The sequence below is a fragment of the Mixophyes fleayi genome, chromosome 9 (assembly GCF_038048845.1).
Source record: "Mixophyes fleayi isolate aMixFle1 chromosome 9, aMixFle1.hap1, whole genome shotgun sequence".
NCBI lineage: Eukaryota > Metazoa > Chordata > Amphibia > Anura > Limnodynastidae > Mixophyes > Mixophyes fleayi.
In genome coordinates this window covers 52,326,626-52,614,983 of record NC_134410.1, presented here as the reverse complement: position 1 = coordinate 52,614,983, position 288,358 = coordinate 52,326,626, and the positions used below count along the sequence as shown (strand labels likewise).

Genomic DNA, 288,358 nt, shown 5'->3' with positions numbered 1-288,358 from the left:
TTTAGTTAGGGGGCAGTCCCACACTGTCAGTGAGAAGCATGGGAAACTGAGCAGCCCTGCACCTGTATTCATCCGCACACGTATCTTGAGATCCAAGACTTGATGATTTTAAGCTTAATTTTGTTTGTTTGTTTTTAGTTTAATATACAACTTTAACTTACCTTTTAGTTAATTTTAGACCAGTAATTATTTGTAGTGTCCTTTATTTACATGACACCATGAATCCAGAGACAAAATAGAGGATTAAAGGGTGAGTGAGCTTACCTCACAAGTTCTAAATTAATCAAGTATGAGAGTGGCTTGCTACAAATAATGGACAATGTATCTAATGAGCATAAATAGGGTTTCCCAGACAAATTACATATTTGCCACTGGAAATCATTAACTTGGAAAGTTAATTTAACTATAATCCAATTTCTGCTAAATCTCAATTAAAATAACAATTGGAAACTTGGTTCTATTGTTCATAATTGAAACACATATTTGCCAAGATGTGCTCCACAAAACTTTACAAATAAAACAAATATGGCTTGGTAAAAACACAAAAAATATGTTTTATTAAAACTGAATATATAACATATACATGAAATTAATATAATAGTAAATTCACAGCTGTGAATGTATTATTTGAATACTATTAGTAATTATTAATTTGTTGACATATACAAAAGAGTCTCTGTGATAGAAAAGCATCAGTCATCCATCACCATATACTTGAGGAACAAAGTCAGCTGGATATTAGATCAATAAGGAATAATAAACGTCCCAAGAAGTCATTCCATCAAAAGATAGCCACAAATCAATATATCAAGGCTGTTATTCCCAATTCAAACCCAACTTTGTGTTTCGGCTTTGCTACTGATTTAGCTGAAAGGTTTTGGTTTTGGGTCTGGATTTAATTGAAAATCGAGAAAAATAGGTAAAATAATTTCATTTTGAGCTGTTTTTCCTCATATATCAGTATTTATAGCAGTAACATTTATTTCCAGTCATTTCCAGTCTATTTTCTAATGATCCCTCTACAACTGTCTCAATTGTCACCAATTTTTGTCAAAGTCTGCAGTGATCTGGCTGGACACATTTGTCTATGAGGAAGGGGAGGATAATGAGGATCTGATATACTAATAAAAAGTTGGAAAAGATATGCTAATCCGTAAAGAATCTTTAGATGTTTACACTATATTCAATTAAACTCAAATTCATCTGAACTTCTCTCCTGCCTCTTTCTATCATTGAATTAGCTAATATCACTGATGCATATAAATAAATAGAGGCTTTATGGTGGAGAATCGACCTACTACTTCTGTGATTATCCAAGTATTAATAGGAAAAATTCAACAATTGCAGCAGATGGTTCAGACTTTGGCAACCCGATTCTCTAACCAGGATAGACACACTAACACTTAATCATCTCTGATTAGGCCCGGCGCTCCCATTAGGCAAGGTTAGGCAGTTGCGTAGGGCGCCGGGCTCTGGTGGGCGCCACAGAATTAAAATTACTTTAAAACTGTGTGGCGACCGCTGACCATACCTTCCACGGCTGCTGCACAGCTTGCGATAGATCCACGGGGAGGGGGGAGTGGCTATGGATCACCACCACCGCCCTCCCCTCCAACAGCTGATGGGGCGCTCCCTCTCCTCCCCTCCACTCACTGACTGTCGGGCGTGACATCATCATCATGGCACGACAGTGTCAGTGAGGGACGGGACCGGCAGAGAGGAGCAGCTTTATGGAGCCAACTTAAGGTAAGGAAAGACGTGGGGGGGCGGATTTTGAAAGTGTGCCTGGGGGGGGCGGATTTTGAAAGTGTGCCTAGAGCACCAAGGACCCTAGCACCAGCCCTGTCTCTGATAACCGCAAATCTTGAACCCAAGATGCACCTACCTGACAGGTTACCTCAGGTCAGAAATACCTTTAATAACTTTATAACTAGTTGCAAACTATATTTTCGCACACAGTCTCTGTCTTCTGGCACCCAATCACAACAAGTAGGACTCTTAATATCCCTTCTTCAAAGTGATCCTCTATTTTGGGCCTTTCTTTAACTGCTGATAATCTTATACTGCAGTCTGTTGATTCTTTTTTTAGCTCTGATGTTTCAAAATCCAACTACAGAGACTCTAGATCTATTGATGAATTTGGTAATTAAGATAGACAGCCAATTCAGAAGAGGCATCACGACAGGAGGCAAAATATCTCTCTTGGCTATCCTTTTCTATAGCTTCTGTCTTAACCCATGCAGCTTAATCTTTCTTAAGGTTAAATACTGACTGTTTTTTCATGTAGCACACAAATATCAACTTTAAATTTCAGTGTACAAACAAGCGATCAAGTATTTGTGTGCTACATGAAAAAACAGTCAGTATTTAACTTATGTGCAAAACAGAATACTAATTTGCACCCCTTGCATTGTAATATGATTTTGTCCAGGAGACTGAAATAAGAAGTTTCTTAAGTTAAGATCCTTAATGAATCAGGCCCCAGATGGTTCTGTAGGTTGTCATGGTCTGCAGAGAGGACAGTCTTGTAAGAAGCGTCCATTACTGGCACAGTAAAGACATAATTTTTTAGTCCTTCTGTGCCGCCGCTCCTCTTCAGTCAGATGGGGGCATGGACTCCCTGCTAACCTGGAGTTTGCTACACAGTAGTTCTTGATTAAATGCAAGTTTGTGGTAGCATTGTTAAAAGGTGTTTGCAGTGATTCAGTAGCAGCAGAGAAAATAGGTTGAGATAAATCAACAGCATTAGAATTTAAAGAGACAAAATGTGACAGTCTCTTGAGTGAGTTCAAGAGTAAAGCAGAGAATTGAACCGAGAGGCCGAGAGGGTAAGAAAATTATGTCCATTTGTAGAGACTGTAGCAGAGGCAGTTTAGTCATTTGTAAGACAGACATGTTTGCAGGAGAAAACAAATGGAAACAATTGCAATGAGAGTCTCAGGAGAAAATCTGAAACAGGATCTTTCACACGGCTCCAAAGCTCTTTTTTTTAGGCTGATCATTTTGTTACAAAACTGTTCCACAAAGTAGGTCTTGCAATTATAGCCAGACATATAATAAAAAACATTGAACTGTTTATTGCAGAGAAAACAACAATCCAGGATGCAATGAACACAGGCCGGGTCAGAGTATAAACAGAATTTCAGGTGTAGCAGATTAACAGGAGTAATGCAATTGTCAGGTTACCTCCAGGAGAGATACAGGTGATTGGTTAATGTTGTACAAGAAAGCAGGAACTGGTTAAGTATGGATATCCACAGAAACAGAGAAAGCAGGCAGTGATCCAAGGTACAAACAAAAACAGGCTCAGAAAAATTAATGACCAGCAAGAAAAGCTGAAGAGGCAGGTATATATATAAGATCCTCAGGTGTGTGTGATTAACTAGCTGTGCTAGTTAACCCCTGATAGTGGAAAATACAGAACAGCAGCACCTTTGGTGCTCGACAGGTACTGCAGGGTAACATAACAACAGACTCCAAAATAGTCCCAGAGGCAGATCATAACAGTCACTATGGGCTAGATTTACTAAGCTGCGATTTTAAAAAAGTGGTGATGTTGCCCATAGCAACCAATCAGATTCTAGCTATCATTTTGTAGAAGGTACTAAATAAATGAAAGCTAGAATCTGATTGGTTGCTATAGGCAACATCCCCACTTTTTCAAACCCGCAGCTTAGTAAATCTAGCCCTATGACTTTTTTTGCTTTACAAAGTTTGGCCAGGTTCGCCCTAGTGGTGGAGGACAAGAGGCAGCCTACTGATGGGGTTCTTTGGGCTAGACTGATGGGGGCTAGACTGATGGGGGCTGTTGCCGAGATTGTGATTAATGTGTTTGAGGCATGCTTGTTTCAATTGACTTTCTCTATGGCCTTTTTCTGTAGTTTCTGGTTTAGTGAGTTTATGACTTTCTCCAGATTTTCGCGCTCCACTGGTTTGCTTGCTAGAAACATTATTTTTCACAGTGATAGTATAGTTTGTAAAATCACCAGGTCTAAAACTGATCAGCTTGGTAAAGCATGTTGTATCCCATTGCTGGGTAGAGACAATGCTCTGGATTTCCCAGATAGTTTGGCTAATGGTTCTTTGAACAGGGAACTGGCCCCTGGCTGTAATTGGTTGATGCATTGCAATGGGCCCTCTTTGACTAAATTTCAGTTCGGGGTGGTTTAACAGAAATGTTTATGTAAACTGGATTTAGATTTGGCTGATTATGGCACTCATTCCTTAAGGATCGGTGCAGCCACAGATGATCATGTCATTCAATAGATGGAAGTCTGGGTGTTAAAAGAAGTATGTGAGATTGCGTGATGCTCTTTGCTGCTCGCCTCCTTTCCTGGCTGGGCTGACCCATGACATGAGTTGCTTGGCTTGTTTGCAGGAGGCATGGAGGGATTTGCCTAATTTTTCCTATAAATGTGTCTGATTGGCTTGGGGATCCTTGAGGTTTTTATGGCTTTTCCTCCATATGGGTCATCCTGTAGGTCCTTTTCCCATGGCTAGGCCCACTGCGTTTAGTTGTTCATTTACTGTATTTGGTTCTTTCTCATGTTTGACATGCTTCCATGTTTCAGGTTCCCGGAGGGACTCCTTGAAGATGTGGGTCATTCCTTTGTGAATTGGGCCAGTATGCATGGTCTAGCTCGCAGATCGAGCATTTTCTCCATTTAGTATGGTCAGGTATTATCCCCAGGATGATGTGGAGATGTGTTGCTAACCAAGTTCAACTCAATAAAGCCTTTTCTAAGGTAAACCTGGCCATTGGGAAGTTTCTGATGGGATTAGTGGGTTAGGTGGTGACTCTTCCAGACATTAAATTTAAGTTTCCTCAATTGTACAGGTCGGATTGAGTACATCTCTTGGATGAGGATGTAACTTGTTTTTTGGAGCAACTTTTAGGGTTCTTGTTGAGTTTTGAGAAGTTACTGTTGGTGGTGGGCTTCGGTTCCTTTTTTTTGAAACCTAGCTTTGGTGGAAAGGCATGCGAATCAGCAGCTATAATTACACATTTGGTTGGTGGTTTGGCACTCTCCCTTAATTAGGAGGTTCATTTAGTAACAATCCACTTTGGAGAGTTATGGGACACCGCCTTTCCAGAGGGGCCCCAGGTGTTGAGCCAAAACAGGGTAACAGGGTCCACCATCAAACATGTGTCAAGTGTCTTTATTTATTAGGTAAGATAATTCTTGTAAGGGCACTCAGGTAAAGGGTAAATCAATCACTAGGTGACTTATAGTCTGTATTGATGTGAGCATTCTGTTTGACTGGCTAGTGTTAGTTTTATGCCAACCCACTGCACAACAGAGGACAAACAGACTAGTAAGAGATGAAGAATGCCAAAAATGATGTTTGGTCATATTTGGGCTCATCGCATATTTATTTAATGTTTGATTATCAAAAAAGAACAGCATGTAATAAGTAAATAAGGGTATCTTCCCTCTTTCATTAAAATGTAAGAATTTAGAATGTAAGCCCTCGCGGGCAGGGTCCTCTCTACCTATTGTCCCACGTCTGTAATCTGTCCCTCGTAAGTCCTGTCACGTCTTTTGCTGCACTCTGTGTGAGTCCCCATAGCATTACTCACACTCATCTGTGCTACTGACATGTATTACCTCATCTATTTGTTACTTGCTTCTGTATCCGGCGCTACAGAATCTGTGGCGCCTTATAAATAAATAATAATAATAATAAAAAAAAAGGTACCCCCAGCTTCCTAAGTATCAGGGCATTAAATGCAGGAGTGTGGCTCTTCCTTAGCACTTTAGGGGGTCATGTAGAGGACTCTAGGAGTTAATAAAGAATACCTGGTGAAAGACTATACGTGGAAAAAAAGATTTTCTTCCAGTCATTAAGGTTAAAACCACCTCCTCACATTAAGGGGTTACAAACCTATTTTATAAAAGCTAATTTTATAGATCATTTCAAGGTTATCATTAAACAAACATTAAACAGACAATATAATGCAATATTGATGCATTAGTCACTTTAATATTATTTCAATACTAGTGTCAGAATTTTGTTACTGCTGTGTTCTGATACATGTATTTACATAATCCTAGGAAAATCTTGTTTGTAAGCATATGCTGCATCTGCTGACACATTTTTATACAATAACTTCCCTGCTCATGTTTTAGATTCAGTGAAAAATAATCTATAAAGTAGAAACCTGTCCTTTAATATGCAAAATAATTTCTATTTTCAGTTAGCAAATGTGAGACTCTATGCACAGTTTCAGAAACGCTAGCTTTTAAACATTGACTTTTTATATTTATCAGTACACCCATGACATGTTGATGTGGATAATTTGTCTTTCACACTTTCATAGACTGTGAATGTCAGTAGTTACACAGAGATTCTTCAGCGTTACGCATCATCTCCCATATAAGCAGCACAAACAGGTATTGGACACACGAGAAAGAGCCTTGCTCTGTTGCCTGCATTCCATTCCTCATCTAAATTATCTCTGAACAACATTTCAACAGAATATGATTTTTATTTTATTTTTTGATTTAGTTTCCCTAACCAATGGTAGAATGTTTTTAACCCCATTGATCTTTCCAGTATTCTGAGCTAAGGAGATAGATAGATAGATAGATAGATAGATAGATAGATAGATAGATAGATAGATAGATAGATAGATTTACACTCAGTGGCCAACTTTTTAGTACTGGATAGTCCAGCATTTTTCATGGCATGGATTTCACAATGTACTTGAAACATTCTTTAGAGATGCTGCACCATGTTTAAAGCATCACACATCTACTGGCCTCATTGAATTGCTAGTGAGCATGTGAGGAAGGCCAATAGAAGGCCTAGTCAAAGACAGTGCACGCCAAGTCCAGTCCACTTCAAAAACAACGGAGGCAGATAAGTGTATCAATATATGATATAAAGTGGTATACTGTACTTTATAGACTAGGTAAAGCATACATCTGCCTCATTATCCAGGAGCCATCCAATACATACCTCTTATGCCTTATTTCTTTTTGCTAGTGATATGCATATTCACACTCTTGAACACACCCATTACAGTAGTGGTTTGTCAGCTAAATATATGAGCGGATTGGATAATCTGGATAAACCTCCCGATTGCTTTCCAATTGGAATAATCTATTTGATGATGACTGAGTAGTGAAATGCGTCAGTGTGTGGATTACAAGTCCCAAGAAAAAGTCCTGGTCCACATAAAACGCTGTTACACCAGTAAAGACTGAGGCTTTAGCAAAGAACAGTACTTGCAGTTGTAAGATCGCCTATGTTCCATTCTGCAGCATGTATTGTCATAGAGAAAGGTGGAATTTCAAGTGGGAGTAGATGTCCATACCAAGGTCCTTAAACATATAACTGTGGAAGCAAAGCACTTGTAGAGCTCAAAGCATAGTTCACAAAAGTTGTCACTGCTATCTCATTGTTCCTAATGCATTTCATTGTTTACAAACAATTTCGTCAGAGGTAAAAATATCAGTATAAACTCCAACGACTAACACAGATTTTAAATAGCCAAAAGGTTCATTATAACAACACCCTTCACCTGGAAGTGGGTGTTGGTCCCTCACAGTTATGGATTTTACTAATCGCATGTCACGGAGGTGACTTTAGTACCTGCAAGCATTGGCTCAGCTATGCCAGGAGGCGCGGAGTCTAACACGCCGCCGGTATTCACCAGGGACCCCCGCAAGGGAGTTTGGACTTCGCGGCGAACGACGTGCAGGTCGCGGCCCTCCCAGGTAGCTACTTGCGAGGTAAGGGCAAATCCGTGGAGGTACAGGCCGAGTCAGAACCAAGCGGGCAGGTAAGGTACAAAATCAGAAGGCAGAGGATAGTCAGCAGGCCGAGGTCAGAACCGAAGTATAAATGCAGGACACAGGGAGAATCCAAAGGCAAGGTCAGGAAGCCGGGTGAATAACAGGAATCAAATGGAGAATACACTAAGGATGGCTGAAACGCTGGAGGCTAGGAAACTAGTTGCTCTGGCATCCTAGTGATGTCAGAGCAGGATATAAATAGCAGGAGCTAAACCCCCATTGGTGGGCAGTGATTCGGTGGCCAGCTGTCTGGCCGCCGACAGGAAATCATAGCAGCGCGTCCCGTTGTCATGGCGACGGGCGTGCATGCGCACACCACCGCCGGAAGGTGCGTCTCCGTTGCCTAGCAACGGGACGCTGCAGGAGAGTCAGACGTCCGTCCCTGCTTAGCGTGGAGGCGCGGGGACGGCGTCTGACATCGCATCTATAAAAACTATGTAAAAATTAATGTAAAAAAAGCATGAAAAAAGTATTTCATAATAATCATGGCTGTATAGACAGTCATATATTGCATAATGAACATAAAAACATAACAAAAAGTATGCGTAAGAATAAAAATACATCTCAAGCAACCCAAACAAAAAGAGTGTTTTAAACCTTTGATATATCACTAAAATTATTTAAAGGTTCATCTTCCAAACCGAATGTAATGATCGTGTCCACATTTTATTAGTGATTGTAAGTTGCAATAGAAATACATTTATATGTTTAATTAGAAACATGTATTAATGTTCGATGTTACCTGTCCAATCATCTGAATCTGAAGCGCACATACTATAACAAAGCTGGTTGCTTTTAAAGTTTATGTTGGATTTTGCTTTAATAGAACTAGAAATGAGCGGTTTGGCAAAATCCAACAGATCCGAGATTTGGGGTTCCAAGTGAAACTGAGTCATGACTGGGTTTCACGCACCAATTTTGGATCTCAAAATGAGGCAAAGCTTAATTTCCAAGAAAGTATTGATGCAAAAATTGCAAGTGTTTATATCTTCTATATATAGTCCTCCCTCGCTTTCTCATGTGACGTTTTAGAACAGACAGCATGTAGGAGGATGTTAGCTACAGTGCCGTACTCTGAAAATAGTGATTAAAGTTGAGCTACAGAAAACAGTGTTAGACAGGGTGAAAGAGGGACAGGAAAAAAATAGAATAGTTGTGATTATTGTAAAGCAATCTGTAGGGATCAGTCAGCTAGAATAGTTTGCTGATCAATTGGTTTTAATTACAATTTGTCAGAGAGTTTAGACGGAGTAGTGGCTGATGGTTGTTATTAATACATATAGTAATAGTATATTGACTGAGTTAAAAATCTTTCTGAACTAACTAGTATATTTAGTGGATAAAAACAGTGTGCTTTGGCTGTATAAGCAGCAGAACACAAAAAACAATTAGATTTATTTATTTAAAAATTTTAAGTTTTTCTAGTGAAAGTAATGTTGTATGGGGCAGTGACATCTGTAATAAGTGGTAAAGAAAACTGGGTGTTTGTGTGAGGGTCAGAAGCAGAACCCCTCCAAAAAACTACTCTCAACTTTTTATTCTATTTTTCAATACTTGTTAAGTTGTTCAGGGTCATTCAGTGACATCTATATAAATGGGAATAAAGGATGTTTGCATGTGAGGGTTCTTTCTGGGCATTTTCCACATTCAGCGACCGCATGTAGAACATTGCAGTTGCTGCAAAAAAAAGTCATCTGCCATGCAACCAAACTGAAGCAAGCCAATTAGATAAATTAAGCAACAGCAAAAATTTATTGTAAGGTGCAAGAGATAAAAATGTTAAAACACTATGCACCCACTAAATTTGGAACATTAGACAACATGCATCATGGAAAGTGTAAAGGCAGTAACAATCAGATGTCATTAAATGGAGAGATCAGTAGATATTTAGACAAGTAGATACCTAAATGTAAAGCACTATGTAATCTTCTGTTATTGTATAAATAAATGTTGATAAAGAAACACAAAAGTGGCCTGCACCCATACTAAAAAAATGAAAGACTAGTAGTATGCACTTCTCAATGGGCACAGAATTCATTGGAGGCCAAGAGCAGAGCTTTCAAATAAATAGTTTTATCTAAGTGGTTCTTTATGCTATGAGTAAGGTAATGTGTACTGGAATGCTGCGGTTGTGACTAAAACAAGAGGACTCTTATATAGATATGCCTGTTACCATGTATCTACATACTAATGTCCAGTTTGAGATTAAAATGTCAATCTTGATTCATCCTTTTGGCTAAGCTCAAGTGTAGTATCTGACCTAGTATGGTTGGTTCGGGACGCCCTGAATTGGCGGGTCTCCTTGGTCTGATGCCATAAGGCCAGTGGTGTATGGAGCCTGAGGTGCCTGGGGGACAGAGCCCATAGGTGACCTGAAAATGCAGTGGTGGTGGAACTGGAACACTCAACTCACCAACTTGCACAAGGGCACTGCTCAAGACTTACGGCGGAGGAGGCCCCGAAGACCCATGTAAAGTCATGCCCAAAAGTTTTGAGAAAGACACATGTATTGGTTTTCACAAAGTTTGCTGCTTCAGTCAGATTTTACTATGGCATACTGAAGTAAAATTACAAGCATTTCATAAGTGTCAAAGGCTTTTATTGACAATTACATCAAGTTTATGCAGAGAGTCAGTATTTGCAGTGCTGACCATTCTTTTTGAAAACCTCTACAATTCACCCTGGCACTCTGTCAATCAACTTCTGGGCCACATACTGACTGATGGACATCCATTCTTGCCTAATCAATGCTTGGAGTTCGTCAGAATTTGTGGGTTTTTGTTTATTCACCCGCCTCTTGAGGATTGACCACAAATTCTCAATGGGATTAAGGCCTGGGGAGTTTTCTGGCCATGGACCGAAAAGTTTGATATTTTAAACCCAGAATGACTTAGTTATCACGTTTGCCTTATGGGAAGGTGCTCCATCATGCTGGAAAAGGCATTCTTCGTCACTAAACTGGATGGTTGGGAGAAGTTGCTCTTGGGGGATGTTTTGGTACCATCACCTTTATTCATGGCTGTGTTCTTAGTCAAAATTGTGCGTGAGCCCACTCTCTTGGCTGAAAAGCAACCCCACACATGAATGGTCTTAGGATGCTTTTCTGTTGGCATGACACAGGACTGATGGTAGCGCTCACCTTTCCTTCTCTGGACAAGCGTTTTTCCAGATACTCCAAACAATCTGAAAGGGGATTCATCAGAAAAAACGACTTTACCCCAGTCCTCAGCAGTCCAATCCCTGTATCTTTTGCAGAATATTAGTCTGTCCCTGATGTTTTTCCTGGGAAAAAGTGGCTTCTTTGCTGGCCTTCTTGACACGAGTCCATCCTCCAAAACTCTTCACCTCACTGTGCATGCAGATGCAGTCACACCTGCCTGCTGCAATTCCTGAGCAAGCTTTGTACTGGTGGTGCCCCCGATCCCGCAGCTGGATCAACTGTAGGAGAAAGTCCTAGTGCTTGCTGGATGTTTTTGTGCGTCCTGAATCCTTCTTCACAACTATTGAACCTCTCTCGTTGAAGTTCTTGATGATCCGATAAATGGTTGATTTAGGTGCAATCTTACCAGCAGCAATATTCTTGCCTATTAAGCCCTTTTTGTGCAAAGCAGTGATGACTGCGCATGTTTCCTTGCAGATAACCATGGTTAACAGAGGAAGAGCAATGATTTCAAGCACCACCCTCCTTATAAAGCTTCCAGTTTGTTATTCTAACTCAATAAGCATGTCAGAGTGATCTCCAGCCTTGTCCTCATCAACATTCTCATTGTGTTAACGAGCGAATCACTGACTTGATGTCAGCTAGTCCTTTTGTAGCAGGGCTGAAATGAAGTGGAAATGATGTTTTTGGGATAAAGTTCATTGTCATGGCAAAGAGGGGCTTTGAAATTAAATCACAATTAATCTGATCACTCTTCATGACATTCTGGAGTATATGCAAATTGCCATCATAAAAACTGAGGCAACAGACTTTGTGAAAAATAATATTTGTGTCATTCTCAAAAATTTTGCCCATGCCTGTATCTACAATCAGGAGGTGGACTCTATCTGTTCACTGACCATTATTCCAGCACCTCTCCAACCCAGACTGGAATGCATGGAAACAGCAGGTAGTAGACCACTGATGTCATGTTCTTTCTCCCCCACTGTTACCATCTACACTCTGCACACCACTAGTGAAATGGGATCATGGCCAGGGGGGTTGACTCAGGGAGGGTGGAACGATCAGGTGACTTTGGGGAAGAGACAAAAAAGGGACTCTAGGATGGGAGGGAGGTTGTTGTTGGAGAACCTTAGAAGAGAAAGGACATGGACTGATATAGAGTAGCCATATACTATCAGGGCCACACAGGATTGCTTGAAGCAGGAGCTTCTACAGACAGAACGGGCAGTGTACCTCTAGGACTCATTCTGTCACCACTCCATCAGGAGACACTCACAGATTCTGTGAAATTGGTGAGCCTATATCAGTAGGAAGACTAATACCTAGGGTCCAGCCAAGCTGGTGGAGAGTTGACCAAGTGTCTGGGAACAGCAAGATACGCAGATTCACCTTACAGATCAGAACTTCCGTCCACTTGGATTGTCATCTGTAGACATTTATTACCAGGAGTTTGTGCTTGATAAGACTCTGTGCAGGGAGGTAACCTGCTGGGGACTTTTTTGAGGAATGTTTACTTGCACAGGTGATTTTCTGTCACTTGTTATATTTGGTGGGGTAACATGTTTCTTCTTGGTTAGCACTGTTGTATTTTACTTAGTGTGTACACTTTGTCAAATCAAGGGGTTATTATCTATTTCTTGCATCCTTACCTGTGTGACCTGTGAACCTAGAGGGCCGGGTATATAGAGAGCTATGGTTCCAACCCTGGTGTCCCACACACGTGCATATGAAAATCTACCAGACCATTCTAGATGGTGACACACACAAATATTCTAGGTGTTCACTACACTATCATTTTAGAATATTCCCCCTCCATATATATAAGGGATCAGTTTTTCTTGTTTCTCATCCATGTAATATATATTTGTGTACATGTAATTAGTGTAAATAAGTCAAGTTGTATACGGAGTGGTTGTAGTGACAATTTATATATACAGAGTGTTTCAAGTAGGAATAAAGTCAGTTGTTTGACAGGGGGAAAAAATCTTTTTCCCACCAGTCCATATCAAGCTGGGACTAATGAAACAATTTGTTAAAGCCTTGGACAAATATTGTGATTGCTTCAAATACATTTGTAGATAGTTCCCTGGACTTAGTAGGGGAAAACTAAAGGCTGGAATCTTTGATGGTCCTCAATTTTGTAAACTTATCAAGAATTCTAATTTCACAAATTTATGAATGGTGTTGAAGCTTCTGCCTGGTGCAGTTAAGTCTCAGTTGTCAAGAACTTCTTGGGCAACCACAAAGCAGACAATTGTGAAGAACTGGTGCAAAACTTGCTCACAAATTTTATATATTTGGGTACTAAAAAAAGCATAAAGGTACACTTTCTCCATAGCCACTTATACAGATATCTGGATTACCCTTGTGATTTTAGTGAGGAACAAGGGGAGAGTTTTCATCAAGATATAAAGGTGATGGTGGAAAGGTTTCAAGGCACATGGGACAGACACATGATGGCAGACTATTGCTAGAGCCTCCAACCTGGTAATCAACATAAAAGAAAATCGTATAAGTAACATATTACTATGCATTAATTGTAATTATCTGAATTATCTTACTATTATCATGGGCATTTGCAAGTGATCACTGGTCAATGGTGACAAAGGCAGGTAACTGTTAGGCAACATGTGTGACACATTGGAGAGGGTCAGCTGCAATACCTTGGCAAAAATTGGCAAACATTTGGACAGTTGTGAAGAGATCCTTAGAAAATAGACTGTACATGACAGTTAATGCTATAAATAGTGATCTAGGAGCAAGACCAAAACAAAAACCTTTGTGATTTGGGGACAAGACCTGTAACCTGTAGCAAAACTAAACACAAAGACATATTACAACCAAAATCACATCCAAACCCAAAACAGCACTGCAGTTTATTATTGTTACATGTGATATTATTATATGTTTAAATGTTATTCAATTACATGTTTTATCTCACAGACAGTAGTACACTATATATTTTCATTGAGGTACCAAATGGACTCTTAAAACAGTGTCTATTATTAGTTTTTGGAGGTCTTAGTGATTTAAGAAGAGACTGAATTTCTTAAATCAGCAGCACACCAATTGAACTTTTATTTGATCTTAATATAATTGTTTAACTATTATGTGTAATAAGAAAAGTCACAGATATTTGTAAAACGGTTCCTGAAGTGAACTGTAATTATTATTTATTACTCACATATAGGAACATAGGAAGAGAGATAGGGTGCTTCATAGAGTGAAATAATTTTTATATCAAATTTATCACAATGAATAAAGAATAAACAATCAGTTGCCATAATCTGACAGGATGCAGATGGAAAGATCTATGCTACATCTCAGTTATGCTTACAGTTTTCAACGGAACTTGCGCTAAGCCATGTTAAGACATATTTTTGTCCACGGAGACTTCATCAGGATGGCTTGTTGCTAAGAACGAAAAGTTCAATGGGTGGAGGCTTTTCACTTTACTATAGCGGTTTTCTCTACCAATGAGACACGCGTTCTTTCCATTACAAACAAAGTGGGAGGAAACTCAAGCATAAATTTTAATTTGGCGAAACAGAGCAGAATTTAAATATGAATCAGACCAGCAAAGTAACAATGCTTGCAGGAGAATTAGAGCTTAAGTGGTATTACAAAACGATATATACATATATCTTAAATTCTTAGATATAAGTAAAGGACATATTGGAAAGACTGAGATCTCCAGTCATGTTATACCAAAACTAGAATTATTCCAAATAACACATACAATTAAAATATTTTTTCCCAGGATTGACAAACTATCACCTGTCGTTGTTGTAGCAGTAGGATAAGTGGTCCCTGCTAAATATAATAAAGTACTGCATTCTATCATAAATAACTTTACAAATTATACATAAACATGTTTTGCATGTCAAAAAGCTCAATATCCTGTTTAATTATAAAGCTCTGAGATGTCATTGACCTCCACTGACTTTGGACATTCATGCTTTCCTCTATATGTACTTTTTAACTTCAGATATCATTCATGATACAGTAACTTATTGTCCCTTATGAAATAATAACCAGCAAGCAGAAGATGAAAGAGCATTCAACGTGTGCAATTGCATTTCTGAAAGCAGATTTCATCGAGAGCTATTATGCGATGAAGCATATTTCAGAGATATGGCATGCTTTTCAAATAGAAGACTTCCTTCATGAAACATTTAAGTCGCAATGTCCTTCTTTGTATTACTCTTCACCTGTAACTATATAAGACCATTACAAGACTGTAATTTAGACAAGGCAAAAATATTACTCTTTTAGACTTTGGAATTATTTATTATTCGCTGGAATGATTATTACTTTACAATAGAATTGTGATGTTTGTATGCCTTTTTTCTGTTTAAATACTAGGTTGTTGTGACAGCCTTTTATTTATTGCAGAAAAACACACAATAAAAAAAGCATGATTGGAAAATATAATTCAGAATGTTGGCACTTCAAGAATCATTTTCAGAATATTCAGCAGCGTATCTTAACAGTGTTATATATTGTTTCTTGATACATAAAAACAAAGTGTTAATTAAGAATATACACCGATCACCCACAACATTAAAACCACCTCTCTAATATTGTGTAGGTCCCCCTTGTGCCACCAAAACAGCTTTGACCCACCAAGGCGTGGACTTCACAAGACTTCTGAAGGTGTCCAGTGGTGTCTGGCACCATGTCATTAGCAGCAGATCGTTTAATTCCTGTAAGTTGCAAGGTGGGGCTTCCATGGCTCAAACTTGTTTTTCCAGCACATTCCACAGATGCTTGATCGGATTGCGATCTGGGGATTTTGGAGGCCAAGTCAACACCTTTAGCTCTTTGTCATGTTTCTCAAACCATTCCTGAACAATTTTTGCAGTGTGGCAGGACTCATTGTCCTCCTGAAAGAGGCCACTGCCATCAGAGAATTCCGTTGCCATGAAGGGGTGTACTTGGTCTGCAACACTGTTTAGGTAGGTGGTAAGTGTCAAAATGACATCCAAATGAATGCAGAGACAGTTCCCAGATTCCCAGCAGAACATTGCCTAAGGCAGTGGATCCCAAACTTTCTCAGTTCGAGGCACCCTTAGGTTCTCCATACATTTTTCAAGGCACTGCTAAACCAAAATACTTGCCGAGTACTCCCCTGCCTTGCTTACCACTGGCCATGGCAGCGCCACCCCTGTGAGATCCGCGCAGCGCCCTAGGGAGCCGTGGCGCACAGTTTGGGAACCACTGGCCTAGAGCATCACACAGCTTCCGCCGATTTGCCTTCTTCCCATAGTGCCTTCTGATGTCATCTCTTTCCCAGGTAAACAGCGCAGACATACTCAGCCATCCACATGATGTAAAATAAAAATAAAATTATTTATTATTCGCTGGAATGATTATTACTTTACAATAGAATTGTGATGTTTGTATGCCTTTTTTCTGTTTAAATACTAGGTTGTTGTGACAGCCTTTTATTTATTGCAGAAAAACACACAATAAAAAAAGCATGATTGGAAAATATAATTCAGAATGTTGGCACTTCAAGAATCATTTTCAGAATATTCAGCAGCGTATCTTAACAGTGTTATATATTGTTTCTTGATACATAAAAACAAAGTGTTAATTAAGAATATACACCGATCACCCACAACATTAAAACCACCTCTCTAATATTGTGTAGGTCCCCCTTGTGCCACCAAAACAGCTTTGACCCACCAAGGCGTGGACTTCACAAGACTTCTGAAGGTGTCCAGTGGTGTCTGGCACCATGTCATTAGCAGCAGATCGTTTAATTCCTGTAAGTTGCAAGGTGGGGCTTCCATGGCTCAAACTTGTTTTTCCAGCACATTCCACAGATGCTTGATCGGATTGCGATCTGGGGATTTTGGAGGCCAAGTCAACACCTTTAGCTCTTTGTCATGTTTCTCAAACCATTCCTGAACAATTTTTGCAGTGTGGCAGGACTCATTGTCCTCCTGAAAGAGGCCACTGCCATCAGAGAATTCCGTTGCCATGAAGGGGTGTACTTGGTCTGCAACACTGTTTAGGTAGGTGGTAAGTGTCAAAATGACATCCAAATGAATGCAGAGACAGTTCCCAGATTCCCAGCAGAACATTGCCTAAGGCAGTGGATCCCAAACTTTCTCAGTTCGAGGCACCCTTAGGTTCTCCATACATTTTTCAAGGCACTGCTAAACCAAAATACTTGCCGAGTACTCCCCTGCCTTGCTTACCACTGGCCATGGCAGCGCCACCCCTGTGAGATCCGCGCAGCGCCCTAGGGAGCCGTGGCGCACAGTTTGGGAACCACTGGCCTAGAGCATCACACAGCTTCCGCCGATTTGCCTTCTTCCCATAGTGCCTTCTGATGTCATCTCTTTCCCAGGTAAACAGCGCAGACATACTCAGCCATCCACATGATGTAAAATAAAAATGTTCATGTGCCCTTTGTTAGGCAGCAAACCAGCGACCATGACCCTGTCGCTGGATCGCTGATTGTTTTCCTTGGACCACTTTTAATAGGTGCTAACTACTGCATACTGGGAACACTGCACAAGACCTGCTGTTTTGGAGATGCACTGACCCAGTTGTCTAGCCATCACAATTTGGCCATTGTCAAAGTCGCTCAGATCCTTACGCTTGCTCGTTTTTTCGTCTTCCAACACATCAACTTCAAGAACTAACTGTTCACTTGCAGCCTAATACATATGAACCCTTGACAGATGTCATTTAGTGGGTAGATCTAATATTCATGAGAATAAAGCTTATCAGTTTTGCTAGGAACCCCTGTCTCATGGTCAAGATGTATACATATTATTATTATTTAAGTGTCTCATTGATAAGACTGGTCCCTAGTGAACATATTTCCACAATGTGTAAAGGCAACAGATGGTCTTTTGCTGCTTAAAAACTAAGTATATATATTTTATTGATTGTAAAGGAACTCTGCATATTTAAAGTATATTAATTGCATGCATATAAACAATTTTGATTCCATTTGTTTCAGCAATCGAAGGAAATTTCTGCTTTTCTGTCCTTTTCAGTCACATTAGCTGTGAATGGACAGCATAATATATGGCTATATAGTAAAGGCCCTTGATAGACAAAGTCCTTCAGAAAGGCTACATAGGCCTATCCCTTGGGCATCAACATTGTAGTAGCAACAAACTCCCCTTAACTTTCCAAAGACATTTGTAATTACATATCTTTTTTGTTTCATTTTTTATTTCATATGTACTTGACTGAGTAGTCCTCACTCCTCTTGAGCACTAAAAGTGTTTATTTATTGTAGAGGGGGCAGCAGTGGGGAGGCAGAAATCTGCCTAGCAGAGTGATTATCATGCTAGCCATTGAATAGCAAGTAGCTGGCATGTAACCAAGGAGGTGAGGAAAAAAAACATCCGCTTTAGGTCGTGGAAGCTCTAGGAACACACCAATGATCTCTAAAACAGTATTTTAGGAGAAAAAAATCAAAACGTTCAATATAAGGAGGTCATTAAAAAGAGATAGTGAACAGGATTTTTTTGCAATTCTCTTTACTCAAGATTATACAAACATACATACCAGAGGAAGATTAAGTTTACAGTACCCAAAAAGGGGTGTAGTATGAAATTCAGGCACAAATAATACCGACACAAAGAGTACTAACACTAAAATTCCTACACTAAAAATACAGACAAACAGGAAATACCTAAAGTTATAAACAGTGACACGAAATAAATACCAACACCATAAATACATACATGTAATAAATGCTAACACACAAAAAATGATGACAGTTTGATTGCTGACAGTGAAAATGGTGACAGTCACACTGTCTGCATTAGGAGGGCAATGCGAGCGGATCCGTCAGCTGAATTCTGTAAAAAATAGATGAATTAAAATAATAAAGCATCGAATCCCTCCCCCATGAACACTATTAATATTAGCGCTGCTAGCCTATTACTGGTTTCCGTGGGATCATGGTGAAAAAAAGCGCTGGGCCGCACGATTTCATGAAAACCAGCACTAGGCAAACCAGTCAGGGTGGGAAGAAATATAGCAAGGGGACACACAGCAGAAGTCCCCCTACCATAACGACAACCAACTCCAGGCTGTATGTAAAAACATTGTTCGAGGCCCCCCACTAGCAATACCCAGCCCAGTGCTGAAAGTACTAGGGCTCTTTTTACACCTCTGGGGCTGTAGGTGTAGTGTAATAACATGCAAGAAAGTGAAAAAGAGAAAAAAAACATCATTTTAGTGTGCAGAACTACAAGTCCCATGGCAGCCAGGGTATGCTGAAACTTGGAGAACCACAAGTGCCACTATGCCCTGACATCCAGGGCCTGCTGAGACATGTAGGCACAAACTAAAATGTTAAATAAAACACAACACCCTTGTTCATACCACATTACTTTATTAAAAATAATAAAACCCCTAAAATAAAACGCTCTTTTTATAACCACCTATCCCCAAAATACTTATCATCAGATGTTTCATCTTTTCTTTTAAGCTTGCAATCCAATAATGCTTATAGCCATGTCCAAAACAAACCATAATATTCCCAAAGGTCCTGTAGCTGTAAAAAAAAAAACTAACATTCCATGTCCTGGAGTAGTTCAAAAATAATAATGGCCAAAATAAATTATATTGCAAAAGTCTGTGGAAATATCTTCTTTTCTTCATAAAGACCCCCTTTTGTATCCAAAAGTCCATTAAAAGCATCTTCTTATTTTTGGTCAAAAGACCCCATATTGTATTCAAAATTCCATGTAAATATCTTCTTTTTCTCTGTCCATAGGACCCCCTTTTGTATCCAAAATGGCTTGAAAAATATGCTGGTCTTCTGTCCAAAGGACCCCATAATATTCCACATTAAAAGGCTTTGCAAAAAAAACAAACCAATAACAGACAAACGGATTGTGCTTGTCTCTGGACAAGCACCTCTACACTGAATGAGAAATAAACAGACTTGAGGTCTATTTATACTGTACAGGAATTTCCCATGACAGCGTGGTGTTAGAGGAAAAGGGTACTATGACAGATGAAGATTCCCATTATTGGATTTTGGCTTGTACTTCTTTTGGAACCAAGGGATAAATTCCAGAAAGCAAAGCACTTTAAAAAGCATTTTCAGAATCCAATCATATTTTGGGGTTCAGTGAGGAGGGCAATGCTACAAAAGTATTCCAGGAAATGATTTCACGCAGCGCGAAACCGGAAGTGCGTCCCGTTGCCTAGCAATGGGACGCATCAGGCACAGAGGACAGGCAGCCATCCCCTTCACCCAGGAGGAATGCAGGGACGATGTCTGACAGTACTCCTCCCCCTCCTTTCTGAAGGGGTAACTTGATTCCTTAGAAACTCCCTCATGAGACAAGGAGCGTGAAGATCTTCTTTGTTGACCCAAGATCTCTTTTCGGGACCGTAACCCATCCAATGCACCAGGAATTGAACCTTGCCTCTAAGAAGGCGCAATTTTAAAATTCTTTCTACCTAGAATTCTTCACCCTGGATGGTCTTGATAGGAGGAAGTGGAGAGGAACCCTGGGTAAATTCATTCAGGAAGAGTGGCTTCAGTAAGGAAATATGAAATGTATTATGTACCCAGAGGAAGGGGGGTAACCGGAGTTTATAGGTAACAGGGTTGACTATCTGAGAAATAGGAAAAGGACCAATATAGCGGGGTGCGAGCTTCATGGAATTGACCTTGAGCTTAAGGTACCAGGTAGCCAGCCTTACTTTATCCCCTACACGGAGAACTGGAAGGTTTCTTTGGTGGCGATCAGCAAAACGCTTGTAGGGATCAGAGGATTGCTGCAGTTTGGCCTGTACTTGGGACCAAACCTGGGCAAAATCATGAACCAAACTCTGAGCTGCTGGCACAGAGGATTCGGGAAGTTCCGTAAGAGTGGGTAATACAGGATATTTTCTATAAAGAATGAAGAACTGAGACAGACAAGTAGTCTCGTGTGAATGGTTGTTGTGAGAGAACTCTGCCCAAGGTAGAACTCACTCCACGAAGATTGCCGCTCGGAGCAGTAACACCGAAGACAACACTCTAAGTCTTGGTTAACTCGTTCAGTCTGGCCATTTGTCTGTGGATGATTCCCAGAAGAAAATTTCAAGTTCATCCCTAAATGTTTACAGAATGCTCTCTAGAACTTAGAGACAAACTGTAACCCGCAGTCCGAAATGATTTCCAGAGGACAACTGTAGAAGTGGAAGATGTTCTTTATAAAAGCCAGTGCTAAAATGGGGGCGGATGGTAATACTTTCAAAGGTATGAAGTGAGCAAACTTGGAAAAGCGATCATCTACGACCCAGATAGAATTGTAACCATGTCTGCTGGGGAGGTCAGTCATGAAATCCATGGACACGCTGGTCCAAGGGGACTCCGGTACAGGAAGAGGAATGAGAAGCCCTGGAGGAGAACATCTAGGGGTCTTGTGTCTGGAACAAACTTCGCAGGCCAGAATATATTTCTTAACATCAGCGACCAAGAAGGCCACCAGTAGAGACGAGATAGAAGAGTCACCATTTTCTTGATACCTGCATGTCCAGTAAACCTAGACCTGTGAGCCCATGCCAAAACCTTGGTTCACATGTGGGTGGAGAAGAAAGATCTGCCAATGGGAGGAGTCTTGACAGAAGTCACAGCTAAAAGTTTAGATGGGGTAATAATGGGCTTGAATATCAGAGACGAATTGGAGTCAGAGGGATTGAAAGACCTGGAAAGGGCATCAGCCCTGAAGTTCTTGGTGCCTGGACGGAAGGTCAAAATCAATTGGAATTTGCTGAAAAACAATGACCACCGAGCCTGTCTAGGATTTAGGCATTAAGTAGACTGAAGATAGGTTAAATTTTTATGGTCGGTAAATACTGTAACGGGACAGAGAGCCCCCTCTAATAGGTAGCACCATTCTTCAAGGGCAACTTTGATGGCCAATAGCTCCTAGCCGCTGATACAATAATTGACTACATTATCGGGATTTTTTTTAGACAGAAATCCACAAGCTCTGAGCTTGCCGGAGGAATCCTTTTGAGAGAAACATGCCCCTATTCCTACCACAGAAGCATCCACTTTCAAAAAGAATGGTTTTCTTTGATTCGGCTCATACAGAACAGGGGCGGAAGAGAAAGCCTGTTTCTAGGCCTTAAATACAAGGATAGCCTCCTGAGGCCAAGATTTGACTTGTCCTCCCTTACGCGTAAGAGAGGTAATGGGAAAGATAAGGGTAAAAAAATTCTTGATAAATTGTCAGTAATAATTGGTAAAACCAATAAAGCGTTGAGTAGCTTTCAAACCGATGGGTTGGGGCCAATTGAGAATGGTTTCTACTTTGCTCGGATCCATCTGCAGACCTGTGCGGGAGATCAAATATTCAAGAAAGGGTACCTGAGACTGTTCAAAGACATCTTTCTAGCATACAATACAGCAGTTCTCCCGAAGGCGAAAGAGTACCTCCTTGACTTGGTTGCAATGAGACGAAAGGTCTTGAGAGAAGATCAAAATATCGTCCAAGTAGATGACTACCGTTTGGTACAGAAGATCTCGGAAGATCTCATTAACGAACTCTGGGAAGACCGTTGGTGCATTACAAAGCCTGAAGGGCAACACAAGATATTCGTAGTGACCATTCCTGGTGTTGAATGCAGTCTTTCAATCATCCCGTTGGAAAATTCTGATCAAATTATAGGCACCTCTTAAGTCCAACTTGATGAAGATCTGAGCTCCACGGAGACGGTCGAAGAATTCAGAAATGAGAGGAAGAGGATAGCAATTTTTCACCACAATCACGTTTAGCTGACGATAATCTGTACATGGTCTAAAGGTACCATCCTTTTTGTTTATGAAGAAGAATACTGCGCCAGCCGGTGAGAATGATTTCCGAATGAACCCACGTTTGAGGTTCTCCTTCACGTACTCAGACATGGCTTGGGTCTCAGGCAAGGATAGAGGATACACCTTACCTCTGGGAATGCTCTTACTGGGAATCAGATCTATAGGACAGTCCCAGGGCTAGTGAGGAGGTAAAACCTCAGCTGCAGCTTTACTAAAGACGTCAAGGAATTCAGTGTAAGGTTTAGGCAGAATCTCGAGGGAGTATATGGTGAGACATGGAAAAAGGGAGCCCAGAACGTCATACAGACTTCAGGCAGCGTCCCTTGCAGGACGGACCCCAGAAAATAACTTGTGCATGAATCCAATCAAATTGTGGAGAGTGCATCCTCATCCAAGGGAGACCCAAGATGATTGGATTAATAGACTGCGGGAGCACTAGGAAACTAATCCATTCTGAATGTAGAACTCCTACCAACAGCCGAATGGGACAAGTTCTACTGATGATTAAGCCATTGGAGACTCAATTACTATCAACAGCAGTTAACGCCAAAGGCTGTGGCAAATCCTGGCGGATATGAAGTTCCCGGCGGATCACGAGTCCATGAAAGCTTGTAATGATTGGGGTCCTTTATGAGTAAGAAGGGTGATGGGCATTAGGAACTCAGATTATTTTTGCAGATAAGGAGAAGAGGACTGGGATCCTAGGTTGACCTCCCTAATATCACCTAGGAAGTAACATTTCCCGGCCTCTTAAAGCAAGTGGAGAGAAGATGCTCTGAATCTCCACAGTATATGGAGAACAGTCATGTTCCCGAGTGCGTTCTCTATGGCGAATGTCTACCTTGACACAGAAAGATATTATATCATCGAAGTTAGTAGGCAATTCACAGGAGGCAAGGTCATCTTTTATGCGATCATTCAGACCCTGTCAGAAGCTGGCAATCAGGGCCTCATTATTGCAACAGAGCTCAGAATCAAGAGTCCAGAATTGGATTGCATAATGACCAGCAGTAAGGGATCCCTGACGTAGATTCAAAAGGCCAGAAGCGGCAGAGGACACCTGACCTGGTTTGTCGAAAACCTTGCAGAAACTTCTGATGAACACGGTAGCATTCTGAAGTATAGGATCATCATGTTCCGACAAAGGTAATGCCCAAGGGAGGGCCTGCCCCGACAGAAGAGAGATTATGTAGGTCACTTTGGTGCGCTCAGAGGAGAAATTCTCTGGAACCAGTTCAAATTGAATGGTGCAATGATTGAGGAAGCCACGGCACTTCTTGGGGTCGCCATTAAACTTCTCTGGAGGTGTTATGCGAAGACTCCGGGTCCCAGCAGTGCTGGTAGTCGTGGTAACGGCTGAGGTGGTTGCTGTACTTACTATTGCCACCGTGCGGGATGGTAGGAAGCTTTGGAGAGAATCCAGAAGGGATTCCAGCCCTTGAATGTACTGTAAGAGCTGGGCCTGGTTGGTCTCTTGCTGCTCTACTCTTGAAGCCAGATGCAGCGTGCGCTCCCTGGTTGAGGGTTCTTCCTGTCCATTCATTGCCAGAGTAGTCTGTCACTGTTATAGACACCATAGAGGGCAATGGCTGGTATTTACGCAACTGAACAGGGAGGTGTGGACCCCCGTAAGGAGGTATGGTTTTGGCTGCATGGGATGCGCAGGTCGCGGTTCTCCAAGTTAGTTACCAGAGCAGTGATGTTAGACAGAAATGGTCAGATGGTCCGGGTCAAACCAAACAGCAGCGCACTACATGGGTAAAACCAGAACAAGCGTCAGGAACAAGCAAGGGATCCAAGCCAAACAGTCTGTGTAGTACCAAATCAGAGTCCAGGAAAAGAAGACAAGGAACAAGCCAGAAGTCAGCAAGCCACTATGGAGAATGCAACAGGAAGTGCTGAAGCTGGTGTGAACCAATACTCTAGCACCCTAATAGTGCCAGAGTGCTGTTTACAGGAAAGGCTGATTCGGCGGTCAGAATCAGCTGACAGGACGCCAGAGCAGTGCCCCCATTGCCTAGCAACAGGACGCAATCGCGTTTGTGCATGTTCACGCAGCGTGAAACCAGAAGTGTATCCCGTTGCAAAAATGGGATGCATCGGGCACAACAGGCAGCTGTTCACTGCACCTAGGAGGAGTGCGGGGACGGCACCTTGACAGTTGGAGTCCAATGGATTCTAAGATAACAGGAAGGTAGGCCAGCTAATGCTTCTGTGTGGCAGAGGAAGGATGGAGATGGCACTAAAAAGTGTTGACCATAACCTACTGGGTTATGTAAACCAGCAAGAAAGTTTCTTGGAAATTTCCACATAGATACTATTTCCAACGTAGAAGTAGTAGGGAGTGGGCTTCTTGTCAATAGGACTGTTGGGAATATGCAACAGACTCATGTGAGGCAAATGGTTTGAAATATTGATGGAATTCAGTCTGCTGACAATGTGTGTCAGTGATCTGGTATTTCCTTGGGATGCAGGAGGTTTCATTAGGGTGTAAAACTCTTGTAGATATTTTGAAAAGCTCCTTTTGTCCCTGTGGTCTAGAATGGCAACCATTTTACCACCTAGAACTGCTATTAATTTAAAATTGAATCTCCACGCAATGCAAGAGGGAGGAGAGAAGTTCAAACAACTGTGAGTTTATTTGAATATGTTGAAAACATCCAGCGCAACCAATGATAATAAACAGAGAAAACAAAGTTTGCTACTGATAAATAAGCACAGAACAAAGTCTCTAGCAATGGCAGACTCTGACAGCTGTAATGAATGGAAGATCTCCAGAGACACTGGCAGTTTACAGTACTCCACACAGAAAAATAAAAGTAAAGATAGTGGAGCAGACACAGTACTCACATAATACAATCTTGGTTATTGAGAGTATCCAATATTTCTGATCACCTGTAGGCAACAAAACCCCAAGCGTAACTGTGAACAGCTCAGAGCCCCTCAGTGTAATATGAGGCAGAGTGGTTTAGAAAGATATTTTTCTTAGCCAGCCGACAATTGTTCTACATATGCAGTTCTGTGATCAAGCTGCAGTACTAACAAAGAGAATTCAAAGTAAGCAGGATGCCTGTTGGAGTTATAATGCTGTTTAGCCAAGATACAGAGTCTGAAGTCTTTGTATGCTGTTTGCCAAGGTTGTAGAGGTTGATGCAGAAACTGGTAAACTTAAGAATTTTTAAGAGCAGATTATGCAGGAGTTCAGCATACAGAATAAACTCTATCATTGGCAAAGAAGCATAGAACAGGATAAACTCCGAAGATCCAATCAGAAGTGAAGCACACCCTAATTTATTGAGACAGGTGTGCAATGACTCACCACAGCTGAAGAGGTCATGTCAACAAACAAAATCAGAAACTCATGCTCACCAGAGATAAAGAGGCAGTCCCAATATCCTATAACTCCTCCTGTATTGTGGAGAACCATGGTAATATCTTGCAGCTCACAACTCCTGGCAATAGTGTCCATCAATGTGAGGAAACCCTGTGTGGCTTCCAAAAGATATCCATTAGTCTTAAAAAAAGAGTATATTGACCTCACAGAGAGGTTTAAGCCTGTTGTGTATAAACATTGTCTTGATCCAAGCTGTCTTTATAACTGATTTAGGGTAGATGCATGAGAGATAAGGGCTTTGAGATCCTTTTCAAACATTGTGACTGCTTTCTAAAGTTCAACTTTCAATGACTGTATAAGGTGTTTTAACCATTGCATGCCCAACAATGGCAGTAGTCCCACAATTGTCTGTACTCACTAACATTTCAGACCAAATAGTTAATAAAAAAGGATATAAATCGGTGCTTCCCCTTTGTAAAGTATCCAAGCTGCCAAGTATACAAATCAAATTACAAAGACATAGAGAGAAAGACACAGCAATCGGTTTCTCTCTATACTCGGGGCATAAGAACTTTCTGAGGTGCAAAAAAAAGAATCTGTATATATTGAACTCTGATGATAAAAAACTAAGCACGAGTAATATGTGTTTATACTCTTTTGCAAATGTAGATATGAGTACTTAAAGAGGTATAACAGAGATGGGTCTTACCCTATTCTTTCCCTGACAGAGTTGTTTGTCCAGCTTGATGGAGCAACGCTCCTACACATCCCTCAACTAAGTGTGCCCCATATGACTCTCTGTTGGACAGGACTTTTTAGAGATGTTTTCAATTTTTTTAACGAACACATTCCCTTCTCAGACTGTAAGCCCACATAAGGCATTTCTCAGAAGCATTAACCAATAGTGGAAATTGGGTGTGCACAGGGCCGTAACTAGGGCTGTGCCACAGGGGCGACCGCCCAGGGCGCAACGCTGAAGGAGGGCGCAATTTAGGAATATTTTAGGTTAATTTGGTTAAAATTGAGGGCTAGGGGGGCGGCATTTGTCTTTATCGCCCAGGGCGCTAGAATTCTAAGTTACGGCTCTGGGTGTGCACCTTTGTATGCAGTAATTTTTCATAGTTCCATATCCACATTATTGCAGCTTTGTAAATGACCATTTTGAGGGCCTTTCCTCCTATCAAGCAAAGTGAGAAAACCTTGTCCCAGGCAGCAGTGTTCTAGGGGCAGCCTATCTCTCCCATTGCTTTAGATAATCACTATAGAAGTGGGCATGGGGATAGACAGCGCAACAGGAGAATTTTACCTCCCTACTTCTTTCACCCCGTCAGTCACCATGCACCCTCCTACATTGAGCTGCTGGTGACTGGGGCAAGGGGGAGGAGTTGGCAGAGTACAAGGGCCACCTCAGCCAGTAGAAATAAGCTTAGTGCTCATGACCATTGCTGCATTACTGCAATGTACAGGTATAATAAAAACAAATAGCAGTTCAATACATAATTATAATACAGTACAGCCGATACCAAAAGATTCATACATAACGCCGCGATCGCTTGCCCTTGCTGCGCTCCACTGGTACCAGCTTACAGTACTTCACTCCAGAATACTGTGGTCAGAGAATGACTGGCCTAATACCAGCTAGAGCTGTATTATATACACTAGGTGTTACAGAGAAAACAATGCAGATGACGTGGCTTGCTTCTATAGGTCCAGGCTTCAGGAGGGTCCAGTGTAAACAGGTCATAGGCTAGTTCAAACTTCCCCCTTCAAGTGTGTGGGGCAACATTCCAGATGATTCTCCCACCCAGAAACCAGTGTAAGCTAATCTATTCACAATACACAGTCAGTAACAGTTTAAAAATGTATTCCCTTCGGCGAATGAACCGCACAACTGCTGATGAATAGGGGATTAAAATGATACTAAATATGACATGTTTCCTGTAACCTGAACCTTAAATATCACTAAAGTGTACATATAACCTTAAAATATATGTATAACTTCACTAAGGTCGTGTCTAAGATCCAGTATAGTTTCGAAATGGAAACAACGAATGTGCCCTATACGTCATCAGCCTCCAATCCAATATTCAAATGGTTTAGCTGGCACGAATATGTCACAGTGGGCTCCGGCAGAGCACGAGTAGCCTCAAGTATTTCACCCCCTCCCTCCCCAACAGCACTCATAGAGGATCCCCAACCTAATGATTAGGTTCTGCCTGTGTGTCATTTGAGCCACCTAGGTATTAATATGCCCTCATCTGGGGTATTATGAGAAAGACCAATGTGTATATTTTATTTCTGCTTCTTAAAGTTACGTGCATGTTATAAGATCGCTGTTCCAATTGAGTGACCCCCCCCCCTTTTTATTCTGTTGTTACCCTTTTGTTTGTCCCTTCAACTGTGTTTGTTACCCTTTCTTTTTTTCTGTACCCCATTTAACTTTGCAAAACTCAATAAAAATTTATTGAAGTAAAATATATGTATAACTATAAACTAAATACCATCTGCTCATAAATCACTGGGGAATGGAACCATTATAATATCATATGAAATATATACATAACTAAATGTTAAAGTGCGAGTGTGTGCGTGTGCGTATTTTACCGCATGATCGCGCCATGCCATGTAACACGTAGCATACTGATCGCAATCGCATGGTAAAACAATATTACCAATATACTTTCATTCATCCAATTATACGACTTCGACAATATTTTTATGAATAACATCCCAACATGGGTTCTTTGGTAAATACACATTGCAATTGAATATGGGAGAGCTTATTGAAAAGGTTACCGATGTAGTTAAATAAAAGTTAGTGTCAGAGTAATATGCTGGAGAAAGTGACATGTAAATTAATAAAACTTGAAAGGAGTTAAAATTAATTATGAAAATACAAGGAATACATCAACATATATAAAATGAAAAACAGGCTAACAAATTCTGAAGTTGTAAAATATGGGCAAATCTAGTTGCCTGGAAACCTCCTCTCTGTCCAAGACTCCTTAATAGTGCGTGCTTGTTTAAGAGAGATTAAACACATTCCCCATACCCTATCCTGAATTATCTAAAAAAAAATGCAATTTACCGTATATACTCGTGTATAAGCCGACTTTTTCAGCACATTTTTTATGCTGAAAAAGTCCCCCCTCGGCTTATACACGAGTGAACTTACCTGGTCTCCAGTCCCTCAGCTCTTTACTTCCGCAGTGGAACGCATGTGCGTTCCAATGACAGGAAGTTCGGCATTTGGAACGCAAGTTTGCGTTCCAAATGCCGAACTTCCTGTCATTGGAACGCACATGCGTTCCACTGCGGAAGTAAAGAGCTGAGGGACCGGAGACCAGGTAAGTAAGTAAAAGGCTGAACATTCCTAATATATTGTACTGAAGATAAATAACTGTTATGGATTTGTCAGACTAGACTGAGTGAGCCTTTGAGTGAGCACTATAGGGTGACATTCATGACCCAGTATGATTAGTAGACGCGTGTTCCAGCCATGTACACATCAAGGAGGGATTTTCATTGGCATGTTTCTGGCAGATATGACACAAGTAACAATGTTCTCCAACATCCATTTAGTCTGCCATGATAGGTAGTGCTCGGCAAACGCACACAAGTATCTGGTAAATCTATTCTTGCCCGTTGAAAATCTCTTGTCTGGCTTTCAAACAGGACAGAAAATGTAATGTAGCTGCAGGTCAGGGAGATGTACAGTGGTTTGTAGTAACACTGACGTGCTAGAACTTACTGACTGGTTAGCCATTGCTGTAAAGGAATAATTATTTTTTTCTCTTCCCTGTGGCAACATACTAGTAGGTTAATCAATCTCTCTGTCTCTCTGTCTCTCTCTCTCTCTCTCTGTCTCCCCTCATTAGGTAATAATAGCTGTATATGTATTTATCTAATGCATAGAAGCCACCCCCCAATATTTTTCTTTTTGAAATTTACCAGTAGCTGCTGCATTTCCCACCCTAGGCTTATACTCGAGTCAATAAGTTTTCCCACTTTTTTGTGGTAAAATTAGGTGCCTCGGCTTATATTCGGGTCGACTTATACTCGAGTATATACGGTAGCTAGATATGCTCTATTCCACTAAGCAAATGTGAATCGCACTGGGTAAGTCCTGAAATATTAGTGACACGTTTTAGTATAACAATGGTCATTTATAATTATAGATGCTTATTCATTGCCACCAAAAGCGGTGCACTCACACAGGATTTATAATAAGCAGAAACGAAGGAGGAGAAAATGTGCTATGAGGTACTCATAGGACTCTCATAGATTAAAATTGTAACTTTATTAATCTTATTTAAAAGAAAAAACTTTTGTATTGTTTAATCTGCCCTTAATAAGGGTATATCTCATTAGCAAAATATTAAAAGTTAACTAAAGTGTAAAGGAAAGAAATAAATAATAAACCCCCCAAAAAAATAATAATGAGTGATTAAAATAGCAGATAATAGCCTCATAGCACAGGTTCGCTCTCCTCCTCCTTAGTTTATGCTCTATTCCACGTCTACATCGAACCCTATTATGAAATAGTTTCTGTGGCATGAGTATACTATGGGTGGTGCGGGCTCGGCACGCAGCGTTTTCATCTCCTCTCCTGTTCCTTCACCCGCAGCCGAAATTGAACCCCTCAACAAGATTGACATATTGAGCCTCATTGCTCCCACAGCCATGTCAAACTAGCTCCCCCCGTAGTACCTGCTAATGGCTCAGGGCAGTGCTGTTTTTTTGTTTCTCTTTCTCATTTGCTACTGATGTGATTGTATTATCTTGCTTGAGTAACTTTCCCCCCCTGTGTTGGGGTTCACCTGTGTACCCCCTTGTTTTGACTCACCTTTTTGACTTTTGCATCCACATGTACACTTATGAAAACTTCAATAAATATTATTGATGGAATAAAAGACAGATAAAGCACCTGATTTAGATGGCATCCACCCACGGGCACTAAAGGGACTAAGTTCAATCATTGATAGACAAATAATTTTTATATTTCTGCACTCTCTCATAGCAAGATTAGAGCCACATGATTGGCAGAAAGTAGATCTTGTATCGATCTTTAAAAAGTCAACAAAATTAAAATCAGGACATTAGAGAACTTTGAGTTTGTCTTACATTGTTGCTAAATTATTTAGAGGGATTCCGAGGGATGTGACTTTGAAATAATTTGTGAAAGGAGCAGTCATGCCTAACAATTATGACTATCTTTTATAAGGAAATAGTTTCAAACTGGATCTTGGTAGTGCAAATGATGAAATATATATGGATTTTGCAAACATTATGAATACTGTTCCACATAATAGTCTAGTACATGAGAAGAGGATACTATGTCTAGAGGAAACAGTATGTAGATGGAAAACTGATTGAAAAATAGAACACATAAGGTACATATTCAGATTGGGCTAAAGTTATTATTGGTGTTTCACAGGGCTCAGTATTGGGTCCTGTCCTTTTTAATATACAATATTTATTAATCACTTGGCCAAAGTGACAGATTAGCAGGACATATTGCAGGCAGTGGGTGCAAAATCCTGGGATGCACAGACAAGGGGATAAAGCATATGATGCAAACATAGTATTACCATTGTAAAATTCAATTTTTAGACTAAATGTTATATAAAGGGTACAGTTTTGGGCATCACACTGTAAGAACATTCGAGAATTAGAGAGGGTTAAGAGCTGGTCAACCTTGTTAATAAAGAGAATGGAGGGGATAAATTATAGAGTGGCTAGAAGAAAAATGTTACCTTAGATGTGACTGTCATACCAATGAACACACATAGGACAAGGAGCCGTAAATTGCAAAAGGAATGAGCATGCTTAGGAATGGGTTCTTTACTGTAAGGTTTTTAAGCTGTACAATTCCTTACAACATGAGGTGGTGATGGCAAATTTACTAAAAATAATTAAGAATTACTTGAATGCCTTTCTTACAAAAAATATTACAATGGTTATTTAACATGATTTTAAATGACAAAAACATACATATAATTAATTTAGCAGCTACTGCAAAAATTACAGGTATTAAGTATTAGGATACCTCAATGTACACAACTTTTCACAGTTTAAGAAGTCAAACTAAATTAATGTACTATAGAAGAGTAGTATAGACAATTTATTCAGTCATGTATCCATTCTGACTGTATATATGATTACTGGAAAAGGTTAATGACTTTGGGCGTGATGCAGAGTTGTTGGCAAAATAGTCATACATTATGCTACAAAACAGTGCATGCAAAAATAGAATATTTACACCCATCAATAATCTTGAGATGCATCTGGCTCTGCATCGGCAACATATAGACTTGGTTTACCCTAAATCATCACCATCACAGGTGTATATACATAGATCTGCATCCACCGTCTTTATTGTACTTGGCCTATGCCAGACCGCCCATTGCCTCTACTGATTTGCCTCTCAAGTCATAGAGAGACGCTGGTGTCAGATACACACGAGTCTGCATTGGCACATATGCGTCTCTTTGTGAGCATGTGCAGTGCAAATTTCACCCATTTAAGCTATGCAAGCTTTCACAAGTTAGCATCAGGCCCCTTGGGTGTGCACAGAGAGCAAACTTAGTGACCAGTCATATAAAATCACATTCCCTAATTATCTGCTAGACCTCTTCTCGAGCACAGTAATTTGTACAATAGAGAATGAATTAATACTATGTTAAAATTGTAAGCTGCCTTGACACGTAAAATTTAGCAATCCAATTTGTATTTGCCCATCACAGCACTGCTTACATTTATTTCCTTGATAATATTCAATTTTGAACAAATTGATATTTCCGCCACAAGACACCATTTTTCCCTTGTGAGGCTAAACTATCACACTAGGGGTATATTTAGTAAATGGCGGGTTTGAAAAAGTAGAGATGTTGCCGATAGCAACCAGATTTTAGTTATCTTTTATATAATACATTCTACAAAATGACAGCTAGAATCTGATTGGTTGCTATAGGCAACATCTCCACTTTTTCAAACCCACAGTTTAGTAAATATACCCCTAGGGGTTTTCTTGTGCCTTTCTCTCCATCAACACATTAGAATGTATGACAGTTTGAACTTGATGGACATTTATCATTTTTGCAACCTTACTATTGAACTATTTTACACAACACTCTTGGCACACCAAAATTGTCATCTCCATAACTAGTAAAGGCTATCACTTCCTGATGATTACGCTACAACCTACACCACAATAAGAGTGGCAAATTTTAGGATGTCTCTAGTAGTAAAGGCCTATATAGGAAGAGCTGGATGTCCAGGCTGTTACATGTGGTAGTAAACTGCTTTATTGGTGCTGGAACAGTCTCAATTAAGAGATAAGTAGAAACAGAAGTGAGTGTTTTTCTATGATGTGGTAGCGAAGCATCTCACTTTACGTCATGATTTTAATCCAGAGAATGGTCTATGTGAATTATAAGGTCATATTTTGCCCACATTTTAATTCATATTTTAATTATGTCTTATTTTATGATACTGATATAATATTAATAGTAACAGGATCAGCAAATAAATTGTTATTTAAATGTTATGCCATACAGCAGTGCCCCAGTTCAAATTATTCCACATAATAGTGCCCCAAATTCATATTATGACACAGTAGTGCCCCCACTTTGTATTATGCCACATAGTTGAGTCCCAGATTCATGTCTTGCCTCATAATTGTGCTCCCAATTCATTACATGCCACATAGCTGTGCCCCCATTTCACGTTATGCCAATTATTCGTGCCCCAATTCATAATATTTCACATAGTTGTGCCCCTTAATTCATTATATGCCACAAAGTTGTGCCCCCAATTCATAGTATGCCACATAGTTGTGCACCCATAATCTTATCATGTCCCATAGCTGTGCCTCCAATTCATGTTATGCAAATAGATGTGCCCCAATTCATAATATGCCACATAGATGTGCCCCTCATTTCATAATATGCCACATAGATGTGCCCCTCAATTCATAATATGCCACATAGACGTGCCCCTCAGTTCATAAAATGCCACATTGATGTGCCCCTCAATTTATAGTGTTCATCATACTTACCTTGGAGACACGTTATCCGTTCTAGAAACCTGCACAGAAGCTCCGTTGCGTCTATCATTGGCTGCTTTAGAAAAGCAGCTGTGGAGCGCCGGCGTTCCAGACAGAAGTGGTCTGTGGGCCACGTCTGGCACGCATGCTGGGGTTTGCCCACCCCTGCCATATGGCATCCTATTTTTCTGCAGATTATTCCCAGTGTAAATAGTGAGGTTATGTTTTCCATTTACAGTTGGCAAAAGGTTATCGGGTAAGCTGAATAAAGCTTCCCTCTATTTAGTTACTTGCTGTTGGGGCTTGTGTCAAAGCCATATTTGTTATCTACTACAGGACCCTGACAGTGCAAGGTCTGCATGGTTGTAGATACCTTGATATACAGTAACCTGTACCGCTGCCATCCAAAGCTATTCATGGTATTAGTTTTATCCTGGATATAGCGGCACTAGGCTGTGCAAAGTACTCTATGGAATAATCTTATATTAGTGTAAACCACACATTCTCTCACACATAACAAGCTCCTGACATACTGTCCTCCAGAGAATGAGTGCAGTAGATGTACCCTGCAGAAAAGAAAATGTACTGAACCAAAACATAACTGAATTTCAACTTTTTACATTTTAACCAAGTGCGCTTACATTGCAATAGATATATTTTTATAATTTCCTTTATTATTTTCAATGTGAACAGAAAGCTTACATAGCATATTCAGGTTTGATTTAGGTCACTTTTAATCTTTAATTAGATTACATAGTGCTAAAGGCAGGATGTATAATTTTCAAACAGTGCAGTATCAATCTATTTTCATGAAAGAAAATGTGCAAAGTCAGGTTAAATTTGTCTCAATAATTAATCATTATGTAAATAAATGTTAACATGTGTTAAAGTTGATGGGCATACAACATGTCCTTATCATTACTTTGACCTATCTCATCTGAACTTTTTAGATACTGTAAAACCTTCAACCCTCTATTGATCCCTAGCCTTACTCTTTATTCAGAATAGCATTATGTCTCATAAGCATATTTTCTAGGTCTCATCCGGTATTAGACTTCTGCATGTACAATATTTCATGATTCTATAGCACTTTATATGCTGAAATGAGAGTTCCCACAAGGCAAACTTTGAAAATATCCATGCCTTAGAATTTGGGTTATATCAGAACAAAGAAGAAAATGTTTTTTTAACTCCCCCTTGGGTCTTGTTTGGTAGACTTTACTGAAAAAAAAATATCCAAAACAGTATCCCATCTAGAAACCAAGTTAGAGTTGCCATTGGAAAGGAATCAGTCAGAAACATGGTTTAAGAGAAAATAATGTAGTAAAAAGGAATGTTTTATTGTTTTATTTGCAACTTAAAGAAATTACTATAGTTGTCCTTTAAGAAACATGTTATTATTAATAATTATTAATGTTTATTAAAGATAACGTGATTGCTAAAGGTAGATCTCCTCCCGTCAGTATCTACGGTTACCACCTTTCCCCCATCTCATAGTTGCCTACTCTCCCGGAATGTCCGGGAGACTACCGAATTTCTGGGAGTACTCTTGGACTCCCGGGAGAGCAGGACAATCTCTTGGATCCCGGCCGTCCGGTAAATTAAATGGAGGGGGTGGGGCTTAATGACACGATTCACGCGTCATCACGGCCCCGTTCCCTGTTGGTATAGGCCATAAATGGCGATGACAGGTTCGGGGGCAGAGCCAATGACGTGATTATCCGTGCCCCCCCCCCCCCCCCCCCCCGACAAGCCCACCTGTCACCCGGACCTCCTGGAAAATGATTTGCCAAAAGGTGGCAAGTATGCTCTATCTCCTTCCCTCCTCTAATATTTTAATCTCCACCTCCTTTTCATTCTCTCCCTACTTTTTGCCGCCACGCTCCCACCCCTCCCACTCTTTCCTTTCACTGTGTCTGTACAGCCTGTAACCTCAATGTAACCTCAGCAGCCAAGTCTGAGTCTACGGTTCCGATCGTGACCCCACACATGCTGCACATACCAGCAGGAATCACCCGACATCTAGCACAACCTGTGACTTGTAGAACTACAAGTCACAGAAACATCTGTAGAGGCACAGATTCATCTAAAGCGCATCGAAAACCAGCAGATCCTCTTGGTAAAAAATGTGCAGATCTGTGTGAACGAGTTTCACATTTTGATCTGACATAAAATACTAATCAAACTGACATTTATACACTTGTAGACTGTGTCGGACTGGGGCATGAAGGGCCCACCGGGGAAACCAATGACGGGGGCCCACATAATACCATGCAGTGCTGCAAAGGGGGTGTTAGGGAGCCTGGTGCATTTAAGACAGGGGGTTAACATTTTAGACAAATTTTAGACAAATACACAGGCAAAACTGTGTGCACTACTGTTAGTTGCATGCAACTCTGTCTTCATGAGCAATACAGTGTGAAGTGGGACATACCTCTCAACTGTCCTTGCAGTTGGACTAAATCCTGACTAAGTGAAACAGTCACCCAAATTCGGGACTATCCCACCAGATTCAGGGCAGTTGGCAGACTGTCCTGCTCTCTCCTACATTTTCTTGTCACTTTCAACCCTTGTGGCTGCTGGTTTCTTTAGATCACTTGCTGCTTCTCTGGGTACTTGGAGGCCCTATTTCGGGGAAAAAATGGGTACATGAAATTTAGAAAACTCCAATCATCCCCAGCATTAAATTAACAGCACCCACATTTAATAATTAGGCCTCTCTCCAGCCTCAACATTAAAATAATAGTACTCACATTTGATAAATAGATATATTTTCCTCCAACCAACCCCAACAGTAAATTAATAGTATTCCCATTTAATAAATAAACCTATTGCCCTCCATCCTAACAGGCCCAGCAATAAATTAATAGCATTTACATTTAATATAACCATTTTCCACGACCATCCCCGGCATTAAATAATTCATATTTACATTTAATAAATATCCCTCCACCCCAGCATTCAATTAAAGGTCCCATCACCCCATCTTAATTTAATAGGCCCCACTATTAAATTAAATAGCCCACCAATAAACTAAATTGTCCCAGCATCACCCCACAAATAAAATAGCACCCATTAAATAATTAGCCCCCACCTAAACTTCACCATTAAATACTCTAAATCCCATCCATGTACTATTATGGCAGCCCCCCTCCCTTCCCTCATATCACACATTATATTTAAAAAAAAACACTCCTTCACATATTATAGTAGCCCACCCTCCTTTCATTCACACAGTATAGCGGGGCTCACTCTCATTTCATTCACACAGTATACCTGACAAACCCTCCCATTGCATTCACACAGTATAGCAGTCCCCCCTTCCATCACTCACACAATATAGCAGCCCCCCCGTCACTCACACAGTATAGCAGCCACCCGTCCCGTCACTCACTAGTTTGTAGCAGCCCCCCCTCTTCTGTGTCTAACACAGTATAGCAGTGGCCCCCTCCCCTGTCACTCACATAGTAAAGCAGGCAAGCCGCCCCTCCCCTGTCTCTCGCATAGTAAAGCAGGCAAGGTCCCCCCACCCCTGTCACTCTCACAGTAAAGCAGGCAAGCCCACCCCCTCTACTGTCACTCACACAGTTTAGCAGCCCCCCCCCTCCCTTGTCACTCACACAGTTTAGCAGGGCCCCCCCTCCCTTGTCACTTACACAGTTTAGCAGGGCCCCCCCTCCCTTGTCACTCACACAGGTATTTCAAACATTATTTTGTATGAGACTCACTGGAGGGCATTTATGACCGGATGGTGCATTGCAATTGCCTGCTTTTCTGCACAGTTTACTTTTGGACCATAACATTATTTTATGCACATTCTGATAATAAGATGCTGGATGCTTTTGACCATTTTTGTTTTATTTTTGCACAGTGTAAAAGACTTGAAATGGTGGAAATCCCCTTCACCAGCCAGTCAATCACAAACACTTTCCTATGCTAGCCCCATATAATTGCCTGGCTGTTGAAGACTAGTCCAAGAGTCCCATAGTTATAATTACTTAGAGTCAGTAGTAGTATGTGGGTAAGTCTATTTTAGGATGATTTTTTTCATTTATGTGTCAAGAAAATATCGGTTTGTTTTACCTTTAAAGTGGCAGACAAGGGTTTTGGGAAGTTTTTTACGCAATTAAAGTTTATTTGAAAATGTTGAGTGTGTTTTTTTCTTAACTCCTTTGGTCTAATAGTCTCAGGGAGCAATGTCCATTATACAGGGATCATTGGGGTGGCATTCTTGACATATGAATATTGCTCATTTTAGTCAGTCCCTACAGTCGGAAAGAAGCCAAAGGTTGCCATGATGTTGTCACCCCCCACACACAAACATACACATCATGGAGCTGCCAGCCCTGCACTGATCAACATGTGGCAAATTATCACTATGGCAGGGGAAGCTCACGCTCTTGGTTTTCCTGATATAGAGCTAAAAATAATTGCACAATTTTGTTGCCTTTACCTTTGCAACATCACCACGAGTCGCCCATTTCTCTCTCTGTATGCCACCAAGATCATCATCCATGCTCTTGTCATCTTCCACCTTGATTATTGTAATATTTTCCACTCTGGCCTGCTTTACAAATGTCTGTCTCCTCTGAAATCTGTCCTCAAGACAGCATTGTGACTAATCTTCCTCTCCCCTCGTTCCTCTTCCACTGTGCCACTCTGCAAAGACATCCTTTGGCTCTCTATTCCCTCCAAAATACAAATCAAGTTGCTTACAAATACGTGTAAAACATTCTTTAAACGCCACCCCTTCCTCCGACATTGTCCAGAAATACACCCCAACTCACGCACTACGTTCTGTCAATGACTTTCGCCTCTCCTCCTCACTTGTCACCACCTCACATTCCTGCACACTCCCGTTTATTTCTCTGATGCTCTTGAATGTTAACTCTAACAAGTTTTGTTCATCATTACTGCCTATCTTCTCATACTCTTTGTAATGTTTCTTTTGTTCTAGTTGTGTCAGCTTATGTAGTTGCTTGCTCTTACTTAACTGTATTTTGTTTTGTTTATTTTTTGCTAATTGTGCAGTGCTGTGGATTCCATGATGTCATATAAATAAAATAAGAAGGATGCTTAGTGCTGGGCTGGTGGAGCACTTGCAGAGAAAACAGGTGGTCATTTAGTGTTTAAAGTGGGTAATTACGTTACTTATGCCTGGAAAAGTGCTCCTCCATGTAGGTGCAACAAGTTGTAAACGGGTGCATTAAAAGTATAAGATCAGACCCTAACCCAAATAGTTCTGGGCAGGTGCATAATTCAAGTCCTTCAGAAGAGTGAGAATGGCCGCCCAATGAACAACTCTCAAACTGTGCTCTGGGCAAATGTGTCAATTCATGTTCCTCTATAAATGTGGCCAACTTGCTCTATACCTATATAGGCTCTGATGGAAATCTAGAAGCACTTGCACCAATCTAGGTGCAAATCGGTTCCAAAACTGCATTTACTTTGCAGAGTAGCAATTTTGCACTTCATAAATTACATCTACTGTGTCATGTGCTTGTGGATTCCATTTGAGTTACATTGCTTTCATTGTGTTTTGTTAACAGCTGTGTTCTAATGCTATTATTATTATGTACATTCAAGTGCTCATTTACTAACTTGCCACTTATGGGAAAAATGTGGACTGAATCAAAACAGTCAATCAGAAACTTGCTTTAATTGTCCAGCACAGATAACAGATATTGTTGATTGGTCAGTGTGATTCAGTGGAAAACTTGGACATTAATGCAATGTTAGCAAATGAGCTCTTCTATTTGAATACAATAAAAAATAACTATGTAAAATAAAATAAAAAAAAATCGGAACCCCAAATCAGTCAGTTAGCAGTGCCTGTGTTGTACTCTTTGCTGTCCAGTGCAAACTTTGATATTGATGTGATCGGATAGTCAAGCAATGCGCATAATAACAGCTATGGTTTTGAGAATATAGTCTGCAGAATGGGATTTGTTTTTAGGAGCTCAGTTGGGCTGTAGATTGGGGAAATGTTACTGTGCAGCACTGAATGCACATGTATTACTATCATAGCACAGCTGTCATTGTACTCAATGAGATAAATCAGATACCACTTGTGAGAAAGCTGAACCATCAGTGTAATTTATACTCTCACTTAAATACCAGCTGAGGGAGATATAAAAGTGGAGCTGTCAAAATAATACATGAGCTTCTGCTCCTGCCAGCCCTGGCTGCTGGCGATACAGCCCATTCAGGAAAGTTAACCTGGATCTACTCTGATTAGAAAATAGTCAGAAACTTTGTAAGAGTAAAAAAACTAAATAAATAACTTTCCCAAATACCAACACTATACTATACTATACTATAAAGAAAAGCCTAAGTATTGGTATAGGCAGAGGCAGGAAGGGCTGGTGCTACCACAAAGCAAACCTATGCAGTTGCCTAGGGCACCATGGTTTAAGGGGCCTCTAAGTCACGGAATGGGTGATATTATGGCATGGTGTTGTTCATTTCCTAGCCGCACCAGAACACACAATGTCCAGCCGCAGACATGGAGGAGTAGCAGTCGGCAGCTTCTTACCTGTAAAGCTCCCACCATCTGCTGCTCTTCCATGTCAGTAATAGACAGGAAATGTGGCACTGAACTATGCCAGAGGTGGTGGGCACAGTTCTGGCACTAAACAAACACAATCATTTTCTCTACTATTGAAGGGGAACAACATGAGAATTAACAATTACCTGCTTTTCCACGTTCCTTTATAATTATTTCTAGTTGTCAGAACAGATTGGTTAAATGATGGCAATCACATAGCATTAAAGTGTAGCCATTGCATGATGATATCACACAGAGTCAAGAGTGCAGTTTGGCATCTTGATATGGCTGCCAAAGAGACAACCAGGAAATAATCTGTGAAGACTGGCTAAACACAGAAACTAAGACGCCTACAGAAAAAGCTATTAATGGGAGCACAACTAATTTTAATTAATATTTTCAAGTAGCAAATGACAATGACAAGAATTATAAAACATCTTTAATTCACCTTTGTGTAGATCCCGTAGTGCTGGGCTCATTATTCAGAGGGAACAATGCCAACAGCTAATAAACGTTTTTCTATTCAAAGCAGCAAGTCAAATATTCGTTTCTCATTAATAATTCAAAGTGACAAATTTATTAGCTGCAAGGTGCTGCAAAGCAATTAGACAATGAAACTGTGTCTTCTTTTCCTTCCAGCTAATTGCTTTTCAAAAATGACATTCTTCAAAAACCTTGACTTTTTATGTAAACTTTTCATGTAAAAAAATCATTATTTCAGTAAAAGTAATCATGTTAGTACTGGACTTCTACAGCTTTAGATGAATCTTTGTAAAGAATGTACAATACTATATTTGTTATCCTAAAATTTGTAAATCATGTACTATAATTACATCCAAACTCTTTGAGCTGTGACTAAATTCAAGTCTTTCTATTTCTCAATTAAAATTGTGACACGTCTTACGTCACTAGGGAACAACACGCGGCTCGCAAGACCTTTTTTTGTGTCCCATGAGAAGCCGGACAGATTCAGAGACTACTGTAGTGTTTCTGGCCCAGCATCCCAGGTCACCCTGTACCTATCCATGATTGTACTGATGCTCACTGTGACTATGGAAGCTCACCCCCACAGCTGCAGGTAGAGGGATTGAATTGTGTGTTGCTACAGGGATAGATGTATTACTACAGAGGGCATGTATTATGACAGAGCTGAGGGGGTTATGTGGTACAGGGGATGGGTAGATAAATGTGTTACTACACGGGTGAGGGGAAAATGTGTTACTACTGAGGTGAGATGTGTTACAAGAGAGGGGTGGGGGAAGAAATTGATAAGGGGTGGGAGGAAATGTGTTACTAGAGAGTTGAGAAAGGATGGTGACAGCAAGCAATGTGTCAATACAGAGGTTTGGGGAGTTCTGTTACTAGAGAGGTGAGAAAGGCCAAATGTGCTGCAGGAAGGGGCACTACTAAATCTCTATATGATCTAACCACACCCACTACATGAAAGTGCCACACAACCCTTTTTACACACTTATGTCCCCATGGGGACTCTTTAATAATGTTTTGAGACATGCCTCCCAAATGTCCCAATTTAAGAAATTTGCTGCTAAAGTTTTCATACATGGATTCTTCATGTTGTCTTATTTGTTGTTCAATAAATAATGATAAGTTAAAATGTGTTATTCGTGTTAATTGCCATGTGAGATTAGATTTATTACATTTTAAGACTTGGTGAGGACTAGATGATTGTTAACACTTATTTGAAAGAAGGTGTGCTTTCTGTTTCATAGGTCTGGATTTATTCAGCTGGTTATTGTAAAAACAAGTCTTAGTATAAAACATATACAAGCAACAAAGAGAGTAAATTTGGTGTCATTTGTATCTTCTCAAGTGACAATCATTTATAGGAAATATTATACTATAAGAAGTACTGTTAGCGAGGGAGGTTGGACCACAACCATCCCCCGACACTAGAGGCTACGTAACAGACTTGGGGCTAGATTTACTAAACGGCGGATTTGAAAAAGTGGAGATGTTGCCTATAGCAACCAATCAGATTCTAGCTTTCATTTTGTAGAATGCACTAAATTAATGATAGCTAGAATCTGATTGGTTGCTATAGGCAACATCTCCACTTTTTCAAACCCGCCATTTAGTAAATATACCCCTTGGTCTGGATAAATAGAAGGACCTGAGATGTGTGCCCTGGGGTTCTTATGGCTGAAAATAGTAGAATAAAAGAAAGATTGTTTGTGATCAATCTATAGATCAGAAAATGTATTGCACCTACTTAGATGCTGGGCGCTGAAACCAAAAGCTAGAATGTTCCTTTAGGTGTTATTCTATATTGTTATAATGTAAGGCCACTGACAAAGAATAAGTAGCTGTCCTCTGAGGTTTGTTCAATCCTCACATATAGTTGTGTAACATTAAAGGAGAAAGTTGGGGACTGCACTAATATCCTATGAATCAGTACCAATACACTTTAAAAAAGAATAAAAGTATCAGATATATGAAACTATAAAATACAAATTCAACCTACAACACCATAGAACAGCAGCTGTAATATTATGCAATCTTAATAGTCTTTTTTTTCAGCTTATACATATCTATTTTGAAGCCTCATTGTAAGATATAGTTGTGAGGGATATAATGTTTAGAGTCTCCTAATTACTGCATGAGCAGCTCTGTTGGATTATGGGAAAACAGGAGAATTGATGATCTCACTCGTTGTACGGTGCTCTACGATCTTAGTATAGTAAGTTAGTCTCCTAGTTACCGCAAGAGCAGCTCCATTAGAATGTGGGAAAAAAGAGAGAAAGCGACTCACCCATAATGCGATCATCCACAGTGAGATATCTAAAGTCTCCTAATAACCACACAAGCAGCTTGGTTAGAGTAAGGAATAAGAGTTGCAACACTATTATTCTTTTTTAAAGTGTATTTGTATTAATTCATAGACTATTAACGTAGTCCCCAACTTTCTCCTTTTAGATTATTAATGGATACTAAATGCACCTTCCCCTTAGTTGCCCCTCTCAGAAATGCCCTCTCCTCCCTCAGGCGATGTGCCTACACATGCAAACACACTTCTTGTGTAGAGCAAATAGAAGAATAGGTGGTGGTCAGAGGATGAGGATTTCACTGTTGACATCCCAGCACCACACTCCAAGCCTATCAATGAGGAGCAACATAACTACAAGTAATTACTACCATTTATTTTAAATTATTACATACAAGCCCTCAACCCTATTATCACCCAATGAGAAAGGAGTGCTCAGTGTGGGGTGATAGGAAAAGTAAAAATACTAAACGAGTGATATGATATTACTCATTTAGGACCTCATTTAGAGTCGGACGCAAAGTCCGTTTTAGGCGCATCCAACAAAAAACCACTATCACGCATGTGCAGAAAACACCATATTCGCCTGCATCTTGGAATTAACACTTGCGACTCACTACGAGAGAATGGGAGGAAACCGTAATTGTGAAGGTGTGACCATGTAAATAAATCCTAGTCGCAGTGAGGCGCAGACGCAAGACACGTCAGAACAGGGCTAAAGCTGTGCGGTAGGAATTAGGTGGCGCAAGCGGTTAGCTAGCTGCAGGTTTTTGTTTGTCCACCTGCCTCTTGAGGGTTGACCACAAGTTCTCATTGGGATTAATGTCTGGGGAGTTTCCTGGCCATGGACCCAAAATTTCAATGTTTTGATCCCCAAGCCACTTAGTTATCGCTTTTGCCTTATGGCAAGGTGCTCCCTCATGCTGGAAAAGGCATTGTTCGTCACCAAACTGTTCTTGGATAGTTGGGAGAAGTTACTCTTGGAGGATATTATGGTACCAGTCTCTATTCATTGCTGTGTTCTTAGGTACTCCCTAAGGCACTCGTAATACCCTACCAAGCAGCGGAACACTCCCACTCTTACACTTATTAAACGGACTTTGTGCCGACTCTAAATGAGGTCCTTAATGTTTAGAGGCACCCAAAATGCTGGAGCTCTAGGCCACTACGCTATCACTCAGTGTCAGAGTGTGTTTGTAATCCAGGGCAGGAGCTAACAGAACCTGGATGATCTAAGGAACTGGGATGTACATACATAGAACCTCATTTAGAGTTGGACGCAAAGTCTGATTTAGGCGCAAGTGTCCAAGATGCAGGCTGATTTGGTGCTTTCTGCCTAAGCATGATAGTGTTTTTTTGTTGGATGCGCCTAAAACAGACTTTGTGTCCAACTCTAAATGAGGTCCATAGTGTGAAGCACAGGAAGAGGGAACATAGAGCTAATATGATTGTGAAATGCAAGATGTTAATACTTGCAATCACAATGAATAACCAAGTAGACTCTTTGTATACCTCAATGATGTCAATAGGTCTTAGTGGATTTATAGGTGAATTTCTCATGGCTATTGTTTCAACCCACAAAAAAGTAATTCACAAAGAAAAAGAAAATACAGTGCTAATCCACCAAAGATATATCTAAAATGCTGATATTAACATTAATTAAAAAAATGGATGCCTCCATTGCATTTAGGTGACAGGTATACTTTAAAAAATTAGGTTAACAGAAGAAAATATAAGGGAGGAGGAGATATCAGACTTGATATCTCCTCCTCCCCTCCCTCTCCTGCTTCTTTCTTCGCTCCCCCCTCTTCCCACATCCCACCTTGGTGCTCCTTCCGCCCCACTACAGGCGATGAAGTCAACTCCCTCATTCATTCCTCTCCCCCGTCCACCTGCCACCTGGATCCCATCCCCTCTCACCTTCTCCGCTCCCTCTCCCCCACTGTCTGTGCTTATTTAGCTCACCTCTTCAACCTGTCTCTCTCCTCTGGCACTGTCCCCTCCTCCTTCAAACATGCCCTTATCACGCCTATTCTAAAAAAAAACAATCTTGATCCCACCTCACTTGCCAACTACCGCCCCATTTCACTTCTCCCCTATCCCTCTAAACTTCTCAAGCAAATTGTCTGCAACCGCCTCACCTGTCACCTCTCAGACAATTCCCTCCTTGACCCTCTCCAATCTGGTTTCCGCCCCCTCCACTCCACTGAAACCGCCCTCACCAATGTAACTAATGATCTCCTCTCTGCTAAAGCCAGGGGTCACTTCTCCATCCTCATCTTCCTTGACCTATCCGCAGCCTTTGACACCGTAGACCACCCCCTCCTCCTGCAGACCCTTCACTCTCTCGGTCTCTCTGGCTCTGTCCTCACCTGGTTCACCTCTTACCTCGCCAACCGCTCTCTCTCTGTTTCCATCTCCGGCTCATCCTCCCCACCCTCTGCCCTCCCTGTAGGAATCCCTCAGGGCTCTGTTCTTGGCCCTCTACTGTTCTCACTCTACACTACCTCCCTCGGTGCACTCATCACTTTATTCGGTCTTCAGTGTCACCTATACGCCGATGATATTCAACTTTACATCTCTTCTCCCGATCTCTCCCCCCCTCCTCTCTCGTGTTTCTGACTGCCTCTTAGCCATCTCCTCTTGGATGTCCTCACGCTTTCTCAAAATTAACATTGCTAAAACCGAACTCATTGTTTTCCCTCCGTCTCATTCCCCTTCTCACCTGGATCTCTCCATCACTGTCAACAACTCCACTATCTCTTCTGTCCCCCAACTCTGTTGCCTGGGAGTCACCCTCAACTCCTCTCTCTCTTTTGCCCCCCACATTCAATCCCTTGCCCAATCCCGTCGCTTCCAACTTCGCAACATCGCCCGCATCCGGCCCTTCCTATCTCGCGAAGCATCTAAAACTATTATCCACGCGCTTATCATTTCCCGGCTGGACTACTGCAACCTTCTCTTCACCGGCCTCCCCCGCTCTCGCCTTGCCCCCCTTCGTTCTATACTCAATGCGGCTGCGAGGCTTATCTTCCTTTCTCGCCGCTCCTCTTCTGCCTCCCCTCTCTGCCTTGCCCTACACTGGCTCCCCTTCCCTTACAGAATCCTTTTTAAACTTCTCACCCTCACCTTCAAGGCTCTCTCCCACTCCACTGCCCCTTATATCTCCAATCTCCTCTCCATCCACACTCCCGCCCCCGGTCCCTGCGTTCAGCCCATGACTGTCGCCTCTCCTCCACTCTGATCACCTCATCCCACTCCAGAATTCAAGATTTCTCCCGAGCTGCCCCCCTGCACTGGAATGACCTCCCACGCTCCATCCGTTTGTCCCCCAACCTGTGGTCCTTCAAACGGGCACTCAAAACTCATCTCTTCCGCATAGCCTACCAGCTTTCCACCTAACCCTCTTTCCATGGTCTCTCTCCTCTCTTCGCTCTTCCTCAGTAGAGGGGAGCGCTTGCTCCCCTCCTCCGACACCCTCTGTGCCTGTCGTCTGTCTCCCCTCCCCTTAGGATGTAAGCTCGTATGAGCAGGGCTCTTCTCCCTCCTGTCTCTCTACCTTCTCTTCTGCTCCAACCTCCATATATTAGCCTTGCCTGGAGCCTCTGAAGTCTTGGTACTTCTCGTTTATTGTTTTGTACTGTTATTCCCTGTACTGTCCATTGTTTGTATTGTGTACGGCGCTGCGGAAACCTTGTGGCGCCTTATAAATAAATGATAATAATAATAATGCTATTTCACACGATATGCACTGATAATTTACATACAACAGTCAAGTTTTAGCCTTTGCAATCAATCCTGGCTGTAGTGTTACAGACTGCCTGTTTCCCCTCCTTTAAAATTTTAAAAGATGATGGAGAGGATAACATGGAAAAGCTTTGTCTAGTTACTTTTCATTTGCAAATTTACTGTCAAATTAAGTAAACATAGCACATAGAAGCATAGAGGTGAATGTATCTTTTAGCACACCAAACCATACAGTCCTGCATGGTATTGCTGTGAGGTTACCTTCTAATTGGGAGACTTGTTATCTAGTGTGTAATTTAGGTTTCCTGGACTACAATCAAAAAGCACTAAAATGCCAATTTAATTTGTGAATGTCGTTAGCAGATTGCAGATTCACACAGTATGGCAAATGGTTTAATTTGGTAATTATTCCCAGTTGATTGTTAGATGGAACTAGTGGATTTAAAAGAAAATGTAGTGAGAGAAAACTTGTTATAGCAATTATGGGAAACTATTAATTTTAAACTTCCCAACTGGTTTTCAGCTGGAGAGGAAGCTATACATATAGATACAATCAAGTAAAATATCAATGTGTTTCAATGGATAATGTGCAAAAAAAAAACTCGTGCTCATTTAGTGTTTTCATCAGTGAGCAAACAATTCTGCTTACTCATTTGTTTATTATTGTATATAGGTTTAAGGAATAAAATAGTACATGGGAAAAGAGGTTAAAAATCCAAAATTGTAACTTCAAATGTGTCCTATTTCTGTTTATCATGACATATTATGCATACAAATTATTTTTGATATGGGCAAACATTTGCAAGGACAATGCATAATCCATCCTCCTGTATTTATTCTTTTTGTGGTACAGGCGCATGCACTGCATGATACTGCAAGAATTGAGTTTCCTTGCACATTACAAAGGAAATGAGTGGCATAGTGGTACAGTGGCTACAATTGAATAAAATAAAATAATGCCTTGAAATTTAGGCACATAATAAATATTATACTATACAGGCAAAGGAGTCAAGCAGCTGTTCACAGGAGGTTGCAATCCTCCACCCTATTGAACAATCAAAAGCAACAGAATGATAGTGTTAATTAGACTACTTCGTAAAATTATATTGTAACGAATATCATAATATTATAACTAAGAGTGAGACATTTATATTAATTGTTATTATTATTATAAACAATTATTAACATTTACTTATATAGAGCCAGCATACTACATATTGCACATTGGCCCAGCCAGATTGCAAATCTAGAAAGTGCTTAGTGGGTTATATGATCCAATCACACAATAATGTTGGTCAGGGGATCAGAGGGTTGATTGAGTAGAGAAAGGACACATGCAAGTCTTATTTGCATACTGTAGAGGGTGGCAATAGGATACTCTAAGGAATTTAAGACGGTGATTGAGAAATATGACAAGCTAGCCTGAAGAGGTGGGTTTTTAGAGAACGCTTGAAGGTTTGCAGACTAGTGAAAAGATGTGCAAGGGAGGGAATTTCACAAAGTGGGTGTAGCCTGAAAAAAGTCCTGTGTGTGTGAGTGTGGATGACAGATGCAGATCTTGCAAAGAATGTCAACTAGGGACATATTTTGAGATAGACGAAGAGATGCAAGTTGGTGCAGTTTTGTTGAAGGTCTTTTTTTGTTAGTAGAATTATTTTATATAGGATTCTGTAAAAAATTGTCAACCAATGTATCAGACGCTGTCCTTTCTTCTCTCCACTCATGCAGGGTCGGCTGCCTGCTTCCTCCTCCCGGGTCGCATCTGGTAGCTCGACAACCATGCGGCCCGGCTCCTTTGGACTTGCAAAGCCAAAGGGACGCTATTCTACCACCGCTGGAAATTACTGTGTCCCTGCTCACCTATTTAAAGGAGGCTCTGGCATAATTAGGGTGCCAGAGTATTTGGTCTCCAGTACTCCAGCGTGTCTCCTGTGACATATTCCTATATGTACCAGGGGCGTGCTAGACTCCACGCCTCCTTGCTCAGTAGTGCCAATCCCAGCAAGTAGGTACCATTTACAACCTTAGCCATGACACATTGTAGAGACTGACAGAGCGGTGAAAGAGCAATTGCCTCTCAAAAATCACTGATCAGTTGTTTTTTTTTATATCCCTCAGATGAAGTTACTGTATGTAACAAAACACTTTAGGGTTGTATAGATATTGATTTTAATGGACTTTTAGCTGCTGGATCAGTTGTTTATTTCCACTCCTTCTGAGTGGATAACATCATACGAATATTGGTTGACATGAAGAGCACTGTACTAATGGAGGAGACAGCTATAGGCATTGCAGCCTGTCTACTAACATTCCTCGTATTCTGGAGTGGATAAATCTCAGATTAGTGGATTCTGACAACAGAACACCATTACAGGGATCATCACAAGTATTTCTTGTTTTCAAAGTGAATGCTTCCATTAATATACATCCATGCTGTATGCTTGAATTGCAGTATAGTGAAGCATAGAACCGTGTCAGGGCTGTTAGGACAATGCTTCCCAAGCAAGCATCTTTCTATTAAGTTTTGGAATTTCAAACATTCATACAGTGGATTGGTTGGGACTATTTTATAGTGCAGGAGTTGGTCTCATATTCATACAATCAGCTGATTGTGTGTTTATAGGCTACACTATTTCATTATATATTGTGCATTTTATATGATATACTATTATATTACATGTTGTGCACTTTACAAATAGTGGGTCTGATTCATTAAGGAACATAATTGTTGATATGTGCAGTCAATTGCGTAAAATCGCTCCCCACATGCAGTCAATGTGGGGAACAAAGGATAGGTGTGACTCAAGGATTACACCTAGGCAGCGAGATTGTGGGGTGGGATTTATGGTCATGTTATCAACAGAAATAGAAATGTCAGGTATGCTCTTGTTGGTGGGTGGGATTATTGTTAACTCTGTTTTAGAAAGATTAAGTTTGAATTGGCGAGAGGACATCCAAGATGAACTGACAGAAAGACAGTCAGTTACACGGGACAACACAGATGTCGAGAGATCAGTAGAGGATGAATACATTTGGGTATCATCTGCATAGAGATGATACTGAAATTCAAAGGAATTTATTAGATTTTCGAGAGAAGCGGTATAGATAGAGAAAAGCAGAGGACCTAGCACTGAGCCTTGTGGCACTCCAACTGATAAAGGAAGCGGAGCAGAGGTGGCCCCAGAGAAATTAACAGTGAAAGAGCGATTAGAAAGGGAGGATGAGAACCAGGATAGAACAGGATAGTCAAGTCTCTCTAGAAGCTTGGAAAGGCACGAGAGCTGAGGGATGGGATGGTAATTTAAGAGAGAGTTTGGGTCGGAATCTTGTTTTTTTAGAATAGGAGTAATCACTGCGTGCTTGTATAGTAATGGAAAGATGCCAGTAGATAGTGAGAGATTACAGATTTTAGTTAGAGGTGAAATGAGCACAGGGGACAGGGATTTACCAATTTGTGAGGGAATAGGATCAAGAAGTCAGGAGGTAGAGTAGGAAGATAAGAAGAGAGTAGAAATTTCCTCTTTATTTGTGGGGTCAAGAGGGTAGTGGGAAGGAATTTAGCTGATTGCTTGTTGAGGAAGAGGATACCAATTCTAGTCTGATCTTATCAATCTTGTCCTTGAAGTAGGAAGCAAGATCATGGGCACTGATAGTAGACGGAGGGTTTGGGGTGGAAGGATTGAGAAGAGGTTTAAAAGTGTTAAAAAGGCGTTTGGGGTTAGAAGCCTGACCATAGATAAGAGATTGGAAGTATGTTTGTTTTGCAGTGTCCAGAGCATTTCGATAGGAGCGGTAGATAGAAGTATACGTTAAGAAGTCATTAGAGGTGCAAGATTTACGCCAGTGACGTTCTTCTTTACGGGAAAGTTTTTGAAGATTTTGCGTTGCTTTAGTGTGTACCGGTTGACATCGAAATCGACGTGTAGTATGTAGTGTCGCTGGAGCCACTTTATCAAGGGCCGTTGCTAAGTTTTGGTGAAAATGAGGTACTGCCATCTCAGTGGAGGAGAATATAGAGATAGGGGAGAAAAGGTGTTGGAGAGATTTGGAAAATTGTTGAAGATTAATAGAATTAAGATTTCTGCGGGTATGAGGAGGCTTGGTAGATTTAGACAGTAGAGAGGTTAGAGCAGTGGGGATGAGCGTGTAGCTGATAAGGTGATAATCTGAGAAGTGGAAGGGTGTGTTAAGGAAATTAGAAACTGAGCATAGCCTAGAGAAAACAAGATCAGGCAATGGCCATCCTGATGAGTAGATGATTCAATCTACTGAGGTCAAGTGAGGAGGTTAGAGAGAGTAGTTTGGAAGCAGCTTTGGAAGGTGGGTTATCAATGGGGATGTTGAAATAACCCATGATGAGGGTGGGGATGTCTGAAGATAAGAAGTGAGGGAGCTATGCAGAGAAATACTCAATAAATTGTTGGTGTGCTCCAGGAGAACGATAGATCACCGCAACACGTAGAGAGAATGGATTAAAAATGCAAATAGCATGCAAACGTAATCATTTTTATTGCTTTGCTTTCCTTAAAGACTCAGGCCCTTACAATTTTTGGCTGTATCTTATCTTTTAATAAACACCAGAAATATTACATTGGAAATCTGCTCATCTCAATTATTACTTAAAGAGAAGATTAAATAAATCTTAGTTTGCTGATCAATTGCTTTTCATTTCATTAAATAGATTTTACATGAACTAGTGGCTATTGGTTGTTGTTAAAAGTACTAGACAGTATATACAGACTGAGTTAGATATCATTTTAAACTAAGAAGTATATTTTTATTTTTTGGAGAAATAATTGGTGCTTTTGCTATCTATTAGCAACAAAATCCAAAAAACAAATAGATTTATTTATTTTAAAATTGTAAGTTTTTCTAGTGAAAGTAATCGTGTGTGGGGCAGTGACAACTGAAATAATTTTGTCCATCTAATGACATCTGGGAGAAAATATGTTAACCTGCGCTTTTAGCAAGTCACCGTTATTCAACGACTTTGCAGGGGAAATTTAAAGCAGCAATGACTTTAAAGGCAAGTTTTACCTTTAAAGCCATTACCACTTTAAATTTCCCCAGAAAAAAATCACTGAATATTGTTGACTTGCAAAAAGTGCAGGTTAATACATTTAACCCAAGATGTCATTAGATGGACAGTGGCATCATTAGATATTTAGACAAGTAGATACCCATTTACAAAGAGCTACATAATTTGCTGTCGCTATATAAATAAAAGAGGATGCTTAGAGATGAAGCTGGCCTGCAGCCACACTAAAAGCCTTCAAAGTCTATGTACACAATATGTCAGGTGCCGTCCTCGCACTCACCATCGGTGCCAGGGATGGACACTTTCCATTGCTGACAGCTCGTCTGTGACAGGATGGACCACCTATGCCACCCTGTCAGTTGCTGCTGGGAACCAGCTTGACTTACTTTGCCACCGTTCCCTTTCTTTATCCCAAATGCACCCTCTAAGTGCAGTAGGAGGGGCTTAAGCTGCTGCCCCCACTAGACTGCTTAACAGCATTCAGAACCGCGTTCCTTTTGTGTAACTGTCACTGCTAGTGTACCCCGCTGCTGGTGTACCTGGGCTGGTACCCCTGAACTCTTCCTATGGATCAGGGTTGCAGTGGATGGATCCCCCTGGCCTATCACACTGGCCAGAGCTGCTGGCAGAGCAGTGGTACCGGAAAGCTGGGTCCAAACCTCAGAAATAGCCGGAAATGGATTAGAGTTGGGTCTAATCTGTAGGTCACAGGAATTTCAGCATGGAAGAAGTTGTCAAGCAGGTCTTTAAAGCAAGTGATGTTTATTTAGCTCCAGTAGTCCTAACAAGGATAGGTCACACTGGTTTAAGGTACCAGTGTTCAAAAGGTTAGAAGAAACAAGAATGATATATTTGAGTACAAACCAGTGCTTTTTTATACAGTTTTGGACACTGTCGCAGATGTCCTGGTAGAGCAATGGATCCCCGGACTCCGCAGGATGACTGAGCTCTCTCATAGGCGCGGAGTCTAACGAGTAGGTGGTATTCACCAGGGACTCCCGTAAGGGAGTATGGGCTTATCGGAACCTATCCCGCAGGTCGCGGTCCCAAGAGAGAGCGAGTGCAGCAGAGAGTTGAGGAGGAGCCAAATGGAGAGTGGCACAATACAGAGAGCTAGCGTAGAGGTAGGACAGTCACTGGGTCGGCGGTACAATTCTAGGAGAGAACCGACTAATACCACATAAGTAACTTGAGACAGCTGTAGAGGAGTCACATGAATAGCGGTAAGTCAGAGAGGCAGCGGAGGAGAGAACTGCGACTTACACGATGCAAGTAACTCAGGTAATGGTAAAGGAGTCACTGAAACAGTGGATTCAGTGCTGGAGTAGAGCTGGCTGATACCACGTAAGTAACTAGAGACAGCTGCAGAGAAGTCATAGGAATAATGGTAGCTCAGAGTGGCAGCAGATGGAGAGAACCGAGGCTGACACAATACAGGTAAAGGCAAGACATTTCCATACAAAACACATCCGAATGTAACATAAATGCATTTTGCAATCATTTACATTGGTGCCTGTATCACTAATTGAAATACATTTCTACAATAAGTTATTTTTACATGATCCAGCCACATCATCCTGTTGCCCAGCAACAGGGCGCCTTCTTCTTTCTCCGGGCCTCACATTGCTGTTTGCATTTGCAGTTCGCTTGTGTCTTCGTTGCCAAGCAACGGGATGCTTCTCTGCACTTCCTGTCAGTGGTCAGCTGTTCTGACCACCAATCCCACTGCCACCAATCAGGGAATTGGCTCCTCTATTTAATCCTGCCCCTAACACTAGGTAGGCACCAGAGTATCTAGGTCTTCCTATGCTCCAGCATTCCAGCCTGTGTCCCTGCTCTCTGACTGACCACCTGTGTCCCGACCCGGCTTCCTCTGGTTCTGCTCCTGGATCTCCCTTTGGCCTGATTGCTCACACCATATCTGACCTTTGGCTTGTTGACGCCAATTTGCCTTCACCTTTGATACCACGTTTGCCCGAACGGCTGTGCCCCTTCATCACCATGCTGTGCCTCCTTATGATCACACTGCACTCTCCATGCTGCTCTGGCCCCCCTTCATCACCCTGTGCCATGCTGCTCCTTCATCACCCTGTGCCATGCTGCATTGCTCCCCCTTTGCTCTGATCCCCACTATCTTCCGTTCCTTCTCTTACCTTTTCTATTTGCTTCTTCTCTTCTTTGTTCTCTTCTTCCCGACTCCTGTCTGCAGCACTCCTCACGTCATGCCCGACATTTACTGCGAATGGAGTGGAGAGGAGTCTGGTCACCTGAGTGACCGCGGCGCTCCCCACACCAACGAAGAGGGGAGTGATCAGGGTCGGTGGCCCAGTCCGACCCTGCTCCCAGCCCAGCCTGCCCCTGCTCTGGCCTCCACAATAATTTTGCTCTTTTTCTCTAATTTACCCTCACACTGTGTCCTCCATAATAATTTTGTTCCTCTTGTCTTATTTCCTCTCACACTATGTGCCATTGTGTCATTGTATTATAGCTACCTTCCTATTGCTTTCTTCTCTTCTTTCTTCTGTTTTCCCCCTCTTCTGTTCTTCTCTGTCACGCGCAGCTCCTCTCTGCTCTTCAGTGCGTCCACACTGAATATGTCGTCGGTCGTAATAATGTCACACTCGACATTCAGTGGAACAGAGCAGAGAGGAGTTGAGGAGGCTGCCGGGAGCCACTGCAGTAATGTGATTTTTTTTGTTGTTGGTTTTTTTTCCGGCATCAATTTTTTTTTCTATGCCGGCGGACAAGCGACAGTGGGGGATGATGGCAGGTGGATGGGAGCACCCGCCCCCACACTGCCTACCCTGCTCACTGCTGGCCATAGGGGGGGGGCTGGGGACTGCTGGGCCATCGGCAGTTGCCTAGGTTGCTTAGTGGTAAATCCGACCTTGCCATGCAGGCTTTTTTAATTTACACCAGCCTTTCAGAGATTGATGGGCAAGATCCTGCAGCTTCATCAAAGGAATGCGGCAGTGTGTATGACATTTGTTATTGTTTAGTACATAAATAGGGTCCTGAATTTTTCACAGCCTTTTTTTTTGCAGGCCAACACTTCTAATGTGGGATTACAGGCAGTCTCAGCTTCGGGAATGTTTAGAACACTCACTGCTCTTTATTAGTAGAAAATTTTTCCAAATAGAGATAAATATTTGGTTATTGAGAAGGAATATTTGCCAGTAAAATTGGCTGTTGAGTCTAGAAGATATTATTTGACAGGATTTTGGTTTCTTCTAGTCATAGAAGTAGTTAAGCGCAATGAAATATGGTGCGGTGTAGTATTTGGTTCCCCAAACATAGTTCATGGTCTCACCATTTGAATGTGTATTATTTCTCTAGATGTGGCTGGTGGAGTTGGGCTTCTGCGATATATGGTCAGGGTCCCCATCACCACTAACAGAAAAGTAATTTAAGGTCAGGTACCTCCATATAAGAGGCTCTCAATCTGGTTCTTAACATGTCCAAGACAGGTCTGATTTGTATTGATGATCAATCCTAATAAAGTGCTGTTCTTTAAATATGTATGTGAAATACAGAATATGCTTGTAGAGTAAACAAGACAAACAAAACTCACTTTTGTGTCTTCGTCCTTCTTATTCCGGACTCCACATTGACAGTCTACTAAGTGAATGAAGGTCAAATGAGCTGTTAAATGACAGCATTTCTGCAAAAGTTGCTTAAATGAGAGAGGTAGGCCTTAGGCACAGGTAGCCAGTGCTTAAATATGACTTTGCACATTTAAACCTAACATGTGTTACACATAAGCAGAATTTGCACAGGAGTCGCTGTAACATTTTCCAGTCGCAGAAAATATCTGGCAAATGGATGCACTTTTCAGGCATACATACATACGTGTTTGTACACAGCACCTAAGCAACAACAAGAGCACAAAAGCAGACAATATATTTGCACAGTGATTCTATATAATAAATGATAACCATTGATTCTTGGGAAATCTTTGTTGAATTATCATCAACATTTTTTTTATATAGCGCTTTACAATTGGGGACAGACACAGTGATAAACAATACTGGGTAATAGAGACAAAGAGGTAAAAAAAAACCTGTTTGCAAGCTTACAATCTATGGGATAATGGGAGATGGATACATGAGGTTAAGTCTGCAGTACATATTGCATTTTGGTCCAGCCAATTGCAACTGTAAAAGGTGATTAGTATGCTATATGATCCAATCATACAGTAATATTGGTCAGAGGGCAGAGGGTTGTTGTCTTATGTGAATTGTGTAAAGCGTGGTAATAGGGTAATCTAGTGAGTTTAAGAGGGTGGTTGAGGAATATTATAAGCTTGTCTGAAGAGGTGGGTTTTCAGAGAACGCTTGAAAGTTTGAAGACCAGAGGAAAGTCTTATTGTGCGGGGAGGGAATTTCATAGAGTGGGTTCAGCTCGAAAAAAGTCCCGTAAATGGGAATGGGAGGATGTAATGATGAGAGTGGATGAGAGATGCAGATCTTGTGCAGAACAGAGTTGTCGAGTTGGGAGATATTTTGAGACAATTAAAATGTATGTCAGTGCAAAAAAATATATGTTGGTGCAGTTTTGCTGATGGCCTTGTAGGTGTAACAAATGATGTTAGGATACTAGTGCTAATCAACACTGACACTAGCTGGCCACAGGTGCAGAGTATAACAAGCTCCCCAGTCCACTGGACTGCCTTAAGATGTAGCACTGTGGATAGAGATAAAAACTGGTATACAGGTAAGTGAAGATCAAAGTCAGACCAGCCGGGTCTGGGTACTCAAGCTGGTTGCAAGGTACAGAATCAGAATGCGGAATCAGGGTCAGGATGAACCAGATCTGGTAACACAAGCTGATGAGCAAGTTCTAAGGCATGTAATCAGGCAAGCCAGGAGTCAGTACACAGGGATGGGAGAGCAGGAGTAGTCAGTCAAACAGGAATGGGTACACAGGAATCAGTCAGGGATACAGGGAGGGACAAGAGCACGGAACACAGGAGCAGGAGTCAGGACGCATACAAGTTGTCCTGACACTGGATAAATGTCAGAGCTGTGTTAAAAAACACGAGGATTCAAATCTCCCAACCTGACATGTGGTCATTTGACCGCCGATCCCCAGAAGCGTCATCCAAAACACAGAGAGCGGGGACTGCGCTGGAGCGAGGGAAGGTAAGTTCGTAACAGTAGGTTAGTAGAAGTATTTGATATTGATGTAAAAATTAGGCAGCCAATGTAGAGACTGACAGCGTGGTTTAGCAGAGGAAGAACAATTTGCAAGGAAAAATCAATCTAGTCAGTGCGTGCAAAATAGATAGTAGGAGTGAGAGTCTGTTTTGGGGAAGACCAGTAAGGAGAGAATTGCAATAGCAAAGGGGGAGATGATGAGTGTATGAATTAGAGTTTTTGCAGTGTCTTGTGTAAGATATGAGCGTATGCTGGAAATACTTTTTAGATTTATGTAACATGATTTAGATATAGAGTCAATATGGGGAACAAAGGATAGTTCTGAGTCAAGGATCACACCTAGGCAGCAAGCTTGCTGTGTGGGATTTAAGGGAATCTGGATGTTTTCCATAATATGTGAGCTCCATGGTTAATTTCAATGACCTTTACATTGTTCCAACACCTTCTTTTGGATTAAAGGTTAAACCTACTTGACATAAGGGGATTGGAATATTCTATGTCATGACATATGCAGAGAAAGGATAGCAATTTTTAGTCCGTGGGGCAAGACGTGACTAAGCAACCTATTAGAAGCATTTTAAAGATAAAAAAATGCAGGTGATCTAGTGACCAAGCCCAATGTAGTCCACTATGTCACCAGTCCCGAGCCCAGCCTGCCCCATGACATATTTCATGACTTCTTAAATGTAACATTTAAGTTAATACATTTTCAGCTTCTATTATTCTTTCACAGCTCCCAACCTTTTGCTCACAATTTCTATTTTATACATACATGAAAATAAATAAAACACTCTTAAAAAATCTTAACCCTTATAAATAATTATGGTTGTTAATGGAGGCCAGCCAAGAAACAAAGGTTTAAGCAGTACTTTAGTATGCTTTGTCCTCCACACTCCATTTTGCTGTCAAAATTAAAACAAAGTAGACTTATTATGAATATAAATGCAATGCCACTGTTTACATGAGCTCAACATAGCCTCTCAAATGAAACTAAATGTAGATTGACACTAGTATTTACTGCAAAGTGAATAATTGCTTTCCATTAAATGCCATTAGCAACTAGTAATGTCATTAGCAACAGGAAAACAAATTTGCATATAAATTATTACACGGTTCACATATGCTCACTCTCAGTGCAGCTATTGATTACCCTGAGCTTTCAGCGACGTGCATTGTTGGCTTTAACTCATTATACAAGATCTTGTCATGGACAGTCCAGTCAACCGAGATGTAAGAATGTGAGTTTGAAGCATGTTGTTTGTCCCGCTGTGCCTTCACACCAAAATTAATTACCAAAACAATGATAAATGGGTCTATACATTCTATGGAAAAATCGTTTAAGTGCAGGCTTCCATGTTCAGAGACAGAGGATATACTAATGTAAAAAAAAGCTACTATTCAATTGTCATTCTTAATTAGTCCTACAATGCTGATTTTGAAAGTTTTGTATATATCTTGTAGTTACACATGTTTACAGGCCTAGTAGTTAATTTAGCGGACATACAAATCTTTGCTATTATTGTAATTAGATTAAGGATAATTAAAGAATATTTTAGAATAACAGTAAAATAAAATATATTTGCATATAATTATTAAATTAGGTGTTGCTTTACAGCTTTGTTAACTAATATTGTCAGGTTATCTTAACCCTATTTCACCAATGGAACATTTATAAACCTCTGATTTAGATATGTCATATCGCCAAATGGACATTTACGAACATCTTCTTAGACAGCATCTATGTCTTACATGTCATTGTGCTTTAACATTAGACTTAATTTTCCTGTGATGTTACATTGTGATGTGATATCACTAGTACATGTTATAGTGGTAGGCAGGTAGGCTCAGGCAACCGCAGCAGAGACCTTAATCAGGTTTCACATATTGGTGCCTAGGAGAAAGACCAGTGATTGGTGGACACACGTTTGAATAGAGACAGGAGGCCCTGTGCTATCTCCCTATCCAAGTGCTGGAACATCTCTATTATTCTGTTTTCTGACATCCAGCATCTAGTAGGAGTTTTTAAACAAACCCCATTTGGAAGGTTTTGTCCACTTATCTTTTATATGTACAATAAAACATAGATGGTATTATACCAGTCCTTTTTATTTTGTTTCTCTTTGTGGTATATGTGGAGGATAATATTGAAAAAAATCAGATTTTTCGATAGTGGGGTTATTTCTCTGTGTCTCATCAACAAAACTAGCAGTGATATTATTTGCCAGTTAAAGCCGACATCGTGTGAGTGCATTTACAATGGAGGGGAAGGTGTTTGTGGATCTTTTTGGTTTATTGGAGAAACACCTATTTTCCCTGGTTAAATAATGGGTCTTACATTTTAAAAATCAGTACACTGTTATTTTTATTTTTTTATGTTATTATGAAACGGCATTGGAGAAGAGGACTCTATATATCATTACCGGGACACTATTGGATTTTTTGCTTTGGAATATTTTTATTGAAGGAAAACATGAAAAATATATATAAGTTGATTTTTGAGTATATTATGGACATTTGACGCAGATGTTATTTTGGTGTGATGATTCAGACTTGACATGTTAACAGAGACTACTGTATATTTACTGGTTTGGACTGCATATATAAAGAGTGTAACATTTTTATACTGTGCTTTCCACTTTTGATTTTTCATTAAAAAATATTGTGTCTGGAGTTGTGGTGGCACTTTCCCCCCAAAACGTGAACTAAGCAGCATTATGAGGGTGTGCAGATCAATATCACAACTTTTTGTTTTCAGGTCTCACTAAAAGATTCAGTAAATTGGATTGAAAGAAACCATCTTGACAGTTACTATTGTTTGGTTTATGTTGCATCTATTAAAAGGGAAGACTCCTGTAACTCCTGGGGTTATAGTTACTGAACTGCAGGTTTGAAAAAGTGGAGATTTGCTAAAGGCAAAGTCAATTTGGAATAAGAACATACTTGCCAACATTTGTTCTTGGGCTTCCGGAAGATGCCGGCTGTGACGTGGGCGTGCACGGGGCGGGGCACCGAAATTGCGTCATTTTGGCCCCGCCCCCATGACATAATGACGCAAATCGCGTCATTTTACAGCGGGGATGGGGCCTAAACGCCGTGATTCCGGGTGAATCGTTGTGTTTAAACCGAATTGCCACACTCTCCCGGGAGTCCGGGAGACTCTCGCGAAATGCGGGAGTCTCCCGGACATTCCGGGAGAGTTGGCAAGTATGAATAAGAAGCCTCATCTGTACACAGCCTTTAGAAGGCCCTCAGGTCTACCAATCTGAGTTGGAATTTTGTTTCCCTTTTGGTACTTCTTTTATTTGCCTGTTTATCAACTTCAGCTTCGTCCATCACAATTCTACATTCTCCAATCCATCGACTACAGCTTTGTACCTCACAACCCGTTCTCACAAGACTGAATGATATGGCTGGTTGTGTTTCTGATACCTACGTCAGCCAAATGGTTCTCTTCTGGGAGCAACCAGCGCCATGACACTTTTGAACCAAAACTCGTTTTGTACTTCCATCTGGTCTCTGCTTTCCTGACGTTAAAAGCGTCTTGAAAGTCATGTTTTAATTCATGAATGTATTTACGCATATCTATGGTTTAATGGATATTCATCATTGCTACTAATATCCTACAAAAATACAGTTTAAAGATTAAAGATTGAAAATTACCTCAAAGGTCACCATTTTCTACTTATTCTTTAAGATATCTCTGCAGTCTTTGACAATGTGGATGATTTAATTGTAATTCAGACCTTACCTTCTCTGAACTGGATTGAAACTAATCTTCGTTATCAGATCAGTCCTTTAGTGTCCAATTTTATAAACCTCTCTAAGTTTCATAAGCAGGTTGTGTATCTCAAAGGCTAGTCCTAGGCTATTTATAAGCAACACCTTTTCTTGAAGCAAATTGAGCAGTTCTTTGGGTTTCATTAACAATGCTAAACAGATGATGCATAAACCTATTTCCTCTCTCTAGATGTGTCACTATATCTATGTTCCTGACTGGGGGTCTTTGACGGGATCACTTATGAATAACTTATGGTATAAATTTATTTAAAGGAAATAGTGCAAATCGCTTATTTATATAATTGCAAATGTACTTATTTTTGATATTGTGTGTATTTTAGTAAAGTTAATATCTTTATTTCTGAGACCAGGGGAAGAAGGGTGGCATAGGTGGACCATCCTGTCACAGGGTCATTTACAAAATAAAAGCCCATCTTAAGAGTCTCTCACGTTCCACTTCAAAACTAAAATTTGCAAACTGTGTACCTATCGCTACAATTGTGAAGGGATTTGCATTGCAAAATGTAAGGACGCAAATTTTACATGGTAGATTGACAGAACTGGCCAGACCATCAATCCAAAGAAAAACATGATTACATGTGCAAAAAAGATATCATCATTTATTTATATAACACCAGTAAATTCTGCAGTGCTTTACAATTGGGAACAAACATTAATAAAACAATACTGGGCAATACATACAGACAGAGATGTAAGAGGCACCTTCTCACAAGCTTAAAATCTATCGGACAATAGGAGTTTGAAACACAAGGGCACGTGCTACATCATATTGTACATTGGTCCAGCTAGAATGCAAAGGTAAAAGGTATTGAGTGAGCTGTGTGATCAGTCACACAACAATGTTAGTCAGAGCTTTGTTAGCTGTGTAGAGGGTGGTAATAGGGTAACCTAGGGAGATTAAGATGCTGGTTGCGGAATATCATAAGCTTGTCTGGGTGGGTTTTCAGAGAACGCTTGAAGGCTTGAACACCAAAGGAAAGTCTTATTGTGAGATCTTGTCCAGAATGCAGGTGTCGAGTTGGGAGATATTTTGAGACAATTGAGGAGATGTATGTCATTGCAATTTTGTTGACGGCCTTGTATGTTAGTAGAAGAATTTTATATTGGATTCGTTGAAAAACAGGCAACCAATGTAGAGACTGACAGAGTGGCTCAGAGAGGAAGAACAGTTTGCAAGGAAAATCAATCTAGCCGCTGCATGCAAAATAGATTGTAGAGGTTCAAGTCTAATTTTGGGAAGATCAGTAAGGAGGGAATTGCAAAAGTCAATGCGGGAGATGATGAGTGCACAAATTAAGGTTTGTGGAGTGCCTTGTCTGAGATATGTGTGTATTCTGGAAATGTTCTTTAGATGTATGTAACATTATTTAGATATAGAGTTGATATGGGGAAAAAAGGATAGTTATGAGTCAAGGATTACACCTAGGCAGCAAGCTTGGAGGGTGGGATTTATGGTCATGTTATCAACAGAAATAGAAATGTCAGGCAGGAAGCTTCTGTTTTTGGCTGGTGATATTATTAATTCAGTTTTTGAAAAATTGAGTTTGAGTTGGTGAGAAGACATCCAAGATGAAATGGCAGAAAGACAGTCAGTAATGCGGACAACAAAGATGGTGAGAGATCAGGAGAGGATAGATAGATTTGTGTATCATCCGCATAGAGATGATACTGAAATCCAAATGAGCTTTTTAGTTTTCCAAGAGAAGTGGTGTAGATAGAGAATAGCAGAGGATCTAGGACTGAGCATTGTGGTGCTCCAACTGATAAAGGAAGTGAAACAGAGGTGGATCCAGATTAATTAAAACTGAAAGAGTCATTATGATAGGTAGGATGAGAACCAGGATAGGACAGTGCCTTCAAGACCTAGGGTTTGTAGCGTTTGTATGAGGAGAGAGTGGTCAACAGTGTCAAATGCAGCAGAGAGATCCAGGATTATTAAAATAGAGTAATAGCTTTCATTTTTTGCTGTGATCAAATCATTGACAACCTTGGTCAGGGCAGTCTCTGTGGAGTGTTGAGAGCAAAAGTCTGACTGATGAGAATCCAGTAGGTTGTTTGCTGTAAGAAAATGTGTGAGGCGAGAGTAGGCAATTCTCTCGAGAAGCTTTGAGGGGTATGGGAGCTGAGAGATGGAGCGGTAATTTGAGAGCGTTTGGGTCAGAATTTAGTTTTTTCAAAATAGGAATAATCACTGCATGCTTGAATAGTGATGGAAAAATCCCAGTAGAGAGAGAGAGATTACAAATTTTAGTTACAGGCAGGGCCGGATTAACCATAGGGCTAACTGGGCTACAGCCCAGGGGCCTATGGCATCCAGGGGGCCCTTGAAAGTGCTCAGCAGCAGTATTGATCGGTTGGGGGTGGGGGGACCCCCGGCGCGATCAGTGCTGCTGAGCACTTTCACTGCGGTCCTTCTCCGGCGCACTGTAGTCTCCTTACTGAGGAGATCTCGTGAGTCTCACTCTCACAAGACCTCCTCAGTAAAGAGCGTACAGCTCGCCAGAGAAGGAGGTAAGTGCCGGGGGGGCGCGGGCAGCTCGGATAACAGGGTAGGGGGGGTTCGCGGGCAGCTCGGATCACGGGGGGGGCCCTCATGGGGGAATGGAGGTCCTCTTAGCCCAGGGGCCTCCATTCCCTTAATCCGGCCCTGGTTACAGGTGGAATGAGCACAGGAGAGGGGGACCTACCAATTTGTGAAGGTATGGGATCAAGAGGACAGGAAGTACAGTAGGAAGATGAGAAAAGAGTAGAAACTTCCTCTTCGTTTGTGGAATCAAATGAACAGAGAGTGTCAGAGGATGCTACAAAGGAATTAAGCCGATTGTTTTTAATGAGGGAGATAATACCATTTCAAGTCTGATCTTATCAATTTTGTCCTTGAAATAGGAGGCGAGATCGTGTACAGAGGTAAGTTTGTTACACACAGAGCTTGCATTCCAAAGGGCATATTTAAAGTACTTTTGAAGAAAGCGGAGACAGGTGATGCGTTTTAGGTTTGCCGGATTTCTGTAGCGTTCAGATATATGTGTGTGGGAGAAGTGAGGGGGACCTGGATTAGGTGATATATCACCAACTAATAGAAGCAGGGGGGATGAAAGGTAGGAAAGTTGATTGTAAGATGTGTATACTTTTAGTTTCTGGCAACAGGGTGAGACAGGTAAAGTTATTAAATTTAAATAGGAAAAGAGTTCATGAGTGTTAATTAGAGGTGACTGAAATAATGAAAGGGCAATGTGGACAGAGGTGTGTGCTGCAGGACGGGTGAAAGATGATATAGTCCTAAAGATAATGCCATGAAAGGAAAGAAAAATAATTTAGCAAACATTTGTCTTTATGTGTAAAATACCAAAAAATGAGGGAATTAAAAGATTTACCCATTTGCAATGTCCTATGCAATCAGAGAAGTAGTGCCAAGTGAGGCTGCAGTAAATGTAGCTTAATGTAGCTTATTCCTGAATATCTGGATAGCATTGATAGCATTGAGTAGTGATGCGGGGAACCATGTGGGGGAGTAGGTGAAAGTGTTGAATGGAGAGTAATAAAGAACAGGTGATGGAGTAGTTGAGTTCTTGCAGAGTCATGAGAGAGGAGAGTGGTTCAAACTCTGTTTAATTTCTTCATACTTGTGATGGCAGACAAAGCCTTGAGTAGAATTGAAAGTACAATGATGAGATAGAAGACTGAAATAGCTGTAGCATGGGTAGTGAGTGGCTGAGCAAGTAGTACAGCAAGCTGATTAAACAGAAGGGATGTTGCAGAAGGGAAAATAATCTGACAGATAAAACAAACTTTCATGAGCTGAGTAGAAAATTAGATCAGAGTCCAAAGAGTCTTCTTGTGTTGTGAAGCTTGTAGCCAGGGAGAGATGAAAACATCACAAACAGATTATGGAGGTTTCAGGTGAATACTGACTGTTGTCCTTGTGTAGCTGTGCTAATAGGCAGAATGTCATTATCCTGTTTAAGTCTGGTATAATTCCGAATTATGCTATTTACATTTTTTACACTTGTATCTATACACTTAAGAGTTATACACACTACTTAAGAGTTATACACACTACCTATGCAACCATCATTGGCTTTGCAGCCATTCTACAGTTAATATATATGGTTAACAAACACATGGGATCAGTGTTCTTCATTCAGGTCCTCAATAAACCCCCCCCCCCCCCCTAACAAACACTAGCAATAGAGGTTTTTTAAACAAACAAACAGTGAAAGGACAGCATACCATTATAAATAAAAATGCACTTTCTGAATACAGCTCTGACACTGGTGCAAATAAGGTAGAAGTAATTACCTGTTGATGAAAGTGAGGAAGCAGAAATTAGTCACTTCTCATAGCCTGGTCTAGTTGTAACTGATAACTAATAAAAAGCCCGATATAACTCCAAATTATGTTGTTTAAATTTTTTACGCTTGTAACTATACATTTAGAACTATATACACTAGCTATGCAGCCATAATTAAATGATCAGGTTTGTTTCAAGGTTGTGAATATTTCTGTTTTGCAAGGTGCCTCCAGGGATATTAGGAGAGCAAATGGACATGAAATGTATCAATTCAGAAGTGACAAAAATCAGTACATTTGTAATCATTTTAATGGATCCTCACTCACATGTTAAAAATAAAGGATGCTTCAAGTAGAATCAGCGAGTAACAAATGCTCATAATAGAATCAGAATCATTATAGTCAATAAAAGGAAAGGAGCCTGTTACAAGGCAACAACCAACAATTCCATTACCATAAATTTCTAAAAGTAGCACGCAGGCAATTTCACATTCATTCTTACAGGTTATATCACTTCCTGTTCTCTCTGAAAAGTTACTTTACTAACTATATAATGTCCTTTGTATACATTTTTTTGGTGCAAATATACCTCATCTTAAACTTAAAGTGTATATAGATGTAAGCCCACTTTCATCTTTGGGAAGTGCCATATACAAATACTCAAAACGAGCGTCCTAATTCAATATTGGACTTCATGTAATTTTTTTCCTTCTTCTCCTAAATACTGTTTTATAAATTCTCATTGGGGCAGATTCCATTGACCGCGTTACTCTCAAGAGTGACCGCGTTACTCTCGAGAGTAATGCGGCCTGCGCACTATACAGTAATTTTAACCCGGATCTCTGTTCGCGGCTCCCTGAGCTGCGAGCAAAAAAACAGCATTGAAATTACCATACTAACAATAATAATGCGCACTATTAAGTAGTAACTGTAATAGTGCACTGGCCACATTACTCTGCCCCATTGCATCTTAAATAAGTTAATGGAGTAAGATGGCAATCAGACTGTAATAGTGATACTCATCCAGACTTTTCTATAAAATTCTGCATATTACGCTGCTACAACTAAACTGTTCGATACTTACTACTCTTGTCTGTATACCAGCGTCACTGATTTGTCTATATTATACAATATTTTAAACCTCTAAAAGCAAAATACCTTAACAGGTATTTATTGTAACCTCCTCACCGGCCTCCCCCACTCCCCCCCCTCCCCCCTCCGCTCTATACTCATCTACCTCTCACGCCGCTTCTCCTCTGCCTCCCCTCTCTGCCTTGCCCTACACTGGCTCCCCTTCCCTTACAGAATTCTTTTCAAACTCCTTACCACCACTTACAAGGCTCTCTCCCACTCTACTGCCCCTTATATCTCTAACCTCCTCTCCATTCACACTCCCGCCCACTTCCTGCGCTCGGCCAATGACCGCCGCCTCTCCTCCACTCTGATCACCTCTTCCCATTCCAAAATCCAGGACTTGTCCTGTGCAGCCCCCCTTCACTGGAATGACCTCCCTCGCTCCATCCGCCTCTCTCCTACTCTGTGCTCCTTCAAACGTGCACTCAAAAATCACCTCTTTCTCAAAGCCTACCAACCATCCACTTAACCCCCATCTCCTCCTCTCTTTCTCCCCTCTCTCCCATTGCCTCAACTGGCTTCTCTTGTGCCTGGTCTGTTTAACCCTCCCTTAGGATGTAAGCTCGCATGAGCATGGCCCTCTTCCCTCCTGTCTCCTCACCTGTTCTTCTGCTCCGTGTTTTTTGCATCAGCCTGCCTGGAGTTTCTGAAGTATTGGTACTTTTTGTTTATTGTTCTGTACTGTTATACCCTTTATAGTCTACTGTTTGTACTGTGTACGACGCTACGGAAGCCTTGTGGCGCCTAACAAATAAAGGATAATAATAATAATAATAATAATAATAATTTATTAAGTATATTGACCAGTAATGGCTTTCTATAACAAGTTATATCAATTTTTCAGTATTGACAGAGATTTGTTTTTACTTTCACGCAGCCTTTCTGATGTATTTTGTTCAGCAAATCAAATACTGCTATAAGTAGTTACATTTTTTGTAGTACCCTTTATAACAAAATCACAACTTGTATTATTAACTTTCTCAGACAAACAGATATTGCAGTAGGTTGTTCAAATTATTTCATAAACTTTACCACAATTGAGACAAAAATGTCTCTCTCTTGTTAAGTACTTTTTAAGTTAAAGAAATACCAGCAAATAATAATTTGTCTTTATAATATCACCAGGGGGTAAATGTATCAATCTCCGGTTTTGTCAACTCGCTTAAATTTAAAGCTGCGCTGCCTTGTAAAGGGAAACTTCCCTTTACAAGGCAGCGCCGCTTTAAATTTAAGCTGTCATCTCGCCGAACTCCCGCGAGTTGACAAAACCGGAGATTGATACATTTACCCCCAAGTCTTAAAAGTGTCTTTTTTTTCAGTTAACTAAACACCACAATATCAAAGTAGTGATGAACATACTTTAGTGAAAAAAACCATAATCCGAGAATCATAATCTTGATTGATGGAATTGCACACTTTATTACTTAAAAGGCTGAATCCATTGCAAAGTTAGAACAATTCACTCATCTACAGTAGATTCTCATCCAGAGGAAATAAGAGCAGGTGTGTGTAAATTTGAAAGTATTTTACTGTAGTAAATTATTGTCATGTACCACTAGCAATATTATGATCCCTTACGCCCAGCAAAAGTGAAGACATCTTGCTAAACATAGTGGTGTTCAACATTTACTAGATGTGGGACAAGATACAGTATAATGGAGGTAGATTTTTTTGTATGAGCTCTCAGATGCATTACATTGTCATGTTTAAGACATGTTCTTTTCTAAGTGTCCTTTTTACATCTTGAGACAGCCTGCATGTTTTGTGGATGTTGCCTGATCTAGTGTAATCCCTAGAGTCTTGCATCTTATACCTAAACAAGGCTTTGATCACTGGAGTCACCTTCATGTCAAAATTACCTATGTTTCCTGTCTAGTTACTTGTCACTTTTCTTCTCATAATAAATCAAATAAATCAAATGAAAAAATAAAAATGTTATAAAAAATATCAGTATTGCCGTACATGTTATTGAACTAGATGTAAATGCCGTTTGTGTCATTTTGCCCATCTGGAATGTCCGGTAAGAATCAAAACATTAAATAATTGTTTTCACATAATGACCTCTGTTATGTTACTTACAACAAAGGGCAACTTTTTATACTTCCCTGTATTTTAGAATAATGTGGATAAATAGTGTAAATCTAAAGATGTACAGTCATTTTATGGATTAATGCTTTGAAACTGAAATGCTGTCATTTTTGCTGCATTTTTTAATAATTATTGATAATTCATCTCATATTACAGTTGTGAGCATCATGCACAGGGGCGGGCTGGCCCGGGGGGCAGGGGGCAGCGGCAGCTCAGGCTTACCCCTATTAGGGCCGGGGGGTAGGCCGGCCGGCCGCCCCCCCGGATGCAATATACACATTTTCACCAGCCGCGTCATCAATGACGCAGCCGCATCCCTTGTCATGCGATGAGGCCACCTGTGCGCCCCCCGGGCTGACATCTCCCAGCCCGCGCCTGATCATGCAGCATATTTGGATTGAATAACACCTGTTTATTCCACTTGCTCTTTGTGTGAGCCATTTAGGGCCTGATTTATTAAGGCACGCACAACGAATATATTGTGCATGTTTTTTTTTTTAAAACACATGTAATTTGTGCATATGCTCATCTGTATTCAACTACAAGTGGATCTGAAGAAGCGTCTCTTGTTGAAAATGGGCCTAGATACACTCTGCATACACGGAACTTGTCGTTTAGAGACAGACAATACACTTCGGAATACGTACAATACATATGTGGAATATAAACTCCTAACAGAACAAAAAAAAAAGCATTTCAATTATTGTTACCTGTTAATATAGTCATTAAATTTTTTTAAAAAAAGATGGGGTTTTTTCTTCATTTTTTTTGTTTCAATGAAATACATTTACAGTGATGTTATGAATGTCTGCTGTATATAAAATGCATTTTACAGTACTCTTAGTACAAACACATTCTAGCATGCATACGCAACACATCACTATCACTCAGCACTTAAATCTGACCTGTAGCTGGTGTAAGTGATGCAACTAAAAAATACGTACCTTAGAGATGGCCAAAGCTTGAAACGGATGCTGCTGCGGGCACGTGAGTTTGACATGCCCTTAATGTCAATTGCCTATGTTCTGCCCATGAAGTCGTAGGCTGTTGAAAGTGAAAGTACCCTTTGCACTTGAAGATGAACTGCATACACTTGTGTTCACTGGCATATAGTCAGTTTCTGGGCACAGAGTAATTTAGCGCAAAATATGGCACATATCTTCATTTACGTTCCTTAATGAATTAGGCCCTTACTTCTTTTTTTTATTGTCTAATTTGTGATCAAAAGTCAGCATGCACTTCAATTTATATTACTACAAACATGCAATATCATCATCATCATCATCAACATTTATTTATATAGCGCCAGCAAATTCCGTAGCGCTTTACAATGCAATAAACATTGTATAATTACATTTAAGTATTGTTTTTCATTTATGAAAATTCACTATGCCTTGTTAACTGAAACTGATACCAATAGAGCCCTGTTATTGTATTATAGATGAGTTGTTCAGATTCAGAGAAATCTGACAGATCCAAATGTTGGGAAACCGAGTCGTTTGAGTCATGATTGGTTACTCCTGCCAAGTTCGGATCTGAAAACAAGGCAAAATGTCTGAAAATGTTGTGTTTATTGGATTGAGATTCTATATAAAGCTCTTCCTCCTGTTTTCAGCTGTCCTTTTAGAATTGACAGCATGTGGGGACGCCCATTGCTGGAATTGTGTGCTGGTAAAGTAGGTGAAAAGGGCAACCAATATGTAGGAGACTAGCTGTAAATTTAATCTTTACAGTTTACTTACAGATCACTGTCTGCTGGAATTCTATGTTAATGTGGGTGTGAGATAGTAAAGAGCAGACAAGCAGTGACTACTTGTAGGAATATCAGTATATTAGTAAACTAATTTGGAGTGGACAAAAAACCAAATTATTTCTTGATTATAAAATACAAGTCTTTGAGAAATGTGAAGGCAATTGTGTGAGGCACAGTACCACCCACATCTGTAATAGTAAGTTGCCAAAAAACAAGGTGCTGTTTGACTCTGTGCACACCCCCCCCCCTCCAAAAAAAAAATGTATGTCTTGATTTTAAAATCAAAGTGCTTGAATATGAGGGATGTTGTGTGAGGGGTAGTATCCCATCTGTACTAGCAAGTGTCCAAAACACATGGTGCTATATTTGACTATAAGCAGCAGTACACCCAAAAACAAACTATTTCTTTATTTAAAATCTAAGTGTTTCTTTGAATGTAAAGGATATTGTGTGAGGGGCAGCATCAAATTTGTACTAGTAAGTGGCCAAAAGACAGGATGCTGTGTTTGGGGGGAGGGGGAGTGCTGCTCACAGTAAAACACAGAACCCAGTATTTGGTATGATATGGCTATTGTTTGAAGGATATATATGGTTCTGCTCATTACACAATAGCCTTCACAGCCAAACACTTAGATTTTAAAATCAGGAAATACTTTGGGTTTTTTGTTTTTTTTTTGGGGGGGGGGGGGGGGGGTGTTGATGCTCACAGTCAAAGTTTCTCTTTATTTTTTTAAAATCCATGTGTTTGACTGTGAAGGCAACTATGTGAGGGGTAGTATCACAATTGTAGTAATATGTGGCCAAAATACAATGACCCTGAGTCATTAACGAACTTATCTCTGATTTTTGTGCATATCGTACGCAATTCCCTTCTGTGCATGCCCAGAACGAGGACACTCGGCCGTCAACGAAACCAAGTCCACTGCATATGCCAACGCAAATGACAGTTACAATGGCCTACGATTTCTGGGAGTGAACGGGGTGGGGAATGGACGTGTGCCCGTAGTCGATGCACAATTTGGGCGTGCCAAACTGAAGTGAATGCAGCCACGTTAAAATGAAGCTCTGCGTTTGTGAAAGTTTCTTGTTTTTCTTCCGTATCTCTTGCACCAGCTATGGGTCTAGTCTAAGTCCTGAGTCAGTATCGTATGTATGCTATAACGTGTCTGCAATCAGGAGCAAGTGTAACAATGTATTTTATGTACAGTAGACATTAAGGACAGCTTAATAAATGTTTTTCAACAGAGAAAAAATAATATATTTTTTTTACACAGTTTCCATTTCTAATCATAAATGTCTATATTATTGACAGGTAACATTAATTGATTAATATTTTTTTTTCTGCGCGTTCTTTTGAGATTTCATATTCCACATACGTATTTTGTACGCATCCTGCAGAGCCGATTTACGAGCCATTGCGAACAATTGCACGATGCACTCAGTATGCGTGTCTTAATGACTCAGGCCCAATGTGTTTAACTGTAAACATGCCCTTTGCAAAAGCGAGTGACCAAAACGTTCATACATCTTCTGTAACTTCCCATGCACAACCTTATCACTCTGAATGTAGATCTGTCACCTCCAAAACAGCAACACCAGTGCATGAAAAGTGCACTGCGACTGAAGAACAAATTGAGCATTCACATAATCCTGAGGAGAGTCTAAGGGTATCCATAAGTGCCATAAGTAAGTCTGACATTTCATATACTGATACAGAAGTGGAAGTTGCTCAATCAATTTATAAGTTCACATCAGGTGCTTGAAAGGGTGAGGTTACCCAGCAAGGAACAAATACAGTGGAAAATCCCCCAGCACACTGCACTGAACCAGTAAAAAGAGCTGCTATTCTACGTGTACATAAAATGCAGACGTCTCAGTTACACACATTTGCAAATACATGATAAGCCACCAACCCTGCCAAGGCGGTTCTGCTAATAGGGTGGTAGTAACTCTGAACAATGAATAGCCCTATATTGGGTCATATATTCATGTGTTTTTAAATTGAGAGCCAGCTTACCAAGAGTTACCCCAGAAACCTCCAAATGGCAATAGAGGACCAACACCCCCTGTCAGCTATTGATACCAAACATGCCTTCCAAACAATACGGAAATGGAAGTTATTCAATTTATAGGTTCACAGCAGGTGCTTGAAAGGGTGGAGTTATCCAGAAAGGAGCAGAAAAAGCCCCCAGCATTTTGCTGTGAAACACTGACACTGTAATTATAGGGCACAGTCCTTCCAAATGTTCTCAACCATGTTAACCATATTAATATGAGTAGTAATGATAGTAATTTAGACATAGAAACTGAGTATGCTACTTTGAAAGTTACTAATGTGCAACAGGATGAGGGGGGTATTTGTGAATTTGACAATGATGAATGTGTTGTACTTGAGTAAGATAGCAAGGATGATGATGTTGACTGTGTCAAAGTAAGGCAGCTACCAGTAGTACCACCTCATGCTCATGATAAGCGCATTGTCATGCCTGGGCAAAAGACTAAAAATCCACCTCTTGCATGTGGAAATATTTTTATCCCAACCCAGACAACATTTGTGAATGCCTCTGTAGCCTTCTGTGCCACAATAAATAGAGGTAGGGACATTGAGCATTTAGGCACCTCCTCCCTATTATGTTATTTGCAGCAAGTTATTTCAAGTAGTTTATCAAAAGCAGAAATATCATGTATAGTAGCAAGCATTCCAGCATCAGCTACCAGCAGAATGGATAGACACTTCATGCAATCTTCACTGTTAACACCTTCATCATCAACCTCCTCATTATTAGTACATAGTTTAGCATCCAATTTGGTAATGTAATCTGAATCCCCTAATGCAATCCATAATTCCCAAGAAGAATACTTGCCCACTAGGGCGGCTGCTGCTGCTGGGGGTGAAACTTCAATACAGAAGGGGACAAGAAGACTAAGCATAATTTTAGACAACAATTGTCTGTGAAACAATTGTTTGCAAGAGGAACCAAGTATAACAACCAGCATCCTGTTGCACAGTTGATCACTAAAGCCATGGTTACGTTTGTATTGGCTGTGCGCCGATTTTCCGCATCAGGTTTTAGCAGATTAGTTGAGGTCATGCTACCAAATTCCATCTCAATTCCATTTCTTCCAAACAGCAATTCTTCAGTTGTACTGGGATGTTAAACACAAAGTATTCAGTCACTAGTTAACTTTCCACTTAACTACAGATATGTGGACAAGCTGTACTAGGCAAACAAAAGTGATTCTGTTAAGAATGTTGTCCTTGTAGATCAAGTCCTTTATTTTGCTTCTCCAAGACCAAAGCGTATGTAGCATCTTGAAATTGAGTCACTACATTTTGGCAGTCATGCTTGTTCCCATGTTTTAGCCGTATGTAACATCTCTCTTTCCAACTGACACAAATCTTACGCAATATAAACAGCTCCTTCGTGTGCAAGCTTTTGACTCAAGTGCCACATCCTGTGCTTCTCCTAAAAATGCTACTGCCAGAAAAAAGTTTACCTTTTGTAAGTTTAACCAATGTGAAAGAATATTATTACATCTGGTCAGACTTAAAAGAAATATATCAGCACCTCTACCACGTCACAAACTAATACACTTTGTATTAGTAGAACGATTGAGGATTACTTTACTTATAATGTACAAATTAGCCTCTCAAACTGTCCTTTTGAATTCTGGTAAGAGAAAAGGGCAATTTTGAGCCCCATTTATGGTGTAAATAAGCTGCCCACTTTTCAGTTTGTATTCTGAAAGAGTTTTTGAACATTGCAAGTGATTGTTGTAGTGAGCTACTCCCAAAAATTGTTGAAAAACTGGTGTTCATCAGAATGAAAGACAAATTGTATGGTGAATACCTTTTCTTGCCACCAATCGCAAAACAGGATCTCTAACGTTGGATTCCAGTGGGGATGAACTAATATTGGGGAATGATGATATTGACATCAGTGATGAGGATGATGATGAGGGTAATGACAGTGTCAGCATTGATGGACATTGATGAAGATGACCACTTCAAAAGTCCATTACTTAAAATCCAAGCAACAATGAAAATGTTTTTTTTCTGTTGCGGTCCGTACAAATCAAGCACTTCAGCCACAAAAGTGGTATTTCCTGTTGCTGATGTGCTTGGTTTATTAAACTATGCATATTTGATATACAGCATAAGGGTGCATGGGAGGGCCCAAAGAAAATTACATCTTGCACTATTTTAGATCATGGGCATTGTCCCCCTTGGTGTACCACCTTTTGTATAATCACCTTTTATTACTTCTACTGCTATCCCTCTCCGTGACACACATGCTGTATAACATTGAGAATAAATTCGATTTTCTCAAACCATTTTAGTTTTGGGGTGAGCCACCTTGGGATATCTTCTTTTCTAAAATCACTATTAAGTGTTCTGCCTGTATGTTTTAAAAGTGTCCTTTACTTTATTAAACTGCCATCCTACCTGCCACTGCTGTGCCACTATGTTTTATAGGTATCATATTTTTTATTAGTTGCCATGTGTTTGTGCCATTGCACTGTCATTATTTTTTGTCGTCAAAAGCTGTTGAGAGTCATGCTTTGTTTATGATAGATATCACACAAAAAATCCATTCAAACCTCAATCATCTGCAAATACCACTTGCATTTGATACAATAAACAGTTAGCTTATTCAATGAAGCATGCCACAAATGTTGTATGTGACAAAAGGCTCATTGTGGCACAAGAAACATTGAATCAGCAGAAGCATATTTGCAATGGTACAATAGTCAAACAAACCACTGCAGAATATTGTGAAAAAGAAAACATATAATAGATTTCTGAGTGGGTTCATAGAATGCAGCATCGTTGGTTCAACAGGCAATGTTTGTTTTTAATTTCTCAACCCTGTAAATATAAAGCTCTTATTGATATTTTTCTTCTTTTATTTGTCCTGTGCATGAGTCTTGGTCTGTGTGGTTTAGTGTACACAAAGGTAAAGAAAAATAAACAAGGGAATGAACTGCTTTTGAAAGCATGGAATATTTTTAGGACATGTTGAAAGCACAATTATAGTTAAAAAGGGATCATTGAACAGTTATGCATGACATGGCCAATTGAAGAAAGTGCAATTAATGCAAATGCAATTTTATTCAGGTTCATCATCAATTTAGACTGTAAGCTACAATGGGACAGGCACTGATGTGAGTGAGTTCTCTGTACAGTGCTGCAGAATTAGTGGCGCTAAACAAATAGCTGATGATGATCATCATCTATTTATTATATAGCGCAACTAATTCCGCAGCGCTGTACAGAAAACTCATTCACATCAGTCCCTGCCTCATTGGAGCTTACAGTCTAAATTCCCTAACATGCACACACACACAGACCAAGAGAGACTAAAGGCAATTTTAATAGCAGCCAATTAAGCTACAAGTATGGAGTGCGGGAAGAAACCAGAGCCCCCGGAGGAAACCAATGAAAACACAGGGAGAACATAAAAACTCCATAGAAATAAGGCCATGTTCAGAAATCAAACTCATGACCCCAGTGCTGTAAGACAGAAGTGTTAACCATTAAGCCATCGTGCTGTCCAGGTTGTCAAATATACTACAGGCTTAGTTAATAAAGGGTCCAAATGCAAATTATTTATCACAGCGAATGAAGGAGCTCCCTATAGACAGTCTCTCTGGTAGCCTTAAAGTTTGGGCTTGGATAGAACTGCTAGTAACAGAGTGGATTCTTGATTTTTTTAATCTTGGAGAAATCTGTAGTAGGTCAGGAGCAAGCAGCAGACAGTGATGCAACAATACCCAAGGTAGGGTGGTAGACTTAAAACTTAGATATTGATTGGCCTGCTTGAGATTACCTTGCGTTAAATTAAAATAAATTATACTGCATGTTACCTAAATCTGAACTCACTTTATGTCCAATCATCCAAATGCTGACAGTCTAGCAACCATTTTTAAAAACATATACAATTTAAATTCTGGAACCTAGTGTCACATTACTTCAGGAAGTGATGGTTAATTCTTGTAGCATTCTGACATTAACCACCCCTGAATGGTGATGGGGGATCTCAGTTACAAATTTACCGGTACTTTAACTTAAAAAAAATCTCTTTTTTTTTCTCTCTGATTTCCTGGAAGTCCTTAACCTATTTTAAGTTTGCCTTGCGCCCACCTTTTGTCATGCCTAGAAATGAGGAAACTTCTCTTAATTCATTTTATAAAATTATTCCCTCTGGTTTTGGTAAATTAGGGATTTTTAACAAACTTTTACTCAAAAGTTTTTTTCTAAAAAATTAGTACATGATATTACAAACATCATGTTTGAATATACTTTGAGAGGATAAAGTTGAAAAACAGTTGAATATATACTTTTATATGTTTGGGAATTCAGTAGCAGCGCTAACACTCTAGAGAGATAATTTACAAAAATGTGGTTTTGAGCAAACCTCAGGTTTGCAGGCGATTTGATTTGTGGTTTGTAAATCCTGTGACTTACTAAAGGCAAAGCCGCACATCAATTTACATGAATCAAAACCACAAGGTCTCCAACTTTAACGTTTACAAGCACCAGCATGCACTGACATCCCGAGAGACGGTTCAGGTTGCTGAAGAAGTGACTCATTTGTAAGTGTTTCTAAATTTCCAGGGCTCTCAGACCAGGGTTCTGGGAATATCTTGTAGTTTTTTTGGTGTGAACCTATTTTAATTATTTTCCTGTATATAACACATTTATGGGCCTCCCATGGAGTCACTGGGAGTATCTCATGTGTTTAATTAATGGATATGTAGTCTACATTTAGTTTGTAAATATCCTCTCTAACCTCTCTCTTTTTGAGGAGTGGTTCATGTAAAAGCAATGGCCATGTTTTTTTTAGCTGGATTTGGCAGTGCCAGTTTAATAGTGAGAAAGGCATGGTATTGCCAAGGAGAAAAGCATTGTAATGAGTCTAAGGGCCAGATTCAATTGTCCGCGACGTTCCTAAGAACATTGTGGATGTGTTTTTTTACAGATATTACAGTAAAAAATAACCAGATTTTTATTAATTGAGACTGCCCCTATGAGTGATAAAGAATTCTTAAATTCTAGAATAGGCTGAATGTGAATGTGAGTAAAAGGTACAGCCGACATCATCCAGATGCCAACAAGTGCTGACAATCCATGACCTGGAAGCCATGAAGAAACCTGAAGACTTCGGGAAGCACAGCTTGAAATACGTGATATGTTCCAGTTTTGTTGTATAAGGTCGAGTTTAGGGTCCAATTTAAGTTATCTCCCAGCATGTGGCTTTATTCAGGGAAGTTTTCAATATTATCCAAAAACTGGACAACTGCTTCGATCTGACCCTGGTTCCCTCTCTTCTATGTCTCCGGTTCATCCGTCTCATACATCCCTGATATGTTTTATGCTGAATTTGTTGCTGTTTTTCTCACACTATTACAGCTATCCATGCTCATGTTAGCTCTTGACTATCTATCCATGTTTGTGTTATGATGCTTACTTGTATTCATGTATCTACCATTATGTTTATTGTATTCAGAAATGTCTATTGTAATATCTGTATAATGACTGGCACTACGGAATCTGTTGCACCCTATAAATAAATAAACAATGAGGATGATGATATTAGCAGTAGTGTGCAGGCTATTATAAATTTCTGCCATTAAACAGCACCATCTTCCCCATTCCATCTGTTAGGCAGCTGCAAGGAGAGATGTTTGGCAAATAATATTGCAAATCCGTCTTAGGATTGTTACTCAAGAATGAAATTAGAAATTGGTAATTAGTCAAGTTTGTGACTTTCCCTTCAATAAAATGTGTCCCCTGAAAAAAGGTCTATTTTGTCCCTGTGTAGTTGACACTAAGCTTTAGAGATTTCTTTAGACCTTTTTGTGTTGATGGATTGTGAATTTAAAGCTTCAGCCACCCCCAATTAATAGAGACATAGGACACATAAAAAAGGTGCATAGCCTTAATAATTCTGCTGCTATCAAACTATTTTCATTAACAGAACATGACATTTTGGAATTCTGAGAATGCTTACTTCTAGACATCAGATGGTTTGGGAACATATGAACTAAACAGTGTAAGACAGGGAATAACATAAAAAGGAACATATAAATGAGAACAGCTTGTACACAGCTACATCTGTCCCAGGAAGTGAACCTAGCATTGCTCAAGTTGGGATGGGGAAACAGATCATACGTGGTGGGGAGGGTTATGCTACCAGTCACAGTAAGACTAGGTATAGACCCATTCAGGATGGAAACTATTTTTGGTTAGAACTACAGTAATATGATATCTTGTCACTTGTACTCTGGTGAAGAACGAGGTAGCAAATCAACTCCTCACCCCAAAGCAACCAGTGCCAATCACTGAGGGTCCACAATCTGGTTCTGGCCAATACAATCAAATGTTCAGTTGAACCATGAACTTGCTCGCTGGAATGTCCATATAATCCTCAAACCCTGGCTCTCAGCCCCTTGACTCCTAAGGCAGGTTATGCAGGATCACCATGCATAATGGATTTTTACTGATGTCAAAGAAGGGATATTTTTGTCATTAATATTTCAAGATTAAAATAAAAGAAATAAGAAGGTAAAATAAACACAATAAGGTTACTTTCCATTTAAAATTAGGTTTTAATGTACATCACATAATTTTTAAGCTTTTGGTTTTCCATTCAATAAAGCACAAATTTTATTTTGTATCATTAAACAAGTTGGATAGAGGTCTTGTAGGATGTTTTTTATTTCCCGCACACACCTTATTCCAAAAGCAAATAGTCTGAATAGCTACTTTTTCACATTGTCATTACGTTCACTAAACAGTTCTCCTTTTAACAGGTCATCTATACTAATGGACTGTGGTTTACTCTCAAAAATAATATATTCTCAGTTATTAGGGTCTCATTGCAGCACAAACGAGATAAATTGCATATTTGTGAGAATGGCTGCGGAGATGGAATTCAGCTTGTTTTGTCTAATGTCGCAGTGGAATAAAAAAGGATAATAGAATGCCTTCCTAACAGCTCTTACAATACACTATCTTGAAGGTGAAAACATAGTGAATTAAAATTGTAACAGTTACTGGAAATTCTAGACAAGTTCATACATATAACAACAACAACAAATCCATTCACAGCCAGAATAATGCAGCCATGTTTTCACTGAGTTTTATGAATTCCAGCACTAAGAATTCTGACACATTCCAAATTCCACAATTATTCCTCATTGTTGTACGTAACGTAACTAGTTTGCCATGTAGGTAGTATGCAAAGGTTACATTCTAGTTCATTAGAAAAAAACGTTCATGATCTTTTCTGGTTAAGTAAATACTTTGCTTTAACTGGCATTTCTCCCCTTGACACACATTAGAAATGACTTCATGTATTTCAAATATACATACTTTGTCTTGGGAGAAGACTAATCCACTTAAGCCTAAGACTAATGCACTCAAGCTGCAGAATATAATTATATTTAATAAAAAGCCTGCTTAAGAATGTACACAGCACTATGTATGAATGTGCAAATAACCTACAAAATGAAATTTTGTTAAAGAGCATTTATGTTTATATTTTTTATTGTGGAAATATTAAACAATGTGATTATGTGCATTGTGACACAATCAGGCATACTTGCCCCAACAGTATTTTGGCAAAATGTTCACGTTTTGTTTTTTTGTTTATAACTCTGGTTTGGATTGTACCATCTGCAGTTTTATTGAGATTTCTGGAAGGTAATTGAGCAATTATCAAGTTTTAACTCAAAACTGCTGGTTAAAGCAAGGTTAGCTCATGTTCCTTATAACATGACCCAAATGATACCTACACTTGTATACTAAAATGATGTTAGGGAAAACATACATAAGTCAGTATAATAGAGTATACATATATATATATATATATAGGAGATTACATCTCTCTCTTCCTGCTCATTCTCCATCATAGTAAAAATAATTATCCAATTTTGTCAGATTGTGGCATTAGATTTACTGATGACTGTGCTGCTAACACCGAAACAGATAAATTATAAGAAATCCATTGAATTTTTAGTTTTTACGTGGGGTTGATTAGAATACATTTTCCCCTCTCTCAAATGTGAGGGTAAAGTACTTTTGAAATTAAAAAGCAAAAGTAAATAAAAGGTAAAACCTTTAAAATCTAACTGTTAAGGAAATCACTACAATATTTCAATGTGCTGAGGAGTCTTCTTTTGCCAGATAATCTACACAGCTATTAAAGATATCACCTTTTATTTTATCTTTATTTTCAAAAGTACTTTAGCCTCACATCTATAATGCAGCTAACACAAGACCACCCTTTATTTTGAACATTCTATTCAGTGGTTGAAGTGTAAATTTAGAAGTGGCAGTATTGACCAGGTAAGTGAATGGAATTTGTTCTTTTTAGAAAGAAGGCAGTATGAGAAGTAACAGTTTTGCATACCACAATATACCAGCCCGCTTCGATCACTGCTTGTACCAAAATAAACCACGGTTGTATAGTTCACATCTGGTTGTATTATGTGTCGACTATTTTCAGATATACAATACAAAAGTGGAAGTTGCTCAATCAATTTATAGGCTCATAGCAGGTGCTTGAAAGGGTGGGGTTATCCTAAAAGGAACAAACACACAGAAAAACCCCCCCCTTATATTTTCAGATATAAGAGTCAATCAAACACAATATAACATAATCTATACATTAATGTTTGTCAGCCATCAGTACACTGCATTTACATAATTAAAAAGTTTAACCCCATAATTTTATGTATCAATATGTGTAATTGCATATGATAAAATACTGCACATACTGGGAGGCTAATTGTTGTACTTGTAAAATTAAATAGACTGGATGGGCAAAAGGTTAAAAGTAAAATTTTATGTTTTCTTCCCAGATAGTGAACACTTTTATTAGACAGTGAACCTGTTTAGCTATGGAAATTAAACATCTTTCCTTGCTGCTGGCCTTCTGCATAAGCACACCATTTTATTATTGCCTAAATATTTACTTAGAAATACTGTCTTTGGAAAAAACTATTTCTACTGCCAGTAAATGGGCTTAAATAAAATTAGTCTGTATTTGTAGAATAATATACACCTCTAAGTAATTTATGTTTTATTATTATTTTTAATGGACCAAGGTAATCTAAAGAAAGCACAAACCAAATTACCAAACAATTTAGACTACTAATAATACAGGGCAGTTGTTATTTGATTCTTCAGGCATTGCAGTCAAGGTCTTGACCTTGAAGGACATGTGAGGTTTGCAGACAATGTATTGCTCAGTTATCTAAACCACTATGCAATCTAGTCATGTTAGCTTGTGTTATGAAGTTTTCTACAAAGTGCTCAGGTTGGACTGATCAGACACAGAACTTCATAATCCACTACCCACATTCCTATTTAAATTGTAATTACTAGGCTTATTATCAGGAGAAAACACTGGGATCAAAATATAAAATGTATGTCACACACATACCATTAATTCAATTTAGCAGTTAAACCCTTCATGTACATTATCAGGCAAGTACTTAATGACAATGTACTATACTGAAATTCTTGCATCCATGTGGCAAATACTGGTAAATACTTGATGGTGCTTTATCTAATCTTCTTAGCTGGTACTTTGGTGAAAAACTGATTCATGGAAATTCCAAAAAACAGAGACAATGTCTGAAATTTATAACACAGAGAAGAAATGGTGTAGATTAAAATACACACTAATTGAATGAAACATTGCAATAGATACCCATAATACTCTGCACAGATTTGCATAGAATGTATAAAGGGATGTAACATTACTTAAGCTAGCCATACCCATGCAAAGTCTGATACATGGCATATTGATGTAAAAATCAATCTCCCAGATCTGTAATTAAGACCTAATTAAATTACTTGTGCCTCATGTGGCCCCTTCCTGTCTCTGTGTGCTGTACAATCAAAGTGACAGCATCCTGCTCTCTGATTGGTGAATAGTTTTAGTCATTCACAAATCAGAATGTGGGAACCTTCAATCAGTGTGTGGAGACCTCCCATTACTCTGAGTGGTGAATGGCCAGTGTCATCCACCAATCAGTGTGCAACTGGGTATGATACTGTCCTTCCCTGTAATTGTGCAGCCACACACTACATGGGTGCACCTGACAGCTGAGAAGTAGGTAGATAATGCTGCCTGGCAGCTCTGATTGTGTTTAAAACACAATTGGAGCAGTTGAGCAGTATCCTCTGCCTGCCTCTCAGCTGCCAAGCAAATCAATGCAGTGTGCAGCCACCGGCAGCTGGCTGGCTTGTAAACACTAAAATTGAACAATCAAATTGCCTCCCAACCCAGCCCACACCTGATCTAACCCTGAAATTTAGTAGATGCCTAAAACAGAAGCCCTGCATATACAGATGGAAAAACTAATACACATTCTTGAAATAAATACAGTAGAGATGTTCACTGACCACCGTGTTCTGGTTTTGGTTTTGGATCCTGATTGTTTTGTAAAATTCCTATTTTATTTTCTAAAATCACATATTTTTGCTTTTTTTTCCCCCCTACATTATTATTAACCTGAATAACACTAATTTAAAGTCATTTGCAGTCAATTTTGACCATCTCACAGATCACAATATTATTTACATACACTTTAAAACAAAGAGTGCAGCAGTTCTTGCCAGTGATAAGAAAAAGGCCATTATCATGCCTGGGCATAAGACCAAAAAATTCACTTCTTTTGTGTGGAATTATTTTTACCCAAATCCTGACAGTTGCCAGCCATTTGTAGCAATGTAAAGCCACAGTCAGTAGAGGTAGGGACCTTAACCATCTAGGAACCTCATCCATGTTACGCCATTTAAAGCGAGTTCATGGAAAGCTTTTGTGAAAATCAGAAACTCATGCTAAAAAATAATAATAAGCAGTCCAGTATCAGCTACCTCCCTTCTCTCAGCTAGATTCCAGCATCTGCAATCTACACTCCCACCATCTTCATCATCAATATCCTCACAAGTGATCAGAGTTAGTCCTGCATCCAAGTTTCTAAGGTGAGATGACTCCTCCTCTATCCAGGACTCCTCAGAAGAATCCTTGAGCGTTAGGCCCACTGCTGCTGCTCCTGCTGCTGGGGGTGGATCTTCAACCTAGAAGCAGACCAAGAAGAAGACTACTAGATTATTACAACATTTGACTGTTAAACAATCCTTTGCAAGAGGAAGCAAGTATGAAAGCTGTCACCCAGTCACAAAGCAGATCACAGACACCATGGCGACTATACTATTATTAGATCTGCATCCAATATTCACTATTAATGCAGGTAGTTTTAGACAGTTACTTGAGGTCTTGTGTCCCTGTTACCAAATTCCTTCACAACACCATTTTACTAGAAAAGCTATTCCTCACCTCTACCAGAAGGTTCGTAAAAATGTAATTATTGGGCTACAAAATGCCATTCTACCCACTGTACACTTAACCACAGATATATGGACAAGCGGAACTGGGCAAACTAAAGATTATATGACTGTGACAGCCCACTGGATTGGTGATTCGCCTTCACCAGTAGGAACAGCAGCAGCATGTACCCAAGTACGTTGCATTTTTCCGAGGCAGGCTACTCTGTGTATCATCTGCTTCACTAATAGGCATAATATTATTATTATTATTATTATTATTATTATTATTATTATCATAGATTTGTAAGGCATCACAGTGCTCCACAGCGCAGTACAGTAGGGAAGACAAGGACATACATAAAACAAGACATACGTAAAACAAAAACAGACAAGGCAGACAAAATGAAGGGGGGCATGAAAACAAAAAGTATGAAGGACCCTGCTCAAGAAGAATAGAATTTAGGAGGAATGTACTTTAGTCCAGCGCAGTGGAGAATACTTTCCATGTTGTGCAAGGTGCTGAAACCACTCAAAGTAATCACCTGTGGAGAGAGTGCAGACACTGTTAGCTTGAGTCCAGTGATTCCCCTAATTAGACTTTGAAAAGCAGCCAGAAAAATTGAAGGAGAAAATGAAACAAAGAAATTCCGCTAATTATATTGGACTTGTAGATTAAGTACTTTATTCGCTTCGCCAGGATCCAAAGGTTATCAACATCTTGAAATCGGATCATTATATTTTGGCAACTGTGCTTGATCCTAGGTTTAAAAGCTATGTCTTTTCTTTCTTTCCAACTGACCCAGTTCTCAAGAGATGCAATGAGCACCTGGTCAGCAAGCTTACAGCTCAAGTGGTACATGACACAATGAGGTTTCCTCCTTCAGTTTCTCTGGAAATTGCTGTGGTGATGCAGATGAGTCTGCACAACATTTTGACATTTGGTCTGGTCTAAAAGAGTTGTCCGAAAATCGTGACAGTACTTCCGTAAAATAAACTGCAAATTATATGAGGAAGGCCATTACCGGTAATTACATCAAGGTACACAGATAGATTACAGTGGGGATGAATTAGTATTGTTACAGGATGATGTACACACTGATGAGGGGGAATATGATGATAGTGTAGATTGCAGGTGCTGAGATCTAGCTGAGAGAAGGGAGCTAGCTGATGCTGATATGCTTGTTAATATCTTGGGTAGAATGGCATGTTGCCAATTTTATGTTTTTCTACAGTAAACTTTCACCTTTATTAGAGAGGTGTTTTTTTCTTTACAAAGGTACAAGCTTTTTATTTACATTTTTGTTTCCCTGACTTAAAACCACTATGCACTTGAACATAGACTTTAGCACATGAGGTATAGGGATTAGTATCCTCATGACTGAGAATGGAAATTGACACGAACAATGCCACCCCTCCTGTTTCTGTATAAGCTATGGCACAGTAAAATGTCACTGGAGACTTTTAAGAACACTGACAGCCCTATTATTAAAATTTATGTTTCAGCACTGAACCCTGTCACCTTTCCTGTTTCTGAGTGAGCTATGGTACAGTAAAATGTAACTGTAGGTTTAGACCAACACTGCCAGCCCTATTATTTCTATTTCAGCAATAACAATTAGCAATGGAGCAATGGAGCTCTCCTCTTTGTGTTTTACCTATATAACACAGTACAATTTGACTGCAGATTTAGAAGACCAAGCCTGCCAGACCTATTATTTCTATTTCAGCAATGACAATTAGCAATGGAGCAATGGAGCTCTCCTGAATGTCACTGGAGACTTTGAAGAACACTGCTACCCCTACTCTTTCTTTCCTACGTATGACGCTGCCCAACTGCACTAGAGACTGCCAAGAACACCCCTTCTGTGTCCCTCTGTGAAATGGCGCTGGATCGCCGTAGAGGGCGGTACTTATAGAATCCAAAGCTCACAAAATCTGAGATCCGATGACATAACAATGATGTTTTGCCTCGTTTTCAATTCCGAGGGCGAGCGAATGTACTGAGCCAGCTCGACTCGGTACTTGGAACTGCTAAATTTGGGTGTGTTCGGTTCTTGGGGAATCGAGCCTGAGCATCGCTAAAATACAAGTCTCTCTTGAGAATAAACCTTATGTAAGGAAAAAGGGCAGACATGATTAGGCTGTTGGTGTTTATCTACCATCATCATTACTGTCAATAAATGTTTGTTTCTTTGTTTTTGCTGGAACATCTGTTTTTTCACAGAAAGGTGCACTTCTATGTAAGTTTTGGCCTGTAAGGCTGGCAAATATGCATCATCATTATGTGTTTGTAATAATCAACAATTCCCACCCGCCTCACTTACATCGAAGAACACATAAAGGATTGAATTAGTGTCTTACAGCATGTAATGAGCTGATCTCTGACCTCACCATTAGGATACAGAAAAGTTATTAGGATACATAAAAACTAACCTTACATTAACCACCACATTTTAACACATATCCAAGGATTAGCTTTTGTTATGCTATTAGTTGAAAACTATATAAACTAGTTTTAACAGTTTGTCCTACGTTGCATATATTATTTACTATGCTAATAATTTGATTAAAAAGCAACTTATTTATTCATGATTCAAAGCATAGCAGTAACACAATTACAATAGTCAACAGCTCAGCAATAAAAAATAACAACTTGGAAGACAGTACATACAGCCAGTTGCGCACCTGACAAAAACTGTCATCCGTGTCAATTAAATTTCTATGAATATTGAGAGAAAGACAATATTAAAATCTAGCGACAGATAGGTTCTGAGCATTCCTTATAAGTGCTGATTCAGGCATTGCATTTTTTTTTAAATCCATTTACAATGAATGTACTCTCTAAAGAAAACGTCTTGCAGATTTGTAAAATCAGTTATATTAACTTCTTCAATTAATGTTTTGTTGTCTCATCTCCTTGTTTATTGAGCCTTGCAATAAAAATCTAACACGTTTTCACTGCTTAGCTTTGTCTTCTGACATTTTTCTTCATTGTAAAATCTTCCCAGTGTAATTGTAGGTTTATGTGATAATAAGGATATTAAGGGTCATTATGGCTATTGGCAGGTTACTGCTGCATTAAAATCACATTAGCCACCATTTAAGGGAAAATACAGCAATATAAACAGATGCTTTATTAATGAAGTATAAATCTGCACTTGAAAAAATGCAGTTTCCTATGCTGTCATTCTTGAGGGGGAACTTTTGCAGTCTTTCCCTTCACTGGTAAAGTAGGTTCAAGGTGCCATAGTACTTCTTAGAGTATCCTTTTAATTAAAAATATCTTTTAATTCAATGTAGTGTTACAGCTGCATACTTATTAGTGACAATTGTGACACCTATCAAAGTTAGCAAGTGCTTCTTTTCCTTTAATTGGCTGATAGTGATAGTTAGTCATCTAATTTAGGTGACACTCTAGCATGACTAATTTTAATGAAATAATCAATTGACGAGAGGTGTTTTTAATATGAATTAATTATATCTGCCCAGGCTACTGCAGTAGGATAATGACTAGGAAAATTGAGGGCATTTTGTACCAAGCCAAATGGATCATGTTGGAATGTCAGTGGGAGACAAGCTTTATTCTTAATTGTTATTAAGTCACAATCTAGAGCACTGACTTCTGGGTATGATATTTACACTGTGGCCTGCTTAGTCTAAAGTATTTGAAGAAACATGCTCTGTGCTACAGAGGCAACCTCACTGAAAGGCCACCATATAAATGGAATACCCAGAGCTCCAGAAAAAGAATAACATATTTGATATGTTTTCATTTGGGAGCTGCCTAAATCTCTTTCTTTATCCCTTTTCATTACTTCAATGACACCATTTTGACTCATTAACAACACGTATGTTGATGCTGTCAAACTTTTTCCTGCACAAGGGCTTCTGTTTGCATACAATTTTTTATTATAACCCTTTAATTTTTTTTGTTATTTTCATTTCTTTGAAGAGGGAAATATGTACTGCTTAGTTTCTTCTTAATAAGTAGATGATGAAAAACAAAGTAAGCAATTAAATTTCAGGAAAACTTGTCATAAGAAATTAAGTATTCCAAAAATAAATAGTTTTTTTTATTAATCAAAATTTCAGATGTGGATGGGCGCTGATTCCTGCACTGATTGGCTCTCTGCCTCTTTCCTAGTCCAACCAAAAAAGGGGTGTCCTGAATCCAGCTCAGTGCTCTTTGGATGCTGTTGTTGTCCAAGAGTGACTACTAGGTCCAATGTACTTGGTGTCCTTTAGGGTGCTGTGGTCTGCAGTTTGCAAGTAGTAGTCCAGTGGTCCAATGTGAGCCTTGTCTCAAAAGTAGGTAATATAAATACATTTTCCAAAGATTCTAATAAAAAACAAAAAAATTGTAAAAAAAAAACAACAAATAAGATATGTAATACAGGGGGATCTATAAGTGAAGCCTCTGACCTGAAAAAAGGTCACATGGTTCTATTATATCAACATACCAGGGATTATTAATAGTTTTATAAATAATAAATTACACATTTTTTGCATTTTAAATAATTGAATATTTAATTATTTCCCTTTCCCATAAAAAGCCAGATGAGTAGACCACTATCAACACAGTTCTGATCGTTAGCCTGTGACCCCTATTTCCCAATATATAACATTACCTTGGACGTGCAATTGACAGTCCCTCGTGCCTGCAAAACAGATAAAAAGTGTGTAAATCTCAATTTAAAAATACATGAATATGTCACCCAATATAGTACAACTTTAAACAGTATAATCATTAATAAAAATATGGATTATTAAAATATATATATTAGAGATGTGCGCTGACCCTCGTGTTTCAGCTCTAAACCGACTTTGTGTTTTGGTACCGGTTTTGTCGAAAAAAACGCAAAAGGTTTTTGTTTCGCATCTGGATTTAATAAAAATTGTGAAAAATAGGTAAAATAATGTAATTTTGAGCTGTTTTTGCTCCTATATTACTATTTATAGCATTAATATTCATTTCAAGTTATTTCCAATCTATTTTCTAATGATCTCTCCACAACTGTCCCAATTTTCACCAATTTTGGTCAAAGTCTGCAGCGAGCTGTCTTAATGAAGGATTCTGTACCTTTGCCATCATTGCATTTGCTTTCTCCGATTCAATTTAAAAAATAATAAATTGCATAATGTTGATATCTCCCTTTCATTGCACCCAAACTCCTTCGCATGTTCAGACTTACTATTACTGTAATTGAATAAATAAATAACCGCATGGACACCAGTGTAAATTTGGCAAAAGGTCACAGTTTTTACTTAAACAAAAATGGTGGCGGAGAGAGTCAGCTACCAACTAATAGCAAAACCAAACAGTGGAAGGTCAAATTGCTATTACACCATTGGTCCCAGGATATAATCCTTTACGATGTTATATCTTCCTAGTAACTGTCATATGCTTTTAGAAACAGCAGGCTAGGTATTCACCTATAGCAGCCACCTTTCCTGTAGAGTTGGACGCACTCACAGGTGCTCAAATGACCCGCGGACTTAACTCAATGTAGTTAAAGCTTATGAGCAGGATCCAGTAACACAGAGATAAGAGGAATGGGGCCAAGAACACACCTCCACATCCACTCAGGATACAGCAATAATTTAATTACAGCCGCCTGTCCCTAGTCGGGAAGCAGCGGCAGTGTGAGGCGTCACGATTGCTCTGGCATCAGAGTGAGTACACCCCTTTTTGGGGACTACCTCTGCGCCAAGTCTCGGGCAGTCCCCATTACCCCGGGTTTGGATGAAGCTTACCCCGGGGCAATGGATTTTCTGCTCTCCCTCCCACATAAATATTTATGTCCTCTGGTTTAATTCAGAAGGGCAGCATTACCGCACAGATCTACCTCACTACGAGGACAATGCCATATTGAATTTCACCATTTAACATCATGCCCTCTCATCATCGTTCAAATGTCTTCTAATGCCACTGTCTGTAGTTGTCCACTGTCATCTTAAAGTCATTGACTTTCAGTGGATGATAATCTCTGGAAGTAATTATAACTGTGATGAATATAAATCCCAGCCCTAGTCAGTAACAAAAAATTTGTGAGAACACATCAGTTTAGTTGGGAATTGATGATACCCCTTACTTACAAAATCTGCCATTCCATATTATGCAGCAGAAGAGATTTGATGTCAATATATGAGACTGTGTTGCATGAATGATACTCTGACTATTCCTAAAGATTATTTTTGCTTTATCAATATAAAAAGGAGCAGCCTGTTATAGAAAACATTGAACACATTTAATAAACAGTGTATACATATAAATATCCCATAGATTGTAAGCATGCGAGTAGGGTTCTCTTACCTCTCTGTCTGTATGTAATACCCAGTATTGTTTTATTAATGTTTGCTCCCAATTGTAAAGCGCTATGGAATTTGCTGGCGCTATATAAATAAATGTTGATGATGATGATATTTATAATAATTGTGGACACATTGTCTCTATATTTTACATTTTATATAACTTTGCTTCCTGCGATAATAGATTAATACAGGAAGGCTATTTATTGGATTGCATGCTCATAATCTCTCAAATATGTGACATTTAATATATGGTATTTACAAACTTTATACCATAAACAACAAAAAATTTATGATTCTTCTATGTCAGTGGTCTGATAGACACTTATATGTCGATTATGCTTCAACTCTACAATTCAGGAATTTAATAAATACACTGCTTACATATCATCATCTATTTATTTATATAGCGCCACTAATTCCGCAGCACTGTACAGAGAACTCATTCACATTAGTCCCTGCCCCATTGGAACTTACAATCTAAATCCCCTAACATACACACACACACACAGACCAAGAGAGACTAAGGGCAATTTAATAGCAGCCAATTAACGTACCAGTATGTTTTTGGAGCATTGGAGGAAGCCGGAGCACCCGGAGGAAACCCACGCAAACACGGGGAGATCATACAAACTCCACACAGATAAGGCCATGGTCGGGAATTGAACTCATGACCCAGTGCTGTGAGGCAGAATTGCTAACCACTAAGCCACCGTGCTGTCCATACATATGAGTTTATTACCCCCATATATACGATAATATAACAGAAAATATTATCTATCCATTATTGTTTAATAGTCAGCATGAAGATGCCAGGTTTTCTGTCCCAATTCTACCCACTTCACTCTGGGTGACCACCCATGGGTGCCTTCCTGAGCCACGGAAGCCTACCCAGTACCCTGTAAGGTTTGTATTAGTTACTCAGTCAAATGCAGTTAGAAAGTAAAACAATACAGTTATTGTATCAAAAACAATCTGTCACGGTCGTCTGTATTTTTCTCAATCCGTTTCAGGACCCTTGGGCCTAGCAGGAGCAGGACTGAAACATAACTTAGCAGCCTGGATGATCTTTCTGCTCTGTTCATTGTTCCAGTCCCGTGGCCAGGCACACGGGACTGGAACCCACTAATAAGAACTCAGATAGGAAATACACCGAAAATCAGAACAGAGCGAACTGAAACTGGAGAGAGGTACTAGGAACTCAGAGCCGTAACACGGAATGGCAAGCTCAGGACTGCGTGGCAGGCATAGACCTGGAACCCACACACAGATACACGGAACTGGAAATAAGCCCTAGAGACGCAGAACCAGCCATAGCAATAAAACAGGTGATACCAGTAAAGCCACTGGTACTGCAGAATAGATACTGGATGGTGCAAAGTCCTTACTGAGGTGAGGACTCTTGCTGAATGTAGAATATTGCAGGAAGATGAGCAGCTTAAAAGTGCAAAGTACTTGCAGAATGATGAATTCCGGATAATGCACAATGCTTGGAAGAAGATATGCTCTTTAGAATGCAGGATACTTGCAAAGTGATATGTAGTTGGTAAAGCAGGATGTACACTGAAGAGGATCACTTGTAATCACAGGGAATCAGGAACAGTGCAGGAACAACTGGAACCTGGAGCCAAGAACTATCCTCAGGAGAGAAGTGTGTTGTTCTGGCAATGAACAGATCTCAGCAGCAGGTTTAAATAGGGTGTCATAAACAACTATTGGCTACACAGTTCATGTGATCGCAGCTGCTGAATCTGGTTGGTCTGGAATGATCACCTGACTGCATCCAAGATGGACGCGCACATGCAGCAGAACAAACAGTATGTGTTTGTTTACAAACGGAGATGTAATGGACAGGAATGATGCAGGCGACCAGGAGGATAATCACCTGACTGTCCAGACTTGATGACTTGTGGATCTGCCAATGTATTTCACTGGTAAAGAATGGCAACTCTAAAACCAGCCACCCTGCAGCTTCCAGTCCCAGAATGAATATCCTTCCCCCTCTGGAGCGGCTCCTTATATCTATGGTCTTATTTCCACAGTGCTTTCCCCTCCTTGGAAAAACCCCTGGGTCTATCCTTCTTAACCATTTCTGGGTGCTGTATCAAGGGTTTAGAGGGGAAGTGGAGATGAACTGTACTTCCACAGAAGGTCCCCTGCTGGGCTCTAGATAAAATGTTTGAATTAGTCATGTTGAGAAAACTGGATAATAATTGGACTTCCCCCTCACCTGTATCCTGCAATCTGATCCTTACCGATAACCCACCTGGGATGATTTTACAAATGAAGTTATTTGTACTATGCAGAATCTGGCCAAGGGAAAATCCAGTTACAACAATAATCAGCAGTACAAACAAGACGAAAATGGACTGTTACAGCAGGGACATGCCTGATGAATCCCCTGCAAATGTACTAATAGAATCTGTCCCATTAGCAAATTCTACATATCCACTAGAGACAATAAGTATGAAGGAGCTGATAGTGGAATGCCAGATCTGGGGTGTACCATACCTGTACTGCACACACAGCAATATCCTCAAACGTCTTTTAAAAGATCAAGAGAATCCCATCAATGCCTTTAGTGTCAATAGGAAATTGATGTTCACTTTAGGTCCCCACATACCTTTCTGGGTACAAATGTAATGTCTGCAACAGAGTTTTGAAGAAGCAGAGAAGGAGGTATGGCGACAAGGACTTATTGACATTGGAATGTGGCAGGATCAGTGTTATCAAATGAATACTGAAAAATGTCAATTACAATATCTTTTGTCACATACCTAAAAAAGAGCTGCTCAGTCTGTTAATCAGGCGGAGGTCCATTCCAGTGGATTATACACAGCTGCCAAAGCTGCTATCTTGGGGGAGACTGGAGAAGATCTGCTTTGTGAGGATGTTGTACCTCTGACTGTGGGGGAGGGGGCATGGTCTCCAGAAACAGAGGACATGCCAAAAGACTATTTGCAGTTGGGCATTTAAGGGTGGACAAGGCACCGAAGCGATGTTCGACTACAACTCTCCTACCACGGATGCGTGAACAGGAGTGGTCCAGTTTTAATGTTGTTTCATCTTATGACACAGGGCAGCATAAAGTCCCACTCCAGCTGGGTGGGATGATATGACCACACCCATCAGACCCAGGTGAAATCACATCAGGCCAGAGATTTTGGACTTGGGGCACAAAGGTTTACTTGGGGCAAGGGAGCCACTGGGGAACAAGGGCTAAAAAAGTGGGGGAGGTATATGTGATGAAACGAGTTTGATAAAACCGTAACCAGCCTGCCCCTTGTTTTTCAAAAAATTTGGATTATAGCATGTACTTTTATAGTCCTTGCTTTTGTTCCCCAGCTCAACTGAATACCACTGCAGTGTCTAATTCCAAGTGGATGCAGGGACTTTGTAGCTCATTGTAAATATGTATATTTTTTTATTGTATTTTTTAAAGTGAAGCCATTCTGGTTCATCCCAAAAAATCCAGGCACTTGCTTCCTCTTTCACCATTAGGAACACATCCAAAAGGTTCTCCAATTTCTCCTGTGGACTGGCTCCTTTCCACATAATAATCTTTGGGCATTCCTCATCCCAATAATCCAAAATGTGCTGCATTGTGGTGGTGCAACACATCATCATCATCATCATTTATTTATATAGTGCCACAATATTCCGTAGCGCCTTACAATTGGGGACAAATACAGTAAGAAACAAACTGGGTAAAACAGACAAAGAGGTAAAAAGGCCCTGCTCGCAAGCTTACATACAATCTATGGAACAATGGGAGTTTGAAACATGAGGTTAAGTCTACATTTTGCATTTCGGTCCAGCTAGACTGCAAAGGTAAAAGTGATTCATAAGTTAAATGATCCCGTCACACAATAATGTTGGTCAGGGGGTAGTTGTCTTGTATGAAATTGTGTAACTGGTGGTAATAGGGTAATCTAGTGAGGTTAAGAGGGTGGTTAAGGAATATTATAAGCTTGTCTGAAGAGGTGGATTTTCAGAGAACGCTTGAAAGTTTGTAGACCAGAGGAGAGTCTTATTGTGCGAGGGAGTGAATTCCATAGAGTGGGTTCAGCCCGAATAAAGCCCTGTAACCAGAAATGGGAGGATGTAATGAGGGTGGATAAGAGACGCAGATCTTGTGCAGAACGGAGTTGCCGAGTTGGGAGATATTTTGAGACAAGAGAGGAGATGTATGTTGGTGCAGCTTTGTTGATGGCCTTGTAGGTTAGTAAAAGTATTTTATATTGGATTCATGATAAGTGCATGAATTAAGGTTTTTGCGCTGCCTTGTGTAAGATATGTTTGTATTCTGCAAAAGTTTTTACATAACATGATTAAGATAAAGTCGATGTGAGAAACAAAGGATAGTTCTGAGTCAAAGATCACACCTAGGCAGCGAGCTTGAGAGGTGGGATTTATGGTCATGTTATCAACAGAGATAAAAATGTCAGGTATGCTCTTGTTGATGGGTGGGAATATTATTAACTCTGTTTTAGAAAGATTGAGCTTGAGATGGTGAGAGGACATCCAAGCTGAAATGGCAGAAAGACAGTCAGTTACACGGGACAACAAAGATGTCGAGAGATCAGGAGAGGATAGAAAAATTTGGGTATTATCCATATAGAGATGATACTGAAATTCAAAGGAGCTTATTAGATTTCCAAAAGAAGCCTTGTAGTACTCCAACTGATAAAGGAAGGGGAGCAGAAGTAGCCACAGAGAAATGAACAATGAAAGAGCGATTAGAAAAGTAGGATGAGAACCAGGATAGGACAGTGTCTTGAAGACCTAGGGATTGCAGTGTTTGTATGAGAAAAGAGTGGTCAATGGTGTCAAATGCAGCAGAGAGATCCAGGAGAATAAGGAGAGAGCAATGGTGTTTAGTTTTAGCAGTGATCAGATCATTGACAACCTTAGTCAATGAAGTCTCTGTGGAGTGTTGAGAACGAAAGCTAGACTGAAGAGAATTCAACAGGTTGTTTGCGGAAAGGAAGCGTGTGAGGTGAGTTTAGGCAACTCTCTCTAGAAGCTTGGAGGGGCAAGGGAGCTGAGAGATGGGACAGTAAATTGAGAGAGAGTTTGGGTCGGAATCTTGTTTTTCAGAATAGGAGTAATTACTGCGTACTTGTATAGTGATGGAAAGATGCCAGTAGAGAGCGAGAGATTACAGATTTTAGTTAGAGGTGAGATGAGCACATCCATATCCCCATCCTGCAGACACTGCCACAGTTCTTAATCCCAGAAATTCCTTCTCCTTGGTGCACTGGACTGGTTCATCCCTCCCTTGGGAAATTTTTCAACACTGGGCTGTGATCTGCTCTCTTCTTCCCAGAGTTCACACCCATTTTACTTCCAGGGATCACCTCACTGGATTTCCCCTCTTTGAGACACGGTTCCACCTTCTGTTCTCCACTGGCGTGGTGTGCCTCCCCTTATCAAATCGGCACTTAGGTGGCATCTTCCCTCGCCTAGAGCCCACAATGCTTTTCGTGACACTTTCTACCTTAAAGCCCTTAGGACTAAATTCAGGAAAATGTGGTAACTGGTTTCTAGTGCTAACTGTTTTGCAGAGCAATGAAATGTATCACAAGATCCTACAGCTCTACCCAGAGAGGACCTGGGACTGGGTGTCCCCACTGATTGCCACCAAAAATAGATAGTGAAGATACTGGGTTTTCTGGCCCAATTCTATCCACTTTACTCTGGTTGGCCATCCATGGGTGCCTTCCTAAGCCAGGGAAGCCTACCCAGTACCTTGTAAGGTTCTTATTAGTCACTCAGGCAAATGCAGTTAGAAAGTAAAACAATACATTTATTGTAACAAAAACAATCACTATTATTATATACACACAGTAAATAAATGACAGGCAGGTTTACCACATTATCTGTCCCTTATCCACTATCTTAAAGGGGTACAGTTACCTGTGGATCTGCCGATGTATTTCACTGGTAGAGAATGGCAACTCTAAAACCAGCCACCCTGCAGCTTCCAGTCCCAGAATGAATATTCAACCCCCCCCCCACTGTATTGTTTTACTTTCTAACTGCATTTGACTGAGTAACTAATACGAACCTTACAAGGTACTGGGTAGGCTTCCGTGGCTCCTTTTATCTAGTGTTTTCCCCTCCCTGGACAAACCCCTGGGTCTATCCCTCTTAGCCATTTGTGGGTGCTGTTTCAGGCGGTTGGAGGGGGAGTGGCAATGCACTGTACTTCTTCAGAAGGTCTCCTGCTGGGCTCTAGACAAAATGTTTGAACTAGTCATGTCGAGAACAATGGATACTAATTGGCCTACCCCATCACCTGTCTCCTGCAATCTGATCCTTACCCATAACCCACCTGGCTTCACTTTAAGGACAATGACTAACAGCTTCCATGCAATATCAACAAAATACAATAAACAATATACATATTTAGAATGAGCTACAATGTTCCCTTATCCACTTGTAATTAGACACTGCAATGGTATTCGGTTGAGCTGGGGAACAAAATCAAGGACTATAAAAGTAAATGCTATAATCCACATTTTTTGAAAAACAAGGGGCAGGCTGGTTACAGTGTTATCAAACTCGTTTCATCACAGTCAGGATTAGCTTCTTACTCCAATCTGTTATCACAATGATATACGAATTGTGAGAGAGCATTGAGAAATCTCCTATTGGATCCATAATAGGAACATAAATTATAATTAAGTATAAACTAAGTATAATTAGGTATCTCAAAATACTGCTACCTCACATCCCCTCTCAGCGCTAATTGTATTTCGACGTACAGTCATGGCCAAATGTTTGAGAATTACACAAATTCTGCTGCCTCATTTTTATGATGGAAATTTGCATATACTCCAGAATGTCATGAATGTCGTGATCAGATGAATTGCAGTTAATTTCAAAGTCCCTCTTTGCCATGACAATGAACTTTATCCCAAAAGCAACATTTAAACTGCATTTCAGCCCTGCCACAAAAGAACCAGCTGACATCAGGTCAGTGATTCTCTCATTAACACATGTGAGAGTGTTGACAAGGACAAGGCTGAAGATCACTCTGTCATGCTGATTGAGTTAGAATAACAGACTGGAAGCTTTAAAAGAAGGGTGGTGTTTAAAATCATTCTTCCTCACAGACTTCACAGGCAAGGATATTGCTGCTAGAAAGATTGCACCTAAATCAACCATTTATCGGATTATAAAGAACTTCAAGGAGAGAGGTTCAATAGTTGTGAAGAAGGCTTCAGGGCGCCCAAAAACGTCCAGCAAGCACTAGGACCATCTGCTAAAGTTGATTCAGCTGTGAGTTCAGGGCACCACCAGTGCAGAGCTTGCTCAGGAATGGCAGCAGGCAGGTGTAAGTGCATCTGCACGCACAGTGAGGACAAGACTTTTGGAGGATGGCCTGGTGTCAAGAAGGCCAGCAAAGAAGCCACTTCTCCCCAAGAAAAACATCAGCGACAGACTGATATTCTGCAAAAGGTACAGGGATTGGACTGCTGAGGACTCAGGTAAAGTCATTTTGTCTGATGAATCCCCTTTCAGATTAATTGGGGCATCTGGAAAAATGCTTGTCCGAAGAAGAAAAGGTGAGCACTATGATCAGTCCTGTGTCATGCCAGTAAAACATCCTGAGACCATTCATATGTAGGGAGTGGGTTCACTCACAATATTGCCTAAGAACACAGCCATGAATAAAGAATGCTACCAAAACATCCTCCAAAGCATTTTCTCTCAACCATCCAAGAACAGTTCGGAGACAAATACTGCCTTTTACAGCATGATGGAACACATTGTCATAAGGCAAAAGTGATAACTTAGTGGCTCGGGGATCAAAACATAAAATTTTTGGGTACATGGCCAGGAAATTCCCCAGACCTTAATCCTATTGAGAACTTGTGGTCAATCCTCTAGAGGCGGGTGGACAAACAAAAATCCCCAAATTCTGACAATTCCAAGCATTGGCTAGGCAAGAATGGGTGGCCATCAGTCAGTATGTGGCCCAGAAGTTGACTGACAGCATGCCAGGGCGAATAGCAGAGGTCTATAAAAAGAAGTGACAACACTGCAAATATTGACTCTTTGCATAAACTTAATGTAATTGTCAATAAAAGCCTTTGACATTTATGAAATGCTTGTAAATTTTCTTCAGTATACCATAGCAACATCTGATAAAAAGATCTAAAAACACTGGAGCAGCAAACTTTGTGAAAACCAATACTTGTGTCATTCTCAAAACATTTGGCCATGACTGTACACTGAAGGGTCTGTTTTTAATCTCACTATTTATTTCTTATACTGTACACACTTCTTTTTTATTTTACATATTTCGCCAACATTATTCTTATAAATAAAGACACTTTTGCCAATGCATGACGATATATATGCTGATTATCTACAAGAAGATTTTATTTGAAGATTATTACCTATTGAACTGGAGTGCCTTTTTTGTATACTTGAACTTCACTCTGGTGTTTATGTCTACACTATTGTTTTAATGAAGGATTTTGTAAATTTGCCACCAGTTCATTTGCTTTCTCTGATTCAATTAAATAAATAATTAACCATGCTTTACGGTTTTCTAACTCCATCACATAGCATTAATCATCATCCATCATACCTCCGTCTATCATGTATCATTTGCCAGGACCAAAATCTGTCCTGTTAATTTCTCAGAATGTGGACTTTCAAATGCACTGTCAAGACATGTTTTGGGCAACCAAAATCTGCATCAATGTAAGTATTATACATATTTATATGTGTGGGAAGGGCAATGATGGGCATATCTAAACTGTCTCTTTTACATATTTCTTACACATCACTAAAAGAACATGTAAGCATTATTTATCTACATTTCATATTTATATAAGTGGGTCTTGGGGGCCACCTCTGCTGCAAGCATTGGGCAGTCTACTTTAGTTCAGATTTGGATGAAGTTTCCACCAGGGCAAATTATTTCTCAGCCCTCCCTCCCCATAAATATATTCGAGTCCCCTGGTTTAATTCAGAAGGGCAGCATTATGGCACAGAGCATATAAGTAAACAAGGTAATGAAAGCTCTTGGCAACCGATGAATACTCTGGCAATGAATTGTGAGCCTAATCTTTGAATATTTGTTGGATGGGTGCAGGCCACCTTCATCTCTCAGCATCATCATTTATTTATATAGCGACAGCGAATTAGGTAACTATTTAAAATTGGGTATCTACTTGTCTAAATACCTACTCATACTTCTGTCCATCGAATTACATTGGATTGTTACTGCCTCTTCACTCTCCGTATTGCCTGCTGTATAAAGTCTCACATTTAGTGTGTGCACAGCGTTTCAACATTTTTATCTCCTGCACCTTACACTAATTTTTTGTTGTTGTTTAATTTATCCAATAGACTTGCTTCAGTTGGTGGCAATGCTGATAAAAAAAAATTCGCTGCGGCTGCAATGGTCTACATGCGGTCATTGAATGTTAAAAAGCCCAGAAAATACCCTCACACACAAATTCCCTTTTTTAAATATAGATTTCACTGAATGACCCTTCCAAAATCGACAAGTATTGAAAAATACAAAAGATTAGAATATAATAATATATAGACTTTTTTGGGGGTGTGCAACTGCTGCTGAATTTCACACACAAACACCCAGTTTTTTCAAAATTATTTCAGTTGTCACTGACCCATACAAGATTACATTCAGTAGAAAAACTTTCACTTTTAAAAGAAAGAAATCTAATTGTTTTTGGATTCTGCTGCTAATAGTCTGACAGCAAAAGCACATGGTTTTTCTCAAAGAAATAAATATACTAGTTAGGTCAGAATAATATCTATCTAACACAGTCTGTATATACTGTCTAGTATTTTTTATATATATATATATATATATATATATAAACAAAAACAGACATAGGTCCTCTGCACTCACCATGTACAGACTGGGGTGCAAGAGGGGGTTGCCCACATTGTATAGACAAGAAAACAGGGATACTCTCCACTCTCCAAACACATAATCAATGCTATATCAAGTACTGTTCTATATGACCAGAATGGGAAGACTTTGGCGTGAGTTGCTCAGCTTAAACATATATTGCAATATGTGGAACTAACATTCCCTGTTTTTAATATAGAACAGTACTTGATATAGCATTATGTGTTTGGAGAGTGCAGAGTATCCCTGTTCCCTATATATATATATATATATATATATATATATTATATATATATATATATATATATATATATATATATATATATATATATATATATATATATATATATATGCAATGCATTAACAACAAACAGTAGCCACTAGTCTGTGTAAAGTCTATTTAAGATTGAAATTAAAAGCAATTGATCAGCAAACTATTGTAGCTGACCATTCTCCACATAACTGCTTTACAGTATTCTATTGACTTTCTATGTCCCTGGTTCACCCTGAACGCTATTTTATGAGCAGAGCACCACAGCTAACCTCCTCCCTGCACACTGTCTGTTTAAAAATTGCTCTTGACAAAACAAGGGAGATCTATATATACAAAATTGACCAGGAATGAATTTTTTCACCTCGTTTTGAGATCCGAGTTAGGCGGGAGAAAATGAGTCACTCGGATCCCCAACGTTGGATTTCGTCGGATGTCACATAATTCGAACCACTCTTTATATATATATATATATATATATATATATATATATATATATATAAATATATACATAAATATAGATATATATAGATATATAACCCCAATATGATCTTATGACAATCAGTTCTTGACATTGATGTGTTGAAAGCAGGAAAAATGGGTAAGCATAAGGATCTGAGGGACAAAGGCCAAATTCTAATAGCTAGACGACTGGGTCAGAGCTTTTGAAAAACAACAGGACTTGTCAGGTGTTCCCGGTATGCAGTGATTAGTAATAACCAAAAGTGGTCCAAGGAAGGACAACCCAACCTTATGAGAGTGCAAGCAACTGCACTTTAAATTGCGGCCATAAAAAAGGCATGGAAAATTTTAAGTGACATGCACAGTGGAGAAAGACTTGCATTTAAATGTCTGTGCATGTTATGTGATTAAAAGCAACAAATAACTGAGTTGTTTGTGCACAGCAGCAACAGGAAGCAGAGAACCACGTGGATGTGAGTGAGAAATTCTGCTTTGAAATAATGTTTAAAAAGAGTGCTTGCTGCATACAGGACGATTTAAGATATGTGGAACGTGTTGAAAAGAGTTAAACTTGTCTCAAGTGGATATGTCTGTGTTGGAATAGCAGAAGGGGTTAAACCCCTCAGCAGCAGTTAAAAATATTCTGCTCTGAAAAGAAAAGTGTTTTCATGGACTGAGTTGTGTTAATTGCTGCAAAGCAGACGTGTTCAGTAAGACTGGAAAATAAGGGGTTAAGAAAGAAAACGCAAATATAATTTTGCTGAAGTATAGAAAGTGTGTGAACCTGCAACACACAAGTTGGGTGTGGTCTAGGACCTGTGTAAAGTAAAATAAAAGTTTAATGTGACACATACTGGATATTGTAGTGTCACATACCGACTGGTATGACTGCTTGACTAAGTGAAATGATTTTTCTATAAAGAAAGTAAAGTGCTTCATCTTTATGAAGATAAAATTGTCTGCTTTCCAAGCTACATTAAGCAGAAGATAAATCATACTTGCCAACTTTTAAATAGTGCGGGACAGGGGTCGTGGCTGGAAGGCGGGAGGGGGCGGGGCACAGTCAATCGCATCATTTTGGCCCCACCCCACGCGACAGAAACTTAATTTTTGTCATGGGGCGGGGTCCAAATTACACGATTCGCGTCATTTTGGCTAGCAAATTGCAGGATGCGGGAGATTTGCCTGCTCTCTCGGGAGTCCGGGAGACCAACCCGGATTTCGGGAGTCTCCTGGACATTCCAAGAGAGTAGGCAAGTATGAGATAAATGTGTTCAAACCAGAAAGAGTTCATACATGTGTATTAAAGACTCAATATGGATAGAGACAAAAAACAGGACTTGGAGCACATTGGTGCTGTGATGGAGTATGACCCTTTACAATATGCTGAGTTGTAAGTTGCAAGATGATGTTTCTGAGAAAGGGCCAGACACCCATTTATTTGGATTTGAGGGAAAGATTGTTTTACAGTACCCTAAAATTGAAGATATAAAAAAGGCGTTGCCTCCAAATGCTTCTTGAAACAGAGAATTCTGTATTTTTATGCACAAGTAGAAAGCTCCTTTACTGGTTATAGTAGTGTGTTGAGGAATTTTCCTCTGTATTTGTTGCTTTTTGAATAACTCCACCCTTTCAATCACCTGCTATTAACCTACAAATTGATACAGGTACAGGTCTAGGCTGGGAAAATGGGGTCTGAGCTATATAAGCTCAGGTCCAATCTTTTTCAGCCTCTCGGCCACTGCACTACAGGAAATGATTGCGTGCCGCGGGCATTCCGATGCCAAGTCAGTCAATTCAAGACCTGGATTTCTCGAAGTATGCTTGGTTTCAGCTGTATGATTTGCACCAGCTGCAAAGCAGCTATAAGTGGCAACTGATAGTGATGACTGACACTGCATAGTCTTTGTTTCAACAAGTACACATATGTGTGCCACTAGTTAGCACAGAATATGTGTATGCAAGCAAGATATTTTTTTAAACCAACCATATTTTTATTAATGACTATACTGTTAGAGTTGTACATTTATTTTATAATATAATTTTTTTTGTATAAGTTCTGATATGACCTCATATTGCACATATGCTTGTACGTATACTGCACTCTGTTCTGTCTGTTAACATACAGCAATAACCATTTAGAGATGTAGAGCGCAGGTACACACAAATTCAAATCGAAATGCATCATGAGATATGTTTGGATTTGAATACTTCGGAACTATGCTCAAGTTTTGTGCTCTTTTTTAAACTACAACTTGTGTGCAAGTTGCATTCCGATTTGAATCAGGCCCTTTATGAGCAAATGCAGTACATTTCACAGTAGATTTGCAACGTAATAAACGTTATTTTTGGCCTTGAATTTACTTTTTTTCTCCAACCATTATTTTAGTGACTTTGCCTACTATGGACAAGTTGTTTATTTATCGAGTTTGATATATGTGACAGCTATATGACCTACCTTGTTTTATTGGCAGAAAAAGGGGAACATGACAGAAGATATTCAGTAAAACACATCTTGTTATCATGCTTGAGTGGAAAATGTTCTCAATTTTCCACTTACTCAAGTTAATTGCTGCTATAATTATGCTCTTATGCAAATCTAGAAAACACTGGAGTAGCTATCATCATTTTGGTTGCTAAAAAACACTGTGTACATATCCAAGTTTGTCTCAGTAAGAAAGTATTGCCATCATAAAAATATGTGGCAAAGTCTATTCGCTAAGCTAGCCATTAGATATATTATTTTTATAATATTTTGTTTCTTATTCTATACCAAACAATTGTTCCTGCAGCCATTCTCCTGATTAACAAGGGACCACATTATGGGGGTGATTTACTAAAAATAAAAATTAACTGTAGGTAAACTTCCTGGAACTGTATTTGCCTCTTTCTGGTCCAATCAGGGATGAAAACATAAGCCCTTCTTAGCCGTTTTCTTTTTCGGAACTCAGATCCCATAAGCCAGAAGTGCCCAAACCCCAGGGGCAAACGCAAGATTTGTAGAGGGGGGTTTCCACACCACGCCACCAGTGGGCGTGACCAGCATGCATGGGGGCGTGGTTATAATTTAGCCAACAGTGCTTGGCTGCTCTCCAACTCTCCCTATCCCCATAATATACATGGGCAATGCTGTATGCACTACTATTAGGTGCACGCAGCTCTCCCTTTTCAAGCAGAGCTGTGTGAAGCGGGAGCAGGGTCCAGCCACCTCAATTATACAGTGCCCCAGGCTTGGAGTGGGGTTTCCAGGCACTAGGAAACCCTCCCTCGGTTTGCCTATGAACCCAGTCCTCAAGAGCTACCAATAGTTCATGTTTTCAAGATTGCTGTCTGTAGAAACAGGCGAGATAAATAGTGGTCCAGCCAAATACATTTACTCCCCAGTCTTTTTCTATAGCACCTCTGCTATAAGCCTGCAACAGGTACAGGTATTTACAAAGTCTCTATATGAGCAGATGTACAGCCAGGACTGTGTAAAGGGCACTGGCCATAAATTAATATTTTCTAAGACTGCTAAAAAAGATAAATTATATTTGCTTACACTTTGGTATTTATGTTTACAGTTATTTTGCTTTTATAAGCTCTCACCTCTTTACTCTTGGCATGTCTTCTAGAGTGTCCAATCATGAACAAAACGGAAGAATTTATCAGCATTCCAGAAGATTAAAAAGAAAAAATGGTTCTTGACACTGTGCTTCGGGTAAAGGATGTAAAATATAATTACCAATGTTCATAACTTGGTTCATATTTATTTTATGTAACACCCCCCTAGTGGTGTTTTAGTTAAACCTTTACCTCAGTGAATAGAGGAGGGGTCACCTAGAGGGTAAGATAGAAGTTTCTGAAAAGTTACATAAACTGGTTACCATGGTGATAACCCAGCCCAGCCTGTGAGACTAAGTGAGAGGAAGGAGGGGCTGTCATTAAGGGGGGATAGGAACTGAGAAGGGAGACACAAGAGGAGAGTTGTAGCTGGGGACCTGGGGTGGAAGCTCCCAGGCTCCCCCAGCATTGCCTGGAAGTCTGAGCATGGTGACTGAGCCAGGGCAAGGAATGTGTGCACTGGATGAGGGGGAGAACTCCATGCCACTATAGAGAACCCAAGAGAGAGGGGGACACTTTGCATGGAAGAGGCCCTGGAGTGAGGGCTGCTACAAGAGGCCTGGTAGCTGTAGTGTCAGATCCTGAGGCTGAGAGTACACAGAGTGACGTGTCAGAGCACAGGAGACATCATCCCCGCAGAGGAGGGGTGAGCTGCAGTTGAGAGGTACACAGAGTGTGTCAGAGCTGCATGGAGGAGAGGCTGCCTGCCTATTAGCATCCATGCATGTGCCCCTGCAGAAAGGGTATCTGCAGTGAGTATGGAGTGTAAGAGAGACCAATGATTTATGTTACATAACATCTGGATAACATTAAGAACTGTGCAGGAGGAGTAATGAGATATATTTGCAACCATATTCGTATTGCTCATTAAGAACTGTGCTGGAGAGAGTAAGGAGCTGTACATATATTTCTTTATTGCTGCAACCATTATGATTATCGTGCTGGAGGAAGAGTGTAAATAAAGAGTTGAGTTTGTTATAGAGATGGTCTGGCGCCCAAATTATTGTGACTTCTATTACACTGCACCAAAGTGACATTACCTGTGTCCCACTAACTACAAAGAAACACCTGCATGTGCAGGGACCCCCTGATCATTTACACCCATGCCCATCAGCTAGCCAGGGCTTGAGAAGGAGGTGCACTGTGTACCCTTTGCACCCCACACTACACACAGTGACAGGGGGTTACATAATGGCGCCCAACGTGGGGCTCGAGCACAACAGATGGAGAAAGTGCTTGCAGGACACAGGAACTGAGAGCAGTGTGCCCAGCCGGAGAAACACCCTTGGGACACCATGTCTGACCGTCTCTAGGTGCCCAACAGAGACCAAGGGTAATGAGAAGGTAAAGCAAGTTGTTTGCTGAGTAGTTCTGTCCAGGACAGTATATGGAGCAGCAGTGTGCTTGTTGCTGAGACTTGTAGTGCCACTTATCCCAGCTGAGTGGGAAGCAAAAGAAGAAAAGGTTCAACATGTGAGGTGCAATTACAATGCAGTCTGTATATTGCCTTTCCTGAGGATTTGGGGAAGCAAAGAGAGGCAGGCTGTGCAAGTGACGTCTGTATATTGCCCTTCCGGAGGATTAGGGGGAGCAAAGAAAGGCAGATCGTCCACGTTGGAGAGAAAGGGGGGGAAGACAACCCCGCTGGTCAAATGCCACCCCTGCATATATTGCTGAGATGTATTTGTTGGGAGGGGCCCACGAGAGCCACCTGTCTCTTTTTGACCCAGGAGGGGGGAGACATGGGCAGGCATGGGCAGGTGCTACATTGCTTTGGCATAAAGCCATATTTAAATGTACATTGAAAGAAAACAGGACACCTGTGACTCACATGTTTACATCCATTGGGGGTGTTGTGGGGTATGCAATGTGAAATGTGTTTTATATTGATACTGCCATTGTATTGCTATGTATGTATTCACTTTACACTGTGATTTTTCATGCAATAGTGATGTAGAAAAGTTTACATGTGTGTGGTCATATGTGAGTTAGGTGTGAGTGAGATTAGCTAGGCAGCCCCATTAGGTGTAGTTTAGGGTGCCCAGCTAATCGGGGGAGAATGTAACACCCCCCTAGTGGTGTTTTAGTTAAACCTTTACCTCAGTGAATAGAGGAGGGGTCACCTAGAGGGTAAGATAGAAGTTTCTGAAAAGTTACATAAACTGGTTACCATGGTGATAACCCAGCCCAGCCTGTGAGACTAAGTGAGAGGAAGGAGGGGCTGTCATTAAGGGGGGATAGGAACTGAGAAGGGAGACACAAGAGGAGAGTTGTAGCTGGGGACCTGGGGTGGAAGCTCCCAGGCTCCCCCAGCATTGCCTGGAAGTCTGAGCATGGTGACTGAGCCAGGGCAAGGAATGTGTGCACTGGATGAGGGGGAGAACTCCATGCCACTATAGAGAACCCAAGAGAGAGGGGGACACTTTGCATGGAAGAGGCCCTGGAGTGAGGGCTGCTACAAGAGGCCTGGTAGCTGTAGTGTCAGATCCTGAGGCTGAGAGTACACAGAGTGACGTGTCGAGCACAGGAGACATCATCCCCGCAGAGGAGGGGTGAGCTGCAGTTGAGAGGTACACAGAGTGTGTCAGAGCTGCATGGAGGAGAGGCTGCCTGCCTATTAGCATCCATGCATGTGCCCCTGCAGAAAGGGTATCTGCAGTGAGTATGGAGTGTAAGAGAGACCAATGATTTATGTTACATAACATCTGGATAACATTAAGAACTGTGCAGGAGGAGTAATGAGATATATTTGCAACCATATTCGTATTGCTCATTAAGAACTGTGCTGGAGAGAGTAAGGAGCTGTACATATATTTCTTTATTGCTGCAACCATTATGATTATCGTGCTGGAGGAAGAGTGTAAATAAAGAGTTGAGTTTGTTATAGAGATGGTCTGGCGCCCAAATTATTGTGACTTCTATTACACTGCACCAAAGTGACATTACCTGTGTCCCACTAACTACAAAGAAACACCTGCATGTGCAGGGACCCCCTGATCATTTACACCCATGCCCATCAGCTAGCCAGGGCTTGAGAAGGAGGTGCACTGTGTACCCTTTGCACCCCACACTACACACAGTGACAGGGGGTTACATTTATTTTGTCAGAAAGAAATTATTTTTGTTTCACGAGTAGATGATAGCTAGTCATTAAAACGTTCATGAGCTAACAGCAGGCAAAAAAATATTTAACACTTTAATCAATAGACGTAGACATATATGGGTTCATTTAGAGTTGTCTGTTTTTTGTGTAAAATATGTGTAAAATATGCATTTATTTACTGCGAATGCGAGTAGACATATTTCCTTACTTCTAGAGAGTAGAGATTGATAGACTGAACCTGCTCTCACAAAAGTGATCAATGATCTACTTACTGCAAAGTCTAAGGGTTGTTTCTCCATACTCATTCTCCTGGACCTCTCTGCTGCTTTTGACACTGTTGATCATCCTCTTCTCCAGCACACACTTCACTTCATTGGCCTTCGTGACACAGTTCTTTCCTGGTTAACTTCCTACCTATTGTACCTCTGGCACATCCTCCCCTGCACTCCCACTATCTGTTGGGATCCCACAAGGTTCTGTTCTTGGTCCTTTACTGTTTTCGCTGTACAAATCTTCTTTTGGGGCACTAATTCACTCATTTGGGCTCCAATACCACCTCTACACTGATGACATCCAAATCTATATCTTTTCCCCTAACCTCTCTCCCTCTGTATTATCTTGTGTAACCAACTGTCTTTCTACTATCTCCACATGGATGTCCCACCGCTACCTAAAGCTCAACATGTTCAAAACAGAACTTATTATCTTTCCTCCTGCCAGAGTCACCACCTGCCCATAAAATCTCCCTTACTGTCAATAGCACCACAATTGTCTCAGTCTCCCAAGCCCGCTGCCTTAGTGTCACACTTGACTCCACCCTCTGCTTTATTCCTCACATCCAGAGTCTCTCAGAGTCCTGTCGACTCCACCTTAAAAACATTGCCAGAATATACCCTTTTCTTACTCAACATGCTACCAAAACTCTTATTCATTCTCTAATCAGCTCCCATCTTGACTATTTCAACCTCCTGCTATCTGGCATTCCTGACACCCATATATCCACACTTCATTTACTGGGCCCCCACACACACACACACACTGCATTCATTTACTGCCCCCCCCCAACACACACTGCATTCATTTACTGGCCCCCACACACACACTGCATTCATTTACTGGCCCACACACACTGCATTCATTTACTGGCCCACACACACACACACACACAAACACTGCATTAATTTACTGGCCCACACGCACACACACTGCATTCATTAACTGGCCCCACACAATGCATTCATTTACTGGCCCCCACACACACACACACACACACTGCATTCATATGCTGACACACACACACACACACACACACACACACTACATTCATATGCTGCCATCTCACACACACACTACATTCATATGCTGCTCCCTCACACACACACACACACACTACATTCATATGCTGCTCCCTCACACACACACACACACTACATTCATATGCTGACACAAACACACACTATATTCATATGCTGACCCCTCACACACACACACTACATTCATATGATGACACAAACACACACTATATTCATATGCTGACCCCTCACACACACACACACACACTACATTCATATGCTGACACAAACACTACATTCTGTCACTCACCGGACTGTTAGTGCCTCTCGTTTTAGACATGGGTCTCTCTCTCTCTTGCCGGCGCCTGTCTTGTGCCGCGGCCGTCTGCCATCTTGACCAAAGGATTGCGCATGTGCAAGAGCCACGGACTGTTAAAACCTTGTTCCTAGTCTCATTGGATAATTAATCACCTCTCACTACTTAAGGCACCTGTTGCCCTATTACCTTTGCCTGTTCTTGGTCCTCATTCCATTGAGACACCGAGGAGTTTCCTGTTCCTGCTTGTGCTATCTGTTTGCTGTGGATGCTACCTGCATCTGGACAAGTTCTCTCTCCACATTAGTGGTAATACCTGCCAGCCGCAGACCGCTCCATGCTACATTGTATCGTACCTGCACCTGGACAAGTCTTCTCTCCACATCATTGGTAATACCTGCCAGCCGCAGACCGCTCCATGCTACATTGTATCGTACCTGCACCTGGTCAAGTCTTCTCTCCACATCAGTGGTAATACCTGCCAGCCGCACATGTTCCATGCTACATTGTATCGTACCTGCACCTGGACAAGTCTTCTCTCCACATCAGTGGTAATACCTGCCAGTCGCAGACCGCTCGATGCTACCTTGTATCGTATCTGCACCTGGACAAGTCTTCTCTCCACATCAGTGGTAATACCTGCCAGCTGCAGACCGCTCCATGCTACATTGTATCTTACCTGCACCTGGACAAGTCTTCTCTCCACATCAGTGGTAATACCTGCCAGCCGCAGACCGCTTCAGGCTACCATCATTCTGCCGTGCTACCATTGTTTCCACTGCTCAGAGACTATGCATATATATCATTGACATTCCTTCTTCCATTCAGTTTGCATAGTTCCGTATATTCACCATACTCCCCAGAGGGCCGCGACCTGCACAGTGGCAGCCGCTAAAACCATACTTCCTTGCGGGAGTTCCTGGAGAAGACCAGCCACTGTGTTAGACTCCGCGCCTCTGGTAAGTAAAGCTACACCTGGTGAATTCTGGGTAAAACTCCTAGTGCCCGTGACACATTCATATGCTGACACAAACACACACTACATCCATATGCCGACCCCTCGCACACACACACTACATTCATATGCTGACCCCTCACACACACACACTCTACATTCATATGCTGACCCCTCACACACTGTCACACGTTGGTCCCATAGCTAGGTGCTGGTGTTGTGACTTGCCCTTTAAGAACTATGTTGGTGCTTGCTTTCGCTTCAGAGTCTCTACCTGTCCATAGGTGTTTCTCGTTATGTTGATTGGGACCTCCTTCTGAAGCCTATTGGTTCTAGAGGACTATTTCAAGCTCCCGTAATCATGGACTCATTGCCTGATCTTCGTGTTACTCACACTGCTGTGGGTTCTGGCTGCATATTTGACTTTCTGTTTATCTTCTGGATACTATCGGTTGCCGAAGTTACCTGTCATCATTGCTCTCCATTGGCTCCGCTGTATGCCAGTTTGTGGTTCATCTACAAGCTGAAGTTACGTGTTGTCATTCATCTGCACACAGAACTATTCGTGAGTTGTTTGCTACACCTACGCTCATGTTGATTGTCTCAAGTACTATTCTACTCGGCTGTCTATGTTGCGGTATTCTATGTTGAACTACAATCAAGTTCTCTTGTCATCTATGGTCCTATGTCTGGCACGGCTATTATTATTCTGCTGATTATTATTGCTGGACTGTTAATCTGAATATACTGCTAAGCCGGGAGCCTCTACTTCAATTTAAGTTGTGTGCATTACCAGCTGTTGTCTAATTGTGATGAACGCTCGCTTACTTGTTAACCGGATCTTCTGTGACTTGTAGTTCTACGCTCAGTTTGGATTTCGTTATCACACTGTTACTTCTAGGCAACACCTTCCTGCATGTTACCAGTTATACCCAAGTTCCTGGATAGCATATAACGTTCTCTGTTCCGCTATATGAACTATTGTGATACCTATAACCACCTGCTAAAATGAATCATATTATACGTTTGGATCAGCCAAGTCTAAATACTATTCTCATCGGACTTCTAGCTGTGTCAGTGGTTCACCTTCATCTGCTGTGTGTTCGTGTGGGATCCAAGTGTTCTAATTACCATCTAGCGTTGAACTGTTATATTGTCTATTTCGCATGCTGTTGCCATTGGTTACCAACTGAAGTACATCTGTGATTACGATTGTATTTTATTATTATTGCTGTTGTATCTTCTATCGATATATCAAGTTGCAACACTACTACCATTGTTTGTGTTATTGTTCCCTGTGATGCTCTCAAGTTAAGAACTTCAATTCCACTGTATCCTGTCTCTACCACCCTCTACTATTACCATCTAAGTAGAGGCTGGGGATCCATTATTATTCATAGCCGTGACACACACACACTCACACACTACATTCATATGCTGAAACACACACACTAAATTCATATGCTGACACAAACACACACTACCGCACCCCCCTTACTTACCTGGTTCCATCCGCGCACGCGCCGTTTCTTCCTCTCTTCTTCAAACATGGGACGGCACCAGTCATGTGGTGCGCGTCGCGTGTGACTACAGTAGAGAAGCACACAGAGTAGGAAGATGGGGGGATGGATCAAGGATCCGCAGCGAACGGGAGGTGGCTTGTCCCGTGGGAGAGGTCGCCACCTAGTCTGACTGTAGGGACTGGCCCAAAGTAATCTTTTTTTGTCCGGTCTGGGGGCATATGTCCCCAGGCCCTGCCCGCCCATAGGATACAAGCTCCCATCCCTGTTCCAACATCACCAACGGAACTAATTGGTTTATCTCTGTTTCCGACGAGACAAGTTTGAAGGGGACACACAAAGTGCACCACAGAGTGAGTAACCAACCCACTGTCTGAAGCATCGGTGTCCGCGGATGCCGATCACATGCTAGATGTCTCTCTGGAGGTTGATAATGACTTCAGAATACCAGTAAGGAACATTGATGTGGAGGAGAGAAATTGAACTAAAGGACTTTTTGGTATCTATTGGAACCTATATGCCAAGCGAGTATAAGTCTCACTCTCCAAATCTATTAGTGGATTCCATATTCCAGCGTCAACAATATTTATGTTGGGAATATAATTCTCTAAGAACGTTGGTAAAGGATTCCTAAGGAGAGATATATTGAATTATAAAGCAGACTGGTGATTGAATAATTGATACCTATTAACCCTTGTAGTACAGGGAGCTAATGCAGGAGCTATTATAGAATTCAAATTGTCTTATTTTTTGGTTTATTATTATCCATTTTGATGTGATATCAATGTATCTGTTTGATGTGTGCAATAAAACATAAAAAATACGCATTTTTATATGTTTTATTGCATTACTAAATATTGATTTTTAATATAACAAGTAATCCCTTCTAAATGGGTTTGTTAACTCTAAACTCAAGTCTTATATAAGCCATAGCTTATTTCCACAGCGCTGTTTCTTTGTATAGTTGTATTTTCTCTTTGTGTGGTTTGCAATAGGCCCTGAACTAGCTGCAGTGTAAAATAGCTTGTCATATACATTTATAAATGTACATTTTTTTTAGGTGGTAACATTCCCCAACTCTTATTTGAGTAAAAGATTATAATATCTTCTCCGTGAGTGCCGGATTTTGCCCCTGGTGGGAATTGGGTTGCTATTGTCTAATACTATAGATTGCAGTTACATTGGTGTTATATAGTGGGGTGCAGGTGCGCACTGGGGCTTTGGTTGTGATTGTCCCTTTGTTTGGAAATCAAGCACTTGAAATCTTGTGTTTGCCCTTGGGGAGGAGTACTCAAGCACTCTACGCTAATATAACATGGGGGCACTGGGTGCTGGCATAATTTTGACCAAAATGCAAGATATTACAGAATTCTTTATTATGCAGAGGAACAATTTATTGTATAGAGCTCTGTCTTGAGAACTTTGCAGCATTTCATCTTCAAGAAATAAAAAAAAGGCAGGGATATTTCCACTACACTATATGGACAAAAGTATTCAGACGTGTGACCATTACACCAACAGGGAGTGTAATGACATTGTATTTAAATACATATCTTTTAATATGGAGTTGGTCCCTCTTTTGCAGTGATAACAGCCTCCACTCTTCTTGGAAGGCTTTCCACAAGATATTGGAGTGTTTCTGTGGGAATTTTCTGCCCATTCATTCTGTAGAGCATTTATGAGGTCAGGTACTTCATCCTAAAAGTGTTCGATGTGGTTGAGGTCAGGGCTCTGAATGGGCCATAAAAGTTCTTCCGCGTAGAACTCATCAAACCATGTCTTTATAGTGATTGCTTTGTGCACTGGAGCACAGTCATATTGGAATAGAAAAGGGCCTTCCCCAAACTGTTGCCACAAAGTTGGAAGCCTAGCATTGTCCAAAATGACTTGGTATGCTGAAACATTAAGATTGCCCTTCAATGGAGATAAGGGGCCTAGCCCAAACCCTGAAAAACAGCCCCATACCATTATCCCTCCTCCACCAAACTTCACAGTTGGCATAATGCTGTCAGGCAGGCAACGTTCTCCCGGCATCCACCCAACCCAAACTTGCCCATCTGACTGCCAGAGAAGCTTGATTTATCACTCCACAGAACATGTTTCCACTGCTTTACAGTCCAGTGTCGGTGTGGTTTACACCACTCCATCCGACGCTTGGCATTGGGCTTGGTGAGGTGAGGCTTGCATGCAGCTGCTCAGCCATGGAAACCCATTCCATTAAGCTCCCGCCACTCAGTTTTTGTGCTTACATTAATGCCAGTGGAAGTTCGGAACTCTTCAACTATGGAATCAGCAGAGAGTTGACGACTTTTACGCACCATGGCCTTAGCAGTCATTGACCCCGCTCTGTGATTTTACGTGGTCTTCCGCTTCGTAGTTGAGTTCCTATTGTTCCTAAATGCTTCCACTTTCTAATCATATCACTTACAATTGACCGTGGAATATCCAGCAGGGATGAAATTTCACAAACCGACTTATTGCACATGTGATACCCTATCACGGTACCACGCTTGAAGTCACCGAGCTCTTCACAACAGCCCATTTTTATCACAAATGTTTGCAAATGGAGACTGCATGACTCGGTGCCTGATTTTATACACCTCTGGCAATGGGTCTGATTGAAACATCTCAAATTAATAATGAATACAGTTAAGAAAAGGATAAATGTACATTATGTACTGCACGGTTCATTCAATAATGTTTTTAACATTACCATATTCCTAATTTTAGGGTAGTTATTAAAAATAGTTCTTATTTTAATTTGTTGAATTGGCCAAGCCCGCTCTGGTTTTACAAACTTTTATGATGTAAAATAGGTGTAGTGTATTTTTGAGAGGGGTGGGGTTGCTGTTGGTGGAGAGAACTGTGAGGCGGGGATTTAGTGGTGATTGGGTGCGGAGAAGAATATAAGTGTGGGAGATGGGAGAGCTCTATGTAATGTGTCTGGAGGTGAGTGGGATATTTATTTAATGGTGAGTGTAAGTGCTTGTCATTTAATAGTGTGTGGGAGATAATTTATTGGTGGGGCACTTTTGAATTATGCAAATTTGATGGTGGGAGCGACATAGTTTAATAGGTGGGAAACAGTAGTGCCTATTTAAGGTAGATTCTAGCTTTCATTTATTTAGTGCTTTCTACAAAATGACAGCTAGAATCTGATTGGTTGCTATAGGCAACTTCCCCATTTTTTCATACCTGCAGCTTAGTAAATCTAGCCCATTTCTCTGTCTGTGTGTGTTGAAAGGGAATTTAGAATGTAAGCTCCAATGGGGCAGGGACTAATGTGAGTGAGTTCTCTGTACAACGCTGCATAATTAGTAAAAGGTGTATATAAAAGATGGTGGACTGCGCTAAACTCAGTTGCTGCTGTTTTCTCTTAGAAGAACAAAAGTTCTAACAAAATGGTCAATCTATGGAAAATCAAGAGTATCCTGCGCTACTGAGTGCATTCACATATCTCTGTTATAGAGTTGTACACCACAAATAACAATGCACAAATGCTCAAACAATGAAGTGAAAAAAGTAAATAAAATACTTACATTCAAATCTTGAGGAAATACATGTGTCACAATAAAGTGATCCTTCCCTTCTTACAAATTCGAAGTGGTATATAACATGTAGGGAAATAAAAAAATAACAACATAGTGTGACATTGTTTCAAACAATGTTACTGTGTAAACAGTTTATATTTTCTTGAAACAATTACTTGATGTAGGTTAATCCATGTGATTAGTTTCACCACATTCACTCTGCTATGTGGTTCTACTTACTAGACAATAAATGTATAATTGCCTTCAGTGTAAAATAATAATGATCTATAAGGATCTATAATCTTAGTACTTTAATTCCCAATGGTTTAAATGTAGAATTTGAACTGAAATGATTCTTAAATTGAATATTTACTTGTGGTTTCTCTCTCTATTATTTCCTATATTTATTTTCCTTTAGGATTCGCTACATCATCATTTAATGTAGATACATCAAAGATTCAATATACTGTATATTTTTATGTCCTGATGTATTATTATGTATTCAATGATGCAATAATAAGAAATGTCTATCAACCGAACAGTTGTATGACATATAGCATATTTGATACATATACAACACTATGTCCAAATGTGTACAAGTTATAGTTTCATGATGAATAAATTGTTCAACTTTATTTTATTTTTATTTTTATTAATGCTGGAAATGTCTCTCCTTTACTTACCATACACTCCTTATAGAGATATTTCACCACTCTAAATATATCCAAAAGCACTGTTTATTACCTCAGTTTACCATAACATATACCAATAAATTGTATTACCTAACGCTTTATTTTAACACCTATTCCGATAACCGGAAGTTTGATTTGGAATGCATTTGCATTCCGAGACTCAGTTTGGGAGTTTTTGTCCGATACCGAAAGTGGGGTTTGGAACGCATATCGCGTCCCACTAATCAATCTTAGGATCGACATTCATTAGCCACTATCTCACAAACAGGTTTGGAATACATGGGAAAGGGTAGGTGGAACGCAATCAGCAATCCACTCCCCGATTCAATGTTTTGCATTTTAATCGATTCGAGTACATATATTCAGTCAAAATCGCCATTAATAGGAGTGATATGGTGAAGTATCGGAATAGACGTGGTTGCTAGAAGAATACTACATATGAAGTCCTATGACATTTTACATATCTGGTGGAAGGAATATAAGATGTTTTTATTTCTACAATTAATTGTAACTTCCATTCTAAATATATGATTTTTATTATGGATTTCTGTAAATCAATTATACGACCTATGAACCTGTATCAGAGGGACTTCCTGTATAAAAGGGAACCAAATTCTATTCAGCCCTATCCTTGAAAAAGACCTGTCATAAGAGGTTGAAACGTGTCGGAAAGGGGGCTGCACTTTGTGGAACAGATTGGATCCCAAAGTTACCATCTGAAGGACCAGAGGAGCAAAAACTGGGCGTACAACCCGGGAATTTATAACTACACGCTCATTTTCTGTATCTATCTGGTAGAAATCTATTCAATACACCTATGTTTCAGTTTTTCTTACTTTATATGTTATATATTTTTTGTATGGTTAATATATATGCCAGTATGTGCAATAAAAGTATTTTTAAGTTTTAAACGGTATCATGCTAGACCCGTTTTATTCTTTGCTATATCCACACTGAGGATTATCCCTGATGGAAGACAAGACCAAAGGAGTTTTGATATCATGACTGCTTCAAATTTTCTTCTTGTGTTTTCACATAAGGATTTAAGTGGTGAAGGACCAGATATTAAAATAGGTAATTATTAATTGAGCACTGAAGGTGATTATACAATTATTCTAGCAGTTATAGTAGTAGTAGTATTCTAGTATACATCTACAGCTTGATAAATGTATCAAGCTGAGAGTTTTCCGGCGGGTTTGAAAAACCAATCAGATTTTAGCTGTCATTTATGTAGTACATTCTACAAAATGATAGCTAGAATCTGATTGGTTGCTATAGGCAACATCTCCACTTTTCAAACCCGCCGGAAAACTCTCAGCTTGATACATTTACCCCCTAGTCTAGTAAGTAGAACCACATAGGAGAGTGAATGTGGTGAAACTAATCACATGGATTGACCTACATCAAGCAATTGTTTCAAGAAAATATAACCTATTTTAACAGTAACATTGTTTTAAACGATGTCACAGTATGTTGTTATTTTTTTATTTCCCTACATGTTATATACTCTTTATCTAGTGACTCATCAGCTCCCGACCATCAGTATATATTGCTGTTGTTCCTGTGTCCTTACCACTTACCTGTGGGTTCCATCGTTTCTTCCTGCATCACCTGGCTCCTCCACATCGTTCTGCTGTTCGCTCACTCACGGGACCGCGACCTGCAAGTTTGGTGCAGCTAAGACCATATTTCCGTGCGGGGGTTCCTGGTGAAAACCACCTACCTGTAGGACTCCGCGCCTGTGAGTTAGCCTAGCTATGTCCAGCAGAGCCTAGGGATCTATTTCCAGTATAGCCAACCGTGACAAACAGTAATGCAACACTAGATAACACTGAACTAATGGTCTAATATGTAGTGACTCTGGTTTTATTTTCCATTTCATTTCTGAAACTTTTTGTGCAACTTATGTTGTATGTCTTGTTACTAACTGTTTTGTAATTAAGCCTTGGTAATATTTTTCGGATTAAAATAAATTGAATCTAGCATATTCTCTATGATTCTTTGTGACCTTAAGAAGCCAAGTGAGGCTCATGCTACATTTGTATGTGATTTAAGTGTGAAACATTAATAAGTGGTTTTGGTGAATGCAAGGACGCCATAGTAAATCCTTCCTGGTGGCAGAAAAGGTGTATTCATTGGTAAGTGACTAAGGTGACTCCAGTCATGGCCAGCTGTTCAGATTGTTGTATCTGAGACAGGCTGGGTGTTCTTGACATCTGTGTTAAGACAACAAATCTGGATCTCCATAAGTGCAACTCCAACAACTGAGACAGCTTAAAGAATGGAAAAATATTGATCTAGGTATTCATAGTTAATAGAGAATTAGATAAAAAGACTACTGGTAGTTCAACTAAGTATTTACAGAAGAGGATGAGTTAAATTAAGGTAGTTCCATTTTTTAATTTCTATTAATGATTTTACTAAAACCATTTTGGGTCTCTGCGAAGACGAAAGAGGACCACACAAATCAGAGACTCTTGTGTGAAAAAGTTGCTGCAAACTCTGTACTTTTTGATGGGTTAAACCTAGGTTACAGTCAGTCCAGACACTAGTTGCCAAAACTGCTTTATTTAAAAGTCAAAGTCTTACAAAGTCTTTATAAAGTCGATCTTGAGGTCAGCTGGTTTCTGTGTATGTCTGTTGCAGTAAGATATTTCTTGTTCTAAGAATTGTAGGCTCTGTTTTTCCTCCACTTTGTTAAAACAATAACTTTCACATAGAGTCTAGACATAGAATTCTACTTTATGTACAGTACAATAGATTGTCTACAATACAAAAATAACTATGGATTTCAGATAAGAGTCAGTATTCCAATTTTTTCCTACAATAATGTTTGGTCAAACAAAGCTATATTCTGTTGAATTTGATTGCCAACAGGACATACAAGCAAGCCTCTATAAGATTGTTTCATCTGCCCTAAATCTATCTATTACATTCACATGAGAAGGGCATGATTTGTTCCATTCTAATGTGAATATACTATTCATCCATGACAGGGTTATTGAATATTCTGAGAGATTTGAAAAAAACAAACAAAAAAACCAAGAAGGAACAAACCATCTTGGAGCATTATAGAGTGAACTTGATTGCCAAAGATCACCCAACTTTGGGCATAAATAATGCAAGACCAGCAACCAGAACTCGATTGTGCATACAATTCCCAACACGGTTCACTGCAATTCAGGAAAAGCTCACTCTTGCCTGCACCCTAGTGTGTCACTGGACAGCAAACACTGCTAATTCTATGAATATCAAAAACTTCAAGCTACCTCCTTCAGTACTGCTAGTTTGGGGCAAAGAATTTCTTGTAAAAAAAGATGTTTGGAGTTCTTTCCACAGCAAGTAACATTAATGTATTTTAAAGCATATGTATTACAGAGACAAATACTATAACTGAAATACCTGGTATATTGATGGTTTACTATGTCCAGTAGTCTGCTTTCGATACTTAACGGTTCATCCCGCAGTGCTAGTTCTGCTTACCAAAAGAGGCCCACTGAGCACTCGCTTTCCCTTCTGCTCCACGGGAGGATTCTGTCCTCTCTGAGCTCGCCTTAGGCACAAGCAGGCTGGGCTAGGGACAGGGGGGCATCTGTCTCCAGGGCTGGTCCCATAGTGGCTACCTTGGGCTGGGTCACTGGGCCACCTGCATTTTTTTCCTTTCAAATAGGCTGTTGAGATTTTCCGGCCCTCCACTGACCTTAGGACACCTGCGCTATGGTTTGACAGGTGCCGTATATACATGTAGATATAATATTTCTGTGTAATGAATAAAAATAAACTAAAGGGTTCCTTAGAGCGCCTCACATATGATTGCAGCTCAAAACTCTGAACTTCACCTATACATTTGTTGAAAATATATATATAAAAATCAAGAACATGTAAAGATTAAAGTGCTATCAATCTCCCACATATCAAATTCAAATGTATAAATAATACTTATATTTGATCTCTTGACCAGGTGTTCCCCAATAGGATTCTCAATGGTATGATACAAACATGAAAAACAAAAATAATTTGAACACAACAGTGTAATATTGTATGAATTAATATACATATATAATAAACATTCAAACTATATAGTCTGTGATTCTTTTTGTTTTTATTCTTTCACAGTGTGACTTCCCCTTTGTGAGAAAACTTACAAGACCAAAACTTGTGAATTCCTCATTATAAAGAGTAGATCTGTGATAATGAATATCTCCACAAGGTAGAGCTCCTTAATAGTTTATATAGAGACGTTTTGACAAAATTATGAAGAGAATATATCCATATGGATAGTTGTCATGTAAATTTAAAAATAAATATCTAGTGCAATAAGTTTTTAAAAAAAATAAAATAAAAAATGTATTATTTTACATTACATTGGTAATGGTTTGTTATAATGACTCTCAAAGTTCTAATTGCATTTCTTTATGTACTAATGGAGTGGAGAATTTCCTCTATGTTTCTATGTTACTTGAGTATTAAGAAAGGCTATTATTGCTCATAAGATTATTTGGACTATTGAAAATAGCAGCCACCATGATCACCCTACTTTTGTATGTATAAATAAATATAATAATTAATATATCTTGCAAATCATTGTTTTTTCTTCAATTAAAAAAATCTATTTAAGTTCTCAGCTGTTTGTTTGTTTTTTTTAAAAAAAAGAAAAAATATTTCCAAATAAATATTTTATTTTTGTTCAAATCTCACTGTCCATACTTTACATGGATTTATTAAAGTGAAGTGAATACATTATTATTATTATGCAGTGTAAGTAATGTGAGCTATATTGCAGTGACAGTACACCACACATAACCTTATAAGGTGTTAGTACTGAAGGTAAAAAGGAGTATATTGGATACAAATGGGGCAGTCACATAACCTTGTAAATAGGCAATATATAGACAATCATCACATACATAATAAGGTAGTAATTAATCATGCTCCAAATAATCCAACCCAGCTCCTAATGGGGATAAGCAGGGGGTGGAGGGGGCTTTGTAGCAGGTGAATTTGTACTAAGTCTTCCTTAGATGACCTTGTAGTAATTCTGATCTGCCAACTTATTATGTTTACTCACCATACCAACACTGGTTTCCTTCTAGATCTGACAATTACCTTTGTAAATATTCATCAGACATTTTTACCTTTTACCCCAAAATATATTTAGATACGTCGACGTTACCCCCTTGATTTGAAAGGAGGGAAATCTAATACTATTAATTATTGGAATTCAAAATTTTATTGAATCTATTCAAAATTTCTTTGAAAGCTTCAACTTCAAAACTTCAGGTTTAGGAGAAATTATGTTGCTTCATTTTTGGAACGAGAGCATCAATATTGAGGCATTTTGATGACAGAGCAATTTGGATACAGTCTTCAGCGTCCAATCAATTTCTCTGCTTTGTTTTTATGTTTGTTAGAGTGGAAAATCCTTGTTCACAAAGGTAGGTTGTTGCAAAAGGCAGCAATTTTTTGACTGCCTCCTCATGTGCAATTTTGAATGCCTTTGCAGCTGTTGACATCCAAAAATATGACAGATCTGCTTTGTCTTCAAATGCAATACGTGCTTCATTATTGCATCGAAGCTCAAGAAGAGCCTGTGCCAACCCTTGAGGCTCTTCTGGTACAACAGCAATTTCACATTTAAAGGGGTCTACAATCCAACTGACAGCATGTGAATCAGCAGCATTACCCCCAGGAATTTCATTTTTACCCCATTTGGGGTAATTTACCCCTGTTCCCTGACCACTGTTGTAGACCAATTATCATATTGTGTATTATTTCATATAATCACTTGTAATCATGTCAGTAATTTTCATAAAGAAAGATCAGTACATTTTGTAGTATTACAGATAATATAGTATTGTTTTTTTGTTTTGTTTTTTTAATTCTACAATTTGTTTTAAACATTTTCATTCTAAATATACACTAATCTGCTAGTGGCTCATAAGTGGCCAACCAATTATTGTGAGCAATTTGAAAGAATCACCTACATTTTTTTTATTCCAAACACAGAGCATGTCATGTTTTTAGAATCATCACGCGCAGTAGCATTTACATTTTTGATATAGGGCAACCTAAACATACTTTACTTTAGTTGATGATTTTGTTCAATACTGTTTTTCATTTAATTGTGATTCAGTTTCATTGGTTTCTTGGTTGGGGAAACGTAATTACATCTGAAATGTGAACTTTAAAACATTTGTGTATTGAAAATGATGTGTGCAACTGATCTTCTTTATATATTTTTCAAATATCCTTCTTATTGTTATTCATTTTTGCCAATGGTCTGACGTGATTTGTATTCCTTATGATCTCATTACCCACAAGAATTGCAGGACAAAATAATGAAACCAGTTAGATTTAGATTTATTTCAAAGCCACTACATACAGTATAAAACATACAAAAGCTAAAACCCTCTGCACTTGCTTAATACAGGGACTGTTGAATTATGAAATATATGAAATTCACAAAATACAGTAGCTGTAAATACCGGGAAGCATAAAATATAATACTACATGTATTTCAGGTAAAGACATTGAAAAATATACACATTCTGCCACAAATTGTTCTATTTCAGGAAATTATGATAATGCACAAACATTAGGTGCTAGATTTACTAAGCTGCGGGTTTGAAAAAGTGGGGATGTTGCCTATAGCAACCATTAAGATTCTAGCTGTCATTTTGTAGAAAGCACTAAATAACTGAAAGCTAGAATCTGATTGGTTGCTATAGGCAACATCCCCACTTTTTCAAACCCGCAGCTTAATAAATCTAGCCCTAGGTGTTAACTTGGATGAGGCACTATTTTTTATATCACAGAAAAATAGAAATGGCAGTTTTGTAACCAGTGACCTGCATACAGGATTTTACAAGACTTTAGGACTTTGCTTTTTTTGCATCCTTCCGCACACTGTCTGTAACTGGATCCACTTTTCTTTTACAAGACTGAAAAAAAGAAGGAAATAATGGTGGAAAAATCTTTAAATTAATTGCCTTATAAAAAAGTTGTATTTGGATTAAACGCTACCTTTACTCAATTAAAGGACACTGTTAAATAAACGTATCTAAGTGTTGTTGGGTAGAAATTAAAAGGTAGGTCCATTCAAATTTTGCTGCTCATATTCCTCTACTGATAACAAGATGATTTGCTAATAAATTTTAATAATGTTTGCTGCCTTTGTGTCATAAGCGGATATTAAAATTCTTTATTAAGCGAGTTAAGCAGAAATTTAATAATTGAGTTTGGGAAATAATAATGGATGCCAACAAATTACTCTTGCTCACTCTATTTGCTACATTAGAACTTTGAAAAGAGCAACCACAACTTTGTTGCTGCATTATGTAAAATAGTTAACCGTTGTGCAAAACGAGTTCTTGCAATTACGGTACGGGAGTGGGAGGTGTCAATGGGGGACATACTATGCACCCCAGTGCTTTCACTTTCCACATGATTCCATCCACATGCTTTTACTAACGTTAACCAATGCCAGGAAAATCATGTATTTTGAGGTCTTTTACTTTAAATGTTGTTTTTCAACCATAAGTCACCAGTACACTAAAAAAACAATGCTCACAAATCCTCAGCAATTGCATGACAAAAAATAACAAAAAAGTGAACATTTCATTAAAAATGTTACTACCAGCAAAATAGTATCGTCAAGGTTTAAATAAAAAAATAAACATGAAACATTCTGGGGTACATTTATCAAGCTGTGGGTTTGAAAAAGTGGAGATGTTGCCTATAGCAACTGTATCTAGCTGTCATTTTGTAGAAAGTACTAAATAATAACTATAATTTGATTGGTTGCTGTAGGCAACATCTTCACTTTTTCAAACCCGAGGCTTGATAAATTTACCCCTATGTGTTGATTGTAGGAATGCCTGATGGCTCTTTAGTATTATATTATATTACATCCTGTGATGTCACAAAAACAATCATTAGTGGCAGGCAGACTCATAGAAAAGCCATACTGCATTTATATAGCTAGGTGAATTGGATCTAAAAAACTGGATTGCCTCCCTTTAATGTTAATCTGTTAATGCTGGCAACAGGGAAACTTATTGGAGTATAGTGTGATTTCTCAAGGTCTTGACTGGTTAAAAATAGTTAAAAGTAAGAGTATTTTTATTCTTACGTTACATCCGTTTCTCTGATTCCTTTTGGGGAACACTATTACATTGGGGTGTAGAGACTGGTAAAGGAGCTGGGAATTTAACCTTAAAACTACACAGTTTTAGAAGCTTCTCCTTGCTATAATCCCTTCTCCAGCAGAACATCACTTATTAACTAATAAAATCCCATAGGATAGGACAGAAAAATCAACCATACGAGTATAACACAAACATTTAAAACCCTAAGCACAAACAAATAAGGGTGGGAGAGCAGTGTCCGCCAATAAGAAACTGAAAAATGGATTTAACTTAAGTCCAAAACTCCTCTTTTCTCTTTCTTCCTATTTGGGGACACTGCTACTTTGGGGATGTTCCAAAGCTACCCCTAGTGGTGGGTAAGCTCAGAAATAGCTGTGAGCAAAACTTTTCACCCAAAGCTGTGTCTCTCTGGACACATACACATTGATTCCAGAATTGTTTTTTAAAGTATGGACGAAAGACCAGGTAGCTGCACAACACAACTGCTCAGGTGATGCTCCTTACCGCATGGTCCAAGAGGCACTCACTGGTAGAGTGGGCCCTCGTATTGTATGGAACCAGCTTTCCAGCACTAGTATAAGCACGCTGAATACCAGACCTAATCCATCTGGCAATGGGTGGCTAAGTTGCTGGCCAACCCCTTCTCTGTACATTGGGGAGGACCAGTAGGCCATCGGTTCTATGCATTGCTGTATTTCTACCTAGATAGGTTTTCAGGGCATTAACCACATCTATTAAAGAAAGGGATTTTTCTTTACTAGAAGGGCAATTTTTCCTTCGTGTTGGAATCATAATTTCTTGATTTATATGGAATTTAGTAAGAGACCAGGTCCTAGCCTTAAGTATGGATTGGATATCACTCTCAGAGAGACCTTTAGCCTTAAGGATTATAGCCTCAACAGCTGCACTGTTAAAAGCCAACTGAGTTACATTCTGGTGTAGAAAGGTACATTGTAATTCTCCATGGTGATTTATAATTCCACGGAGGAGTTATGACATCTATCAGATCCCTGGTTCCTGAACAAATCAAATTTACTTTGTGGCTGAGCTGAGAAGTCATTATATCGAAATCCGTCTGTTCCCACTTTTCTATAATCTGATGAAAAACCTGTGGGTGATGAGACCATTCCAGGAATGGATGGATGGCATGCTTGCTTAGGTAGTTTGCTTCCAGTGCCAGGATGAATACCGCTGAAATTTTAGTAACATTTCGTTCTGCCCATCACAATATTTTGGTGGTCTTGGTGCCTCTCCTTTATGACAGTTGTGGCATTCTCTGAATCATTATAACCCTCCATCTTAGAAGAGCCTGTGCCTTTATTAGAGCATTTAAAACCACTCTAAATTCTAGAACATTGATGGAAAGTTTTGACTCTTGTCGGGACCAGACCCTACAGACAAAGTTCCAGAGTCATAGCTCTCCATTCTTGTAGACTTGCATCTGTACTATGGTCCTGTCCCAGATAATGGTGAAGGAACAATCCTATTGAGACTGTCCTCTTTCAGACACCAAAGGAGAGATTAACAAATCAGAGGTGATAGCATGTTGAAATGGAAGACTAAGAAATGGTTGGACTTAGACCATTTTTCTGGAATTTCGAATTGGAATGCTATTGAATGAAAACGTGTAAACTGCACTACCTCGAAAGTGGGCATTTTACTTTGGAATTTAATTCATAACAGAACTGATACCTGTCTGAGCAATAAGACGGGGTTACAAGTACCTGTATAGCGAGGATCTTTTCCTATGACAAAAAGACTCTCTGTAGTCTGGTATCAAAGAGAAGTTCCAAAAATATAATTTGTTGAGCAGGAGTCAATTGGATTTTTGGTAGATTATAAACCACCGATGGGATTCTATTGTCTGGCTGTCATCAACAAATGAGTCTGAAGAAGAGATGGGAATCCCACTTTGATAAGCAGGTTGTCTAAGTAAGGGACCACTGTCAACCCCTTTGATCTTAGCAGAGCAGCCATGACAAAGATTTTTGTAAACACCCTCGGTGCTGTTGCCAAGCCAAAGGATAAAGCCTGAACTAAATATTAAGATTTTTTAAATTATGCCCATTCCAGATTGGAGCATGTAGATATGCATCTTTTACGTCAATGGCAGACTAAAATTTGTTCTGCTTCATACCATTTATGACTGATCTTCAAGATTTCATCTTGAACCTGTCCTCCCACAGAAAAGTGTACCGGGTTTTCTGATTCAGGATGCGTCAAAAGGTCTCATCCGGTATTTTGTACAAGGAAAAGGTTTAGTAAAAACCCAACCCCCCTTTATCCTCCAGGACTGGAACAATGACTCCCGAGGAGAGCAGAAGACTGGATGGCTTTTTTTTAGAACCAATATCATTGTCCTGCCTTCCAAGTGACCGGTGTTAAAGAACCACTTGGGTGGGAACCTCAAGAAGTCTAAGATGTAGGCTCTCACTAACATTCCTCTCATCCAAATATCCAAAGAAGCATTTAACCATTGGTTCTGGAGTCTTAAAGTTAAGTGCCCAGCTACTGGACTAGCCTCTATACCCCAAAGTGGCAGTGTACCCCAAATAAGAAGAAAGAGGGAACAAAGTGCTTCAAGTTACAAGGTGAGCTAATTCTTCTACAAAGTATGCCTATTTGGTATTCTGGAGTGGTAGCTAATTAAATTTTGTGGCAAGTTAACATATAATTGTTATTGCATACTTTGGTATATTCATAATGTACTTTTTCTTTAATTTTTGGTTTATGTTCCCTTTTATACTGTACTTAAAATAAAGAAAAAATATACAAACAAAATAAAGTACTGTCCCAGGAGAAGATTGAAAAAAAATCACTTTGGTAGAGAATTTTTTTTTTTCATCAAACCCCAAATACTACAAAGACATGAAAACTGGTCTAATCTAATTTCCAAAAACTCCAGTCATTAAAAGAAAAAAATACACTGTTTAGCAAATCAGCCATGTCTAAATCAGTTTTATTTAGATCAAGGTACAAATTAGCTAAAATTTCTGATTGAATAGTCTTCCCTCCCACAAATGTAAAGCTAGTCACAATTTTATCACTTGGCAATCAATATGAAACAAATAAACAATATTCTCTGTTCAACAACTCTGGGGGAGCCGATGGAGCACCTTCAGCATGACTGGGGCCTGTTAGCGTGTATGATGACATTCACGGGCTAACCACTATCATCTTCCAGCCCCATATACTAACATATTCATAAATGTTGTAATAGTTTTTCATCCAATTATTATTGGCCACTACAGTATTTTACAGGCCAAATGCTGTGAAATTGGCTGCAATATCTCAGGGTGTGTGGTTACCATAATACATCTGGCTTACTTCTTTAACTGTGCCTTAAATGACATTAACACAGTTAGCATATCCAAATGATAATTATTAAAAGTAAATGCTATTAAAAAAACGATTCTCTCCTCAAAAAAAACAGGTAAGGGTGTTTGTCTTCTGATCCATTTGTTAACTATAACCTTATTTAAAAACATTGTACTGTTGTGGTAGAACAATTTTAAATCCAGGTAGAATTTCACTTAGCTTTATTAAACAAGCATTAATTTCATTAGTAAATATATTTACCGATGGCTTGGGTGTCTTTTTCTTTTTCTCTGCTCTTTCTTTTTCTTCAATCTCCAAGTTTTCTTTTTCTATCAGTGATATGAGAGTATTGCATCGTCTCTGTAGTTCCTACAAGATATAATAATGGAGTCAGAAATTGCTGCTGTGTATTAATAAATAATATAGCCAATCTACAGTGATTAAACAGCCAATAGCATAAATCTATGCTCTATTAATTAAAGAGGATTGCATGTGGGCTTTGCAGATTGACATTCGAATTAGAGTAGGCTTATTAGGCCTGAATGTCTTTTTTTATTTGTAATACAAGAAAAGCTGAATAATATGTTTTGCAACTTGTATATCTGCCCTCCACCATCCACCCAAGATCACCCCTCAAAACAAAGGAAACAATATGTAAATTCCTAAAGTCAGTGATTAAAAGCAGACCAGAGACATTAAGATTTGATCATTTAACCTGATCACCAAACATCCAGATCTGCTTTGGATTTCATGCCTCTCACGTAGTGTGGTTGGCAGAGGATTACACACAAGGGATAGAGGACGCTGCAATTTCAACTTCAAATGAATAAAAACTGACACTATGGCACATTATAACCCTTTCATTGAATAACATGTTTCCATTTTCCCCTAAAACACAGCTCAATCAAGCCTCATTTATGGTTTGCATTAATCATTAGAGTAAGGGTACATCAGAACTGTCTTTAATACTAATGGCACATTTGTGTGTATGTTTTTAATTTGAGTTTAATTTAATTTCTCACCACAAACTTCCTAGATCCAGAGTTCATAAAGAAAAAAGTTCTTACAAAATTGGAGAGAACACATGGAATGTGGGAGGACTATTTAACCAAGAAAAAGATATTGTACAATTGTTTTCCTTAGTTACATGAGGAATTCAGTTAAAGTTTCAGTCTTGCCTTCTTTTTAAGGTTTACGCATTTTACAATTCAATAAAATATATTTTTATTTTTTTCCTTTGACAGCATCATGAACAATGTATCATGTACAGTATAATTAGCTTTATATTCACATTTACATACTTTAATATTTAATTTAACATTTTTAATTATTTAGTTTCCATTGGTTACTAGTGTTAATTAAATTATAAGGTTCAAATGAGTTATGCAAATAATAATAAAAAGATCTCCTTCAAAGACTATATATCCTTTTTGATACAAGATAGATTGAGAGCATTCATTTTAATATGATCAGGCTAATGTTAGTCAATAATGAATACTAATTGTTTGTTAGAAATAAAGTTTATTGATAAATTGTAAACAGCAAATCAGGGCTGATTCAAAAAAATAATAATTTTTATATGCGGAATAAATGTTAATATTTTTGCAATGAAAATAAAAAAATAAATAAACATATTAATTAAATGTGTTATAGAGATTTTATTTGGTTTTCTTGTAATAATTAGTCCCATGCTTGCTGGCAGGTGAGATTGCACCATATGATATATAAGATGCCTATGATGCACCCATGAGATATGCCATTCATAAAGCACTTTGTTGCCAAACACGTATTATTTGGGCTTCAGAACGTAAATTAACCACATTGACCATTTCTGGCCTGGCAGTATTATATTACCAGCAGCGTCCACCGCATCACGTACACTTTACAAAGTCTTCCAATTAAATTAAAGATGTAAGAAATTATGACAACTATAACAACTATTGCAAAAATACACTTAAATTGTTGTGGTTATTAAACCTAAGGGAAATGATTGCTTCCAAACATAAAATCCATAAACTCCTGTAACAGTAAAACGCAGTCTCAGTCATCCCTTCCTCTATAAGGTATTAGGTCATAGCTTAGTTTTTTACCAATCAGTCTGAAGTCAAAGTCATAAGCCAAAGATCCAAATGTGAGTTCCTTTATTCAGACATGCAGCCATAGGAACCTTAAATAATGCATTTACACATTCTTATATATCTTTTTGCTACTGGGCAAATTTTAGTAACACACCATGCGTTAGGACTCCCCCCTATATAGAATTTGACCTTGCAGGTGTCCACAACACATCTTTTATCTGGTTTTCTCCTACCAGTCAAACACTAATAATGTCTTATCTCCCTCCCTCTACAAATAGTTGAACAGATTATCTTTCCCTGTAGGATATGAACCTGTATGAACAATTTAAAGTATATATATATATATATATATATATATATATATATATATATATATATACATACATACACATATATATACATTGATTGCTTGAATTCAGTCAAAAGCTATTGGGTGGCCAAATTGGTAAAACTGTTATATGAAGATGTTCACAGAATTGGAATAACACTAGTGTACTTAATCTTTTAGGAAGCACTGTTTAAAGCTTTCTGTTCCTGTTTGCTTTCCCTCTAGTCTATGCTTCCCTCCAAGCACTGCTCTATAGTTGCACGTACTAGAATAAATGCTAGGTGAAGTTCATTACATGCCAGGTACCTGGTGAACACTGTGGTTAATAACACTCAGTGGCTACTTCATTAGATACACATGTACGTTAATGCAAATATCTAATAAGCCAATCATGTGGCAGCAAATCAATGCATAAAACCATGCAGACATGGTGAAGAGGTTCAGCTGCTGTTCGGATCAACCCCAGAATGGAGAAGAAATGTGATCTAATTGACAGTGTTATGATTGTTGCTGCCAGGCACAGTGGTTTGAGTATCTCAGGAACTGCTGAACTCCTGGAATTCCCATGCACAACAGTCTCTAAAGTTTAAAGAAAATGGTGCGTAAAACAAAAACCATCCAGTGAGCAGCAATTCTGTCAGCGAAAGTTCCTTTTTAATGAGAGAGGTCAGAGGAGAATGGCTAGTCTGATTCAAGCTGACAGGAAGGCGACAGTAATTCAAATAACCATGCATTACAACAGTGGTATGCAGAAGAGCATCTTTACATGCACAAAATGTTGAACTTTGAAGTGGAGGGGCTACAGCAATGAAGACCACACCAGGTTCCTCCTCCACGTCAGCTAACAAAAGAAAACTACGGCTACAATGGGCACAGGCTCACAAAAACTGGACAGTTAAAGATTGAAAAAAATGCACTCTGTATTAAAAAAATAGGAACCTTGGCTTCATACCAATCAGCCACAGCATTAATACCACTGCCAAATGAAGTGAATAACATTGATTATCTTGTTACAATGGCACATGTCACTGGATGGGATATATTAGGTAACAAGTCAACCATGAATTCTGGAAGCAGAAAAAAGGGGCTAGCATAAGGATCTGTGTGACTTTGATAAGGGTCAAATTGTGATGGAAGGCCAACTGGGTCAGTGCATATCCAAAATGGCAGGTCTTGTGGGGTGTTCCTGGTATGCAGTGGTACCTATCAAAAGTGTTCCAAGGAAGGGCAACCGGTTAACCGATTACTGGGACATAGGCACCCAAGGCTCAAAGATGCGCGTGGGAGCGAAGGTTAGCCTGTCTGGTCCAATCCCACAGAACTACTACTGTAGCACAAAGTACTGAAAATGTTAATGCTGGCTATGATAGAAAGGTGTCAGAACACACAGAGCATAACAGCTTGCTGTGTATGGGTCTGCATAGCCGCAAACCAGAGTGTTCATGTTGAATCCTGACCACCTCCGAAAGCGCCTACAATGGACATGTGGTCTGATAAATCACGTTTTCTTTTACATCATGTGGACGAAGGGTTGCGTGTGCGCTGTTTACCTGGGGAAGAGATGGCATCAGGATGCACTATGGGAAGAAAACAAGTCGGCAGAGGCAGTGTAATGCCTTGGGTACTGGCATTTACGTGGATGTTACTCTGACACGCACCACCTACCTAAACATTGTTGTTTTACGCATGCATTTTAAAATAGCTAAATGTATTGTGACAAACAAGAAATCAAATTAATTCCAGATCAACAAAGGTACATTGCCTTCAGTTTACAAAGATCTTTCCTTTTCCTATCTATTTTTCGTTATCCAGTAAAAGTCAAATATTAGTTCTATAAGTAGTGACAAAACCTAATAGAAAATATTGAGAAAGAAACACATCAAGTGTTATATATTGTGATAAGAGCACACTTCTGGTGAAACACATGTGAACAACTTCTTGCCTTTTAACTTTGTTTTAATGTCAGGATGGTAAAGCACTTGACAACTTAAAGATTGCATAGTTTCTTGTGACCCTAAACACTAAATAAACAGAGACCAGCTCTCTAGACACCAGCCAGCTTTTCTAGCACCGGTCACACTGAACAGAGAAACAAACTGGTTTTTCTATCTGACACTTCTCCCAGAGCCCTAGCTTGATGGGCAAAAGCCACTCTCACCATCCCTTTAAAAGTTTTTATCAGCTACTTCTGTTTGATTACTCTTACTGCAGACAGACCCTGTAGCTGTGGAAAAAGTCACTTCCAAACCATGTTAAGTTAATTCAGACTCTATACCATTATCTTGTTACACATATATCCTTCACCTGTTTATCTTTAAACTAGGTGCACTGTTACACAAATGTGTTATTCTTCTTGCATATTTTCCCTGTAAATTGTCAGCTAAATCTTTCCCTTTGTCAATATATATATATATATATATATATATATATATATATATATATATATGTTTTTCTCTTGTCCATAGGCTTTAATTGTGTACAATCTAAAACCACTGTCTGTTTATTTTTTCGAGGACATCACACATGTATTACTATTGAGCGACATCTAGTGCCAGGCTAAATTATTAGCATTTACAGCAAAATTATTCTGCATATTAGTAGATTAGCAACATTTAATTTTAGGCTACTATAAAAGTCTTGCTTAGGATAAAAGAGACTCATGAAGAAGTCATACACATCTACCATCAAAGAAAAAAAACTAAAAATAATTTATCCTTGAGAATTTTTATTCTATTTTAGCAGGCGATATTGACTTCTTCATAAAGTGTAAGTATGAAAAATTGTCTTGGTGATAAATGTGTATTATTTGTATTTAACAATAAAAAAAATTGCCTTATACCACAATAGCAGTACAGCGAACCTGGTGCTTTATTGTAAACTCTGACCTTGTTTTCCATTTCTTGAGTGTATTGTGATGCATCCACTAACCACGAGCCATGCAATAAGCAGATGTGCGCTGAGGCTGAGAGACAGACATGCTATGTATGTAATTTTATTAGCCTACTAAATTAATTCAGTTAACTGATGCATTTTCCATTTTCAGCTAAATAAAGGATTGTGATATTTTCTCACGAAATAAGAGGCGATTGTGCAATACAATTTAGTTTTTTTGTGTACGCCATAACCCTTTGATTTCCAATGTCCCTAGTCAAAGGCAAATACTATGAAAGTATTGTATTTTTATCAGATGTATATATCAATGGATGTAATGTCTTCAACCTTTAAATAATATGATAAATTAATTTTATGTCCACAAGCTCCCCTTCCCTCAGCTAGGAGAACTGCAGGTGTCCCATACCAGATATCTGTGCAACTCTGGAGTACTGTCCTCCATAGTACTGGATCCACATTGACAATATGGACTGTAAGTTTAGATCACAGGCAATGATAGCACAGGGCCTTTATTTTGTTCCAATTTATTGCCCCAATTTATTCAAGCTTTGGGCTTCTCAAAGGTACATGTTTTTCTGTTATATCACTTGCACCAGTTACAGGGCAGGTGTTAAGTGCCGACTGACAGTGACGATGGTCAATGTATGCATGATAGAACATGTGTTTGCAATCAACTGTAAAGATGCATTTTATGCACAGTGCACATTAATAATACCCTGATAAATGTATATAAATGGAAAAAAAAAGTTTTCTCATTAATGGCTATATTATTAACTGATGACAATAACTGATTTTTCTATTTATATTCCATGTAATTATTGGATGTAACCTGAAGTGTATTGTGTCTGTTAGAGCAGAGCATACCTAGACCCAAATTCAACAAGGGATGTTTCTTTAGATCCGCTCCTTGTTGAATACAGACTTGCGTATGGCTGAATGAATCAGGGCTTAGATCCTTATCACATAACACAGAACAGAAGCATTACATTATAGCTGTACAGCAATACATCTCTATAAATTCTACATCTCTTACAAACCAATTTCTGTAATCAGGCACACCATTTACTTCTATGATCACAGTATATTGCCTTATTATTAGCACAATATCTCTTACTATGAACTACATTATTAGCTCAATACAAACTAATGTTCCAAAACAAATCCACAGATTATGCAATATATTAAGCACATTATCCCTCACTATATACTCCATTTCATCAACACTACCACAGAATTTCACATTACAAACTGCCTTCCATTCAATTTATTCAAACACAGCACTGTAAAGGGGGCACAGTGTGATAAGGGGGACTGTGTGATGAAGGGATAAGTAACATAAAGTGCACAGTGTAATGAGGAGGACAGTGTGAAAAGGGGTCCAGCGCAAAGAAAGGGGCCCAGTGTAATGAAGTGGGTTCAGTGTGATGAAGAGGCCAGCAGTGTGAGGTAGGGGGCAGAGTATGACAAGAGGGCCAGTGTGATAAGAGGGCCCAGTGTGATGAAGGGGATACAGTGTGATCAAGGAAAGCAATATGATGAAGTGGAACACTGTGATGATGGGGCAAACATATCTGTTATTGTTTTCTATTATAGTTGAGATTTTATAGCTATATAGCAAAGAACAAACCTGACCGACTTGTATCCTAAAATACATTAAATCAGGAATGTAGATCCGGCCCCTGGAATTGAGATAACATGCATGGCTGAAACTTAAGCCAATATGTTAGAAAATTGAATATCCTTATCACACAACCACTTGAGAACTGACAGATTAATAACAGAGTTGACACTCTCCCTTAGGATGTAAGCTCACATGAGCAGGGCCTTCTTCCCTCCTGTTTTCTTACCCGTTCTTCTGCTCCGTGTTTATTGCATCAGTCTGCCTGTATTTTCTGAAGTATTGGTACTTTTTGTTTATCGTTCTGTACTGTTATACCCTGTATAGTCTACTGTTTGTACTATGTGCGGCGCTGAAGAAATCTTGTGGCGCCTAACAAATAAATGATAATAATAATAATAAAAATTAATAGCAAAGGGCAGCTTACTAAATAACAAAGTCAGATAAGAGGGATATGGAAAAATAATAAACAGGTCTCCTCCTAAACAAGTTCCCGACGTTCAGTAATATCACAAATTTTGTACTATATATATATATATATATATATATATATATATATATATATAGTGTGTGTATATATATATATATATATATATATATATGTATGTGTGTAAAAAATATAAATATAATTAAAATATAAAAAAATATGTTGCACTCGCACACTTGGCTCAAACATGTAGCTTATTCTGAACAATCTTTTAAATAAGCTATTTCCAGGTGACATGCCAGTTAAAGTGTTTCTTTATCTCTTACACTTTTTTTGCTAGTATGTAATATAGGCCAGATACCACACACATAAGCCGTTGAACAATTAAAGGGAAAATACATATTAGCACTGAGCGTATAAATTGCTGGAAAAGGCAGAGGGTAGAGAGGGAAGCGGAAGGTGGAAGAGCTCCTAATAGAGAGCAGTAAAAGAATAATTAATGTAATATATCATTCTTATTTTGCAGTATCTGTCCTTGCACAAACAAATGTGTCATATTTTATGAAATGGGTCCAAATAGGTGTCATTTAGTTTTTTTCCCCTAAAACAGAACACAATGTGACTCAGCTTACATAACCTCCAACACACAGATAAAATGTTTAGATACATGTCATGAATTCTCACAGGTGTTTTGTACTTCTTAAACATTATCTTGTATGTCTTTAAATACAGCATTACAAATAATTGAACCCAAGAGAATATTTATGTCTGTGTATTTAGATATTAAGAAATTTGGAATTACGTCTTCGCAATTGAGACAATCAAAACATATTCCGTGTATTAGTGAAGGTTACATTGCTTGATCAGGTTCAGGTAAAGTGCCAGATTTGTAAATATGACCACAAAAGATTATGGAAGCAGGTGCCTTTCTTGCAGTTTTTCATCTAATAAATATAAGCAAACTAGTTTAATATATCCTCACACAAGAACAAGCCATACTGGCCCACACTTTTCTGAAGCTACCCTTAAAACTAGCTGGCAGAAGGATGGTGGAGGAATGATGACATATCCAATGAGCAACAAAATCCTCAATATTTCTCAGCTACCAATTTCTTAAATAATAGGATGATGAATTCAAAGAGATATGGGAACCGTATTTGATTTGAAGTAATTGTTTTGGTGTATACAAGAAAAGTAATTCAAGGATAGTCTCATTTACACTTAAGATTATTATGTTTCTCTTCTGAAAACCTGTGTGGTATGTGACACATTCAATGCCAGCATACGTAAATATGTCTATATATATGCATGCTCTAAAAACAGAACGAGTGTAGGTATAAAAAAATCTATGTACCAAATGAAGTCTATATACAATAATAATATAAGCTGATTGTACATACCATGGCAGTTCTTGACTTGATAAACCAATCAAACCTAAATTGTGGGGCATTGCGAACGCACTGCCGTAGTTCTTCATATACATTTTCTTTGTCAAAACCCATTTTATGCAGCATGCATATCAGAAACCTGTCTTCTTCCTCTGTGTAGTTCTTTCCTTTGTTAGTCCCATACTGTATCCTCAGCTGATGAAAAGGTGCCTTGTACCTTGCAATCTAAATAGAGCAGAACAGTGAGTTCAGTAATCATGAATTATCTGTTTTTATTAATAAGCACAAACATGGTTATTTCCACACAAACCACTCTTCTCATACATTTGCGTCTTGCCTTCTGGGGGTAAATGTATGAACCTCCGGATTCTTCAACTCCGGCGAGTTCAGCGTCTTCAGCGCTTAAATTTAAAGCGGCGCTGCCTTGTAAAGGGAAGTCTCCTTTTACAAGGCAGCGCCGCTTTAAATTTAAGCGCTGAAGACGCTGAACTCGCCGGAGTTGAAGAATCCGGAGGTTCATACATTTACCCCCTGATGTCTGATCAAATGTCATTAGATGTCAAATGTTGCTTTTATCCTGCAGTTTAACAAACTACAGACAGTTTATATAGGAAAAGTAAAACCAAAGAAATAGATCAAACTTTTTTTCTGTGTTCGTAATACTGCTTTAAATATATTGTAATGTGTTCCAGTTTCAATAAAGTATATTTCTGCCTGTGCTGTGGTATCTCTGCTTGCTAACACTACATTTTGCTTCTACAACATTGTTTTGTGCATGAAAGTACAGCAATTATATTAAAAATGTTTGCATGCAACTGACAGATCTTGGGCACATTTCTTATCATATAAAGTATAAATAGAAAGAAATGCAAGGCTGCATCTATCCATCTGAATGGTCTAACTTATGCATAATGCATATCTATTGTACATATCTATTGTATAATTAACTAAGTGCACATATAAATATATCCAGTCTAGAGACATGTAGAAGTGAGCAAAGCTGCAGGGAAATGTTTAAATCAACAATGCCTTTTTGTAGGTGTGACGTTCTGGCGATAGAATATTCCAGTTTCGCCATTCTGCACTGTATTTGTAAATTTACTATTTAGCAGAATTTGTAGTCTCTAAATAGAGCTGGGACAATAGTATATTCATTCTGCTATGTGGTATAGTTGGGGTAAGATTGGAAATTCCTTCTGAAATAAAAATAATAGGTGAAATTCACTGCAGAACACTTAAGGCCAAATGACATCAGAGACATGTGAAATTCTGTGTCCAAATGAGGAATAAGGAATATTCTATGGAACACATTTGAGAAATCATTACTTATGTGCATGTTTAGATAATATAATATGCTTTGTAATGCTTTCCTTGCAGACCAAGGGATATATTTACTAGACTGCGGGTTTGAAAAAGTGGAGATGTTGCCTATAGCAACCAGACTCTAGCTGTCATTTTGTAGAATGCACTAACTAAATGAATGCTAGAATCTGATTGGTTGCTATAGGCAACATCTCCACTTTTCCAAACCCGCAGTTTAGTAAATCTAGCCCCACATCTTTGATACTCCCATGGCAGTACGAAAAAGATTTGGTCACCCAATTGCAAGAAATTACTAAATGACAGCTAGAATCTGATTGGTTGCTATAGGCAACATCTCCCCTTGTTAAAACATGCAGTTTAGTAAATATACTCCCCTGTGTTGTAGACCATTCATGCTGTGACTGTTAAAAAAACCATACCCCTAGGGGTATATTTACTAAACTGCAGGTTTGAAAAAGTGGAGATGTTGCCTATAGCAACCAATCAGATTCTAGCTCTCATCTATTTAGTACATTCTACAAAATGACAGCTAGAATCTGATTGGTTGCTATAGGCAACATCTCCACTCTTTCAAACCCGCAGTTTAGTAAATCTAGCCCCTAGTGTTTTTTAAAGCCTGTTAGCAGACAAAAGAAAAATCAAGTTTAGTATAATCTGTGTACAAAGCAGTCACTATAGACTAAATGTAGTACTTTACAGTATGAGCCTATATACAGTTAGGAGTAAAGCAAAAAAAATGAGCGAATTTGCACTTGGACAAACCATATTGTTTGCAAGGTGTGCACACATAAACTAGACAGCTTCATTTTTAAACAGCAATTCAGTGTTAAGCAAAGACACGCCCCTCACAACTCTAAATCTATCCATAGATTTTAAATTTACCCCCCTTTACCGTACAACAAGATATAAATGTGGTCTTTTTTTATTTTGCTCCTCTAAATGAGAACCTACCAGGTACGTTCACCAGTAAAGTACAAATATTGTAACAAACATCAATGGATTGACCAAAATAATTGGTAAAAAATGCTTACGTTTTTAAAATTTTGGTCTGTGCTCCGTCTTTCACTACTCCTATATTAACAGACATTGGGCCTGATTCAAGAAGGAGCGTAAATGCCTATACGTGCCATATTTTGCGTGAAATCGTTCTGCGCATGCACAGAACCAGACTACATGCCAGTGAACGCAGCAACATCCAATTCATCTTGGAGCAAAATTTTTTCTTATGCGTTCTGCTGGGACTTTATATTCCACATACACTGATTAGCCACAACATTAAAACCCCCTGCCTAATATTGTGTAGTTCCCCCTCATGCTGACAAAACAACTGTGACCCGTCAAAGCATGGACTCCACAAGATCCCTGAAGGTATACTGCGGTATCTAGCATCAAGACGTTAGCAGAAGATCCTTTAAGTTCTGTAAGTTTGCGAGGTGGGGCCTGAATGGCTATGATTTGTTTTTCCAGCATATCCCACAGATGGGAACTTGGAGGTCAAGTCAACACCTTGAACTCCTTGTCATGTTTATCAAACGATTCCAAAACAATTCTTGCAGTGTGGCTGGGTGCATTATCTTGATAATAGAGGCCATTACCTTTAGGGAATACCATTGCCATGAAGGGCTATAGTTGGTCTGCATCAATGTTTAGGTAGGTGGTACGTATCAAAGTAACATCCATATGAATGCCAGGCAGGGCCGCCTTCAGAAAAAATCGGGCCCAGTACGGGCCCCCGTGCCACCCGGGCCCCCCCCCATGAGCGGGCCCCCCCCATGAGCAACACATACTTACCTGGGGCCCGCCACTGGTCTCCGCTATTCTGTCTTCAGCCTGGCTCTGTCTGTGACAGATCACATGATCGCAGGGGGAATGATTCCTCCACCCCTGCGATCGGATCCTGGTGCCTGGCTGTCACGGTGACAGCCAGGCTGAAGACAGAATAGTGGAGACCAGCGGCAGGCCCCAGGTAAGTCTTTGCTGAGCTGTTGTATCGGGCCCCCTGGTGAGCCGGGGCCCGGTACAACAGTACCCCCCGTACCCCCCTGATGGCGGCCCTGATGCCAGGACCCAAGGCTTCCCAGCAGCACATTGCCCAGAGCATCACACTGCCTTTGCCGATTTACCTTCTTCCCATAGAGCATCCTGATGCCATCTCTTCCCCAGTTAAATGACACACATACTGACTACAGGATGTAAAAGAAAGTATGATTCATCAGACCAGGTCACCTTCTTCTACTGCTCCATGGTCAAGTTCTGGTGCTCATTTTAGGCGCTTTCGGTGGTGGACACGGTCAGCATGGACACTCCGACTGGTCTGCGGCTACACAGTCCTGTGTGTTCTGACACCTTTTTAGCATAGTCAGAATTAACTTTTTCAGCAATTTGTGCTACTGTAGCTCTTTTGTGGGACTGGACCAGACAGGCTAGCGTTCACTCCTCACGCACATCAATGAGCCTTTGTCGCCCATGACTCCATTACCGGTTCACTGGTTGTCCTTCCTTGAACCACTTTTGGTAGGTACTAACCACTGCATACCAGGAACACCCCAGAACACCTGTCGTTTTGGAGATGCTCTGACCCAGTCGTCTAGCCATCAAAATTTGGACTTTGTCAAAGTTGCTCAGATCCTTACTCTTGCCCATTTTTCCTGCTTTTAACACATCAACTTCAAGAACTGACTGTTCACTTGCTGCCTAATATATTCCACCCCTTGACAGGTGCTGCTGTAACAAGATAATCAATGTTATTCACTTCACTTGTTAGTGATTTTAATGTTGTGGCAGTTCGGTGTATGTATTGGATGTATCCTGCAGTGTCTTGTCTGTCAGAGTGTACTTACACCGGTATTCAACAAGAGACGTTCCTTCAGAGCCTCTTCTTTTAGAATGCAGTTGTGCCTGTACACAAATTATGCATGTTTTCTAAAAAAATGCAATTTAGGTTTGTTTTACGTGCCTTAATGAATCAGGCCCAATATGTAGTGTCATATATATCAATTATCCCTTGATCTGTAATTTTCACTGTATTTTCTCTCCATATGTAATCTACTTAGAAGTTAATGAAGGGAAATATACACACATTTGTGTAAATGAGGAAAAATATTTTAAGACAGAATTACTTTTGCATCCAGTGCTTTTTTAATGCTGATCCTTCTTTGAATCCTTGCTTCACCTCTTTCAATTTGAGCCATGATTTTCTCAATATCCTGTAATTCATTGCAACGTTCCCAGAAAATAGCTGAAAGCAAACAAACAATCCTTATTTGCTGCATATTCAATTTATGCATGTATGCACTATATTTACAGCTGTATTTAGTCCTTGTATTTTCCCTTTTACCTACAATGATCAAAATGTTTGGTATACAATAATTTACTTTAACTTTAATATTGCTTTTTTTCTGCTGGGCATCTTTTAAAATATCCACTCCGTCATGGTTTCCATATTTTAAATACTTACATATGGCTGGGTTACCGTTCCCGTGCTCCAGCACTTGCACCAGCGATATGGCGCCTAAAGGGTTAAATTAGTGAACCTGTTGTCTTGCGAGGTGCAAATCTATATTAAAAATAGAATAAATGTATTTTTAAAACGGGGCGCATCTGGCGGCATTATGCCACTGTTCCAGTTCTGGTGCGCCCTTTCCTATCTCTAATAGTCTAGTGTAGATCTGGTAGGTTCTGGCAGTGTTGGGCTGTTTTCCATGCTCCTGAGTTCAGGCAGCTGGTGAAGACAAGCCATTGGAGCCCCCAAAGTAGCTCAGAGGAAGGTTTGCTTGAACCCTGCAACAGCATGTGAAAGAGAAGGAGACCAGCTGTATTTGGGCTGTTGCAATCCATCACATGGGGAATGGAGAGCAGCAGTGCTGGACCTTTTTACAATCTGCAGTACATTAATGAATTCTGTCAGAGTTGTACCTTCAAGGCTTCAGTGAGCAAGCAGTGAAGCTGAGCTTAAAAAGCTCTGCCTGCAGCAACCTGGGACTAGGTGGACCTATTTTCTGGAAGTACTTTGAGCAGGGGATTTAAAGATAAATCTACCAACCCAGACTTCTTGGCACCAGGGTGTAGTGGTGGTTGAGCCTACCCACATGCTGGCATTGTGTGGGCTTGTGAGAAAAACACATCCACTGCCATTGAGTGCACTGTTAAAAGTATGAACCAGTCCATTCTGATTTACGTGCAAGATAAGTGAATCAACTTGGAATGGTTAAAATGGGCAGCAAAGTCCCATGTAAAGTCTATTCCATCTGTAACTATCTGCCGGTGTGTGTGTGTGTCATTATACCTTTAAGTAACAGCTCTTTTAAGTGCTACATTTGAGCAATCTATTCCTGCAGGATGTCTATTTTCTGCTAAAATCTGTGACCTAAAGATAATAGTTATTACTCTAAAGCATCCCCCAGCTATTCTTATACAACTTGGGAAACCATGGTGGTACATAGGTGACACACAGTCGATGAGTGTCTAATGCTCGAGTAACACCAGTGGGAGTGGTCAGTAACGGCAGGTTACTGACGATAAAAGGAACACAAAGACAGACCTGTAAACCCTTCCCCCAGATAGGGTGGTAGATGCCCCCATTCTCTCACATTACACATATAGGGCCTGATGCTGTTGTTCTCAATATGGAGTAATTTATGCTACAAAACAGAGAATATAAAAATAGAATATTCCCGCCCATATTCCCAAGGGTATACATCTTGATATCTATCCTACCCCATGTCGGCAACACATGCTCTCTAGCAGGTGCAGAAGGTAAACCTCCTAACATACATATATTTGTGCTTCTGCAGGTCTGCCCCTTCCCTCCCCCATTTCACCTCTCCAGTAAGAAGCAGGCGCAAATGCCAGATATGCGCAAGTCTGGAGCATGCACTGTTAGAATTTGCACTATTTTCAGTAAGCAAAATGACATAACTTCAACTCAGCATCAGCCTCATAAAGTACAGCATATGCTTACAAGCATTCATTGTTTATTCTTTTCTCAGTTGCTGTTGCTATATACAAACAGTGGGAATTACAAAGGTCCTATCTCTATAGTGACGATCACAGCTTGGTTATACTTCTGTTCAGCACCTGGAGTCTTAGGATAGTGTCAAACTCATCATTTTCTGCAGCTAAAGTCAGCAGATGACATCCTTTCATAACATATAATAGATATCTATGGAAACATATTTGCAGCAAATTTATGTTGTGATTTTATTGACAAATTGTCACACATTCCAAGGTGATCATGCCAGTAAAATCTCATACTTTAAACATTTATGGAGGATGTCACACCAGCAATTTTCCTCTAGCGATCCACTAGCAGTAGCTACCTCATCTATTTTTTGCATTTGTCATATTTAAATGAGCCATGAAGCATATGGTGATCTCTAAAATGCTAGCAAAAAATGCAAATAAAAACATACATCAATATCCATTAGCATTTAATATGCATTTTTAGCATTAAAATGCAAGCAAAACACCACTGTGTATGAGGTCTTAATTCTCAAAGTGCTCCTAGAACATATGGTGTTGCGTCACATGTTCTCAAAGGGGAGGATTTTATAGTCACCAGCCAACAAGTGTGTCTTCCAAGGAAGCATCCATTGTTTGTCCCAAGCAGCCTGTGTTGCCTCACAAATCAATATGTACAATAAAAAGTCCCTTATGGTGCATAGTTATATTGTCATGTGTCAGCATTACGGTTTTTGTCCTAGTAAATTAGAAAACAGGAGTAAGGCACATATGAGATTTGTATCACCCATCAAGGGCTTTTCTGTCTGTCACCTATTACTTCCCTCTTAACTCTTACAGCAAAGATCCCCTTGATTTAACCTGTTTGGAATACACGCTTGCTGTCTGTATACGAACATCTTCATGGGCAAGCTGATAGTATGCTACAGAACTGCAATTTGTGCTTTGTATCCAATATAATAGCATTAGTCAAGTACAGCTAGTGTATCACCAAGCACTTGTTTGTTTTACCTGTTCTCTGCACTTTACTAAAATAAGCCTATACTCTTTTATATGCATGCGTGTGCAACTGTAAAAAATGCCTCTTTGTGTGCCTGGTGCTTAAATACATTTATGTCTTGTAATGTTCATATTCAGTCAATGACAAAGGAATGTTGTTGCTCACCATGATACAGAGCAGGTTTGATAATGCTATTGATTATCTTTGGCACTTTGGAGGCAATCCACAATTAGCAAATGGTTTCACTACCTCAGTGCATAAACCCAGACTGCTGTTTTTAATAACAAATGAGCCAATGGCCATTTGAAAGGAGGGTTTCTTGTGGGAAAGGTGGCAAAAGTGTCTAAACATGCAATTTTATACTTAGAAGTGACTGCTCCTTTTTAAATCCCAGTAGGTCTAATTGCTGTCAAACACAGTAATCAGTGTTTAGACTGGGAGGGTGTAGAAACCATTTACAGTGCATTTTGTGGTTATATACCAATCTGAAGCTGTTGCTACGGTGGATCCATTGTTCAGCACCACTAATTATGGATAATTTGAGAATGGAAGTATGTGTCAGTGGCTGAACACTTAAAAGGTAGAATTTATTGGAGGAAAAAGCTTACATTTTATCATCACATCTAAGAAATCTAAGAGAAAACTAATCCTTAACAAATACTGTAACTACTAGGTCACTAAAGTAGATTTACGATAGAATATAAAATTGTGCATTAATTTATTGTAGAGCTTAACAAACCTGAGTATTCAATGACCTCTTCCGGTGTTTTTCCTTCTACCTCTCGTGCAATGTTATCAATATCATCACGCCCATATTTCTCATTTGCTTTGATAAACTGGTTGAAGTCTCGTTTGTTCCAATTTGTAAATCCCTAGCACACAAAAAAAAGAAAAAAGTTGAAACAAGATTATCACCTTTTATAAATACGTTTTAGACAGTTTTCTTGCAAATTCACTGGAATTGTCTCACACAAAAAACACTGTTAAAGGGGAGCTGAACTTTTTTTTTTTAATTTTTATAAACCAAAAATATGCTGATTTGCAATATTTTTGATATTATTTCTTTGACTTCACAGATTTGAAATGCAGCACCTGCTTGAGTGCTCAACTGCATCATTAAGGTTTTGGATATTCATACAATGGTATCAAATGCAACTGCAGGATATTATCCTATAAGAACTGACTGAAATGATCTTACATGCAAGTACAGATGACCCCATAGATGACTAGTGCTCACAGAAAAGGAGGCAGTATGCTGACAATGCTCTCTAATAGTGTAGTGAGACCTAGCCCAAAGAGTTAATGGTCTTCCAGCATGAAAATATGTCTGCTGAGGTATGTTGTCATAAATGAGTTAGATGTAGGCGGGAGGATATGAAAGCCATGACTACTGTAGTTTCTAAACAACTGTACTTATTTTTCAGGATTTCAACTTCAGTAAAGCATATATGGCAGGGTTAAACTGCACGAGTAAGACTGCATTGTAACCATAACCTGTGCTATACAAAAGGTGGCCGATAAAGGAAGGACGGGGGTTAGCCTGTCTGTGTAGTGTGAGGGAGGCTATGGAAGGGGCCCCAAAAACTTGCTGTACTGGGTCCCAAAATTCCCCTTTGCGGCACTGGCTGTATAATAACAATAATTTACAAATCATCTATGGGGATGTAGTCGAAATGGCGACACCACACTGTTGACAATCTGAATGTCAACACAATTAAACGGACAATGTCGACATGTTCATTGTGTCGCCACAGTCACAATGACGACATAATGCATTATATTAAAAGCGGCAATGCCGCCGCCAGCACTACCCCAATTTCACTAGTACCAGCAACTGGCTATTTGTCCCTCCGATTATGCTACTACCAGCCTAGGCTGACCGCACTAGGGATGGTTAAGCAGCTGAGGGGGGTGAGGGGAGCATGGACTTTTTTTTACTTTTACTTCTGCTTTTTTTGTTTTTGTTTTTAATGCATTGCTGGTGGTAAAAGAACAACAACAACAAAAACAGCATGTCCCCCTTCCCTAACAGTTTAACTAAAGCTAGTGGTGCTAGCAAAATCGGGGGGACAAGAAGCAAGGGGTCCTCACATTTTACCAGCACCAGAATTAGGCTTTGCCAGCTGGGGCTGGTGACACTTTAGTGAGGTCCCAGGCTAGTCAGCACGGGACTGGATTCCCTAGGGAGATGGGGTCCTCACAAAAAATGCAGACCCACCCCCCCTCCTAGAGGTAGCCAGCCCCATGCTAAAAATACTAGGGCTCTAGTTACACCCTTGAGCGATGGGTTTGGGGTAATAAAAAAGATTTAATAGTAAGTAGTTCCTGGTTCACTACAGGTTTTAGCATTCCAAGGCTGCCGTTCACAATTTGAACATGCTGGTGCTTCTAGTACTACAAGCGCCAGCATACCCATGGCTGCCAGGTCATGCTGGCATTTGAGAAACCACAAGTGTCAGCATGTCCTGGAACCCCAGGCCTGCTGGGACCTGTAGTGGTGCATCAAAGAAGAATGTAAATAAACACAGACACACAAATAAACATTACTTTAATTGAAATAAAAACACCCCAAAGGCCTGAGAAATCCCCATATTATAAATTGCTGCAGTGCTGCAATGAACTCATTGCGCCCTGGGAGCTCTTCAGATTAGGGCTAGTTCTAGTTTAGCATCATCCAAAATGTTTTGTTTTTTGCCAAGTCAGGATCCTGTGTATGTATTGTGATTTTTTTTTTTTTGCCAAGCAGAAGTCCATATATGTATTTTTTACACATCTGACAAGCATGGATAATTGGATATATTTACAGATGAAGACCCTGAATGTAAGCGAGTACTACAGAGGGTGTTATTTATTTATTTCAAATAAAAATATTTTTAAAACGGGTCTTTTATTTAGAGATGAGTGGTTCAGATTCCAAGAAATCCGACAGATCCGAGATTTTGCGTTCCGGATAGATGCAAAACACAACTTGATTCTTCACAACAAAATTGGAACTGAAAATGAGGCAAAACATAATTTCCAGGAAAATATGGAACCAAAACTTTTGTTATTGAGGAAGTGTGTCATTGCACTTCCGGTTAATGCGTATTTTGCAGACCCGATCTCCCTAGGGAATCCAGCTCTAGGGAGATGTCATTCTTAATGTCGTCATTTTAACTGACAACATTCTGACTGTTGACAGTATGGTGTCAACATTCTGAATGGCGACATTTTCATTGTTACCATTTCATACCCAACCCCTATTTATGATATGAAATTAAAACAAAAAAAGGAAGTGTAAGAATCATTTGTCATTTAGAAAGGAGCTGGCAGTTTTTCTTTGAAGAGGTGGAAGTGGGATTTTGGTCATATAAGGGTGCTGCATGTGCTACTGTCTTTATAAAGTTTTTATGCTGGCTTCTGGTCACCACTATAAAGCATACAACAAGTTCATTAGAATCCACGCATAAAAAGCTAAGGCATATTCTCAGCACACAGTATGATTTTTCACATACATTACTGCATAGGGACTGTAAAAAAAATTACAATCATTATTTTGAAATTGTGTGCTTTTTCATTTTAAATAATTCTTTGAAAGTAACATTTCAGTCCACTTTATTTTCCAGTTTGATGATTACTCCGATTTTATGGCAAAAACTTAATTAGAATTACAACATAGGAGCACTCAAATATGTCCTTTTTGGTTCAACCAAATATTTTATTCTTGGGGTTTTACAAAAGATTATTTGCATAAGTAACTTAAAATAAAATGTAGTCACTATTGAGCATATAAAAAAGAAACATGTATTTTTGGATTGCATCATATTTCTAAGTACATGTAAGAGCCTTACCTGATGCATGTATATAATTGTACTGACAAGAAATAGAAACACACATTTCTGAATTGTTTCTTTTAAAAAAAACTTAACACATATTTACCCTATAAAAGACATACTGCACAGACCATTATTATAATTTTCCATAATGCTCGTGTGTTTTTTCTTAAGAGTTCTGTGAAATTAAGGTGATTTTTTTCATCTGAAAATTGAAGTGAAATTATAAAAGAAGAGCATCTTTAATAAAATGCAATTTTGAACTGTGATTGTCTTCAATCAGCAAATGCAATTCCTTTTTTCATGTTTTACGTAAACAAGAATGGTCCCTGGAAATTTGAGAAAAATCTTTGTATTTTGACAAATAGAAAAGTAGTGCCATTATAGGGATGTTGGGTGTATTACACAGTATCTGGTATTATTCTAAAAATATGAAAAAACAAAAAAGGTTAATTATACTGTGAGGAAACCACCCTTAGCTGGGATGGTGGTTATCCTCCATGGCATTCAAATCACTCAGGTAGTCCAGAGTATATCCAAAATAAGGCTTTATAATGACAGCACAAGACCACAAGACATTCACAAGGTACAGGGTAAATGGTAGAAGCCTCTTGCAGTCAGCACTCCAAAATAATAATCTCAGTATCCTTCAGAATTGTATCCTCTCGCAGTATTACCAGTTACTCTGTTGCCCAGCCTGGGACACTGCACAGTGGCTAAGTGATTAGCACTTCTGCTTTACAGCACTGGGGTCATGAGTTCAATTCCCGACCATGGCCTTATCTGTGAGGAGTTTGTATGTTCTCCCGTGTTTGTGTGGGTTTCCTCCGGGTGCTCCGATTTCCTCCCACAATCCAAAAACATACTAGTAGGTTAATTGGTTGCTAACAAATTGACCCTAGTCTGTCTGTGTCTGTCTGTGTGTGTGTGTGTGTTAGGGAATTTAGACTGTAAGCCCCAATGGGGCAGGGACTGATGTGAGTGAGTTCTCTGTACAGTGCTGCAGAATTAGTGGCGCTATATAAATAAATGGTAATAATAATAATACTGGCTCACACAGACCCGGTCCTGGTAGGGGTTTCCTCTGCCGGCACTACAATGCCTGGCCCAGAGTACTTTGTGCTGATGTCTTGTACACCAGGTTCTCCAAGCAAGAATAGCCTTTTTTGGCCTTCTGCTCTCCTTATATTCCTGGCTGTTTACACAGAGTAGTGTGAAATGTAGTGTAGTGTGAAATGCCTCCTTTCAGCAGGGGTCTATCAGTGGACACTTAAATTATTTAACCGTTAAACATACTATCTCTGTTACCTTGATTGTTTAATGGAATGGCTTGATTGAACTAGCTATTTGGCTGGATACGCTAAACAAAGGGTTACAAAATTACTTAAGGGAATGAAACTTCACACTTGAGTGAAACATTAACACATTTGACACATAGTATCTGCAGCGTTACACAATCTGAGATATAATTTCACACAATAACATTTATATTGATACATATTAATACATTTCCCAATGCTATTTCAGTCAGTATACTACTGTGGAGACACACTACAAATCATTTAGAAGTTCTAACCTAATTACCTCTCAGATTACCTGTTGACCTAGCTAATTAATTTGGGTTGCCAGATAGCTATGCTAACAGTCACTCTGACATTGTTCTGATTACAAACCAGATCCAAGCCACACTTCATAACAATGGACTTTTGAGACAAATGATAACTATCTTAGCTAACACAAGCAACATTACATCTGCTATCCTGTTATTTTCACACAATATAGCAAAATTCTTTATATCTCTAATACATATAATATTGCAGGTAATAACAAGGATGAAATGTACCTAATAACATGAAATAACAAAATATTGATGCACTGGTGTATATACTTAGACTGGGCGAAGGATTAAAAAGTACATTAAACTGTGAGAAATGTGTGATGAATAAAAAGTCCTCATTGCAGTGGGACCCCGTTTCATAACATATGCTTACACAGCACCATTGTTTTGCTTCATGTTCTAGTTGTAATTCTTAGTCTCTATTCTTGTTAGGAACCCCTCCAGCCGGCACAACACAACCCGGAATCTACTCTGCCAGTCAGGTGTTCACTGGAGCCCCTGATGGTGGGGACAGACTGGGCCGCAGACTGACAGAGGGTCGTGAAGTGCGTACCAGCTGGGGAGAACCCAGGCAAGAGGAGTCAGGTCCACGCAGAGGTCAAGGGCCGGCAGCAGACAAGAGTATTGATGAACAAGCTGAGGTCAGGGGTCACAGGCAAATAGCAGAACGGGTAAACAGGCCAGAGATCAGGGTCACAGGAGACACGAGCAAGGTCCAAATCAAAGCCAAGGGTCATACACGGGGAGTCAAATAGCGATATCAGGATACAGGACAGGAACTAGCAGGTTAGCAGACTGGAACACAGGAGCTATAACCGGCAATGAGGCAGCAGACCTCATTGCCTTAAATACCAGTGGCCACCAATCAGAGCCTAGCTCTGATTTAGACACAGCCCCCAGCATAATTAATAGGCTGCATTAATTAGCCCACAGGCTAGAACATGGTGAGCGCTGCGCCCGGCTTCCTCTCATTGCCGGGACGCAGCACTGAAGCGTCTTCCCGTTGCCCCGGCAACGGCCGGGTCAGGGCCGGAAGTGACGTCCCGGTCGCCATAGTGACGGCCGGGACGCAGGTGAGTGAGTCGCGGCGGCTGGGCACCGCCGCGGCTCGTAACAGTACACCCCCCTTGAGGAGGGGTCGAGGGACCCCGACATCCAGGTTTTCTTGGGAACCTCCTGAAGAATTCCTTCAATTGTTTAGGGGCATGGAGTTGTCTTCGCGGAACCCAAGATCGCTTATCTACCCCGCGGTTCCTCCACTGCACCAGGAAGTGCACCTGTCCTTGCAATTTTTTGGAATCTAAAATCCTTTGAACCACATATCTTAGTGGCTTACTCGAACTTCCCCCAGGCAAAGCTGAGGATTGACTAGGATACAATACCGGCTTCAACAATGAACAATGAAATGTGTTCGGAATTTTTAGTGAACTAGAAATCTTCAATCTAAAAGCTACCGGATTGATCTGTTTGGTAATCATGAACGGCCCAATAAATTTAGGTCCTAGTTTTTTACAAGGCTGTCTGAGCCTAAGATTTCTAGTTGATAGCCATACTTTCTGGCCCACTTTGAATGGGCAGGTGGTACGGTGGCGATCCGAAAAATTTTTGGCCGATAATGAGGATTTTTTCAAGGAGGACTGAACTTTCCCCCAAATTACTTTCAGATCAGCAGCTGTGGAATGAATCTCCGGAATACCAGCAGATTTGAGAGAGTACAGAGAATTAGACCTGGGATGGAAACCGAAGTTACAGTAGAATGGAGAAGTTTGAGTAGATGAGTGAGATGAGTTATTGTAGGCAAACTCTGCCCAAGGCAGCAAAGATGACCAGTTGTCATGGAATTCTGAGGAATAACATCGGAGGAACTGTTCAAGTACTTGGTTAACCCTTTCAGTTTGCCCGTTAGACTGAGGGTGGTATGCAGATGACAGACTGATCCGGATTCCGAGGAGGGTGCAGAAGGATTTCCAGAATTGTGCTATGAATTGTGAACCACGATCAGAAACAATATCGGAAGGAAGTCCATGGAGCCGGAAAACATGTTGTATGAAGAGAATGGCCAGATCTCGAGCTGTAGGAAGCCTGGTTAATGGGATGAAATGTGCCATTTTACTGAAACGGTTCACCAAAACCCAAACAGTATTATGTCCTGCAGAAGGTGGCAAATCAACAATAAAATCCATGGACAAATGTGTCCAAGGTTTTGCAGGAATGGGCAATGGAAGCAATTGACCCACCGGGCGAGTCCTGGGGACTTTGTTCCTGGCACAAATTTCACACGAGAGGACATGACTCGACATCAGCGGACAAGGATGGCCACCAGACCGTACGGGAAAGGATCTCCAGCGTCTTATAAACTCCAGGGTGTCCAGCAGACCTACTATCATGCGCCTCTGCAAGAACCGCCTTCCTTAGATGGACTGGAACAAAAAGACGTTGTTCCGGAGTAGTATCAGGGGCTAATTTCTGGAATCTCTGAAGCGTGATACTCAGATCTTGGGTTAGTCCAACATGGATTATGGAAGGAGGAATAATAGGCTCTGGGTTCAAAACTGGAACGTGGTGTGCCAAGAAACTTCTGGACAGAGCATCTGCCCGGACATTTTTGGAACCCGGTCGATAGGTGATCAGGAAATTGAACCGAGTAAAGAATAACGACCAACGGGCCTGTCTGGGATTTAGACGTTTGGCCGATTGTATATATTGCAAGTTCTTGTGGTCGGTAATGACAGAGATCTGATGTGGAGCACCCTCCAGCCAATGTCGCCACTCCTCGAAGGCCCATTTGATTGCCAACAGTTCCCTATTCCCGACATCATAGTTGGCTTCTGCTGAAGAGAACTGGCTGGAGAAATAGGCACACGGGTGTAGACGAGTAGTATGAGGGTCCTTCTGTGATAGTATAGCCCCAGCACCGACGTCAGAGGCGTCGACCTCAAGAACAAATGCTTTAGCTGGATCCGGGTGTCTAAGGACCTGAGCGGAGACAAAGGCTTTTTTCAGGCTTTCGAATGAGGCTACTGCTTGAGGCGACCAATTAGTTGGATCCATTCCTTTACGGGTTAGGGCGACAATGGGAGCCACGATGTCCGCAAAACCTGGAATGAACCTTCTATAATAATTGGAGAAGCCCAGAAACCTCTGCACCGCCTTAAGGTTGTTTGGTTGCACCCAATCTAGAATAGCCTGAACCTTAGTTGGATCCATGGAGAATCCCTCAGAAGAGATTATGTAACCTAAAAAGGATACTTTCTGCACCTCGAACTCACACTTTTCTAGTTTGGCGTAAAGGTGGCTCTCTCGCAGTCTTCGTAAAACTTGTTTAACGTGATTCTGATGTACAGACAGAGATCTGGAATAGATGAGGATATCATCTAAATAGACGACCACGAAACTACCAAGAAAGTCCCGAAGAACCTCATTGATTAAGTCCTGGAATACTGCAGGTGCATTGCTAAGACCGAACGGCATAACCAAGTATTCATAATGGCCAGAGTGCGTATTGAATGCCGTCTTCCACTCGTCTCCCTCCTTGATACGGATGAGGTTATACGCTCCACGAAGATCGATTTTTGAGAAGACAGTAGCACCTCTCAGCTGATCAAATAATACGGAGATGAGCGGAAGGGGATAGGTATTTTTGATTGTAATAAGATTCAATCCCCGGTAATCAATACAAGGTCTTAGTCCTCCGTCCTTTTTGGATACAAAGAAGCATCCTGCTCCTACGGGAGATTTAGATGGCCTGATGAAGCCCTTCTCCAGATTTTCTTCAATGTATTCCTGCATGGACTTGGTCTCCGGACCAGAGAGAGAGTACAGGCGACCCTTAGGCAACTTGGAACCAGGAATAAGCTCGATGGCACAGTCAAAGTCACGGTGAGGTGGTAAGGTGTCAGCAGCTTTCTTGGAGAACACATCCCAGAACTCATGATATTGTGAGGGAAGCTGCTCCGGAATAGACTGAATCACCCGCAGGGGCAGTGACAAGCAGGACTGTGTACAGTAAGAGCTCCACTGGACAATTTCTCCTTTTACCCAGTCCATGACAGGGTTATGACGGGAAAGTCATGGGTGGCCCAAGATCAAGGGAACTGATGAACAATCGATAAGAAGGAAGGTTATTGACTCTGAATGGAGAGCTCCGATTTTTAATTGTAGTGGCGAGGTCTCCCAGGAAATCTTGCCACCAGGCAACGGACCTCCATCTAATCCACAGACAGTAATAGCGGACTTGAGTTTTACCATCGGAATTTTAGCAGCGCGGGCGAACCCGATGTCCAGGAAGTTGCCTGCAGCTCCACTGTCAATGAAGGCGGACAGGTCCATTGAACGAGCACTAAACATGAGCTGTGCAGGGATCAATACGGCGTTTTTCTGGGAGACAATCTGCAGACCTAGGTGAACTTTCCCCTCGTTCCCTAGGCATGCTCTTTTCCCGGCTTATTCGGGCAGGAACGGGAGAAGTGGCCTTTTGTGCCGCAATAGAGACATAGGCCCTGTGATCTTCTCTTGTCTCTTTCCTCAGGGGGGAGACGATACGCCCCCAATTGCATGGGTTCCTCACCATCCGTGGGAACAGGAATGAAGCCGGATAGAGGTGATGATGTCTCCTTTTCGATTTTCCGCTCTTTAAATCTCCTGTCGATTTTAATGGAGAGGTGCATCAGATCCTCCAGAGAGGTAGGAGATGGGTACTGCACCAAAGAGTCTTTGACCTGTTCCGACAGGCCAAGACGGAACTGACTCCGCAAGGCAGGATCATTCCATCCACTATCAGGTGACCATCTACGGAATTCAGCGCAGTATTCCTCTGCCGAGCGCCGGCCTTGTTTCAAGGCCCGTAGATGAGTTTCAGCGGAGGCAGTACGGTCCGGGTCGTCATATAGTAGACCTAACGCCTCGAAGAAAGCGTCTACTGACTGCATGGCAGGACTGGTCTGCGGCAAGGAAAACGCCCAGGACTGGGGGTCACCCTGTAGAAGGGAAATGATAATCCCGACTCTTTGCTGCTCTGACCCGGAGGAGCGGGGTCTCAATCGGAAATAGAGCTTGCAGCTCTCCCTGAAATTCCGAAACAGGGACCTATTTCCAGAGAAGCGATCCGGCAAGTTCATCTTAGGTTCACAGACGGAACTTGGAGTGGGTTGTGACACTTTTGCGGCTTCTTCTTGAACAGACAGACGCTCAGCCAATCCCTGGATCATCTGATATAAGGACTCAACATGGGCTGCTGGGGCTTGTGCCGGAGACGGTGAGGATCCACTTGCATCCATTCCAACCTCGTCTCCGTGAGTGGGCCGGTTATAATGTTAGGAACCCCTCCAGCCGGCACAACACAACCCGGAATCTACTTTGCCAGTCAGGTGTTCACTGGAGCCCCTGATGGTGGGGACAGACTGGGCCGCAGACTGACAGAGGGTCGTGAAGTGCGTACCAGCTGGGGAGAACCCAGGCAAGAGGAGTCAGGTCCACGCAGAGGTCAAGGGCCGGCAGCAGACAAGAGTATTGATGAACAAGCTGAGGTCAGGGGTCACAGGCAAATAGCAGAACGGGTAAACAGGCCAGAGATCAGGGTCACAGGAGACACGAGCAAGGTCCAAATCAAAGCCAAGGGTCATACACGGGGAGTCAAATAGCGATATCAGGATACAGGACAGGAACTAGCAGGTTAGCAGACTGGAACACAGGAGCTATAACCGGCAATGAGGCAGCAGACCTCATTGCCTTAAATACCAGTGGCCACCAATCAGAGCCTAGCTCTGATTTAGACACAGCCCCCAGCATAATTAATAGGCTGTATTAATTAGCCCACAGGCTAGAACATGGTGAGCGCTGCGCCCGGCTTCCTCTCATTGCCGGGACGCAGCGCTGAAGCGTCTTCCCGTTGCCCCGGCAACGGCCGGGTCAGGGCCGGAAGTGACGTCCCGGTCGCCATAGCGACGGCCGGGACACAGGTGAGTGAGTCGCGGCGGCTGGGCACCGCCGCGGCTCGTAACAATTCTTAATTTTTATATTAGTGCCACTTCCTTTTTTTTGTTTGCTGGGAATAACTGTCAAGAGGGGTATAGGTTCCCTTTTCGTATTATGCTCCCCTTCCCCTCCCCACTTGAATAATTCTCCATTATGTGTTATGCATCCCTTTCCCTCCACCACATGTATATTGCTCTCCTTCCCTTCCTTGTATTGCTTGAATTATGTTTTTTTTCCTTTTCTCCCACTTTTATTATGCTCCCCCCTCCTCTTTACTGTTTGTGTTATGCTCCTTTTCCTTGCATGACATTTTGCTAACTGCTGCTTGCCTAGGGCCCTCTTTGGGAGGCAATGGCAGTTGGCCCACATCTGCTTCTCCAGGCTACTTCTGACATTATGCTCCATGCCACCTTATTCACTCACTTATGGGCACCACTGGGAAGCAGGCAGGGTGCAAGACATCCTTCAGTAATTTCCTGAGTGTGGCTGGGAAGTCAAGAGACACCCTTACTACAAAGCCAACTATCCCTGCTCACTATACTTCACACACACACGCTCAAAAAACATTGCGGCTTTAACATGTAGTTAGGGAGGCACCCTCCTCAACACCAAGACCACACAGCACTCACAACCCCTGCTACTACTGTATTATCCCTACTGTCAGGTTATCTTACTATTTGTATGTAGATGTATGTAGAGACAAACAAGAAAATGTAAAAGGGCAGGGAATATCTAAACGGCAAATCTCTGGAATATATCATGACATACATATTACATATTTTGAAAAAAATATCTCCTTCAATAAACTACTTGTGTAATATTAAAAAAATGAAATAATTGGATTTTTATACTTATATCCATTTCTCTTAGTCCACTGGAGGACACCAGATACATTGGGGTATAGTGTAGCATCTAGGCATTTCTTAACAATTGTCCCTAGCTCCTCCCCCTCTAATCCCCTCTCCTGTTAGGCCTTCAGTTTATGCTTAACCAAGCCCCGCAGAAAAGTAGGAAAACAGGACACAGGACCCATAGCACCTTGGCCTAGTGTTACAGGTACGGAATACAAAAGATTCCCTGAAGAACTGGAGAGAAACTGGGAAAGACAGCTCACTCATTGGGAACAGACTAGTTGAGCAATCTCAGCCAAAGAATTGGCTAGTGACAAAGCTCAGGCAGGCTTCACCATGTCCGAACTAGAGCCTGCAGCCTCAGACTGGCAGGCTGCCACAAAGCGTCCACACCTGACTGTTCAGAAGACAATTTAGCAATGCAATCAGCACATGTACACTAAGTCATAAAACTTACCCCAGTCTTAGCCCTCAAAAATCTCCCCCATCTGACATGATAGACACAGATAAAAGAAAAAATACAATAAAGGACGAAGCAGCACATAATCAGAAAAAAGAAAGTAAGTCTACAATAAACCCCCAGATCCCAATAAATTTAAGGGACCAACCACTCAGAAAACTAACCCTATGACCTGTTACCTTACTCAGTACCTTTGATAACCCACTCCTGACAGCTGCAATTGTAGCTCTAAGAACCGCTCGATACAGAGCCATAATTTTAAAAACAAAATAAGTAGTAAAACTGCCTGCCAAGCAGCCCAGGTTAAAAAACAAGCCCTGCCAAGAACTTAAACTAAACTGAAGGTCTAACAGGAGAGGGGTATAAAGGGGAGGGAGCTATAATTTAATTTAGTTAAATACTAATTAAAAAAACTGTGCTTATGTCTATAAATGTCTATAAATGGTGGTTCTGATCCTATAAATTTAGCCTACCATAAGACAATGTGTGAGCAACATTTTCCAAAATAAGCTACCTTCCAACAGTCTATTTTCCAGTGACTGAAAGTGCTGGGTCAGGTGATTTGGGAAGATAGTAATGGCAAAATAGTCAAGGCTAATTTTGAATCCATTTGTTAGCTGAACATCTGGAAGCAGGCACCATTCTAACTGGTGTCTCGTTTTCCATTTAAAATCAGAAGTAAAAATTCACTTAACATGCATTTTTTACAAGCATACGGAGCTCACTGTAGTCCATACACTTTAACCAGAGATAAATTCAAAAAACAGAACAAGATGCTTCCTGATAAATGGAATGCAACTGGAAGCTAGTAAAACCACCAGTGGATATGGTTACACTAGAAACATCACTAGATAATTTACTAAAAAAAGGAAGTAACATAGATATCTTTCAGTGGTAAGTTTAGCATTTCCAATTATGTTTTTCACTATTTGATGTGGTTAACATCTAAAGCTAGCCACTTACATATTAATTTGGTGGCCAATTTGGTTTAAATCAATCAAACTAAGCCAACATCCTGACATGGCTTTCACCAACACATCTTTTCAACAACAAACATCAGAGAATGTGTAACTATCCAAGATAACATAGGCATGTGTATGCACTCAAGTGCCAACCACATGCAGTAGTGAAACAATGGGGGCTAGCTAATATGTGTGAGAGCCAATAAGGTGCTTATTAAGATGGTGAAGAAGATTATGAGTTCAAGACTGAGAACAGCTCAGAAGGAAACCATGTATGCCTATGTAATTTACATACAATATTGCAATAAATAACCATAATCAAAGTGCCTTACCTGTTTCACAATGGCCAAAAGGCAGAAAGATGTAGAGATAATAACAAAGATAAAGGGATTTTTGTACTTAAGTTAAATCTTTAACGTAACATCGAGGATACTCGAACCATGAGGCATAGATGTATGCAGGAGCCTGGGAACTTTAAGAAAATCTTATTGAAGTCTTGGCTCCACTTCTTTATATCCACTGGTCAGAAGCTATTCACTTACTTTTCTAACACAGCCCGAGTACAGGAGAGAAGGTGAAAGGTAAATAAGAGAAACAAAAATAGATGACATTGTCCTCCAACAACGAACTTGAGTCAAACAAAGTATAATCCATAGTGTAAATAGGGTTGGTGTCCAGTGTTCCCCAATGGACTTTGAGAAAATTATTTAGCATAAGCATAAAAATCCCTTTCTCTTGAATGCATTGGGGTACATTGTAACCATTGGGATTTCCCAAAGGTACCCAAACAGGAGGGAACACTGAGAAGTTCATAAAACCTTCCGTTCAAAACTGGTATCTCTGAATGCAAAGACATTGAATCTGTAGAACCTTGTGAATAACTGGATTCGCTGCTCCAATATATGCCTGTCTAATTACAGAGGTAATCAACATAGCAATAGTTTGTTTGATCACAGGACAAACACTCTTATGAGCATCATAAAGGATTAAAGATTGAATGACCTCCATTAGTGCCAGTCTTCGTGTTTTTTTCTCTGGGAAGACCTGTAGTAAAAAATCAGTGGCAACATAAAAATGCAGTGCTATGTGCGGCAGTTTTTACGTCATGTAAGTGACTTAGTACCATATCCTTCAAGGAATGAATTGCCTATATACGCTTGACCTTGAACACCAAAGTGCGGATGCCTGATGTACGTGCGTTTAAAAAAACAAAACGCACATTGCATTTGTTTTTCTTCATTGATGAATCAGGCCAACAGTGACTATGCTTGAGGTGAGAAGGAAATATTTGATCTATTGGATGTTCTTTATCAATTTGTGAGACTTAGATCAGAACATATTTAAGGTCACATTTCTGCAGAAATTAAAAGGGTTCACAAAGTTTCTTGCATCACACTGTATATACCTGGGTTAAAAGTGTTTCCTTTTCTTCTGACTCTGCAGCACCAAGTGGCTCGGACTCATCAATCTTCCTCTGTTCTTCTTTTTGTACCTGAGATGCATTTGAGAGGTCTGAATTCCTGGGGACCTGAAATCAGAAGTCAAGATGAGAATAAGCTGTGAAGGAACAGTGTTATTATACATTCACACTCATATCAATCTTACTTTACCACGCACACTACAGAAATTGAGCAAGGTAAAGCTGATAAGAGGATTGATGGACTTTTCACTGCACGGCATTTGTCAGAATAACAGTGCAACTATTCTAATAACTATACATTTCAAATAAGAACACTTTAGAACTGTGGCACATAAGTAGTCCTCTTACTTGTACTCTTACTTGCACTTGTATTTCACTGAAATGTATTAACCATAAGGTATAACTGCAGACAGGCAAACATTTTTTAAATTGATAACCAATAGCTTGCAAAAGTAACAAAGAAACAAAATACATGCAAAATACATCAGATTTTTTGAAAGTAAAGAAATAAAATGTGCAAAAAAGTTATCTATGACCTGGTATCTTATATTATACCACTCCTCTTACAAATTGTACCAGATTGGTTTACACACATAAAGAGAAGATATTATATTAATAACTTTTGCGAACATTTTAATAGAGTGGGGTACTAAAAAATTTAAAAATAAAATTAAATGGCTTATTTGCTAATAATGATAAATTGGACTTATTTATTTATAAAAATTCTTCACTCATTATATACATACTAATATAGCTGCTTGGAGCAAATAAAATACAAATCTAATAGCCTGTGGTTTCTCCATAACAGTCCTATTTGGAAAAAGCCATTCAGAAGCAAACTGCTCTGATAGTCATGGACGGGACACTTTTTGGTTATTCGCTAATTTCATTTAATTCCATTGCGGCTCCATCAGGAGTAGGTTTTTGACTTCTATCATTTATTTTTCCTACTGAATTGGGTTATTATTGGATTACAAAAGGAAGAAAGAAAAAAAGATACACTATGAATTCAGGAGTACAACAAAGTGAAAAACAAGGGATTTGGGGTAATATTGTGTGCGCTTATTCACTGTTTGTTATGTTTGTGGAACTACATTTTCTAATGGAACGGGACCTGCTTGACAGGGTATATTCTGCATACTCTGGCAACCATGGGCATGCAGACACTTGCAGTTCTACCAGCACCAACATGCCCAAGCAGTTAATGAATGTTAGAGCTTGCTGAGGCTTTTACTTCCACAAACTTAATGTTATTCTATATATGGGCCTTATGTAGATTTGGACGCAATCTCCCTCTAAAACTCAGACATAAATTGCACCTAAAAAAAGACACATTTTGTATGGGTCTGTTGAGCTGGACATATCTCAGCTTATCATCATAATTATCAGTTCTTAAAGCACACCAATGTTCGAGCACCCACAAGTTTGCCTTTCCTGACAGGTGCATGTGAATCGGAGTCTCAGTCTACATGAGTCGCATTTGTTCCAACATGCCCATAATGTATTTTGGTTATGCTCACATGTCCCTTCCTTCCCCTGTTCCTCCTCTTCAATTGTAAGGGGCTGCAAGCAGTCGCAACTGTAAGATGTGACTCAGTCATCACATAGCTGCAACTAGTGCTTTGTGCTCATGCACACAAGTAAAATATTATACACAGCATACCACACTTTGTTTTCAATTCTACATAACTTTCTTTATACATTTATATGTAATGCTACTGCCTTAAATTAGTAATTCATTCCAAGTATGTTTTATTAATATTGACACGGTGGCGTAGTGGTTAGCACTTCTGCATCTCAGCACTGGGGTCATGAGTTTGATTTTCGACCATGGCCTTATCTGTGTGGAGTTTGTATGTTCTCCCTGTGTTTGCGTGGGTTTCCTCCAGGTGCTCCGGTTTCCTCCCACACTCCAAAAACATAGTAGTAGGTTAATTGACTGCTATTAAATTGACCTTAATCTCTCTCGGTATGTATATGTGTGTAAATTAGGGAATTTAGACTGTAAGCTCCAATGGGGCAGGGACAGATGTGAGTGAGTTCTCTGTACAGCGCTGTGGAATTAGTGGCGCTATATAAATGACGATGATGATGATGATGAAATAGTAATTTGGCCTACTTGTTAATGTATTAATGCTACTTTCTCAGTAAATATGCAAAAATACTTCACTGTTGGACCATAAACTTGCTGTAATTATAGGCTCTATTGCAAAAACAATAATTCATATAACACCTGATTTCCAATACAAATGACTTCTAACACCAGTCTACACACCTCCACTCCTTGCTATTATTTATCTGTTTTTCCCTTTCTTGTTGCCATTTCCTGACCAATGAGTCAGAAGAGACAGCTGCATCCAGCCACTTTCTCACAGTATAAAAAGAAAGACGGTCTCTGGCAAGTTAGGACTGGTAACTTCAACAGTCTTTCTTTTTAACATATACAGCCATCAAGGTAAGTCTTTATTTGGTGGCACTAGTGTAATTTTGTGTGAAGATGACAGATCCACTTTTATGTTTTCTGTACAACCACCATTGTCTTATAGAGCCCTCTGTCAATGTGATATGGAATGCATTGCTTAAAAAAAAGGGGTATAAGAAAAGTATTTCATTGCAATGTGTCAAAGTATTGCAGTAATACACTAGAACCTCAACTCTTCAAGTAGGATCTCAGATCACAGCAAAGCTATTTCTCCTGTGATCATATTTCACACTATTTTTGAGAGGTTGCTTGCACAATGGTTGTTTCTTACTGATAGAGAGCTATTTCCTAATGTATTTTGTGATGAGTCCTGACATGTACAGTAGTCAGCTTTTAAAATAACAAGTTATTTTGCGGTTATTGCAAATGAAAGCTATAGGCCGGTTTCTAGCTCCTCAACCCTTTATACATTATATGCCCTCTTTCCTTTGTCTTAGTCAATCCCTAAGAAAAAAAACTAACACAATAAGCAAATGTAAGTAAGGCAAAACCATGTTATATTGGAGGGGGAGGTAAATTTAAAATGTGATGGCAGATTTATATTTGGGATAGAGCATGTCCTAGATCAACTTTAAACTTCATTGTACAAATAAGCTATCAAGTATTTGTGTGCTACATGATAAAACATACAGTATTTCCTTATGTGCAAAATTTGCAACGCTTGCGGTGCAACATGGTTTTGTCCAGAAAACTTGAGTAAGAAAACTTAATTTTTTGCTTAACTTTCCTTAATGAATCAGGCCCAATAAGTGTATTGTTTTCTGCTATTATGATGCTCAAAATCAAAGATGGTGTACTACTAAACAAAATAATATACCTGAAAAAACAGCAGTATTTACTGTTAATTAAAATTTGAAATGCTTTAGCTCTCTCCATTTGCTGAAAGCAGAAATTGCTGACCACTCTGGAATAAAGAATAGGGAACAGGCAGAGCCAGCAATGTCATAGTTGGATGTGGTTTTAGTGGATTGGGATGATGGACTGAAAAAATATTACATCAAAGACACACTAAACTGGTTATAAACTATTTTAATACAGCACCTGAAGACAGCAGAAAAATTATAATTATGTTAATAATGGTTAATGTTGTTATTAATTGATGGAATTTGAAGTTTTGTTTAAATCCTGGGTTCAATATTTATAATTAAATTAGAAAGCACAGAATACATCAAATGATATGCCCACATTTAACACCCCCAAAGCATATTACTTCTGCATTAAAGGATGATTTCCCCATTAACAAGGCCTACCTGGCTTCTTCCCTTTACTTCTTATATCTACTTCTCAATATCAGTAATGTTGCAGAGATGAGAGAGATGTCTGTAAAATTGCTGTTTAATTGATATAATTGCTATATTAATGACTGGGCACAGAGGTCAGATGGTTTTCTCTTGTTGTATTCTGTCTGGGACGCATTAATGTGGCCCAGAAGGAGTTTTGGTTGTGGCAAGGGGGCAGCACTGTTAATGGAAAAAAAAAATCCTGCAAGAAAAAAGAAAAGAAAATACTTACCTTGCGGTCACGCAGTCACTCCAGCTGGTACTCTGGCTCACTCCCTTGTCTCCTCCTCCGTGCGGTGCTCGCAGTGAATGTCAGGCGTGATGTCATCACGCCCAACATCCACTGCGGAGCGCAGCACAGAGGAGTCACCCGTGAGAGAAGAACAATCAGCAGCACAGAATTGGAGAAAAGAAGAGAAGAGGACAGGAGAACAAGCCGATTAAAAGGTAAATTAAGGGGGATTTTTTTTATTATTTCAAGGGACGCTGACAAGTGAATAAAAGTCACCTGGTCCTGGAGCATCATGGACCTTATCTCCCTGCTACATACTTCTACTTGTAATACTAATGGGGCATTATATGTTATTCTCTTTGGCTCATTATAAGTTGTTATCCCTTAGCTAACATAGTGGTGTAATTAGCAAAACAGGTCACAATTTGGGGTCACAGTGATGTATATGTCAGGTACCGCAGGCCTGGTCAGGGCACCCTGATATACAATGCCTGGCTTAAATGCACTTTATTGATATTGCATTGAAACAATACAAAAAGTGATTATAGTATAATAACTAGAGAGGATTTTTTGAACAGGGCGATTGAAAGGTAAGTATAGGGGGATTTGAAAAAAAAGTGAGATATATATATATATATCACTTTTTTTCTCATATATATATATCTTAACTATGTTTTCTATAGTTTTTTGGATGATCAGCTATCGTTATTGTTAGTGTATCTTATGTGCGGCCCAAACCAACTCGTCGTCTACCAATGTGGCCCAGGGAAGCTAAAAGGTTGGACACCCCTGCATTAAGAGAAACTGCTTGCTTGGACAACAAGGTTTTCACACAAGCTGTATCTGAAAATACTGCAAGATGTTGGTGATAAAGTAAACTCATAACAGTAGAACTCATATACATAAGCACATTTTGCTACCTCTTACTGTCAGGCTGTTAAGACAAATATATGAGAGTATCACTTGACCATGCATCAAATCAGTTGTGGCATGGGAAGTTATTTTGCTCATTGTAAATATTTTGGGGTTAGGGTATTTCTGTGTTTTTTTTGTCTTTTACTCTCATCTAACCATATCAGTCAGTAATCTTGATGACCACTTATAAAAATATACTTTTTAAGTAACGTTTGTATTATTGCACCATTCTCCCTCCACCAAACAGGGTGGCTTATAAGGATCCTTGTGGGGTCATTCCTCTTCCCCTACAATTCAAAGTGTGGTCTGTAGAAGCCCTCTGATACAGTGTGAGGGTCACTTACCACTCCAACAGGGAAATCTGAGTAAAGCCGTCTGAGGGGATGTCATATTCACTCCAATTCCCCAACTTCCAATGTTCAAGTGCTTGTGCTGGTCATGGCATTGAAGTTTTACTGGAATACCTGAGTACTCCTCCACTTCTATAACTGTTTCACCAAGAAAAATGGAAACAATTTGAGAACTATTTAATTTTTATCACTAGAATTTAGAATAGGGAGGACTAGAAAGAGCTTTATTATTATTGTCAGATATATTTTCATTTTCTTTTCTTGTTTAATTTTATAAATGTGTGCTTATTTAGTTAGTTGTAGTGCCACGTTTGTAATCACAAAATATTTGATTTGATTTAAAAACCAGGATTGTTATATTAAAACTTTTTCTTTGCGCCAATTGGGAAACACTGGGGTATAGAGATTCAGCTGAAGATTGGGCACTCCCCCTCTATAACCCCCACAGCCTCCTGGGATACTCAGTAATTTTCTCCACATAGCCCCAAATGGCAGAATAAAGGGAGAACCGAAAAAGAGAGATAAGAAGGATTTCCTACAACAAATAACGGTAAAACAATTTTTACTAACTATAATGATAAAGGGAAGAAGAGTGTAAAGGGTGGAAGCCCAGTGTCCCCCAATGGATTCAGACAGAAGATTTAACTTAAATATACAACTCCTGTTTTCTATTTCATTCTAGGGATTTATTATACTACCAATACTCAAAAAGGCTACCGGCGCTAACTATAGCCTAAGAGTTCAGGCTGCCCTAGGCTAAGGCTAATAGATGCGCAACGCCCCCTCACTTTTCACACCAGGCTAACATGCAGTAGGAAAAAATTAAACTACGCTCCCAATAGCTTTTTAAAAGGGTCACAGCAATCTTTGTTACTCATTTCGCTGTAATTAAAGTCATAACTGTATGTCGGAACAGAGGCATCAACGTGCGCTGCTGAGGGTGAAAATGTGAGGGAGCTATCACTCCTGCGCCTATCGACATCCTTGCCTCTCCTACTCACTTATCCTCAAGCACCCGCCCAAGGATGTCTCATTGTCTTCAGTCATTACCATGGGAATACGTTAAGATTCCAACCTTACTACATTTTTCTTTCATGTTTTCTTTTTACTTTGGAGAACAACTTTTCTCTTATATTTTAAAATGAAGTTCAGTTTATACCTGTCAGAATTTAGCACCCATCAAAATATTGCTCCCTCCCCCAACAGCCCTACACTGTAGGCTGTAGCCTAGTCAGCTTACTGAATAATCAGGGTATGGCACTAACAGTTCCTTTATCAATTAATGAATTAACATATTTCTCTATACGCCACTGTTGGAATAGGAAACTTTAGAAAGTTTATTAAGGTTATCATACTTCTAATTATATATATGCTTTGAAGTATTACAAAATACTAATCAACGAAACACCTGCATTGACTACCAATCACCAATTCTACCACTGGCACTAACCAATGAGTCTCAGATGGTAGGAGCCTCCTGCTCTTTATGAACTCCATCAGATCAGCACCTTTTACTTGTGAAAAATCCCTGAGAAGGGCTTTGACCATTAAAGTTGAAATGTGCAGGTGTACCGAGTTACACCTTATTTCCTACACAGGCTTATCTACGTTCCACTGTGGCATGCATTAGATACTCCTACAACATACAGTCAAGTCCATAAATATTGGGACATCGACACAATTCTCATATTTTGGGCTCTATATACCACCACAGTGGATTTGAAATGAAACAAACAAAATGTGCTTTAACTGCAGACTTTCAGCTTTAATTTGTGGGAATTTACATCCAAATAAGGTGAACAGTGTAGGAATTACAACGGTTTCTATATGTGCCTCCCACTTTTTAAGGGACCAAAAGTAATGGGACAATTGACTCAAAAGCTATTTCATGGACATGTGTGGGCTATTCTCTCGCTATTTCATCATCAATTAAGCAGGTAAAAGGTCTGGAGTTGATTCTAGGTGTGACATTTGCATTTGGAATCTGTTGCTGTCGACTCTCAATATGAGATCCAAAGAGCTGTCACTATCAGTGAAGCAAGCCATCATTAGGCTGAAAAATCAAAACAAACCCATTAATGGATTTTATAATATGGTTACCTTAATTTGGGATACTCCATTTATGAACTACCTACACAAACTGACACAAAGAAGTTTTCTAAAGTGGAGAAACAGCTGTCGAGGAACGATTCCAGAGTGAGTATTATCATTCCTTCCTTAAGCAACCAGTCAACTTGATATTAGGTAAGATATTTAGGTAAGACAGCCAAACTGGAAGACCAATCCGACTCGAACTGGCACTATAAACGTGATGTTTATAGTGCCATAGGTAAACCCTCCACATTACATCCTCTTGAGAAAGTCTGAGTGACAGACGAAAAGCGTCGAGAAGAGACACGCCCATCTACAAAGGATTTCCGGCAGAGCCCATGCGTTCCATGGTGGAACACTCTCTGAGAACACTGGGTACTCAGCGCCACATTATCCGGACTCTTAACCGCAAGTAACATTATCACTGATCTCTATTTACAGTACATGATGGCATCTCTGTTGATCCAGACACTAGATTTTAAAGACCGTATTGAAATAAATTACATCATGTTTCAGATTGGACGGAGACTTACTGATGCACCTTTTGTTTCCACCGTACAGCATTGGATTTAGATCATTGAGATCTATCAGAATTGTACTGCCGAACATTTATTATCACAACAGACATTATTCGAATACCAAATCAGCTGCTGAAACCTGGATTGTGTTCTATCAGTATTTAGTATCCGATTTCATAGTGTAATTTTATGGATTGTTTTAGTGAGCATGTAGTAATATATGCTATATGAATTTTTGTTTATAGGTTTAGATTTGTTTAAATTAGGGATATGATGTGATTTATCAATTTGTTTTATGCATTTATTTATTTTAACCTTGCCAATAACTAGATTGTTTATCACTATAACATTAGTGGATTTCAGTATATTGTAGGAAGGTCCAATCATTATATTAATACATTGTAATCTCAATATAGGTTATGCTCCAGGAGGTAAATGTATTAAGGAGCGATTTCTGAAATCGACGATATTTGCCGGCTTTGACACTAAATTTAAAATCACAATGTGTTTAAAGGCAAGATTTGCCATTTTAAATTTAGCTATCAAAGTCGCCGACTAGTGGTGATTGGCAAAAATTGCAACTTAATACATTTACAAGTAAGAAACTTTAAATCCAATGAAAGGTAGATGCTGTAAGGCTCTCAACACCAGGTTGAGATCCCATGGAGCTATTGGGTGAATGTGTGGAGGTTGCACATGCAAGAAAATCTGTAACTCTAGTAAAAGAGAGGGCCCAAACCTGTACCTTCAGATAGCTAAATCTCAAACCACCATCTAGGCCCTCCTGGAAGAACAGCAGAAGACTGATCAACTGGACAAGTCTTCCCTACCCTGTGAAAATTCTTGACTTAGACTGGTTTTCTAGTCTTAAAATCATGTTTTGAACCACTCTATCAAATAAACCCATAGCTTCAACAGCCACACTGATAAGGCCAGTTGAGCTAACAATGATAAAAGGGACTCTGACTTAACATGTCCTGTCTTAGAGGTAGACGCCACAACGGGCCCTCTGCCATGCAAAGAATGTCCCTGTATCAACATATTCTTGATGAGTCCGATGCTACCAGATTCACCTAAATGTCCTGTCACACATTGCACCAGCTAAATCTGCTTATGGTGACTGTTCTCACCTGTTTTCCTCTTTCTGCATTCACTTGCTGGACTGAACTGAGCAGGCACACACCTGGTCTGCTCAAATCTTCATGCATTCTCTTTATTGGCTAATTGCCTGTCAGCTCTGTCTATATAAAGCACCTGCTTCACTACCACGTTTCCAGATCTTCAGGTCTACTCTCCTGTTCAGATGTCCTGTTCCCTGACTCCTGTATGCTGCCTGTTCTCTGAAGTCTCCAGCACATCTATCCGCAGATCATCACAGCCATTGTGACTACTCCACTACCCTGTGGTAACGCTCTGCAGATTATTGCTACCTGTATTCTGAAGTCTCCAGCACATCTATCCACAGATCATCACAGCCTCTGTGACTACTCCACTACCCTGTGGTAACGCTCTGCAGATTATTGCTACCTGTTCTCTAAAGTCTCCAGCACATCTATCCGCAGATCATCACAGCCTCTGTGACTACTCCACTACCCTGTGGTAACGCTCTGCAGACTATTACTACCTGTTCTCTGAGTCTCTAGCACATCTATCTGCAGATCATCACAGCCTCCGTATCTACTCCAATATCTTCAGCATTTTCAGTTATAGTCCTGTTTCTCGTTACAGTTTCGCTCATCACTTCCTAGGAGAACCTCGACCTGTGGTCAGGGAGCTGCAAAGACCAAGCGCCCTTTGGCAAAAACCTCTGACTCTGTTAGACTCCGCACCTCCTAGAAGGTAGTGCCATCGTGAGCAGACTGTATGGGTACTCCTCTGACCCTACTGGTTGTGACATGTCCTCTTTTTTGCCCTTTTTTGATACCTGCAGAACCATTGCTCCTGGTGTCTACCAACAACGCTGTTGGATCCATTGTTCTTGTAGAAAAGCACTTGATCCTGTGGATCAACCGAGATGCCATCATGATGGCATTTGAACCCTATCTTTCCACAATTTGTTAAAGGGTAATGGGTATAGGGAATGCTGGCAGAAAATATTTGCTTCCAAATTTCCACCTCTGGAATGAACAATACTGTGATAACTGGAATATTCTCATCTGCTCATTGCAAAATCCTGCTGGATTCTCTCATGGTAAGGGAACTCTTGGTGCCTCCCTGATGACTGAGGATTTGCACTGCTCTGGATTGTTTGACTGGATCTTCATGGTGCTAACTTGCAGACGCTGGCAAAATCTGACTAGGGTGCTGAACATATTCAAGCACATTTATTAGTAGCTTTGACTTCACTAGAGTCCAAAGAACCTGAAAAAAAGCACTGAATAGTGATGACCCCCACCCCCCACAGCTCCAATGGTAATGTCTATTGTCAAATTCCAAATGGAGAATGTGTGACTCCCACTGTATTTGTCACCCCTCAGCCACCAAACAAGTAATTGATGCACCTTTGGACACAGTCTGATGAACTGGCTGGACAAATATTGGTGTAATTGGTTCCATTACAAAATGAGCTACATTTGGAACTCTCTTGAAACCATGCCTTACTATACTGCCTCGAAGGTCAAGACCATCTTCCCTAAGACCTTCATGCAAAAATGAACAGACGTCAGACTGTGAGTAGATTTTTCTACTTCCCATAAGAAAAGGAACTTGTCCTCCTGGAAAAAATATCCAGTACCGATTTATACTACCCAATGGTGCTGGAAGAGCAGGATTCCCATTCCTAATTGAGGCGAATATGATCAGGTCCCCCAGAGGCAGTCCTTCATTGAAATCTTGCGGGCAACAAGAGGAGGTACTGGCAGCATCATGCAACACCCATCACGGCTGTGGAGATGACAGAAGTAGTAAAATAACAAATAAAATATTGTCTGCCAGCGGGCTGCGGGGGAATAGTTTGGGATGAGTTTACACTTTTAGAGCAAAGTCTATTACACTTTTTTGGAATAATCACAACAATGTGTTCATGCGGATAAAACATAACCACAATACTGACAGCAAAATAATTTACTAAAGCAGGATGTACTTAAGTCTGAAATGGTTAACTTAGTGTACAATAATCCTCACCTGTGTTTTATCACAGAGCATATTGCTTTTTGTGAGTATTCCATAGAAAAATATCAATTTATTATTACAGAATAATATCTTTTATGATATTTTTGTTGAGATTTGTTGCCTTTATTAAATGTGTTCCCTCTAGAGGGAGCGAGCAGATAAAAATGTTATACAGAATATATATATATAAATGTCTGCTACAATATTGTGACTGACGATACAGTTAAATCTGGAACTCGAAACCTAATTGCCAGTTCCCATATTTTAAAAAGTCATATCTCTGTATGCATGCAGTACAGCGTTTGTATATATATTGTGACAAAGGGAATAATTTGCCACATGCCTCTAAGAGAGAATCAGCTATTCAGTTGACAGTCTGCAGGCACAGTATGGAGACAGCTGTACACACTACTATATCAGTGCACCTAGATTAGGTATACAGGTGTAAGATATATGTGACAAAGTAAAAGAATGAAGTGTGATTTTATTTACATGCTTTGACAGTGCCTTTTCCAGAGTTAACAGCAGAGCTGACAGTGAACAGGAATGTCTGTAGTGAAGAGGAATAACAGAGTACCTGAGGAGACTTCCTTCTAAAGGCATGGTGGGAGCATCACCTGTCCATCAAGCTAAGGCTGTGGGAGGAGTCTTAAGTATAAAAACCTGTATTGTGCTGCCATACATTGCGTTCGATGCTAAACAGTGGCCAGTGTCTAGACAGTAGGACTATATCTAGCCAGTTATAGATTTCCTGGTGTAATCCCAACGGAAATGTATGCTGTCTAATTGTGATGGAACATTAAAAGCACTGTCTCAGCAAGAAGATGTTTGTGTATGCATCATCAATATATATATATATATATATATATATATATATATATGTATATATATATATATATACACATATACACAGATTAATTAAGGAAAGTTAAGTAAAAAAATTGAGTAAGTTATCTCCTGTACAAAACCATGTCACAATGCAAGGGGTGCAAATGAGCTTCCCATTTCATGTAGCACACAAATATCAACCTGAAATTTCAGTGTACCAACAAGTATCTGCACACCAGTCTGTGCATGGAGAGTGCAGGGAATCTATGTCTTTTTTTGTGTGTGTATGTATATATATATATATATATATATATATATATATATATATATATATGTATATATATATATATATATGTGTGTGTAACACACTCACAGTGATTCCGAATGGAACGCAAGTGCAAAAGATTGGAAAAGTGTATGTGTATATATAACATTTTCTAAGTTGAAGATGCATCCAGGCCTAAATGAGTAGCTGATGATTCCACTTGACGATGACACACTCCTCCCCTCAGACATTTATGTCCAACTTCCTAACATGTACAAATGCCTTTTAGTTTATATGTCAACAATGCAATTGCTATAAAGCATCATTTAAACTTGAATAACTTAGCTAATACAGCAGAAAGAACTTACAGACATGCATACAAACAAAAAACATGCTCTGTAAAGCTTAAACTATGACCAAGAGACTTCTAAAGTCTTAATAAGTGTCTGTTAATCATTCGCAAACCTCTAATGACAAGCAGTTTGCTAGTTCGGGTGTTCGTCACCATCACCAGCCGCAACTTGCACCTGACCCTGACCACCAGCAAATAAAACCGCTTTTTCAGGCAAATCTGCTACTATGTCCCAGTTTGGATCTGTACGCAATTACTCGAACACACCCTTAATTTCCATTGCTTATTTTAGAACACCCCTTCCCTCCTTCCCCCTTCACAACACTTATGACTCCTTTCAGTTGAAACAAGTCGTAAGTGGCAAAAGGTATCAGGTCTGACGAGCTATAGTTCCATATGTCCATTTCATGAGTATGCGCAGTGTGAAAAAATACAAAGATACGCTACACAAATTAATGTACACAGGCTCACATTGTGTGTGTGTTTCTGTGTGTGTGTATATACACACATTATATATATATATATATATATATATATATATATATATATATATATATATATATATATATATATATATATATAGTTAGTAATAAAATTGTATAAACACGAGGGCCTTTTTCCTGGTGTTTTAAAATACAAATGACAGGACTCTAGGACTTATGTACCTGCCATTCACATCTTTCCAAGCGCTTCTGTCACATATCCCACCCCCCCTTCCTGTTTCGACCTACGGGGCAGAACAGTTGTCCCTAAACAATAGATTCGGGACAATGCATCTGCATTGGCAAGTTGGCTTCCTGGCTTATGCTCTACAGAAAATTAAAAATTTTGGAGAGCCAAGAACCACCTAGTTATTCTTCTGTTAGTTTCTTTGTTCTCAGACATCCATTTCAACTGAGCCTTATTTTTTATTTCAATATTTTTTAAAAAGAAAATCAGCTTACACAAGGCATTAATTATAAACATAAGTTTAATTTTTTTTTTTAACATTATTACATGATTTCAAATTTTTCAGAGGTGTTTTAGTTTTAACACACCCCAAGGAGGTGTGAGATAACACAGCATATTTTCCTGTTTTACCCGCCGCGTTAAAAAACAATTGAATAGCTTTTAACGCGGCTGCCTCTACTTTCAATAGACCTTCTACTGCAGTGCGAGAGGACCATTTCTTGAAAAAATATGTAGCGTTAAAATGGAAATGAATTGCGGTTAAAGTTAACCCGCTCGAAAATGATAAAAAAAATCAGCGTTAAAATGACTTAACGCCGTAAAAAAAAAACAACTCGCTGACAATTGAATACCCCCCAAAGTATACTTAACACCAACCAAGATGTATGCGATGGGACTGCGCACCTCTTCGGAGTGCCCCAGGTGCGGTATCACTGAGGGCACTTTTTGACATCTTTTATGGTCAAATCCAGTTGTCCAGTCCTTCTGGGGGCAAAATACGGGACTGCATCTCCTCCACACTACCTGTGTGGAGGACACACATCTTACAATCATCTTTCCTACCTTTCTTCCTCCCTGCTTCTATTAGCTGGTGATATATCACCTACACCAGGTCCCCTTACTTCTCCACACGCATATATCTGAACACTACAGAAATCCAGCAAACCTCAAAAGCATCACCTGTCTCCCCTCTCTTCCAAAGTCCTTTAAATGTGCCATTTGTAACAAACTTCGTACACGATCTCTTCCTCTCAAACAACCTAAACCTTCTAGCAATAACAGAAACATGGCTCACGCAATCAGACACTACCTCACCTGCAGCCCTTTCACATGGTGGTCTCCATTTCACCCACACCCCCAGAACAGGAGGCAGACAAGGAGGTGGGGTTGGAATACTTCTCTCCCCACAGTGCACGTTCACAGTTCTTCCAAATGTCCCATCACTCACGTTCACATCTTTTGAAATACATGCTGCTAGGATTTTTAACCCGTTCTCTATGCGTGTTTCTGTCTTCTATCGCCCCCAGGACCACTCCAACAATTTCTTGAACAATTCTCTGCATGGCTCCCTCACTTCTTATCGTCCGACATCCCCACCATCATCATGGGTGATTTCAACATCCCTATTTCTAATCCACGTTCCAATGCTGCTTCCAAACTACTCTCTCTAACATCATCACTTGACCTCTCCCAGTGGATTTAATCCGCTACTTATCAGGTTGGCCACTGTCTTCATTTTGTTTTCTCTAGACAATGCTCAGTTTCTGATTTCCATAACACTCCTTTTCCCCTCTTGGATCATCACCTTATTAGCTACTCGCTCACCCCCAGTTCTTTACCCTCCCCAGTGTCAAACTCTTACAAACCTCCTCACAACCGCAGGAATATCAACTCTCTTGATCTTCAACAGTTTTTCACCTGTCTTCAACACCTTCTCTCCCCAATTTCTATATTCTCCTCCCCTGATCGGGCAGTACCCCATTTTCACCAAACCTTAACAACTGTCCTTGAACAAGTGGCTCCAGCGACACTACATACTCCAAGTAGACTTCGTTGCCAACCGTGGCACACTAAAGTAACACGAACTCTACAAAAGCTTTCTCATAAAGCAGAACATCACTGGCGTAAATCTTGTACCTCTAAAGATTTCATCACATATATTGGTATCTACCACTCTTATAGAAATTCTCTGGACACTGCAAAACAAACATACTTCCAATCTCTCATCTATGCTCAGGCTTCTAACCCCAAACGCCTTTTAAACACATTTAAATCTCTTCTCAATCCTACCACCCCAAATCCTCCGAGTACCATCAGTGACCAGGATTTTGCTTCCTATTTCAAGGACAAAATAGATACGAACAGACTTGAAATGGTATCATCTCCCTCGACAAGCAATCAGCTCAATTCTGTTGTAACACCCTCTGACACTCTCTCATTTGATCCCACAAATGAAGAGGAAGTTTCTACTCTCTTCTCATCTTCCTACTCTACCTCCTATCCTCTTGATCCCATTCCCTCACAAATTAGTAGGTCCCTGTCTCCTGTGCTCATTCCACCTCTAACTTAAATCTGTAATCTCTTTCTACTGGTATTTTTCCATCACTACTTAAGCATGCACTGATTACTCCCATTTAAAAAAAATTCTGACCAAAACTCTCTCAAATTACCTCCCCATCTCTCAGCTCCCATGCCCCTCCAAGCTTCTCGAGAGAATTGCCTACACTCGCCACACACACTTTCTTACAGCAAACAACCTACTTTCAACACTCCACAGAGACTGCGCTGACCAAGGTTGTCAATAATTTGATCACAGCAAAAAGTAAAAGCCATTACTCTCTTCTAATTCTCACGGATCTCTCTGCTGCATTTGACACTGTTGACCACTCTCTCCTCACACAAACACTACAATCCCTAGGCCTTGAAGGCACTGTCCTATCCTGGTTCTCATCCTACTTATGAAACTGCTCTTTCAGTGTCAATTTCTCTGGATCCACCTCTGCTCCGCTTCCTTTATTAGTTGGAGTGCCACAAGGCTCAGTCCTAGGTCCTCTGCTATTCTCTATCTACACCACTTCTCTTGAAAAACTAATAATCTCCTTTGGATTTCAGTATCATCTCTATGCGGATGATACACAAATCTATTTATCCTCTCCTGATCTTTCACCATCTGTGTTGTCTCGCATTACTGACTGTCTTTCTGCCATTTCATTTTGGATGTCTTCTTGCCAACTCAAACTCAATGTTTCAAAAACTGAACTAATAATATTCCGACACAAAAACAGAAGCTTAATGTCTGACATTTCTAATTATGTTGATAACATGCCCATAAATCCCACACCGCAAGCTTGCAGCCTAGGTGTAATCCTTGACTCACAACTATCATTTATTCCCCACATCGATTGTATATCTAAATCATGTTACGTACATCTAAAGAACATTTCCAGAATACGCACATATCTCACACAAGACTGCAAAAAGCTTAATTCATGCACTCATCATCTCCCGCATCGGCTTTTGTAAATCCCTCCTTACTTGTCTTCTCAAAGTCAGACATGAACCTCTACAATCTATTTTGCACGCAGCGGCTAGATTTATTTTCCTTGCAAACCGTTCATCCTCTGCTGAGCCACTCTGTCAGTCTCTACATTGGTTGCCTGTATTTCAACGAATCCAATATAAAACTCTTCTACTAACATACAAGACCGTCAACAAAATTGCACCGACATACATCTCCTCACTTGTCTCAAATTCTCTCCCAACTCGACACCTGTTCTGCACAAATTATGCGTCTCTCTTCCACTCTCATCACATCCTCTCATTCCCGGTTACAGGACTTTTTTCAGGCTGCACCCACTTTGTGGAATTCCCTCCCTCGCACAGTAAGACTTTACTCTAGTCTTCAAACCTTCAAGCGTTCTCTGAAAACCCACCTCTTCAGGCAAGCTTATGATATTCCTCAACCACCATCTTAATCTCCATAGGTTACCCTATTACCACTCTCTACACAGCTAACACAAAACTACAACCCTCTGACCAAATATTGCTGTGTGACTGATCACACAGCCCACTCAATACTTTTACCTGTGCATTCTAGCTGGGCCAGTGTGCAATATGATGTAGCACATGCCTTTGTGTTTCAAATTCCCATTGTCCCAAAGATTGTAAGCAGGGGTTTCTTACTTCTATGTCTGTATGAATTACCCAGTATTGTTTTATTAATGTTTGTTCCCAATTGTAAAGCGCTACGGAATTTGCTGACACTGTATAAATAAATGTTGATGATGATGATGCCCTAAGATCTGTCTATTTGGCACTACATTAGAAGAAAATTTAAGTAAACCACACTTCATATATATATTTACCTTAACCTCCCTGGCTAAGGTTATTATAGCTAGGGGATAGTTGGCGACTACACCACCTAATGTACCTCACTGGATAACCTAGTTACTAAAGTATGGAGGCATAAGCGGTTCATGTATACATAAATACCATAAGATATGGCACCACTGGTATGAATCAAGTTATGTTATCCATCCTCATCAGGATGATATGGTGGGTTTGGGGATTCATCAGGTGGATGGTTAACTCTCAGCCCTGTGCAGCTTCAATTAATCTGACCTGGAGTGTAGTGAAAAAACTATAATCACCCTAAAAGTTCACTAGATATCACTGTATAATGTTTATAGCAACATAGGCAGAGATAAAGGTTAGTTAGATTAGATGTTAAATATGTTATTTGTATGCTGTAACTAAAAAAATCTCAATAAAAGTACTTTATTAAAGGTTTATCCACCTGGTATCCCCAGCGATGTACTCTTTGCGCCCAGTCAGACATTGTGACACCCAAACAAGCCAGAATTTCCACCTTCAATTTATCATAGTCCTTGGCATCAGCAATGCTCAGATCAAAGTATGCCTTTTGCAACTCCCCAGTGACCTTTAAACCAATTTTCCCTTTCAGCAGTTCTCTCAAAAATTGTTAAATAGGCTTGTACATCAACTCCCTTGGTCATCTTTTGAAGAAACTGACTAGCCGGTATAGAGCTGCAGCTAGTTGTAACCTCCGGGGAAGCCTTGCCAGACAGGGCCACAAAAAATAGCACCAACTCTTTTAGGTCTTGGTGATGTTGTCTTTGGAACTCCTCAATGGCTGCCTGTTGTTGCCTCTGGGACTCCTCAATGGCTAGTAGCCTCACCCGGCTATCTTCTTGCTGTGCTACAATAGCTGCCTGCTTTACCCTGGTAGCTTCCTGCTGAGCTGCATTAGATGCCTGCTGTTGCCTTCTAGTTTCCTGCTGGACTGCAGAAGTTTGTATCAACGCTTTGATTATATCTTCCATGTTATCTCTGGATGCAGGAAACGGGCAGAATGTAGCCTTTTTAATCAGCTGGTGACATCCGGGATTAGGGTTCATACGTTTTTGTGATACACAGTCTTTGCCCAAAATTGGGTGCCTGTCTCTTTAAATTTTGACACAGTCTCCTTTTGGCTGAAATTAAAGTGAAATTCTTGCATTCTCCACCATATGTAATAAAATTGTATTGGAGATGCCGTCATCTGGGGTGGACGGTTGCACTTCAGCCAGAAAATCACACAAATCCAGTATTTTAGGTTCAATAGCCTCAGCTAGTTTTATTAATCAGCTTGCAAACAGAACAAAAACATAAACAATTAAATTGTCGCCATTCAGAATGTTGACACCATACTGTCAACAATCAAGATGTGGACACACTTAAAAGGACGACATTCAGAATGGCAAAATGTTAATTTTATCTCCACAGGTAAAATGTCCACATTATGACTGTACATAAGTTGTAATGTCAACAGTTACAATGTCGACAAAAATCTTCAAATTTAAAGCAGTAATGCCAGCACTACAGCCGCCTCTATATATGAAAAAATAAACAATCATCCTCTGCCTGCACTACATAACAGAAAATAAATAAACAAGCGCCCTCACACTGGCACTACATAAGAAAAAAAAGATAAACAACCCCCCCAATAACTGGCACTACTGCTGGCATTACATAAAAAAAATAAAAAATTGGAAATGCCAGCACTACATAAGAAAAATACAATAAAACGCCTCTAAATACATTTTAAAAACGGTAGTACTACAAGCACCAGCATGCCCATGGCTGCCAGAACATGCCAGCATGCCCTGGCACTGAGAGCCTGCTGAGTCTAATGGCACATACAGGAGGGGTGGTAGTGTTCTTATAAGTCTCCAGTGACAATGCTCTGTACCATTGCTCATACAGAAATGGGAGGGGTGGTAGTACTGTTATAAGTCTCCATAGATCCCGGCACCTGCAATCTATACCCACAATACCTTCCTCATCAATATCCTCACTAGTGATCGGAGTTAGTCCTGCATCCAAGTTCCTAAGGCTAGATGACTCGTCCACTATCCCGGATTCCTATAAGAATTCTTTAGCGCTAGTCCCAAAGCTGCTGCTGCTGCTAGGGGTGGACCTTCATCCCTGAAGCAGACCAAGAAGAAGACTACTAGTAGTTTACAACAATTGACTGTTAAACAATACTTTGCAAGAGAAAGCAAGTATGAAAGCTGTCACCCAGTCGCAAAAGCGGATAACAGACGCCATGGCGACTATGCTTGTATTAGATCTGAGTCCAATATCCACTATTAATACAGCTGGTTTTAGACAGTTCATAAAGGTTTTGTATCCTCATTACCAAATTCCATCACAACACCATTTTACTAGAAAAGCCATTTTTCACCTTTACCAGAAGGTTTGTAAAAATTTAATTATTGGGCTACAAAATGCCATTCTATCCACTAGACACTTAACCAGAGATGTGTGGACAAGCAGAACTGATAATTATATGACTGTGACAGCCCACTGGGTTGATGAGTCGCCTTCACAAGCAGGAACAAGAGCAGCATGTACCCAACTATGTCACATTTTTCAGAGGCAGGCTACTTTGTGTAGTACAGGCTTCACTAAGAGGCATACAGCTGACAATCTGTTATAAATACTAATGGATGTCATTGTTACAAGGTTTATCCCACTTGGACTCTCCTCAGGATATGTAATTTCTGATAATGCCACCAATATTGTGAGAGCATTACAGCTGGGTGAATTTCATCACATTCCCTGTTTTGCTTACGCAATCAACTTGGTGCTGCAGAGCATTTTGAAAAAATGAAAGGGAAATGCAGAAGATGCTGTCTGTGGCCCGTAAAATTTTGGGACATTTCCGGCATTCTGCAACAACATGTAGGATATTGCAGCAGCTATAACAACAATTTAATTTTCCCTGCCACCAACTTAAGCAAGAGGTGGTAACAAGGTGGAATTCCACCCTTTATATGCTTCTGAGGATGGAGGAACAACGAAAAGCCATCCACTCTTACTCCACAAGCCATGACATTGGGAAAGGAGAGGGAATGTATTTTAGTCCAGTGCAGTGGAGATTACTTTCCGTGTTGTGGAAGGTGCTGAAATCATTTGAAGTAGTCATCTGTGAAGTGAGTTCAGACCCTGCTAGCTTGAGCCAAGTGATCCCTTAATTAGACTTTTGGAAAATCAGCTTGAGAAACTGAAGGAGGAGATGAAACAAAGCAATTACGCTAAGTATGTCGGACTTGTAGATCAAGTATGTTATTTGCTTCACCAGGATCAGAGAGTTATCAAAATCTTGAAATCGGATCACTACATTTTGGCGACTGTGCTTGATCCTAGGTTTAAGAACTATGTCTTCTATTTGTTTCCAACTGACCCAGATCTCAAGAGATGCAAGGAGCTCCTGGTGAGCAAGATGACAGCACAAGTGGTACGTGATATGACAGCGTCTCCTCCTTCAGTTTCTCAGGCAACTACTGCTAGGAAAAAACTTAGCTTTCCTAAGAGACCCAGGGATGATACAGATGACAAAAAGGCAATTTGGAGACCCATGTACAAACTTTCTTTGCAATACCTAAGCTGCCCACCCTCCAGTGCGTACTCAGAAAAGAGTGTGGCAATGTTTCCTAGATGTGCTATGAAATGCCGTGTGTTTGTGCCATTGCTCTATGGCTTTATATCCAGCCAGCTTGCTGCAGTTTTTGGCCGAAAGTGGATGAAAATAATATTGTGACCTGTGAGGTGTTCAAAATTGACTGGGAATAACTGGAAATTAGTGTTACTGAGGTTAATAATAATGTAGGAACAAAAAAAGGGCCAAATTATGTGATTTTAGTATATTTTAGCAATTCTCCAAAAAATACAGATCCAAACCAAAACACGCAATGACGGTGTTGCCAAAACCAAAACACAAAGTTAATACAGATCCAAAACCAAAACATGAGGGTCAGTGAACATCTCTAATAAAAACCCACATAACTAGCTCTTCACAGGAAGAGCTCCCGGCGCATTATGACATAATTACACTGCTAGGGCTATTGATAATATGGGGACTATCCACAGTGTTGGCGCACAGTGGGGTAGATGTTTGTGCGATAGTTTATTTCATTTTTCTTATGTACTGCCGGTGGTGGTGCCGCGTTAAATTTAACGCTTTCTGTCAAATAGAGAATAGTGAAAGACATTTCAAACTGTCGACAGTCACAATATCCACATTTTAACAGTGGCCACATAATGAACATGTCACCATTCTGAATGTCAACATTTTAACTGCATCGATATTCTGTGTGTCGTCGTTCTGATTGCCAACAGTATGGTGTCGACATTCTGAATGGTGACATTTTCATTGTCGTCATGTAGTACCTAAGCCTCACCTCTCACCACACTCAATATCCCAGTTTTCCAGTGTTCCCCCATTGGATTCAGATCTGTCCATTGAGCTTTATTACAAATTCTGGAAATATATGCAACTGAACCACAATACAGTACCATTTGTTTCATTCCCCACAACTTCTTTACATTGTAAGCTCTATGAAGTAGTGCCATATCCCCTTATATTTATTGTATGTTACTGTATTATTATTATTACAAGTTAACCCGTGCATGATACTCATGCATTCTAGTCAATTAAAGCTACTTAAGGTGTTAAAAAGGTTCTTGTCATGCATTTGGGCCTAACCCAGGCCTCCTCAGGGGAAGAGCGTTACTTCCCGACGCAAGCACCCTTTTTTAACGTGGTTTTGTCCACATATCACCACCTCATCATTTTTCTCCATCACCTCATCCTTCATCTTTATCGCCACATCTATCCAGATGTCTATCCAGACACAGGGATCTCTCTCAGCGGTCCTGAGTATCAGACTCCTCTCGCTCTGTCACCCCCGGCAACCACCAACCACTCCCAACTGTCACCCCCGGCAACCACCAACCACTCCCAACTGTCACTTCTCCTTCAAGAAATATATATATATATTTTTAAAATCTTTATAAACACTTTTAACAATTAACAAATTAAAAACATCTTAGTATACCAAATTTCAGCCCTTTCTGAGTTTTTTTTTCCACACACACTAAGAATTTAGTAGGTCAGTGTATAACTCCGCCCAGCAGGTGGCGCTGCAGCAAATTTCAGCCCTTTCAGAGTTTTTTCCCCCACACACACTAAGAATTTAGAAGGTCAGTGTATAACTTCGCCCAGCAGGTGGCGCTGCAGCTTGGTTTTTTTTCCACACACAGAGACACGCCACTAGGCTTTTATATAGTAGATTATTCAGGCACTGTACGTTTAAAGTGTCCATCATTTTGTACAGCACTGTAGGATATGGTATAACGATATGACAATAATAATAATAAAAAAATAAGAATATCTTGGAAGGGTCTTGGCAAAAGTGCTAAAAATTTGTAAAGTACAATATTGTTTACAACAGGTTAATAACAATAGAGTAACAGATGATAATATATACTGAAAATATATACTGCGCTGTGTTGTGGAACCGAAATATTTTTAGATTGGATGGTTACTGGAAATCAGTGATACTGAAGGTAGACAGGCCAATTGGCACCTAAAACATGAATATGAATGATCAACATACCTTCATCTCAGTGCTCTGGAATGATATGTTGAAGGTAAACAGGTTAGCAGTAGAGTCATTCTAACAACCAACAAATATGTCGTCCAATAACAAACTTAATGAAGCAAGTGCAAAAGTCACATAATAAACTCACAAATATTGATAATAAAGGTTTAGAATCATTTTAATTTGGGATATACAAAGTGCTCCAAGATTCTATTGCTCCTTCAGTAATAGAGAGATACAGACGGTGGTTTATGTTTCAATCGTTGGAGGTAGGGCACTGGAAAAAAAGAAAATAAATGACTCCTCCTCCTGTCGATAACCCTACAGTTCCCCCTAAGTTTTTTCCCTGTGCCCTACAAATGAGGTGGGCACAGGGCTTGTGCCATTATTATATTATTTTATTTTTTATACTTTCCAAGCTATTTTGACACAAATTGAGAGAAAGTCTGAGTTGTCCCTTGAAGCATAGCAGTGTAATAATAGTTCACCCCCTTGTTAAATTGCTTTCATCAAGAGAGTACCTCACTCACACCTCAGTTCACGGTTAAGCAGGTCAAGTGGACCCTTAGCCACATAGTGTATGAAGCAGTAACACTAGTACTCCCAATACAGTTCCCACATTGTTCCAGGCCTGAATGGTAGATGCCCTCATTCTGGCTGTCTGGGATATCCAGAGAGGAGTAAGCTTCAATAATGGAATCAACTGCATTGTATTTTAAATCAGCCAATAGTAGGTGGCACTAGTATAACAGCATGACTTTCAATATACAGAATTCTGCATCACCATGTTTCATTCAGTCCTTCTACATCATAGACTGATCCAGCCAGCCGCAGCAACTTAAGTACCCACCACTTATCAGTCCAGCCATGGGGTGCTAGTGGTATTAGCCAAAATGGGCATATTTGTCTTATGGAAATTAATCTTTCTTGTTCTGAAGCTTACCTAGCGGGTGGCAAATGAGGCTAACACCATTCCCCTTCCAGTGTGCAGGCATGTCAGATTCTCAGGAATCCATGTAAAAAATGAGGGGCACTAGGCACCCAACACTACTGATCCACAATTATATATGTGCCAAATTCAAGACTAAATTATTTGTTGAACAATCAAGCCCCCTCTGCACTACCTGCATCAGCAATAACTGAACAAAAATGGGTCTGGTTCCTAGTTTTGTTTATATACCACATTTGCCACCTACATACTGTCCCACATTTTCATCCCGGAATATGTCAGGACTAATCCCTAATCCATTCTGTTATGGATCTCTATATGAAAGTTGAAAGCTATCTTGTTCCCTGAAGTGCAAGCGTCTCTTTCCTCACCAAATAGATTCTTGGGAATGTTTAGAATATGTCAGTAGTGGACCCTTCTTCGAATGATGAGGAAAGCCAAACTAGTGAAGACTAGAATTGGACCTTAGACAATTCAGTATCCCCTCCCTGAGGTGATGGAAAGAAATCTCCTATCTGATGGCGAAAAGACCCTTCTCAGTTCCAGTGTGGCAGGCTATAACTACTTGATAGGAGATCATTTTCCTAAACTACCACAGCCAGGGTACATGGTCTCCTCATGTCTCCATCCTACCAATGTTCTGAAATTCCAGGCCATAACTAGCCCTGTACACATGGAGGTTGCTCCTCAAGGGTCAGACAGTAAGTGTCCAGAAAGATATCTAAACCATCGGTGGGGCACATATATTTTTATTATACCAACCTAAACCTATTTTGAGTTTTAACATCAACCAGGAGCTAGTGATAACATCTTCTGAGGCTGCAGTGCAGGCCCGGCACACCTGTGGCTCTCCATGTGTTCTGAAACTACAAATTCCAGCATACCTTTGTCAGCGATCTGCTGGCTAACTGCTGGCAAAGCATGCTGGGGCTTGTAGTTCCACAACACATGGAGAGCCACAGGTTGGTCAGGCCTGCTGTAGTGACAGACAGACCAACATATTCTGAAATACAAGCTCTCTTTTACTCTGTCTCCTTGGTGGGCTAACTGTGAACGGAGGAGGATTAGAGGGAAAGGGAGTTATCAGTTCTTATTTCTCAGGTCTCTGCCTCTTAAATCTGGATCCTGTTAAGATTTGCATATAATTTAGATGTGATCATTTTCTTCTTTTACCAGCTTGGTACAGTCATATGCATGTTGCCATAGTGTCCTGGCTCATCTTGGTGGCTTTCTTGACACCTTTTGGGGCGATCAGCATATCAGTCACTATTGGGAGGTGTGCCTCCTCTCTAATCCTACTGGGGTCTGTCTGAGGTAGGTCCTCATCTATCCAGTTTCATATTGCCAGTGACAGCGTTTAAACTATAGATTCCTGGTCATGTACCTTTTGCTCCAGTTGGTTTTGGCTCTGCATTACGGTGATTTCTGCCTTCTGGCCTCTGGCTCTGCATTACCGTGACCTCTGGCTTCTGCCTGCTGGCTCTGCATTACTGTGACTTTTAACTTCACAGGTTCTGCATCTTCACTGGTACAAGTTCCTGACTACTCTCAGGTACAATACTGAGAACATATTCAAGGTTCAGCATTTCTTCCATTCACACTGAGGGCTCCAAGGATATCTCAGTAGTGTCACTGTTCTTTCTGAGTGCTTAACTGTTTGTGCTTTTTGTACTGTGTTACCATCAGCCTGTGTGCACACATGCCGCAAGTAAACACCATTTTTACCAAGACAGTTTGCTATTGTGAATAAGTATCAGAGATATGTCTGCATTACCAGTGTGTCAGGGGCACTTCTGCATTATCAGTGTCTGTTTACTGCCTGAGATTTTCTGCTACACCATGTATCTCCATAATTGTCTGCATATTCCTGTTTCTTGTTTAGCACTGTCTTAATATTGTGCTTAAGCCATTATCTTGAGTATCATTATTGCCAGTTCAGTACTGTGACTCTGTTGTTACTCCCTGTCTGCTGCTGAGTCTCAATAAACCATCTTTAACCGCAACACAATCTCATTCTTCCTGCCAGTGTACTCCTAACAGATCAGCCTACTGCGGAAGGAAAAAGGGAATTAACGGCAAATACAAAAATACCTTTGTTTTTATCAAGTTATTTTATTTTTCAGGTGTGCATCATTTTAAGATTACCTTATATCCAATGGTCTTTCTGTAATAAAGTATTTCTTTCTCCAGCAGCTCAAACAGTCTTGGCGGAAAAAACTGAAAGTCTTGAATGTTTGGTTGTTTTGGTGGCCGGGGCGCCTTAATGAAAGAGAAATTAATATTTTATCACTGGCAAGGCAAAAGTTATGCAAAAAGCAGGGAATAAGATCAAACAGGAGTAGACTACTTTTGCGTTATGTTACCTCCTCTGCATAATACAGGAAGGTCACACAGCCGACAAGATAAAGAGGAGGGAGTGCAGAAGTAGCAGTAAAAGAAAGAGTGGGAAAGGTATGTGGGGGAGGTGTGTGAGGCATGTGAGAGTGGTCTGATGGGCATGTGGGGGATGTCTGATGGGCATGTGGGAGTGGTTTGATGGGCATGTGATGAGGAATGGTGGGCTCTAAAAAAATGAATGAGCAAACTCCAGTATTTGTGTAAAGGGAAGAAATGTGCTTATGATCTGGAGTGAGCTACTTACTGTTGCTACAATCCACCATCAATTATTAATTTCACATTTTAAGTGGATAATTTTTGCAAATTAACCATGCCTCCATTGCAAATTATTACCATAACTGTGAAGGATCCTCCATCTGTCCTAGTTATCATGACGCTACAACCACCAACACTACAAGTCCCAGCACCAAGCTTTGTCTCACTGGGAATATTGCGTCAGCAACCCAAAACTATACTATGATAGGGGCAGGAAGCAGGGCCAACATAAAGATTGTTTGCAGCCAACTCCTTTGTAAAGGCTCCATTTATTTAGGAACTCCTGTAGTACAAAGAACAAAGACACAGAGGAGGATCCTCCCCAGTTAAGGTTAGTGGTAGTAGCAAGAGGGATGGCGTTTGATTTGTAACATACTTGCAGATACTGTAAAGTTAAAATGGAAGCCTAGAAGAATTGCTGCATTTATTGAAAACTTACAGAACAATGGTAAGCCGGGATAAGAAGGTTAACCACCTGTTCATCGTATATAATCAAACCATCCATCTTTCAAATCTCCTGCTTCCACTAGTCTTTCTTTTGGAACTGATACAAAGTTTTGAAAATTAAATCTCCTGATTTCAAAAAATGTCTGCTTGGATCCTAAATAAAATATATTTTGTGATTGTAGATGTGTGTACTAATCTGTGAATGATGTTTATTTAAAACTAAAACTCTACTGTGGTTTGTTTGCATACTCTATCTACAAATACAAGCAAATATGCATTTGTTTACATGTTGTGAGGTATGCTGAAAGTTTCCACATTCTCAATACAAACAACATAAACAGACGGTTAGCACATATTGCATTTTTATATACAATGTATTAATAATGCAGAATCAATTTTACCTTTGGAGCTCTTGGTTCACTAACACGCAAGGCATCTCTGAAGTATGCATCCACCGCATAATTGGCCTTACGCTCTCGTTTGGGGGGCTCTATCCACTCTAACATACTCAGCTAAATGTAAAGACAAGAAAAAGAAGCACTTTAGAAAAGTATCCACTTTACTGGAAATACAAATCAACATTATGGGATTTAAGTGGCCAATTAAGATTGTGTACCAAGAAATTAAATTAAATTTTGATTCTGAACGTTTACTTGATGAGTCAGCTGCATCAGCTAAAGAAAACAATAGATTTTAAAAACAATACCAGAATGGGCACCATAAACAACTTTCTGTGACATAACTGCAAATAAAGCCCCACTGAATCAACAATACTGGGTTTGCGGGGTAAGTATCACATATCAGTTAATAAAAAAAATTGTTGAAAACAATGGGGGGCATTTCCGAAGGAAAGAAACATGTAAAGGTGCAGCACTAGAGCTCATCTTGCTTTGCGATATTATTCGTTCATTTTCTTCAGCCTATTTTTATGAACTTGTTCACCAACTTGGAGTGACAAAATGTTATTGATTGTGGAATTAAAGCAATGTTTGCTCAATACGATAACCTTATTGGCCTGCGCTGAACAGGTGTTCAATATTAATAGGGGGACCGAAACATACTTTTTATCACATGTAAATACTTATTAGTCATGTAATACACAAAGGGTGAAAAGAGCACTAGAAAAATAATAATATTAACAATCATAAATAATTAAATTGGTGGTCAGAATGTGAAAATAGGCATTCCAGCATATATATCAGTCAATGACTAAAAATTGTGTGTAAATCTATTGCTAAAACTGGCACTGACTGTGCTAATGGAATGCATCTACATACTGTATGGACTGAAAAATAGAAATGTCCGTCTTTGTATCTAAATAAAGTGAGCATCAGTTGAACTAAACCATGCATTTTGAAACTAAATACTGGATGCTAAACATATTTTACAGACTTGTATTGAAATATTGTTTCCAGACTGCATGTATTCTTCATGAAAGTCATATCCATCATAATCATGTTAAACAGAATTCTTGCAGTTAAATTAATCATTTAATTAATTGTTGTATTACAAATTTCTTCATGGACATCAACAGCAATATGAACATTTGCAAACGGCAAGGAAGTTGCACCTTATCAGTAAAAATAAATGTAAACAAATTGGGAGCCATTAACAATATGGTAGTGCAATGTAATACAACTGCTGCTTTTGTGCAATTGTGAAATAACTGCATCTTTATTTGTTTTCCTGATATAGATGTTGAGATCTGCTTTATGAACAGATCACAACAGATCATAGCAATGTTTAAATAACTAGGTAGGTGCATCTGGAGCAAAACAGAAACAAAAAAACAAAATAGTGGCTTTGCGAACTTGACATATAAACAAACAATCAGGAACTAACTGTCCAAACTTGGCCTCATTTGCAAGTGGGAAAAGAGCTTTTTTGGGTGCTTACAGGTTAGATGATTTCTGCTTGAAGAACTGGAAGCTAGGAATCCAGACAAAAAGCCATGTCCACTTTAAGGAGCATGTGGGATGTATGGAGGAGGGGTTCAACAAAATGAATGCACAAAGTCCAATATTTGTGTAAGGGGAAAGCATAAGCCTGTGATGTAAATAGGTAGCACAAAACATAATATATATACATTATAGGAGGTCACATTATCACAGGCAATCCAATCAGGGAAGGAGGAGAAGAGCGTGTAGTGTGCTCTCCCTCCTTCCTCTGTGCGGGCTCCACCGTCTGTGTGGACATGTGAGATATGATGGCATGTGCGATACGATGTAAAGAGGCTGATAGGCATGTAAGGAGATCTGTAGGAATGTGTAGAAGCTTGATTGGCATGTATGTGGCATGCGGGGAGGCTGATAGGCATGTAAGAGACATATGAGGAGGTTTGATGGCATGTTAGGGACATATGGGGAGGTCTGATGGCATGTAAGGGGCATGTGGGTAAGTCTGGTGGCATTTGGAGAGGTCTGATAGGTATGTGGGAATATCTGCCATACATTACTGGGGCATGTGGGTAGATTTGATGGGAATGCGGAGATGTCTGAGGGGCATGTTGGTCCTTTATGACATTTTTTATCCCTAGTTCACTAGTTTTCTCCACAGCAATTGTGGCTTCAGAAACAGCGTGAGCTACTGTGAAGAAACTATAAGTACCTTTTAAACCTTCCTACACTGGACACAGCAGCAAGATAAGAACTGTGCAATGCAGAGCTGTGCTTATCTGATGATTATTCTGAACATTTTGGCAATGTTGGAAATCCTCTTTTTCGTTTTGCAAGATACTATAAATTATGTTATATTTTCAATGTAAATGTGTATGGAACGTATGCGCATGTTTATACTGTGTATATTTATATACACACATATCTAAAATGTAAAGTTGGCACATTGCCGTATCTATATTTTTTAGTTCTTAGTTTCTGACTGGTTGGTCACCCCTGCTCTGTGTAATAAAGGTTTTTTACTCCTATCCTGATGCAGAAATCCTTGAAATCATTTAGCAGACAAAGACAACTTGAACATGCAAGAATCTACCATTACCAACCTCTATCAGATGATAAATCAAATATCTTAAGAGTAGACTTTCGCAGTGGGTCTTGACCCTTTTCTTAGACTGTAATCTGACCTACATTTTCTACAGGCCTCTCAGGTCACCTTCAGTGTTAGACTAAATGAACAGAACTTGATTATTAAATTATACATTTTTGGTCCTTGAGACCCAAGAGAGTAGGTACAATGTTACTCTATGGCTCTCTACTGTGCTTTAGACCAGTGCTCCTCAACCAGTGTGCCATGAGATGTTGCTAAGTGTGCCTCCAACAGGAGAAAATGGACAAGAATTATGGCGGTACATGCGTCATACTATAGTTAACTGGAAGACCTTGCCTTAAGGAAATAATTTAAAAATTTGTTCCATATGTTTTCTTTCTAAAACAGTTTAGTGAAATAAAGAGTCCATTATTATTATTATTATGTTACGGGGATGACACTTGTGAATGTATTGTTTACTGCAAAGTTCCCGCAAGCGTGGTCCTTATCTCTTTGCCACTGTCACTGCCATAGTTGATAATTCAATGGAATTGGGCTTTTTTTTTTGTTTCAAGTTGTGGTTTTTTTTGCAGTTTGTGGGTTATTGGGCGGGTTACACGGGTTGCGGGTTACAAGTGTGTCGAGCTCAGGTCTCTCTTGCTCTTGCTTTAGGTACTGCCTGAGTGTCTGAGACACACATATATTTCTGCCCCTCTCTTCTCCCAGGTATGTTCCTTCCCTAACTTCCTTTCCCACTGTACCCAGAAGTCCTGCCCTCCCTCCTACTTATCCTTTTCCTGGGTATGGAGCTAGCACTGCCCCTTTCCTGTTACTTGCTGTGCCTATCCTGTTTTGGTAAGTTTATGTTCATATAACTTTCTCTCTTTTAACCACTAATCTCTGTCTTCTCTTCCCTCCAGCAGTCTCTTCCTTTTTCTCCCACATTAACTGTAAACCAACAGCAAAACAACGTCGGCAAGCAGCGGCTCTCTATGTCACCGAGCTTTAAGTGCCAGCTCTTCGGAACAGGGACGTCTGCTGTCACCTCCTATAGAACGTTTCATATTGTGCAATGAAACTGGTATACTTATCAGAGTTCACATAAACAGGGCTCAGCCTGAAATAACCCGCAAAATTCATCATCATCATTTAGGCATTGTTAAAATAATCAACATAGAATATTATTGTTTTTGGGAACCATGTCTTTTACTTTATACTGCACAAACAATCTGGTATCCAACTAATTAGAATGTATTGTATTTATGCTAGCTGTAGAATATCATTAAATCTTTCATGTATTTGTGTAATTAATGGTACCACAAGCAAGGAAATTATGTCTGAAGAAATGGCAACCACTGGGGCATGTAACATTCATGTCTTACCTGTCAGACAGGTATCACATTAGCTGTAGTTAAAAATTAATATTAATTATAGTTAAAAGCTAACATAGTTAATACTAGTTATAAGAAATTTTATTACAATTAAATGTAATTTCTGTGTATGCACTTTATAATTCCTGCTTTTTTTGTATATTTTTGCTTTTGGTGTGCCGCAGAATTCTGGAAAGGGCTTAGGTGTGCCGAGGGTGAGAGCAGGTTGTGAAGCACTGCTTTAGACTGTGGTAGACTCTAACACATTTCAAGGACTTGCACGTTTGCTATGAGTGTAGGTTTCTTCACTTATTGAGACAACTGTTATCTCACAATCCAAATCAGAATTCTCCCCCTGGCACTGTTTCCAAGGTCTTCGAGTGAGTGGACCTTAACAGAAAAAGGATTCTTTGTGTCAGATAATTTTACTGTGGCCAGTCTTCAGATAGCACTGAAGTAGAGATGTAGACTTTTCTTGCCCTTTGAAATGAAGGGAGTGTTGTATAAAACGGCTCCTTAAAGCTTCATAGGGAATCACAGAAAATTAAAAAATCATGATTTTGAAGGGGCTCAAAACATGTTTGGAAGGAGCCCTGCCAACCTGCCCAGTGCAGGTTGGCATGGGCTGGTTGCCTCAGTTTTTTGCAGGCCCCTGCCCCATAGAGGTTGACCAGTCTGGTGCTGGTTCACATTACAACAAGGGGAATCCAATGATGAGAGTTTCCTTGTTGTAGTGTGACTGTCCCAACCTGTCTATTCTGATGCTGGTTTCCACTTTATTAGGGATCCCTTTGCTTGTTATCCCCCCTTCATTTAGTTGGAACCAGCTCTGGTGGAATGGATTATGTTTGTTTATAAATTATTTATTTTAACAAAGCCAGGTATGGCAGCAATCATTATCAACTTGTTCCCTGGGCCATTCAAACAGCTTGGCAGAGGAAAGAAGCTGAAGATTAGGACTGTCGCATCTTCACTCTGATCATAACTGATAGGATGCTTGTTTGGCTTTACCAATATTACATGTAAATATTAACTTTCTGTATTTATGTTTGGACTCCACTCACTAACTACTATATGTACTGAGACAACTACAGGAGCTAAATGGAATTAATATAAAACAAAATAAATTAAAACTGCAAAATTAATTAAGACTATGTAAAGTTCCTTCAGCCTCTCCAGAATGCTATGTTTGCTTCACCTATGCTTACAAAAGAGAAAAATGGTCACGCAAGTCCTTAACATTGGACATAAACTACCATAACCATTAGTCATAGAGAAAGTAATGGGTTCAATGGACACAGAGGCCACAGTAGTATAAGACAGGTGCCTCAACTCCTTGAGAAAGATTGACTGTAGCATCTTGCGCATATCTAGGACTGCTGTGGCTCCCATGTCCATTAAATCCATTATCCAATGTATGACTGTGACACCTTTGAAGAGTGCTTCTGTTTTGGGACAATAATGCACATATATAATCGAATAGGCCTTGCATTATTAATATCATGGATAAAATAAATGTATGGGTTACATTATCATCTATACTTTTGGATGAAGTGGATAGAGCACGCTTTGACTATGTAACGTATGCCACAAGCTATTAAATAAAGTTACAGAACTGAAGCTATATATGCTTACCAATACTCAAGTGCCCCCAGGTCTTGTGCAATAGTATGTTTATAGCTATAGGCTGTTACAAACGAGCTGGGTACAAAATCCTAACAGAAGAAATACCGGCACTTATCCTGCCGACATGAAAATGCCGACAGGGAAAATGCCAACATTTCCATTTACCTGACATTGAGAAAATGCTGACAGTGTGATTGCCGACAGTGACAATGTCGAGCGATGCTTGCGGTCACCGTCACAAAATTGTGTTAAAAAAACCATGAAAACAGTAATAAAAGTTACAACTTTTCAGTTAGTGTACTACACGTCCCAGCAAGCCCAGGCTGCCATTTACAGTCCAGGGGGTAAATGTATTAATTAGTGATTTTTGCAAATATTCGATATCCGTCGACTTCGCATGGTAAATTTAAAGCAAGTTTTGGCTTTCAAACTACTGGCGCTTTAAATGTACCATGCAAAGTTGCCTGATATTAGCAATTTGCAAAATTCGCTATTTGATACATTTACCCCAGGGCATGCTGATGCTTGTAAAACTACAAACACCAGCATTTCCATGGAAACCAGAGCATGCTGGCACTTGGGGAACCACAAGTGCCAGCATGCCCTGGCACCCAGGGCCCACTGTGACCTGTACTGCAACCCAAAATTTAAATAAACCAAACTCTCGTTGGCTCCATAACATTTATTTACAATTAAAACCCCAATAATACTTACCAACAGTTGTGTTCTTTATCTGTAAACTAAATTTTGTAAGTTTTAATGAATCCAATTCTTCTAATCTTTAATGGATCCAATTCTTGTTAGCTTTAAACCCCAAAACAAATTCCAAAGATCCTGTAGCTGTCTATAAAAACTAAAGCCATAATAGAATTCCAAACGTGGTGTAAAAAAAAATCTTCTTATCTTGCTTAAAATAACCAAAATACTCCCCTGGAACATGCTTGGCAACAAAACAAACCATAGAGATAATGCAAACTTGCTTATGTATACAGGAGCACCTGCCACATAATGAAAATATGAAAGACGAGAGATCTATTTATAACCTAGGGCGTTCCCACAGTGTCAGTGGGAAAGCACCTATGTTATAAATGTGATTTATTTACATTTTGGATTGGTGCACTACAGGTCACAATGGACGCTGGGTGCCAGGACATGCTGGCACTTGTGGTTCCCCAAGTGCCAGCATGACCTGGCTGCCCTGGGTATGCTGGTGCTTGTAGTACTACAAGCACCTGCATGCCTATATTGTTATTGTCAGCCCAGGCTTGCTGCGACTTGTCGTCCACCAACTCAAAATAGTGTCTTTCTAACATTTAACCTTTTGATTACTCCACACTCACCGCCCAAGAGTGTGGGAAGGGCCCTAGTGCTTTTTAGCACCGCATTTTGTTTGCAGACCCCATCTTCCTAGGGAATCCTACCCTAGGGAACGGCAACTAGCCCCAGGCTGACCAGCTGGGGGCTAGTTGGCATCATGACGAGGCGTCCCTTGTTATAGCTCCTGCTGGCAAAGCCTAGTGCTGGATCTAGTAAAAATTGGGGGGACCTCAAGCTTTTTGCCCCCATTTTTATTTTTACACATTTGTGTGCTCTACAAGTTTTTATGTGTCTTGGGGTGGGGAAGGTAGTTTTAACTTATGTTCCTGTTTTCATGACTTTTTTAGCACTGTTTTGTGCTGGCAGCTGCAATGCCTGTGGGTAGGACCCACAGAGATTGCTCATTTTATGTTGGCATTGTGATTGTCGGCATTGTCACTGTCGGTAATCACACTGTCGCCATTTACCCTGTCTGCATTTCTTCCATCGAAAATTTGACCTTCACCGAGTGCATACAAGCAAATATAGAAGACTATACCATGACAATACTAAACAGCAGACTAGAAAATGCAATACATACACATGTCAAAAAAATCAAGTTATAACCAAACAGAAGTCAGTGTGAGATATAGGCAGGAAAAACTGTGACAATCAGAAGTCAGTGCAAGTGGAATAATTTCTGTAACAAGCTGAGGTCACTGAGAATGAGATGCAAGAACAACTGTAACAATCTGAAGCCAGTACAAGTGGCAAACCAGGGCATTTATAATATACTGAAGTCAGTGAGTATAGCAGGCAAAAATAACTAACAATCTGAAGTCATTTCAAACGGCAAACCAGAGACTTTGAGACAAACTGAAGCCAGAACGGGCAGCAGATTAGAATATCCTATAACAAGCCGAGGTAAGTACAAGCGGCATCCAAGAGAAAATGTTAAACAAGCAGAGTCGGTACAGGCAGTAGATAGGATAATCGTTGAACTAGCAAGATCAAAACACGATTAGACTACAATAATGCAGAGCACGAACACCAGAATAGCAAATGCTATAAGTGGCAATGAGTGAATAGCACTGAGAGCCTAATAAACCCACCAGAACCAATCCACAACAGCCAATTAGTCCAGCTCTCACACTGCTAATGAATGCCCAGCACTTGAGTCAGAGAGTGTTGAATAAACCAAGTACACAGTTTAAACATGCTGGGATGTAGAGGAACTCCTGAGTTTACTACTGTTTCTGACCCAGCTTCTATCCTGAGACTGCGCACTAAGAAGCCGTAGCTTAAAATTTTAGTGCCTAGGGCGGGAAGGAAAACTGACACCCCGCTTGCCCTCAATTTTAAGCAAATTAACCTAAAATATTCATAATCTGCGCCCCCTTCAGCGTTGCGCCCTGGGTGGTCGCCCCTCTTACACAGCCCTAGCTACAGCCCTGCTAAAAATTACTGTTTCACATAACTTTTTGGCAACATAAAGTAGTAAGTTATAGCCACATTTTGGATCAATGTAGGACCACATTGCTCACTACTCTGAAACACTGGTCTGTAAAGAAATAACAAGTTGTTTACGAGAACAGAGTAGCCACTTCACAGTGAAAATAAGCTTTGGACCTGCTGTGCCCCTCGATTTGCACAAATGCATCTAGTATTTCCGCTGGGGTGCATAGGTGAGGCAAAATGACCACATATGCAGATGAGCAGCAGTTTACATAGGCAGACAGGATGAGATGAGATGAGGCATACCGTTGTGCCTGAACTAGGAACAATGTTATCGTTGTGCAGACCGGAATTGCGGGGACTACATATGGACATATGAGACTGATTGTGGAGAGGGATCGTTCATATTCATACCATCTTGTTCCATGCGTGTTATCACTGCTTTCCGGTACGAGCATATGCAATTGTTTTTAAATCTGTTTTTAATTAAAAAGGTTAATGCACCAGATTGTTTTTATCTTCACTGTTTATGAGTGCAAGAGACCATCGGGATAAAGTTGGAAAGAATTCAATATCAGCATTACCTCTGAGGGCTTGAAAACTTCCATTGTGAAGTAAGTGCATACCCTAAGGGGGATTCAGTTTGGAGTGGAAACACGGGTGGAAACACGGGTGTGGTGTGCAGTAGTTTTATCTACACACTGGTTTTGATTCCAGTGGGATATTACAGATTGGACAATTTGTGCTTATGATCTGCACCATTGGTTTTTTCTTGTATTATATATCCTCCTAGCCCAGAGACCTGAAACCTGAACACAGAATTCATATGTGCATGTATCATCTTTCCCAGTGTGTGTGAAGGCAGCACCAAATGTATGTATTGATATTGTTATATTGTTATGTTATATGAAGTGTTTGGTGACACTTCACTGATACAGGCAGGGCGGCACACCTGAGTGAAGCGCTACCAACACAGTTCATCACTGTTATAGGAACAATGTTATGCTTTGTTATGCAGAGCAGAAAAGATATTTCATTTTGCGGGAAGAAAATATTGTTATAATAGAAAGGTGGCTCTCTTTAAGCCTGGTAATTAGTAGTGAATATGCAGTTGCTCAATACATCCTATGTAATATGCAGCACTCAATACATTCTTGTAAATACTATTTTACCTTTTGCTTTTCTCTATAATCTTCTCCTTCAAAGTTATATAAACTTGTTTCTGTTTCCATAGAGAAATTTCTAAGTGAGCTCTCGCCCATCTTTTGCAAACGTTCAGCCATTTCAGCAGTCTGAAAGAGAAATAACATTTTAGAACATAATAATAAAATTACAGTGTGAGAGTTTAGAATGAAGTCATATTGTTTTTCTTTCATTTACCATCTGTATAATAAGTTTGCTGATATTAAACTATTTAAAATAACAGTACACTTTACCTTTATAACTGTGGGCTAAAACTGCTTAATAGACAATAAGGGTCATTTATGTAGCACAAAAGTGGCAAAAGAGAAAATATCTTTAGTGACAACACGGTCTTACTTTCGCCCAATTACACCTGGTTTTACAAGCAAGTCTATGGATTTGCAGGCTACAATAAAGGTATCTGCTGGGGTGCAAATATTTTTACTGACAAATGGAAGGAGTTAGGAGGCTTGGGGCACACATTGCAAGTGCTGCTTAGGTGCCTTTGTGCATCTATTTTTATACTGAAGTGGAAAACCAGATTTCATTTTACAGCACAGGACTATTTAAATGAGATAAACGGGTGGAGAGGACACATTTATAGGCCTTTGCAGGAGGGCACATAGCCGTTTTCCTCTCTGCAAAAGAGTTACTGGAATTCTCCTCACCAAACTTATAATAGTACGCGTTTGTACAAATCTCTCTTGCACTTCTGCAGGAAAGTACATTTCACATTAACAAATTTAATTAAAAAAAACTACAAGTAATAAGGTAGCCCTAATGCTCCCTCACTCTCATAATTAATTTATAAATGAGACTAAAATGAGCATTATTTTAGAAGAAAAATGTAACAGTTGAAATGAATGAAGTGTTGTTCTAAAGTGGAAGTAGTTTGTACTTTGAAGTGACATTTTTTACTATTTTTATTATTATCTGCATACTGATTTTACAAAATCTTCAATTGCGCTAGCCAGATAAGGTTTGCACTTTTTGGAGTACTATATAGTTATTTTCAATGGCCATATACTATAATAATATCATATAATTTACTATACACTTTTTCAATCTAGTAGCATGATCTCTACCTTTATTTTGTGTGTATTATTTATTGATCTAAATGAATGTCATTATATGCACAGGAAAAGAAAAGTTTTTCTAGCAGAGGACGGCAGTATAAGTATTCAGGGCCCTCTTAACAACATTATGGGCCCCCGGGCTAAGCAGTGAACCTATATATATATATATACACACACACGTGAAAAAAAAAAAAGTGATATATATATATATATATATATATATATATATATATATATATATATAAAACTTTTTTTTACACACACACATACTGGTCAGTCATCAGCGTCCCTTGAAATAATTTTAAAAAAAAAACCCATAACTTACCTTATTCTCCGATGCGATCCTCTTCACTCTTCTTTCAAGTCACTGCAGCGCGAAAACAACTTTAATCAGCAGGCTGCAGGGGACTCCTCCGTGCTGCGCTCCGCAATGGATGTCGGGCGGGCGTGATGACGTCATGCCCGACATGCACTGCGAGTGCCGCACGGAGGAGGAGACCAGGGAGGGAGCCGGATCGCCAGCTGACTGCAATGTAAGTATTTTCTTCTTTTTTTCTCCAGGATTTTTTTTTTAAGCACTGCCTCTGATAGGCCCCCTAGCCCGCAGGGCCCCCGGGCACCTGCCCATTGTGCCCAATGGAAGAGACGGCCCTGTAAGTATGTGGTTTGCTTCGCTGTTCCCTATGTTTCCATAAGATGGTGGTTTTAGTGTAGGAATGTTCTTTTGATTATTTTCCGTGTAGGTGCAAGGAGGGGGATTTAACACACTGCTTGTAAACAGACCCTTACGAGATGCATTCCAAAAATTATACAACACATTAAGAAAAAAGGTTTTCCAACTATGGATTATTAAAGGTCTTGCTCAAACTATGAAAGGTTATTGATCAAATTTTTAATCGAAAACAATCTTTCAGTGTGGTAATAAAGATTCACTTTTATTCGTTAATGTACTGTAAGCTTTGCTTAGCTCTACAAATAAGAGCACATCATCCCATATATCCTTCAGATAAGCATATTTGTTCTTCACAGAAGCCTTAAATTGCATTATATAAAGTAACAATCATGTTAAAAAAAACAATTAAAGATACATCAAACTAAACCAAGTCACTTCAATCTCTTTATTTTTACTTGCATTATTACATAAATATAATTATATAATACAAAGTAATATTGTAAAAATGGTATCAGTTACTATAGGCTGGTACAGTTCACAGATAAAACTGTGACTGTACTGAATTGCTCTAGCAAATGCAGTGTTCAGAAAGCATAGCCACTGCTGTGCACTGATCTCACTAATGAATGTGCATAAAATTCACACTGAGTAACACCAGAAAAGCATCTTATAACCAGAAACACAAGTTACCAATTAACATCATATATTCCGACATAAAACATTGGTAATCTATGAAACAGCAAAACTGTGGCCAGGTGTTTAGTGATGTCATCAGCCTATTGCGCAATTCTGTCCCTTTTAAAAGGAAAGGTTGAGGCTTAGCCTTTCAAGATGGCAGCATGTGCAAAACTTTTCTCCTTCTGAGTAAAGGAGCTGAGAGGACCAGTGCTTTCTTTGCTGAATGTGGGCTAGGTACACAGCTGTACAGCTAAAGCCCCATGCCACACCACCCAGGAAGCATACACCAATCTGGTAGAATGTGCCATCACTCTTTCAAGGAATTGGCATCTCTGCTCCAATGTAAAACTATTTCATTACAGAAGTAATCCATCTAGAAATAGTTTGCTTGGGTGCATGACAAATGTCTGTTTTGCGAATCATGCACGACCAAAAGATCATCTGTTTTCCGAAACTTTGAAGTCCAGCCCAGGTATGTCCTCAGAGCCCTAAAAATATCGAACAAGAAAAGGGGATCTTATCTTTCCTGAAGACCAACCATGACCCAAGTTCGTAATGAAAATATACAGACTGAGGTAGAAACTGAACACTACCTTAGAATTAAATTAGGGTTTTGTTCTTAGAACAGTCCTCTGCAGACAGAGCTGCTTGTTCTGAAACCTCTCTAACTGTAGAGATCTCCAAAAGACCATTGCCTTCCAAGTAAGGAACTACAACTCCACTAACTAAAATTGTTTGAAAGGAGATGGAATGCTGTCAAGACTAAGTCTTGGTCCCACAGAGCTTTAGGAGAAATATATGTAGGCTGCAAATGCAGCACTCACTGCAAAAAGTCTGTACTTCAGGTAATAATGCCAGTCTCTTCTGACAGGGCTGAAATCTGAACCTTTAAGGAACTAAGTCTCAGAAGTAATCTGGTTAATATAAAGGAAAAAGCAGGAAAACCTTCTTTTCACATCAAGAGATATATATCTTCCATACTCTATGATAATTTTTAGCCGAGACCACCACAAGCTGTTAAAGCCAGTGAGCAAAATCTTGATGATGCTATGGTCTCTGACTTAATAGGTCCCGTCTTAGAAGAATCCTCCATGACATGCCTGCTGCCATTTTGAGAATATCTATGTACCACACCCTTCTTGTCCAGTCCGGAATCACGTTGATACCTTCTCTTCACTGAGCTGAACATTCATGGCCTTTCCTTGTAGGAGAGGCTGTATCCTGACTAGAGGGTTTAACACCACTCTCAGTTCCAGAACATTGATAGGGAGTTTTGACTTCTCTCGAGACCACAGGCATCTGTTGTCAAGGTCATCCAGTCCCAAATGGTGAAGGGATTATCTCTGTTGAGCCACTAGAGAAGCGATTAAAGTGGAACCAAGCAAATTGTACCCTCAATGGGATGAGACAATCTTCCTTAATACTGTCATGCAAAATTGAACAGATATACAGTACTGTGCAAAGGTTTTAACAGCACATCTTGAAACCCCAGTCTGCTTTGAAATCTTTGCCTGGGAGAGACCTTGCTGATGCAGTATAACTACCTTGTGTCTTGTTGCTGTACTCAGTCTTGGCATGGTGTTTGACCTGTGGCATGAAACTTTCTTCCACAACCTCACCTTTGCAGCAGAGTTTGGCTGTTCCTCACCCAGTTTTAAGCCTCCTACACAACTGTTTCTGTTTCAGTTAATGACTGTGTTTCAACCAACATATGAAAATGATGATCATTATCACCTGTTTGGGATGATGGGTTAATCATATACCTGACTATAATCCTACAAAATCCCTGACTTTGTGCAAGTGTACCAAGAAGAATTGATGCTGTTTTAAAGGCAAAGGGTGGTCACACCAAAAATTTATTTGATTTAGATTTCTCCTTTGTTCATTCCCTTTGCATTTTGTTAATTGATAAAAATAAACTATTAAAACTTCTATTTATGAAAGTACTCTTTCTTTGCAGCATTTTTTCCACACCTGCCTAAAACTTTTGCACAGTATTATATATCTGAAAGCCAATAGAGACTTTATTAGCCTCTGCAATGAGAGAATCTTTTCTTCTGATAAGAATACGCTCTGTTGTCTAGTGTTGAAAAGCAACTCTAGAAAAGTCGTATGCTGAACATGTACTATACTGATTCTAAGGTATGGGTCGTCATCTGCATATGGGCCTCGAGAAAAGTTGAGGATCTTAGCTTGATTAACAGGGCATCTTTGTAAGGAATGAGTATCACTCCCCTTGATCTCAGCAGCCATAGCCACCATGATCTTTGAAAATACCCTTGGCACTGTTTCATTGCCAAAAGATAAACCAAAAAATTGACAATGATGAGACAGGATTGCAGATCTGAGAAAATACTGCTAACCTTACCAGATTGGGAAATGTAAGTATGTGTCCTTGATATCCATGGAGTCCAGAAACTCATTCTTCTTAGTGCTGATTATGACCAATCTCAGAGATTTCATCTCGGAAAATGTCAACCCGAATAGGGGTGCTTAGGGCTTTCAGGCTCAAAATGACCTGGAAAGCTCTATATGTTTTTTCCACTAACAAAATATTAGACTAGAATCCTAAACTCTTCAGGGGCTGAAATAATCACCCAAGAGGAGACTAAAGATTGAAAAGCACCCAGCAGAGCTCATTTTGGTTTGTTTCTGGGAAGACATGTGGTGAAAAAGCATTTGTAGGGCGGATCTATAGTGTACCTCTGGTCTAAGATTCCTCTCACGCAGACATCTGACATGGAACTAAACCACTGAACTGAAGAGAAGAATGCAAACTCCCACCACAGGTGCTCTTGGGTGGGCATAGTCAGCCAGCACTTCAGCACTCCAGACTAGAAGTACGAATAATATGGATAACTTCATACATACTTCGTTAAGATTATGATCAACTTTTCACCCTAGTCACATGTAGGGAGGTTTTATTAGTACTTTCGAGACCCTATGGTAGACCCTATGGACATCAGGACAATTTAACTAGACCAGAGAGGGAAGCATTATGTAGTCTACAAAAAAGTGAGGAGGTCATTGTCAAACTGGCTGACAAAGGCGGGGATTTGGTAATATTTAAACTTACACTACTGGACGTGGATGTGTGCAAACATGTTGGCTGTACTCTCCGCTGGTGCCCAGCTTGAATATCCATCTGGGTCCCGAATTTGTCATCTGGAGATGCCTCAACACGCTGCCTACCACTGATTTCATATGCGCCATCCATGGGCATGCCCTCCTCTTACCCTGCTTGGCCTGAGTCTCGGCCGTCGCCACTTCCACTTACTACAGGCCGCGGCTTGGGCCTACTATCCAGCTGCTCTCCAAACCCCAACTACGCAATACTGCCCGCATCCGGCCCTCCCTCTCTCAAGATGCCACCAAAACTATCATCCATGCACTCATCATCTCCCGCCTCGATTATTGCAACCTCCTTCTTACCAGCCTCCCCCACTCCCATCTCGCTCCCCTCCGCTCTATACTCAATGCGGCTGCAAGACTCATCTTCCTTTCTCGGCACTCCTCTGCCTCCCCTCTCTGCCTTGCCTTACACTGGCTCCCCGTCCCATACAGAATCCTTTTTTAAACTCCTGACCATCACTTACAAGGCTCTCTCCCAGTCTACTGCCCCCTATATCTCTAACCTCCTCTCCATTCACACTTCTGCCCGCTTCCTTCACTCTGATCACCTCTTCCCAGTCCTACCGAAGATCCATAAGAATGTTACTAGACCACCAGGGAGACCTATTGTGTCTGGGATTGGATCCCTGACATCCAATCTCTCACATTATGTCAATTTTTTTCTTCAAGATCATGTTCAGTTGCAGAAATCATACATTCAGGACACCACTCAAGTGATTAATATAATGGGCAATTTGGAGTGGCAGGATGACTACTGGTAGGGCACCTGTGATGTTGCTTCTTTATACACTGTGATTGACCACAAGCAGGGCCTAGCCAGTTCTAGACACTTTTTAGAATCACCAAGTGTATTTCCACAGACTCAGGTGAATTTTATATTGGATAATATAGAGTTTATACTTGGACATAATTATTTATGGTATGTATTATCTGCAAACTCAAGGTACAGCAATGGGAACCAGGTTTGCCTCAAGCTATGCAAATTTGTTTATGAGCAAGTGGGAGGAAGACTACATCTGGTCCTCCCACAAATTTGGGGCAAACCTAGTGTTCTAGAGGCGTTATATTGATGACGTCCTTATTGTTTGGTACTCTCCAGTTGTTGGATGATTTCCTACACTACATCAACCATAAGCAGAACAATTTGAGATTCACCTGTGCCTGTAGCCAAGAAGAGTAGAATATTTGGACTTGGAGATCTATATAGAGAATAATATCATTAAAACCAAGACATTTATTAAACCTGTAGATGTCAACGGGTATATCCTGGCCATGAGCCATCATCATTACAACTGGTTGACCAATATTCCGCAAGGCCAATTCCGCAGAATTCGTAGGAATTGCACCGATCTTAATGTATATGACACACAGGGTGAACAACTGAGGGAGAAGTTTTTGGAAAAACAGTATGATCCTGGTCTGGTGGCTAAAGCATTTGATACAAATAGGGATGTAGACCGAGCGAATTTACTTCAATATAACCACAAGTCTAATAAGGAACAGGATGTCGTATTTATAAGGGCTCCTGATCCCACTTGACATCCTTTCTCCTGTGTGGCAAGAGAGGAGTTTAATTACAGCCGCCACAACTACAATGAATGTTCATCTGCTAAGAAGCTGTCTGCCATTATGGCAGCAGCAGCACAACTCACTATCTACAGCTTTAGTGACCAGCATCCAGGAAGCCTGTTTCCTGGACAACGTGGGAATGGGTGGCTGTAAGAGGCACTAGCCAACACCTCCCACTCATTCCTAGCAACTGTGTGCTATGCTGCCTGACAGCTGCTGTCTCCGTGGTGACAGCTGCTAGGTAAAATAAAGGAAATAAATCAAATTCAATAAACACTTAAATCAGCACTGCCACATGCAGCACAATAGAAAAAACAAGTGTCCTGATTCCTGAGGCACTTTGAAAGAAAATTGCTGTCCTACAGGCTAGGAGATATGGAGAGGAAGGAGTTCAGACTTTCTGCCTGCACCTCTATACCCCATGGTTCCACTGTCCATCAAAAGTACGTAGGAGAGAAAACACTGTTAGCTACAGGGCAGGAAATATAAAATATCTAACATGATGAGTTATGAGGGGGAACAGCCAAGCACAAGTCTAACAAGGGTGCCAAGAGGGTGGGGGCGGATACAAATTACCGGGGCATGTCCTCCTCCTCCAATGGAGCAAAGAAGTTATGTTTCTTTTTGTTACAGCGGGTGGTGCACCCGCAAGTGGGGGGAAGCGGACAGCTGCTCTCTGTATCCTGACAGTGTGTGTCAACAGCCTGCAGAGAAAGCCAGGTGCTCCAAATATCACTGCTTACTCTGCAGGACATTTTCCTCTCTGATGTCAGCAGCATAGGTAAGTACAGTGGGCTGGGGGGGGTTCATAATCTGTCTGGAGGGGGCCAAAATGTGCCTGGGAAATGGCATGATAATGTGCCTGATGGGGTGATGAGATAATGTGACTGAAGGGTGGCATGATTATGTAACTGGAGGGTGGCGTGATAATGATGTGTCTGGGGGGTGCCGTGATGTGGCTGGGGAAGTTGTGATAAATGTAATATTTTATTATAATGTATGTATTATGTACTGCGTGATAGGTGTTATGTATGTTGTTCAATTTCTCAGTTTTCCATATTGACATTTTCCAAAAGGTCCCAACATTCCAGAATCCATGCAGGAATCCAGTGCCAGGTTGTTAAAGTTGCAATAATAGGTAGGGTAGAACAACAGTTTTAATACATAATATGTCATGTCAAAAGAGCACAGCAATGCCCCATGTTGACCACACCTCAAACACTATGTGAGCATGCACCTTCGGCAGTACAGACGCTGCATGGCGGCATGTTTCCTTCTTCCTGCTCGCCTATGGAAGTGGGGGGGCAAAAGTTCCTGTACCAGGGCCCCAAATTTCTCTTGGCAGTCCTGAGCTCTAATATGCAGAGTAAAATAGAGTTGGCCAGTATGTGTGTGCAGAATGCTAGAGCATGTAGAGCGTGTTAAAAAGTTTGCATTTGCAGACCTTGCAGGGCAACACGATTCTTCTCAAGGAAAATAATAACATAATAGGACTGAAGCAGGGTAAGGAGCATGTTACTCTCTCATGAGGCACAATCCACCTCCTCCCTTGAAGTTTTTTTACAACCCATTTGCTGCCAAATAAAATAATTGGGTTTAGGCTAGGAGGGCAAAGAAACACTTTAACTGGCATATTTCATTGTCTTTTGCTTATAACAGTTTATAAAATATGGCTCTTAAAAGCAATATAAATTTACAAAAAAAATGGACTGGTGGTTACAGCAAATAGACTCATAGGGCCTGAGTCATTAAGGAAAGTAAGGCAAAAAAAAAAAAGGAGTAAATGTTCTCCGGGACAAACCATGTTACAATGCAAGGGGTACAAATTAGTTTGTTATTTTGCACATAAGTTATATACTGGCTGTTTTTTCATCTAGCACACAAATACTTGATAGCTTTATTTTTACACTGAAATTTAAAGTTGATTTAGGACATGTCCTACCCCAACAATAAATCTGGTCACACATTTTAAATTTACCTCCCCTCCGATGCAACATGGTTTTTCCCAGATGCACAGTTACTCTGTTTTTATGCTTTGCTCTCATTAATGACTCAGGCCCACAGTGCCTGATTCATTAAGGAACTTAGGCAAGAATTTGAGTAAGCTTTCTTACTTACGTTTTCAGGACAAAACCATGTTACAATGCAAGGGGTGTAAATTAGTTTATTATTTTGCACATAAGTTAAATACTGGCTGTTTTTTCATGTAGCACACAAATATCAACTTTAAATTCCAGTGTACAAATAAGCTATCAAGTATTTGTGTGCTATATGAAAAAACAGCCAGTATTTAACTTATGTGCAAAATAATAAACTAATTTGCACACCTTGCATTGTAACATGGTTTTGTCCCAAAAACTTAAATAAGAAAACTTACTCAAACTCTTGCCTAAGTTCCTTAATGAATCAGGCCCATAATGCATATAGCAGTACACATGCTGCATTGAAGGATACTTGAGTATTTTGTTTGTTAACTTGTAACTTTGTTTTTCTAAGCTATTTATTTCCTTTGAGTCAAACAAAATCCAGTGGGGTTTCGGAAGTACTTTAATGAGCAGCCTGAAAGGGTTAAATCAATTCATTCCCAGGTAAAAACATTTTCCCAGAAATTGCTTTTTTCTTCTCCTCTTTCAAGAGAACAAATTTACTTTAGTAAAGAAGCAGTGGAGGCATAATGAACTGATTTAGAGACATCAATGTTACCTTCTTTTCCCCCCTTTCCAATATAGTGGTGATATCTTCATCTGTCAATTCACTATCCTTTGATGCAAATACATGGGTGGCTCCATGTCGTATCATCTGTAGCATCTCATCCTTTGCAAGCTTGTTTGACTGCTGGTCTATTAGTCTCCCTAGAGATAGAAATGACATATATTATACTGACAGCTGCTTTTCTAAAGGAATTTTGTATGCACGGATATAATGGTGAATAAAAGTGATGACAACGTCCTAAATATTGCATATATTGACTTCTCTAAAACAGCTGTATCTTATTGTAGATGCAAATGTGCAAGAATATGATGCACAAATAATACAATTAACCCCTCACTGGAAAAATGAAGCATATATAGTTAGGTTCATATATATTTGGAACCTGACTCATTTTTTGTAATTTTAGCTATTTACCAAAACATATTCAAGTTAGTTCTATAATGATTATGTTCCTAGAGTGCAGTTTATCACCTTTAATTTGAGGGTATTCACATCCAAATTAGAGAATGAGTTTAGGATTTACTGCTGTTTAATATATAGCCCCCTCTTTTTTAAGGGAACAAAAGTAATTGGACACTTGACTCAAAAGCTGTTTCATTGACAGGAGTGGGCTATTCATTCACTATTTCTTCATCAATTAAGCAGGCAAAAGGACTGGAGTTGATTCCAAGTGTGGAATTTGTACTACAAGCTGTTGCTTTGAACCCACAACATGTGGTCAAAAGACTGCTCAATGTAAGTGAAAACAGGCCATCATTAGGCTGCAATAAGAGAGATAGTGAGAACCTTAGGAGTGGTCGAATCAAGTTTGATACATTCAGAGAAAAATAGAAGAAACTGGCGAGCTCAGCAGCCCAAAAAGACCTGGACGTTCACGGAAGACAACATTGGTGGATGATCACAGGATCCTTTCTATGGAGCTGCGAGCTGAAATCCAGCGAGAGATTACCGTATTAACGGTATTAGTTTTTCCGCGGCGGAAGCCGTCGACAATTGAATATCTCCCTTAGAGTTAAAGACCTGAGGACATCTGAGTACTCGCTCTACAGGAAAAGCAGCTGCTATAGGCAAAGACCTCTACTACCTGTTCTAGAAGTTTATGTTTCGGACGCTAGCCTAACACACGCCAGTGAGCAGATTCAATCTCAGCTATGCTACCTCCAGCCAAGTCCACTTTAAGCTGCCAGCCTCTGTCTGATACTGGTAGGTTTGCATCTGTAAGGTACAGCTCACCAAAAGGAGGTACCACCAGCCAGGGATGCATTTTCCTCTTTGGCCCAGTCCAGCTATGTCCTTTGCTACTTCCCATTGTTGGGACTACCGCCTGACCTGCCCGGTTCTATTCCTGTAAAGATCTGAATGCCCTAATGTCGATTGGCATCGGAATGAGAACTGGGGCTTACAGAAAAAAATAACAAATCCCCACTCTAAAACTTCAAAGCAGGCAGAGATAGCGGAAAGGTGCACCAGCTGTGGGTCTCAGTGTCTGATAGTTTAGGCAGGCTTTCCTCTGTGAGTAAAAAGCCCAAGGAGGAGGTTCAAACAGGCAGAAAATTACCTCTTTTGCCCTGGCAATCATCAAAACGCCCCTCCCCCTTTGATCTAATAGTGCCTAGTAAGGAGCTGCTATGGCTCCCAGCAAGCTAGGGGATATAGCGGGGAAGGAGTTCAGACAATGTGTCAGAGCTCTTAAAGTGCCCAAGTCCTGCCTGGGACTCTATATCTACTGGTTACAATGTCCTACTATTGAATGAAACAAAAATGGGCTTTTAAATTAATTAGATGCTCTACCTTTGCTCTACCTTTGATCCTCCACTTTAATTGGATCCCACTGACATGTCAGAAATACATAAAATACGAGAAAAGTTACTTTTTTGGCACTGAGAGATTTTGTCATTTTAAAATGTATGTGCTACACAAAAGTATATTATTTCAACACTATGGTAAGTCAATGCATTGATATTCCAAGAAGAAAACTTGAAGGAAACCAGATCCTCTAGTGTTGCTTTTTTAGTTTATTAAAAAATGCCTTGAGCATAATGTAGCAAGCCAAATTAAATTGTGTTTGCTCAGAACACCTTTCACATGGGAGAGAGCCTTTTATTTATTAAGATATGCTCTTTCTCTCTCTGTTAGGCTTCCTCTAGCCATTGCAGTAGAGGTGTAAGTTAAAGAAAGCCAGGCCATAGTGCCGTCTGATAGCTTCACTTTTAAACAAGAGTCAGGATGCCAGACTAGAGTATTATTTCTCTGGCCAGCTTTCTCTACATATCAAAACTCTATTACTGTGCAGGTCCAGAGGAAGCCTACTTGGAAGAGAGCATAAAATGTTTAATAAAATGCTCTCTTCCAAGGGAACCCCTTATTTTTGCTCACTATTTGGTGCACAATAAACTATGTAGCAAAGTAACACTAGAATACTTGGTTTTACCACAACTGAGGCATAACTGAGCCATTAATACTGAAGATGTGATTATTTAATAAAATAATATTTAAACAATAATATTGCAGATACCTTGCTGTATGACTATTGAATCCAGTCTCAATTTTAACTCGGCTCTTTCCACAATCCGTTCTTCCACTGTATTGTCGGTAATGAGACGGAACACTCGTACGGTCTTTGTCTGGCCTATACGATGTGCTCGATCCTATTGCAGATAAAAGCAAACAATGAAATACTTCTTTGTGAGATCCTAAATGTTTCTTATTGACATGTAATAAGAGTAGATAGAAATCCTTTAGTGCTTCCTTGACTAGAGGTGGGTTGGTGAGAGTGAAAGAAGGGGCTGTTTCCATCCGGCTCAGTCTTTCCTTGTCAGTCAGGGTTGGACCAGAAAACAGACCGAGATGAATATATACTAAATTACAGCTTACCCTTTCACTGCTATGGTCCATGACAAATTTGAACCACAGGTGACCACACAATTTGTTGCATTTTTTGCAGGATATGTTTCGCCAGGAATAACATTTTTAATTTGTACGCTATCCAACCAAAATTTTTCCATGACAGGTTAGGGCTTAGTGAAGTAAATAACTATTTAGTTTGTAGACATTACATACAGGAAAAAATATAAAATTCACTTTTTTCTACTTCTTCCCACACCTACGACCATAAATTTAATTAAACTCATGTAATATAATATACTGATTTTATTTTGTGACTTCTAACATTTATAGCACTGCAAAATATGTGTACTTTATTAGAGGTTTGGTCTATATTTGGACCATCATATAATATTTTATATACTGTATGTCTGAGTTTTATTTTTGATTTTTCTTACCAGCACTTTATTATTTTTTACAAACTTTATTTTTTTTGTATAGAACGTGTTATTATGCAATAATTGCTAACACTGAACTTGTTGAGGCATCCAAACAACCAACTAGAAGAATGACAGCCTGTAATGTAGACATGTCAAATATAAAATCAACTTCTGGCAAAAAAAAAAAAATCAAAGTGAAACATTAAATAGCTTTGAAGTAAGAGCAATATGAGGATATTAATGACTATGTACTTGTTTATGTTTATGCATTGATTTATAGTTTTTTCTCATTAGAAGAAGCTGTGTCATCTTTTTAATCTATGAGCATTTGTACTTTATTCAAATGAGCTACTATTTTGGGGAATTAATGAGCAATGCAATATTCTTGATAGATTGCATGTGCTGGCTTTTATTTATATTTTACACTGTATTTTAACTATACTGTATCACTAATGAATTTAACATTCTCACAAACTAAACACTCAAGATTGACACAAAATCATATTTTTATGTCTTACTGAGAACTATCACATCAACTCTAGCTTTCTCTCGGCCACCTACAGACACTTTTTTCTTACATTTTAAGTCGGTCACTAGTCATAAAATTAAACAGTAATTTTGTCACATTTCAATTTGATATCCAGATCAAAAAAACCTTAAGCAAAGGCACTGGATACTATATCAAGATATGATAAAAGGAAACAAGTATTTACATATACATAAAAACAACAACTGTTTGAATTCTAACCATTGCTTGTAAATCGACTTGAGGGTTCCAGTCTGAATCATACAAAATCACCACATCAGCAGTTGCCAAATTTATTCCAAGGCCTCCGGCACGGGTACTCAGCATGAAGATGAATTTGCTGCTGTTAGGTGCATTAAATCTTTCTATGGCTTCCTGGTAATGGAAAAAAATATTTATAGATATATTAGGTTTTGGTTTTTTTTTACTTGTGGTTAATAATAATCTACTTTAACATAGGTAAAATCGTGAAGCATACAGTAATATAGCATTGCATAGAATTATCTATGAAGGTGGCTTCACAGTGCGTCAAGGAGTGAGCCTGTTTGGTAAGAGCAAGAATGTTTACACCGAGGGTTCTGCTATGAAGATCATTTTCTACCACCTGTGAAAAAGGCAATTAGACACACATTTCATTTCTTAGGTCATGTGGCAACCATCATTTTTTGTATAGGCCAACTTGTAATTTTAGTGGCACCAAGTACACAGCTTTAATTCCAGTGAAAGCATTAGAAATTCAAGAACTAGATTATAATTAGAGTTTTATGGTTTTCAAGATCTCCTCTTTGGGGAATTTGGTGTTCATTATTTCTACAGATAAGCTTTTCAGTGCTAGTGAATACATATAACATTAAGGGGCATATTCAATTGTCAGCGGAAACGCCGAAAATCTTGCGGTCCGCACACTATTACCCCCACCGCCCATTGGTAGGTAAGTCTACTAATCATAATCTCCCCTTAGCACTGAAGGGACCTTCCAGACTCTTTCCTGTCATTTTAGCAATGTTTATCCTACCTAGTGTACCATACTTACCAGATGCACTTCTCCATTGTAGAAGAAGCACATTCACTTAGTGTTTCATTATCAACGCTAACTGCAGTAGTATTGGAGCCTAGGGAGAACCATAGCCCCTTTTTATGTGTCTGGAGAGAAGTAAATTTTCCCAGGACAGAATATGTATACTGTCCATATAATAGACAAGCTTGCCTAGTAAGCACTGAGGCGATAACACCGGAGCTCATTGATAATAAGAAATTACATCAGAACTCACTGTTTATACAGTTATTCTTTACATGGTTGATACATATATTGCCATTACTTGAGTATCATATTGTTATATGTCTGCCCCTCCACCCTAGATTGTATGCTCTCACGAACAGAGTCATATTCCCTTGTGTCCTCCTTCTTCATTACCTATGCCACCAGCACAGGATCAGCTTTCACTGATTTGTTCTCTATTTTACCCCCTCTCCTCAATTTAATATTTAGAGGCTATTCCTTGCCTTGTACTTGTTTGGCTATAATGAATTGTACTATATTGTACTTTCTGTTTCTTTGTGGCACTTGATCAATAAAAAATAATTATTTCAGTAGTATCTTTAAATTGCTATTAAGCATTTACTATAATAGGTCTCCATAGCATGGGAGACCTGACACAGCAGCTCTAAAGCATTTAATTAGAGATGCTGTGTTGCAGCTCTCCAGCTGCAGAGAGACCAAAAACAGTGGAGAAGAGATCATGTCTATATGTGAGTGCGGGACCCTGCTAAATAGAATGAATTGTGAGGGTCCCAAGGGAGGGACACTCATCAAAGTACTCATTTTTATAAAGCAAATGATAGCTTGATATTATGTCAATGTATTTTCAAGGCAAAGAAAAATTACCTTAAACAGATGGCTAAATATGAATAACATAGATAATACATGGGCAAAATGTGGGAACTTCTAAAAAGAACCAGTTGTGGATTAAAAGGGTAATTTAAAACAGTTTTAGTCTTTACCAATAAACTATAGGAATTCATACTTAATATATTTTAGTATGTTACTGTAATTAATGTACAGTAAGCTATACTTTATCCTCTACCTATATGTTTCTATTTATTTGTAAGATCTGATAAAGAAGTCTCTGTAGGTTTGAAATTCTAAAAGGAATACTTCCAGTTTTGCTGATAAACTGATCCATTAAACATCACAACCTACAAAGTACTCTGTGGGAGTACAGAACTTTCCATTCCTTTAAGTCAGTTCTGTATGCCTATAGATGAAAGGGATTGGATTTTACCTCTCTTTCTTCATGTGGTGTCTGTCCATCTAAGCGACAGTACCCATAGCCACGCCACATGCAGTAATCTTCCAGAATGTCAAGCAGTCGCGTCATCTGACTAAAAATTAGAACCCTGGAACCTGTCACAGGAAAAAAACATGAGATTGCGGGTATAATTTCACAGATTTTTTTTCAGCATAAAAATTTATACAAATGCTATCACTGTTTGTTCACAATATCAAAAACATAAATCTATATTTAGAATTTGTTATTCTCTAGTATCTAACAGTATTGTTTAATGTTATAGCAACCGTAACAAACTTTAAGAATACATGTATTTTATAATGCATGGAATCAAATGCAGCTAAAACTGTAATAATAAGAGCAGGATTTATAGCTTTTCTTTTTTATACACAAAGAAAATGTCTGACACATTGTCAAAGCATCAAAAATTAAGGCAAACAAGTGAAGAAAACATTGCACAACAGCACCATCTAGTGTAAAAGAAAATAATTTCCTAAATATCTTGATAAACTGATTCTCTGTTAAACGATAGTTTACAAACCACAAAAGTGCAAAATCACAACGTAAGTGCTTTTTTGTGAAGTAATGTGTCTACTTTGCAGAACTGCCCTGGTTTTATAGAATAATGCATGAATTTGCAAGCTAAGATGCCAATGTCTGTGGAAGTATAAAAGTTTTTGCGGATCAGGGTGTCGAAACCGGAGAAAGCACGTGTATGCACCTACTTTGGCACCAACATGCAAAACTTTGCCAGACATCATTATTTAAATGTGATTAAAAAAAAGTGCTTTTACAGGGCCATTCCTATGCTTTTATAGGAACACATTATGCATTCTGCAGCTCTACTTATGCAGGAAAACTATTTTCTAGACATGCTTCCAACAATGTAATAGAAAGCTTCAAACACACAAAAGACAGTACCAATGTTCCCACACTCTCATAATTAATTTAGACTTAAATGAGGTTAAACCAAGCAGTACTTTAGTAGAAAAATAAAAAAAATATTAAATAAAGGGGTTGGTCCTAAAATGGTAGTCGATTGGACTTTCAAGTGACATTTCATTATTTCCACCATGTGTATTGTTAGGTATATCAACAAACACACAAAGCTAATTTGTGAGTTCCTATAAACTAGACAAGCACCTTCAAATATGCCAAGTGAACAAGTAGACGTTCTCAGCACATAAAGAAGCATTCCAAACTTTAGGGCTTTCTAAATTACCCTTACAGAGTTTTAATTATTGCACATGTTCAACTGCAAATATTAGTTATTGATGTGAATTTATTTTCCGTTCCAACCAGTACTTTCAGAAGTTGGTGCAACTTTGTTTACAGATATGTAGCTTTCATCTGCAACTGCTGTTTCTTTCACACAAGAGTGTTTCAGGTGTTGAAATGCTTCAAGCTGTAATTTAACAGGTGAAACACTCTAAAGGGGTCATGTGTGACAGATAAACAGTGTTTGCCATTGAAACCAAAAACATTAATATAAAACAAGTCTCAACATGTATAGTATAAATACTATGTTGAGGTTTCATAATCATATTAACAATCATAATGCCAACAAAACTGGATTTTTGTACTTATGTTAAATCCTTTCATTTCTATTGGGGGACATTGACGATGGAGTATAGATGGGTCAAGGCAGGAGTTTGGCACTTTAAATTTTCTTCATTAAGTTTGAAACTCCTCTCCCCTTCTATATCACGGTTATATTACTAACCAAGTTCCACATGAAAGAACAGAGGAAAGAAACAAAGAGAAATAACATTTCCCAAAACCAAACTTTTTACTGGATAACAAGAGCGTAAACGATGGGTTTGCAGTGTCCCCCAAGAGGTTTCAGATTAATGGATTTAACATGAGTATAAAAATCCTGTTTTCTCTTACATCCTATTGGGGACACTGACAATGGGACATCCCAAAGCCGTCTGTTAGTAGTCGCGGCGACCGCGGGCACCGCCGCGTCTCTCTGTTGCTATGACGACCGGGACGTCATTTCCGGTTTCTGCGTCCCGGTTGCCTGGGCAACAACCGGGAGGCTTCGGGAACCTCTGCCGCCACGCCCGGCTGTTAGCCAGCTGGCCGGGCGCGCAGGCACTATGAAGTTTAGCCAATCATAGCTATTTAGCTGAAGGCAGCCACCTATGTCTGTTTAAGGCTTGGATATGTTATGCAGTCAGCCCTGCATTCTTATTGGCCACCAGCCTGCGGCCATTAGGCAGAACCTGTGAATACTTTTAGACCTGGTCCTGATTGGTCCCTAGTACTATTTAAGGCAGTGAGGTCTGAGACTCACTGACGTTTATAGCGCTCTGTTCCAGTACTGCTACCTGCTCCTATTCTTGTTTGGTGTTGAAACCTTGGATTGATTACCTGTGTATGACCTTTTGCCTGTACCCGGACTCTGAACCACTGCCTGTGACCCCGACCTTTGCTTGTACCCGGATTCTGAACCACTGCCTGTGACCCCGACCTTTGCTTGTACCCAGATTCTGAAGCACTGCCTGTGACCCCGATCGTTTGCCTGTACCTGACATCTTCTCTGGTGCTCTGTCCAGTCCGCTGATCTCTGGCCTGTCGCTACACCGTGTGCTACCTCCTGTACCTGTGCGCTGCCGTGTTAGCATAAACTCATACTACTCTGAGCATAAGACCTGGGGGCATCCGAGTACCTGTGAGCATAACCAGTCTCTACGGGAAAGGCGGCTACTAAAGGTGAAGACCTCTTCTACCTGTTCTATGAGTTTATGCCGCAGTGGTGGCCATAACACTGTCCATACGAGTAAGCTCAGAAGTTGCAGTGCGCAACACTTCTATCCAAAACTAGCACCATTTGGCACAAAAGCATTGAACTGAAAAAAACATAGTAAACTTTTTTAAATATATAAACCGAGTACCAGGCAGATGCCCAACACAGTTTCTCAGCTAAAGCTTCATGCCACCAAAAAAGTGCTCACAGATGCATTATATTATACTTATAAACGGTGAGGAATAGGTGTCCACTTCCAAATGAAAGTATGTCAGCTGACCAAAGACATCCATCTACTAATTGTCTCCGGCAAACCACTTTTGTGGGCACCACTTAAGAACCCAGAAATCATCAGTTCCGTAAAATATAAATAAAAATCAACGTCCAAAGGAATGAAGAAATCCCTCTTTTACTGAAGATTTAACTTGACCTAATGCCAGAATTACAATATCCTAATTTAAATGAAAACTAAAAATTACCTTAAACTGAAACTGTGGCTTTGTCCAAACAATAGCTCTATCCTCCTGAAAAAAAGATATATGGAGATCTGTAATGCCATCCAGACAAAACTGAAATCCCAATGAGCTATATGAGGGATGTATTGAGGTTGTATTTAAATAACTCCCTGCAAGAAATTCTGCACCTGGTAAAGTGCCAGCCTCTTCTGAAAGAAGACACCGCTGACAATGTTAGAACATTTAGTTCCACCCAATGTATGATCTTGTTAATGTGTGTCATTGCAAAGGAGCTCCATATTCCTCACGATAGTTGATGTATGCCGCTATTGTGTCATTGACTGTGTGAGTCTTTAATTGCTTTCCCCACAACAGATGTCCTCTGACTAGAAATTTTAGCGCCACTCTCAGTTCTAGATAGTAATTAAGTAAGTATTTTAATTGGAAGCCTGGCTTCCATTAGAGATCAAAGACCTTGAACTTACATTCAAGAGCAACAACACTTAGCATCGAAGGCTGGAATTCGTGCTTCTACTGTCCAATCCCAAATGGCAAAGGGATGGTGTTAGGTTAGCAGCAGAAATTACGAGGTGTGTAACTAAAAAGCAAGTCTTTATTTTATAATAAAAATGATCAGCAAGAAACAGCATGTGCAGAGTATCAGATGCAGAATATCAGATGCAGGTTCAGAATCAAAAACAGATTTTTAGGAGTTCAAAATCATATGAAGATGGCTCTGCTATCAACAGATAAAAATGGAAGATACAGAAAGTCACAAAATCTGAATGGAACACTGAGTATTTGGCAACCAGGGAGGTAACAAGAACACAAACGATCAGACAGAGCCAGGAATCAGAACCAGAATTATAATCAGACGTAGCCAGGGATCAGATCCAGAATCACAGGTAACACACCTGCAATGCTGCTTAGCCTAATAGAAAGCAGAGTGCAATACAAAGGGAAATACAGCACAACCTGACTGCTAACAACAGAATGATTACACATGCAGGTAGCACACCTGCATCGCAGCTTAGACTAACTGAAAGCAAGGAGCTCTCAAACAAAGGGAAACAGCAATAAAACAGAAAACAGAAGCCTAATAGATGACTCTTGTTAAGGCTGTCTATTCCAAACTACCAAAGGAGTGAGTGGGGAGTCTTTGGAAACAGTTTCATGACTGGTCAAGGAAATGTGAGACTAGTTCCATTTCAAAACACGCGCAATCTGGAATACTCTAGAAAGAGAATGGGCAAACTGCACAGCATAGAAGAAGAATGTCGAAACCACCTTCCACAGGATTTCCGTGACCAAATGAACAGATCTGTTTGAGAGCTGATAGATACTTTATTAGTCTGTGCAAAGAGTATATCTTGTCTTTAGGCAAAGATAATATCTCCATTGGGACATCAAACAACAGAAAACAAGTCTCTGGGTAGAAACTACATAGGATTTCTTAGTTTATGATGCACCCATGAAATTCTAATGTCATCTCTCAAACATAAGCAAGAAGGGAAACTCAAAAACCCCACTTTTATCAAGAAATTGTCACCCCTTTGGATCTCAGAAGAGCGGCTATGACAATCATGATCTTCATGAACTCCCGCTCACCCTCTGCTGTCAATCCGAGGACAAAGGACTATCCCATTGAGATCTATTCTCTTGCTCTACCTGCAGTGCAAAAATCCAGAAACCAGGGACCCCACACCTAGTTACATTGACTGGTAGAAAATTACTTTCTAGCCCCAATGATTACAGCATCCAGAGCCGATATAGCCCCCTCACATATAGTTTTCACAGATATAGCCCCCTCACATATAGTTTTCACAGATATAGCCCCCTCACATATAGTTTTCACAGATATAGCCCCCTCACATATAGTTTTCCCAGATATAGCCTCCTCACATATAGTTTTCACAGATATAGCCCCCTCACATATAGTTTTCACAGATATAGCCCCCTCACATATAGTTTTCACAGATATAGCCCCCTCACATATAGTTTTCACAGATATAGCCCCCTCACATATAGTTTTCACAGATATAGCCTCCTCACATATAGTTTTCACAGATATAGCCCCCTCACATATAGTTTTCCCAGATATAGCCCCCTCACATATAGTTTTCACAGATGTAGCCCCCTCACATATAGTTTTCACAGATGTAGCCCCCTCACATATAGTTTTCACAGATGTAGCCCCCTCACATATAGTTTTCACAGATAAAGCCCCCACACATATAGTTTTCACAGATATAGCCCCCACACATATAGTTTTCACAGATATAGCCTCCTCACATATAGTTTTCACAGATATAGCCTCCTCACATATAGTTTTCACAGATATAGCCCCCTCACATATAGTTTTCACAGATATAGCCCCCTCACATATAGTTTTCACAGATATAGCCCCCACACATATAGTTTTCCCAGATATAGCCCCCTCACATATAGTTTTCACAGATATAGCCCCCACACATATAGTTTTCACAGATACAGCCACCTCACATATAGTTTTCCAAGATATAGCCCCCTCACATATAGTTTTCACAGATATAGCCCCCTCACATATAGTTTTCCCATATGTAGCCCCCTCACATATAGTTTTCACAGATATAGCCCCCTCACATATAGTTTTCACAGATGTAGCCCCCTCACATATAGTTTTCACAGATATAGCCCCCTCACATATAGTTTTCACAGATAAAGCCCCCACACATATAGTTTTCACAGATATAGCCCCCTCACTAATAGTTTTCCAAGATATAGCCCCCTCACATATAGTTTTCACAGATATAGCCCCCTCACATATAGTTTTCCAAGATATAGCCCCCTCACATATAGTTTTCACAGATATAGCCCCCACACATATAGTTTTCACAGATATAGCCCCCTAACATATAGTTTTCACAGATATAGCCCCCACACATATAGTTTTCACAGATATAGCCCCCTCACATATAGTTTTCACAGATATAGCCCCCTCACATATAGTTTTCACAGATATAGCCCCCACACATATAGTTTTCACAGATATAGCCCCCTCACATATAGTTTTCCAAGATATAGCCCCCTCACATATAGTTTTCCAAGATATAGCCCCCTCACATATAGTTTTCACAGATACAGCCCCCTCACATAAAGTTTTCACAGATATAGCCCCCTCACATATAGTTTTCACAGATATAGCCCCCTCACATATAGTTTTCACAGATATAGCCTCCTCACATATAGTTTTCACAGATATAGCCCCCTCACATATAGTTTTCCCAGATATAGCCCCCTCACATATAGTTTTCACAGATGTAGCCCCCTCACATATAGTTTTCACAGATGTAGCCCCCTCACATATAGTTTTCACAGATGTAGCCCCCTCACATATAGTTTTCACAGATAAAGCCCCCACACATATAGTTTTCACAGATATAGCCCCCACACATATAGTTTTCACAGATATAGCCTCCTCACATATAGTTTTCACAGATATAGCCTCCTCACATATAGTTTTCACAGATATAGCCCCCTCACATATAGTTTTCACAGATATAGCCCCCTCACATATAGTTTTCACAGATATAGCCCCCACACATATAGTTTTCCCAGATATAGCCCCCTCACATATAGTTTTCACAGATATAGCCCCCACACATATAGTTTTCACAGATACAGCCACCTCACATATAGTTTTCCAAGATATAGCCCCCTCACATATAGTTTTCACAGATATAGCCCCCTCACATATAGTTTTCCCATATGTAGCCCCCTCACATATAGTTTTCACAGATATAGCCCCCTCACATATAGTTTTCACAGATATAGCCCCCTCACATATAGTTTTCACAGATATAGCCCCCTCACATATAGTTTTCCCATATGTAGCCCCCTCACATATAGTTTTCACAGATGTAGCCCCCTCACATATAGTTTTCACAGATATAGCCCCCTCACATATAGTTTTCACAGATAAAGCCCCCACACATATAGTTTTCACAGATATAGCCCCCTCACTAATAGTTTTCCAAGATATAGCCCCCTCACATATAGTTTTCACAGATATAGCCCCCTCACATATAGTTTTCCAAGATATAGCCCCCTCACATATAGTTTTCACAGATATAGCCCCCACACATATAGTTTTCCCAGATATAGCCCCCTCACATATAGTTTTCACAGATATAGCCCCCACACATATAGTTTTCACAGATACAGCCACCTCACATATAGTTTTCCAAGATATAGCCCCCTCACATATAGTTTTCACAGATATAGCCCCCTCACATATAGTTTTCCCATATGTAGCCCCCTCACATATAGTTTTCACAGATATAGCCCCCTCACATATAGTTTTCACAGATGTAGCCCCCTCACATATAGTTTTCACAGATATAGCCCCCTCACATATAGTTTTCACAGATAAAGCCCCCACACATATAGTTTTCACAGATATAGCCCCCTCACTAATAGTTTTCCAAGATATAGCCCCCTCACATATAGTTTTCACAGATATAGCCCCCTCACATATAGTTTTCCAAGATATAGCCCCCTCACATATAGTTTTCACAGATATAGCCCCCACACATATAGTTTTCACAGATATAGCCCCCTCACATATAGTTTTCACAGATATAGCCCCCACACATATAGTTTTCACAGATATAGCCCCCTCACATATAGTTTTCACAGATATAGCCCCCTCACATATAGTTTTCACAGATATAGCCCCCACACATATAGTTTTCACAGATATAGCCCCCTCACATATAGTTTTCCAAGATATAGCCCCCTCACATATAGTTTTCCAAGATATAGCCCCCTCACATATAGTTTTCACAGATATAGCCCCCACACATATAGTTTTCCCAGATATAGCCCCCTCACATATAGTTTTCACAGATATAGCCCCCACACATATAGTTTTCACAGATACAGCCACCTCACATATAGTTTTCCAAGATATAGCCCCCTCACATATAGTTTTCACAGATATAGCCCCCTCACATATAGTTTTCCAAGATATAGCCCCCTCACATATAGTTTTCACAGATATAGCCCCCACACATATAGTTTTCACAGATATAGCCCCCTCACATATAGTTTTCACAGATATAGCCCCCACACATATAGTTTTCACAGATATAGCCCCCTCACATATAGTTTTCACAGATATAGCCCCCTCACATATAGTTTTCACAGATATAGCCCCCACACATATAGTTTTCACAGATATAGCCCCCTCACATATAGTTTTCCAAGATATAGCCCCCTCACATATAGTTTTCCAAGATATAGCCCCCTCACATATAGTTTTCACAGATACAGCCCCCTCACATAAAGTTTTCACAGATACAGCCCCCTCACATATAGTTTTCACAGATATAGCCCCCTCACATATAGTTTTCCCATATGTAGCCCCCTCTCACTTACCTTAAGTATCAGGGCCGGCGCGCTCTGCAGCGTTGCTCCGCACACATGATCAGACAGACAGGAAGTGAATACTTCCTGCTTCCTGTCTGATCTGTGCACAGCGCTGAAGGACCCACAGTGCTGCAGCACCAGGCAGCCTCGCGATGTGCGCCGGATGACCCAATAAAAAAAAAAAAATAGAAGGCGGCCTCGTTAGGCCAGCGGCCTCCCGGGGAGCTTCCCGGTAAAGGTAATGGACAATCCGCCCCTGCTACAAAGACATAATGGTGTGTGTCTGCTTGGTAGGACATATAGATAGTAAGCTCCACTGGGGCAGGTACTAATGTGAATGTTTTAATTATTCTCTGTAAAGCCCTGTAAAATATGTTGTAACTATATAAATAACTGTTAATAAATATATTAATAATCTGACTACTAAACACTTATTGTAACTATGTAACACCTTCACTACGATAGTCCTGCTTCAGGGCCAGAAGGACTTAAAATCACTCTGGTTATGGTCACATCTAAAAACAGGTTGTTCACATAGTGCTTCAATACAATCCCTGCAGCCTTGCCTAGCCAATAGGATTCCCACAAATACAAAAAAATCAAATAGTCATAAAAAAAGGTTCAACAGGTGACGCTAAATTGTGTCAAAAAAGAATAAATGCAACACAATATATTACAGTCTCCACGGCTCAGTCCAAATCTATGGTGTGATCTTCTATATTCACTACTCCAATGATGTGGACAAGGACTCCTCATAAAAGAAAAAGAAAATATTGCACATAGTGAAGTACATCTACACAAGGGCTAAGCACCTTGTGAAAAGTGACCCCTTCACAAAATAGGCACCCAATATCTGTGAAGAAATAATGATTTATCTCTTTGGTCCCCAATGGTAATGTGCTTACATCCAATCAGATGGGAGTCAGCTTCAAATAAATGATCTTTCTTATTACGTACATAGAAGTAAAAACAAAAGATAAGCAAGCCACATCTAGGCGGATATTCCTTTTCAAATGTTGTACAATTTATTAAAATACAGATTACTTAAAAGCATAATACATCCCCTTAAGGAAGCATTCAATACAGCCTATATTCCTACCAGATGAATCCATCAAAAAGCGTGTAACAGACAACGGGATTAAAGTTGGTTCCAAGTCCTCAGCTGTCCAGATAGATCCTCCATAGGATAGATGGTAATAGATAATCCAATATCTTTCCCAAATGTATATAATATTTAACCCATATTGGGAATATAATTTCTTTAGAATACAGGAATCTATATAAAATACAACATCCAAAAAACAAAACAAGTAGCCATCTATGTAGAAAAGATCCATATGTTACATGGCAAATTCCGATTTTCATCACAAACCTTACAAAATGAAAAGATGCAATCATGTTACCCTAATGGGCAAAAAGCCTATATAACTATCCCATATCCAAGCTAAACTAAACATCCATATCCAAGTAAGAAGGATAAATACATCTTTCAAATAGATGGGGGGCCTATTATATTCCATACAGAATACACATAGTGGCCCATCAGAAGTCTAGACACTAAAAGTGACAGCCCATGCTCATGTTTCCAAAAACCACTTAAGTTCAAAGTGATTGTTTAAACCCTGCAGTGTTAGAGTCATCATATTACAAATGTACCGCATCTCAGCTTTTGCCAGACTAGTAGCAATATTCTTAGATCTCCAATTCTCTTTGACTAATTTAAATGCACAAAAACAGGATAGCTCATCAGCAGAACGCTTATGATATTCCTTGAAGTGGGCAGACAAAGAATGGTTCAAAAAAACATTTTTAATATTACTAATATGCACACCAAGGCGCACCTTAAGTGCATGGGTGGTTTTGCCCACATACTGCTTACTACATTTGCAGGCTAAAACATAAGAATAATTAAGAATATTGCTGCTAGTCTAAAAAAAACTGAGATGCAGTATATTTATAATATGAAGATTCTTAATACCGCAAGGTTTAAACAATGACATTGAGCTTGAGTGGTTTTCGGAAGCATGAACATTAGCCATCACTTTATGTGTATTCTGTATGGGATATAATAGGCCCCCCAAATCTATTTGAAAGATGTATTTATCCTTCTTAGTTGGATATGGATGTTTGGATGTTTAGTTTAGTTTGGATAGGAGATAGCTATATAGGCTTTTGCCCATTAGGGTAACATGATTGCAGCTTTTTATTTGGTTAGGCTGGTGATGAAGATTGGAATTTGCTATGTAACATATGGATCTTTTGTACATAGAAAGCTACTTGTTTTGTTTTTGGATGTTGCATTTTATATAGATTCCTGTATTCTAAAGAAATTATATTCCCAATATGATTTCCGTACGTATGTTGGTTACTATGACAACCGTTGTTGTGAGTAGAAGGTCATTTAGTTGTCATGCACCGTGGGATATTCAGTTCATGTCAGGGCTTGTGTGACGCCACTTCCGGAAACAGAATTTGCTGTTCATTATGGGTGGTTACCATGACGATGCTGCATGGAGTTCAGGCCGGATAACAGTGTTGTAAGATTATTTAGGAATCGGTCAAATGAATAGGAAGGGGGTCAAATATTATATACATTTGGGAAGGATATACAAGATCTTTTGATTGAGTTTGTGTTTTGTGGCCTAAACGGTTGCTATGGCAACGTTACACTATGTGTATACTCTATAGGAAATATTTATGATAATTTCAGATATAGCATAATTTTTGTATGTGATGTTTCAATGTAAGATGTTACATATATTTTATGTATCAATACTTTGAATACTATTTTAACCTAGAATGAATCAGTTTGATTAGTGGAATGTCATTATAAATATCAGTATTGACTGGATATACCCTGTACCTTGATAAAGATCTCACTGAAATATCGAAACACGTTGGTCACTGAAGGAACACTGATTGGATTTTTTACCACCATCTATCCTATGGAGGATCTCTCTGAACAGCTGGGGACTTGGAACCAACTTTAATCCCATTGTCTGTTACACGCTTTTTGATAGATTCATCTGGTAGGAATATAGGCTGTATTGAATGCTTCATTATTAGCAATTTTTCCAAACTTACTTCAATAAATTTCTAATTCATATGCTCCCTAACACTGGATTGGCGATCACTCCAATTCACCCCACTAGAGAGGTCTTTCCTGCTCGGCCTAGGGTCATGCTGTCGGACCCTTCGGTCATAGCCAGCTACAAGGAAGCGTATCTGAAAATTCTGATCCAGAGCCAATAATATCCGATCCTGGAAAAGGGTTAAGAAAAGGAGAGGCTTTGACTAAAAGTTGGGCTCCAGCCAACTGGTTCTGCTCTTACTTAGCTGGAACTTGCTACGGTTCAGGAGCCTCCCATTATCAGTGCCCTGGGTGCTGGACATTCTGCAGCTCCCCTTCATCACAGCGGTCAGGTACAGCCATCTGTGGCTCTGCTCCCAGCATAAGAAAATCCCTGCCATAAGGTCTGGGCCCAGACCTTGGTGCAATTTTCCTTCCAAGTAGATGTCTCCAACAGATTGCTACTTAATCAGCCCATCGCCAGCTACACAAGAGTTGGCAAGACATAAAGATCTCTGAAAGATAATCTTCAATCGACCACGCACAGGGCATAAAAAAACTGAAATTGGTGCCCCACTCCATTGCAGAACCTTGAAAGTGAAAAAAAGAAAGTGCTTAAATGGGTAGCTAAATATTCCCGGGCATCAACTTGGGCCTCATAGAGTATCACTGCTAACAACCACTCCGATGGTGCTGTGATATTTATTGCTACCCAGTCCTTGCAGAACGCTTGCAGCCTGGTCTACTCAAGCAACTATGCTACAGCTCCTAACTATATTGTGAGCCTCAGCTTCCCGAGGCCCACCACCACCAGTGTCATCTGTATTCATTCAATACCACCACTCAATGGATACTATTGCAGGTTTTTTCTTCAGCATCTTCTTCTGAGGGAGATAGTAAATCACCCGTACAAGGCCTGAAAGCAGCCGCAACAACCAATTCACTACTCCCTATTGAGACTCCAAAACTTAGATATTTCAGCCTGTCAGTACTCCAGACTTCCGCGATCTGGAACAGACCTGTCCTCGATTAGCTTTGAGGCCTATTTCCCTCACCCAAATAGCCCTGGATGTGAAACTATCTGAAAGATCTGATCAATAGATTTTTAGGCTGATGGGACAAGGAGTGCAGCCCATCTCTTATCATATTGGGTGGTTAAAGATCTGGATTTGGCAACATACAGTTGCCTCTCTGGTCTGGAACTGGCTCAGACACTACACTTGTCATTGCACTGACTGAACTCACAGCTAAGCTGAGAGTAGTAATTGCAGTACCCGAAATATCAGCTTCACCTCTGTATATCAGCAAACTCTGCTGGACCCTTTGCCTGATAACAGGGTTATATAAATCGCAACTGCCTCCAGCAAGTAAGAATCATATTAGAAATCACTGAATCTGGGCCCCAATGCATGGTAATATAAAAATCAGTGCCATTGTTCCCTTGCACTCCCACTCCTATCCCTCCTTTTCTATCTCTGGGCATGCAGAGAAACAACCATGTCAAAGAAAAGCAAGAAGATATCTCAAACTGCTTCATCTAAATTCTTTGCAGGGAAATCTACCTCTGCTTCTAAGCCAAAGGAAAACTTCAATCTACCCAGCCACACTCCGTCGCTGAAAAACAACTTGGGGCAGGTGCACAGGACGACAACACAGCCCAGAACTACCCATACCTGGAATTCCAATTAATATAGATACAACTTTTTCAAAAACTGGTACCAACTACTATCCAGAAGATGCAAGAACTGCAGGCTGTTGCGACAATACTACAACATCATTATCACAGATGGGGATTCCCCTTTCAATTACAAGTGTTTGCACAGAACTCCATGTTGTTCACTAAAACGATTAAACAAGGCTAGGATCTTTTGGCTAAAATAGGAATCGTGACTGAATCTAATATACCTGATACTGATGTCAGCACAACAGATGTGCCCTGAGAAGCTACCTCTCGTGACAAGAAGTTTGAGCTCCCAGGTACACTGAATGACTACCTGGTGCTAGCCCCACCACAGGGATAAGCCATCTTAATACAGGTTCTGTGTGAATTAGCCCTGGGCTGATCTCTCCCTCCTTTCCTGTTCCTTGACTCTTTTCCAATACAAGCGCTGCAACAGACTTGATGTCAGTGCTGGCAGCAGCTAATGGTCGATGCGACTTTAAAGAGCTGCAATCTGTTCCTGCAGGAGGTAGGAAGCCATTGAATGGGATGGTGTGGGGAGAAGGGTGGCACTGGTGCAGTGTATTGGCAGACAGGTGGTATTGGTGCAGTGTGTGGGCCGAGGGGATAGGTGAAATAAGGAAATTTATGGGGAGAGAGGTGGTATAGTGGCAGTGTGCGGAGAGAGGGCTGGTGCTATTGCTGTAGTGTGGGTTTAGTATAGCAAGTTGCTTCAATGTGGTGAGTTAGCAGGGTATTGCTGATGCTGTAATTTGGAGGTGCTGGTGGCATTGCTATAATGTGGAGGGGCTGGGGAGTATTGGTGTAATGTGGAGAGGGTGGAGTGTATTTATGTAAAGTAGGAGTAGTATAACAGTATGCTGCAATGTTATGGGATATTGCTGTAATGTGGGAGTGGGGGATTGCTGTAATTTGGGAGTATCGCTGTAATGTGGTGGTATTGCTGAATGGTGTAATGTTATGGTTTTTACTGTAATGTGGCGGGTATTGCTAATAGCTGTAGTGTGTGGAGATATTGATGCATTGTGTATGTGGGGGAGGGATATTTATTGATGCAATGGGGGTTCTAATATTGAGCTAAATAGAATAAAAAGTCCCCTTTGTTAATTGTCAATGTTATTGTTCTACTAAAACTTGTTGAGGAGCCTAGAGTGTTTATTAGTTGCTCGGCTCTCCAGGAGGTAAATTGTAAGTATGACTTTTTTTTAAACATAGCCACAACATTCCAAGATCTGGTCAAGTAGCAGCTGAGCTTAAGACACCAGCAGGTAGTGAAAGCTGCAAGAACAAGTAGGAAAGAGACTGTCCCAAATGTGGTGGGACTGTCTAGTCAGGACTTTGTCCTGACTATATAGAGGAGGGAGATATCAGCAGCAGCAGCAACGGCTATTTATATAGAGCCACTAATTTCACAGCACTGTACAGAGAATTCACATAATTCGCTGTTCCATTGGAGCTTACAGTCTAAATTCCCTAACATACACACATACACCGAGAGAGACTAAGGTCAATTTTAATAGCAGCCAATTAACCTACTAGTATGTTTTTGGAGTGTGGGAGAAAACCGGAGCACCCAGAGGAAAGCCATGCAAACACGAGAAGAACAAACTCTACATGGTCAGGAATCAATCTCACAACCCCAGTACTGTGAGGCAAAAGTGCTAACCACTAAGCCACTGTGCTGCACCTAAGTGTGAGTTATGTCGCACTTTACGCTGCTCTGCTTAAAGAAGGAGCTACATGCACCTAATAGTGGTGCACACAGCCTTGTGTTTGAAAGTGAATGGCTGAATAATGGCCTAACACTATGTAAAGCTAAGGCTACACCCCTTACATGTTGGTTACTCCCAAATCCAGCTGCATGGCGGCACCCACAACGGTGGCCCATCTCTTGTTGACTTGACCCTGCCTACTGCCAACTTTGCCACAACTACTACATTAGACCACTTTCAGAATATTTTCAAGGATCATTTTAAATTCCCAATCCAACCCTGTATATAGGACAAACAATGAACTGCTGCTGTGTCATTATCTCTCCTCCTAGGCACCTTGACCATGTAAGGATATCAAATCTCTCCCAGGATTGCTTAGTCCAGTAAGGTCAAAGAGACACATGATACTGACAATACCAGGGCAGGTTCCTTCATTAACTTAGTTCAAGTTAGTTTGTTACCCTTTCATTGTTTTGGGAATGTTATCACAGTTTCCTGGTTCTTATTCACAATGTTCAAGTAAAGGGGTTTTTCTTGTGTTATAGAGAGACATTCATATACAATGTTAAAGCTCATATTAGTTGTTATTATTTCCTGTTAACTGCGATGCTTATATCCCCTCACAGCCTTTTCCTTTTCCGCTTCACATTCCCCCTGCTCTGATCCCCCTTCTCCTCCCCTATGTCCTCAGGCATATATTATTTCACTTCACTTGCCTAATTTTTGGGGTTTCTTTTTTCAATGCTCTTGTTTCATTTTTCATTGTTCTTTCCAGATTATTCAGGACATTAAAATTTTTGGAGACCCTTCAAATTCCTTCCTTTCTACCCTTCCCTTCCCCCTTCATTTATCCCCTCCTAGTCCTTCCTGCCCTTTACTCCCTCCTAGTCCCCCCTTTCCTCTCCTTATGCCCCATCCCTTTTCCAACCTCCCTCTGCTTCCTACCTTGACCCTCCACGCCCCACCCCTTCTAGAGGCTGGTTTCCAACTTATTTACAGGTCCTCATTTTAAATTTGATCATGACATTTTAGGGCTACCCAAACACACCAAATATTAGCGTTCCTTTCATATCCACATCCCACTTACACCCTTGTTCCCATTTACATTTTCTAAAGTAACAGGTTGAATGATTACTTTTTCATCAAGGATTTTCATTGCCACTCACTACTACTACCCTCTTCCCCTAGCCTTCCTTCCCCTTTCCATCCTTTCAAGCTCTCTTCCTGCCCCATGGAACCTACCATACTATACCAACTAAACTTAGGTACTACTCTGTTCATAGTTAAACCTTCACATTAATATAGCGCTAAAGACTCTCTTAATTTATGCTAATGGCGTAAATTCACAGATAAACGCACAATTGTCTTAGGGGTCTGTAGGAGGGAGAGGGTAGACATTATCTTCATGCAAGAGACACATTTGATAGGCTAGCATACACAACTTCAGGGTTAACAATTTGCCCAGACATTTTTGCAGTATACAGATTGCAGAATGGGACTTGCAATAATAATAATAATACATAACAAAATTCCATTTTCTCCAACAAAATAATGTTCGGACCCAGGAAGTCAATACTGAATTTTGAGAGGCACCCGGCTCTCTCAGACCACCATCCTGTTTGTTGTCTACACGCCCAATAAAGGACATGCCTCATATTTTGCTAAACTGTTTAAACACACTGGGCAAGACTCAAAGCTGGACAAATAGCATATGACTCACCTAGGGTAGATAGCATGTCTTCAAAATACTTGCTCTTGGACAGCTTAACCTGCATGACACCTGGCATCTAAAAATTCCATAGCTCGAGACTACATGTATTCTTCAGTGCCCCACGAAACATACTCACGAATCAACATATATCTATCTAGATCTTTTAGTTGATCTAGATTTTGATACAAATTGTCCAAGAATGAGAACTTAAACTTTTAATGAACTCAGTTCTGGCTACACGCTATCAGACACATTCTGTCACCTGCCACCTGCCAGCTAGCGAAGTCCTGGAGATCCTAAGTAGTCCCAACTGGACAAGAAATCCTAAATAGACGTGTATCAAATGGAAACTAGGACTGGCATTATTCATAACACCTCCAAAGCATTTTGCAAAATATGGGAAGCGTGGGCGAATCACTTTCACACCTGTCTGCCATTCACCTGATCACAGGTTTTTGTCATAGGTAGGTTGCGCATCTAACTCCATTCTTGGTCTGTTGGATCCATGCTGGTTCCCTCGCCCCGCCCACCACCGCTAACATATTCTCCTTCTGTCTCCACTGCTCCAAATGACTCCCATTCATCATTTTTGTACAACAAGTGGTCAATACTTGTAAACATTATTTGTCATACCATTCCAGACACATTTGTATTTATTTTTAGGTGCATTTTGATATTCTAATATATACACAATGCCGATACTTTGTCATGTATTTATTGCGTTGACCAGAAAAAAACAACATCCAAAACACGCAAAAGGGTCATTCCACATCAGATCACCCCCCCCCCCAAAAAATATGAAATGTCCACCACCCATCTCAGATTTGTTGGAAAAAAATTTAGTTAAGAGAAGATGTCATAACAACTATTTCTGCCAAATATCTCGACTGTCTGACAATTAGTTGATTAAATATCGATTTTTCAATTTATTAAATAATTTACTAATCGCTGCTTCTTTATCCAGTTTATTTGAAGTATCACGTGTGTTTATTAAGGAATCACGACAAAATTTGGACCCCTAAGGTAACTCTTCCTTCCGAATCCAAAAATCCAAATATCTGCCTCATGTTTTGCGTTACGGCAAAAACGCATGTTTTTCAAATAGAATTAAAAACGCTAGATTCAATCAACATTAGGGATCCCATTTTTTGGGGGCTGTTTAAAAAAGGTATACATTACTACTACAAAAAATCAGCAGGGTACTCTGTTTCATAGAGGAGAAAAAAAAATAATGAAGTTGATGCTCGATTACTGCTGTACAGCATACATAATTTACACATTGTTAAATGATACTTCAAATAAACTGGATAAAAAAGCAGCGATTAGTAAATTAATCAATAAATTAATATTTAATCAACTAATTGTCAGACAGGCGAGATATTTGGCAGAAATAGTTGTTTTGACATCCTCTCTTAACTAAAAAATGTTCGAACAAATCTAAGATGGGTGGTGAACACCCCTGGTTAAACTGACATGGAATGACCCAAAATTCATTTTTGCTCCATCTAGCTACATCAAAATCATTCATTTTAAAAGGGATTCTCTGTATAACAAATTTACCTGTAAGCAGGTTAATATTGTCATATTTTTCTTGCCATTTAAACTGATGAGAACTATGGATAAACAACAGTATATCACACTTGATATTTACCTTGCTCTTTCAGTTTGGGAAGCAATTTATCCAAAGCCACCATCTTACCACTATTGAAGACAAGATGAGTGTCAGTGGTATACGGGGGACCTGGCTCAGCCCCATCAAACAGGTATGGATGGTTACAACACTTGCGTAATTGCATCAATATATTTAACAAGCGCATCTTGTCCATTTTCCCAGCAGAATTCAGAATATCAATATCTTTCATTAGAATTCTTGTGTACCTATAGTTATAAAAATAATACTTTAAACAATATAAACTGTGAAATAAAAATACTGTAAACAATAGCCAAAAGAAGCAGAATGAGCAAATGTTTGACTGATGAAAGCTACAGTCTATTTAAAAATTTGCTTTAAAAGGCAGGCCTCAATTCACCTCCACGTAGAGAAACTGATGCTGCGAATGTTCCAGACAATAAAATGAAGGTACATGATTTAATGTGAGTGTCAAGTGAGCACCTTCTGTTCGGTCAGAAACATCCCCTGCTTCAGTCTTTCCTGGCGATGACATATTAGGCCTCAATCAGAGCTGGACAAATTTATGGGCCCAAAGCTTAATGGTAAAATATGGCCACAAAACTGTAACCCAACATATTATGAGTTGCACATATCTTCAAGTAAGTGAAGCTGAAAATACTGTTTAAGGTTGAGACTGCATCAAGCTATGTGGAAGACGAGAAAATGAGAATCTCGTCAAGATACACAACCAAAAATTTCCAAAAAACTCCCTCAATATATAAACACCACAGAAACATTATATAATCTAAAAGGCATAACCAACTATTTGTAATGCCCATTTTGAGTATTAAAAAGCCATCATCCATCCATCCCTCTTTTTATTACATATGAAATTATAGGCACTTCCCAAATGAATCATAGAAAAGATAATAGTACCCTGTAATCTGGTCAAACAATTAAGAAATTAGATATATTGATATAGAAACATAAAAACCCCAGCACGATCAGAGGACGTGGAAGAGCTAATAAATATTTTTTTGTACAATATGTTTACAATAACATTCCATAACTTGGTACTCAGGGCCAGAGAGATGATAAACATTCCCTGTTGGTTGTTTTGTACCAGAAAATAAATCTATGGCAAAGTCTAAGTTTCTACGAGGAGGTATTTTTTAGCAAAACATATCTTAATATTCTCTGTATGGTTCTGTATACTTTCAAAACAAGTGCCACTGATCTACTTCGCACACACTCCAATCAATAATGGGGTTATACATAGACAACCAATGATACCCTAATGCTAACAAAAAGGAAGGAGAATACATCAGGAAAAAAACTATTTCACTATATAAAGACTACCAAACATAAGCTTGCCACAGAATCTTAAACAATGGTAGCTTTATTGAACTTTGAGCAGCAAAGTCTAAAAATTCCCTGCAGGCCCACTATCAAGGAAAGCAAAATTGTTATCAGAGTACCACACAAAATAATTTTAGAAGGAAATACCTATGAGCCTAGATTAGTTTCCTGGGACCCAACTAGGCCCTTTCATTTCCCAACTTCTAGGGGCAGGAGCGTTATCAGCAGAGCCGTAACGAGGGTGGTGCAAGATCAAGGGGGCGCAGCAGCCGCCCGCTACCTGCCTCCAAGAGAGAGAGAGAGACATTCACTTACAAGCCTTTGAAGCTTCAACCCTTAAGTCCCGCAGTGGAACGCATGTGCGTGCGTTCCACTGACAGGAAGTTCGGCACTTGGAACGCAAATACAGAACTTTTTGTCAGTGGAACGTTCCACTGCGGGACTTAAGGGTTGAAGCTACAAAGTCTTGTAAGTGAAAATCTCTCTCAATTTATTGATCAATTTATAATTCTCGGGCTCATCCACAGTCTTGGCAGGAACGGCTGCTGACAAACTATTACTGAAGCGTTTCTTACAGGACCATAAAACGAGGAGAAAGAGAGTGCTTAGAAAGACAGCTCATTCTAGAATTGCAATAGAAGGTACAGCAAGAAGCTAATAGCTGGAACGGACCGGGAATGTCTGGGCTGAGATGTTAGTGGGGTGCAGGTGCCTCAGTCACGGTGCGGCTGCTGGGGGCGGAAGCGCTGACAACTACTTTTACATCCTCTGAGTGGGGCAGACTACACAGCCGAGAGAAGCAATGCTTGCTGTGACACGGAGGATCTTACCACGAGTGGGCAGAGATCATCAGCCTTCACACAACCTATTATTGCAGTCACTCTCCAATGCAGAGAGAGGAAGAAAGATCAAAGAGCTGAAAGTTTGAACAACTCCAACCACCACGGTGACATAAGCAGAAGTAAATTATAGCTAGGTGATCTGACGCCAGGTACAGCGCAGCTGTCTCTGTATGAAAACATTATCCTATAGAGGTACTACAGTAAGAGTGTGGGGTATTTACAGAGGAATAGCTGGGTTATATGTACGAAGTGGCATGTTTACCAGTAATGAGCTACAGGTAGGTATTTCTGGGTATAATGACTTTATTACGTATGACATTTTCTATCTAATATTCAGTGCGCTTTGAACATGAAAGTAGGTGCCCAGGAAGGTGATTATAAATCCCTTCTTGAATACTTCCTGCATTAAATGTGACAGGTAGTTTTTTCCCGGAAAGCTGGGGAGTAATTGGGGAGTAATTTTAGCTGTTCTGAATTTTACTGCACAATTCTTTCACTAAAGTGCTAGCCACACCCACTTGTCATATGCCACTCGCATTTAGATGGGGGGCGCCGGTGCCCTGTGTCGCCCAGGGCACCAAAATTTGTAGTTACGGCACTGGTTATAAGTAACCTCTTTTTACACAAATCCGAAGCTCAGTGAAGCTGTTTCTCCTCAGCTGATAACATAGATACTTCAATTGGCATGGCCTCTGTTTGACTGAGGAGCAAAACTAGAAAAAGGAACATGTGTATAAAATTCCCACTTTTGCCTTCTCTCCTTAATTCCGCGTTCGATCTTGATGAGATAATGCATTAAATGCTCTAAAGACCCAGGTACAGAATAATGGACCAAATAATCCTTTAACTGCTCAGCAAAACCTAGCTTGAATTGACTGTGCAACACTTGATCATTCAGTTACAATGTGGCCCTGCACCAAAATTCAGCACAGTATTCCTCCACTGGACATTGAGCTTGTTGGGAGAAAGCAAAGATTGGACTCAGCAGAAGAGACACTGTTTGGATTGTCATAAAAGAGACCCAAAGCTTTGAAGCAGGCTTTCAGCAATGAGAGAACAGGACTCTGTGATTCAATACCAATAGCCCAGGACTGTGGATATCTTTAGAGTAGTGAAACAATGATGCCAACTCTATGCTGCTCTAGGGCAGATGAGCAAGATCTAAGCTTGAAATAAAGCTTACAGCTCCCACGAAAATTCCAAAAATTTTTACAGCCACCAAAAAAACATAGGGGCAATTCTCCTTAAATTCTGATATACCAGCAGCATCAGCAGGTTGCAGAATTGTAGATGCCTCCTCCTCGGCTGCAACTCCAGCTGATACATCGTTTACTATCTGGGTAAAAACCTGTAACTGGTAGAAATACTTGGGCACGGTTAGTATCCATATGTAAGAATTAAGTAAATGTGATACCAAACACAATAATGAACCTCTAGAACCAGACTAATAAACTGTATGTGTTCAACGGTATTTAGTTGACCCCCAGGTTTTTTAGAATGCCAGGAACGTGCTATATCAGGAAATATAGGACACACTTAGACAATATCCAATAAAACGTGCACTCAGGGCTGTGCACACAGCTCAATAAACAGGTTCAAACCAGACAAAGGTAAACCAAGGTTAAAAGGTCCAGGCGGAGATTAATGGCAGGTGACTAGCAAGACTAGTCTAAGTTTTGCCAGAGATCAGTACAAGTGACAGAACCAGGTCTGATATCCAGGCAAGCGAAAGTGATGGCAGCAGAGTCATGCCCCAAATTCCAGGCAGAGGTCAGGGAGCCATAAAGTATAATAGTCCAAGAACAATGTCAGGAATACATAAGAAACATGACCAGGGAAAGCTCTATTAAGGTAAACTACTATAATGGCAATGAGTGAGCAGTCACCTGCACTAATGTAGGTGCAGGCAACAAATAAAACTGCTCCAAAAGGAGCTGTGTCCCTTCAGTGGGATACCACTGTCAATGATCACATGATTTCTGCTACTTGCCTGGCTTATAAGAAGGGTCCTTAGTAACCAAGCAGCTGGTGGGTGGAGGAACTTGTGGCCACCGCTATTACCCATAGTAACAGTGGGCAGAGGCCCTGCCACCTGAAGTTTATGATTATTATTATATTATTATTATTTTACAAGGTTAAACACTAAGTAAATAAAAGCTAGTCCTCTAGGCTGTACCCTATGGACATGACACATTGGGGCATATTCAATTGTTTACTTTTTCCGCCACGGAAAAAGTAAACAGGTTATTACGGTAATTCTACTCAGATTTCAGCTCGCATCTCCCTGAGCCACGAGCTGAAATCCAGCGAGAAAACTACCGTAATAACGGTATTTACGCGCACTATTACCATAATGACGGTTATAGTGGGCAGAGGGCGAGATTTGTGGCGTTTTCGCCAACAATTGAATATGCCCCCAACTGTCTAGTCAGTGCAAAAACAGATTTAAGAGAGAAAAACAACAACAGCAAACAAGAAAAAGGCAACAAATCAACTACAGAACAGAAAAACAAAGCAAGGATAAATGGGCAGGAAAGATCAGAAGAGGGGTGTACAATAAAACCGTGTGCTTCGGTGCATAGACACCAGTACAATAAAATAAAATAAAATAACAGAAACATCAAGTACAACTTTTTCTTACTTAGTGTGCCACTTTCTGGATGCAGAGCCTAATATAGACAATTTCAGTGCCCCCAATGCAACACGGCAAAAGGTTGTTACACTTCTAGCGCTGCTTTTTAATAAAACACAAAAGAACAAAGAAAAACTATTAGGTAATAAAGTTTAAATATAATGTTCAGTCTTACCATTCCCTCTGCATTTTACTGAGTCCAAGATAAATTTTAACTTCTTTTTTTGGTGGTAGGCTCTTTTCTACTTCAGCTTTTATGCGACGCAACAGGAATGGTTTTAAAACCTGTTAAAATACATTGAGGAAGCTTCATAATTAGTTTTGAAATCTGGAAGAAAACAAACTTTATAATTGCAAGCATAATATTACTTACTGCATGAAGTCTTTCAACAAGCTTCTGATCCCCAAGACAATTGTTAGTATCAAACCAAGAGTCAAAATCCTGTAAATGGTAGGACAGGTTTTACCAAACATAGCATTAATCATGTGAACAGAGAAAGCAAAAAAAAATATCCATACTGGCTAGTGTCTGAGTGGAGACTCTACAAGCATCACTTTTCAATGTGTGGCATTTAATAAGCTTGCTTATGCCATCTTCTTCTGTACTAAGCTATGTGAATCAATTCATTTTCTGTATGCACTGCAATGGATTGCTATGAAGCATTCCTATAGACAACAAAGTCTGCATTTTGTAAAATGCAATTTATATATATCATAGTGGATAAAAAGTCATGTTGAACTGACATTTTATGTCTTTACACTCACTTCCTACTATTTAAAGACTTTCTAACTAACGAAAGTCCATTACACTCATAAGTAAATAGTAAATGCTAATTAGGAATTTATTATTAAAGGCAGAGAGCCAGGCATGAATAAATAAAAGTTAGAGACCACAAGTCCATTTAATATGTGCCAGTTATAGTATCTGTCAAAAGTAAATTATGGTTGGGAATATCAGCCAGCACACATTACCTATGCATTTCATTTATGTTCTAATTCACATAACCAGGTTAGAAAGAAATTAAACTTACCTCTGATGAATTAAACACATCAGGTAGAAGGAAATTGAGTAATGCCCACAACTCATGAAGGTTATTCTGTAGGGGAGTGCCTGTCAACAATAACCGATTTGTGGTCTTAAACTCACGAACAATCTCAGACAGCTAAAATAGAAATAATTATTTCAATATCATTATAATAAATGTGTGAGATCTAAGCATGACAAACATAGACTATGCCAAATAATAGACAATTATTCTGTCAATAATTAAGGTCCATGTAGCACACTTAGCACACTGCTTCATAAATAGGTGGAAGTGGACCTATCTATCATCTGTTAGCAGCCAAGGCGGCCGCGGCCACTGCCGCGATTCTCTGCTTCCTGTTGCTGGCGTCTCCATGACGAGCGGGACGTCACTTCCAGCTCGCTCGTCCCGGTTGCCTAGGCAACAACCGAGACGCTTGAGGCTCCCTGTCGCCGCGCCTGGCCAGCTGTCAAACAGCCGGGCGCGAATGCGCAGGTCTCTATAGACTCAGCCACCATGGCTGATTAGATTTATTATTATTGCAGCCATCTGGCTGATTATGCACCTGGGCACACTGCATGCCCATTGACCACCAGTACTATTTAAGGCACTAAGGCAGTGAGGTCTGAACCTCACTGCCGGTTATAGCGTTCTGTTCCAGTTTGCTACCTGCTTCTGTGCTGTGTTGGTGATTAACCTTGGATTGCTTTTCTGTGTATGACCTCTGCCTGTACCCGGAGACTTTTAACCTTTGCCTGTGGCCCTGACCTTCTGCCTGTACCCGGACTCTGAACCTTTGCCTGTGGCCCTGACCCTGCTTGTAACTGACGTCCCCGTCTGTGCTCCGTCAGTCGGACATTATCATCTCTGTCCAGTCCGCAAACCTCAGGCCTGTCCCTTCTCCGTGTATTACCTACCGTTCCTGTGTGCTGCTGTGTGACCATAAACTTTTACTACACTGAGTGTAAGACTTGGGGGCATCCAAGTACCTGTGAGAATAACCAGACTCTATGAGAAAGGCGGCTGCTAAAGGTGAAGACCTCTTCCGCTAGTTCTACAAGTTTATGACACACTGGTGGCCATAATATCATCCAAGTGCTTTAAAAGGTCACACCCACTTTTCATAGAATTGCCCCTGAAAAATCAATCTACACCTAGAAAGAGTAAAAAAATGTTAAAAGAAACGGTTCAACCAACTTTCTCTAGCATCCACTGGGGGATACTGGAACCAAGGGGTATAGAGGTGCATGCAAGAGTTTGGGTACATTAAGAAATTCTCACTGAAGTCTTAGCTCCTCCCTTCTATATCCCCATATAGGAAAGCCTACCTAAAGGCTGGCAGACACTAAAGACAGATAAGGGCTGCTGCTTTTTCCCTACTCTCTGTCTTCTGCCAGAAATCAGGGGGATCATTTCAGTGACTGCGAGATATATCATTCTGTATTGTCTGTCTGGTAGTTTTACTCTCCCATAGTCTGAAAGTACTACAGCTGTCCACTTAACTCCCTTTGTCCTGTAATGTCAGACAAAAGGAGTAATATCGTAACTGTATCTGTTCAGGAGAGTTTTTTGTTTTGTTTTTTAAGATTTTATATTTGCAAAGGTCAATAATAAGTATCATTCTGTGATGCAATGTGTTGCAAACAGCAAGTGAATATATATGCAATAAAACATATAGCGTCACATAACATTTTTCAATAAAGAGAGAAAGAAGAAATATTAATGAACAGAGTTAGAGAAGAGAGAGCGGAGAAGGGAGGCGGTGTGGCGAGGATGAAAGGAAGAAAGGAGTGGGGTACAATATAGAAAAGAGGGTTGGGAGTGGGGGTAGGAAGAAAGGATCCAGATGGAGCGATAATGTAAAGTCACGTTACGAAAGGAGTTTGGATTTGGAAGTATGAGGTCCACGGTGCCCACACCCTATTAAATGATTTAGAGGTATCGCGGATGATACATGTCATGTATTCCATTTGATACGTGTACCATATTCTGCCGATAATCGTTTGCAGTGTTGGTGCAAGAGGCTGCATCAAATCCAAATTTGACAGAGGGCAGCAGAGACTATGTGACAAAACATCTTTGTCATGTGCAAGCTAATGTTTAGGCATAAATCTGCAAATATATGTTTGTGTATTACTTCCTAGAAATAGTGTGACCTGGTGCTCTTAGAAGCTGTTAGATCAATGGGTTTTGTGGGTGTTAAACCACCCAGGGGGGCTGGTAGATAAGGATAGCACCTTATACCATTTATGGCAGGATGGCAAATGTGAATGCCTTTGAGGAGATCTCTTGCAAGACAATGAAATCTCACACATGTTTGGGAGGCCCCAGACAGGCCGACTGCAGAGACTGGGTTGTATGTTAATGACAGATTCAAGCTGAATAAGGGCACAGGAAAAGATCATATCATTTTCTCCAATATCATACATACCAGAGGCATGTGTGGTATGCAGATGAAGGGAAACTTAGGACCTGTTGTGTGAAGGTAAAATCATGTTCGTAAACCATACTGTTGAAAAGTTAGGACGGTGTAAAGAAAACTTGACTTAGAGGTATTCAAACAGCAAAGTCATAAGACCCTAATTTGCATTCTCCCCTCCTGTTGGTTCTGACCTCACAGGGAAGGGGGCTGGGGGGCCCTGTAGCTTGACTTTAAAACTGTATTGAAAATGTAACTCTGGGTTCTTCTTCTGAGGGAGTAATTGAAGAGGTTCCATTTTTTCCTGCTCCTCCTGGCACCACAAACTTGATTCTAAGTGAGGTATCAATTCTGTGTTTTATCCTTTTTATTTTATAAGAAACAATTGCACTATATTTGTATGTCATTTTATTATCTTTTTTTCTTAAGCATTGTGGATGTGTCTTCCATATTAAATTACACTTAATAAGTTCTAGTCTCTGTGTTCTTATGAATTCACGCGACAGTTTGGTCCAGACGCTACCTAATTGAAACTGTGCAAACCTTGTGGTTTAAGTGAACTCTGATTAAAGTAAATTGTGTTGGATTGATGCTAGGGAGAACCGAAGGCTTCCTAAATAAGAGTGTCAGCTCTTATCCGAAAAAACCTTGGTGGTGGTAATTAGTATCGCAAAGCTAGTGTGTGGCATAGATAGGGAAGTATTTAATCATTTTAGACATACCAAGTGGTTGTTGTGTGGTTAACCCTGTGTCACGTAAGCGTCACGCAGACTCAGGTGAGTGCTGTTCGTGACAATCTTCATTTGATGTTTGGTAGCAGATGGAATCCCAAGAGGGAGGAGGAAAAACCTAGGAGAGTAAGGGATGTCAAGTTTGAGTAGCTGTGATGCAAAGTTCCGAAGTTCCATCCAGAACAGGACGAGTTTGGGACATTGCCACCAAATATGGAGGAAGGATCCTTCTGTCCCGCAACACCGCCAGCATGTGCTGGACGAGTCTGGAAAGATTTTTTGTAGTTTGGTTGGGATCATGTACCATCTATAAAGAAGTTTATATGCATTTTCATTTTTTTTTACACAGAACTGGAGGCTGTGTTAGTTGTTATTTCCTCACAGTCTTCATTATCTAGTGGCTCTCCCAGGTCCTTCTCCCAAGTCCACTCTCGAGAATCTCGATTGTTGGAGTCGTGAACCCTGAGTTCCCAGTATAGTAGGGAAATGAAACCTTTAGTAGAGGACTGTTGGAGGGAAAGCGACTCGAAAAAGGTCAACAGCCTACTACTTAAATTTAATTTAGTGGTAGAATGAAAATGTCGTAATTGTAGGTACTGGAAAAAGTGTGTGTTTGGGGTTTTAAGTTTTGTTTTTAAGTCACCAAATGAGGGAAAAGAGGTGTCTTTGGTGATATCGTTGAGGTAGCGAATATCATTCCGCTTCCAATGCTCGAAAGATGGTATTATACATCCTGGTGGAAATTTAGGGTTATCAAAGAGTGTGATTGATGATCAGGCTGGGAGCAGGGGTGAGCTTAAATTTTGCGTTTGCTCGCTCCCAGAGGGTTAACGAGTGTGCTACAATTGGGTGATAAGAAGCAGACTGTGGATGACCAGCTCGAGGGTGCCATAGGAGAGAGGAGGCGGATGAGATACCAAAGCTTTCTGCTTCAATCGAGACCCAAACTCTGGAGGAGCTAGGTGTTAGGAACCCCTCCAGCCGGCACAACACAACCCGGAATCTACTCTGCCAGTCAGGTGTTCACTGGAGCCCCTGATGGTGGGGACAGACTGGGCCGCAGACTGACAGAGGGTCGTGAAGTGCGTACCAGCTGGGGAGAACCCAGGCAAGAGGAGTCAGGTCCACGCAGAGGTCAAGGGCCGGCAGCAGACAACAGTATCGATGAACAAGCTGAGGTCAGGGGTCACAGGCAAATAGCAGAACGGGTAAACAGGCCAAAGATCAGGGTCACAGGAAACACGAGCAAGGTCCAAATCAAAGCCAAGGGTCATACACGGGGAGTCAAATAGAGATATCAGGATACAGGACAGGAACTAGCAGGTTAGCAGACTGGAACACAGGAGCTATAACCGGCAATGAGGCAGCAGACCTCATTGCCTTAAATACCAGTGGCCACCAATCAGAGCCTAGCTCTGAATTAGACACAGCCCCCAGCATAATTAATAGGCTGCATTAATTAGCCCACAGGCTAGAACATATGGTGAGCGCTGCGCCCGGCTTCCTCTCATTGCCGGGACGCAGCGCTGAAGCGTCTTCTCGTTGCCCCGGCAACGGCCGGGTCAGGGCCGGAAGTGACGTCCCGGTCGCCATAGCGACGGCCGGGACGCAGGTGAGTGAGTCGCGGCGGCTGGGCACCGCCGCGGCTCGTAACAGTACCCCCCCCTTGAGGAGGGGTCGAGGGACCCCGACATCCAGGTTTTCTTGGGAACCTCCTGAAGAATTCCTTCAATTGTTTAGGGGCATGGAGTTGTCTTCGCGGAACCCAAGATCGCTCTTCTAACCCGCGGTTCCTCCACTGCACCAGGAAGTGCACCTGTCCTTGCACTTTTTTGGAATCTAAAATACTTTGAACCACATATCTTAGTGGCTTACTCGAACTTCCCCCAGGCACAGTTGAGGATTGGCTAGGATACAATACCGGCTTCAACAATGAACAATGAAATGTGTTCGGAATTTTTAGTGAACTAGAAATCTTCAATCTAAAAGCTACCGGATTGATCTGTTTGGTAATCATGAACGGCCCAATAAATTTAGGCCCTAGTTTTTTACAAGGCTGTCTGACCCTAAGATTTCTAGTTGATAGCCATACTTTCTGGCCCACTTTGAATGGGCAGGTGGTATGGTGGCGATCCGAAAAAATTTTGGCCGACAATGAGGATTTTTTCAAGGAGGACTGAACTTTCCCCCAAATTACTTTCAGATCAGCAGCTGTGGAATGAATCTCCGGAATACCAGCAGATTTGAGAGAGTACAGAGAATTAGACCTGGGATGGAAACCGAAGTTACAGTAGAACGGGGAAGTTTGAGTAGATGAGTGAGATGAGTTATTGTAGGCAAACTCTGCCCAAGGCAGCAAAGATGACCAGTTGTCATGGAATTCTGAGGAATAACATCGGAGGAACTGTTCAAGTGCTTGGTTAACCCTTTCAGTTTGCCCGTTAGACTGAGGGTGGTATGCAGATGACAGACTGATCCGGATTCCGAGGAGGGTGCAGAAGGATTTCCAGAATTGTGCTATGAATTGTGAACCACGATCAGAAACAATATCGGACGGAAGTCCATGGAGCCGGAAAACATGTTGTATGAAGAGAATGGCCAGATCTCGAGCTGTAGGAAGCCTGGTTAATGGGATGAAATGTGCCATTTTACTGAAACGGTCCACAACCCAAATAGTATTATGTCCTGCAGAAGGTGGCAAATCAACAATAAAATCCATGGACAAATGTGTCCAAGGTTTTGCAGGAATGGGCAATGGAAGCAATTGACCCACCGGGCGAGTCCTGGGGACTTTGTTCCTGGCACAAATTTCACACGAGAGGACATGACTCTTGACATCAGCGGACAAGGATGGCCACCAGACCGTACGGGAAAGGATCTCCAGCGTATTATAAACTCCAGGGTGTCCAGCAGACCTACTATTATGCGCCTCTGCAAGAACCGCCTTCCTTAGATGGACTGGAACAAAAAGACGTTGTTCCGGAGTAGTATCAGGGGCTAATTTCTGGAATCTCTTAAGTGTGATACTCAGATCTTGGGTTAATCCAACATGGATTATGGAAGGAGGAATAATAGGCTCTGGGTTCGAAACTGGAACGTGGTGTGCCAAGAAACTTCTGGACAGAGCATCTGCCCGGACATTTTTGGAACCCGGTCGATAGGTGATCAGGAAATTGAACCGGGTAAAGAATAACGACCAACGGGCCTGTCTGGGATTTAGACGTTTGGCCGATTGTATATATTGCAAGTTCTTGTGGTCGGTAATGACAGAGATCTGATGTGGAGCACCCTCCAGCCAATGTCGCCACTCCTCGAAGGCCCATTTGATTGCCAACAGTTCCCTATTCCCGACATCATAGTTGGCTTCTGCTGAAGAGAACTGGCGGGAGAAATAGGCACACGGGTGTAGACGATTAGTATGAGGGTCCTTCTGTGATAGTATAGCCCCAGCACCGACGTCAGAGGCGTCGACCTCAAGAACAAATGATTTAGCTGGATCCGGGTGTCTAAGGACCTGAGCGGAGACAAAGGCTTTTTTCAGGCTTTCGAATGAGGCTACAGCTTGAGGCGACCAATTAGTTGGATCCATTCCTTTACGGGTTAGGGCGACAATGGGAGCCACGATGTCCGCAAAACCTGGAATGAACCTTCTATAATAATTGGAGAAGCCCAGAAACCTCTGCACCGCCTTAAGGTTGTTTGGTTGCACCCAATCTAGAATAGCCTGAACCTTAGTTGGATCCATGGAGAATCCCTCAGAAGAGATTATGTAACCTAAAAAGGATACTTTCTGCACCTCGAACTCACACTTTTCTAGTTTGGCGTAAAGGTGGTTCTCTCGCAGTCTTCATAGAACTTGTTTAACGTGATTCTGATGTACAGACAGAGATCTGGAATAGATGAGGATATCATCTAAATAGACGACCACGAAACTACCAAGAAAGTCCCGAAGAACCTCATTGATTAAGTCCTGGAATACTGCAGGTGCATTGCTAAGACCGAACGGCATAACCAAGTATTCATAATGGCCAGAGTGCGTATTGAATGCCGTCTTCCACTCGTCTCCCTCCTTGATACGGATGAGGTTATACGCTCCACGAAGATCGATTTTTGAGAAGACAGTAGCACCTCTCAGCTGATCAAATAATACGGAGATGAGCGGAAGGGGATAGGTATTCTTGATTGTAATAAGATTCAATCCCCGGTAATCAATACAGGGTCTTAGTCCTCCGTCCTTTTTGGATACAAAGAAGCATCCTGCTCCTACGGGAGATTTAGATGGCCTGATGAAGCCCTTCTCCAGATTTTCTTAAATGTATTCCTGCATGGACTTGGTCTCCGGACCAGAGAGAGAGTACAGGCGACCCTTAGGCAACTTGGAACCAGGAATAAGCTCGATGGCACAGTCAAAGTCACGGTGAGGTGGTAAGGTGTCAGCAGCTTTCTTGGAGAACACATCCCAGAACTCATGATATTGTGAGGGAAGCTGCTCCGGAATAGACTGAATCACCCGCAGGGGCAGTGACAAGCAGGACTGTGTACAGTAAGAGCTCCACTGGACAATTTCTCCTTTTACCCAGTCCATGACAGGGTTATGACGGGAAAGCCATGGGTGGCCAAAGATCAAGGTAACTGATGAACAATCGATAAGAAGGAAGGTTATTGACTCTGAATGGAGAGCTCCGATTTTTAATTGTAGTGGCGAGGTCTCCCAGGAAATCTTGCCACCAGGCAACGGACCTCCATCTAATCCACAGACAGTAATAGCGGACTTGAGTTTTACCATCGGAATTTTAGCAGCGCGGGCGAACCCGATGTCCAGGAAGTTGCCTGCAGCTCCACTATCAACGAAGGCGGACAGGTCCATTGAACGAGCACTAAACATGAGCTGTGCAGGGATCAATACGGCGTTTTTCGGGGAGACAATCTGCAGACCTAGGTGAACTTTCCCCTCGTTCCCTAGGCATGCTCTTTTCCCGGCTTATTCGGGCAGGAACGGGAGAAGTGGCCTTTTGTGCCACAATAGAGACATAGGCCCTGTGATCTTCTCTTGTCTCTTTCCTCAGGGGAGAGACGATACGCCCCCAATTGCATGGGTTCCTCACCATCCGTGGGAACAGGAATGAAGCCGGATAGAGGTGATGATGTCTCCTTTTCGATTTTCCGCTCTTTAAATCTCCTGTCGATTTTAATGGAGGTGCATCAGATCCTCCAGAGAGGTAGGAGATGGGTACTGCACCAAAGAGTCTTTGACCTGTTCCGACAGGCCAAGACGGAACTGACTCCGCAAGGCAGGATCATTCCATCCACTATCAGGTGACCATCTACGGAATTCAGCGCAGTATTCCTCTGCCGAGCGCCGGCCTTGTTTCAAGGCCCGTAGATGAGTTTCAGCGGAGGCAGTACGGTCCGGGTCGTCATATAGTAGACCTAACGCCTCGAAGAAAGCGTCTACTGACTGCATGGCAGGACTGGTCTGCGGCAAGGAAAACGCCCAGGACTGGGGGTCACCCTGTAGAAGGGAAATGATAATCCCGACTCTTTGATGCTCTGACCCGGAGGAGCGGGGTCTCAATCGGAAATAGAGCTTGCAGCTCTTCCTGAAATTCCGAAACAGGGACCTATTTCCAGAGAAGCGATCCGGCAAGTTCATCTTAGGTTCACAGACGGAACTTGGAGTGGGTTGTGACACTTTTGCGGCTTCTTCTTGAACAGACAGACGCTCAGCCAATCCCTGGATCATCTGATATAAGGACTCAACATGGGCTGCTAGGGCTTGTGCCGGAGACGGTGAGGATCCACTTGCATCCATTCCAACCTCGTCTCCGTGAGTGGGCCGGTTATAATGTTAGGAACCCCTCCAGCCGGCACAACACAACCCGGAATCTACTCTGCCAGTCAGGTGTTCACTGGAGCCCCTGATGGTGGGGACAGACTGGGCCGCAGACTGACAGAGGGTTGTGAAGTGCGTACCAGCTGGGGAGAACCCAGGCAAGAGGAGTCAGGTCCACGCAGAGGTCAAGGGCCGGCAACAGACAACAGTATCGATGAACAAGCTGAGGTCAGGGGTCACAGGCAAATAGCAGAACGGGTAAACAGGCCAAAGATCAGGGTCACAGGAAACACGAGCAAGGTCCAAATCAAAGCCAAGGGTCATACACGGGGAGTCAAATAGAGATATCAGGATACAGGACAGGAACTAGCAGGTTAGCAGACTGGAACACAGGAGCTATAACCGGCAATGAGGCAGCAGACCTCATTGCCTTAAATACCAGTGGCCACCAATCAGAGCCTAGCTCTGAATTAGACACAGCCCCCAGCATAATTAATAGGCTGCATTAATTAGCCCACAGGCTAGAACATATGGTGAGCGCTGCGCCCGGCTTCCTCTCATTGGCGGGACGCAGCGCTGAAGCGTCTTCTCGTTGCCCCGGCAACGGCCGGGTCAGGGCCGGAAGTGACGCCCCGGTCGCCATAGCGACGGCCGGGACGCAGGTGAGTGAGTCGCGGCGGCTGGGCACCGCCGCGGCTCGTAACACTAGGAGAGTTCCATAATACACATTTGGCAAGTTGTACCGCTAAAAATAGTGTCTAAACTTGGGTACCCCTTACCGATCTATGCCCCATATGAATTGTGATGTGTAGTGTTGAAAAAATTTAAAAACATATAGAGGAATGCGTATGGGTAGGGCTTGAAAAAGATACAGTAATCTAGGTAAGATGTTCATTTTGATTGAATTAATGCGGCCTCTCCATGAAATAAGGTGTTGAGTCCAAGTTTCTAGGTCAGTTTTAATCTTGGAGAGTAGTTTTGGGTAATTAACCTGGAAAAGTTAACTGTATTGTTTAGTGATATGGATGCCTAAATATTTCATCTTTTTTTATGCCATTTGAAGGGGAATTGTTGTGTGAGGGATGATCTAATTATATCTGTTAGTTAGAAATCAAGAATTTATGTTTTTGGGGGATTTGTTTTATATCCTGAGATAGCACTGTAGCGGTTGATGTCTGCAAAGAGGGGGGGTAGAGAGGATGCGGAATCCGAGAGAGTAGGAGAACATCGTCAGTGTACAATGATATTTTATGTTCGGATTTCCCTGCTTTGATTCCATGAATGGCCTCATTAGATCGAATCTGTGCTGCTAATGGTTTGATTAAAAGGGCAAAGATTAAAGGTGAGAGGGGGCAACCTTGTCGTGTCCCATTGGAAATTGAAAAGGGGGAGGATGTGACTCCGTTGGCCACCACCGTTGCACTAGGTGATTAGTATAGAGCTAGCAGACAATCTAATAATTTACAGGTGAAGCCCATTGACCTCAAGATTCTAGACATAAAGCTCCATGAAATTCGGTCGAAATCTTTTTCGGCGTTGAACGCCATGATCAGTGCTGGTCGTTTACCAGAATAAATAGAATGTATGAGGTTAATAGCGCGTCTGGTGTTATCCATGGCTTGGCGGCCTGGTATAAACCCTACCTGATCTGAACCAGGGAGGGGAGGAGGACATTCAATCAATTAGCTAAAATTTTGGCATATACCTTAAGGTCTACATTTAGTAGCAATATAGGTTTGTAACTGGAACAGAAGGTAGGGTCTTTCTCTGGTTTAGGTATGACAACGATAGTGGCCAAGGTCATCGCCTCGTTAAAAGTGGAACCAGTTAAGATTTTATTGATAAAGTCTGTCATGTGAGGGGCAAGGTCCTTATCGAATTTTTTGCAATTTTGCGGGGTGAGTCCATCAGGGCCTGGGGTAGTGGATGATTTCATCATCTTAATCACTGAGATTGTCTCTGTCTGGGTGATATCAGCATTTAAGAAGGCAAGGCCATCGTCTGAAAGTTGTGGCATTGAAAGAGAAGATAAAAAGGGTGTGATCTTCTCGTCACGAGCGTTGACAGAGGCTGGGACCCCAGGGAGATTATACAGTGTTTTGTAATAATCGTGAAAGTCTTGAGCAATTTGCACCGGGTCATACACTAGCTGAGAGTTGGGTGTTTTTTTAAGTTTAGTGATCAGTCTTCAAGTTTTCCTCTGACGCAGTTTGTTAGCGAGTATGGAGTCGGCTTTGTCGGCCCTATAGTATTGCTGATTTAGTCTTTTGAGGGTATTCGAAGCCCTGCGAGAGAGGATTGTTTTCAATTGACCCCGGACTGCAGTAATTTGTGTTAGAAAAGTCGCAGATGGGTGTAGTTTATGTTGGGTAAGCAGTGAGGTGAATTTATCCTCAAGGGAAAGGATTTCTAGAGATGCCATTTTTTTTTGCTGTGAAGGCTTTGCTTATCATTCTGCCTCGAATGGTGGCCTTCTGGGCCTCCCAGAGGATACCTGGCGCGATCTCCTCTGAGGTATTCAGTTCAAAATAATCTTTGATTGCATCCTTAGTTTCTTGAAGGGTTGAGTGAGAAAACAGAAAAGAGTCATCAAGGTGCCATCGGCGAGATCATGGTGCTAGTTTTATCAAATCAAAAGTAATATCTACTCCTGCGTGATCTGTCCAGGTGAGAGGGGTAATCCCTGCATCGAATATTGTTTGAGTGAGAGAGTGAGAAACAAAAATCATATCTATGTGAGAATAACTGCCATGAGGGGCTGAATAATGTGTGAAGTATTTCACGGTTCCGTTTTTAAGACACCAGGTGTCGTGTAGTGCTATATTGTGTAGACTTGGGAGAGAGTTTTTCACTTGTCATAATTGTTGCAATAAATTACCTTGTAGGTAGTCAAAGGCAGATGCCCTTTGTGTATCATGTGTATTCTCTCTCTTGCAAAATCTTGCCGCTTCCAGCTGCGCAACATCGCACGCATTCGGCCCTTCCTCTCCCAAGATGCCACTAAAGCTCTTGTCCACTCTCTTATTATCTCCCGCTTAGACTACTGCAACCTCCTCCTTACTGGCCTCCCCCGCTCTCATCTCGCTCCCCTTCGCTCCGCACTCAATGCTGCCGCTCGGCTCATTTTCCTTTCTCGCCGCTCCTCCTCTGTCTCCCCCCTCTACCAATCCCTTCACTGGCTCCCCTTCCCCTACAGAATTGTGTTCAAGCTCCTTACACTTACCTTCAAGGCCCTCTCCAACTCCACTGCTCCCTACATCTCCAGCCTCATCTCCATTAATGCTCCATCCCGCCCTCTGCGTTTGGCCAATGACCGTCGCCTCTCTTCCCCCCTGGTCACCTCCTCCCACGCTCGCATCCAAGACTTCTTCAGTGCTGCCCCCCTCCACTGGAACCAGCACCCCCGCTCCATCAGAACTTCACCCAACTTGTCCAGCTTCAAACGGGCCTTAAAAACCCACCTCTTCCTTATAGCCTTCCAGTCCCCCACTTAACTGCCCTCATTCCAGTCTCCCATCTACCTCCCTCCTCGTCACTCTCCTCTTTCCCTCTCCGTCTTTGCCTCCGCTCTCCCCCTTTCCTCCCCCTACCCTTGAGTCTGTCCGTCCTACCCTCCCCTTAGATTGTACGCTCCTTCGAGCAGGGCCTCCTCTCCTCCTGTTCTCCACCACCTTAACTCTGCTCTCCAGCTCCTTGTCTCTTCCGTGAGGCCCTTCTACCCCTCTATCTACCCCCGGGGGCTCTCACCTTTCATCTAGCTGTACTTTGAGCTTCCGAGTTACTGTGCTTTTTGTTAACTGTTCCGTGCTGTCTTACCCTGTACCGTGTTTCTGTCTGTCCCTGTACGGCGTGGCGCCCTATAAATAAATATTAATAATAATAATAATAATAATATTGTGAAGATAAGGCCTGTCTGCCCATTTAGCCCCACAGGTGGTAACAGTGACTTGGAGAACCTGCTTGGACTAAATGAATGGCAATTTCCATTGCAGAGCTTACTCACCATAAATCACCATAAGGTCATCATAGGGTGCTGGGCGAATACTCCCTCGGTCTCTGTGTATTACCCTTTCATCTCAGAGGAGCCGTTGTGGGCCCAGAGTCAAGTCAAGTCTGTCCGGGGCTGATGAAAGGTTTAAAGTTTATTACATACTTCACTATTTTTACCCCTTTCCACAGGATACACACATTTGGGAACATCTGTCCAAATTAGATACCCCCATTGTAAGGTTTTCTAAACCCACTTCGATCCCAATTCTGAATGCCACCTTGCATAAGGCTGGCTCTGACTTAAAATGCAAGGCCATTTCAAAGTTATATATTTTATTTTTGTGGCAGCAGGAGACTCCCTCAGACCCATCCTGGCTTTGGCCTGAGTTAATAACGCCTATTAAATGGTCACAACAGTTTCTGAGGGCCTTCACTCCGGTACATCAAGGTCAGAATTAATGACTTTGGCTGATCATATCAGGGAGGAGTCCCTGTACCTCTGCGATGCAGCCTTGGATGCCGGTCTTAACTTGGTCAACATGTCAACATCAGGTTTAGGTGCCCATAGATTTCTTTAGCCCCGAGCTAGAAAAGATAATCAGTCACACCCTCATTTCTTCCAGATAATGCTCTTAAAACTTAAGGTCCCAGGGTTCAGTCCTTTTTGTCCAACTGCAAGAGGAAGAGATACTTACTTAGGGGACAGTTTTCCACTCACTATGGATAACAGCAAAAGGGAAAGCAGGCTTTATCAGGAAAGAGACCAATCACTAAAACCTCAGATAAATTAATAGCATTACAGGCACTTTGTACACCTGGGATTTCTTGTTCGGAGAGCCTGTCTTCCCCTCTTCAGGGACCAGTGTTTCACTTCCACTTTGTATTCCTGGGTGAAAGGAATGATAGATCAGAGCTACAATTTAGATCTGTTGAAGTCCCATCCCAGATTTTTCACCATAGGTCTTCCCGAGAAAAGACACAGTCTGTTGTCATTCGATTTTGAGTTTCCTCGGGGGGTGGTTACCCCAGTTCCACATCAGCAGAAAAGATCGGGGTTCTATTTTAACCTGTTGGTTCAGAAATCAGATGGAACTATACATCCAATTCTAAATCTGAAAGACCAGAATATACATCCCCAAGTCAACAGATTCAAGATAGAATCTCTGAGATCTGTGATAAATGGCTTGGAAAATGATAAGTTCACGATGCCTTTGGACATCAAGGACGCAGACTTACATGTTCCAATCTTGGAGGGCCATCAGTCCCTCCTAAGATTTGCAGTCCAGTCTCAGCATTTACAGTTTTGGGGCCTTCCCTTTGATATAGCGTCTGTGCCAACAGTCTATACAAAGATCATGGTGGTAATGGCGACTCTCTTAAAAGCCAGATGCATGACACTCATTCCTTACTTGGACGAACGGGTACTCAAAGCTGGTTATTTTGTTTACACACAAATGACGGCTCATATTTTAGAATCTCACAGATATGACCAAATGACCAAATATCCAACATGGTTCCCACCCAGAGGATGATCTTCTTAGAGCTTTTCAACACAATTCAGAGAGATTTTTTTTTATCAAAGGACAAGATCTTATCATTGCAGAAAATATAAGATCTCTATTGGCTGTCAGATAGATATCGGTTCATCTGGTGGAGGGGCCAAGAAAAATGGTCTACATTCAAAAAGGTACAGTTTGCTTAGTTCCAACGAGGGAGTTCCAGATAGAACCACTATCGAAGTGAAACAGATCAATTCATCTATCCAGTCAATTCATCAAGTTATTCCCAAAGACTGATGAGAGACAACCTCACCAGGGGTTGTCCGTTCATGATTTGGATCTGCACAATTGAAACAGATGTCAGTCTACAGGACGGTGAAACTTCAGTGCCATCCACAAGGGCTATAGTACCATCCAGAGTCAAGAATGTCAATCAATGCTCTCTCCAGGGGCGGAACTAGATGTAATTTTTAGGGTTGAAGTGAAGCTGGTATACCATTATAATAGAACTATATCTGTTTTTATATATGTGTACACATTCATTTTTATTTTGATATTTTTTTGATGAAACGGATGCATTAATATGTATTGAGCGCAAAGACATTTTATTGTAGGAGTTTACTATAAGGCAAACGAATATTCAACTACGGAGCTCATTCACTGCTGATTAGAGCAGAGAAAACACAATGTGTGTCACACAAATTGGTACTTGAACAAGTTCTAAACAGGGTTGTGCTTGAGATATGTGCACTGGAGCCCTTTATTGGAATATATCAATTTATGCAATTATTTTCTAACTGCAGGGGTATTTAAAACATTGTGCTATCTGCCAATTGCATTATCTACCTGCATGATCGCTGATGTGGTTATGTAGGAGACTATAGTAATAATATATGGATGAAATAGTGCAATTATGCCCTGTGTATTAATAAAGATTTTAATTTTCACTAATTTATACCAAGAGTGTTTGTCAGTTCCAGCGCTGTGTTCTTTATTTGTTTGTCACTTTGTTGGGATCTCACCAATCCTTCACAGCTGCAGATCTGACCTTCATCTGAATCCATTTAATCATATCTTCCAGCGCCACTATTTTTAGAGATTTTGTAAATAACCTTTAATGTCACATTTTTTCAGTACTTACCTCAAAACAATAAACATAAGTGATAATAGTATCACCAAATGCATGTAATGGAAACATCTCTTTTCCATGCATAAAATATACCGCAACACACAGCCAGCTATATGCAGGCATATCTACAGGAGCATTTCTTAGGATTTTTGCCTTTATAGGAAATAATTTGAAGGCTAATTAAAAGGATGTTCATTTTCAATCCAACATAAATCCTTTGACAGATGACTGACCTTGGATTTTTCATTCTTTATTCTGTGTGCCTCATCAATGACCAGATATCTCCAGTTGAACTTCTTGAAAACAGATTTTTCTCTTATGACCATTTCATAGGAGGTAACACAGACATCCCACTCTCCTGGCATCATGACATCTCGTATAAAAGCAGCCTAATACACACAATAAAAGTCAACAAGCTGTACTTGAACAAAGAAACTGCTACTTTATACCTATTTATGTAAACTATATTTAGTTAAGCAGTAAAAAAACCTAGTTTAGAGTCTGAACTATCCTGGTGGCGCTGCAACACACATCGAGGTTGTGGCTGATGATGGTAAAGTCAAAGGAAGTTATGTACCAGAGTTACAAATTGTCATGCTGCAAGGCAGCTGCGCGAGTCATAAGCTACTATCTCAAAAATACCAGCTTTTGAATGTGCCCTGTCAAAGACTGTATACAAGTTGTATGCCATTGTTATCAGCTTTCTTATTGCATAAGCATATTGTTTCCCTTTCTCATATTAATAATAATGAAAGATACTGTTTTGCAAAGTCAAGAGAGTGCTCGTAGTTGCTTTCTCATCATACTGATTGTATGTGCTGCACTTGTGCTGTTCTTAAAGTTAACTTAAACAGGGAGGCACTAGGTTTGGAGTCACAACTATAAGTTATTTGGAGTAGTACATCAATGGCAGGAGTTTATTATGCCTTTTATTTGTTACATGATTTAGCCTTCCATAATATGAGCAATGGGTACTGGCAATTCTTTGTATGTTAATAATTAAATATGTATACTTATAATAGGAGAATTATAAAGCATTCTTACCCGTACATCTTTGTCACCAATAAGACAAACAGCATGAAGAGAGGGGACCCAACGTTTAAATTCATTCATCCAGTTGTGCAGAGTAGATTTGGGCACCAAAACCATATGTGGACCTGGAATGTTCCTATAGTGCTTAAGGTAGCCCAACAAAGCAATCGTTTGCAAGGTCTTTCCCAAACCCTAACATAAAAAGACACAATAGTATACTTTTGCAAAATAACATACATTCCATCAAGTTGTACAATATAAAAAACATACATAAATAAATGGTAGGGCTGTGTTAGAAGAAATAAGCTAAAATTATATTTATATGTGTTCCCAATTGTAGAGCACAACGGAATTTGCTGGTGCTATAAAAATAAATATTGATGATGACAATATTTATTTATTCTAAAATGTGTGTAAATTTAATCAAGCTAAATGGGCTATAGACAATACTATCAGTTAATAGTGAAAAGGCTAAAGCTGGGTACACACTACACTGTTTTCGTCCAATAATCGGCTCAAACAGCCGACATACGACCGCTCGTTCAAAAGTCGGGTCAGTGTGTACAGTGACACGATGGTCGAAAGTCTGCCCAAATGGACGATTGTCGCCTCATTTGGTTGGTCGTACCGTTTAATATTTTTGCTCCAATATCGTTTCCGCTGTGTAGTGTGTATAAACTTCCGACCGATCCACGACAATCTTCCAATACTAATTTTTGATGTCAATCCCAGTCCCACGTGGTGCGGAATCCGCACATCACAGGCTTGTGTTTTGTATAGATGTGTATTGCACCTGTCTGGCTGCAGACCGTTACACATGTATAAAGCACGTGGGTTGTTGTCCTGTATCTCCTGTAGCAGGGGCATATGAGAGAACGTGTCTCTCCTCTTGAACCAATCTTTGCTCCAACAAGATCTATTCTTTCTCCTTCTTTCTCTTTGGTTCCGTACCAGCAGTCTTCTTGCCACAGCAAGCAGGAGAAGTGCAGTTGCTTGTTCTTGTTCTTCTGTAGCCATTGTAGGTTTACAAATAGGAATGAATGAAGGGACAGTGTAGCCTTCTGTTTTTAAGCTGTTTTGGGAGTTAACTATAGTGAAAGCTCTGCCCCTTTATGCTAATGTCTTTGGTATCTCATACATTTCCCGCAAATGTCACTGCAGTGTGTACGAAATTTAAATCATTGTTCACGACAACATGGCTGTAAAAAGTCGCTAAAGGGACGTCCGCTCTTCCCTTTATCGTCCTAAGCAAGGCTAGTGTGTATGCAGTCCATGGACCGAGTGATCGGACCATCGGTCGCATGTAAAATCGCTCGGCATAAAAAGTTGGTCGAAATTTCTGTAGTGTGTACCCAGCTTAAGTATGAATTGCTTACAGCATCATAAAAAGTGACAGGCCATTTTAAAAACAGTTGCAGCTGAAGACTCTTGTTCACAAACTTAGTTACACAAAACAGCTATTAACTGTAAGCTTTTAAAGGTTATACTAAAAGTGCCCCACTCACAAGATTTAGGCTTTCGACAGCAGAGAACTGTTGCAACATATTTAAACATAAATTACAATTATACACAGTTCTAAGATGGTATCCCTTCTTAAAATAAGCCTGATAGCATTCCACTAGAGACTAAAGGGTCCTATGTGATCTCAATGGGTGTGCTGCCATCATCCATATAATGCACTAATTTACGACCCATGAGAACTAGCCTTTCAGTCCAAGCATTAGAGGACGATTTAATTAACAGAGAGGTGCCAAAGTAGCATCACACTGTGTTTCCACATGTTTTGGCAATGATCTTGTTATTTTATTGCAAAATTTTACAGTAACTGCTGGTAAAGCGCACATAAACACAGCAAGTGAGGGTAGTACAGCACTTACCATCTAATGCGATCAGCCCCTAAGTGTCAGGATCTACCAGTATATGAGTACCTTCAGTTAATTTAGCATCAAGATTACTTTCTTCTATACTGCATCTTCTCAGACGTTTAGTAAATATAGATAGCATGCATCTAGATCTGAATCCTATGTAACATACACCTTGCTTATTACTAGAACATTGAAATATGCACCACATTAAATACAGACAAGACTGCAAACCTTTTAGTACTAATCTTGATGTTAATGCTTCTTGTGTGTCTAATGGACAAGATCAAGCAAATATAATGCATTTAAGGGACAAATGTTTCAAACGTGGACATGCATCTACCCCAGAGCTAAATTTCACATTTGATTTACCATTTCATCTGCTAATATGCCATTAATGCCATTTTCGTACAAAGAGATCATCCAGTTAAGGCCTCTGACTTGGTAATCTCTCAGTGTTCCTCTTTTTACATCTGCAGGATAAATATTTCAAAATGAGTTAACATGAATAAAATCTAACCAAAATAATGTCATTTTTTTTCTTTCGTCAGAAGTGTGAGCAGATGATTTAGAGAAAGGAAATGCTCATGTACAATTCACCATCCTTTTCTAAATTAATACAATAACTACTGATGTGGTTAATGAATGCGAGAGTGACTTGTTCATCCAAGTCTGCATTTTACATACTGTAGCAGCACAGAGAGTAGGGGATACAATTTTCTATATAAATAAATGTTGATGATAATGATGATGATTGGTGCTCTTAAAGATTTTGTATGGTGCCCATATTACAAATGCCTGGATGTGCACTTTGATCTACTGTTTTATTTTTTTATAACCAGGACATGCATGACCATTTCTGTAGTACAGGGGATATTTCAGGCCCATTTATGGATATGAAAGGCCCTACATTGTCTTAATGTTTTCCGCTATATCTCCCACATCATAAGACAAATTTGGCACCTAGCCTGTAGTACACCAGACCTGCTTCACTCATCAACAGGTGCAAAATATTTTAATTCTGTAACAACACCAATCTTGTTTAGCAAATGCTTGTGCAATCCCATCTATCAAGGTGCACATATCAATTCATGACATTAGATAGGTGTGCTGCAAATTATTAAATGTGTCCAGGCGCATCCTCAAAACAATACACTTATTAAAACACTCAGTTTTACTAAGGCTAGGCACACATTTACTTTCCGAACCAAATATCAGTTTCAGGTAAGGTTGCCAGATCAACGAATTAAAAAATATATAATTGCAAACTGGTAACATTTAAACAAAACTATTCTTAGACAGCCCTGTGGGATGTTTTAATGTGTGTCCCTGATTTATCAGATAATTGTGTAAGCCTCACATGCAGGAAATAAAGCAGTAGATATTTTATCGTATTGCACTTCTATTTTGTCCACATTTTAACAAAACACTCAATTTTTATTAGTTTTTCAAATTTAGTGAATAAGGGTAAAAGACGATTTCTCACTACCTGAATAAGAAGCAATGTTGGAGAGGAAAGAACAAATTTCAAGAGGACGCCCAACGTCATCAGAGCCCACATTGTTTGTTGAGATAAGGGAGTGAGTCTGGTTGTAAAAGATCTTGACCATAAAAAATTTTTTTAATAATGCACAAAAGTAAAACAGAGAAAAGGTGATATTTTCTGTTGTGAATTTTGAGCCAACCACCTTCAAGAAATATAATACGGAACGCAGTCTGGTTATTTCTATGAAAGGACAAAATCTTACTATGTTAAGATTTTATACTGAATTCTGGGAGAAATCATTTTAAGAATCAAAGTGAAGATCCAGAAACATGACAAATGTGACTGTTTAAAGAGAAAGCCAAAACCAACCCATGCTACTTCCATTGCCAAAAAAAAAGAGTTAAAGGGGCCGATTCAATTCTGCCGCGAATAGCGAGGCGTTAACAGTATTACCGTTAATACAGTGATTTTAGCCTGGATTTCATCTCGCCGCTCAGGGAGCGGCGAGTAAAAATCCACCGTTGAAATTACCATATTAAGGGTATTTATGCGCAGTATTAACGGTAAAACTGCTAACACCGCGTTATTCTCAGCAGAATTGAATTGGCCCCAAAGAATTAGCTAAATCTCTGAACACCAATGTCATCAAGAAAAGGAATTATTATTTCTCCCAGCCAGTGTAATATTGTCACCATGGGAAAGGTATGGCTAACCTGTACAAGCACTCAAAGTTATGAATCCACACCAAATTATAGTTTTCAAGGCTGAAAATAATTCCTTGAAAGTCAAAAAAAAAATTCTTTAATGATTTTCCCAAATGGGAAAATGGAAATGCGTAATATTCAAGGATGCTAGAAACTCCCTAAGCCCCATTGCTGACTTATCATCTTAGCTCTATATTGGTCCATTTAAGGATAAAAAAAAAAGCTTTTGGCTCCAATACTTTATGATAGAATACAACTTTCTTCTGTGTCTACTTTTATGTAATGAATCAAAACAAACTACTTGTTTCTATAAGAAAAATCCAATCAAGTTAAAATGTTATCTTGCAGGCTGGTTGTATAGGAACTCCAGGCAGGAAAGAACAGCCATAGCAGAGGACATCAAGCTTTATGTAGAAATCAACTGATACTAAAATTATATATGAATATCTAATGAAAAAAGACCATATATCCTGACAAAGCCAAATGGTACCTCATTGGTAGTGAACCATGAAGGCTGATGCAGAATGAGTACTATGCCAGTTTGTATAGCATATCCTACGTGAAATCATGAAATGCTCAGAAAGTGGGCGCAGCACATGCACCCATGCAGATTTGCATGGAAACCTCTTTTTCATGCACCAAGAAAAATAGGTCTTCCAGACCCTATCATAATTCTTCACCAAACTGGCATTATTGAATTAAGCATGGTCTCAACAACCACTGCCAGAGAACCCTTTTGAGATAAGAAACACGACTTTGACCGCAAAACCATGAAAAAGAGCCACTCTAAATTTAGATGGAAATAGTCCCTGAAGTAACAAATTCTATCTTAAAGGCAGTCACCAAGGCTGGCGTACCCACCTTTTCAGACATCCACAAACCACAACCATCATGGCCAGTCTGGTGCTACCGGCAGAACCTCTTTCCACCTTAAGAGAATGAGATAGAACATTTCACCAAAGGAAACAGATAAACCAGCTTAAACTACGACAGGACCAAATTGCATTTACCGAAAACATAATTGGACCCTGTCCCTGAAAAAACCCGCTGCACCTTGTGGCTCAACTAAAATGCCTTCATGTTAACATCCAGTTGACCCCACTTTCCACAATCTGATGAAAAACTTATGGGTATACAGATCCTTCTCCAGGATGAGAGCATGCCTGCTGAGAAAAACTGCCACCCTTTGGCTATCGCTGGGTTGAACACTGCCAACATTGCTGGAACATTATGGTCTACTACATGCAAGATCATGTAAAGTTTCACTCATTGCAAGGATCTCCTGATGCCTCCCTGAAGGTTGATGTATGCAATCAAAAAGACAACCCCTGTTCAGACTGTCAACTCGCAGGAGCAACTGACGAATATAGAGGACAGTCTGATGAGCTAACTGTCCAGGATATGGTTTGACTTGTATCCTTACAATATTATGTCCATATGGAACTTTCTAGAATGAAAATGAGCAAACTGAATAGCTCGAAAGTAAGACCATCCAAGAGCTATATGCAAAGGAGGACAGATGCCGATTAAGAGCCAACAGAGACATTACCAGACTGAAGTCTGTTTTGTCCTTTGACAAGAATACTCTATTCTATTGAGAGGAGAACAGCAGGCCTAGAAAGACAAGCCTCTAATTAGGAATAATGTTGAATAAGCAGTCATTTACAATCCACCCCTGGGACTCAAATGTCTGTGCTGTCTCTTGTACATGAACTAGAATAAATGTTGGAGATTCCATCTTGTTCAAGAGAAGGATTGTCACCCATTTGGACCATTGGAATGGCAGCCAAGACTGCCCTGATCTTTATGAAGACTTGCAGAGTTTTAACCAGATCAAAAAGGAAGTCAGAAACTGGAAAAGTAGTGACATCGCTATAATTCTGAGATGACATGGACGACCTTCCAGAAAGGAACCTGTGGGGAGCATCTCTTATGTCTGTGGACATCTTGAATTCTTCCTGTTCTATGCAATCTTTTACAGATCTCAATCCTTCCACTGAATCTGTGTACTGAACATGAGAGTTTAGAAAGTTGAGACTAAAAATGGGCTGATCTACCTTGTTATTGGACCAGGAAGAGATTTTAGTAATGGCCTGAATGGCTCCCTCATTGCCTGATGTCTTGTCTGGTTTCCAGGAAGCCCAGTAGTAAAAGACATCTAAGTAAAGTTCCAAGAAGAATGATACTGCAAAGCCGTGAGTCTTCGCGAAGGCAAGCCATTCAAAAGCAGATCTTACCACTTTCCATATTGACCCAACCCAAAACTAAAATGGGTCTGAGAGCAAGCCTAACCGCCACATTATATACCGAAACATGGTCTCAACCATACAGTCCTTGCCATCCCTAGAGGCTGCAACAGTAGGAATCGGAATAGCGTTGCTCTTATATAAGCTTGCAATAGGGGCATAAACCTCAGGATGAAACTCCCACTTAGCCGTGTCCTCACTGGAGGAGGATAGACGGTCTGTAAACTGCGTGAGACCTGGAACCTAGTAAACCTAGAAGGAAAGAGGGAAAGAAATTCAAATGTTTGTTCTTCCTAATAAACCACAAATTATCAGGCACACCTGATTCATCACTGTCCTGGAAGTCTAGTGCTCTCAGATGTTCACTAAGGGAAGTAATTTCAATACTGGCTACACCAGCAAAGACATAGCAAGATTGAGTGACTATGTGCCTTTTTTGTGTAGTTACCTACGAGGAGAGGGAAAGTGGGTGAGGAGTTAAATTTGCTGCATTTTTAAAATACCAAACTCAAGGGGGTAAATTTATCAAACTGCGGGATGCCTATAGCAACCAATCAGATTCTATCATTTTGTAGAATTTACTAAATAAATGATAACTTGAATCTGATTGGTTGCTATAGGCAACATCGCCACTTTTTCAAACCCGCAGCTTAATAAATTTACCCCCAGGTTCTCTATATTCCCAGGTCTCCGGTTTCCCCAATTGGATGATAGAGAAAACACGATTAAGAAGGCAAACAGTAAAGTGTACAAGGGACCTAAATAAGAAGAACGTAGAAATATGACAATAATTAACATGAGACGTTATTTTAACATTCTTTGTGGTATATGCATGACAAAAACACTTTCAGATGCCCAGTTTGCAGATACAATACAGAGACAATAAAATTCTAACGTACAAGAAGGAGACTCTTCAAATCGCACACACACATTGGAGGTTTTGCGACTTTCAGATAGCAATTCTTCATCTTCTTCTTGCTCCGTGCGTCGATGTCGATTGCTACAATAAGAAAACACATTTAAAAATATTTTTCATCTATTATATGGCTACTGGCTTAAGTTTGATTAATCACATAAAATGTAGAAAGAATCCCAGTGCTGTCAGCATCCCCATAAAAAAGTGAATGAAAATTTTTTAAAATAAATACTTCATTTCTTCTGTAATCCTTTAATGTTTTCTCTCTTCTTTTTTGCTCATTATTTTCCAAATGTATAGATCAACATAAGCAAAACATATATACAAACATAGTGTAATTCCTAAAAGAATACATTAATATGGTGATCAAACTTCATCTATGCGAACAAAAATGTAAAATAAAAGTGTACAAATCTTTCCAGTGTTTGTGCAGTCCTTTCGACACACTTCCAAAGTGCTCCAAGTGATGGTGTATGTTTTCCCAGAAGTGCTGCTCTCTTTTGGTGATTTACTTACTTGAAATATTATTTCAATTGAGCCTTGTAGAAGATTTTATGGATCGATATATCTCCAGAAGTTGTCTTTTCTTTTCTTATTCAGTTCCCTCATTGACAGATATGAAAACATATGTAAAGGCGGATCTAGTGTATTGTTTTTTTTAAAAAATGACATCATTTTTGATAGATATAATGCACACTCATAAATAAAACAAATCATTCCAACAAAATATGTGCAAGTCTTCCTAACAAATAATAGATAAGAAAGTCACAGTGTACATCAAGATAATAAATTCCCTGGGGTATTTCAAGTCCCTGGACATTAATTTCAAAAGATGTTAGGACTGGTAAGAGGACTGTCACAAATAGATTAACCCCTCTCCTCCAATGCATTTCAAATCTTAATGTTGGTCTTTTTTAAGGTGGATGGGGTGGAGTTGCAGAGGGTCAATTTTACACTCACAATAACCAATCATGTTACAGGTATAAGTAAAACAAAAGTAGACATACAAACAAGAATCAAATACTGATATGCAAAGTACAAAATAAATATTTTATTTGTATAAAATCCAATATAGTTATAAAGAACATTTAACATTACTGTATGGCTATTCCTTAGGATATATTTACTTCCGGTCCGTGATACCAAACCTCATTATGTACTCACTATATGAACTGCGAAAATATTTTCTTTATGGAATTACAGTATGTTTGTATATATTTTTAAGTTCACTTGTTGACCACATACATGGGTTAATATGAATATTTATTTACCCCTAATATATATACAAATACAGAGATACAGAATATATAATACAGCAGATTGTACATTACCGACTCTGTACTTGATGGTACATGCAACATTTCAACTTTGCATGCTGTTTGATAAGACTTTAACTTATAACCAACAATTTAAAATCAAATAAAGCAAGACCATAAAACAGGTGCAGTATATAGTAAATATACAATAGATATGGAGCAAAAAGGACAAACATTTCCTTCCCTATTTCCTAATGTTGTCACTATCAAAAATCACCTTCAACCAATGAATATTTACTGAAGATTCCATTGCACTGACAGTGATGTCGCGGTGCAGATAAGTAGACAGCTGTAGTCGATAGACCAAACCAGTAGGAGACCTCAGGGGTTTTATACCCATGATATTTACTTTAAGCAATACAACACTTCAATGTTACCAGTTCCTTCACAACTACTCCACTTGAGGGTCTAGTACAGGTGCAATAGTGGTGCAATATACTAGCTGTGCAGTTGTCAGAACTTATCTGTGCATTGGGAACACCATCAGTCCATTTGAACATTTGAATCTTCCACGGAAATTCACTAAGGGAAGTAATACCAATATTGACTACACCAGGAAAGACATAACAACATAGGGTGAGTATGTGTCTTTTTTTATTATACATGCTCTACATATGTTCCTATTGATCATTGCTGAGCATATGTATACGTATTAGAATTATTTTTACTGTCTTATTCAGTTTGTTTAGAATCATGTAACATAATGGGACTTGTACCCTTTGCTTTGACCTAGCGATGTTCACTGACCCCCGTGTTTTGGTTTTGGATCTGTATTAGCGTCATACTTTGATTTTGTTTTTGGCAAAACCGCCTCACGGGTTTTGGTTCTGTATTTTTAAAAAAAATGCACTTATGGAATCCAAAGCCTGTGAGATCCAACGACGCAACAATGATGTTTGCCTCGATTCAGATCCGAAGAAGCGGGAAGCTCGCTACTCAGATTGGCGATGTTCAGGGGGGGGGCTCGGTTTTTGGAAAACCGAGCCTGAGCATCTCTTATTTGACCATTTTTACCAATAAGTGTTTGATGATCTCTACCGATTTGGATACATGCCTATCATAGCCATTCAAAATATGCAGTCTGGGCTGGCTGACAATTGTTATTGTATATATATATATATATATAACAATGCTGATGATATTACAACTGTATCCTTCCTTTCCTATTATTCCCTTCCACGCAGGGTCCTAGCAGTGTCTACTACAATGTATACTGAAATGAAAGATGACAGGTCAAGTACAGGTGCAAGGAACTTCTTGTGTAGCTGCAGAGTGGGGTATAGCCTACAACTGACATATGACAGATACATAATATTTTAATAGGCATAATGACAAGCAATGAAGGGGTATACTGCTTGGAGTGACATTCATAGGCTTAGGGGATAACAATCTATGTTGATAACAAGGATACTGTAAATACAATTTGATTTTATGAGTGCATCCAAGTTAGTATCCTCCATCTGCAGCAAAAAAAAGAGAGCTGTTAAAACATTAATGTCAGCTGCATATCTGGTTCTGAGGCTAGGAAAAAGTTAGTCACCTGTCAACCTGAGGAAGCTCTCATCAGGGTCAAGAGATTGAGAAAACAATAACTCACCCACCAATACCAGGTTGGGGAAAACACTACATATCCACCTAGCTTCCAGGGCACATTTGAGAAATATGTGTTCAAAGTAAGGTGTCCCACTGCTACAAAGGAAATACCGGTACTTAATGATATATCTAGGAATGATCAGTCTGAATTTTATCATAGTCTTGCTAAAGTAAAACTGTTTTTGTATCTCAGTATAGTAGTTCATAAACGTTAAAAGCCTTGCCAGTACTTTATTTTGAGTACAGGTAAAGAGTGAACATCCACCTCTACCATGGATGTGCTTTCAGTCTCATCTTGTCTCAGATAATGATGAACAGGTCCTAAAGGTGCTCTGCAGAACCCGATACCAAGCTGCAACTGTTGGTGATAAATTATTGTTTATACAATTTTAATTCTATTATATAGCGATAAACAGATAGAATTAGATACATCAACCTTTGAGTTATAACATTTACTGTATGTTTGTTCCATTGCATTCATAAAATATAAATTTACATACTCTCCAGCAGACAGCAAAGTCTGTTTTTCATCTTTCTTTATCCTGGGGCGTCCTAATTTCACTTTGAGGGGAGAAGTTGGAGACTTCTGTGAAGCAGGCTGAATAAAATGTGCGAACAGCTCTGTTTGCTTCAGGAGGAATTCAAATCTTTTGGAACAGTCTGTTTTCTAGAATACAAATAAACAAATAGTACTTTTGCAACAATTTCATCATCAAAGTGACAATTTTCTTATACATATACATTCATTGAGCAATCCACAGCATATCAAGATCTATTGTGCTGGATCATTTTAATATCTCACTTAGGGCAGGTATCTTTTTAAAATTGAAATGAGCATATAAGGGTTAATTTAGAGTTGGACACAAGGGTATTTGTGCACTGTAATTATGTGCAGTTTACTCAAAATTTGTTGCACTGCACATGGACATAAGCTGAGCCAGTGTTTTGAGCAGTATTTATCTGACAGTTGCAGCCTCTTACACTCTGAGATGCCATCAGGGGTGTGCATGAGCATGTGGAGTATAGTAAGTGCACTTTAGTTACACTATTTCAGCTGTGTTGGTATTTTGGTTTCTACAAAATGTTTGAACTCTACTTACATAACATAAATGATGTGCCTACACAAGACAGGTGCACAGTCTGCGTCTTGCAGCTTGCAACAACACAAAAGACATGGCAGTGTGTGTCTTTGTTTAAAATATTGCCAGTAAAGCTCTAGGTAAAATGGTGGCACTGTCTAAATAAAGAACAATCATTTGACTCAGGAAATAAACCACACATACCACCAGAGGGCAGCAACATACCAACAGTCAGGGGAAAAAATATCACCATATTTTACACAGAACTGCATCTGCAATACTAAATAAGTTTATGCTTCAATAATATTCTAAAGGGCATATTCAATTGTGGTGTTACATGTAAAAGTAACGGGGCGTGCGCACTATTACCAGCGTAAATACCGTTATTACAGTACCTTTCACGCCGGATTTCAGGGAGCTGCGAGCTGAAATCTGGCTTAATATTACCGTAATAACGGTAATACTTTTAACGTTGTGGGAAACGGCAATAATTGAATATGCCCCGAAAACTGTTGTCGAATACTGATTTTTTACTCTTCACATCATCATGATATCATAAAAAAGGACATATAAAAGTATATACCTTCAAAATGATTTATTTGTTTTTACATCTGGACACAAACATTCAATATTGGAATAATTTCTTCTCTACATTTTGTGACGGAACACAGAATTTTTGGCATGTATACAGAGAGATTTGTTCAAGGTAGGAATTTCAGTTCACTATGCGAAATAGGTGAGATGCTGCAAATAAAATAAAAACAAAATGATCTGCACTGTAAGGGTATAATCTCATTGATACCCATGGTCCATTGCTCTGTTCACATTGTGAGCAAACCTTAGAATAGTGAGTGATAGATCACTATCAGGGTAACACCTGCACTGGAATGATCTCCCTCGCTCCATCCGTCTCGCTCCCAATCTGTGCTCCTTCAAACGGGCACTCAAAACTCATCTGTTCCTGAAAGCCTACCAACCATCCACTTAACCCCTCATCCACTCTGCTTGTTCTCCCTCCTCTCCCCTGGTCAGGGGCGGATCTAGAAATTTTTTCTACCCCGGGCGATATAGGGGGGGGGGATTTAAGCCCCGCCCCCCTTTCTAACTTCTAAGGCTGCCGGCGGCTGCACAGTATGTGCAGGTCCGTTAGGCAGTGATAATGTGCTGTCCCGCTGCTCTGATTGTGTTTAAAACACAATCAGAGCAGCTATGATTGTGTTTAAAACACAATCAGAGCAGCCGGGCAGCACATTATTACTGCCTAACGGACCTGCACAGTGCGCCCCACCCCCCCCCCCTGGATCCGCCACTGCCCCTGGTCCCTTTTTCTCCATTGCATCACTGCCTCCCTTCGTGCCTGTTTTGTCCATCCTCCCTTAGGATGTAAGCTCGTATGAGCAGGGCCCCTCTCCCCTCCTGTCTTCATACCGACTCTTCTGCTCCGCCCTCAATCCATATGTCTGCCCGGAGTTTCCAAAGCATTGGTACTTAGTGTTTATTGTTCTGTGATGTTTTACCCTGTATGGTCTACTGTTCGTATTATGTAAGGCGCTGCGAAAACCCTGTGGCGCCCAACAAATAAATGATAATAATAATAATAATAACACCGTCAGCATTCATGAACAGTCCCATGTCACAACATGCGATAGTATAGTCCTAATATTGATCTAAAAGCTGCCTACTTAAGTCATTCATGTTCAGGGTTGTCATTATTAACTTCAGAGAAATACTTTTGGATCACAGCAAGATTATCCATTGTTCAACAAGCAATTTTATTACTTAATTATTATTAGTATTGTTGCTATTATTACTGTTTACTTTCATAGCACCACCATGTAATGCAACAGTTCTCAGGGAATATTGTCATTAACATCAGTCCCTGCCCCATTGGAGCTTACAACCTAAATTATCAGCCACACGCAGACACACAGACTGGGGTCAATTTTAATCAGCAGCCAATTAACCTACCAGTATGTTTTTGGAGTGTTATCTTGTATTATCAAGGCAAAAGTAAACATAAAAAGTCAACCACAGTTGTCCTTACTGTGATCACAATGAGCAGTTTTGTACAAATTTCTGGTTATAAATAGTACAAACCTACATTCTCTCTGGCCTCTGGTAGGTCAGGAAACAAACTGTGAAAACCAAAAGTAAAGGCAGCCGGAATATAACTACAAGTTTACTTCCTGTCTGCTTCAATTGTGAATTATTGTATGAATACTAGAAACAAGACATTAAACTATTATGCTCTAGGCCAGGTTTGAAGTGCATGATGTTGCCCATCACTGGCTTAGAACAGAGCATATTAACTTGTTCTGCAAATAGAAATAGAACTTGTCATACAAAATTATTCTGAACATGCACTTTAATGTAAAAAAATATTACACATGAAGAAAAGTGGGACCAAAATACAATACAAATTATCACAAAGAAAAATATATACTATTTCTAAGAAAAACGAGCACGCCATTGTGGAAAATAAGTATGATGTGTTTTTCATTATATCTGTACATATATTGGTAGGTACATAACATGTTGGGGTAGAAATAAAGGTTAGCTCTAATTAACTGTCAAATGCATTGTCACTTTTTCTAAATTACAATAACCTTTTGCTTTACACTACACTAACAGTGTAGAAGAGGTTTCATTTTGGAATACAAGCTAATCAGCCAGAAGCTTAACCAAAGCTTTTGACAGAGTTGACATAACCTAACATTGGGTGTTTAAAGAATGGGTACTGACAATTTCCTCACTTGCTCTAACACTAACTTTCCTTGTAACATCCTGTCAGTAAAAATTGTGCTTCCTGCTATTGTGTTCCCTTAAACCATTTAATCTGGGACACGTTTAACCGTGTGTTATCCTGATAACATACTACTTACCATCTTTTCTTCGTATTCTGGATCTACTTCCTTTTCAGCACGCAAGGCTTTAAGAGGGAGCTTCAGCTGAAATGGGGGGTCATTTTTCTAGGATAAAATAAATATGAGAGAATTCAGAGAATAACACACTGTACTTATTGTACACCGTAACAATACATTATGTGTAAACCTACAGTGCTTAACACTGAAATATGTTTTGAACAGTTACTTTCCTTAAAGTACAAATAAAGCAAAAAAAAAGACAAATACAAATAAAAGTCAGAGAGGCCATATTATCACATACATGTGAAAAATAGGTGCTTTATACTGACTTGTATCAACAAATTACATAATGAACTAACAGTAACATATTACATGGCACAAAAGGGGGATGGGGATTGGTTGGGAGCATATAGGCATGCGGCAAGTCTGTGCCGCATGCACAGCTTGGGGCGCTGTAGGAGACTCAGGCTTCAACGATTATACCTCTTAATATTAGGCACTGTGATATAGTCTAAGAGCAATAAAAGTATTCGGGGCGGGCTTGTAAACCTCAGAGTAATATGCACATTTAAAGTAGAGGGCTGAACAAAGTCACATTGCTGAGATCTAAATTTTACAGTTGCCCTTTACAAATATATATTTTTTTCTTAGCAAGCCATGCAGAAAAACTGGGTGAATCATCATTAGTTGAGAAGGAAAATGGCCCCTTCTTGCTAATAAATAGCTGAAACAAAGGAAAATTCCATTATTTGGCATGATTTGTTTACACTAACTATAAAAACATGGCTAAGTGGTTAGCACTTCTGCCTGACAGCCTCCTGAGTTCAATTCCCAACCATGGCCTTATCTGTGAGGAGTTTGTATCTTCTCCCCGTGTTTGCGTGGGTTTCCTCCGGGTGCTCCGGTTTCCTCCCACACTCCAAATACATACTAGTAGGTTAAGTGTCTGCTATCAAAATTGACCCTAGTCTCTCTCTCTCCGTCTGTGTATGTTAGGGAATTTAGACTGTAAGCTCCAATGGGGCAGGGACTGATGTGAATGAGTTCTCTGTACAGCGCTGCGGAATCAATGGCGCTATATAAATAAATGGTGATGAAATACATTGTAATAAATTAGTAACTATTTATATAGTAATGACCATGCTTTACAGTAAACCTTCATTCTCCAAACAGGCGAATCACTGCTTATGAGACATTCAATCCCTCCTATTCTCCTGTCAATGTAGGAAGAATTTTACATCCCATCGCTTCTATGACCCATTTGCCTATTGCAGCTGTTTGGGTGGCAGGTGGTCCTCCACATCTACAATAAGGGGGGTATTCAATTGTTAGCGAGATCCCCGGAAAAACGAGCGCTCAAAATATATTAGCTTTAATACGGTAATATGCGCGTAAATACCGTTAATACGGTAGTTTACTCGCTGCATTTCATCTCGCAGATGAAATTCAGCGAGTAATTACCGTATTAACGCTAATATTTTTAGAGCGCTCGTTTTCCGGGGATCTCGCTAACAATTGAATACCCCCCTAAGAGTGCTAGACTCGGACAGTGGTCTCCCTGTATCTGTTCTGCTTCCCGCATGCCACAAAAAGAATGTCATCCCTCATTTATGCCTTTATTCATGAGTGTGAGGGGACATCATGACTGTCTTTTTACCTGTCACTATAGAACAATTGAACATTTTTACTATATTGGTAGAACTGTGACTGTAAATGTGTATAAAATGTATTCTACTGAACATACAGGCCAACGTTCCATTTATGGCACCTCGTTTGTATAGGACCAAAATCCTTTGTGGGGGGAAAAGGCTCTTTACAACTACCCTCATGAACCTGTTGAATGTCGGTCCAGTTTCAACCAACTCCTCCGACGAGAGGGTGCAAACTTTACAAACCCAGACACAGCCACCCTGACGTGGTAATTCAAGCAGCATTCAAGAGGATCATATGCAGCCCTGCTTATCAGACTACTTCCCCTTTTCTCCATCAGTTTGGTTACCTAGTTTATGGTCTTGATTTGTTTCCCAAACTTTACACCATCCACTGTAAAAACAAAGGACAAACACAGCAGTCCTCATCTACAGAGGGCTTTAGGCCTGCTTCCATCCAAAGTAAAATATATATCACTGTGCATTGTAGATCTTCCTCCTCTACAACAAACTCTTCCTTCTCCTGGTCTGCTTAACACAGATCTTTCTTGTTTTCTCATCCCCTCTAATAGACAATTCAGCATCTCTTTAACTGAGACATTCTCTCTTTACCCGACACATTCTCTGGTAGTTCGCCAAAAAGTTCAGGTCAGCCCCCTTGTCAGTTCAGCCTCCCCTCCCCGCCCCCATTACACGGCTAGGCACGGGAAATCTAAAGGCCAGGAGACAAATCAAATGGTTCCCAGCTTGTGCACTGGGAAAAGGAGAAGCAAAGGGTTTAAAGAGATTCTTGCCCACTAAGGGACCTTATGGTTGTGGGGGTCAGGGAAGCAGGGGTTCTTCCTCCTTTGAGGAGGGCCAGAAGTAGCAGGAACCAAGTGCACTTTATGTGTTTCACTTATTGACACGATCCTAGCCTATCAATGACAAAAAAATAAACCTGAAACATATGAAGTATTTAAATTTTAAACCTGGTAGACATTCACAATAAGGCTACTGTTTGTGTTTTCAGGAAGGCATATATGACTTCCTTTGGTAGCATCGCTTAAATTCATTCATTCACGCATGAAAGTAAAAAATTAATTGTCCTTGATTTTACTCAAGATTATCTAATGTACATAAATGTATTTTCATATTAATCTCAATTATAAGACAATATGTGTGCTTTATTAGAAATATAACAAAGATACATGGTTTCAACATAAAGGGGGGTATTCAATTGTTAGCGTTAACGCTAACAAACGAGCGCTCAAAAAATCTTACCGTTAATACGGTAATTACTCGCGGATTTCCAGCTCGGCGAGCTGAAATTCCGCGAGTAAACGACCGTATTAACGTTTTTTGCGCGCAATATTACCGTATAAACGGTAATATTTTTGGAGCGCTCGTTTTTCAGCGTTAACGCTAACAATTGAATACCCCCCAAAGATGTAGGGCCTGATTCATTAAGAAAAGCTAAAAAAAGGAGTAACTTTGCACCTTGGCAAACCATGTTGCATTGGAGGGGGAGGTAAATTTAAAATGTGATGAAAGATTTATAGTTGGGATAGGGCATGTCCTAGATCAACTTTAAAATTCAATGTACAACTAAAGCTATCAAGTATTTGTCTGCTACATGAAAAAAACAGCCAGTATTTAACTTATGTGCAAAATAATAATCTAATATGCACCCATTAATCGTAACATGGTTTGTCCAGGAAAAAATGTACTCCTTTATTTGTCTTATTTTCCTTAATGAATCAGGCCCAGCATGTTTTCACTACTCCTTCCCCGTGAAGCATATTTTCCTACTTTACCAGGCTGAGGATACCAGATATTGCATATATTGTATACTATATATAAAACTAGTATTTTGATCTACATATAGCCAGGAATGGATTTAGCACATGGTAACTTAAATCAACAAAACCATATACCTGTTCTATTTGTGAATTCACATAAGTTGTTGTGTTTATGCAATTCTTTAATGTTCTGGGATAGTACACCGGCCTTAGTTGAATGGTTGTGAGCATACACTTAGTAGTTTGCCTTCACAATAATACCTGCTTACACTGTGTATTGAGGAATGCGTGAGAGCCTTATAATAGGGAAATAAAGGGGCAGATTCAGAGCGAGGTGATGTGTCTTCTGAACAGACCACGGATACACGTTGCGACAGAGTTTTTACAGAAATCTCTGCTCACTTTCCCTCACGTATCATAAAGGTGTACAGAAAAATGAGAGATATCTTACTGTAATAGCCGGCAATATGCACATCTGACCATCGAGGCAATATTTAGCTGCACATCGCGATTCATTAAATATGCCCCAAAGATGGATATAGTTCTATTAAATTTAATATCCAAATAATTACTGAATTATGTGCAGTTTGTTAATGTGTACTTATCTATATTAGTATCTCAGTTGAGACATATTTATGAACATGTCTATGGACCATTGTCTGTAGATTTATACCGGCTACAAGCAGGCTTTACTCTAAGCTGGTTATGGCTGTCTTGCTGCAGCCACATGCTCAGTACCCATCTCTCAATGACAAGTCTAGTGAAATGGGTCGATAACTGTATAGTGTTCAAAGTGAGTGCTATGTATAGCTCAATGGACTAACCTGGGCTTCACCATTGAAAACATAGACCCTGTGATGTCAGCAAAGTGACATGATTTGGGATTTCACTAACTGATGAGAAGCCAGACTGATGGATGTAAGAGTGGCTGACATGTTTGTGGCTGTAAGTTCTAATTTTCAATGAATCGACCAAAACTGGCAGAAGTAGATACCTGACTTCTGGTTATTAAATAAATAAATAAAAACACATTCAAATAAAATATAGACTAAAATTAAACCATACTTGCCTACTCTCCCGGAATTTCCGGGAGGCTCCCGAATTTCGGGGAGTCCTCCCGGGCTCCTGGAAGAGTAGACAAATCCCCCGGATTGTATAAAATGCCGATAATCATGGCAATGAATAGCAGGGGGCAGGGCTTAATGGTGTCATTAAGCCCCGCCCCTGTTATTCAATGCTGTGAATGTAGGCATGGCTATAGTGACGCCCCCTCCTACCTCCTGTCACATAACCTCTGCTCCTGGATCTTAGGAGCAGAGGTTTCATAAGTTGGCAAGTATGAATTAAACTTTACCTTTGTTTCCAAGCCTTTTTGCTCAGTCATATGGTATGTAAAAGTACAAATATTTGCTATCTCTATACCCAGGAGACATAGCAGATTCATTTTCGGCATAACGTGCTGAACTTGCACTAATTGAGTCAAAGTAACTATAAGTAGAATCATTGTGCATACTGTTTTGTTTTGTTTTTATTTTCACTAATTTTTCCTCATATGCTTTTAAAATAAAAAATATATTTATTTCACTATCCTACCTAAACAAAGCCCTACCTGTCTGTAAAATTCACTTGGGAAGATAAAGTTACTTTAAAAAAAAATATTCTGGTTTAGCGGACACATAGCACAACTGTGAAAAGTGTGCTGGTCACAAAGGTCCAGAAGGGTTTACAGAACGGTCCACCTAACACGAAGTTCCTGGGAGAATTTGGAATGGCGTCAAAGGCACATTATTCGATTGGTGTTTAAATGAACCAATCATGTGCGTCAACACTCAATAAATAGACTTTAACATTGGTCCTGGGAATGCAATAGTGGTCATAAGCTTCAGGTGGAAAACCCTGTAAAACAAATTTCTGAACAGCAGTTATTTTTACTCTACCAAAATACTATCTCTATTTTTAATGTGTCCGGTAAGTTGTCACATGAAATCTATCGGAGACATGGTTACTTACAAACAGCATCTTAATCCAAAATCAAGGAAAAGACTGCAATCATCCATACATAAACATGAAGTATTACACTTAGAACTTTTAATAATGGCATCCTCAGAAATACATTAATTTTTAAATAGCAAGATGTGTACTTGGGTTTGTCTTAAGTTTTAGTTTCTATTTAATACATAAGTGCACTGCACAGATTTATCTCACAAGACCTATCAAGTTATATATATGAGTGGGAAGAAAATGCTTTCATTGCATAGTCAACTTCATGGTGATATTGCTCCTTTTTTAATAAGTGCCACTGTAGATTCCTGGGAGATTAAATGGCTTCCTTCAGTCTCACAACCAGGATGCTATGGAACCTGCTGACACCTGAAATTCAATACAATCTGAAATTCCAAAAAGAACAAATGTAATTAGATAGAAAAAGAAAAGTTTAACAGATTATAAAATGGTAGATGAGATCATTTAAAAAGTTTGAGTAATTATGCATACAATGATGCTATTACTATTTGTCACCAATTATTTAGCAGTAGCAGTAAACTTGTGTTTTGGAGTAAATTGACTATGCCATACATGGGCCTGCAGATGTCATGCTTCCCAGGGCCCTCGAGTGGGGAGTGTTCCAGCCTATTAGGACATACTAAAGGATTCCCGCCATTGCCATCTCCCTGATGACACACGGTAGGTAACAACTGCACCCCTCCCTCACATACTCCCGCCTTTTTTCTTTTACCTCCTCGGTAGGTGTTTCTGTCTCTTCCCGTGAAGTAGAAGGCATTTCCTCATCTGAAAGTCCCTCCATCACGGATGCAACCGGGTCTACGGATCCTCCTTCCAGTCTATATCCCTATGCATGCAATACGGTCATATAGATAAAAGGTATCGCTATGAACTGGAAATAAGCAACGTCACATCACAGACAGAGGGGGGGACTGTACCCGAACACACGCCCACCCCGACACGGTACTGACAGTCGCCAGATTGACAAGCGGAGGGCGGTCCGGTCAGTGGGAACGCGCAGCTGGCGGCGGGTCTGCGCCTCCTGTACTGAATTACGCAACCATAGTCCTGGGTGACGTCCTGTCCTCCAGCAGCAGCGGCTGCAGGAAGTTTACACGTTATCTTGTTGGCCGAGTGCCCATTGCCAGCCTATCTGCTGGCATATGTAATGGGTAGGAGTCGTAACAAGCGGCTAGAGACTTCACTCTCTAAGTGCTGTGTGGGATCTTACTCCACACCAACATGTCTAAGCGCTGTTGTGTTATTACTTGCTAGTTCCCTTAATAGCAAACATCTTCAATGAAGACAGTATTTTGAGCTGTGGAACAATGTAGATTCCACACAGTTAAATAAAACATGACATGTTGATCTATTGATACTATAAATATTTTTATAACAATGTGTAACACTAGTAAAACATTTACAAATGTATATATATTACTTAAAACAAAAATACTTAGAACACCTGGTATGGCAAAGAAAGTAAACATTGTGTATACAACCTAAATGTCAATCATATACAGTTTACAGCTACACAACACCTCAGATAACCATATCCAACCCTATATAAATGTATGGGCACTGAGAGGTGGGGGGACACACCCAACTACTCGGGCTTCCTTGGTGGCCCAGCCATGGTGATTATAAGGAGCCCATCAGAACTAGATTGGGGTTTCTGTTAATAGAAAAGGCTTCTTACTGATCCGGGGGTGCTAGGACAACACTGACTTGCAGGTGCTGCACACTCAGACTGGGGGTCAAGATGCAGATGCATCAGGGCCACAGAATCGTCTTCGTGAACCTGTGTCATCTATACCCACTAGGTTGATTTATTTACAGTAATGTGATCAGCAAGGTGTTCTATTCCAAGGAATATTTCCAACACAATGTTTTATGCTCACAATGTTATATGTCAAGGCAGTAATATATCACATGGAATATACCAAGAAATATACTTAGTAAGATCCAGAATGACTATTTAGTGGCAATAAAGACACCCTGAGTTATCCCCAGCAATGTGCACTGTTCCTATACAAAATGACCTGTGTTCAACTTATTGTCCTCTACACAGAAAGACGTCATGTGAGGCATCCAGTAACATGCCCTGTGTCCAGCAGTCTCTTATGTCCTCTCTGGGCATAGCGCATTCTTTTGCATCCACAGTTCCTTATGGTGTAGATGCATTCAAGCACTGGCTGAGCTGGTGGTGCCCACTTGGAATCTTGCTTAACCCTACGGATGTTTGACACAGTGCCACTAAGACTGGCCTCCCCCTAAGGTCTCAGTAAATTCCTCCTTATTTCCCCACCAAAGAGCTATGTAAATATTTAATGAAAAATAAAGAACATCCACAAAAATTCAATGCAGACTCTGTACAGACGAATTGCAGACGACAGAGTTATTTTAGTGTATACGGTATACTTAGTTTAGACACTATGCTGACCACAGAGGTACTGGAACACAGATAATATAGTTAGTATAGACACAATTACAACCACAGAGGAACTGGAACACGTATGGTATAATTGGACATTAACAGAATAAGAACACATATTTAAAATTTCTCCCAATTCCAGCTTGACAGGGCCGCCATATGGGGAACACTAATGTTAGGGCATGGACTCACCAGGGGGCTTTCCGATGATCCTGGCAGCAGTGAGTTTCTCTTCACTGGCTCAGTGGTGTTAAGCTAGTGGCAGACCTGTCTCCAATATAGCTGAATCCCCAAACTTTATTAACGACCTGCCTCGTCAATGCGTGTCACTTGTGCATTCAGTAATAAGGCCAGCTATGTTGCGTGGGATGATGGGAATTGTAGAGAGAGTTACACCAGAGATTGCAGGGGCTGACACAGGCCAGGTGATAGCTATACATTCAATATATAACAGAGAGCACCCCTCCCTTATATGGTATAACCCTAACATCAAAACCCCCTTTTAGGTAGTGTCACGAGCACGCTTCCAGCTGCCGCGACTTTGGGGGTGTTTGCTCTATGAGATCACACGGTTCCAGCCCACAGTCTCTCTTTACCTATGACAGGTTATAGACCTACTGAATCGTCCCAAACTGCGCTCACACCCCCACACACTTCAGCTTTGCCCCCACCTATTGAATACAGGCAATAGGACCCCAATATACTGTCCCACACTAGCACACAAGGCTTCTAGCTATCCACAGATTAGCAAGACCCACACCAGCAAGCAAAGGGTTAACTCTTCACACCTCCAGACTGTTACACAAATATAAATGCAAGCACACACAGCTTGTTAATCAAATGTATCAACAAATCACACACGCATTCAAAGGGTTAACTTGGCAGAGCTATATTCTTCTTAACAGGCTAATGGATTCGTTAGAGTATCAAGGACGCAACATATTCATTTATAGATTTAATATACAAAAGAACAAGGCATACAGATATAAAAAATAATGAATAAACAATTAATAGATTGACATAACAAGCAAAACAGTTTAAGATAAAAGGGGTTACATTCAGAGTAGCACTTACGTGAATTGCCTTTTCTGGCCGAGGGAAATTGGCTTGGAAGATGGACAGCTTATCAATGTGAATTGATTTCCCAAAAAGTCTGACAATTTCAGCCTTTAAAAGACACTTCCACACCTCTTCCTACCCCCGGGTGGTTGTGGCCTGTGACACTTTTAATCACCATTTGCATGTTGTCTGATTTACTACTCAATTCTACTATGTGACCTAACTTTTCTGTGGAGCGTCACACAGACCCAATTTTATTAATAAATCCCTTATGACAGTGGATTCCAAAATTTTTCAGTTCAAGGCACCCTTAGGGTTCCCATAACTTTTTCAAGGCACCCCCTAAGCCAAAATAATTACCAAGTTGTCCCCCGCCTTGCTTATCATAGCCCTGGCCGAGGCACTCCTATGCGATCACTGAGACACCCCAGGGAGCCTAGGCGCACAGTTTGGGAACCACTGTCTTATGACTGTCCATCATTTGATACCAAACATGATGAAATTTTGATAACGTGACATACCTTTTACAAAGATATGTGATTTTTGCCTTTCCCGGATACCACCCATGCCTGTCATTCAAAACCCTGATGTAATTTCTACTCAGTATGGAGTGGCACTCAGATTTCCCAAAGTATGAACTATGAAGACATTTTCCTTGGAAGCTCATATTTCTATATATCTGTATAAGCCTATAAAATGCTGAATTGGGCTGCAAGGATGTCCAGCTGTGACCGGCCCTACAAAGTCTATTCAGGTGACCAAAAACTAACTTGTGTCAGGATATTTCTCACAGCAACAGTTCTTTGAAGCTGCCATAGGTGACTCTCCTATCTTCTCACAGTGGAATTTGCAAATACGCATACAACAGACTTTCTGTCTTCACATTTTACACTTTAGTAGCTGAACTTATCAATGGATTCATTATAACATATTTACACTGCAGTTATGATTTATCCCTTATTCCCCACAATTATGTGATGGGTAAACACTTATAATTAACTGTAAGTTCTCTATGTTCATGATAGGTATTATAAGAGGCAACTACAACAAAGACTGCAGATGTGACCCAGGAGTCAGGTTAGATGTTCAGATCCATTTCAGAGACCCTCAATATTATTGGGTATTCCAAATATCAGATACTGCAGTGGTGAGATAAGTAAGACACTCCAATCCATTTAAGAGACACCATTCAGAGGCATCAGTGTTCATAAGCACATACCTTGTGTTGGTCCTGTATATCAGGTCAGAGATCCAATTGCTGTAATTAGTGATGTAGTAGCATTAACAATAATTTATTATGTCTGAAATTCAGTCTCATAATAATCTAAAATGTATTGCACTGCTAAGAGCTGTCAATGACTCTGTTTTTATTCATAGGAGGTATAACTGTATGTGCTTCTCTTATGTCTCTCCATTAAGAATGATTGAATGCTAGTTCAAGATAAATACTTTCATACATTGTTTTGCATAAAAAAAAAGCAGATCGTCTCTTGGAAAGAGTAATCACTTATTAAATGCAGTGATTGGGGGGATCTGTGTCCAATACTCTTAACAGTGCTATCCCATTCCCTGATATTCTTAGCATGTAGTACAGACACACACACACAGACTAGGGTCAATTTGCTAGCAGCTAATTAACCTACTAGTTTGTTTTTGCTATGGAGGGAACTGTTGAAGTGGGGATAAAAAAAAGTCATAAATAGCCAACATGCCCTCAGACCTCTTCACACAATTCCACCAGACCTCACCACGTGCCCCTTACGTACATATCAGCCTCTTCACATGCCGTGAGATCTACCCACATTCCCCATACATGCCATCAGCCCTGCCACATGCCCCATTCATGCCAATCAGCCTCCCCACTTGCCCCATAAATGCCAAACAGCCTCCCCACTTGCCCCATACATGCCAATCAGCCTCCCCATATGACTCATACATGTCAATCAGCCTCCTTCACATGCCCTACAGATGCCGATCAGCCTCACCATATGCCCAATACATGCCAATCAGCCACTTCACATGTCCCATACATGCCAGTCACCTCCCCACATGCCTTTCCCTGCGTTATGTTTTCTCGAATGTGTCCACCACTCCACCAAAAATACAAATTTAAAAATATAAAAAAGTGCAAAAAGATGTGTCTGGGTACTATAAATGGCATGTGTTACTTAATAAAATTTCACATTTTGAATAAATGTGCTCCCAAACTGCTGATAAAATTGATATGAAATAAATAATTGCTGTCTATATGAGTTTTACCCATAGGGCTATTTTCTGATAAGAGAATCACCTCACCCAAATTTTTGACCCCATAAATGACGACCTTGTGGATCTACCAAATTTCCCTGTTTTGAGGACTGCAGAAGTGGTGATCCATTTGTCATTGGCCACGTCTATTACTTTTACACTCATCGGGTCATTTTAGATAACCATAAGTGTGTTATTTAAGGCAACTGAGGGTACCACTACCAAACTTCTGTATGTGGGGTAAACTATTTAGATTGAGGGTTACCCAAAGGTAAAGAACTGGTGTGGAATTTTTTTATGGTTTGTGTTTATCTACAGATTAATCAGTCTCCATGATAAATGTAAAGTGCTATATTTCATAGAACAGTATAGTCATAAAAAAGGGGTGGTGAATTGAATAATTTGAAATTGGTTGTAGAACCTAGCGGCTCCCTTTTCAAGATGTTACATTTATTTCATAGTTTTGTGACAACTATATTATGATTGTGATAAACAACACTGATATCATTAAAAGTTTGAGGGGGCATTTTAGCAATTTATTTACTGCTTCTTGTAACTCAGATATATTTCACAAATCACCAAAACTGCCTGATTATCAAGGCATGCATTCTGTGCGCAACCTGTCTTTATTTACAAACGCACTTAAATCGGTTCTGCATACTTCCAAATTCAACAAGTAACGGATCTGAAGATATGCACGCTGATGAATTTGGGTGTAGGTCTGCTCTGCTCTACTACACAAGAGACTGGAAGTTACGTCAAATGCCTATGTAGAATATAAATTTGCAAAAGAACGCACAGAAAAATAAAAATTATTAATTTAATGTTACCTATTAATAATCATCATCATCATTTATTTATATAGCGCCAACATATTCCGTAGCGCTTTACGATTGGGGACAAACATAGTAAACTAATAAACAAACTGGGTAAAACAGACAAAGAGGTGAGAAGGCCCTGCTCGCAAGCTTACAATAATATAAGAATTAATGACAAAACAGTTAAAAATAAAAAATAAAAATTCCATGAAATACATTTATTAGGATGATCTTAAATTCTACTGAACATGAAATACATTTTTACAGTTGCACCTGTTTCAAAACACATGTTATAGCATGCATATGAGACTGTCTCCACTAGTATTCAGGATTTAGACTAGCTCTGTAACTAGAGCAAGAGATACGGCAGAAAAACAAGTAACTTTAAGATGCCCAAAGCTTGATTTAGACGTGCGCGCAAGTTTGGCACATCTTCACTGTACATTGACTACGAACAAACACGAACAAACACTCCCTTCAGTTTATACCTATCTCTGTCACAATTTTGCACCCCCCATCTCCTCACGTAAGAAAGCCTGGCGCCCTAGGCTGCAGCCTAGTCAGTCTATTGGATAATCAGGCCTTGATTTCAGTTTCTTGCTGTGTTCACACTATGGTGTACCTCTTGTTATCTTTTACAAGGGTGACATTTTCAGAGTTTGATCTTATTTTATATGTATGGCCAAACAGTTTTATTTGGTATATTTACTCTAATAACAAACGTAACATTGTTTATTACTAATTGAGATCAAAATGACAAATGTATAGTATTTTATATGAACTTATTCTTCTGTAGTTCTTTAGAACTTAACCTGTGACCTGGTGTGTGCTAACTCTAAAGTTCACTGATTGTTCCGCATTCTCTTATTTCTGTGTGCTAGATTATGCTTTGAAAACCACAACTTTTCTTTGGGTAAAACGTGGGAAACTGAAAGTAAATGTTGCTAGGGTTAATTGGTGTGCTAATATTTTTTCTGTAAAGCATTTACAATATTTTGTATAGCTCTGCACAACAAATTCCTCAGACACAGATCCCACGCTGTTAACAATATAATTTTTATTTTTGGTGATAAGACAGAGAGAAACTAAATCAGGGACAATGGACAATGAAGACATGACTGTACCCCACAAATTATCAGTTAACAAACTTTGAAATTGCCAGGGCATTGTTAAAGCGGTTAGGTTTCTTATATAGGTTCTTATATTTTTAAGTATATGGTATAGCTGAGGGGAATCATTTTTAACTTGATGCAATACAATTGTTCTGAAGACTGCAAATACTAAGCTGTATGAACTGTTCCAAATATGTATTGTAATATTTCTGATATGTTTCAAAAACATATTATTGTTTAAAAATACCCTTTCTGGTTTACTGACTCTGTTTCCCAGGCAACTTACTGCTAGGTCAAAGGTCTACAACTGAAAGAACTGTTTTACACTTCTAAAGCTGGTTACGTAACAACAAAAACAAATTGTAAAGTATAATATCGTATAACAATAAATTATTGTATTATATAGTGACCGAAATGTTGAATTTGATATGTTTTCTTAAATAATATTTGAAACCAAAACATTTCAGTTTTGTGTGTAATATAAGAAGTTGTACTCCATCCAGTGTTGGAATGGGACATGAAGGGACCACAGGGGGATGCAATGGTAGGGGCCCACCAGAGGAGGTGAGGCCAGCCACCTGAGTATGTGACTAGTGGGCCAGCCCACAGAGCCCCTGTCACATTGCCACATGGAACAAGAACGTCCCCTCTTGCAAAACTTTAATGCATTTGAAGATGCCGTATCTCTAATGTGTGATGAAGCAAGAAGTTTTTTGACTGACCCTCCCTCTATTTACACTTACCTTCATTCATCCGGCACAGCCCAAACCAAGACTTCTTACTTCTTTTCTCCCCTTCTGCACATGTGCGCTGGTGCGTAATGAGCAGAGACTTGATGAGATCACTAGAAAAGGACTGGAGTGGAGAATCTGGATTATTACAATCTGCGGCGGCAGAACAATAGGACGACTGGTCCTATGGAAGGGACCAGTCTGTCCATCAACCATAATGTAGGAGGCAGGTCCATCTGGCATTGGGGCCCTCCAGAGATTTCACTAGTGGGCCAGTCCGACCCACACCAATACATTTCTCCTACACACATAAACACTGGCACACACTAATGCAGGTCTTATACACACTGGCACACACTAATGCAGGTCTCATACACACTGACACACACTAATGCAGGTCTCGCACACACACTGGCACACACTAATGCAGGTCTCATACACCCTGATACACACTCACACACAATCTGACTGACATTCTCTCTCTCATACACACATTCCCATAAACTTACCTACAGTGCTTCCTCCATGGCAGTATGGGTAGGGGGCATGTCTGTGCTCTGATTGGCAAAGTGACTGTGCCAGCCAATCAGAGCCCTGCAGCGACAGTAAGGAGTTCCTGCATGAGCAGGAAGTTTCTCTGTATTACCGAGCAGCACAGGCTGCTCCAACATCTCTATGCCTGCGGGGGCCCTGGTGATTGCATTCCGTCCCTGCCGTCTAGGGAAAGAGGCGGGGCATTCGAGCAGTGGGGCCCACTGGAGATCTTCCCGGGACCCCGTTAGGCCAGTCCAACACTGACTCCATCCCAAAATTTTCCTTATCTGGAGTCCGATGGTTGTAAGATTCTGTAGGTTCCCCTACACATTGTGCAAGTTTGTATGCTGTACTGACTCCTGCACACTCCTGCTGATAGGGTGTTGTCTGTGAAGAACAGTGTGCTTGTCTGAAGAAAACTGTCAGGAGGTGCAAGTTCCGCAATACATTGTGATGTTTTCTCGCTCCTGCTGACCCATTCATTTTGTAGACTGCCAAAGTGTACACTGACAAATTGTAGCAAACAGAAAAGCAGGAACCAGCAGAGTGTTAGAGTGCACATGCAAGAAGTCGGGGAACCCACCAAACTTGTGAACACTGGATAGGACTCTTGGAATGGGGTATAACACCCAAACCTTAATTTTCAGTTTTGGGTTGAATTATCCTTTAAATGTAGTCAAGGCATCTTGTAACACAACAGTAGACCAAGCTACAGGAAAACATTACCTTTGAGCAGTGGAAGAATAGATAATGCAAATTTTCCAACATATCCTGACACATGTATTTGTTTTCAAAATATGTATGTATAAATATATAGAGCACCGCTGTGTATAAAGTGCAAAACAATATACTGGACTGATGTTATTGAGTTCAAATTCCTTGTACAATTCTTGTAAATTTAGTATGTTTGTTCCTAATATGTGCTGGGGAAGGAATTGCCTGCAATTTATTATCAAACAGTTTTGATAGGCAATTTCAAGGTGAATGGTAAAAGATCTGAGGGGTATGTGGTTATTTTGGGCAGCATGGCCTTGCAGGGGGTGGGAGGGGGGTTAACAGGTGGAAGAGGAGACCTTCAGATTTGTACTGGGCCCTACTATTTCTGATGGCAGCACTGCATACAGATGGAAAAAAGCAGATGCCGTTTTATATAACTGCGATTGTTCATGCAAACTAATGACATATGTAAAGTGAAGTATTGGACTGGAAGGGATTGCATATGAATAAAAATGCTAGCTATTATGTGTTGTATAATTATGTATTGCTTATACTACAGGTATTCCTCACTTAACGACCGAGTTCCGTTCCTACGACTAGGTCGTTAAGCGAATTGGTCGCTAAGTGAGTACAGTACTGTTATATGCACCTACATGTATTGTAATCATTTTTATTGATTCTGAATGAAGAAATAGACTAAAGAAAACTGTATTTTGTTAGTTTGCTTTACATTACATAACACTGCATAACAGAAAATAAACATGTGTACAGTAAAGCTCTACAAACAGCAGCAATTATAACAATGAGGACCCAGGGAGAACCTGGTCGTAACTCCGAGTGGTCATTAAATGGGTAGGTTGTTAAGTGAGGAATACCTGTATAGTAATAAATGCAATAACACTGCTTTGTAATGTGATTCACACTATGTGAAACAACAATAGTATATAATAAATATATTTATTTTCAACACTACAATACAGTAGACTACGTTCAGGACTACAGTACAGAAAGTAATATACAAGAAGGGGGGGGGAATGCAAGTGCATTGACAGTGATAGTCCCTAGATATCGAATCTTATGATGGTGAATTGACTTTAAGGTGTTTCTGTGCATCTGGGAAGATGCAATCTTTCCAGATTGTGGGTAGTGACATTTGTGGCTTCATTATTGTTAGAAGCATGTCATCAGTGTATTACAGAGGTGGAGTTGCTTTCTTGTTGAAGGCATAGATCAAGTATTTTGCTTTCCTTTACTTTTTCGCAGCTTGGCATCCTGAGATGAATCCTAGTTAATCAGAATGGATTAGTGTACATCTACATTAAGCAATGAAATGGGCCTATAGTTTCAGCATAAATTGGGGTCCCTTCTTTCTGTAACTTTGACCACTATATCTGTTCTGGTGGCGACAGTCAAACTTTTTTGCTTAGTAAGATAGAATTAAACAGGTTTAGCAAAAATGGTGTGAGCACAGAGGCAGATCACTTATGAGACCATCAGGGCCTGGGGCAGCTGAATTCTTAACAGTTTTGATTGTTTGCTTGAGCACTTTAGCAGAAATGTCTATTTTGAGTTAAGCTACTTGTGAGTGCCGACCGTGGCACCAGTTTAAGAAATCTTTACTCTTCAAGTGAAATGTGTTTGATGAAGGGTCATCAAGTTTTAAGTAAAAGTCCCGGAACTGGTCTGACGAACAGGACAGTGTCTGAAACATCTTTACAGATACAACTCTATTTATGTTTTCTTAGGTCTAAACTTATAGGCTAAGATGGAGTCTGTCTAGTCTCCCCTGTCATAATACCTTTGACAGAGCCACTGCAGGGTGTTAGCCACTCTGGTGGAAAGCATTTGATTAACTTGGCCATTGAAGGCAAGCAGCTTTAAATAGGTTTTTTGCTTGGAAAATCATGGTGTTCCGCTGTTAGAGCTACTATGGTCATAGGGGGGAATGTTCTTAGAATTCTGCAGTCACTCGCATAATTTTTTCTGTATTTCCGGTAGTGGTGTCGCATAGGTGCAGCCATATGCATATCAACATCCAGGAGTACTGCAGGATGATTGGACCAGGACATTGGTGTGACATCTGCGGAGTGAAGTGATTTTCTGGTGGGGTGGTCAACAACTAACATGTCAATGTCCGATTAGCCATGATAGGGGGTAAGAAGTGTTTGTAAATTTTATCTGTGGGATATAAGACAAGCCATGCGTCATAAAGATGTCAGGTACAGTTTCCGTAAAAGCATAAAGCTTGCTAGATTGTTTGGGGATTCTCCTGTTGGACAAGGATGGAACGATTTGTCCTGTTTCATGACAAGTACTGTATTAAAGTTGCCTCCTATTATCATCCGTTCTTGTAGACCTGTGACAATTTAAGAAGTCGTTAAAGAGGACACCGCATTCCACATTGGGAGCACAATAGTGAAGCTTGCTGTATTGTTGCAATCAAGATAATGTATCTACCCTGGCTGTCTAAGAATGTAGAGTCTGTAGAGATTGGAGCTGTATTATGAAGTAATATGGCTGTACTTTTGTTCCTGCAATCAGAAAGTTAGTCCAGGCTGAGAGTGTGTGAAATGTGTTCCCTGAAGTAACACTACATGTCAATTACACACACTTTAGTCAGTCAGCTAGTTATACACACTTTAATCAGTCAATTACATACACTTTAGTCAGTCAGTTACGTACACATCTTTCAGTCAGTCTCACGCATATCAGTCAGTCACATACCCATCAGTCAGTTACATACACTTTAGTCAGTCAGTTACATGCACATCAGTCAGTTACATACATATCCATCAGTCAATTACACACAAACCAGTCAGCAAGATCCACACACATCATTCAGCCAGTTACACACAAATCAGTCAGCCAGTTGTACACATATCAGTCAGCCAATTACATACACATTGCTATCTTTTTTCCTCCCCTGTTCCCCTTCCTAGTACCCTTGCAACCTTTGCCCAGTCATTTGATAGGCAATCCACTCCTCTGTTATCCTTCCTCTCCCTGCTTCTAGTCTTTCACCATAGCAACTTGTCTCATCCAATACCCATCCTCATCTCCTACCCTCATCTTTATCCCAGATCCAGCCCATCCCAACACACCAGCAACTTCGTCAATGTCATCCATATCTCCCCACTTCCCTCTCTCCCTTTCTGCTGTGCTCTCTGGAATACCAGATCCATCCGCAAAAAACTGCCTTCTATTCATGACCACTTCAACTCTCTTAACGTTCTTGCCATCGCAGAAACCTGGCTTTCTTCCACTGATACTGCTTCCCCTGTTGCTCTCTCCTATGGGGGCCCCTCTTTCACTCACTGTGTCAGACGTCATGACTGTCCAGACAGCAGGGTGGGTATCCACCTATCCCCCAATTGTACCATTCATGTCATCTCACCTGAGCCCTCCCTTTTATTCTCCTCCTTTGAAGTCCACTCTATCTGTCTCTACCCCATCCATCTACATGTCTCAGTTATCTACCGTCCCCATGGTACCACTTATCAATTTGCTGATAAATTTGCTACCTGGCTTCCCCTCTGCCTCTTATCAGACTTCTCCTCCACCGTCCTACGTGACTTTAACAACCCCACAAACTCAGCATCCTTCAAACTTCTTGGCCTTTTTTCCTCCTTTGGCCTCTCACAATGGATATCTTCCCCCACCCACTGTCTTGGTCACTCCCTTGACCTTGTTTTCTCTCATCAATGTGCTCTTTCTGACTTCTCCAACTCTCCCTTATCACTCTCTGACCAGCATCTCATCTTCTTATCTCTTTCTTCATCTCTTGCATCCCTCCCCACAACCATATCCACACTTACTAGACGCAATGTTGATGGTCTTGATCCTGCTATTTTCACCTCTTCGCTTGAAACTCTCCTCTCCACTCTTTTAACCCTGGCCTGCCCCAATCAGGCGGCCTCCCCCTACAACCACACCCTCACCACTGCTCTTTACTCTGCTGCCCCCACATCTCCTGTCCACCTTCGCCACTCTAAACCGCAACCTTAACACTGCACATTTACAAATTTACCTGGTTCCTTCACAAATGCACATGTATTGCCGAATGCCACTAAAGAAATTCTCATTCCTTGGCAGACTTCTTTCATTTCATGTTCATCCTCTCATCCTACAGTTCAGCCCTCTCCCTTGCTAAACAATCCTTCTTCAAGTATTTCAGCTCTTCAAAATCCTCCAATCTCTATGACTTTTTTACCACTTTCAACACACTCCTTTGCATGCACCCTTCTCCCCTCCCATCCTCCCTTAATGCCACTGCCTTTGCCTATTTTTTCACTTCCAAAATTGAGGCTATCAGACACGAAATTTTCTCCTTTTTTGCTTTTCTGCCACCCGTACCACTTCACCCTTCTCTCCCTCCAGTCAGCACCTCTTGCGCTCTTTCCACCCCACTACAGGTGACAAAGTCCTTTCTCTTATATTATCCTCTCCTCCCTTAACCTGCCACCTGGATCCCATCTTGTCTCACCTCCTTCACTCCTTCTCCCCCACTGCCAACTCTCACACCTTGCTCACCTCTTCAAACTGTACATCTCCACTGATATTTTTCCCTTATCCTTTAAACGTGCTCTTTTCTCACCCATTCTTAAAGCCTCAATCTTGACCTCACATCACTCTCTAACTACCGCCCCATTTCTCTTCTCCCCTTTGCCTCTAAAATACTTGAACGGCTTGTCTAAAACCGTAATCGTAAGTTTAATCGCACCATGCAATGGTGAACCTATGCCAAGCCGGTCTGTGTTCGGAGAGGGAAACTTCGGAATTCAATGAACGCGGAGGGAGCATGTAGCAGTTTAATTTCTGGTCTACAAAGATTGGGGAGGGGAGTAAAGTGTCTGCAGAACATGAGGTGTCTGGCAGCTTACTGCAGTTTCACCAGGCTGTGAGTAATACAGTGCTAGAGGTTGCAGAAAGTGTACCAGATGAAATGCTTACCCTGTAGCAAATAACAGGAAAAAAAGAATCACTAGTGCTTCCTGGTAAATCAAATCAATAGTTCAGAGCATATGCATTTATAGATCATATAAATAAAAGTCCATAGCATTTCCAACCAAGTCAAATCCAATTCTGATATGAATTGAGGCAGACCCAGTAATACACCACAATATAAAGTGAAGTAATCAAGGTAATAATAAAGGAAAGTGCTAAACAGAGAATACAAAAGTACTTCCGATAATCAAGTGTATTTTATTAACATGAAATGTATGCATAAAATTGCACTTACAATAATTGAAGTGACAATGACATGTAGAAACAATTGTGGCTGTTCTCCACCATAAAAGTAGCAAAGCCCAGTTAACCATAGAAAACAAGTTAGACTTATGATACATGTTTTGAAGAGTTAGCTCTTTCCAAAGGCTTTAAGAACACAAAACACATAGCCAAAGGCTTACTTGTTTCCTCTAGTGAACAGGGATTTGCTTATTTTATGGTACAGAACAGCCACAAATGTTTCTAACTATTGTAAGTGCAATTTTGTAAAAAAAAAAAATTGTTTACAAAATCCATTTGATATATTGGAAGTTGTTTTGTCTTCCCTGTTTAGTGCCCTCCTATTGGGGTTAAATCTTTGCCATGCACTTCAACTACACAGTCGTGTCTCACTCTGAAGAACTGTTTGCTGGTTTCAATTAGTTCTGAGCTGCAGTGCAGGTGTGCATTCTCTCTGTGATCTCCACTATAAAACCCTCACTGTGCAGGCAGTCATTGTCAGTGATAGTGTTTGAAATGCAAGCTTTAGGCTTCTGTAGCTTGCATTGGGTCCTGTTTCAACATTTATCTTGATTTCTGGATTGCATCATACAGTTTTGCTAGCTTGCACAGTTTGTTTCTACCTGGCATTGCTTCTGTTGTCTCCAATCTTCTGGACTGCATCAACTCAGAATCCCCAAACAGAACTGCAGTAATTAGTTCCTTGTTCTCTAGTAGGGCTTCACAGTTATCATTGGACTCTCTGAACATTTGCTACCAGAAACATTAGTTACTTCCTTTGGTTTGCCTAAAGAAAGACTCAGCACCAAAAATATCTTTGTTATGCCTTTAGCATTTTTATATTTACATATGCATGTATTCTGTGTAAACTCCACCTAGTGGCCAGTCTGGTATTAGCTTAAAATTGAATTCTCAGGGCCTCTGTAGTTTAGTTTTCAGTGCACCATGGGTAATTACAGGAGGTCTACATTTTAGATATTACATGCTAAGAAGAGGTGCGGTATATCTCTCCCCTTAGCACAGCATCGATGGTAAGATTGCTCTCTAGTTATGCACTTTCACCATGTTTTTTATGTTTGCATTACATTGCATCTGTTCATGTTGTAAATGATATATTCCATCATTTCTGTATAACAGTTTTGCTAACTGAATTATCACGTTCTTAACTACTTGAATAAGCAACATTAAAGTAGGAATGGTTATGCTGTCTGTCTGATTATATTCAGGCCAAAGGGAAGTTATAGTGAGAACAGAACAATCTTCATTGTTCTAGTTAAGATTTTGCACTGCCTCAGACTGTCATATTTTGTATATGATTCCTCTGTACCTTGTGCCTTATGCATTATACCAGCAAACTAAGAAATTGTGTTTATTTCCTGTCTGCGTTTGATCTCTACAATAAACTCCATACTGTTTGTAACTACAACATACCTTGTTACTAATGTGATTTCCTAACACCTCCATTCTGACTGCCTTGGATACAAATATAATAGAGATTATTTACGCCCCCTATTCATCTGACACATTTTCAACCAGATACAACCCGAAAGAGGTCTTCATTTTGAATTGGGCGCATATATGCATCCCAAACGTACACATAAAAATTCTGAAGCAAACTTGCAGTCTAATGTGTATATTGAGTCTCCCACATATCTCAAAATATGTCCAACTGAAAAGAGTTAGGTGGGTTTCCTGCAGGAAGACTACTTCTGCTCGTGTCTTTTTAAGTGCAGCCATTAATGTGGAACGCTTTTGGGGGGTGTTCAACCCCTTAACATTTATTGTCAGTAAGTGAAGCGACATATTGTGGTGAGAGTGTGAGACTTAACATTGAGGGGCTCCTCCGAGTCCGCAGTTCCAGCAAGATGCCATGAAATCAGGGATGCGTGAAGTGGGCTATGCTTACAAAGTGGATGGTAAAGGATGGATGAATCCGTAGGGGAGAAGGTTTGGGGTTGAGCTGTCTGCAACCTGTCAAGGGGGGGGAAGTATTGGCCGGTCATCGTTTGTCTGACCTATGTCTTGACTGTTA

General features: G+C 40.1%; 1 protein-coding gene across 2 annotated transcripts; it reads right to left on the bottom strand.

Moving 5' to 3' along the window:
• Positions 1 to 122,126: 122,126 nt before the first annotated feature.
• Positions 122,127 to 272,625, bottom strand: SMARCA1 (SNF2 related chromatin remodeling ATPase 1). Of its 2 annotated transcripts, XM_075184360.1 has the most exons (25): positions 272,387 to 272,625; positions 272,182 to 272,295; positions 266,036 to 266,122; positions 262,575 to 262,741; positions 259,149 to 259,249; positions 254,186 to 254,286; positions 251,964 to 252,143; positions 251,153 to 251,308; positions 235,325 to 235,456; positions 234,667 to 234,735; positions 234,469 to 234,578; positions 229,500 to 229,726; positions 211,053 to 211,174; positions 208,993 to 209,145; positions 207,497 to 207,629; positions 204,973 to 205,121; positions 195,132 to 195,251; positions 185,632 to 185,742; positions 184,277 to 184,390; positions 158,347 to 158,469; positions 144,005 to 144,137; positions 140,426 to 140,544; positions 135,996 to 136,208; positions 127,514 to 127,621; positions 122,127 to 122,728 (listed from the first exon to the last, which is right to left on the bottom strand). In XM_075184360.1, exons 2-25 carry the CDS (start codon positions 272,248 to 272,250, stop codon positions 122,660 to 122,662), a joined length of 3,066 nt encoding a protein of 1,021 aa, XP_075040461.1. In that variant the 5' UTR covers positions 272,251 to 272,295; positions 272,387 to 272,625; the 3' UTR covers positions 122,127 to 122,659. The 2 variants fall into 2 exon arrangements, with proteins under 2 accessions (XP_075040461.1, XP_075040460.1); XM_075184359.1 differs by having other exon boundaries at positions 272,182 to 272,624.
• Between the last annotated feature and the right edge of the window lie 15,733 nt (positions 272,626 to 288,358).

Bases quoted from the DNA above. Each gene is read 5' to 3' on its own strand.
- SMARCA1 (XM_075184360.1), bottom strand. From the start codon at position 272,250: ATGGAGGGACTTTCAGATGAGGAAATGCCTTCTACTTCACGGGAAGAG. The intron at 251,309-251,963 runs GTAAGAATGCTT...TGTGTGTATTAG, and splicing joins TTGGTGACAAAGATGTACGG to GCTGCTTTTATACGAGATGT. The intron at 229,727-234,468 runs GTAAGACTGAAC...TTATAACTATAG, and splicing joins AGTAAAATGCAGAGGGAATG to GTACACAAGAATTCTAATGA.